Genomic DNA, 269,387 nt, shown 5'->3' on the forward strand with positions numbered 1-269,387 from the left:
AAGATTATCTAGTTAACTGTTCATTATTTCACTGCTCAGACTAACAAGCACCTAATAAGCTGCAAGATGGGAGCGGCATTATTGTTATTGTTGTTGTTGTTGTTGATGATGATGATGTTGATGTTTAGCCAGGGCACTTTGTTCATCCCTAATTTCTGCTTGCTTGGTTCTGGCTGCGTGTACTAAACCGTATTCATATAGTCTCCACTCCCTGAAGCTTTGTGTTCCCCATTTCTTTTTTTTCTTTTTTCTTTTTTTTTTTTTGTGTGTGTGTGTGTACACATTCACAAATATATACATACCCTCTCCTATTGTAAAGGAAGAGGAAATTATGTTAGGAAAAGATTTAAAGCTGCTTCTTTCTTTTTTAAAGAAAGCCCTGAAGTGCTAATTCTCTCCAAATGCAATTTCGCTCCTAAAATGAAACCACCACTCTGTTTTTTCATACTTTGACCACAGGGTTCTGTTTAGTAATTGATACTGAGAAAGACAGAAGCTACCAAGGTGGTTTGTTTTTCTATTTTGCCTTGGTGACTGGTTAAATATCAATGCTGCTTATTTTAGCTAAAGCCTTCCTAACATCTTAGATTAAGAACATTGGATATACCTAGTAAGCAAACAGGTAGTGCCTTGGCCAACTCCGAAATGCCTTTGCCTTTCCTTAGCTCAGTATTTACCTGTGTGTTGACCTCACAGATGGGAACCTTTGGCCTGCCAGATGTTTCTGGACCACAGCTCCCTTTATCCCTGAGCACCCATTGTGGCTGATGGGAGTCAGGGTGCTCCAATCACTATTTTTGAGCAAGATTCAGTCACATCCCAGGCTGTGGAATTAGATGGTTTGGAGCTCTTGCAAAAAACAAAAGCCCAGACTTCCCAATAAGGGATGTGATTAGTGCGGTAGGAAAGCTGGGGGCGGAGGATGGAAATTGCATCTGGCAACCAATGCACCGCTTTGGTTTCAGATAGTACATGGGTAGACGAGTCTAAAAAGCCCGGGACACAACTCTAGCAGCTATGGTGGCTCAGAATCATAGAACTGATAGAACTGAACAGGGTCCCTTCCAACCCCCTGCAAGGCAGGAATATGCAGCTGCCCCATATGGGGATCAAACCTGCAACCTTTGTGTTACACATTATCAGTTCCCTCATCCCAATTTTAGCGTCTGTCTGCCTCCCCATCCCCCTCTATTTCATTACACCCTTGGTAAGAGAGTGAGAACTGCAAAAACGGCAGGAATTGTGTTTCATCGTCGGATGCCCTCTTCTTCCATTAAACTTCATTTCCCTTTTTGCTAAGTGAAACTAGCAGAGCTGTGCAATTTTTCCCTTCGTCTCCGTAAATAATCTTCTTCCCCCTACTGTTTTAGCAATCAGTTATTTCATGCAAGCGTGCGCACGGAACACTCCTTTTTGCCTACAGATCGTGATGTGCGAAACACTCTTTCACATGAATATGGCCCAGCTCAACGGCACTGAGGAGTTTTTGCTAATGCTAATTCGTGTGAAGACCAATTCAGGTCAAGTTTGCCAATTTCCTAGCAACGACACTTGCCGTTTTACTGACCGGGATTAAGGCATCGTTGACTTCAAGGGCTGATTTGCAGCCCGTTTGAAGGGTCCAATTTGCCTCTCACTGCCAGATCTGCTAAATGAATAATGGCCGACATGACATATCTATATATTTACTGCCTCTTCTTTTTTCTTAACAGCAATGGTACAGTAATTCTATGAAAATCATCTGTGTGTGGCTGGCGGATAGATTAGAACTGCAACTTCATATCTATCAGCTGAAGACTCTCATCAAGATAGTGAAGGTAAATATATTAGAATTTGATTGCATTGAAAAGAGAAGCAAACAATGAATTCTTCTGGCCTTTTTATAAAAAAGCAGTTTTATTGGTTTTTAAACTAATACAATAACCATTGAATACTTACCTAGCAGTACATACATCCAAGTGCTTGTCTCTAGACATAAACTTACACTTTCAACATTCAAACATATTACTTAATGTAACCCCTCCACTGAGAATATTGAGTAATTGACATAAAGAGGTCTTGATTTTGGTCATTAACATTGTTAAAGAATGGGGTCCATGTTTCTTGGAAGGTGTCTCTCTTCATTAATTGCCCTCCTGTACCTTGTGAGACACTCAGACATTGCTGTATCCCAGATATTGTGTATCAATATGGAAATTTCACCAAAGCTTTGAAGCACTTTAGTTCATTCGTAAGTTCAACTGCTGTAAGGTGGATATTCCACTTTAAAAAATGGGAGGGCATCCCAAAGAGTTCGTTGCTGAGATGAGATTACATCACTCATTCCAAACCTGTTACCCTTCAGCTGTTTTGGGACTAGAGCTCCCATCAGCTAGCTTGGCTGGTGCTAATGGGAGTTCTAGTCCAAAACAGCTAGAGATTGGGAATGTTGAATTAGTTCTTATGGTCTTGGTCTCAGTGACTCATGAGCTGCACCAAACCGGCTACAGCGCTTGCTTGAAAGGGCTGAAGCAAAGCAAAGCAACCCATCTTATTTGCAGTGAAAAGGTGCCTTTTAGAATTATCTGGGACTGGCAGAAAGAATAATTGGTTTAGTAGCTGAATCTGTGCTTCGCAATGGAAGTCACTCCAGCAAATCTAGAGTGGTGTATATAAGCCAAATTGTACAAGCCGCTAGTGTCTAATAAACATGTCCCCGGAGGCCAAAACACTGCAGAACAGAAACCCAAAAGGCCACTTAATGAGTGATTGGTGAGGTGATTTAGTGGTTTGGAGGCCTATCTGAATCTGTTCAGCTACTTATCAGGTGCAAAAATGGAAGGCTTCGCAAATGGAGATTGACTGATGGGAACATTTCCCCTGCCAGCAAATTGGATCCTACAGCTCCCAAGGTGATTTCAGTGGCCAAGCACCACCGAGTGGAATTTGTGTGAGTGCATACACATAGCAGAGGGGAGTTAAATTGCATTTGCAGCTCCTACAAATGTTTTTATAACTCTTTTTATTAATACGGACCACTAGTTTTGCATGAGTAAAAAAATTCTACAGAAGTAGTTTAAAAGAGATGAATTGATCAAGCCTTCAGCATGATCAACTGAAGAGTTTGCACATCGAGCTGAAGTCTTATTTTCCAGTTCAGAAGCACTTTGAGGGTTGAACTTGATAGTGTTTCTGGCATTCCTGCCACAGGCACGGGCCACAATTCGGCACACTTGCTCAGTTGTTAGCACTGGATCTCAATCTGGAGCCGTATTTTGGTATTCAGATGGTTGTTTAATGCAGTTGATTGTGAAAAATATTGTCCTCAGTTCAGAATAATCAGCTAGTCATGCATCTAAAGGAGATGTAAACCATCCAAGATGTGTTTCACTTTGGAAATGTAAAGCGATAGTAAGTACAATCTTGTTTTTAAGTGCCTGTTTTAACATTCTTGTGATTTAAGATGGAACAGAGCACGGTCGTTTTGCATTCAGGGTCGTTCTCTCCCAACTCTGCAGATCAAAGCAAAAAGAGCCTTTAGAACAGTCCTGATTCCCAGTGGCTGCCAGCCCAACACCTTTGTAAGCCTGTATGTTTTGCTGCATGTAACAATGAAACACAGCCCACATTGCGGCATTCAGGATGAATTGGCTGGTGTCTTTCATTAGCCCAGATTCTGCAGGTGGAACCATTGCTCGGGCAATTGTGCTGTACCTGAGCTATACCGTTACGGCAGAGTCATGTATTAAATTAAATATTTGCACTTACTCAAGGCAAGCGACTCCCAGAGCTGTTGCTCTGCCTGATAACCTCCATGAGAAAGCATCCCCAAGCCACACAGGCTATTGGAGAGTTGCTCATTCAAGACACAGCAATTACTTGATGAGAGTTTGATAGTTTCTTTGGAAAGCATGTGAAAGAATGCTACTTTTTTTTTTGAAAGAGTGCTGTTTTCTTCCCCATTTCTGTGTAATCCAGCTCTCTCTCTTACACTTACACACACTATGAAAGGTACCAGAAAAGAACTCTCTGTTGGGAGATGTTACACTGAGAACTACTTTCAGCCTTTTTAGCACCATAAACAAAATGTTTAAATAGTGCTCTTTTACCCACAGCAGTACACTCTAGGGCTTGGGATCCCGTTCTCGTGTGTTGTGTTGAAGGAGGAAGTATAGCTTAGGGTTAAGAGCATGTGATTTCCATCCAGAACATTCCAGCTCCAATCCTTGACATCTCTATTTAGGACTACAGTTCCCACCATTCCTGCTAGCTAGGGGCGGTGGGAGTTGTAGTCAGAAAACAGCTGGAGACCCAAGTTTGGGAAACACTGAGTTAAAGGATCTCAAATACAGGGCTGGCACAGATGTCATCCCAAGCCCCAGAGTAGCTGTTGCCCTCCAGATGTTCTGGACTACAACTCCCAGAAAAATCATGTTGCCTGGCAGAGAGGCTGATGGGAGTTGTAGTCCAGAATATCTGGAGGGCACCAGTTCAGTGAACGCTGTTCTGAAGACTCACTGTCAGCCATGGTATACTGTTGTGATCAAAACAGTCCAATGGTCTGCTTTTTACCTACTATTCCCTTTTTTTGCCAATTGATTCCTTTTGATTTTCCAAATATTTGTTGATTTGTTAAAACACTGAGCAAATTTAATATGACTTTTTCAACAACGAAAAGACTTCCCACCCCCTTCTTTGATGTGTCCATAATTAACCCTTATTGCTGCTTATATTTTCATAGTTCTAATTCATGTTCCATTTTTTTCCTTTTATCCATCAGCGATCCATTTGTTAATTCCTGCTCATGCATTAGTTAACATTTCCAATATTGTCAAGTGAGGATTACGCATCCATTTATCAAGCCACGTTAATTCGCCAATTCTATTCCACATACCTTTCCCCAACCCTTTATCACGGTCAGGCCTTCATTCCGTCTGCCCCCTTCGAGGAGACTGACGTTTTTAGGGAACCACGGTACAAAGGGGAAGAGCTGACCCTTTGCTGAAAATATTCTCTTGTTGCTACAGAAGACCTATCGAGACTTCAGGCTGCAGGGCGTGCTGGAAGGAACCCTGAACAGCAAAACATACGACACCGTCCACAGCCGTCTGACAGTAGAGGAAGCCACGGTCTCTGTGTCTGATGGAAGCGGACTTCAAGGCATCACAATGAAGGACAGTGATGAAGAAGACGGCTGACCACCTGCTTCCCCTCATGAGTGTTTGTTCCGTAACTTGTCCTCACACTTCGCGTTTATGGTTATGCCTTAATGCCCCGATGCTATGGTGTACAATTCATCCCACTTGTCAGGGAGGAAAGGTGGGCTAGAAATGGGGAGAGGGGGTGGTATCAGGGCAGGGGTGTTTAGTGCCGAGGACGTTCCGAAGACACTGGCCAGGGTGGGGTGGGGGGTTGCATATTTTTCTATGTAGCTTTGCTTTGCACTTTTGAGAATGCCAGCATGGAGTGTGGGCTCCATCCCTTTCTGTTTGTCACGTTGCTGTCTCTCTTCCTGTAACCGGACGGGAGAGCAGACATTGTACATTACGCAATACTACAGGCAGTCATCATTGGAAACTGTTCAGAGCAGGCGTAACAACTGCAGCCCGAAAATGTATTTCCCATAGTTTGTTGCTGTTGTGTTTTGTTTCTGCTGTCAGTCTCTTGCTTTTTTCTTCATTATTAGGAGACATGCATTTAAAAGAAAAACTTGGCCCCTAGTCCTTTGATTTTGCTTTGTATAAAAGGCAAGAGGATTTCCAAGGACTGCCGGGGAGACACACACACACACACACACACACACACACACACACACTACAAGTGTTGCATCTTCTCTCTTGCAAATTAAAAACTTTCTCATCTCGTTGATTGTCCAGAAACTTGCCTTCAGTATTTCTATGTCTCTGTGAAAATTTGCAGGCAATAAGAACCCCCCTTTTCCCTCCTGTTATGACCACTTCTGTATCTAGCCCACGTTTGTACAAAATTCCAAAATTAAAATATGTTTGCAATATTTGAAATCCTTTGACCTCCAGCGTGTGATTTGTTTTGCTGGCAGGAGAGGGCAGTTACAAAAATAAGGTGCAATTGTTTCCTGGAGCCCTGCAACATTTGATAAGGTGTTTTTATAGGTTTTTTTTTTAATTTTAAAAATTACTTGCATCTCTATAAACACAAAATTGAAAGCATTAGATAACTGGAGAATACAATCCATATAGTCTGCATATGTCTTTTCAAAAAGGCATTCTGCTTTTGTATACCTTCCCATAAAATGCATACATCTCTGCCTATTGATGACAGCTTGAATGGCTCCAAAGTAATCTGGAAGAGCACTGAGCGAAGAAGTTGGGGGCGGGTGTTACTTATGTTCCTAGTGACCTTAAATGCCTGGCCTTAATTTAGCAGTGAAGTGCTTTACTTCAATGAATTCCTTAAACAATTCGCTGTGGCTTACGCGACGGTTCTTTGCAAAGACAGGTCGCACAACTTTGCAGTTGTTCTGTGAGCACAAAGGCTTGAAGGATTGAAAAGTAGTGAGTTCCAGAGAGGAGCTCATTGTTTTGTTTCATTTTGAAGCGCTCATGTAAACTGCGCTGAACAAGGGCAAACAAGTTGCACTTCAGCAGAGCTTGGCTCCTCCTCGAAGTGGCAATTACTCCTCGTTCTCCAAGAACTCTCGAGAACTTGAAATAGAGCTATTTAGTGGGAGAAAGGGCAAATAAAATATTCCGTGTTCTTGCACCGTCCTCACAAACAGGGTGGCGAGGACAATATGTCTGGGTCTAGCATTATCTTTGGTCTCCCTTTGGGAAGTAACCTTCCCAAATGATGCCAAGAAATTCCAAAAAAGAAAGTTCGGATAGAGTGAGTGATCATCATTATTCCGTCCGGCAGTGTTTGGGGGCTCAACACAGAAATCTCAATCAAAAAGCAATGGGAATATGGCATAGGTAACCAAATACACCGCATCCAATGGACTAAACTGTGGTCTAAACCTCCCTTCAAATCCATCTCAGACAACAGAAAGGAACACACCTTGAAACTTACCTGTAGATGGTACCTAACACCATGGAAGCTGGCGCTGATACACCCAGAAACCTCACCAAAATGCTGGAGAAGTTGCAGCTCTACAGGCACATACCACACATGTGGTAGGACTGCTCCAGAATCCAACCCTTCTGGACGTCAGACCTACAAGAAATATGCAAAATAACAAAACAGGTATTAGAAGCCTCCCCAGAACTACCAGATCTACAATTATACTTTGAGGCATTGCATTTGTGCTGGATTACTGAAGAACACCCTACTGCTAGATCTGGAAAAGCATGATGGTAAATATGGATGGCATGCCTGTATGTGGTATGGCAGAGCCAAAATTTACAAGAGCTTCTCCACCCATGTGATCAGAAAGAACTTGATTAGAGTAAGGGGAAAATACAAAAACCTACTGGAAAGAAAGACACTGCTATGTTTATCCCCAACAGGAGCAATACGTAGGGAAAAGATTAATATGGAGAACCAGTGGGGTACATAGAGAGATCTGTTGGATCTTGTAGGGGAGGAAACAAAATTGGAAAAAAATAGAATAAAAGAGTATGTAACGGACTGGCTAAACATTACCAACTTAATGCTCTATTTAAGGCAGGCAAAAACATGGTTTTGCAGATGAACAATCACAATTTGAAAAGGAGCTACTAGGGTCTAAAGTAAAAATGCTTTCAAAAATTCATAAATTATTAAAGTGGGAAATGAAGGAAGTTTGTTAAGTCATCCTTGATCAGCTGTGCTAGGGGTGTGGGACACAATATTGACCTAAGCTTATGGGAACAACTGTGGGAAAATAGTTTTCTTTTAAAGTGTAACAGGCAGTAAACTTAAAGCTATTTTAAAATGATTCCTAAAGGTAAAGGGACCCCTGACCATTAGGTCCAGTCGTGGACGACTCTGGGGTTGCAGCGCTCATCTCGCTTTACTGGCCTAGGGAGCCGGCGTATAGCTTCCGGGTCATGTGGCCAGCATGACTAAGCCGCTTCTGGCGAAACCAGAGCACCACCTGGAAACACTGTTTACCTTCCCACTGGAGCAGTACCTATTTATCTACTTGCACTTTGATGTGCTTTGGAACTGCTAGGTTGGCAGGAGCAGGGACCGAGCAACGGGAGCTCACCCCGTCGCAGGGATTTGAACCACTGACCTTCTGATTGGCAAGCCCTAGGTTCTGTGGTTTAGACCACAGCACCATCCGCGTCCCACAAATGACTCATAGGTGGTATTTAACTCCTAACAAATTGGCAAAGATGTTCAAATCAGAAAGTGATAAATGTTGGAAATGTAATGAGACAGTAGGGATATTCTACCATATGTGGTGGTCTTGTAGGGTTATTAAAGACTATTGGGAATTAATTCATAACAAACTGAAAAAAAATGTTTAAAAGATCCTTTCCCCAAAACCCAGAAGCTTACTTATTAAACAATAGAAGTCCTGGAAAAAGAAGTGAGACTATTGATGTAAGCAACCACAGCTGTGCAGATTTTACCTGCACAAAAGTGGAGAGGCATCATAAACTGCTGGAATGCATGGATTAAATGTTATATAAAGAATCTATGAAAAAATTAGTATAATGAGACAATCTAGCAGGATGACATAATTCAGCAGCGTAAGTTGTAACATGAGTTAAAGAAAAGGAGAGAGGAAAATTTAGAAGAACAAGAAAACGCAGGTAGGTTGGGAATAGAGAGGAAACCAGGAAAGGGAAGTATATGAAAATAAGTTTTCTTTTCCTCCCTTTTCTTATCCTTTCCCCCCCTTTTTTTTAATGCAACAGTTGTTGTACTAATGTTGATATACCAATGAAGAACTGTAATAGAAAAGCAAACAACAATAATGAAGAAGAAGCCATCCCAGAACTGGTCCTATTGAATATTTTCCAAGACAATCACACTCACACTACAAAGAACTCATAAGCTACCTACTCTTAGCAGCCAGGAGCATCATAACCAAACACTGGAGGAACCTATCAGGAGCGAACATGGAACACCGGTACCAAACCGTATGGGAAACAGCCCTACTAGCAAAGCTAAGCAATAGGCCAGGCATCCCCAAACTGCGGCCCTCCAGATGTTTTGGCCTACAACTCCCATGTTCCCTAGCTAATAGGACCAGTGGTCAGGGATGATGGGAATTGTAGTCCAAAACATCTGGAGGGCCGAAGTTTGGGGATGCCTGCAATAGGCTAAGACTGACACAGGGACAAATAGAAGAGGACGCCTTCACCCAGGTATGGCTCCCCTTTATCGCATACACAGCCCAACAAGACGACGACAACATGAACCCACCAATAGCACACAAATCAATATGGCTAATTTGACCCAACAATTAACACCTCCCCCCCCCACATGCAAACAAAACTTGCTGCAGCCAACTGAAGTTAACCAACCATGCCTTGGGTGCCCGAATCTCTCCCACCACCAATGAAAACTAAGAAATGAATGGAAAGAGAATGCGACCCTGACACAAAAACCTTGCACATAACACTACGTAGAAGAATGAAAGTTTACTACCCCTCGCTTCTCCCCCAACCTTATACTGACTACAACATTAATGTCTCGCACCGGATTCAGGTAGCCGTGTTGGTCTGACGCAGTCAAAATAAATAAAAATTAAAAATTGTCCAGTAGCACCTTTGGAGACCAACTAAGTTTTTTCTGGGTATAAGCTTTCGTGTACATGCACACTTCTTCAGATATAAGATATAACTGATCTGTAGAAAGGACTTTATGATCCGAAAACAGAGATGATGTATGTACTTTTGTAACCCAAGAAAATCTTGTAATAAAAGCAATTTTAAAAGGAGAAATAAAAAACTTTTCAAAAACATACACAAAGGAAGCTGTCGAGTCAGACAATTTGGCCTGTCCAGCTCAGTACAGTGGTACCTCGGTCTACGAACTTAATCCGTTCCGGAAGTCCGTTCTTAGACCGAGGCACGTTTTCCCTAATGAGGCCTCCCGCAGCCGGTGCCCTTCCACCGTTCGGCTTCTGTTCTTAGACCGAGGTAAAGTTCGCAAACTGGGATACTACTTCTGGTTTTGCGGAGTTCATAAACCAAATAGTTCGTAAACAGGGCTGTTCTTAAACCAAGGTACCACTGTATAGTCTTACTGTCAGGGCCTCTGGGATTTCAGACAGGGTTGTCTCCCAGATGCTGGGGACTGACCTTCTGCATATAAAGTTTTGCCACTAGACTATGTGCCATCCCAATACGGGTCTGTGGGTATTCACTGGCGATGGGACAGAGCTGCAGGTTAAAGATACACCTTGCCAAAAGCTTTGCTGGGAGGATAGCTGTTGCCTGCAGGTACTGTACGTGGTGGGGGTGATTTTTACCTTTGGTACATAAAAAAAAAAAGAGAAACCTCCAGGGAAAAGCTAACCGAATAACCTGCTTCCCATTCCTGCAATTCAGCCCCTTTTAAAGCTACAAAAGTGCAAGCTGCTTAAATCGGTCCTTAAATTAGTTCAGTCCCAGTGCAAGGTGTGTGCCGCTCACGGCCATTAGAGCACATTTGCATTCCCTGCATTTGTGATCTTCAAATTCTCCAGAACCCTTCTTTGTGTGTTACGCAAAAGGCAGCACCTATAAGAGCACAATGGCTCTCTCCACAGAAACCCGATAGAATCCCAGATCCTTTTAATTTAATTTAACATTGCTCATCTGTGTGTATCCTTGGGGCGCTCACCAAGTATTGGCATCACTGGCCAACTGTCAAGGACCACACTCAAGTCAAGGCCCTTTATGAATACCTGGGTTCCCCACTCCCAGTCTTACTGCTGGTGCTCCTCGTTATCATTGCCTGTGAGCATGCATTACCTGTGACTAAGCATCAGGAGAAAGGAGGAGCACCAACTTACCCTCAAGCTCCTCTTTCCTTCTAGATGGCTGTAGCCAAAAATACCATCATGACGATGGTCACAAGATGGTACATCTTGCCCAATGCCCCCCTCCCAGAACTTACACCAAGGGTCCCCAAACTAAGGCCTGGGAGCTGAATGCGGCCCAATCGCCTTCTAAATCCGGCCCGCGGACAATCTGGGAATCAGCATGTTTTTACATGAGTAGAATGTGTCCTTTTATTTAAAATGCATCTCTGGGTTATTTGTGGGGCATAGGAATTCATTCATTTTTTTTTTCAAAATATAGTCCGGCCCCCCACAAGGTCTGAGGGACAGTGGACCGGCCCCCTGCTGAAAAAGTTTGCTGACCCCTGACTTACACCATACACTGTATCCCTGTTCAGAATTCTACTCACTCCTTCAAGCAGCGGCCAAAGAACCTCCGGCCCCTGAGAATAATCATTTTAACATCACTTTCCCTTCTCACTAAAAAATCCGAGGGCAGGTTACATGGCCAATACGTGGACAAAACTCACAAATGGGGCGTCAGGTTCCCCCTTCCTTCTGTTGAACCATTGGAATTTGTACTGGTGCATGGGCGTACCCAGTGCGAGGCAGGGGGCACCTGCCCCCCCCTAGAAGCAGGGACGGCGGGGCTGGTGGGCAGAGGCGGAGCACAGCCCGGCGGAGCGCGAGTTTGGCGTTCCCGCCCACCGCACCGCGCACTCCCTCCAGCTCCCCATCACACACCCCGGCAAGGCCAAGCGCGGCGGGGAACCAGAGAGCGCTCAGGGCGCAGGAGCTGCACGCTCCGCTGGGGTCCTGGCCAAACACAGCCCCCAAACCCTGGGCCATGTTTTACCCCGAGCCCTGTGTGCAAAGCACAGCTCCTGTGCCCTGAGCGCGCAGCGGAGGAAGACGGGAGCGGAATTCCCAGGTCTGTTCCCCCACCCCCACCCCGGCCCCCAGTGCGCATGCCAGGGAGGATGCGCCCTTGCTCAACACCCTCCTCTTCCTAGCACTGAGTCCGGGGGGGGGGAGTGAGTGAGTGAGACAGGCGCTGGGGGTGGGTGGGGGTGGAGAGCACCTGTGATCGCCTGCAACCTGACCCACCCAGCCAGCCAGCACCCGCCGCAGGGGGGGGCGCCACCCTTAGCCCCCGGGAGGGGCGGGGGAACAAGTTGGAGCCTGCAGCAGGGTTTGATTCCCACGTTGGCTGAAAGATTCCCGTGGTCTCTTCCAACTCCACAAGTCTGTGATTCTGTGAAGTTTTGTGTCCCTTTGAAAAGTAAATTTTTATTTTACAGTTTAGTATTGTTTTTATTTTGAACTACATATGGGAGGTTACCATAGCCTTTCTGGTGCTTAAGGCCACCGAAGGTCTTGATCTGTCCCTGTGGACTGCCACGTCAAATGTTTTGGGGTGTTAGGTGCATTGAAGGGGGGTTCCTGGAGGTCCTTTACAGCTCCACTTAACTGGCAACCACCATCTTCCTCCCCAGAATGCCACTTGGAATGAAGCCTTTTCATGCTGGCCCACGACTCAGAGCTGTGGTGGAGCTCTGCTAAATTTCAGCCCCAATTCATTCCAGACGTTTGGTGCTTTAAAAGTTCATCCCAGTCATACGCTACATCCACTCTGTGCATGTAGGTCCAACTGGTGAAATAATTCCCTCTCCAAAAAGATATCAAATTATTTGGTATCAAATATCACTTTCCAGCACTTATAACCTGTTTCCTTGGCAGCGCTATTACTTGCTGAAAGCCCAACCAAACCCACAATGCACGATAAAGATTCGGCTTCCCTGCTCTTGGCTACAGCATGCCTGGAGATTGCTCAAAGCTGGAAACCCCAGAAGGTCAAATGCAAATTATCCTCCCCCAGCAATACATGCCTTCCAATGGAGTGGCAATGAATGTCTGCCTGAAAAGTCCACTTTTTACTGCATTATGTCTGGTACTGTTTCTCTTTACAGTCATTGCTTTACTTTCAATCATGGATCCTGTGTTGCCTGTTACATGCCATATTGTTTTTGTTAAGGGGGGGGCAGTGATGGGGGACCAAATGTACCTACATCATCTACATCAGTCACTGCAGGCTGGTGCCTTCCAGATGTCTTATACTGGGGCTAATGGGAGTCCAAAACATCTGGAGCGTAAAGAAATCACAACACCATTTCTGCAGCCCAATTTACATTCTGCTGCCACTGATAAGAAATGGGTCTTTGAGGCCTATTTTAAAATATCAAGGGATGGAGCTACACATAGGGGGAGCTTTTCATGGCATATTCCTCACTCCTCACACCTGCCCTATGGCCTGAAGTGGTACAGCCTAGAATTCTATAGACTCATTCTGCATAATGTATAGAACAGCTCCAGTCCCTCCAACAGCCCCCACCCAAAGAAGCTGGTTTTGATTTTTACTTGGCAAATGAGATGCACTATAACATTACTTACTGGCTGTTATGTTGAAAGGCTGCAGCAAAAAAATCTGAGGAAGGGAAACGAATTAAAATACACGGGGTTTTCAGAAGATATGAAAATAGGAAGCTTCTTCCCTCTCCATCTCACGCTGAAATAGAGTCAGGTGCGGAAGAAAGCAATTGGGAGGAAATACATATGAACAGGTATATTCTGCGTGCTTTGCAGACTCATCAGCAAGCTGTAAGATTCTGTTCTGCTCTGTTTTTATCTGATGCAGACTTTTCCAACCTCCTGACCTCCAGAAGTTTTGGACTGCAAGTCCCATTATGTGGGTAGTTGTGGTGTTTCATATTTTAATCAGGTACGGTTGTTGTTGCTGTTGTTGCTGCTGCTGCTGCTGTTTTGTAGCTCTTAGAGCCCCAGAACAGACATAAGCTTACTTTCTCTTCGCCATATGGAAATTTATACACCTCAGTAAAAAGTTACATACCTCTAGACACAAAACAAATCTTCCTGTGACAAGACAGGTGCCTGTCTCTTCTTAAATGTCATGATTTAGGGAAGGGTTGTAGCTCAGTGGTAAATGACATGTATTGTGTGCAGAAGACCCCAGGTTTGACCCCTGGCATCTCCAGGCAGGGCTGAGGAAGACCACTTCCTGGAATCCTGGACCAATAGCCTGACTCAATAAAATGCACCACCTTATGCTCCTGTTTAGGATGATCTTCCCTGACAGTACAAGGCAACTTCCTTTCTTTCATCTTTAGAACCCTCTTCTCCCTTCATTGCACACTCATACCTCTGAATGGCTAGTGCTTGAAATCTTCTTTGCATCTTATACTGAAGATTGGAGAATTCCACACCCTCCCCACCATAGAGAAAGGTTGGTTGAATAATCATCCCCATCTGCTGACTTGGAGGGCAGCTCTCCTTGCAGTGAAGGGGGAGAAGCTTGGAATGAAATCACTGGGGCGATTCCAACAGGCACCTTCCCACCCACCAGCAATCCGGATGCACGCACGAACTTCTAAGGTTGGAAGGGGGTTGGTTGCCCTCTGCCTCCTTTGAGGTGGAGGCGGTGTCCAGGCCTCACTCTGCCCGTAGCCCCGCCCATGTTCCCACTTTGTGGCCCCTCCCCTCCCATGCCTTGCCCCCCCCCCCAGTTTTGATCCTTGGTACGCCCCTGCACTGATGGACTCTGAAAAGGGATCCATAATCTCAGCATCAGATTTCATATTTCCTTCTACCACTCCAGGAGCCATTCATCTGACTCCATCTTTCTATTTCCTTTTCCAGTTCCTCTTAACAAAGAGAGACAATTAACCTTAAAGAGTCCCCTAATTGTGCAGTAATCCTTAGCTCCAGATATTTTACCCAACTGCCCTCAAAAGTCGATGTCCCCTTATTAGCTCTAGAGATAATCCCCCCTAACTTTCTATTAAATTGCAACAGGGCCTCGAGTGGTTTGTTGGGACTAGTTAAAGCATGAGTCTCATCCTTTGCGCAGAATGATATTTTAAAATCTTTCTCCATTCAACCATATGAGTTGAATGGGACCTTGGAGGTCATATATCACAGCCTTCCCCAACTTTGCCCCACCCCCAGTGTCGGTGGACTACAACTCCTAACAGCCCTAGCCAACATGGCCCAATGATGGATGATGGGAACTGTAGTCCAGTAACATCTGGAGATCCAAGGTTCAGATAGCGTGATCTAGTCCAACCCGCTACTCAAGACAGGATCCAACAGACTTCCCTCCAACTTGGTTCAGGTCTGCCCCAGCTGGCAAAGCCATTGGTCAGGGCTGATGGGATCTGCAATCCAATATCTCTAGAGGGCACCTGGTTGGAGAAGCCTGAACTACAGTCTCCATGATGAGCCAGCCTCTCATTATGTATCCCTAGGAAAGGACTGCCCACTGCTTCCCAAGGCAATCCACACCTCTGTTCAACAACTCTTGATTCACTAACTTGCAGGGAGGGGTACTTCCCCCTTTAATGTTAAAAAAAACAAAAACTATTTTTTTAAAAAAAAATCCTCATGAAATAAGATATGAACTAGAAAAAGCGTACACAAACTCTTTCCTTTGCTCCTACTTTGGGTGGGGGGTTTACATGTGGCTGCCCTATCACAGCCACCCTAAAATCCTGGATTTCTCCCTTGTTCACTTCCGGCCATAGTGAGACCAGGCGGGGAGGAAAATATGGATTCCCAAATTGCCCCGGAAGCTGTGCACCCGAGGTCGAGCCGGACCTTCCCCAAGGCAAATGAGGGGAGGTTGGAAGGGGGCGTGGGGGACTTGACTACTCGCTTCTTGGCAGAGAAACACCTGTTGGCAGGAGCAGCACCTGTGGCACTAGGGTTGTTCTGTACAGGATGGGACAGGGTGGTGGTGGTGATATTTTTTCATATGGTGCTGAAGTGACTTCAAAACAACCCATATCAGGGCTGCCATACGTCCAGATTTTCCCAGACATTGACGGGATTTCAAGGGCGGAACTGACGTCCGAGAAGAATTTCCAAAAGGCAGCGTTTTGTCTTAGATCTTTGGCAGGTCAATCCAAAAATTGTGTTTTTCAGGTGGTTTCATTTTAAAAAGCTGAAAAACTTTGGGAGTTGTCTAAAAAATAAAAAGTTCAGCAACTTTTGGGTTTGCCTAAAAAGAAAAGCTCAACAATTGGGGGGGGGTGTCTTCCTAAAATGGCGTGCATTTGATGGGGAGCCAGCGCTTTTTTCGGTGATTCCCTTAAAAAAAAGCTCAGTTGTGCACACATACCCATGAATTTGTAGATCTGTCTGCACTTGGCTACCCAGAGCTTAAATACATGACCTTTCACACACCCTTTCAAACACACGCATTTGGAGAGGATGCCTAACATGGCAGAGAGATAAAGATAGAGAAGACCTAGCTATCTTTAGGACAAAACTGTATCAATACAGGATGCAGCATTTTGCATTGAAATACGGGACAGTATTGTATCCTACAGGACAGGTGGCCACCGCTGAGAAACCAGCCGCGGATCAAGCATAGCTGCCTCGAAACCAACGCGCGCCCGGCCACGAAGGCGGGCGGCCTGCTCCCAGGCCTGAGCCCTTGGGCCCAGACGAAAAGAGAGCCGCCAGGCCAGGTTTGGCGCCCTGCACCGGCTCGGAAGGAAACTCCTGCTCCGCTTCTTGGCGCCTCGTGCCAATGCTGGCGCTTCATTCATACTTACCCGGATTCCGCGCTGGAGACCCAAATAACCGTGGGCGCGCAGGCGGACCCTTTCCCAGGACTCCAGCCAAGCGTTTACACCGCCATTCCCTCCCGTACGACGCCTCTTTCAAAGTCGCCAGGCCAGGCCAGGCCACGCCCGCCACGCAGCCATTGCGCTTTTTTCACACCTGAGGATTGTTGGCTAAAAGGGCTTCCCAGGCGCAGGTGTCCGAGCAGCAGGATCGTCACCGCCAGCTCCGCCGCTTAGAAATAAGCTCTCTCCTTCGATATTTCAGAGAGTCAGAGCATTTCGGATTCGGAAGGACCATCTAGGCCAACTCCCTGTAAGATCACACCTGGTTTTAAGAGCGAGAAACCCAGGGGATTCTTTCCTGGGATGGAGGCTTCCTCTGGCGCGTTCTGTGCGCTAAGGCGCAAAGCGCAGGACCCGGCGGAAGCTCGTTAAAGGAAACTTTCCGCTGGGCGATTTCAGGGACCAGCGGGTTTTCTATCAGGACCCTCTGCCAGCTTTCTGGGTGGGACCTCTTTCAGGACTAAAGACAGAAGCACTGTGCATTTGACTTCCTCGCAAGTTGTCGAGGCTGCAGTCCTGCGCGCTCTTGGACGGCACTGAAACCAACAGAACCCGGTAGGATCATTGAGGGTTTGTGCTGTGAATCTCTTGGCAAAATAAACGCATTATTTCTGAGCATCGCAGTGCTTTCCCACCCACCCCCTTGTGATTTCGTCTTTCCCCATACCACATCTGCACCCTCGCATATACGTGGTGTCGCTCCCCCCCCCCCCCCCAAGGCAAATGAACTTTTGTAAAAGCAGGCAAGCCCGGTGAGAAACTAAGTTGCCTGATCTCAAATGTCTGTGTGTGCCTGTTTGGGGGTGGGGCTAAAATGCTTCAATCACAGGAGCGAACTCTGCTCCCCCCCCCAAGTTGATGGGCATTGCCATTGAAATGGGGTGTGTGTGCCACATCTTGTGATCGATTTTGTGGTGGCAGGGCTTAGCTGAGCCCCCCAATATTTTTTTTAATTAAATTTTTATTGAGGATTTTCTTGGTTTACAGAGGTAATGCAGTGTCTCATAGTTATTCCGTTGTTACACATCAATCTTGCTTGTTGAGACATTAGGAAGAAGAGGGGGCGGGATGGGGGAGTGGGTGGGGTGGGGTGTCTATGTTTCTGTTTTCCTTGGTATATGTAGGGGTTCAGTGTCAGCGTTGTTTATGCGGGTTCTCTGTTGTTCGTTTGTGTTCCTTCTTTGGTGAGAGAGGTCGGGGTTGGCGTAGGGTGTGGTTATTCATTTGTGGATGGCTGTGGTGGTCTTTGGTTTCTTGTGTGAGTGGGGTGGGTGGGTGCTTTTGGTTAGTTTAACCATATTGATTTGTATGCTGACGGTGGGTTTTTGTCATTGTCTTGTTGGGCTGTGTAATTGATGAAGGGGAACCATATTGGGGTGAATGTGTCTTCTTCTGTTTGTCCCCGTGTCATTTTCAGCTTACTGGTTAGTTTTTCTAATAGGGCTGTTTCCCATACTGCCTGATACCATTGGTTCATGTTTACTCCTGACAGGTCTTTCCAGTGTCTAGTTATGATGTTTCTGGTTGCTGACAGTAGGTGGGTTATGAGTTCTTTGTATTCTGCGTGGGCGTGGTTGTCTTGGAAGATGTTTAGTAGGACCAGTTCTGGGGTGATTTCTAGCACTTGCTTTGTTATCTTACAAATTTCTCGTATGGTTATTGTCCAGAATGATTGGATTTTGGGGCATTCCCACCACATGTGGAGGTAGGTTCCTGTGGAGGTGCACCCTCTCCAGCATTTTGATGAGGTTCCTGGATGTATTAGTGCTAGTTTTCTTGGGGAGTCCCCCAATATTTTATTCAAGAAGGGACCCTTGCCTTTGATCATTTTCTTTCTGTAGTATTACCTTTTCTCCAGGAAGCTCGAGGTAGTGTGCATGGTTTTCCCCACCCCGACCTCCGAGAGACAACAACTGACCCAAAGTCGCCCAGCATAGCTGAGAGGGGCTTTGAACCCTGGTCTCCCAGGCATCTCCAAACTTCGACCCTCCAGATGTTTTTTACTACAATTCCCATCTTCCCCGACCACTGGTCTTGTTAGCTAGGGATCATGGGAGTTGTAGGCCAAAACATGTGGAGGGCCGCAGTTTGGGGATGCCTGCGCTAGTCCAACCAAACCTCTTAATGACGACACCGCACCGATCCCATTATGGCCCCATGCTCCAAGACTCGACTCTTAGAAACAGGTATGAGGGCTGGGGGAGCCAAGACTCAATTAAACCAAAGATTTGTTTTTTCTGCCCACAAGGAACCACAGCTTTCAAATGGTTGCTCATATGCATGTTTACTCTGAAACAAGCTCCGCTAAAATCAATGAGACCTGCTTTTGAATGAATGTGCTTTAGGTTTCAAGGTTATTTTACTTCATTGTCCTCAATATTATGCCCCTTTTCACAGGCTACTGTTCTAGAGTAACTGTCTTTTTTCCTCCCTTTTTGAGCTTTTCTGCCTTTACCTTTGGAGTGAAAGGCAGAAAAGCAGCAACAGGAAACATTTCCAGGCACGGATATGCAGAATTGAGCTGGTGAACCTGTTTAATTTCTGCCTGTTGCTAAAAGATACATGAACCATGCCAGACTAAAGCAGCAAGGGTATTTTTCTCACTCATGTTATCCAGGTACTAAGAGGTGCCCTGATCAGTTAGCCATCTTTGTATTTTATTGATAATTAGTAGTTGCATGCAAGTAAAAATTTTAACTGAAAGATAAATGGCTTTTAATTACTGAAACTGCTATGGGGGGATGGCTCTTTGATTGGGGTTATTCAGTGGTGAGGAAAAGGCAACTCTGCACATACTCAAGGATACTCTCTTCTTTACCGTTAATTCATCTGTGCCCATTAAGCGTTCTGGCACTAAAAGCAGGTGCCCAACCTAAATACAGATCCTGGCTTGGTAGGTGTTTGTTTTTCTAGTATTAAGAATAGTAGAAGTACCCAGAAAATAAATACAACCACCCTCCCCAAGAGAACAAGATACACAGATCAACCCCAAATACCCCTGCCATGTGTTGCCAGAGACTGCACACTGGATTCGGTTTCTGAGACATATGTTAAAAAATAAATGCCTACCATATTTCTACAAACCCATTTTCTGTTCGCCTTCCATTCAGTGCGTTTCCCTGTTTTGCCAGCTTTTCCATGAGAATCAGCATCCAAACAATTTGTTTTCAAGCAGGCAACTGCAAGTGATTCAAGCCCTTCCAGTTTTGAGCAGTCAGTAGATGAGCTGCAGCCGATAGGAATGTGATCAGTTCTTTATGTAGAACAGGCATCCCCAAACTGTGGCCCTCCAGATGTTTTGGCCTACAACTCCCATGATCCCTAGCTAACAGGACCAGTGGTCAGGGAAGATGGGGACTGTAGTCCAAAACATCTCGAGGGCCGAAGTTTGGGGATGCCTGATGTAGAAGATCCTTCTTGTTCATCCTTAAAAAGTATTAATAAGGCCAGACAATTTTGTGGTCCATTTTATTCCCTGAAAGACTGCTGTCCAAAATGTGTTGACGGTATTGCTGGCTTGGTTTATTCATGCTTGGTCGTTCCTAACAGTAAGGCATGAGCAGTAGGAATGATGAGATGTGGCAGCAGCAGGATGGGATAGAACAGTGGCTCTCAAAGGGTTTAGCATGCCACACTGGTGTGGCAGGAGAAGATGGCAAGTGTGGCAGGAAGCCGCATTATTGGATACTTTCTGGAAGTCCCGTGGTCATTTTATAAAGTAGTTGCGTTCTGTGTGAGCAATCAAGCACTTCTTTTGGTTTTCCAATGCATTTCTTGTCAATTTAAAAATCGGTGTGGTGCGAGCAAGTGTTTCCTCGGAAAGCGTGGCCCAGAAAAAGGATGCTGAGAACCACTAGGATAGAAGGATCCATTTCCTGTCTTCTGGCCCTGCAACTTAAGGGCATATTATTTTCCCTAGGACTGCTATTGCCACCTCTTCTTGACATCTTGCTGTAGTAATAATACCATACAAGGGTTTCTGTGCCAGTGGAGGAGGAAGGAAGGGCAACCTCTTATTTCGCGGCAGGGACAATGAAGTCATGTGGAGGGCCATTTGCCAATGCTCTGCGTGCAAACTAAATAAGCTTTGCTCAGAGCGAAATCCATCAAATGAGGCACACAGGTGAAGAGGCAGGTGGTGTTACTAGGTGTGCCTTGGGGGTTAAACTGTGGTCCAGTTCTGTCACTGGAAGCCCAGGTAGCAGGGCTGCCTTAAGTATATCCGGTGCCGTGGTGCAAAGATCCCACCAGCACCTCTCCCCCATTTCCCAGAGTTGCCGACCTTTTTACAGCGCTGCTGGAAGCTTTGCAGGGCTGGAGGAGGTGGGCAGCGACTGGAGGGCAGCTCCTGCAGCGGGGAAGAGGCGAAGGCTCTGGGCACGGTGCTGCTTCAGCAAGGTGGGCGAGGGTGGCAAGCTGCTGCCGGGAGGCGCCATGCCCAGTCTCTTCCCTGGAACCCGGGCCACAGTGGCCACGGCAGGCGGAGGCTCCAGGTGCGGTGGGAATGAGCTTTAGCACGGCATGGCGGAGGCAGGCAAGGGCAGCGACCTGATGCCGGGAGGCGCTGTGTCCTCTTCCCTGGCGCCCTCAGAACTTGGTGCCCTGGTGCCCCGCGCCACTTGCCTCTATGGGCAAGACGGCCCTGCCAGGTAGCTTCAGTGGCTAGAAGCACCTGTTACAAACTGTGGGAGGTGCAATAGCTACTGCCATTCATTGACCAGGAGAGCTTGACCACAGTCGTTTAGACCAGAGTTTTCTAAAATGTTCATGTTGGTGACACACTTTTTATACATGCATCCTTTGGCGACACAGTAATTCAGTTTTGCATCGTTTCGCAACACAGTAAGACTTTGCCAGCATGTAACACCGCTGTTCAGAGATGTGCACTGATTGTCCACTTGCTACTGGGCCAAGTTCAAGGGTTTACTAATACTATAAAGGTAAAGGGTAAAGGGACCCCTGACCATTAGGTCCAGTCGTGGCCGACTCTGGGGTTGCGCGCTCATCTCGCATTATTGGCCGAGGGAGCCGGCGTATAGCTTCCAGATCATGTGGCCAGCATGACAAAGCCGCTTCTGGCAAACCAGAGCAGCACATGGAAACGCTGTTTACCTTCCCACTATAGCGGTTCCTATTTATCTACTTACTAATAGTATATAAAGCCCTAAATGACTTGGGACCAGTTTTCTTGCAGGATCACCTTACCATATAAATGCTTACTTGACCGCTACAATCTGCCGAACCAGCACTGTTCTAGGGGCCACATAATACTTGATCAACATATGTCATAAATTTATCCTTTGGTGTGGCAGCACCTACACTTTGGAACTCCCTGTCTATTGACATCAGGGAGGGAAGTACCTTCACTACTCTCTTGGGTGCCTGCTTAAACATTTTTGTTCAGGCAAGCCTATGCAGACATGTAGAAGTTACGTTTGGTTTTTATTTTATTTTAGCTACTGTTGATCTTAATCATTTTTGAATATTTTCAGTATATATTTTTATCAGCATTTTTTATATTTTCAATATTTTTAAAGTTTTTATATTTTTAAATTTTTAACATATATTTCATAAAATAAACCACTTAGAGATTTTTCTCTCTGTTTTGTAAACTGCTTAGAGATTTTCTTGCACTCAGGTAGAACGTAAGTTTTGTTAAATAAAATAAAATGCCACTTTTTTTTGAACGTTTTTAAAAAAACACCCTTTGTTATGACCAACCAAAATGCCTTATAATAGGGAGCAAGCCTTTGTGTCTTCTAGAACTCTTCATCAAGCAAAGCAAGAAGGGTGTGTGAGAGAGAAAGTTTGCTTGGAATTGAAGTCATCATGTCCGCATTGGCCAAAAATTCATTTTTCTAGTATAGTCTCAGAAGAGCTGTGGGTTGGGGTTGTCAAGAGGAGCATCTGCCGTTCAGCATTTCCCATTCACTGATGTGTGGCCATTCAAGGGAGTGTTACATTGCAGCCAGGATTGCAACTGGGGTGTCTAGATGCAAAAGAAGAGGAAGCTAGACGCCTGATAAGGAAGACTGACTATCAGCCAGAACCTGTGTTTGGAAATAAGCCCCACTGAGTTCAAATATGGTTTTACCACCTAGTAAGTGTGCTAAGCATTTCACCCTGAGTTGTGAGAGCTGCTTGGTTTTAAACTCCACTCCTCCTCAATACCTCAGCCTTTCCAGCTTTGCCCCCCCCCCATATTCACTGGGAAGTCCTCACATATGCCTGCAGAGAACATCCAATCCTTGCCTGTTTATTAGGGAAGGATTGCAGGGAAGCTCCCACCCCTTTAATTGCTGTGTCCAAGTCTAGCATCGTATTTGCACCAGGCTGTCTTCTTTAATACACCTAAGCATTTAAATGGTCTGTCTATCTGTCTGTCTGTCTGTCTGTCTGTCTGTCTGTCTGTCTCTCTCTCTCTCTCTCTCTCTCTCTCTCTCTCTCTCTCTCAGTGAACGTTTTTTAACTGCTTGCTGTTTTATGGTGATTGCTTTGTGATGGCCTCATTATCACTTCGTAGGAAGCAATTCATGAATTAAATGAAATATCTCGAAGCCATTTCAAAACACATCAAATATATATATATATATAAAGCAACTGCGTGTTTAGGTACTAATGCATATATGACAACAATTTCATAGCCAATACAGATTCAACAAGCTAATTGGGTGGCTTGGTGAAGGATAAATGTCTTCAGCAGATGCAGAAGAGATAATAGGTCTGATATATAACAGGAGAGGGTACCAATTTTATGTGGGGAGGGAGGAGTGTGTTTTTTTTGGGGGTTGTTTCATATGATCATTTGGTTATCATTGTTTTACGTTTGAAATATTTGTTTACTGCGTAAGGTGCCTAAGACCTTTGGGTATAAGGCGACTTGTAAATCATAATCATATTTCAGCAAGTGTAGAAAATCCCCTCTCCTGCATACCTGGTAAAGGGACAAGAGCGTGGTCACTTATTCAGTGAATCCATCACCTAGAGTGGCTTTAGACTAGAGAGTGGCTGGCAGTGAGCAATATCCGTGAGAGAGTTGTTATTGATACAGGGGATATTGACAGAAGTATACTTGACCTGAATATTCCCTGGGAATATGACATTAGCAGGGTTGAGACTGGCATGGGAGTTACTGACAGTTTTAGCTGATCCCTTGATTCTGCAGCGCATTTACTTGGGAGGAGGTGCTATTGATCTCAATGGAATGCGCTGCCAAGTAATGGATGTTTAGGGGACATCAAGGGGACCAAGAAAGCCAACTTTAAATTACATAAGTGATGCATTCCTGCGTTGAAAACTGGCTGAGATCTTTTAGGGCCATTCTACAAGACTCAAGTCAGCAGCCAGCGCTGGTCCAGAAAATGTCCTGCCTCTGATGCCCTTTCAAATGCCCAAATTGCAGTGATTTGTTACAAGGCAAGATGGTAGCAACTCTCATTAGAGAGGAGGTTCCTGGCTGCAGAGGCCACTGATTGTAATATGGGTGATTTATTGCCCCAGGGTCCAAAATAATTTGGTCAGCCTTGAATCCTATGAGGAGTCACCGTTAGCTGTTCAAACTCAGGCAGAACAAAATTTATTGGGTGGGAGAAGGGGTGTTTTTTTAGCAGGAACTCGGGGTGTGTGTGTGTGCTGAGTTTCCTTACCTTTTTTCAATTAAATAATTATTTTATTTGGGGTGTTGGGGTGCTGGAACATACACCCATATCAATAAAGTAGTGACCATTTCTAATCCAAAATATTAATAATGTCTTACATTTAGCCACTGACAGGGGGCGGGTGGTGTGGAACTATCACTGGGCTGGTAATAAACAAACTTATTGGTGAGTTCCCCCACCTTTTTCTCCGGAAAAAAGCACTGGGGACCCCCTTAACATTTGTTTTTTTTTAAAAAAATGTTACAAATAGAGCAGATTTTTTGTGTCAGCTGACATTAACAATGGAAATGTTCCATCAATTCTGACTTAAAACATAAATTAGTAGCCCATATGTCAAAATAGGTATCCGAGTGAGAATGACGATTATAAACGATTCCTTCAAACGCTGAAAGGGCAGTGACATTTTCAGGGCCCCGAGGAGAGGAAAATGGGTGTTGGTTCTTCCAGCCTTGTAGGACCCACCTCTTGGATAAGGGCTGGCAGGGTCCACTTCTGTTGTCCACCCTTCAGCGTCTGTGACTTTGTGATTTAATGCCATCCACAGTTTCCTGAGCACGCCCACTTTATTTTATACAGTGGGTGAAAGTCCTGAAGTTTATTGTCCCGTGGACCGTCATTTGTGGGTGTGCGTGTTGCTCACGTTTACGCGGAAGCAAGTGCCCAAGATGTCTTTTGCAGACTCTGTGGTCCGGCTTGGTTAGCAGGTGGGTCGTGGGGAGCTGGGTTTCCTAAAGCGCTTGGGCTCCGTTTAGTTTGCCTTTTAATCCTCTCTGGGTTTCAGAGCCTTTTGCGAACGCGAGTCTGGCGACCTGGACCTGACAGCCGTTGATGCGCTCCGAAGGCGCGCCTGGATCAACCCCGGGCAGGTGAAACCGTGTCAAAAGCGCAGACCTCTCTCCCGCAGCTGGATCGGGGTAACAGGGCCGGCGGTTCACTGTGGACTCTCACACATTCTGCAGGGGGGGGGGAATACACACACTCACACACACTTATTTACAACTGCAGGATTGCTTTTACCTTTATTCTAGAACTCAGATGCAAGTGCGTAAATTCAGCTCGCCTTCCACAATCAGATACACATATTTTAGCGCACACAGCGCTGGGTTTTGGTGTTTTTCTTGGGTTTGTTTTTGGTTTTTTTGCTGGTGGTTTTGATGCGGCTTATTTCTCACCATGCACTTCCACAGTGGAGCAATTCTTTCCTTGAGACGGGCTGGACAGATGGAGTTCAGGTGCAGCGTTCAGGCTTCCCAGTTTCCTCTTTGACGTGGACGCGGCAGACTAGACGTGCGTTTCCGCTGCCTTTTGACTTTGAGATAAGGCGAAGGCGTTTATTTCTTGCTTTGGCGGAACTGGCTTTCCGGGGGGGGGCAATAAATATCCAGCCAGCCGTCTCACCACTCCTCTGAGACGCTGGGAACCTTGCAGAAAGTTTCCTCTTGCTGCCATAGCCCAAGGTTATTGTGTGGAAGATTAGAACAGGGCATGGGCATCCGGAATTTATTTTTATTTCTGGAAGGGGGCAAAGCAAATACTTCAAACAAACAGCTAAAAGTTTCTCCCTAAACAAATGAGAATGGGGCCTTGCCCATTTGCCTCACATCTACAAATCCTAGAAACATCCGCTATTTCAGGCATAGGCAAACTCGGCCCTCCAGATGTTTTGGGACTACAACTCCCATCATCCCTGACCACTGGTCCAGTTAGCTAGGGGTGATGGGAGTTGTAGTCCCAAAACATATGGAGGACCAAGATTGCCTATGCCTGCTCTATTTTAATAGTTTTTTATTGACTGCATTTCTATCCCACCTTTCCTCGAGGTGGCGTACAGGATTCTCCCGCTCTCCACAACAACCCTTTGTGGTAGGTTGGGCTGAGACACTGGCCCAAGGTCACCCAGTGAGATTCCTGGCGTGTAGGGATTTGAACCCTGCTCTACCAGGCACTCTAACCTCTATCCGCACTGTCTTTAGCAATGGGGGAGGGAGGGGAATGTCCCCACCAAGTGGGGAAAAGGGGTTATGCGATCCTTCACCAGATGCGCAGATGTCAAGTTCAGGTTACCCCCTCGGAAGGCGAGGTCTCGCCTACACTCTGGGCAGAAAGCGGCCCTTCCGACTCGACGGGGCTTGTTCCCTCGGATTCCCAGCTGCCCGCGATGGGAAGCGGCGCGAAGCTCGTGCCTTTGGTGATATTGGCGATCTAATCGCCTCTGGGTTCAGCTATTGCCCTGAGGTTGCGATGCGTTTGCATGGAGGCTGCTAATGAAAAGCCCAGAGGGAGAGGGCTTCGACCACAAGTAAATGTAAGTGAGCAAGAAAAGCAGGAGAGAGAGAGAGAGAGAGAGAGAGAGAGAGAGAGAGAGAGAGAGAGAGAGAGAGAGAGAGAGAGAGAGAGAGAGAGAGAGAGAGAGAGAGAGAGAGAGAGAGAGAGAGAGAGAGAGAGAGAGAGCAATTCGACGCTCACACCCGCTGCGTAAAGCGAGACACAACTTCGGAGTAACCATGCAACAAGAGAATGTTAATTCTGGGTGAGACCCGTTGTGCTCACGGGGGCTTATTTCGGAGTCAATCTGCCTGGACTCGGTCTGTACGTGGAGCGCAGATAAAGCTGCTTTCCTCTTCTCTCCCCCTCCAGGCTACATAATACACGTAATTTAGAAAGGCGCAGGGGGCGGGTAACAAAGGCTGCATTTTGGTGTATGGAAGGGCGGGGAGTTCAATTCAGTTCTAAAACTCAGAACTAATTCCGACGTTCAGGCTTATTTCGTTCGAAGTCAGGGGTTCACAGACCTTTCTGTCCCACAGACCACTTGAAAATTGGGCGGGGTGGTGGTGGTCTTGACGGACCTTTCTGCCTATTGTAGCAGCTGCGCTCTGTTACATGCTGTGCGATTTTGCATTGCCCGTGCTTCTTCAGTTTTTTATACATTGCAGTTAATTGTAGACTCCAAACTGTAATAATGCAATACTGTCTTCGACCCTAAATTCACAGGCATGTCCTGGGTGAAGCTTGTCTCGTGTTCCAATGGTAGGGTTGCCATATTTCAAAAAGTAAAATTATTGAGCTTTTTAAAGGAACCCACCGACATTGCCGAGCTTTTATTTTTGGAAACAAAATAATAATAGTGATATCAAGCCTTTGGAGCTGCTTACGCTGCTTTTTCCATCGGGATTTTCCTGACATTTTGCCAGTTCTGCAAAATTTCCCCCTGGTGCCACTTTTACACCGGAAAACCAGGACATCTCAGGAATTTTCCTGAGGTATGGCAAGCCTAGCCGATGGCCACAGTTTGGAAACCCCTGTTAATTCTTTTGCACCAAACTCCACATGGTGGATCTGGGCAGTTCTAGCTTTCTTTTTTAAAATTAAAAAAAGTAGATCCCTTTAATCTGAAATCATCCCATCCGTCTCCTACAAGATTCGCTTTAACATCTGCACTAGACATTTAAAGCATTATCATACAGCTTTAAACTGCTATGGCTTCCCCGCAAGAATCCTGGGAACTGTAGTTCGTTTAGGGTGCTGAAAGTTGTGCGGCAGTCCCCTCCCAGAACTACAATTGCCAGAATTTTCTGGGAAGAGGGGTGTTAAAGCACCCTGTGAACCGGGAATAGGAGCCTCCTGACAACTCTCAGCATGCTTAAGGAACTACAGTTCCCAGGATTTTTCGTGGGAAACTGATTGTTTAAGGGGGTATGATAGTGATTTAAATGTCTAGTGCAGATGGGGCCTGGGTTATTCTCTCCCTGAAACGGGGAGGGTTTTCCTGCGTCCCTAAGCACCCCCTGGCCTAGGCTTCAGGTCTTCCTCCCTCCTTTCTTCCTTCCCTTGGAAGAAGATTTGGGAGTTTGCCTGATTTGCCTGCCCAGGAGAAGCGACCCGCTCCTGGTTTGGGCTTGGGTAGAGGGCACATTGCCAAGCAATCCTTCTCTGGGCCGTTTCTGGTAGAATCTGGCGCTACTTTTCTCTCCGGATTCTCTTAGATTCTCTAGCAAAACTACCGGTATAAGGATCGATGTTGCTGGTGGTGACCGGGTCGCTCTTTAAAACGTCCGCACCTCACATCCTCACTGATGAATCAGACTCATTTGCTTCCTCAAGACTCTGGGCAATGGGCACGTACTTCGAGATACAGTAAAGAGCCGACTTGAGGATAAGAGAGCAAACGGGTTGACTGGTGAGCGAGCGCTCAAGTTTGCGCGCGATCTTGGGCGCAGCTAATCCACTGGCTCCGGCAGACGTTTCTTCCGAGGAAACAAGTTTAGGGTGGAAACATCTTATAGTTGTGGTGCCTTGAAAAAACCAAAGGCATATATAAGATGACAGATTTCGCTTCCTCCGATGCAGAGAGCTGCGATTCTTTAGGTTGAGAGCGAGCCGGGCTGGACATGATGGGCCTGAACTTCTACACAAACTTGCCTACGATCCAGCTGCAATCCTAAACTGCCAAGTTCTTACGGAACGCAAGAGGATTTCCTTTTCAATTAACCAGTTTAGGGTGACCATGCGTGACTGGAATTTTGCGCACTCGCGCAGAGCGATCCTACGCACTTATAGTCCCATCTGATTCCAAGAGGGACTTACTCCCAAGTTTATGCATTTAGGGCTATTGCCTAACGTTGGAGGGTGTCCCGCGGAACGTGAGCAAAGTGTGGTTTCAAGGGCAGAAGTGCTTCGGAGTAGCATTCCGAAGTCACCGCCGCATTGTAGCGTGAATTCGGCTTAGAAAGGGAGATCTTTTCCCTTCCGGCTGACACTTTCCATTTCAACCTAGTCTGTTCTCTTTGCTCACTGGCTCTTTCTCTCACACACTCTTTCTTTTCACAGTAAAAGCAAACACCGGATTCTGGCGCTATATTGCCCAAACTCCTCCTCAGTCCGGCGTTGTCTTAATTTGCAGAGCCAGTAATTGCCGCTTTGGGACCCGGTTTCCTAGCTCCAGCGACGACACGGCGTGTCGTTTCGCCTCCTCCCAAACACATGTCAGCGAAAAGTCGATCTCAGAAAGACCAGGAGCGAGCCAGCTGCTGAGGCACTAAGGAAGCGAAAGCTTCGCCTGAAATAGTTCCCATCCCAGCCGAGGGGTGGAGCGCAGGAGGCGAGGAACTGAATCCATCCGCTTTAAAATTCGACGGCGAGGGATTGGTGGAGGGCGCGGCGAGGTGCCCCAGAAGTGTATGGGGAGTCGGGCAAATAAGATATTTTTATTAAATAATAAACATATAAATATAATAGGAGGAAGATAAGTGACAAAAATGTTTCCTGGTCGCCCAGGTGAGCCAGTTCACCTGTACGCTGAAACCAGCCTGGTTTGCCCCCTCGCGCCACAACTGCGCCCGTCTGGCGTCTGCCTCGGGGGCCTAGGGGAAGGGAACCTGAGCTTCCCCTGGGGGAGAGAGCTTTTGCGCCAACCCATCTGCTGTGGGGAAGGGCTCCCAGAGAGGAAAACCCCACCTCCCCGCTGGAAGGGAGTAAATCCAGGACTCCTGGAGCGTCGGGGGGGAAGGGTTTGCAGCGTCTTGTTAGGTCTGCGCGGTCTTTCGACGGATCCTAACTCGGAGCTGCCCACAAGTCCCATTAAAAGCTAGGGAGGGGGATTGTGCTGTGATGCATTTAAGAGGCCAGCCTGACGATGGTGGTCGCGTGTATTCTAGTTGTGGGGATGGAATGAGGAGGGGGCGAACTATGTGCGCCGCCGCCCCCCGAGCTCCTTGACGACAAAGGGTGGGGTAGGCATGTAAAAAAAGGAATGAATGAATACAAAGAATTCTTATCCCAAATGCCCTTAAAATAGAAGCACCCGCAAAGGGCTTTCCGGCATTTCTCCTGTGGGGCTCGGGACCAGCCATCCGTGGTGGGCAAGGGACGGGTATGTGCAAAGGAAAGAAATATTCCACGGCTCTCTAGTCCCTCGATTTACAAAAGCTTAATGCGTCGCGATCATTTTTGGAGCGTTTGTAGTATATGTTACTGTTTGTTTGTTTTTTGTCCGGTACAATCGGTGGGTATTTTTACTTAATTCTTTCCTTTGTGCTGAGGATGCTGTGAAGCTATTAGGAAACACTGGATTTAATACACACGCCAAACCCGCATTCTGCTGCCTGTTTGCGTCCTCTCCGCGGAGGAAATCCAGGCCCGCGCCTTCCCCGGACTGTTTACATAGCCCTTGGCCCCGGGGACCGAGAGAGATTTGTCGTTAATTAGTGGATCATCTGAAAGCGGGGAGGCTACAAACCAATTTGCCCCGAAACGGACCTGTAATAGCCCTGCTCCTTGGGCTCGTTCCAGTCAGATTTGAAGGGTGGAGGGTGTCTTCCGACGGCAAAGCCTCGCTCGCTCCCGCCATTCAGCCGGAGCTGGCTACGTTTAGCAACTCACAAGCGAGAGAACCGGGATCTGTTTCTCTTTTAAGCCTAAGAGAATCCGCGTGGTTTCTGTTTGGTTAATGAAACTGGTTTAAAGCTAAACGCCGGTTAGATCCTGGATCTCTGAAAAGTACCAAAAGCTCCGAAAGGTTCCTCTGAAGGAACACATCGCTATTTAGAGCACAACGAGGCTGTGTTGCTAAGCAGCCTCTTGAACGCAGGTTGGATTGAAAGCCCAGTCTGAGGTGAGATGGGGAAAATGAGTCCAGAAATTCCCTCGCTGGGTGAGCAATCTGGAGCCATGAAAATCGACGGCGGTGGGGGAACCACCTCTTCCTCGTTGATTTCAATGTGATCTCGCACTGTAGCCTCCGAGTTCTCCCTGAGATAGCTGACCTCTGGTTTTCGTGCTGGGCATTTTGCCGCCTGTCTCTCCCCACCCCCCAATTTGCAGTGTTTGGGGTCGTCCTTGCTTGAATAGCTATTGAAAGTTTGGTCTTGGCCGAGGCCATCATCCTCAGCGCTCCGGAAACCTGGGTCTCCCCGACGCCTTCCTCCTTTGAATCCGGGTTGCCGTCTACACTGGGACGCCCCGTCTAACACCCGCTCGGAGCTGCAACCGCTGCCAACAGCCCCGCGCTTTTCCTCAAGAAAGCGAAGCGTTTTTGTTTCTTTGGAAGGGCGGCGCGTTTGTCAAAAGGCCAGGCGTCCAAAGGACTACCTCCGAAGTGGCACCGAGAAAGGAGGGAAGGGAGGGAGGAAAGAAGGAGCAGACCCGGGGCAGAAGCAGAGCAGCCAAGACGCGCATCCAGGTGCGCAGCGCGCGGATGTCCGCCTGGGCTGAAACTGACAAGCAGGCAGCGCAACTACCCCTCCTTTGTCCGAGAGAAGCCCGTCGCTGTGGCCCCCCAGTTTCCCTTATTTAGAGGTCACGCCGCGAATTGTCTTTCCTTTTATGATTATAAAGGAAAAGATGATGTCATTTAAAGGCAAACAAGACCATTGATCTGGAGGCCTCTGAAGTCTGTGTAAGGTAAGGAGACTGGGAATAATAGGAGGGGAGAGGAGAAGGAGGGGGAGACCCAGAGGCGGAGGGGGAGGGGAAAGCCATCTCCTTCCCTCTGGGCGGGGGGAGGAGGCGGAGGAGGATCGGGCGCCAATGGAAAGTAGCCTCCTGATCTTGGGAGCGGGGAGGGAAGGGGGTTCCACTTTCCTCCCCCCCCTCCTCCTAATGCCTGTTGGAAGCGAATTGAGCAATTATCTAGTTTACCTTCTCCTCTTGGAAGTTAACGATTGGCGGGATCGTGGCTGCTGCTATTGACCCAACACTTTCCATTGAGAGAGAAAACGACGGAGAGAGGCGAGGAGGAGGAGACAGGGGCGACCGTCCCCCGCCAAAGGCGCGCAGAGGCGGCGATGGTCCGGCACGAGTCCGTCGGGATGCGCAGGCTCGTGCCGCCGCCGGCCGTCGAGATGGAGAGGCAGCTTTCGGCGGTTCTGGAGGCGGTCCAGGCGGCGAGCGAGACGGCGAGGGCGGCAGCGGCGGTGGGCTTGGTGTGGGCATCGGAGGACGAGGCATCGCGGGTGGCAGCAGCCGCGCGGGGCTCCGCTGGCTCCGCTCAGTGAGCGGGCTGCGGAGGGGCAAAGGCAGCTGGAGAGGCGCCCAGGCAAGCGAGCGGCCAGCCATGAACAATAGCGGACAGCCGCCACAGCAGCAGCACCCCCCGACGGCTGCCAAGAGCTTGGCCGCTCCTCGAGCCAACATGTTGAGTGCCTCCAAGCCTTTGGCATTCTCCATCGAGCGCATCATGGCCCGGACGGCCCCGGAGCCAAAAGCCCTGCCGCTGCTGCCCCACTTCTTGCAAGGAGGGGGCCCCAAAAGCGCCGAACAGCATGTCAAGCCGCAGCAGCAACAGGCGGAGGCGGCGCTCAGCCTGGCATCTTCCATCCCTTGCATGATCCCTTTCGTGCCGCTGGCCTACGAGTCCTTAGCCAAGGCGGGCTCGGAGCCCAGGAAGCCCCCGATGGACCCGCCGCTGCCGCCCTCCCCATCTTCTTCCTCGTCGGCGGCGTCTTTGAGCTGCGCGCTGAGCCTCAAGCCGCCGTCCGGGGACCTGCAACCGCTGCAGCAGCACTACAAGCTCGTCCGGCCCCGCGTGGTCAACCATTCCTCCTTCCACGCCCTGGGCACCCTGGGCTATTTCAGCCGCACGACGGAGCCGCCGCAACCGCCGCCCCCGCCGTCGGGCCTCAGCCTCCACCCGGTGGCGTCCTACTTCCTAGGCTCGCCGCTGCACGCCTCCTCTCCCGCCGCCTTGCACGCTCCGACGGCGCCCAAGGCCTACCTGGCGGAGAGGAACAAGCTGCACGTGTTGCCGCCCGGCCCCGACAAATACCCGACGCCGGCCTTCAAGGATCTGGCGCATGCCCAGCTGCACAGCGCGGCAGCTGCAGCCGCAGCCGCCGCTGCCGCTGCCGCCGCGCACCTTCTGGCCACCGACAAGCTGCCCTTCAAGAACGTCGGAGCGGACTTCAGCCGTGGCTCGCCCAGTGCCAAGCCCAAAGTCTTCACCTGCGAGGTCTGCGGCAAGGCAAGTGCCGAATCCGGCCCCTCTCCCAGATCCGATCCGCCAAGGCGGCCGTCGAGGCTGCTGTTTGCTGCGGCTGCTGCTCTGGCTTTCTCGCGCACCCTTTCTAATCGCGCTTCTTGTCTCTTCTACTTTCACTTTCTGACCCCTCCCCTTCCCCCTTCAAGGTCTTCAACGCGCACTACAACCTCACGCGCCACATGCCGGTGCACACGGGAGCCCGGCCCTTTGTCTGCAAGGTCTGCGGCAAAGGCTTCCGCCAGGCCAGCACACTCTGTCGCCACAAGATCATCCACACCCAGGTACCGACCGCGCGCTTGCTCTCCCTCTGCTCAGCGCCCCGCAAACGCACGGATTTCCCGCCCGCTGCGTACAAAGCCAGCAGCTACGCGCGGCTCAAACCCGACGGCTCCGCGCCGTGGCTCTGCAAACCTCCTCCCTTCCCGCCGCTGGTCCGTCGAACTGGCCAGCATCTGCCTCTCCCCCTCTGTCTGAGTTAAACTGTTCTGCCTCCTCGACGTGCGAATGTTTGTCTTCTGGAGGCATTAACTGGGAAGCGAGCTGTTCGAGTGTGTGTGTGTGTGTGTGAGAGAGAGAGAGAGAGAGAGAGAGAGAGAGAGAGAGAGAGAGAGAGAGAGAGAGAGAGAGAGAGAGAGAGAGAGAGAGAGAGAGAGAAGTGAGGGGAATAAATACTAGTCCTTTTTTCTTTCTCCCCTCCCCAACAATAGTGCTTGGGAAATGTCCCCTAGACAGCCACCTCTCCACATTTCCCTTCTCTCCCTTTCCCCCACTGCTGCCTCTCACTCCGTCGGCTGTTTATATCACTAGGGCTACCATCCTGAAATACGCTTCCTCGGAAGTAAGCCCGACTAAATTCACTTTCCACCAAGCGCGATTAGGCTCCGGGTTCCAGCTTCCGTATTCTCCCTCCCCGCAACCCCGCGCGCGTCTCCAATTGATTTGAGGGGCGCTCGCCGCCAGAGTTTAAACTTAAGGGGACGAGGTCCTCTCGGGTAGCAAAGGAAGCTGATCTTCTTTCCAAGCGAAAACAGCACCTCCTTCCCCAGTTCTTGCTGTCCTGGGGGTGGGGTGGGGGGGAAGAGAGCCAGGATTGTGCCCCGCTTGGAGAGGAGCTGCAAAACGGACTGGTTTTTTATTGCGTTTTTCTCTCCTTAAAATAATAATAATAATAATAAATACAGGAGAAGCCTCATAAATGCAACCAGTGCGGGAAAGCGTTTAACCGGAGCTCCACGCTGAACACGCATACGCGGATCCACGCGGGCTACAAACCTTTCGTCTGCGAGTTTTGCGGGAAAGGGTTTCACCAAAAAGGTACGACTCTGCGATCGTTGGCATCGTCGTTGTTTCTTCTCGAGCGCGCGCACCCTTTTTTTTCCTCCCATATCCGATGTTCAAAACGAATATGTTAAAAAAATTAAAACAGATATCAAACGGATATTTTTTTAAGCGTGTCTAAAATGTTACGCCTGCATTATTGTTTGTGTGAGCTCGGATAGTTATGTTGCGGGAAGACAAACGGAGGATCCCCGCTGTTATAGAAAACCAGGAGCAAAAGATTTAGATATATATATATAGAGAGAGATCTATTTAGCTTCTCCAATTGTTGTTTTTCTCGGATGGCCACTTCTGTTTAATTGGGGTGAGGGGCGGAGCATTAGTGTGGATTTAAGAACGCGAGAACGATTGCAATTATTATTGTGAGGATAATTGGGATTAACAACTCAGTTTGTGCAGGTTTATGCGGAAATAAGTGCCACTGATTTCCGTGGGCTTGCATAGAAATAAGGCCGCAATTTCCTGAACCCAGTGGGACTTCCTTGTGAGGTGGCTTGTATATTGAAACCCAAGGCATCAGCGATGTCTTGCACTGTTACCTGGGAGTAAATCCCGTTGAGCTCAACAGCACTTATTTCCAAATAAACGAACTACAGGCTTGCAAGTGTTAACCGGAGTCTTATGAGAGTAAACTCCGAATATTCTGCACGGTTCTGTTTGTAGATGCAAATTGCAAAAAGAAAACCCGGATCCACAACGCACCGCTTCGGATTAAGATGGTTCCGCTTCGCGGAGGTGCATGGAATTAACATTCCCATCTTAAAGATTTATTTGGGAAGAAAATCATTAAAAAACAGAAATCGTAGATGTTGTTTAGTACCGCATTGTGGATTATTCCAGTCCTAATTTAATCCACCCCAAAGCGGTTTGATTTCGCTGGCTAACGATTTTTTTATTTTATTTTTTTGGATGAGGGAGAAGGAGAGGAAAGGGATTTAAACCGCTTTATTATTTGGAGTACCCCGGTTCCTGAAGGTCAGTCTGGAAGTCAGTTCACGGGATTTTGTCCAGATAAGCGGCGTTTTGGATCTGGGCACACAAATCGGCTAACCAGGAGCGTTCCGAGATTTCAGTTTCTTTGGATTTTGGTGTCTGTGTGCGTGCGTGTGTGGTTTTTCGTTCGATTGTTTGTTTGTTGTTTTTAAGTAGAAAAACTTTAAAGAATTTGATTTTTTTTTCGACGGAATTGACTCCGGAATGCCAACCGAAGATGTTAACCCGAGGTAGTTGTGTGTGTTTGTTTGTTTGAAGCGGGGGTTGTGGGGATTGCGCGCGGGCTTGGGCTGTGTGTTCTTTGAGGGCGGGAGAGGTTCTCCCCACGTGCCTCACTGAGCGCCTTGCCCTGTTGTTTGTTCCCCCCCCCATAGGAAACTACAAGAACCACAAACTGACGCACAGCGGCGAGAAGCAGTTTAAGTGCAATATCTGCAACAAAGCCTTCCACCAGGTGTACAACTTGACTTTCCACATGCACACCCACAACGACACCAAGCCCTTCACCTGCCCCACCTGCGGCAAAGGCTTCTGCAGGAACTTTGACCTCAAGAAGCATGTCCGCAAACTGCACGACACCAACGGCAGCGGCGGCTCGAGCGTGGCTGCTTCGCGAAGCGCCGTCGAGCCAGAACTGCAGCCGCCGCCGTCTATGCTGCTTCACCGCCCGTGAGGCGCGCCGCCGCCTTCCGCCCTTCTTCTGCATGCACTTCGACGGCGGTCCGCGCTTCTCCCGCGCTCCCTCCAGAGAAAGCCGTCGGGTTTTTCTTACCCTCTGGGACTGCTGGAAAAAGATGAGAGACAAGGAAATTGCTTTGGGTTGTTTTTTCTCTCTCTGACCCCGACAGTCGGGGGAAAGAAAGACTTGCGTCTCCCCGCGTGAGCTGGGGAGCTGGTTTTGAGAAAACCAGGACTAATGAAACGTTACTTCGGGTGTATATTTATTGAAAAAGCTGGGTCGAGACCCGGCCGGGAAGTCTGCCTAGAGTTGCCAGGTGCTCACCTCCAAGAGGGCTGCGGGGAAGGGACCCCTTTTGCTATGAAAATCCCTTGTCCTTTTTTGAAAAGGCCCCTTCCTTTTAAAGGACTTTCATTGGCTCCAGAATTTATTGCAGCGCCCAATTGGTGTCTCTCTCGTGTGTGAGAGATTTTAAAGCGTCCCCCCACATCTCAGAAACTCTGGGGTGTCCCTTGCTCAAAGGAGTCCTTCTAAGTCCCCTGCCCCACACAAAACAGCGGAGGGCGCGCTGCCTTTTTCAAATGCCACCTTCGACGTGTGCCATTTCAAACGTCGGCGCGCCCGGCGCTTTATTCAGCGGCTGTTAAGTCCCGGGTACCGTATTTAAATGCACGATTCCATGCCTAAGGTTATCCAAATATATGTTCTAAGCTCGGGTTCAGCAACTGGTGGCAAGGGTTGTCTAGCTGAAGGGACGCTTCCTTACGTCGAAGTCCCTCCTGTCCTTGTTGCTAGGGCCCAGTCCCACCCATCTGCGGTGGCCCGGGACGCCGGGGGAGCCCCGGGGAGCGCGACTGACCTTTCTTGGGAATATATCTGCGTCCTTCCCAAACTGGCAGCGGCCTTTCAGCGGGGATCTCCCCTTTGCAAAGAGTCGCCTTGCCGCCCCGCTGCAGAAAGCGGAACCAGCGTCTCTTTAAAGTTCAGCGGTGGCTCTGAACTGCAAGGACGGCCCCTCGACGGTCCGGGAAGTGTCACCCCACTTGAGCTCAGCTTCAGGGTCGTGTGTGTCACCTTACTTCAGAGTGTGACTCGTCTAACTGTGTGTATGTATGAGAGAGAGAGAGACGCCTTTTCAATATAGCAAGCCCCTCCAGTCCCTCCTTTGGCACGGAAGTCTCCTCCTTGAAGGGATGCGCCCCAAGGACGATCTCTTGTTCCCCGCCATCCAACAGTGTGTTATTTTGGGCTCTGACAACCCTCGATATTCACCCCTCGAATTCTGTCGCTGTATATAGAATAACAACCCCCTCCCCGAAAAAAAAGTGTGTCGATTGACTTTGCCGGCTGGCTGAATCTCGGATTCTCGATTTCCCCTTTCTCCGACGGTCTTCTCCCTCCTACTCCTCCTTCTCCCTCCCTTGTGCCTCGACCCCAACCATCGCCAACCCTCCTCTCCTCGACCTTCGTGATCTCTTGTGAACGGGGACGGGGTTGGCTTCAGTTTTGTACGGATCTGAAATTCCCGGTTGTATTTTTAAAAGAATTATTATTATTATAATTATTGCACGTGCCAAAAAAAAAGACTTGGTGGATCTGGTGGCAAATAAACGGGCGAAGCGCCCCTTTCAAGCAGAGTGCATTGGCTCTTGGCGACTCGAGGTGGCGGGGAGGGAGAGAACGGGTCGTGGATCGGCGCCAGGGGGGTCGTTTGGCCTCGCCGTCGGAGCTGCGAGGTCTCCCAGCCGCCGCCCTTTCCTCGCGAGGCTCTGCCAGAAGCGGGTGTCGTCGAACTGCCAAGCGCTCCCTCCTGTCGGCTTGCCAAAGCGCTGATCCAACTGCTAAAGAGTTTAATTAAGACTCGGGGGTAATTAGTTCGGATTGATCAAAGCTCAGCGACTCGAGAGGATTCGCGGCCAGCCAGAGAGCGCCACCCTCCTCCGCCCCTGTCGACGGAGAGGCGAGAAGGAAGCGTGCGCCATAGCGCGCAGTCGGGGGACGGCTTCCCTGATCTCCCCCACCTCCTGGCGACTGCAGGTCAGGCTGACCTGGGAGAACCCCTCCCTCTCCCTCGGCCTCAACCTGGGCCTGGCAAATGGCCCCACTCTCGTACCCTCTGGGTCCACTCCGGATGACTTGGGGTCGCCAAAGAAGGTGGCGAGGACTGTGGGTGGCCGGCACGCCGCGCGTTTAAAGCGCATGGCTTCCTCCGATGGGTGCTGGGAACTGTAGTTTATCAGGGGTCTTGGGACTTTGGGCGCAGGAAGGACTAGACTATAATTCCCAGGAACGCCCCCCCTTTAAATGCAGCCAGCAACGGGGAAGTTAGGAGGCCGGGTTTCCTTTTCCCACGAAGGTCGACGAGAGCTTAGAAGGTTTTTGGCAGCCAAGAAACAATCCAAAGAGCATTGCGAGGGTCAGAACCAGTCCGCTGGTGTGGATTTATTATAATTATTGTTGCTATATATTTTTAAGTAGCGTCTGGTGTATTCCGGAACAGGAGGAAGGAATAGACAAGGGCATATAGGACGGGAGGCTGATGGCTAAAATTCGTCTGGCGAAGCGGGTGGCAAGATAGCAAATGAAAGGCCAAAAGGAAGCGAGAGAAAAGGCGAGAGGGGAGGGGAGCGCCCTAGGGCAATTGGCGGCGGGCTCTTGGTGGGGCTAGGCGGCCTTGCACCCGTGACCAATGCAGGCTTTGGGTTGAGGGGGCGTCCATGACGTTTTGTGTTCCCCGGAGCCTCCCGCTTTCTTTCCGCGAGGGGTTATATATAGGCAAGTGCCTGCGTGTGTGTGTATCCAGACAAAGTTTTCATAGAAAATCACAGAATTGTAGAGTGGAAGGGACCCCGGGGTCATCTAGTCCAACCCCCTGCAATGCAGGAATCTTTTGCCCAACGTGGGGCTCAGATTTTGTTTTTAAAAGACCTTAAAAAGAAGAAGACGACGACGCTTCCTTTCCACCCCGGAAAAGAGCAATGTGCAAAGTAATAGTGATCATAATCGCTGTGATTCGCATGCCGTCGAAGGCGAAGCTCTTATTGATTCTAATCACCCTCGATGGCGCCCGACGTCATTAGAGTCATTAGCGCCGCTTCGTCTTGACACGGCGCTCTGCCAGGAGGCGACGGGGCGGCTGCCAAGTTTGTTGGCTTGTTTGTTTCAAGCGGTGGGGGGAGGCCCTCGCGATACCAGTTTTCCTCCTACGAGCTCCCCCCTCCCGCTTTTATGCATTTTCCGAAGAGATTTAGATATCTATATCTATATATCTAATCTATATCTATAGCGTTGGTGGGCATCCATCGCCCAAAAAACAAACAAACTGGGGTTGGGCAAAGAGAGAAATCTTATCTGGAGTTCCGTCTCCCTCCCGCCAAATAAAAATAAGAATGATATTAGTAAAATTTAACCAAGTTGAACAGAAAAAGAAAACAGTTAAGGCCATGATCGTCCCTAACCGCCTCCTTACATCATTCCCAGGTAAATTTCCTTTGAAGCCATGAAAAAAAATATGATTTTCCATGTAAACGTGTTTAGGATTTGGGCGGATGCCACTAGAACGATTCTTGTTCAGCAAAAGACGCGGCATCGTCATCGTTGGGATGGTTAGTAGAGAAGCATGATTACTATTTTAGATTTAACAACAAAGAAAGATCTTTCGTTATTTTTTGGGGGGGGGGGAGTTCCAATAAAGTTGTTTTATTTATTTATTTTTTTAAAAATTCAACCAACTAAATCTTCCTCTTTTTCGAAAAAATTGAAGAAATTGGAAAGATAAAATAGATGCATGATTAACTGTCGGATTCTTCTTCTTCTTCACCGTTAATCACGCATCTGTTATTATTAAAAAATTATCACCGTTACTCATGCATCATCATCATCATTATATATTACTACCCCATGTTCTTTGGCTACTTAATGCTGCCATCTAGAGAATCCGCTCCTTTTTTCTTTTTTTTTCTTTTGCCGAGGCAAAGACCCGAGCAATTTTCTTTCGGCCCCTCGAAGGCGCGAGGCTTGCTTTTCAAGTCGACCTCGAAAAGGAAGCCCGACTCCGGCTCCGCGGCTGGCTGAGCCGCCGCGGCTGGTTTCCTAGGGGACGAGGGATGCTCGGATCGCCATCCAGGCGCCCGGCATCTCCTCCCCCTGTCACTGGCAGAACAGGAAAGCCTGTTTTCTTCGCGGGCAGCTCTTGAGTGGGGAGGAGAGCGCGGCGTTTTTCCGCAGAGCTGTTATTTTGTTTTGTTTTTTTTATTATTAAAAATGTGCCCTTTGGTTTTGCTCTCAGGAAGCGTTTTGGCCACATAGAGTGAGGAAGTGGCGCTTACAATGCGACCCTCTCCTCCCGTTGTTCCCGTATGCCAAAGTGCACAGGATCGCAGATCCTGACAAGGATGATTTGAGAGCAACACGTCTAAACTAAATATAGTTTTGTTCTCTCAGCCAAGCAACCGAAAGCAGCAATCGCGCGCTTGGCTCTGGCTCCCCCCCCCCAAACGCCGACCGGATCGAGACCCGCTTGGCTTCAAAGAAGGGGGTGACCTCCTGTAACTGCAGACCATGCCGTTGCTTCGCGTTAATTCGAATTAGCTGGTGACACACACTCTCTCTCTGGCCAACCCGCTCCATGCCCATAGACCACAAGGAAGGTTTGGCGCACATCTCCAGTCCAGTCAAAGGATTAGGGCAAAGGATGAGACCTTGCGCAGAGGCTTCTAAGGGTGCAGAGGCTCAGATCCGAATTGTGGATGCTTCCTGGGAAGGAAGTTCTTACTGGTTCTCACCGGGCTTACTCCCGAGGAAGCTAGCGGTGCCTTGGATTCGATCTCCAACTTGTTTTCTGCGTTGCATTTACTTTGTAGTTGAGATTTATTCCTTGGGGTGGGGAAGAAGTGTGTGTGTGTGTGTGTGTGTGTGTGTGTGTGTGTGTGTGTGTGTGAATATGAAGTTTGGCATTATTTCACAGATCGGATTCTTCATTCCTCCCATCCTTTGACAGGGCACATGACTCAAAGGACTAGCATTGGATAATTTACATACTGTATCATCCTTTTTACTTCATTGTTGTTTTATTACTGTTTCCATTGAAGAATAGTTCAGTCAGCAGAACCTGAGACTCTGAATCTTGGCCAAAAGTTTTCTGTATTGCAGGGGGTTGGACTAGATGACCCCAGGGTCCCTTCCAACTCTACAATTCTGTGATAACTGGGAAGGCGTGTGCCATGGGATTCAGCTGAGCTCATGATTGCTGTCCGCTTACCTGGGAGTAAGTTGCACTGAACTTACTTCGAAGGAGAGGTGCTACAGAGGGAGGTTTTAAGGAAGCAATCCTGACTACACCGTGACATCCTGCGAATGACTCCTAAGTAAACATGCACAAGCTCCGGCTGTAAGAGGTTCGGTAGCTTTTAGGATTCGCTGAATCGGGGCCAAAAGGCTAGAGTTGTTCGCACATGCAAACGAGAACCAGGCTCTTCCACCTTGAAGGAAGTTTAGCAGGTGCACGTGACAACAAGATGTACCTGCTGAAATTTTGCCTTCTGCATATAACTATTATGGGGCCCTCGCCTCTTATTTCCCTGGCCCTTCTGACTGAGACTTTAACCAAAAGAAGCTGATGCAAGATGAATAAGTTTCCAGACCATAAGACTCTCCCAACTAGGTATGACTATTATTTTATACAAAACCCCTGTGCCTGCCACAAAACCCCACCATTCTCTCTGTCTCTGTCTCTGTCTCTCTCTCTCTCTCTCTCTTGTATATCATAGGATTGTAGAGCTGAAATGTACCCAAGGGTCTGAAGAGCTGAAGGTGAGAGGCCGTGACTTGACCACAGCGTCCCAAAGAGTCTCTTGTGAGGATAGCTGACACCTAGTTCCTCAGAGCCTAGATTTAGCTCTGGCTACACATGACTGGCTTGCTGGAAGTTTTCCTGCCTATTACCAGGTGCACATATATAACTTAGCCTTCTCTAAGTTACAGCGTGTCTAGAATTGCCCTCCCCATGCCACCTGCAACCCGGCAGCACTCCTGTGCATTGTTATATTATTCTTATTCTTATTCTTATACCCCACCCTTTTGGGTTTCCCCAACCATTCTGGGCGGCTCCCAACAGAATGTTAAAAACACAATAAAACATCAAGCATTAAAAACTTCCCTAAATAGGGATGCCTTCTAAAAGGCAGATAGTTGTTTATTTCCTTGACATCTGAACTGGCGGGCGCCCCTACCCAGAAGGCCCTCTGCCTGGTTCCCTGTAACCTCACTACTCGCAGTGAGGGAACCACCAGAAGGCCCTTGGAGCTGGACCTCAGTGTTATACGTGCTGGCAGGAATTCAACATGTATAGTTTTATTTATTAGTTTTATTTATTTATTTAGAGGGGAAGAAATGGAGGCAGTGAGAGGTTTTACTTTCTTGGGCTCCTTGATCACTGCAGATGGTGACAGCAGTCACGAAATTAAAATACGCTTGCTTCTTTGGAGAAAAGCAATGACAAACCTAGACAGCATCTTAAAAAGCAGAGACATCACTTTGCTGACAAAGATCTGTATAGTTAAAGCTATGGTTTCCCCAGTAGTGATGTAAGTATGGAAGTGAGAGCTGGACCATTAAGAAGGCTGATCGCCGAAGAATTGATGCTTTTGAATTATGGTGCTGGAGGAGACTCTTGAGAGTCCCATGGACTGCAAGAAGAACAACCCTATCCATTCTTCAGGAAATCAGCCCTGAGTGCTCACTGGAAGGACAGATCCTGAAGCTGAGGCTCCAATACTTTGGCCACCTCCTGAGAAGAGAAGACTCCCTGGAAAAGACCCTGATGTTGGGAAAGATTGAGGGCACTAGGAGAAGGGGACGACAGAGGACGAGATGGTTGGACAGTGTTCTCGAAGCTACCAACGTGAGTTTGACCAAACTGCGGGAGGCAGTGGAAGACAGAAGTGCCTGGCGTGCTCTGGTCCATGGGGTCACGAAGAGTCGGACACGACCAAACGACTAAACAACAAGAAGTTTTCCTTGGCACGACACCGGCTGATGGCAAGCAAGAAGCAAAGAACTCATTCTCAGCCTGTATGCGCCTCGCTCCTCCATGCAGCAGTTTAAGCCCCCAAGCCGTGCTGCAGAGATAGCTTTCTTCCCCTTTGCTAAGACTCGCCTAGAAGAGACCCACGCCCCATGATCTCTAGGAGGCCACAGTTAAGCATCGCCCCTAGGAGCTCTGCATTGTCTGTGTGTGTGTGTGTGTGTGCGCGTGCGCGCGCGCGCGCCCTCTGTCGGAATTACCTGTCCCTGCAGCGAAGCGGCATCACTTCGCTGCACCGCATCCCTCTATTTTTCGGCTGCCTGGTTTGCTGGAGACTTCCCTGTGTAAAAGCCCACCGTTGTCAACTCATTACATGCTACGGCAGATCTTGCCATCTGGGCTCCACGTGGCCCTTGGGAAAGTTTCTACCTCTTCATAATTTGGGTTTGTTTGTTTGTTTGTTTGTTTTTTTAAAAATAATGCTAATAGGAGCTGCATAGTAAATGAGAATAATCACAGTGGCCGGAGTTCATATCTTGTTTGAAGGCAAAATCACGGTTTTAACATGTGGCATGGGCATAGCGGGGGGGGGTGCAGCTGTCCCCGTAAATCAAGTCAATAAATTACACACACCTGACCAGTTTTGTTGCCAATAGCTTGGTTCTGCCCCCTCCCCCGGCAAAAAGCCTGCCCCCTCAAAATAAATCCTGGTTGGCCCCATCTGTGACCAACTGTGTCACAGATAACGCAGTTTTGCCCCCCCCCCCCAATAAAGCCTGCCTCCCTGTCCACACCCATGTGGGGTGGTGGAGAGAATGAGTTGTCTGACGTCATGGGCGCAGCCAGGGGCGGAGGCCATAAATCAAGTAAATAAATGAAAATTATACATGTTTACATGTTTGGGGAAGGGTTGTCAAACATCACAGTTCTTAAGCTATGAAGCAAACTTCCTCTCCTGTTCCTAAAAATCAACGCTTCCCCCCCCCCCATTGACTTGATCAACTAAGCAGCCGCATGTTAGGGTGGCCCTATGCAAGAGAGAGCAAAGTGTTTGCACCTTTAATAGGAAAAAAAATTCTGCATGTGTAGCTGACACAATGAGTGGAATTCCTTTTTCTACCCAGCCTTCAAAAGTGCAGGAGGTTTGCAATCTTTTACATTTGGGGGAAGGAGGGGGACAAGAGAGAGAGAGAGGGAGAGGGAGAGAGGGAGAATTCCAGGCACTTGAAGGAAGATCCATTTCAGGCTTGACAGGTTTTGGAAGAATCCTTCCTCTGGGATACATTTTCCCCACAAGCAGTTCTCATGAACCCCAACAGTAAGGGTGGCCTACTTTCTCGAGAGCTACATTAAGTGCTGGATTTACATAAACAAGCTATAGTTTATGCCCCCACTCTCTTGGGGCCCCCCAAAAAAATAAAGGAAAAAAAACACCTGGATGTACACTTCCAAAATATAAGATAAAAACCAAATAAAATAAAACCTACATACAGCAACAGTGTTTCGTGTTGTGTAGGCTCCGTCCTGTAATGTAAGCAACGGGCCCCGCCTGCTAGACTGCTCCTTAAAATTTAACTGGTTTGCTCATTTCTATATATAGGGTGCCTACATTCTGCATGGACTTTGCATTCTGCATGGACTTTTCAACAATTACTTTGATAAAATACATAGTTTGTTATGTGCAAATGGCTTTAGATACCTTTTAGGTCCATAAATTACAATATAGCATATTTGTTGTTTAGTCGTTTAGTCGTGTCCGACTCTTCGTGACCCCATGGACCAGAGCACGCCAGGCACTCCTGACTTCCACTGCCTCCCGGAGTTTCATCAAATTCATGTTGGTTGCTTCTATAACACTGTCCAACCATCTCGTCCTCTGTCATCCCCTTCTCCTTGTGCCCTCAATCTTTCCCAACATCAGGGTCTTTCCCAGGGAGTCTTCTCTGGAAATATAGCATATATTTAACACAAAAAACAGTGACAATTTGTTGTTCACAAAGGACAGCTGGTCCTAAAAAGGGCCCCATTACCTTCAGTAGCTTGGGGCCTCATCAAACCTAAATACAGTGGTGCCTCGCTTAATGAATGCTCTGCTTAACGAAATTTCCACTTAACGAAAGGTTTTTTCTAGTGGAGGTTGCCTCGCTAGACGAATTCATTTTACGAAAAATTTGTCTAGCGAATCGCGGTTTCCCATAGGAATTCATTGAAATTCAATTAATGCGTTCCTATGGGCAAAAAAAAAAAAAATCAATTTTTTTTCAATGCATTCCTATGGGATTCGCTAGACGAATTTTTCGTTATAAGAAAAGACCCATGGAACGAATTAAATTCGTCTAGCGAGGCACCACTGTACGGCCCTGGCTACGTTGACATCGGCCAACACTCTGAGCACCACATGCACACAACTCACCAACATACAGGACGCACATCGCACTTGCCGGCGCACAGCTCTCTTTCACTTGCTCACAAAACAAACCTACGCACATGAAAAGAGCCTGTGGGACCAAACAAAAGCCCATCGAATCCTGCATCCTGTTCTCACAGTGGGCCAACCAGATGCCTGGGCGATGCTGACAACAGAATCTGACTGCAGCATCGCTTCCCTGCCTCTTGGTTCCTGGCAACTGGTATTGAAAGAGAGGCCTAGGGCCTCTGACAGTGAAGGTAGGAAATAGCCACCATAGCCACGCAGGTGCCTGAGCGCACAGACATGTGCAGAATGGGCATTTCCAGCTTCCCCTGTTCTGATGCTGAGGTGGAGATTTCTGGAAACCCAGGCTTTTTATTACTTCTGCATGTATTCAACCTGGGCAGGGACTCTGGAAGCACAAAAGATGGGACAACCTGCTCACCTTATATGTCATGTTTTTCCTTCTTCTCCTCGCCATCTCTGAAAGTATTCCTTTGTTACGTGATTATGAACGATACACCAGAAAGCACACAGCTACTTAAAAAATCATCAGTTGCCATCTGTTTCTGACAACATATATTGTGACGTTTGAGAAATGAATTCTAGATGGATCAAAAATTAAATGAATACGGAATCTCTCACACTAAATACATATGTTTAATCATGGCCCCCTTCATTTATAAGCTGCTGTAGCTGAAATAAGCAAGCGCTCTTCCAGACTCCCTGTTTATTGAGCAGTTAAATGATGTCCACTCTTTGCTGAGCACTCCTCCTGATTTGCTTATGTGGAGGAAATATGACAGTGATTATTCATCCCGATGTGCTTGTGGTGCTGCTCATACTCCTTCCCGTTCATAATTTGTTTGTCCCACACTTTGGGGCACATTTCCTCTTCATGTTCCTCAGTGGCATTAGGTGATTGGCAGGTGGGCCTCCATTCAGACTTGCCCCACGATGGGTGGGGGAGATAATGATCTCGTGTGTCGGTCAAATCCAGTTCACCACCCCTGCATTAGGGTGGCTGAGCCCTTTAATCCCCTTGAATTGTGCAACAAACATACACTTCCAGCATGCTCTTGAATCACTCCAGCAAAATTCTGACGCCCTGGAGATGACCCCTGTTTGTCACCAATTCTTGCAGGTATCAAGGTTTCGAGATCTCATCCTCAGGTGAAAACACACCCTTTTTCTATACAGGCCTTTGAGGGTAGAAGATGAGATCAGAACATCCCTTGCCTTAAAAATTACATGCAATTAAGCCATGTAACCCATCCTGGATGAGCTATTAAAGGTAAAAAGTACAGGACTCCTGGACAGTTAAGTTCAGTCAAAGGCGACTATGGGGTTGCGGCGCTCATCTCGCTTTCAGGCCAAGGGAGGCAGCATTTGTCCACAGACAGCTTTCTGGGTCATGTGGCCAGCATGACTAAACTGGTTCTGGTGCAACGGAACACCGTGACTGAAACCAGAGCACATGGAAATGCCATTTACCTTCTCGCCATAGCAGTACCTATTTATCTACTTGCACTGACGTGCTTTCAAACTGCTAGGTTGGCAGAAGCTGGGACAGAGCAACGGGAGCTCACCCCATTGTGGGGATTCGAGCAACCAACCTTCTGATCAGCAAGCCCAAGAGGCTCAGTGGTTTAGACCACAGCGCCACCCGCGTCCCTATGATGATCTGTTAAATGCCTATGAGTAAATAAATTTGAAGTAATAACCTTAGAGTGCCGTCTATACATGTCTACTTTAATGTGGGCACATTTCCACCTTTAAAGGTAGTGATGGAAATTTGTACATAATTTCAAAAACCTCCTTGCAAAACTGTTAAATATTTCTACATGCTACCATGTAAGAATACTGTCTATCTTGGGTGCAGTAGCACCCCCAAGTAATTCATTTTACCTACTCTTATTTTAGACAAGTGCTTCCCAGAGTTATTTTACTTGCTCTTAAAGGAGTCGGGTACCAGTTATACCGGACTTTGAACCATCAAATGAGCTGCAACTGAGTGTTTAATGCATTTTGGTAACTCCATATTGAATTTTGAGGCCACCTTATTTTCATCCTTATGTGGTGATTGCTGGCTTGTTTTTTTTTGTTTTTGTCTTTTGCACAGTCAGGACAGATTTAAAAAATGGATGGTTTTTTAAAATAAAAATATCTTACTACAAATATTGTTTTTTTAATAAAAAATATATATGGAGAAAATGGAAGGTGAAACCTGAGTGGAGTAAATATGAATTAAGTATATGTCTCGGTTTCCATGGGAGATAGTTTTGTGTGAGATCAATTGTGTGTGCGTCTGGCTTGGTTATTATTAGAATGTAATCCCCATCATTTTACCACTGGATAATGTGGTCCTCAGGAGCCAAATAGTTTCTCTGTCTCTTCCTTGGGCAAGTCATTGACTCTCTGCTCAAATTCTCACCTCACTCCTACTTGACAGTGACACAAGCCTCACAAAGGAAGGACAAAACCGAGATTGCAAGGAAGGTGGTGGTGGGAATCCAAAGTTTCACCTCCTAAGACTTCATTGGGACTCTAAAAACAATCACTCTCAATTCAGCCCTCCAGATTGTGCAAGCATCTGCTACAAAGGTGGGGCAGTGATTGCTTTCAAGGAGGTTCTGCACAAGGAAGAAGCAATGTTTGCTCGAACAATGCAAACACCCCCGGAAGGCCGCCGCTTGACTAGAAATATAATGGGATTAGATATGCCATTCTTTATGTTCTATCATTCCATGGAGGGAGTGGTAGTCAGTTGTTAGGGCTAGCCAACGCAGGGAGACAAACAGCCCAAGTGTCTTGGGAAGGGAAATATGTCCTCATTCCTTGCAGAGGTGGGGGAGCCCGAAGGACACAATGAGACAAAGTGGAGATCTATGGGAAATGGTATTTAGTAGGGGAAAGAAACGACCGCCCAGAGGTCAACAAATATCAGGGACTGGAAGGGCTCTGGCGAGCGTGTGATGGAGACAGTGGGATCGGAGGCTGACTCAGGAGAGGGGGCCAGTGATTTATCGGGTTTGGTGCCACCCGCGAGGCAGGAGCCAGGGCAGGAGTGCCAAGGACAAGCAGTCAGAGATGGAGGTGGGGGGCTCGGGATGTGTTGGAAGCCAAGGAAGAGACTGTTCAAGCGATGGGTGGGCTGGTCAAATGCCCCCTGCCCCCTCTCATGCCATCTCCTAGAATCGAAAGGGGGTTGAAGAGGGAAGCGCAGTGACAACTTCAGTGCAGGAGTAGTTTTTGGGTTGTGTGTATGCACTCCAGCGGACAAGGGCATAGCCTACTGTTGCTTCACCTATTCCACTGGGCACAATCCTAGCAGGGCCGTCTTATCCATAGGGGTGTGGGGTGCCGGGCTCTCAGGGGCGCTAGGCCAAGGGTCCGGGGCCCGAGAGTTGAGTCCAGGGAAGAGCCTGCCTGTCGCTCGGAGCACTGCGGTGGGCTCTTCTGCTGCGGGCAGCTCTGAGCTGCGAGTTTGGGGGCCACCGAGCCAGCGAGACGCTGAGGCAGCCAGCCGGCTCCGCCCTCCTGTGTGCCTGGGGCTGGGCGGATCTTTGCACCCCTGCACCGCATATGCTTAAGAGAGCCCTGAATCCCAGAAAGGTTCGTGTCAGATATGTAAAGTAGACATTAGAAACATGTGTTTGTCTGTATCTGGTGCACCTTAGGAGCTGTCAATAAAGAATTAACTATTGGCCACATGGGCGTAGCCAGGATTTATGTTGGGGCGAACAGGACACCCACCTGTCATTGTCCTTTGTCTGGCAGATTCAGAATGAAATGTCTCAATCACAGTTCCTCTAAATTACTTTCTTTTTATCCTCAAGTGCCCAGAAAAACCTGTCATTTCCATTTCAAATATTCAGATTATTTCTAATTTTAGTTAAGTATTTTTTACTTATCTACTTGACTTAGGGGTGGCAGCTGCCCCCCCTGCCCCTCCAGCTATGCCCATGATTGGCTATTTGCCTTCCTTGGCTAGGTGTGCTATCACACCATCCCTTCAACTTCACTTTGTAAATTCAGGTGTATGTCAGTCTAGGGATGCGGGTGGCGCTGTGGTCTAAACCGCTGAGCCTCTTGGGCTTGCCAATCGGAAGGCCAGTGGTTTGAATTTGCGCAACGGGATGAGCTCCTGTTGCTCTGTCCCAGCTCCTGCCAACCTAGCAGTTTGAAAGCACGCCAGTGCAAGTAGATAAATAGGCACCGCTGTGGCAGGAAGGTAAGCGGCATTTCCATGTGCTCTGGTTTCCGTCACGGTGTTCTGTTGTGCCAGAAGCTGTTTAGTCATGCTGGCCACATGACCCGGAAAGCTGTCTGTGGACAAACTCTGGCCCCCTCAGGCTGAAAGCGAGCTGAGCACTGCACCCCCTAGTCACCTTTACTTAAACATTCAGGGGTCCTTTACCTTTTTACCTTTTGCTCTCCAGATGTTGGAATACAATTCCTATCACCCCCAACCATGACCCAGGGCGTCCAGCAACAATAATTTCAATGCAAGGGGGCTGGCGTCATGCTCTCATCTCAGCCATTCCCCCACCCTCAGGGCAGGCAGGCTTTGCAGAGGTGCCCCAACCGCTGGTGTATGTCTAGTTGGGGCAAGTGTTCCCAAAGCTGCCTGCTGTCCAGGGTCCTGGTCCTTACAGGGCTCTGCAGTCCCACCTATTATCCAGGTGTTTTGGGTGGCATATTTGGTCCTCTGCCACTTCCATCCTCGCAACAACCCAGTGATGGAGATGAGTTTGGAAGAGAGTGCTTAGCTCACCCAGTGAGCTTCGTGGCTGAGTGGAGATTCAGCTTTAAAGCCGAGGAGTATCTTCGTATAAAGGTAATTGGGTGACAAGAGTTTCCTCTTTGTTTGGTAGCTTGGTCAACGCAAGGCCCACTTTGTGTCATATCAAATCAATACGCTACTGAATCTCTGTACCAAGTTGGCACTTGATGGTGTTTAGACAAAACAGTCCTGTGCTTGGAATGAAATTTAGCACCAACAGCAAAGGCGTGAAAGGAAAATGACTCAACAGGCATATGCACCTACATTATGCATTAATGTAATTTGCATTTTTAATGTGGCATTTAATGGAGATTTTCTTGGCTGTTTTGGAAACTTGATTGAAAAGGAGATGTTCACCATTTTCTGTGCAACAATATTCAGCATATAGCATAGGTGTGTTTTAAAACTATTCAGAAATCACCCTCTGTTTTCTGGAGAAAGAGCAACTTCCAACTTGTCAGGATTCAGCTTCAGTTTCTAGACCAGGGGTCACCAAACTTTTTCAGCAGGGGGCTGGTCCACTGTCCCTCAGACCTTGTGGGGGGCCGGACTATATTTTTTTGGGGGGGATGACTGAATTCCTATGCCCCACAAATAACCCAGAGATGCATTTTAAATAAAAGGACACATTCTACTCATGTAAAAACATGCTGATTCCCGGACCGTCCGCGGGCCGGATTGAAAAGGCGATTGGGCCGCATCTGGCCCCCGGGCCTTAGTTTGGGGACCCCTGTTCTAGACCCTCATCCAATCTATTACAGCCTCCAGAGACTGATCAACCCCACTGGAACAACTTCCCTCGATACAGATGGCAAGAAGTGAAGCTGAATCCTCCCCCAAAATCTTTGGACGATCACTTCCAGTTACTTCGTAAGCGCTAAAGAGCATGTGAGAAAGAATCGACCCTCGTGGGACTCCACAGCACAGTTGCCATGGGGCCAAGGAAGCGTGTACACACACACACACACACACACACGACTCTCTGAAATTGGCCATGTAGATACATGTGGAAACACAGAGACCCAATTTATCCAACTCCCGGTCCAGGAGGATTCCAAGGTCGATGGTTTCAAAAGGTGATGAGAAATCAAGGAGGGACCTATAGGATTGCCCTCCTTCTCCTCTTCCTCCCTTCCCAATACAGACAATCAATCAGGGTAACCAAATCTGTTTTGGTGCTGAAACTAGGCCAGAAACTGGATTAAATTGGGTCACGTTAATGAGTCCCCACCAAGTACTGGTTATACATTGTTATACATTTAAAGCATTTTAAAAAGCACCCCTCGCAAATCCTGGGAACTGTAGTTTTTAAAGGTTGCTAAGAATTGTAGCTTTGTGAGGTGTAAACTACAGCTTCCAGGATTTTTGAGGGGGGGGGGATATATGGTGTGTACGCAGCCTTATTCTGTCATCAGGCCTCCTTTTAAAGGCTAATTGGGTATTTGTTCTGGGGATATATATGTTTTATCGATTTTAATGAACTAAAATTTGTTTAAATGGATGAGATTCCACATAAGCCCCATTCTGCACGTGTATTGAAATCATGTTTGCCACCTCTGCCTCCTCCCCATAATAAGGAGAAGAACAAATCCTTGATTGTAATTAGTGGATATTTGTTAGGACTAAGCCGACAGCATCTTAGAAGTGGCTGATCTGTCTATGCTAAATGCAACATGTCGGGAAATAGCATTTCTTTGGTGCGCAATTGGACAGGGACACCCAGTGTGATACTTCGATTAATTGCTGAGCTCGTGATGCAGAGAGCGAGGGAGCATCAGTTTGCCAGTGCGATTTAAACAAATTAAAGTGAAACTTTGAAACGAAGAAGAAGTTGAGTGTTGCTTTTATGGCTCATTAACTATTAGCACTAGCAGTAGTGCAAAATGGCTGTTAATTAACGTAAGTGTATCTGTTACACAGCCTATTAGCCACCACCAGCGAAGGGGATGCACATTGGAAATGAGATGCGGTGTGATCTGACAAATAATGACCTGGCTTAAGGTTCACATAAAAGCTCACATATTGTGGATCTTTGCAACAGGAAGTTTTCACTTCCTTTGTACTATGTCCATGTCGAGGTCTAAGTAAAAGTTTGGGAAGATCTGATTCTCCCCCACCCCCCTTCCATGATCAGGGGAAAAAAATTATATGTATGAAATATCCAATAATACAACGCTCTAGGGTTCAATTTATTCAATTCTCCGCCTAGCTTGCCGAAGGATGCTCTGTTGAGTTTCTGGCTATTTCACTCACGAAATCTTCGCACCAGTGTTGAGACCTGTTGTCAAGGAGAACAGATGGGAGTTCAGAACTGCATGACTCAACCCTCTCTTTATCTTTAAAATCCTACTACTAATTTCCTTTCCATGTCTTGCAGACGAAAGTGGGTCGCCATAACAAGGCAATCCCTAAAGCTATGCCCTCGTTCTTTTTCCTTTCTTTTGTATAATTTTTATTACATCTTCTGTTTTACATTTTAGAATACTCATTTAAACAACCTTAAAATAACAGTGACTTCCCTTCTTCTCTTTCCATGGTTTATTTTGCATAACAAAAATCCTTGCATATTTTACATAAACTAAACCATTCAGTATTCCATTATTACATCCATCAAAACTTGTTTACACTGTTGAATTTATCTTAATGCTGCCCACGTTTTCAAATGTGCACAATTTCCCCCCATATATTCAATAAACTTTTTCCAATCTTCTTTAAACGTATGTTCTTCTTGTTCTCTTATTCTATATGTTAGGTCCGCAAGCTGCGCATATCCCATCAGTTTAAGTTGCCATTCTTCTTTAGTTGGAACTTCGCTCGTTTTCCATTTTTGGCCTAACAAAACATGGGTCACAGTAGTGGCCTACATCAGTGTTTCTCAACCTTTTTTGGGCCACGGCACACTTGTTCCATGAAAAAAATCACGAGGCACACCACCTCCATAAGACATACCTCCATGCCCTGTAGAGCGAGACCACCAAGCGCCCCAGCCAGCCAGAGGGGCCTGGAACCGGCTGCTGTTGCTGCTGCTGTAGCAGCAGGGAGCGCGCGGAGCGCCCTGCAGTGCCTGGACTCTTCTTTTGGGGGGGGCTGCCCAAGGCCTGCCGCCTCGGTGCCTGGAACTGGCGGCTGCAGAGCGGAGCGCTCCGAAACGGCGAGCGCTCGGAGCGCCCTGCAGCGCCTGGCCTCTTTTCATTTCTTTTTTGCTGCCCAAGGCCGGCGGCTGCAGAGCGGAGCGCTCCGAAGCGGCGAGCACTCGGAGCGCCCTGCAGCGCCTGGCCTCTTCTTCTTCTTTTTTTTTGGGGGGGGGGGCTGCCCAAGGCCGGCGGCTGCAGAGCGGAGCGCTCCGAAACAGCGAGCGCTCGGAGCGCCCTGCAGCGCCTGGCCTCTTCTCTCTTTTTTTGGGGGGGGGCTGCCCAAGGCCGGCGGCACGTGACAAGGCAGCAAGTCGCCCTTCTCGCCGCGGCATGTCGCGGCACACCAGCCAGCCTCTCGCGGCACACTAGTGTACCGCGGAAGAGCGGTTGAGAAACGCTGGCCTACATAAATAACCTTTTTTGACCCCTGGGAATTTCCATCTGAATTATCCCCAACAAAAAGGACTCTGTTGTTGTTTTTTGAAAAGTACTTTTAAACATTTTTTTCAGTTCATTATGAATTATTTCCCAATACTCTTTTACCCTTTTACAGGTCCACCACATATGATAAAACATAACCTCAGTCTCATTGCATCTTCAGCACTTACCTATCTGATCCAGTCTTACACATCTTAGCAAGTCTACTCAGAGTTAGATACCATCTGCAAATCATTTTCAGATAGTTCTCCTTCAAGGAATAACATGTTGTAAACTTCAGATCACTCTTCCAAAGTTTTCCCCATAGATTAAAATCTATATTATGTCCTATATCTATTGCCCGTAACCGTGCCCTCTTTCGTTGCTAACCAGGTTTGTGCCAAGCTACCCTCCCTTTTAAGACTAGCAATTTATTTTGGGATAACCCTCCATGAATACAGAAACAAGCAAGACACTTTGGACCAGTCACATGCTCTCAGCCCAACCTAATTCAGAATCGTGTTGGGAAGATACAATTCAAATACAATTTTTAAAAATGCAAATTGCATTAGCTGGTTATTAATGACATCAGAGCAGGCACGGGGGGGGGGGAGGGACAAATTTAACCCTTTCCAGCCCGTTCTGAAATTCCCCTTCTGAAACTAACCACAAGTGGCAGCCAATGGGAGATTTCCTCCTCGTGCTGTTTTCCTAGGATTTGATTCAGCATTCGGTGTGGGAAAAACATTAAAACCCACCCCTCCGCTCCATGACATCAGCTTTGCTCTGGCTTGGGGCTTCAGGCCACTGCTATTTACTCAAACAAAGAAACATCATGCAATTGTTTATTCATTAAATTCATAGTCTACCCTTGCGTCCAAAGGAGCCCAGGGCAACAATCACTTCTGTGAATAAAAAAATGCAATGGCCAATATTTACCGCACTTTAGAACAGCTAGAAAACACCTTAAAATGATAAAAAAAAACCTCCAAAACAAATTTGAGAAGAGATGTAACAACATTATGTATCTGGCTGGGCCTCTTGATGTTGCCTGTCTAATGTCTGTTTTGACCTTGTATGAAGTGCCGAGAAAACGTTTAGCCAGAGTGGCCCTCTCAACCTCCCTACCTGGCCCTCGGAACGCTCTGCAGGCTACAGTCCCTACTTCACAGTCTTTGAGTGTTTTTGTCTGGGTGGAATATGCCATTGAACTTGCATAATGTCCTTTCCCTGTCTGGATAGAGGATAAAAAGGACTGTGCGTAGAACTCAGCCTAGCGTACAAAGGAAAACATTATATTGTTAGCTCCAACCAGTTTTTTTTGCCTTGGCTACCACTGGCATGTGCCCCTTGGAGAAAGGTTATCCAGAAGGAATAACCCTCGGATAATAATAATAATAATAATAATAATAATAATAATAATAATAATGGCATCTCCTTTATGAATAGCAATAGGGATATCATGTGTGCGAGACAGAGATCGAGGGAGACCCGAGTATTTATCAAATACAATGCAAGCAAGTTTGGTGCCAGAACAAATTGGCACCAGAGTAAAAGTTTCCCCCTTGAAATGCTTGTTGAATTGTGAATGATAGCTCGTTGAAAAGAGAGGAGTGATGGGAAAGAAGAGTGTGTTTTTATAAAATAATGTATTGGATAATGCTCTGCATATATATTGCCCACAGGTAGTTATGAAGAGCACTTACTGTGCGGGGCCCAAACGGGAGCTGATTTCCTAAGATTAGAAAGGGGGGGATGGCTTAATTTCTCCTCTGCCTATGAAGGAAAGGAGCTGCGTTGCATAACGTGCCAGCGGCACATTCTAAGAAATCTGGATTCAAATTGGATTAGCTCACACATAAAAATGAGTCTGACTGTCAGAGCCTGACTCCTGGTGGAATTCTGTCTGCAGAATAAACACTATTCAATTTGGCACGGTTGGCAGAGTAGCAAGCATGGTGTGCCGGCCTAAGCTAAAGTATATTGGTTGTGCCTTACTTTGCGGGGGGAAACGGGCACCTTGCCAAGCTCTAAGTGGCATTATCAGCCCCTCAGGCAGGTGCAAGAAGCAAGTGAAGTTTGGCAGGGCTGGCTGAAAATATGATGCTGGATTTTTTTTTCCATGTGGGAAACAGAAAGGAAATGTGGTTGCATGACTAATAATTTCTTTTTGAAGTATTATTATTATTATTATTATTATTATTATTATTATTGCCAGGGCTTTTTTTCCAGGTGGGTGCCTCTCAGGTGGGTGCCATTGCCATTCTAAGAGAATGTAGGAGGTATTCATGGTGAACCTTTTATTCCTAGAAAAATAGCACTGATGATGATGATGATTTAAAGGCACACTTTATGCAGTCAGTGAACACTACGTTGGTTGAAAACCTGCTTGGTTAGTTAAGACTGGGGTTGACAAGTAAGGAGCATCCCAGACCTTGAGATTTCAGGGGCCCCCCATCTCCATGAACACTGCAGGCTCTGAAACATGGGGAGAAGCTGGCAGGGTGCTTCAGGAGGCAAAGGCAGGCAAGGGCCCACAGCCCAGCTCCCTAGCTGTCCAGGTGGGGCTCGCTAGCTTTGGGAGGAGGGGTGTGATTCCTCACCTGGAGTAGGCTTGGAACAGGTGAGGGTCACCTGCCTTGTCAAGCCCAGATGGTGCAATCAGCATGGAAAGTGCAAAAGGGAAGCAGAGGTGGGGTGCTGTGTTGGCTCAACTGCCCATGTTGAGGGGCCTTCGCTTGGATGCTCGTGGGCCTCTATGGGGCTGTGCTTTGGGTTTGACTCTGGACTGTATCCTGACTGCAGGACTCGGCTACTTGGATTGATCCTGGACTAGCTTTCCTGACCTTTGGATTGTGTGGCTGGATCCTGGACTTTGTACCTGATGCACTGACTTGCTGCCAGGTAGGCCAGTGGGCAAAGGGACAGACTGGGGGAGCTTTCTGAGGTAGGAAATCCATTATTGCACTAGTAAGGTAAAGGACCATCAAGAAGGCTGATCGCCAAAGAATTGATGCTTTTGAATTATGGTGCTGGAGGAGACTCTTGAGAGTCCCATGGACTGCAAGAAGATCAAACCTATCCATTCTTAAGGAAATCAGCCCTGAGTGCTCACTGGAAGGACAGATCGTGAAGCTGAGGCTCCAATACTTTGGCCACCTCATGAGAAGAGAAGACTCCCTGGAAAAGACCCTGATGTTGGGAAAGATTGAGGGCACTAGGAGAAGGGAACGACAGAGGACGAGATGGTTGGACAGTGTTCTCGAAGCTACAAATATGAGTTTGACCAAACTGCGGGAAGCAGTGCAAGACAGGAGTGCCTGGTGTGCTATGGTCCATGGGGTCACGACACGACTAAACAACAAAGGTAAAGGTGGGATGCGGGTGGCGCTGTGGGTTAAACCACAGAGCCTAGGGCTTGCCGAACAGAAGGTCGGTGTTTCGAATCCCTGTGACGGGGTGAGCTCCTGTTGCTTGGTCCCAGCTCCTGCCAACCTAGCAGTTCAAAAGCACCTCAAAGTGCAAGTAGATAAATAGGTACCGCTCCAGCGGGAAGGGAAACGGCGCTTCCGTGCGCTGCTCTGGTTTGCCAGAAGCGGCTCTGTCATGCTGGTCACATGGCCTGGAAGCTGTACGCCGGCTCCCTCAGCCAATAACGTGAGATGGGCGCCGCAACCTCAGAGTTGTCCGCGACTGGCCTAATGGTCAGGGGTCCCTTTACCTTTAAGGTAAAGGTAAAGGACCCCTGGATGGTTAAGTCCAGTCAAAGGCGACTATGGGGTTGCAGTGCTCATCTAGCTTTCAGGCTGAGGGAGCCGGCGTTTGTCCACAGACAACTTTCTGGGTCATGTGGCCACCGTGACTAAAGCTCTTCTGGCACAAAGGAACACCATGACGGAAACCAGAGTGCATGGAAATGACGTTTACCTTTCCGCCGCAGCAGTCCCTATTTATCTACTTGCACTGGCGTGCTTTCGAACTGCTATGTTGGCAGGAGCTGGGACACAGCAACAGGAGCTCACCCCGTTGTGGGGATTCGAACTGCCAACCTTCCGATCGACAAGCCCAAGAGGCTTAGTGGTTTAGACCACAGCGCCACCTGCATCCCAGAATTGCACTTGTACCACCTCCAAGGAGACACTGTCCTTGTTAGCTGCTGTCTAGCTGTGGAGTGACTTAGTGGGGTCAGACAGTCTCTGAATCCAGCCCCAAGCAGATTCATGAGGATACAGTAGGTTCTGTAGGTAATTTGTTGCCAAGCTATTTAGGGGCTTGAAAGGAAGTTCCTTAGGGGCTGGAAATGAATGAGTAACCAGTTTTGTTGGTGTGAGATTGGTGTAATACAATCCAGCTGCTGCACACACCCAAGATTTGGGGGATTGCATCTTATACCCATTGAGTGTTTGCCAGCCTCTGTTCACACCAAAGTAGTTTATTTGGGATGTGAATTCGGCAGAGGCCAAATGCACTTGCTCAGTTTTCAGTGCCATTAACTTTTTTTGCAAAGTCTCGAGAGACAGTCCATTTCTATATAGAACAGCAGGTCCTGCTGCTCATTTTTCCTGGTACAATTGACTATGAAAAACCACACTGCACTTGTCTGCATGTATTTCATAGCAATAAATCAGACCTTCAAAATACTGTTTGCCTGCTCGGTAATATTTGGTGACTTACATGAAATCTCTTGGGCCTCTTCCAAGATTCTGGACTTGCTTCTGCAAATGATGATTATTATTTGTATTACTGCTTTAAAAAAACCCAAAAAGACAAAGATAAAAAAACAAAACCTAGCACCCTCTAGTGGAAATATCAAGTACTGCTGAGTTGCTGCAGATCTGGAGGGGTACCCATTTTTTAATTAGACTTGCTGTTGTGTCCATGGTGTGTGTGTGTGTGTGTGTGTGTGTGTGTGTGTGTGTGTGTTATCACACACAAGAAGTAGTTATGGTTCGGTTTTTCTGTGTGTGCATTGGTGCAAGGTTGTCCATGACAAGCAGCCTAAATCTTATGCCAATGTTCTGGAATTGTACAAGACCTGAAGGTGCCAATCCTGTATGTGGCAGCCGTGCTATTCATTGCATGCTATGGAATATCAGAAAAGGAACTGAAAATAAAACCACCACTAGCATAAAGTGGTTTTGCACAACTGCGGTGTGATGTAAAAATTGGGGTTTGGCTTTTGCTGCCCAACTCCCCATGGGACTCTGAGTCCCCTAAGTCCACGATCGGTTAGAGAAGAATGGATGGAGGTAGGATCCAGTGGAAAGCAAGGCAGAGATTTATTTTTCTGTTGCAACAGTGTTCTCTCCCCTCTTTCCAAGCAAAAGGTTTTTGCTTTCTTGAATTGTCCTAGGCATAGCAGCCAACTCCTAGAGGCCTAGGTGCCTTTGCCCCCCCCCCCCATTCAATATTTGAGGAAGCTTCTTTTGCAAAGGGGGAAAGCTCAATTTTTCTAAAGGATCAGCTCAAAGCCGTGCAGCTTTTTTTGCAAATGAGAAAAGCCCCGTTTTTTTTGGGGGGGGGTGTCAGCTCAGAGCTGTGCATCCTTTTTGCAAAGGGGGAAAGCTCCATTTTTTAGGATCAGCTCAAAGTTGCTGAGTTTCCTTGCGAAGGGAAAAAATCCTGTTTTTATGGGGTTCGATTCACAGTTCTGCAGCTTCTCTAGGAAAGGGACCCATTTTTACAGTTTCCAGACAGATAATCTAATCAGCCAGTCATATGTCTCCCTCTGCAGACAACAATTGAGGCCTAGGCAAGGGGCTGGGAGGGGCCAGGAAGGGAGCTAGCTCTCTTATCTCCCTCCCCAATCTCTTGCAATCAGCTGCTAAGCGAGTCCTTTCAACAAGCTCATTCCCTCTTGTTAGCCTTTAAGCTCTTTCTTTCTTTCTTTTTTTAAAAAAACCCCACGATCTGCCTTTAGCCCCTGGGCAATTCAGCTCCAGGGACCACACATTCGCTCCATAAGACGCACAGACACTTATTACGCACAGACACAGACCTCTTATTTTTTAGGAGGAAAAAAGTGTGTCTTATGGAACGAAAAATACGGCACCTTCCAATCTTTCTCCAATGAAAATAGGGACCTCCTATTTCATACCCTGCAACATTTCTCTGATGAAAATAGGGGTGTCCTAAGGGAAAGTGGGATATTCCAGGATCAAATCAGAAACTGGTGTGGCTTCTTTAAATCTGGAACTGTCCCTGGAAAAGGGGGGCACTGGGAGGGTCTGCTCTGCACAGGAAAGCAGTTGTTCTGAGCTATCCTTATAACCAACAGGCTTGCAGTGTTGCTAAACGCACACACACACAAGGACTTCAATCGTTCCCCTCAAACAATTTCCTGTTTTTGCTCAGGAGCACCACGGGGCAGAGATCAAATAATGTGCTTCTCTTTTTCAGAAACAGGGCTTGAGAAACTGTCACGGTATTCTTAGAACAGCCAAAGTCTCATTTGGCTGCACTATAATTAATTGTCAGTAAGATTTCTGCCCCCCTGTGCATATATATTTTAAGTTCTTGACAAGGGCAGGTGGACATTTTCTACAGACTATAGCGCTGCATCAGTGACCCAATGGAAATGTGCGCATTAAAAAGCTCCTATTATCTTTCTGAAATCAAATCACTACCTCGTTTGCCTGTGCCTTGGATGTTTTAAGATAATGAACACTTCCATAGCAACAAAAACCTGATGAGAAAAGATTACTTTGATTTGGACTGTTGCAATGGGGGGGGGGAAGTAATATAAGTTGTTGGAGGGGGCGGAAAGCTGCACTGAGACAACGACATTAAGGTGAGTAGGATTTCTGCCGCCCCCTCTTTCTGCTTGACAATAGTCTTATCTGAAAAGGGAATGCCTTCCGTAGGGAACAGCGGAGCAATGCAAGCAGCAGTTTTCCTTGGGCCAAAGTGGTACATGATGCCGCTTGGGATGTGGCTGGGCACAGAAAAGACTCGGTGCGAGGGGCACATGTCCTAAATGCGCCCCAAATTGATGTGCATTAATTTATATGTGCAGCAGGTTATAAGATGGAGGGAGTCTAGGAGCTCGCGGGCAACACTTTGCAACTTGCTTGGATCCAGTGGAAGCTGGTCCATTAGGGCAGGGCTGTCCAACAGGTAGATCGCTGCCCTGCTAATCTCAGTCTGTGCCTGCCTGCCTGCCTGCCTGCATTATTAAAGCCCAAACAGAGGGTGTCACCGCCTCTTGGGGCTCACTTGTCTTGTGCCGAGAAAGCATGGACTTGTAAAAGGGTAAGAGAGTATTGGGAAATGATCCATAATGAATGGGAAAAGACCTTTAAAAGTACTTTCGCCCCTAAAACCAGAGTCCTTTCTGTTGTGCAATTCAGACTGAAATTCCCAGGTGCCCAAAAAGGTTATTTACTGGTATGTATGCTACTATCGCAGCCCTTGTTTTGTTAGCCCCAAAATGGAAAACGAGTGAGGTCCCAACCAAAGGAGAATGGCAGCTCAAGTTGACAGAATATGCACAAGTTGCAGACTTGACAATATAGAATAAGAGAACAAGAACAACATACGTTTAGAGAAGATTGGAAAAGGTTTATTGAATATATGGGAAATAATTGTGTACATCTGAAAAAAAACTGGCAGCATTTAGATAAATTCAACAGTGTAAATCAGTTTTGATGGATGCAATAATGGAATACTGAATGGTATGGTAAAGGTAAAGGTAAAGGGACCCCTGACCATTAGGTCCAGTCGTGACCAACTCTGGGGTTGCGCGCTCATCTCGCATTATTGGCCGAGGGAGCCAGCGTATAGCTTCCAGGTCATGTGGCCAGCATGACAAAGCATGGCAAACCAGAGCAACACATGGAAATGCCGTTTGCCTTCCCGCTGTTTATCTACTTGCATTTTGATGTGCTTTCGAACTGCTAGGTTGGCAGGAGCTGGGACCAAGCAACGGGAGCTCATCCCGTCACAGGGATTCAAACCGCCAACCTTCTGATCACCAAGCCCTAGGCTCAGTGGTTTAACCACAGCGCCACCTGGGTCCCACTACTGAATGGTATAGTTTTTGTAAAATATGCAGGGATTTATGATATGTAAAATGAACCATGGAAAGAGAAGAAGGGAAAGCATTAATATCTTAGTATTGAGTATTTTTAATTGTAAAACAAATTTTAACAAAAATTATATATACATATATAATAATAATAATTTATTATTTGTACCCCACCCATCCCCCAGCCACTCTGGATAGCTTCCAACAAAATTTTAAAATACATTAAAATGTCACACATTAAAAACTTCCCTGAACAGGGCTGCCTTCAGATGTATATATATATATAATTTTATATAGAGAGAAAGCATGGGCCCAACAATCAGTTTCCCCTCCTTGCCCTGCTCTTTTCCCAGGCAAAACCCACTCTTTAGCTCTAAATCGGAACAAACAGCAATCCGTAGAAAATCATATTGCTTTTGGCTGAGTGCTAAAGAGTGGTTTTCCACAGGGGGGAAGCAGCAGGACAAAAGTGTGGATATATGCCCCTACTTTTCATAGGCGGCTGCATACGCAGTACACCTTCAAAGCACATTCCCCCCCCTCAAAGAATCCTGCGAACTGTAGTTTAAGGGTGCTGGGAATTGTTGCTCTGTGAGTGGTGAACTACAGCTCCCAGGGTTCTTTGGGGTGAGTTGTGTGTTTCGAATGCACTTTAATGGTATAGTAGGCAAATAACCGTGGCCTGCCCTAAGTTCAGATACCTTTCTGGTACAGCTATAGTCCTGTAGTGACCCTTCATTTTAAAAAAAACCCAACAAAGGAACAAATCATTTTTATTTATTTTTTACATTGAACAGAAATTAACCTCAAATATATCTCCGATTCTTTTTAAATGTGGTCTATATGCCCTCGATACCTAATTAAAAAGGTGCCTTTTCCAAGTGTTGGAAAGCCAGGGTCCATGAATGACTTTGATGAATCCTGATATCTTACAGAGACAGAGCTCATTTAAAAACGGATCCTAGTTTTTCATCAGCAGGGGGAAATTTATTACTGTCAGGACATTTTTGGAACTGATAAAACCAGGTCTTGCTCTCTCACCCTGTTGGAGTGTTTGGTTGGCAGAGTTATGCAGTCTTGAATAAGTCATATGCTGCAAGCTACAGGGGCAATCTGTTTGAAATTTAGACACCAGAAATATTTGTTTGCCCATCCAATTAGGCTAATTGTGTCTTCTGCGGTGGATGCTCGCAGTTCCCTTAGTACCATATTCATATTGTTTCGTCTCATTAAGTAGTTTAATTTAATTATTTTCTACTCCACTATTGGCTGCATTCTACGCATAGCCATTTATAAGTTTTCCCAATTAAACAAACACTCTCCACGCCATGGGCATTTTCCTCCTGAAGGTATTAGCCTAAGCCTTGGAACGGCAATGGTTTTGTTTAATTTTGTTTTGTTTATCTCTAATCTAGCAACCTACCAAATATTTAGGGATGCATTAGAACATCTCTTAAGTTATCATAACCAAATTTGCACGATTTGCAGCTTGTGTGGTGGCATGTGTCTGGTGGGGAGGGGAGACGCAGGGGGGGGGAGTTTGGCGCAATGTGGGTGCAAAACAGCAGGAGCACCACATTGCCTCAAGCTCCCCACACCTCCTGCTCTCCTTTGGGGTAAGTGGCAGTGACTTGCTGTATACCAGGAGATAAGTGGAAGCCAGGAGATAAGTGGAGCCATGGGCGTAGCCAATGGGGGAGGCAGTGCCCCTCCCCCATGTCGATCAATAAAACAATAGAAATACTTAACTGACCAATCATGTAGGTTCTGCCTACCCCCAACTTCGTTGGACTGGTCATGTTGTGTGGTTATGCCTGATTATCTTCTTCCAAAGCAACTACTCTACTCCAAACGTAAAAATGGAAAGCGTAGTGCTGGTGGCCAACAAAAGAGGTTTAAAGACTCTCTCAAGGTAAATCTTTAAAAAAATGTATAAACACCAACAACTGGGAAACACTGGCCTGCGAGCGCTCCAATGGGAGAACAGCCTTTACCAAAGGTGTCACCAGGGGCGAACAAAGGCTAACCGACACCCGGGGCGGGGGAAACCGCCGGCTGCGCACATGCGGCGCGATGCATATGTGGTGTCACTACATAGGGCGCATGTGCAGCGTTGCTACGTACAGCGCATGTCCCAGCTCCTGCCAACCTAGCAGTTCAAAAGCACCTCAAAGTGCAAGTAGATAAATAGGTTGTTGCCTTTGCCAGAAGCGGCTTTGTCATGCTGGCCACATGACCTGGAAGCTGTACGCTGGTTCCCTCGGCCAATAATGCGAGATGAGTGCGCAACCCCAGAGTCGGTCACGACTGGACCTAATGGTCAGGGGTCCCTTTACCTTTAGCCTCCTTAAATATTTGGGGGGGAGGGGCTAAAGGGACCTTGGCCCCTAGGAGTTGGCTTCTATGCTACATGCAAAGCATGTGCTCTGCTCCAGTGTGACTGTATATGCTGAACTCACACATCCCAAGCTTGCATTTCATGGCCTTTGGGTTTCACATTTCTCCCCTCCCCCTATTTTACATTTTTCTCCTTCCCTTCCCCCCCCTTTTTTTGCATACACCAGATCTGTCAGAAAGGGGGCTGTGGTCCTAAGAATGCCACACGTCCGGATTTTTTCGGACATTGGAGAAATTTCAAAGGCGGAATTGACACGTGTGTGTGTGTGTGTGTGTGTGTGTGTGTGTGTGTGTGTAGATTCCGAAAGGTGTTGCTTTGTTCTGGATCTTAGGCAAGTCAATCGAAAAATTGAGCGTTTTTGTTAAAATAATAAAATATTAGTAATAATAAATTCCTCAACAACTTTGGGGTTTGTCTAAAAAAAAGTTCAGCAAATTTCAAGTTTCCCTAAGAAAATGTCAACAATTTCGCTGGTTTCCTTTAAAAAAGTTTTGGGGTCTTCCTAAAAAAAAAAAAGGCTCAATCTTGGTCTTCCTGAAAAAGACCCCCTCAATCTTTGGGACTTCCTAAAAAAAAACCTCAGTCTTGGTCTTCCTAAAATCTTCCTTTAAAAAAGTTCAACAACTTTCGGGGCGTCCTGGCTTTTCGAGTGCTGCTCGTTGGTGCCTTAGGAGACCCTCCCCCCCCCGTGCGGAATCCTTGCGTGCTCTCGCCTAGTGACGCAGCTCCGGGTGGCCTCTGCGACTGGCGGAAGGGGAAGGTTGTTCCCACGAGGTCGCGCCGGATTGGCTGGCGGCGGGGGAGGCAGCCCGACTCCCCCTCGCAATGTTGCAAATCGCGCGCCTTTGAAGGGCAGCTGGCCGCTTGTTGCGCAAGGCCAGGCAGGCGGAGCTCGCCGGGGACAGACAGCGGGGCGTCCACCTTTCCCACGCGTGGACGCGAAAGGTAAGCGAGCAAACTGGCGTGCGCTCTTGGAGAGGGTAGCCTGCCTGCCTGCCTATCTGCGACGGAGGGAAAAGCCTGAGCTTTGCCGCTCCTAGGTGCTGTAGGAGGAGATCAGATATATATTTGCAACGGAGGCCTAGGAGCCTCCGGGAATCCCAGCGCCCACGTTGCTGCTGGAGATCCTGCAGCAGCAGCGGGATCTAGAGATCCAGGCTCCTAGAATCGCTTGCCGTAGGCCTCCCGGGGAAAGCCGAGGTGCAGACTTGCATCATTGCACAACCTCTAGTGTGAAGCTGCGTTGCTTTTTTAGTGGAGCTTTCCCCCCCATTTCTGGCAATGCGTAATTGGAGAGCGTCGCGCACTCTTGTCTTTCACATTTGAGCAAGCCTTTAAGTTTCTTTTTTTAAAATTTTTATTAGTTTTCAAAACTAAACTAAGCCTTTAAAGTTTCTAGCTCTCAGTGTGGGAGCCCAAAGATTGCTTCTTCCCAACGGATTAGGCAGAGAGACCCTTTAAAAAGAAAGAAAGAGAGCGCTGCTTCTCTGATTACTCGGCCATATGGGTGCTTTCCTGGGCCAAATAATCCGGGTTGTGTGCTTCGTGGGCGTCTCCCCTCCTCTCCTCCCACCTGAGGCTTCATGCACCTGATGAAGTAGACTTTCTTAGCATCGTGGAGTTGAAAGGGCCCATAGGGTCATCTAGTCCAACCCCCTGCAATGCAGGAATCTTGTGCCCAACGTGGGGCTCGAACCCACAACCCTGAGATTAACCCTCGTGCTCTAGCGACCGAGCTATCCCACAAAAGTTTATATCATTTAAAAAAGGTTTTTAAGTTGCCACAAGCTTGTGTTATTGCTGTTTTTTGCTGCGATAGACTTAAAAGGTTTCTGGACATTTTTAATGTCTTCCTTTTTCATTTTTTAGACCGATTTGCAATGAATGCCGTGAGCAACTGATTCTGCTCCACCCCCCTTTTGTCTCCCTCGCAGCATTCCTCAAGTCTGGAGACTTGAGGAATTTTTAGCCTGAGGGAAAGGTGGCTGTTTCTTTCAAGAGGAGTGGTTAGGTTAGCCTTTTGATGCCAAAAAGGGCAGTGAGTCTTTAAAGCTATGGTTCTTAAAGGGTGTGGCAGGAGAGGATAGCAGGTGTGGGTGGGAAGATTCAAGGGCAATCAAAGAAACATTTAAACACTTCAGTGTAGTATGGTATCAAACAAACTTTTAGCATAGTATCAAAATATTTTTCATAGTATAGTATATTTTTTTTTTATTTTTTGCAGAATATGGATAATTATCTTTTCAAAATGAGAGCAAGAGCATGAAGTGATACTGAGGACAATCCTAGTTGTGTTTGTTACCAATAATAATAAAAAATGGTGTGGCGTGAGCAACTTTTTATTCTGAAAGTGTGGCCCAGAGGAAAAAAAGTTTGAGAACCACTGCTTTAAAGGCTTATGATGCCACCAAAAATACGTTAGCATTTCAAAGCTCCCTGTCTTTAAAGGGCCTACAAGGTGCTAGTCTTCAAGGAACCACAATATTTCTTTATTGTTCACATTTCTACCTTGCTTCTCTGGTTGACTACGTTCATAGGCCCTGGCAAATGTACAGCCTTTGCAACTAGAGACAGATAAGTTTAACAACCTTTTTGCATTCCCCATAGAAAGGCATAAAATATCTTGCTGTTGATATCGGTGGTAATTGGCTTCTACTTATTGGAATATATAAGGACCTTTAAGCTCAGTAATGCGAATAGTTTTACTGAGGGCTTGGTTGTCCTGGTAGCAGTCTTACATGTGTTTGGAATATATTTAAAAGGCAGTGTACGTGTTTTTCTCCTGACTTCAACGGAATAGTGTTTGCAGTGGCATCAGTGAGGAGGGAGGAGGGTTAGGAGTGGTGAAGTTTTCCACTCGGTCTTAGTCATCAAAGAGCAACTACTGTTTGTCGTAGTGACTGGCGAATCGTACAACCGAGACCAAATAGTTGTGAATGTGTGTATGAAACCATTGTTGCTGGTAACTGTAATAGCAAAGATGTTTGCTATTGTACCAAAGCTACAAATATAACAAATTGTTCTCTATGTTTTCCAGTCTGATAGATTGTGGCACTAAGCTCAACAGTTCTCAGTCCACCTTGCGAATGTTGTCAGGCTATGATGAGATGGGCAGTAGATCATACAGTGGTACCTCGGTTTACAACCACAATTGGTTCTGGAAGTCTGTACTTAACCTGAGGTGAACTTTCCCATTGAAAGCAATGGAAAGTGGATTAATCTGTTCCAGATGGGTCCGCAGTGTTTGTAAACCGAGGCGGTTGTAAACCGAGGTATGACTGTATTATAATCAAACCTCTTTCTGCTCAAAACTGGAGCCAGAATCTATTGAAATTTTACAATGCCTGCTGGGTAATTTTACTGTGTTGATATGTATCAATAACAACATGCACTTTGAAAAATTGAAAATTCTCATTCGCCCTTCAGTCTTCGATGAATTTGGTGTGTAAAGCAGAGAGAGTGATGTCGGTTGCAGTTTCAGATTTGTAATGTTTGGGTTTTTGCTTCCTGTGGAATAGCGCTTGTTTCAAAGGAAACCACCAAGGTTACTAAAGGGGTAACTAAAACTTAAGTCCTAGGCACACTTAAATGTTAGTAAACCTTACTGAACTGAATGAGATTTACTTCCAAGTAGAAGCAAGCTCTGCAAAACAATTTTTGGACTGCAGTATGGATACCTTCAGGGCTGCATCTCAATTCTCATTTTTATAATGTAAAGAGAAGGCCAGAATTTCATATTGCATTTGACAACGTAAGAAAATGTACATGGTGTGGGTCATGTTGAAGGATGGAGGCATAAATACTTAAATAAAACCAATAAATGTGGAATTTGGCAAGTGTTGACTGTTGTAGGATTGTTGTTGTTTAGTCATTTAGTCGTGTCTGACTCTTCATGACCCCATGGACCAGAGCACGCCAGGCACTCCTTTCTTCCACTGCCTCCTGCAGTTTGGTCAGACTCATGTTGGTAGCTTCGAGAACACTGTCCAACCATCTCGTCCTCTGTCGTCCCCTTCTCCTTGTGCCCTCCATCTTTCCCAACATCAGGGTCTTTTCCAGGGAGTCTTCTCTTCTCATGAGGTGGCCAAAGTATTGGAGCCTCAGCTTCAGGATCTGTCCTTCCAGTGAGCACTCAGGGCTGATTTCCTTAAGAATGGATAGGTTTGATCTTCTTGCAGTCCATGGGACTCTCAAGAGTCTCCTCCAGCACCATAATTCAAAAGCATAAATTCTTCGGTGATCAGCCTTCTTTATGGTCCAGCTCTCACTTCCATACATCACTACTGGGAAAACCATAGCTTTAACTCTACAGTCATACCTCGACATCCGAACGCTTCAACTTCCGAAGGTTTTGACTTCCGAAGTTGACAACCCCCGGAAGTCCTTTCGCCGCTCACGCCCGGTGCGTGCGTTCTGCGCATGTGCCGTAGCGCAAAATCGCACTTTGCACATGCACGTAGCAGCGCTTCGACATCTGAAGACATCGGCTTACGAAGACGGCCGTGGAACGGATCGTCTTCGTAAGTCGAGGTACCACTATACGGACCTTTGTCGGCAAGGTGATGTCTCTGCTTTTTAAAATGCTGTCTAGGTTTGTCATTGCTTTTCTCCCAAGAAGCAGGCGTTTTTTAATTTTGTGACTGCTGTCACCATCTGCAGTGATCATGGAACCCAAGAAGGTTGGCAATTGCCAACCTTCACACCGCGTATCGTTCATCCTTCCTCTTAGTGTGAGAACCATAAATCTATTCTCGCATCCATAGTTTTGGAATTAAAAGTCAGAAGGGACTAGTTGATGATTTAGGCCAAGTTTTTCTCATTCATTCTGCACTGATTACACTGCTTAGAATTCTTGGATTCCTTGATTGAATTTCAGATACAGATGCTACTTTTGACTGTTACCAGATTGCTTCACTTGTAACAATTTTCAGTTCATGTTTTCATTAGTAAGGAATACAACATTCAAGGTTTTTCCCCCTCTTAAAAAGTTGGAAACGTTTGCAGTTAATTGGCAATGTGCAGTTATGACTTCTGCATTGCACCTTGTGTTAAAAACTAACTAGTTTTACAGCAGATTTCTAAGGAGACCAGGTTTTTTTGTTGTTGGGGGCAGGAGGATGGATGGACACATAATGGCTGTTTCTGAACACCTTTATGTTGCATCTCCTTATTACTTTGTCTTTGCTTGCTGTTAGGCTTTTAATCATGCTTCGAGCATTCAAACGCACAGGTGGTAGTTTTGAGCGACACCTGTCAAGGTGGCAGCATTATCATAAATCTGTCCTGGCAATCAGAAGAGAGGACGTCAATGCCTGGGAAAGAAGAGCCCCGTTAGCCCCACGGCACGTCAAACTTTTAACCAACCTGGGCTACAAAGTTCTGGTGCAACCGTCCAATCGAAGGTCCATCCACGAAAAAGTAAGTGCTGAGATTTTTGTTGTTGATCCTGAGGGTAGGAGCGGTGTACAGTTTGTTTCTTGTGCACATCTAATCAAAATTATTGGGCCCTTGGTGTTATAATGCCCATAGTGGTTTTATGGGTGTTGATGAAGCCTCTTGGCAGCGATTGGCTCAACTGCTCTGATGTCACAGAGGGACTGAGCAAGCTACAAAGTTTGCTGTTGCTGTTTGAGCTGCCTTGTTTTCTGGAGTGGGGCAGAGCGGGGCCCAGAAGGCCCTAGAGAAGGAGAGGTTGAAAAAGCAAACACAAGGGACTTGCTAAAGAGGTGGCAGGCACCAGACAAGTTTGTAGAACTGGGTAGCACCTAGGAAAAGAGGGCTGGAAGGAGGAGTGTTTATTTCTAATACCTCGTATTGAGCCAATTTGAGTTTAAATTTAAATGGATAAAATTAAATAATAGTGAATTATTATTATTTTTCATTTTTTTGAGATATAATTGAGGGGTAGCAGTATAAGAGAATAGTAATTAAAGAATCTGAGATAAGTGGAAGTCTAATGTGGGAGGAGAAGATATAGGGGAAGGATTAAAATAAACAAGGTAAATAAGGGAATTAGGAATATAGTGGAAGCGTATGCTGATCTCATGATTTCGGACATGATTGAATAATTGAATAAGTGTTTATTTTTCTTTGCTGATTGTATTGTCTTTATTTATTATGTTTATGATTATTATAATTATCATTTACATTATATTATTTGTAGTAGAAGCTATACGGTATTATTTTATGTTTTATTATGGTTATTATTTATATATGATTTTGTATATTATGTTTTTTATATTATTGTTTGGCTTTTTTGTATGTCATTTCTATATTTTTTTGGTGTTTTGTTTTTGTTTTTGTGTGTGAATGTATTTTAATTTAAATTCCAATAAAGTTAAATTAAAAAAAATTAAAAAAAGGAAGGAGGAGTGTGTGAATGAATGACAGGAAGAGATGGGGCAGCGAGGAAGGAGCTGCAGATGAATGAGCGGAAGATGGAAGAATTGGAACCAGCAGAGGGGGGACGGAGGCTGAGGTTGACACAGTGGTGACTTCAGTGGGGGGTCCGCAGAATGGGCAAACCCCAACAGGGCCAGCACCCCCCCCCCAAAATAAAGTAAATGAAGTAAAACGGCACCTGAACTCCTCCCATAATAAGTCCATCAAGCTGAGAGTCTAAAATTACTTTAACAGCCCCACTGAGTTCGCATAGAGATTTATGGAATCAATATTGTGGTGGCCTATGGCTTTGAACAGTTAAGATTCATTTGCATATGAACCCACAAGCTACATCTTCGGCTGAAAGCCTCCCCTCTTTCTGATATGAAAAGAGCAATCCTTGTGTACTGCCATTTTGCTCTGGCACCGAGTGTGTGGTTTCATTTAGAACTGGCCCCGAGTGGATAACCAGTATAGAAATAAGGCTCACCTTCCAGAATGGCATCTACTGGGCTGTCTCAATATTTTCTGCCTTTGTTCAGTTTGGCTCGAGACGTCAATTCCTCTCCAATGCTTTGTTTGCAGGACTATGTTAAAGCTGGCGGTATTATACAGGAAGACATTTCGGAGGCCTGCCTGATTGTGGGCGTGAAGAGACCACCGGAGGATAAACTAATTCCCAACAAGAACTATGCATTCTTCTCTCATACTATTAAAGCTCAGGAGGCAAATATGCCCTTGTTGGATGAGATCCTGAGCAAGGTAACATTTCAGTTACCGAAGATTGCTAATTATTATTATAATATGGTGAAATGGTCAGTTCGGCAGGGTGAGAGGTTTTGCAAAGTGCAATATTGGGTTTCCACGATGCGGCAATGAATTAATGGCAGTGTGTTTTAGTAGCATAAAAGGCAAAACAAACATCATTGAACTCAGAGTAGACCCATTGGAATAAATGGACTCAAGGCACATTTTCCCTGGTCTAACCCCCTACTGAGATGAATGGAAGTGGCTGGAAGGCTTATCTTTGCCCCTTTTTATTTAGAAATCCCATTTATCTCATAGGAGACATTCCCAAAGCATTGCTTTATAAAAGAATTGAAGCGACTTCCTTTACATGCATCTTTCTATAAATGGCAGGGGTTGCTGGGATTTGATTTTGATTTTTTAGTGTACTCGGATGAGTGGAGCCTGAGAACAAATGTATATATGGTGTGTTGTACTTGCAGAACATTCGACTGATAGATTACGAGAAGATGGTGGATCATAGAGGAGTGCGAGTTGTAGCCTTCGGAAAGTGGGCTGGCGTTGCAGGTATCTAAAGCAAATATTAATACAGTGGAACCTTGGTTTATGAACACCTCGGTTTATGAATTTTCGGTTTATGAACACCGTGGACCCATCTGGAACGGATTAATTCATTTTCCATTACTTTCAGTGGGAAAGTTCGCTTCAGTTTATGAACGCTTCAGTTTATGAACAGACTTCCGGAACCAATTACACCCATGCTTCAGTTTATGAACGCTTCAGTTTAAGTACTCCGTGGACCCGTCTGGAACGGATTAATCCACTTTCCATTACTTTCAATGGGAAAGTTCGCTTCAGTTTATGAACGCTTCAGTTTAAGTACTCTGCGGACCGTCTGGAACGGATTAATCCACTTTCCATTACTTTCAATGGAAAAGTTCGCTTCAGTTTATGAACGCTTCAGTTTATGAACAGACTTCCAGAACCAATTGTGTTCATAAACCGAGGTACCACTGTACTGTGTTTTGGCCATTTTCAACCAGAAGGGAACTCCATGCCTTTGCACTTGCTAGCTTTTATTTATTTATTTAATTTACTCATTCGCTATAAAAGCATTAACACACTGCTTAATGTTATAAAGAAAACCAATCTCTAAACAGTTATTAGTGAGCATGGGATTGGGGAGGAGGGATGCTTCACCTATGCCACCTTCGAGATTTTTGCATTTTATTTTATTTATTTTATTTTTATTTATTTTTATTTTTTTACTTTTCAGGTTTATACGTTTCACTAATTTTACAATCCTTTTTGCATTTCAAAACTTTACTTCCTTCTCTGTCTTTCTGTGGTTCCTTAAATTTATTTTTAATATCTTCTGCATATCCAAATTAATTTATTTGCTCATTTATTCATCTTCTTTAAATATATACTCTTATGAAACTGCAGGTTATTACAATAATCCTGCCCATGTTCCTATCTGTTTACAATTTATCTGTAATTATTCAATGAACCATTTCCACTCCTTTATAAAAAGTTATCTTGATTGCTTAGTCTTCTGGTAAGTTTTGCCATTTCTGCATATTCCATAAGTTTTTTTTAATCCATTATCTGTCTATGTATTTCAAAACCAAATCAGTAATTTTCGATATAACTGTAAAAACTACTCTGAAATTTTTATTATTCCAAGAATGAAACCTTTACCGGGGTTGTAAATATTAAGATTATACCAGCAAGAACGAGTCTTTCTGTAAAAAAATGATTTAAATCAAGTCTTACTGACTAATGATTTCAATCGCGATTTCAATCGATTTGATTCAAATCAAATCCACCCTGGCCCTGGGTGACTCTGTTGGGTTCATGGTGGGTTTTCCACCTGGCCCAGGAACTTGGAGCAAATGGTCTGTTAGTCGCTTTGAGGCATTGTGACTCTAGAACCCCCTTTAAATTTCCTTACTTCTCTCACCAGTTTGACTCTGTTGCAGCATTTAATAACTGTGTGTACTGAACTAACTGTGTATTTTGTAATTCTGACCCAGGTATGATCAACATTTTACATGGAATGGGATTGCGATTTCTTGCCCTGGGGCATCATACTCCTTTTATGGTAAGGAGATTAGATAGATAGATAGATGTAAAGGTAAAGTAAAGGTACCCTTGACCATTAGGTCCAGTCGCAGACCCGCCGGAGCGGTACCCATTTATCTACTTGCACTTGACGTGCTTTCAAACTGCTAGGTGGGCAGGAGCTGGGACCGAGCAACGGGAGCTCACCCCATCGCGGGGACTCGAACCACCGACCTTCTGATCGGCAAGCCCTAGGCTCTGTGGTTTAGACCACAGCGCCACCCACATCCCATATATGTGTGTGTGTATTACTGGGGGAACATGGGGCTGGGGGGAGGTGGGATGGGTAGATTTTCGTTAATTTGTCCCAAAGGCCTATTGACTCCCATCAACATCATCATCATTTTGTTATTTATACCGCGCCCATCTGGCTGGGTTTCCCCAGCCACTTTGGGTGGCTCCCAACAGAACACTAAAAGCAGAATAAAGCTTCAAACATTAAAAACTTCCCTAAACAGGGCTGCCTTCAGGTGTCTTCTAAAAGCCAGATAGTTGTTCATTTCCTTGACATCTGGTGGAAGGGCGTTCCACAGGGTAACCTCACACCTCACAGTGAGGGAACCGCCAGAAGGCCCTCGGAGCTGGACCTTGATGTCTGGGCTGAACGATTGGGGTGGAGACGCTCATTTGGGTATACTGGGCCGAGGCCATTTAGGGCTTTAAAGGTCAGCACCAACACTCTGAATTGTGCTCGGAAACGTACTGGCAGCCAATGTAGGTCTTTCAGGACCGGTGTAATATGGTCTCGGCGGCCTCTCCCAGTCACCAGTCACTGACATTAATCTCTTCCTGGTTTCAGCACATTGGTATGGCCCACAACTACAGAAACAGTAGCCAGGCTGTCCAAGCAGTCCGCGATGCTGGTTACGAAATTTCCCTAGGCTTGATGCCAAAGTCTATTGGACCCATAACATTTGTGTTTACAGGCACAGGCAACGTGTCTAAGGTAAGGCACCCTTCAAATGCATAGCACTAGTACATTTTCTCATTGCAACCAGAGTATTGGCTTGTTGTAGTACATACTGTATAAGGCCTGTTCATATCTTTCAATAAAGCTATAGGCCCCCTTTACTGCATTTCTGTTCCTTCCATACAGGAGTAATGAGATGCACACATAAAGTGTCCCATGTGATGGCTGGAACATAGGAAGCTGCCTTATATTGGGTCAGATCATTGGCCCAAGTCAGTGTTCAAAATTAGCCAGGCGCCAGGCGCGTTTTGCTACTGGCGTGGGTCCTGTTGCGACCACAGTGAGATTTCTGGGCGCCAGGTTGGCAACTGGGCTTTACTCCACAGTTGATGCAATTTTCATTTCCACTGCGTGTGCTTCTCCTTCTTGCGTATTGGGATGAGTGAATTGTTGTAAGAGCAAGCTGCAGTCAAGCAATATTGTTGAGATCAAAGAATCATAGTATTGTAGCATGGGAAGGGACCCCAAGGGTCATAGACAGATAGACATTTCGTTGTCGGGATGCAAGATGGCATTTGGTGCCTAGCTTATATGCCTGAGTTTCTAACACTGGTCCCAAGTCCGTGTCTAAGTCAGATCATTGATCATTGCATGGACTGACAGCAACTAGGAGTCTTGCTGGCCTATATGGAGATGCCAGGGATTGAAGCCTGTGACCTTTTGTCCAAGGCATTTGTTCTTCCACTGAACCTGAGCCCCTTAAAATAGTAGGATGAACATGATTTGTGGGTCTCTAGCTGTGTTTATGCTGCCACTGCTGTTTGATTTCAGCCCTTGAGGAGCACCCAACCATCTGGAGAAGGTGCAAAGGGTGGAAGAGTTGGATGGTTGAAGGTCTAGGCAACAAGTATACATTTTTGAATAATATGGTAGAAACTTGGACAAAAGCAGACAGGAGGAGATTCCTGAGGTCGTACACTGAATGCTGTGGCAGTGCAAGAATTTGAACTCCAGTCTTCCTGGTTTAAATCCAGAACCATACACAGGCACAGTAATGTGTGCAGGACAGTCCTTGGCAGAAGAGTTGTTCCTAGAACTTCCCAATTCCTTGCATTTTTTTTATTTTTTATTTTTGGAAAATCTAACCTATCAGCCTTACTTTTATCTACAGGGTGCCCAAGAAATGTTCAATGCCCTCCCTTGTGAGTTTGTGGAGCCCCACGAGCTGAAGGAGGTCTCTCGAACTGGAGGTAGGGCATTCTGGGGTGGGCTTCAGAAGCTCTGCGGGGGTACGTTGTTTCTCTTTTATTTACTGTGCTCCTCTCCACAGACCTCAGAAAAGTCTATGGGACGGTGTTGAGTCGACACCACCACCTCGTAAGGAAGAGCGATGGCGTGTATGACCCCGTGGACTACGACAAGCACCCAGAACACTACACCTCTCGTTTCAACACGGATGTGAGTACACCTCTCCCATTATTTTGCCCCGAAGTCTTCCAAATGAGTCAGACTCTGCCCTATAGTTACCATGACCTCTGTTACCTATGGCACCCACTTTCCTGTCAGTGTAACTCATGTGACCAATGTGCTTTTTCTCAAAAAAGAAAGAATTAAGCTGGTGATTGTCATATATATAATTTTTTCTGTTTTACAATTTAGAATATGCATTTAAACATCCTTTAAATATCAGTGACTTCCCTTCTCTTTCCGTGGTTCATTTTGCATATCATAAATCCCTCCAAATTTTACAAAAACTAAACCATTCATTATTCCATTATTACAGCCATCAAAACTTACTTACACTGTTGAATTTATCTTAATGCTGCCCAGGTTTTCAAATGTGCACAATTGCCCCCCCATATATTCAATAAACATTTCCCAGTCTTCTTTAAACGTATGTTCTTCTTGTTCTCTTATTGCATATGTTAAGTCTGCAAGCTGTGCATATTCTGTCAGCTTAAAGTTCCCATTCTTCAGTTGGGACCTCACTCGTTTTCCATTTTAAGCTGATGATTGTCTAGATGCCTGTTGCATCCAGAGAACCGCCTGGTTCCATGACCAGATGATAAAGTGAGGCATACTGTCAGCATCAAGGATTTGCATCACATAGTTACTGAATCACATAGTTAACTATTTGGATCAAGGTGTTGGGTCCTTACAGGGTAAGGAGAAATTGCAGCTTTGTTTTACAGATTGCACCTTACGCTACTTGCGTGATCAATGGGATCTACTGGGAGCAGCATACTCCGCGACTGCTAAGCAGGCAGGATGCCCAGCGACTTCTGGCTCCTCTGCGACCTGCTGCTGCTGCTACTGAGGGTTGTCCGCAATTGCCACACAAGTAAGAAGCTTGTATTTGGTGATAGCGGGAATGAATTAAATCGGTGCTGGGGACCCTCTGTTTCATTTTTCTTTTGAGGACTGCATTTGCTCAGAGGCAATCTTACAGGGACTGAAACTAGAAGTGGACGGGGCCAGAGCTAAAAATTAGACTTGGCTTAAAGTTTGCTCTGTCATGGAATTCAATACTACTACTACTACTACTACTACTAATAATAATAATAATAATAATAATAATTTATTTATACCCTGCCCATCTGGTTGGGTTTCCCCAGCCACTCTGGGCGGCTTCCAACTGAATATTAAAAACAGTACAGCATCAAACATTAAAAACTTCCCTAAACAGGGCTGCCTTCAGATCTCTTCTAAAAGTCAAATAATTGTTTATTTCCTTGACATCTGAAGGGAGGGCGTTCCACAGGGTGGGTGCCACCACCGAGAAGGCCCTCTGCCTGGTTCCCTGTAACTTCATTTCTCGCAGAGAAGTTCAGAAGATGTTCCTTGCTTGGGATGCCATTTGGCCCGGACCAGAGTTTCCCAAACCTGGTTCTCCAGCTGTTTTTTGGACTATAATTCCCATCATCCCTCGCAACTGGTCTTGCTAACTAGGGATTGATGGGAGTTGTAGTCCAAAAACAGCCAGAGAACCAAATTTAGGAAACCCTGGTCTAGAACCATCCCTTGTTTGAAATCTTTACTAAGGTTCCCTGGGGAGAGTATTTTGTTGAGTACTAATGGCAGACTAAATCTGTCTTGTTCAGCTGTTGATTTCTTCTGACACTGTTGATGGCAGTGCACTTGGGAGTTGTATCTTCAAGACTTTAAAAAACTGAAAATCATTTATTGCCTTTGTGGCTGTTGTTTCTTTTAATAGACTTGTTACAATATGCGACATCTCTGCAGACACTGGAGGGTCTATAGAATTTATGACGGAATGTACGACAATAGACAGCCCCTTCTGCATGTATGATGCCGATCAGCATATTATCCACGACAGGTGAGAGGGTCTTCCTAAATTGCCTTTTGTGTTGAAAAGCTCAGTTTTAAAGCAACACACAGTTATTTCGTAGTTTCTCGTTTAATTGTGATGGATACAGTTGAGGTGTCTCCAAGCATGCACGGGCTTGGATCTTGGAGGTTAAGGAGCTTAACAAAATGCACGAGAGGGAGATTCTTGCATTCCTACTTAGTTCAGGAAGGTCACTCACAAAAAAAGCTACTTCGGAAGGTTGGTGGCCTTCCTGAACGATATTTGACTCTTGGTGGGGAGAAGTGGAACTGCCTCTGAAGACAGTTCGGAAACTTCAGCTGGTGCAGAATTCGGCCGCCAGGTTGTGCACCGAGCCAAGATGGTTTGAGCATGTAAAACCAATCCTGGCCAGAACGTACTGGCTGCCAGTTAGTTTCTGGGCCCAATACAAAGTTCTGGTTTTGACCTATAAAGCCTTAAATGGGTGTGGGCCACAATAGCACAAAAACTGCCTCTCCCCATAGGAAACTTCTTAGACCCTGCAGTCATCATCTGAAACCCTTCTTCATGTGTCTCCTCCAGGAGGGGAGCAAGGAGCCTTTTCTGCAAGTGGCTCCCCACTTGTAGCATGCTCCCCCCCCCCACAGAGAGGCTTGCCTTTCTATCATATCTTTAGGCGCCAGGCAAAAAGATTTGTGTAAAAAAACCAAACAACTTTTAAAAATGTTTTTTTTTTAAAAAAAAGAGAGAAATAGTGCACAAAGCTTTTGTTGCCTGGAATCAAACTTCTGTCTCTTCTAGTGTGGAGGGATCAGGGATTTTGATGTGTTCCATTGACAACCTGCCAGCTCAGCTTCCTATAGAATCAACAGAATGCTTTGGAGACATGCTTTTCCCTTACATTGAAGAGATGGTGAGTGGGGAACTTGTTTTCATTTTGAGTGTTTAAGCGTTTGTGTGTTGGGGAGCTTCTGGCCTGCCCCACGGGTAGGAAATCTGCTGTAAAACTCAACTGGCAGAAATGAAGTGTTTCTTAGAAACTAATTCAGGCTACACAAGGTAGAAACTTCTCAAATAACTGTCTTTTGTGGAACCTTTCCCCCTCCTCCTCTGAAACCTATGGCTACTAAATGCAGGTGACACGGAAAGTTGCACAGACCTTTCTTAAAAGAGCCGTTCCAATAAATGTATTTATCCATTTTGATGAATAGGATTTTGATTCTTTACAGTACAGTGGTACCTCTACTTACGAATAACTCTACTTACGAATGGAGCTCCGTCCGCCATCTTGGATGCAGTTTAGATAGGATTTTTTCTACTTACGAATTTTTAGATAGGGTTGCTTCTACTTAGGAATTTTTTTTTCTCAATGCATTCCTATGGGATTCGACTTACAATTTTTTTCGACTTACGAATGTGCGTTCGGACCGCATTAAATTCGTAAGTAGAGGTACCACTGTACGCATTTTTCACAGTGGTGATCTGGACAGTTGTGTAAGTGTTCTTTTTCAGAGGGGAATTAACTTTGTGTGTGTGTAATTCATTTCCTGTTAATAGCCAAATCTTAGTGGCTGTGTTGTGACATGACATCATGTTCACTATATGGGATTCGGGTTGATAAGGAAAAAAAATCCTGGGGTGTGGATTTATTCCGCTGCCCAGCTCATCGGGGTCCCACTCCCTGTGGGTCTCTCGGGTCAGCAAAGGAGGAGTCTGCGGTCAAGTTAAAGAAGCAAAACAGCAGTCAGTAGACCTGATCCTTATTTGTTGCAACAAGCTTGAAACACACAAAGACCTCTCCCCATTTCCCACAATGCACTTTTCAACAGCATCATCGATACATCACAGATATGTCACAAAGTAGGAGGGTTTGGCGTGTAGAAACATGAGCCCATCACCCACTCCTGTCAACAGCCCCAGTTCTCAACACCTTTTAACTACCCTCTTTCCCAAAGAGCAATAAAGGTATTTACACATCCCCCTAGCTGCAAGGCGCTTCTTCTTTGAAAGTGTCAGAATTCAATCCACCATCCCGATGGATTTCTGTCTGGGGCATGAGCTGCTCTTGACCGCCTCTTGCCTCCTATTGCGAGGCTAAGTTCACACCTTATGGAGGGTGTCAGAGGTTGTTGCGACTACTCTAGAGTAACGACTCTCCGCCAGCTTGTCTTTTAACAGTCTTTATTGGTGCACTCTATTTACAGTGTAGAGAGGTGTTGGAAACATGTCTGCTCATTCCGATCCAGAATCCGGCACTGCCCCCCTGCGTGATTTTCCCCAACATAAGAGTCTTGGGACAGTGAATCTCCTCCCCCTTTTCCTCCTCCGTAATTCTGGAACCGGGGGAAAGGGTCTACGCTCCGTGCTTTCCCTCCCCCCCTTCTATCTCTCTTCCCTCCTGTGTAGCCAGGGCTCTCCCATGCTGTCAGAGCCCCCGCACTCTCCCTCCGCTTCCTGGCTAGCCCCTTCAGAGCCCGCGCTTCCATCGCTGCTTGGGGAGGAGCTACTCCTGATGCAAAGGGGAGGTTCTCTATACTGTCTTCCCCTTACAGAGGGGCAAGGAGTATGTAACCTTATGCTTAAGGGATTATGGGAGCAGGGGGAGCCTTGGATTCCCCTCTTCCAGAGGAATCATTAGCCATGGGAACCAAGGAAATGGGTCAAACTGTTGAATTTTGGTGATTCTTTGTGAAGTTTCTACAGTTTTCTATGCAGTGGAACCTTGGAAGCCAAACGCTTTTGAACTCGAATGTTTCGGCTCCTGAATGATTGAAAACCGAAAAGCGATTGTTCTGGCTTTCGAATGATTTTTCGGAAGCCGAACATCCATTGCAGCTTCCGATCGGCTGCGGGACACTCCTACAGCCCATTGGAAGCCGCGCCTTGGTTTTCAAACCGTTTTGGGAGTCGAACGGACTCCCGGAGCCGATTAAATTTGAAAACCAAGGTACGACTCTATTGGATAGTCAGAGGAAACAGTACAACACATGGTAACCGCTTATTGCTACACTTTTATAGACTACTTTTCTGAGCCTCGTTGCTGTTGTGTATGTATGGTGCTTGTGCCTTAGTCTGAGGCTGTGGTGGGGACTTGGGATATTGGGGGAGTCGGTGAATCCCCCCCCCCATCCCTGGCTTTAACAAGGTGTTCTAGCTCCCAATGTAATGGGGAGGGCAGAAGTGAGTGTACTAGCTCTGACCCCCTATTGCTATTGCCTTCCACAAGTTGGAGGAATAACTTCCAAAACCGGGAGCATTTTCTGCTTGTAGAACCATAAACTTATCGGGGATAGTACACAAATAGAGCAGCTTTACTTTATTAGGTTGGAAGCTGCCCAGGGTGGCTGGGGCAAACCAGCCTGATAGGTGAGGTGTAAGTAATAAATTATCATTATTATGGCTGCTGCAGATATTTGCTTACAACTCGTGGAGAGTGATTGGAATAGCAATGGGACTTATAGAGCTAGCAGGCTCATCTCTGTTTCTGCTCACGCGATTGCTAATTGCAAGGGCGATTTAAATGCCTGAATAGGACTGTTGAAGAGGCTCTTCAAACTGGAGGGAGAAATGTTTGAGTCTGTATCAGCAGGTTAGCGAAATGGTGGCTGTGAACAAATGTAAAAATGAGGGAGAGAGGAGACCTTAGGGGGTTGGGTAATTGCAAGCATCTTCATGTTTCTCCCAACACAGGAACTTTTCCAGCTAAAATTGAACTGCAAAGGAATTTCATGCAATTCTAGTTCTGCTAGAAAAGGTTCTGTGGTGGAATTTGGTAGAGTAAGAGCTCCACCTGTTGCCAGGTTAAAGAAACAACAATGCTGTGTACTTGAATGGACTTGAATGCTGTCTATGTAACTAAACTTTGCAGTAGGACTGCTAACGTTTCAATGGGTGCACGTAGCTGTTTATGAGCAGAATGATAGTCGGGTGTTAGTAGGTGCCGATGATTTTCTACATGTTTTGAAAAGCTTTACTGTACTGAGTTTTCTTCTCATTTACTGATAACCTGCCTTGGAACAAGGAAGTCGTGCTAGTGGAAGGATAACAAGAAGAGATCCAGTCTTAACTTGTCTAGGAAGAGAGTCCCAAAGTCTGGGAGGAGCTATTTATATACAGATGCTTTCCCTAATTTTGCAAAAAACAAAAAAAGCTCACAAGGACTGTAAACAAACCATCAACTTATTTCTACAACAGAAGCATTGATATATTTGCGACCAGTATGTCATAATGTAGTATTTATAACCACACTAACAAGCTGTTAGACATTCCAATTAAAAGCGTCCCCAAATACATGAGAATGTTACTCATATACAGTCATATCTCTGGTTACGTTCACTGCGGGTTGCGTACATCACGGGATACGAATGCGCCGAACCCGGAAGTATTGGAATGGGTTAGGTGATTCGCGTGTGCGCAGAAGCACCGAATGACGTCATGCGCATGCGCAGAAGTGCCGAATCGCACAGCGAGCATGCACAGATTCAGCACTTCAGGTTGCGCACTGCTCAGGTTACGAACGGGGCTCTGGAACAGATCCCGTTTGCATCCAGAGGTACCACTGTAAATAAGAATTGCCACAAACACACCGACCTTTATCTAACTAAGTTGACCCAAATCACGCAAATACCAGTAGAAGAAGGGGAAAGATCAGTATCAAAATGCTACTGCTTAATTCGCCTAATGTATTTAGTCAGCAGAAGTTCATACTAGGGCTTTTTCTTGCTCGGTGGGGCTTCCACCGCTCTCCTCCGCAAAATTGACTCTGGGTGGGAGGTCAGGAGAACGTATCTCTGCCTCTTGGCCTCCCTCCCCTGCTTCTGCTTCTGCTTCTGGACGTCTCTCTGCCACAGACTCTCCCTGCTCACTAAGCCCTGTTGTCTCTTCAGCTTCCAGCACCTCTTCTTCCTTCTCCCTCTTTTCTCCCTGACCACTCTTCGTCGTCCCACCACCAATCCCCGTGCTCTGAGCCCTCTTCCCTTTGGGCTTCCCCAGCTGGTGCCTGCCAACATTCCTCTTGTGTCCAGCCAGTCTGTAACACTACGGTTGGCCAAGAGGGAATGTGTTTATTATCTTTTTATCCCACCCTTCCTCCCAAAGAAGCCCAAGGTAGTAAAGACGAATGCAATTGCAAAGGCGATAAAAACAATTCAGAACAAAAAGGACATGTATATAAACAGCCGCATACCCTTAATATCGAAGTTGCCCGGGAATGTGGCTCTGGAGTGGAAAAAGGTTCTCCACCCCTTGTCTATATACTGACTGGCATCTCTCTAGGGTTTCATACCAGTCTTTTCCAGCCCGGACTGGATTGAACCTGTGATCTTTTGCATGCAGATCAGATGCTCTGCCATTGAGTTTAGGAAGCCCTTGCAGTCAAGGCCCGAAAGCAGGCGACATTTATTTATCCCCCTTCCTGGTCATTGTTTTTCAACGCTTCTCTGAAGCTGTGTGTTAATGGCTTTGGATGAGACATAAGTAGCTGCTTAGAGAGTGTTAATGGTTGTTGTGTAGACTGGAAGCAAGAAATTCCAAGAGTCCTGGGCTTGCTTAATGGCAGGAAGAGCTTTCCTGCAAATATCTGCTGCTGCAGAAAGTGAGAGAATGCCACAAACCATCTTCTCTCCGGTCAGAGCCGTCTTTCCCATAGGGCTTAGTGGTGCATTGTGGCAGGGCGCCGGCCTCTCAGGGGCGCCCCAGTGAGTGGGGGAGCTGTGCAACTTTGCCAGAGGCCTCCCCTTTCCCTGCATGCCCGCCAGCTGCACCCCGCCAACCATATGGCTGGCGGGCGCATAGCTTCCCTCCCTCCCAAGCCTCTGCGGGGATCGCTCTCCCACAGCTGCATGGGGGAGAGTTGCCCCCCCAATGGCTGGCAGTGCACAGCTTCGCTGCCCCCCCCACTATCCGTGGTAATTTGGGAGCAGTGGGTGGATATTTGCACCCTGATAAATAAGGCCCTGCATACAGTGTCCTGCACTAATGTGTGGAGCCCCTGTAACATTTTTTCTTTTGAAACATGGCCTTCATGACACACAAGCTGACCTCTTCCAAATCCCTGTTGAATTAAAAAGAGGAAAAATGATTATCTTATAAAATATAGCATTTTTTGCTGTTCATTAAAGGCCGTTGTATATTCTTGTAATAATTCAAGTGATTAATTGTACAGTGGTACCTCGACTTCCGAAGGTTTCAACTTCCAAAGTCTGCTAACCCGGAAGCATTTTCGCCGCACGTGCATTCTGCGCATGTGCAGAAGCGGCTCGCGCGGTATGCGCAAAGCGCAAAACCACGCTTTGCACATGCGCAAAATGGACGCTTCGACTTACAAAGTTTTTGACTTCCGAAGAGCGCCGCGGAACACATCGCATTTGTAAGTCGAGGTACCACTGTACAATCCTATGCATGGCAAGAGAAAGTGACCAATAAATTTAATTAATAAATAGTAATACAGTGGACCCTCTGGATATGAACGTAATTCATTCCAGGGGTCTGTATGTACCCCCAAAAATCTGCAAGTAAAGGCGCCGCTTCTGCGCATGCACGCGGCACAATAGAGTGCTTCTGCGCGTGGTGATACCTGAAAGAATACACTTCCGGGTTTGCTGTGTTCGCAACCCGAAAGTTAAGTTACCCAAAGGTAGCATAACCCAAGGGTCCACTGTAATATACTGGAAGTAAGACCGGCTGAACTAAAGTGTATGTGTTGTGTGTGGAGCTTTGCTTAGACATAGGCAGCAACCATAAAATCCCCCGGTTTTTGAGTTACCACAAAAAGCCAAACAAGAGTGAGGTAAATGCCTCAGGGGACATATTCGCAGAGGCAGTTGCAGCAGCAGTAGCCCCTGGGTGTTCTCCCTGAGACCCTGGTCACCCTCCTCTGTTGGCACACGGCCTCTCCTGAGCCTTGGCCCAGGTGCAGTAGAGGACATAATCCTGTAACCCGTTTTGAAATAAGATTCAGCTCCAGTCCCATGAGCTGCTCTGTGTGGAAGTGGCTGTGGGCGCCATCTTGTTTGTCACTTCGGGTACCAAAATGTCTCTCGGGCCAGCATTAAGCAGTGTTTGAAACTCCCACGGTATATAGGTGCATTTTGTGACAGGGAATTTACTGGTAATCAGTTTCTATGCTCTGGGCACAGCCCTGCACCTGAGATTTTTGATTAAAACTGCAGAGTGGAAGGAAAGGAGGACCTTTTTCTGCCTCCCCACTTCCAGCTACTCTCCGAAGACTGGAGAAGAGACCCTCTGAAGAATATTAGGGGGGTGGGCAGGGGAAGGACTAGACCGTGTGTAAATGAACGTAATATTTTAGCTGCAGTTCATTCATTTTCAGCTTTGTATTTTTGTTATTTTTTTTAAAAAAGTGCCCAGCCATTCTGTTCTTGCGCCCGTAACCCCAGTTTTGGGTGCCGTTTAGCTCCTAGCTTTCATATCTCGGTTTCTAACACTGAGAGTTAGCACTGTGCATCTTGGGGAGACAAGTTGCTGTATCACCTGAGACAGGAAAACATATTGGACCAGCCCTGGGCAGGTAACTTGCCAGTGTTAACTTATCTCTTCTCTGTTCAGTCAGCTAATACAATCTCATTGCTTATCTGCACTTAGGTGTGATTAGGAGAGCTTTTCCTAGCCATCCTGTCTCTTAATGGGTGAAAGAATGAGATTTCCAGAGTTACACATGTCTGTCTAGATTAGTGGTTCCTAAATCTCTACTAAGGAAACTGCAAATAGAATTCGTCCCTTGTCTTTTTGGCCTCCCCCCTAATCCTGACTCGGTTCTCCAGCCTGTCGGTTCTGCTTGAGGGCTTCGTGCGATATAGATATACATGGCAACAAGATTTGTTTCATGCGTATTATATCTTGTCTAAATGGTGGCACAGCGGCTCTGTGAAGCGGGGTGGAAGGGGAAAGTGAATCTAGGAAGAAGAATTTAATTGACAATTGAAGGTCAGGAGAATTTCAGGTCTTCGAAGTGGCCTGACTAGCAACACAGTCTGCATTTTAATCTGAGTTTAAATCTTGACGGTTGCCTTGTTTTTAATGAAATGTACTTTTCCAAGACTCTTATCTGTGCAAGATAATTATCTGCCTGAAAGCAAGTGCTCTGACGAGAAACCTTGATCTCCACAGCTGTTATCTGAAGCCTCGGAGCCCCTCGAAAGCCAGAATTACTCACCTGTAGTTAGAGACGTAAGTCTTGCAAGCCAATTGACTCCTTTTTCCCCCCTCTTAACTTGGGCATGGCGAGGTCAGCCGCAAGGAAAGTAATGATGTGTTTCGTATACTTTTGTAGGCAGTGATTGCATCCAATGGTTCATTGACTGATAAGTATAAATATATCCAGAAACTGAGGGAGCGCAGGTAATAAACGCATAGATTTCTCTCCCCACCCCCAGTATATCTGACTAAAGTTTTGAATTATTGTGTCATATTGTGTTTCAATGCTGATGGGTTATTCCTACCTTGTTTTCTGTGGCGAAGCATGAGTCTGGCACGGCTGTCACAAGTATTTATTCTAATCGTGCTGATGCAGAAGCCAACTCGGGGGCCTTCTCTGCAGGTCATTCAGAGACGTGCTAACAATTCCACATTTCGCTAATTTATTTCCTCTGTGAGTTTACTGAAAGAATGCCATGGGGTCCCCACAGGGCTCTTGGGAAAAAATTAAGCAGGGGGGGGGGGTTTCACTAGGGGGAAAAAAGACCTGGGGGGGGGGAATCCGCGCCCAGGGAGGCGTCACCATTCAAATGAAAGAACCGGCTGCAAAAGAATAGAAACGAAATAAAGCCAAAGAGAACAGTGGGCAGATCTCAGCTACACGGGAAAATTCCTTTCTGATCTTGTACATGGGAAACAGCTCTAGAACAGACATGTCCAATAGGTAGATTGTGATCTATCAGTAGATCACTGGATGTCTGTGGTAGATCAGTGGTAGATCACTGGCTGCCCCCCCAAAGAAGCCGAACAACTTTGGCTCCCCAATCTACAGGTAGATCCCCACCTGATCCTGGTAGATCACGGGATCCTTATTGTGTACAAAAAGTTATTGGGGGGGGGAGCAGCTAAAAAATCCTCTCCCCAAAACCTCAACACCTCTGGCCAATCCACCCATCGCACACATGCTCCTCCAATGACAATGGGTAGACCACTGCCAGTTTTTTAATACTGGGAGTAGATCGCAGTCTCTTGGGAGTTGGATATGCCTGCTCTAGAAGATGAGAACAAAAATCTATCCACTGAGCAACCACAAGAGAAAGTTCTTGATCTTTAAAAGGATATAGCTCAGGGATTGGGGAACCGGCTTCCCTCTTGATAGTCTTTGGTTCCCACCTGCCCCGTGGCCTGTGGTCCTGGAAGTTGCAGTCCAACAGACAGTGGAAGGCAAAGGATGAGGCTCCTTGATCTAGGTTCTCATATTAGTGTTTCAGTTCTAATGTTGGGGAGGGATATGCTACCCAAAGTTTCATCCTTAAAATATGTCAAAGCCCAAACCTTGAAGACACATAGCCTGTAGGGACTTGCTTCCTCCATCCAAGGACATGGGTGGCGCTGTGGTCTAAACCACCGAGCCTCTTGGGCTTGCCGATTGGAGGGTTGGTGGTTCAAATTGCCGCGACAGAGTGAGCTCCTGTTTCTCTGTCCCAGCTCCTGCCAAACTAGTAGTTCAAAAGCACGCCAGTGCTAGTAGATAAATAGGTACCGCTGCGGCGTTTCCGTGAACTCTGGTTTCTGTCACTGTGTTCTGTTGTGCCAGAAGTGGTGTAGTCATGCTGGCCACATGACCCGGAATGCTGTCTGTAGACAAACGCTGGCTCCCTCGGCCTGAAAGCGAGATGAGCGCCGCAACCCCATAGTCGCATTTGACTGGACTTAACCATCCAGGGGTCCTTTACCTTTACCTTTTTACCTATCCAAGGGCTGTAAGAGAAATGCTTTCTTTGTTCATGCCTCTTTTTTCCAAGATTCAATAACTTTTAAAAAGTTGTAGTTAAGTTTTAAGTTGCCCTTTTTTTTAATGTTGTCAGGCTAGCTTATTCTAGAGTAAGTTATTTAGGAAGTCATGCCGTCAGGTCACATGTAGGAACATGCAAAGGTGCCTTAGATCAAGCCGGGCCATTAGTCAATGTAGCAGAGTGGTGTCTACAGCAGTGCAGCCCAACTTTTCATGTCAAAGGGGTTGCAATAGTGCTTTGACATGGAACCTGCATCTTGTCATGTGTGGGGTGGCCTGAGACCCTGGCAGTGTCCCAGAGTCCACAAAAAAGGCCCAAAGACTGCTTGTTGGACCGCCCTGCTCTATCTGGGCTTGTAGTGTTTATCCAGGTTTATCCTGCAAGGAAGATGTTCTATCACCGAGCCACGTCTCTTCCCTGAAGCCTTTAAAAGCCAGAGTTTTGTAACTTTTCCCCCCATATTGATCATGATCACAACGATGCAATTTAGCAAAACAAAATTAGCAGAGAAAAACACATTCAAAGGGGGTTTTAAAGAGATGATATGCCAGGAGTAATTTTTTTTATAGTTTTCCTTGAAAACATTTTTTAATAAAATGCAGAGCAGACCCCAGAGTTGTTGTGGACTGGAGACTTGATATTTTGCAGTGGTTTCTTTTCCACTCCTAACTGAGGCTGAAAGTGTTTTGGCTAATGTTAGAAGGTTTTGGAAGACTGGATTGAAACCATCATGTTAAAGAGAGCTCCTTCTTGCTTTCAAAAAACTTATTTTAAAACATACCAGTTGTTGAAGCCTATTTTGCAGACTTACTCTCTTTACTGACTTTTGTCTCTTCTAGGGAGTACACCCAGTCACTGACCATGGATAAAAAGAGGAAGATCTTGATACTTGGATCTGGCTACGTCTCGGGGCCTGTGATAGAATACCTCACGAGAGACCCCAACATTGAAATAACAGCAGGTTTGTAAGAAGCACAAAGGAATGGAGTGTTGCCTTTGTATAAGGGAATATTTCCTCTTTGAAGTCCTAACATACCTGATACTGAGATCAGTGCTCCTTATTTTTCATTACAAAGTACAGCCGTTGGGTGAGATCCAGCATTGTAGCTCCATACACGGAATGAATATCATTTATTATATTTCTGTGCCACTTTTCGCTCGCATGAGTCTAATAATAATAATAATAATAATAATAATAATAATAATACATTTATTTACACCCTGCCATCTGGCTGGGTTTCCCCAGCCACTGTGCGCGGCTCCAAACAGAATATTAAAAACACAATAAAACATCAAACAATTAAAAACTTCCCTAAACATGGCTGCTTTCAGATGTCTTCTAAAACTCAGATAGTTGTTTATTTCCTTGACATCTGATGGGAGGGCATTCCACAGGGTGGGGGCCACTAGCTAGAAGGCTTATATAGAACAAATATATCCACATAGTGGAACATCACAACATGAATCGTATAAAACAACAAATCAGCTGTAAAACAGCCACCTTCTGTAAAACAAAACAAAAAATAGGGTAAAAAGGACAACCCCAGGAAAAGTCACATTATAAAATCCGCAAAGCATTACAGCTCTCCTAATCCACGAAACAAGATTAACAGCATTAACAAACAAACAGCCAAAATCAAACTAAGCACTGTTGAATTCGCACACAAACTCTCCCCGTGCCTATGACTCGTAGTCTTCCACTCAGTTCATCGAAAGACAAATACAGTGATGCCTCGCAAGATGAATTTAATTCGTTCCGCGAGTCAATTTGTTTTGTGAAAAATTCGTCTTGCGAATCGCGGTTTCCCATAGGAATGCATTGAAATTTCTTTTTTTGCCCATAGGAACGCATTAATTAAATTTCAATGCAATCCTATGAGAAACCGTGATTCGCAAGACGAACTTTTCGCAAAACGAATTCGTCTTGCGAGTCACCATCAGATCGCAAGACGCATTCGTCTTGCGAAAAGTTATTCTTGCAGGGCATTCGTCTTGCGAGGTACCACTGTACACACCATGTCCATGGAAGCAAGTCTGTTCTGAAGGCTTCTAGGGCTCCAAGGGCTGGGATTTCTGCTCAGGAAGGGAGAGTTACACTGACGGAAAGGGCCTTTCTTTTTTTTAAAAGATATATCTTTATTGTTTAAAAACTTAAAAAACAAAATACATACATATATAATTCACACCTACAAACATAAACTTCGCATCACTATACCACATAACAAATGACAAACATAAAAACGAATTGTTCTGTAGTTCTCACACTTGTACTCTATTTATCGGATCTTAAAAATGACTTCCAATTAAACTTTTAAAATTTAAATTAATTAAATATTAGAAAGGGCCTTTCTAAGTTCACAAGTTTCCTTCTGAGTACAAAGGATCCTTCTGTTCACAGAGTGACTGCATTGGCCCAGTTTGTATGTCACGGTAAACCATAGTAAATTTGCATGTCACAGTAAACCGTTGTAAATTTGCAGCCGTAGTAAATGGCTTGCTGTGAATGCGCTTCTCTAGGCTCCTTTGCTCGCCTCCGTTAGCACATGGAAGAAGCAAACCCACAAGCTGTTTTCTGCATATTGTGGTTTGTTGAGGGTGAAAGAAACCCTGACTCAGATATAATGCTCAGCCAGGTATTGTGGTCTGTTTCTCCACAATAGGAAGAGAGGCTCAAAGGAGTTAGACTGGCCCATATATAGTTTACTGTAACGTGTACCTACTGTATCCTATCTGTTAGGAGCTATGTCTTAAGGAAGCTGGTCAAAGCAGAAAGGCAAGCAGGTGTCTCCAAGGAGATGGCTGTGGACTTTGTTTCCTCTTCTGTGTGTCTTGAAGCCAGAATATATACATACTTGCCCAAGATGGAAACAGAGCGCAATATCTTTTGCAAATCCAGATTTTCAACATCTTACATGGAATGGTTATCTGCTTCTGAGCCTTATTATTGGAAGACACTGTTTTCTTTTCTGTTTCTGTAGGTTATTTTTATGAACTTTCCCAGATCCTATATTAGCATTATTTTTCAGAAACACAGAGATTTGAAAGCTAACAGATTTGAAACTCCGAGCATTAAATCTGAGCATTTGAGGCATGATTCCCTCATGTTCTCGACAGTCACGAGTGCTATGAATTTACAGTGGTACCTCGGTTTAAGTACACAATTGGTTCTGGAAGTCTGTACTTAACCTGAAGCGTACTTAAGCTGAAGCAAACCTTCCTATTGAAAGTAATGGAAAGTGGATTAATCCGTTTCAGACGGGTCCGCGGAGTACTTAAACTAAAAGTACTCAAACCGAAGCAAACTTTCCCATTGAAAGGAATGGAAAGAGGATTAATCCGTTCCAGACGGGTCCGTGGAGTACTTAAACTGAAAGTACTCAAACCGAAGCGTACTTAAACCGAGGTATGACTGTAGTTTGTTCAAACAAGACCTCTAGTTAGCAAGCTGTTGTCTGCCACACATGGCCTGCTGGCTATTACAATGCCCACCTCTGTTGGTGGAGACTTATGTAGGAGTGATTGGCTTAGAGCTTCTAAGACCTAGCCATCTTTTGGTCTTTCATTCGTTGATCTTCTTGATTTCTTTCCCCCACTAACAGTTTCTTCGTTGATCCTTTATCCTAGAACAGGTACTGCTTTGCCTGCATGGATTAGCTTAGTTTTAGTTGGGTCTTGCAAAGTTCTGGAATGGATTTACCAAAACCGAGCGGGTGTCTTTGGGTTGGTCGCAGCCTCTTAACCTACCTCACAGGGTCATTGTAGGGATTAATGGGGGAGGGAAAAAAAAGGAGAATCATGTACTCCTTGAAGACAAAGGTGGGATGTAAATGCAAAGAAATAGGCTTTGCCAGATGGAGATGTCAGCCACCAGCCTGGCACCCAGAAATCTCCATGTGGTCACAGTTGGACCTGTGGCAATTGCGAAACGCATCTGGTGCCTTGGGAATTTCTAACACTGGTCGAAAGGGAGGGGTCCTGGGAATGTGGGGTCCTGGCAGCTGGATAGATGAGGGGGTGGACAAGGGGGTTCATTCTTCCTGGTGGCAATCTGTCACAATTTTATACAGAAAAGGGGAATCTACCAGTAAAGAGAATCCACCCCCCCCAAAAAAAACACCACGACACACCTTTTAAAACAAGGATGAGCAGCAACCCATGCCATCCGGGGTCCAGTTAATTTATCTGAAAGCTTCTGAATTTAAACCAGGCATCCCCCCCCCCATTTTATACAGAATTGGTCCTGCCGAGGGTGCATGACACTACATGACCAAGTTGCCTAAAACTTGCTGAGAGGTTATGATTGAATGCTTATTTAATGGAAGCTCAAGAGGAGGGTCTCTGTCTACCGCTTTCAGCGAATGTTCTTGTTTTACGACAGCCTCTGTCATGAAGAAGCAACTTGAGCAGCTGGCTAAGAAGTACAGCAATGTTGTTCCTGTCGTCGTGGATGTCACTGAAGACGAGAAGAGGTTAGAGGCCATGGTGAAGAAGCACAACCTTGTTATCAGGTCAGTGTGGTTCTGGTGATCGTGTAGATCAGGGGTCAGCAAACCTTTTCAGCAGGGGGCTGTCCCTCAGACCTTGTAGGGGGGGGCGGACTATATTTTGGAAAAAACAATGAATGAATTCCTATGCCCCACATATAACCCAGAGATGCATTTTAAATAAAAGCACACATTCTACTACACACTGATTCCTGGACTGTCCGCAGGCCGGATTTAGAGGGCAATTGGGCTGGATCTGCCCCCCCGGGCCTTAGGTTGCCTACCCATGGGGTAGGTGCTTCAGCGATTCTCCATGGTGTGGGTGCCATGGGCCAGGTTAGCTCTTGACGATTTTGCCTGGTAGTGATGGTACTGAACTTCAGGCTAGAGGATGCTTTTGTGGAAAAGCCCAAAATGCAAGTACCGGGTGCTCCTTCATGTGTTGATGCTTTTAAGAGATGCACTGAAGTGTGTATTTGTGAGAGAAGTCTGTTCTTCCAACTGCATGCTTGACAAGGATACCGCAGAATCGGTTGTGGCTCCCTCATTCATGGGTGACCCTTTCATTTTAGCATCATTATAAAAACCAGGACTTAATATTTTGCGTGGAATTGCCTTTCCCCATACTGTGCTGCACATACATTGTCCCTTGAGATGAATAGCCACACAGGAATGGTTCCCTTGTTGGTAACATGCCTCTTAGGTCACCCTAAGTTCACATTTTCTAGTGTCCGGTTTTCTCATTTGTCTTTTTAGCTTGCTGCCTTACGCATTCCATCCTGTGGTTGCTAAGAAGTGCATTGACAACAAGGTGAATATGGTTACTGCCAGTTACCTGACACCTGCTATGAAAGAGCTGCAGGAAAGGTAAGTCTTTCTTATGTTCTCCCTGCCAAAGGGGGAAAGCAACCCTGTATCAGGAATTTTTAAGTACTGTATCTAACATTTTAGAATTTTTTAATGTCCTGTGTAAGCCACCCAGAATGGCTGGGAAAACCCAGCCAGATCTTTCACGCACATCTCTTGACTCGATGCTGGAACATGCATTGTGAAAATAGTGTTACTGTGGCAAGTACCACTGCTTGCACATGGAACCACTTTCAGTAACTATTGATCATAGCTTTAGGGCTTCCTCAAAGGTCCCTTTTTACAGTCCATTGGAGGCTCAGAACTCATGATATAGTTAACAGATGGCACCTGCACACATATAAAAATGCTTTAAAGAAACGTTTTGAAAAATACATTGAATTTGACATAGCTCACTGTCGCCATCTAGTATCACATTTGTATATTACACTTTACAACATATTTAAAATGTTTTATTGGCAGCTGTGTAGATGACTCCCCAGAGTCTTTAGAGACGGCAGCTAGTTTAAACTTTACTGATGCAAAGGGGGCAAATGAAAGGCGCAGTCATGTTTTCTAAGTTCTGTTCAAGTGTGCAGAGCAATGGGAGAAGGGCGACCCGTTCTTTCTTGCTCTCCTCTTAAAAAAGGGGTGCACAGATTCAGTTGTCTGGATGTGGGTTCCCTATCTATACTGTACTCGTATTGTTTGGGAACCAGTGAGCTTGATTTCTGTTTCAGTGTCTTCCAAGTGTCCCAGTTGAAGCGGGACATCCCAGATTGACAGAGCGATGTGGTGCCTCAATTTCCCCATTGGAAATCTTGGTGGTGGGGGGGGGATGTTGTTATGGTCTGTCAAGATGCCTTGTTACGGGATTCTTGTTTTGAAACGATACACCCTCTTATTTCAGTGTCGAGGCGGCTGGCATTACCGTTATCAGCGAAATGGGTCTGGATCCTGGGCTTGATCATATGCTGGCGATGGAGTGTATTGATAAAGCGAAAGAAGTGGGGGCTACGGTAAGCTCAATAAATAATTTATTCAGAGGTCTTCTCTTCGGCACCAGTCCTATTTTATAATACCTCCTTTGTTGTGGGATTATCGGCTGTTGCCCACTAGGCTTAGAACGTCCCACTTCTTCCTGCCCTTCCCAGCTCCAAATCTAAAATTTTGTATTTCCTTCCTTTTTCACTTAAGCATCAGCTACTGCCTCACACAGAGACAGGGTGGTAGAATAGAAGTGAAGTCCAGGCTATTTCCCTTGAATTCCTTTAAATATGGAACTCCATTTAAAAAATAAATTTAATTAAATGGTTTTTCAGATTAGAACTTTACAGTCACATATCCAACATACAACACAGAAACAAGATTCCAAAGAATCTCCTGGACTTTCCTTCCTCCTCTTTGTGGGTCCCATTGTTAATCATTTCCTCCTGCATCTTTTATAATAACCTCTCCATTGTGTCCAAAATTCACCATTAAACTACAAGTGTTATTCCAACCCTACTCACGATTTTAACTGGTTACAATGGTTTTTAAGGTAAACTATAAATTTTCTCCATTCCTTATTAAAATTTTGCTCTTCCTGATTTCGGATTCTTCCGGGCATTTTAGCCATGTTGGCATAATGCAGGCATTCCCAAACTTCGGCCCTCCAGATGTTTTGGACTACAGTTCCCATCTTCCCCGACCACTGGTCCTGTTAGCTAGGGATCATGGGAGTTGTAGGCCAAAACATCTGGAGGGCCGCAGTTTGGGGGTGCCTGGCATAATGCATCAGCTTGATCTGCCATTCTTCTCTGGTAGGGTCTTTATCTTCTTTCCACCTCTGGGCCAATAAATATGGAATTCCATACAGGAACACGATTGCACACAGGGGATCCAGCTAATATAAGTCAAGATTAAGGGTGCAATCCTATAGGCCAGAGGTGGGGATCCTGAGGGCCGTGTTCCCTTGTCTGCAGCCTTTTGAGGTCCGCTTGCCAGGTGGGTGGAGCCAGAGGCAAGTGTTCTGTACAGTTGGCTATTTTCCACAAACACACTGTCTTGCAAACCCCTCGGTGTCATCTATCCAGACCAGCAAGAGGCAAGATCAGAGTTCAAGGACTCAATCCAGTCAGGGACAACACTCGGGGTGTGAAGCAGGACCAACTGAGGGGCACGACCTGGGGAAAGTTCCAGAGATAGGGGCCTAGAGGCCTGGACCTGAGGGTCCACACACTAATGGCAAAATAAATGGAACGTACTTTATTGATAAAAATATTTATATGCCTCTCACTCATAACAAGATGGCGAACAACAATATACAGTGGTACCTCCGTTTTCTAACGTCTCCGTTGACGAACGTTTCGGTTTTCGAACGCCGTAAACCCGGAAGTAAATGCTCCCATTTTCAAACACGCCTCAGAAGTCGAACGGCTCCCACTGGTGTATATGTTATTTTTCTCAATTTTCTCTATTAAACTTGCAGACCACCGTTTGCGCCTCGGTTTTTGAAAGTTTTGGAACTTGAACGGTCTTCCGGAACAGATTGCATTCGAAAACCGAGATACCACTGTATAATGATACTCTGAAACATTGTAAATAAAGATGACTGACTCATCTTGAAAATATGAGTTTTTATCTCTTAGAGTGGTGAATGGTACTATATAGTGGGAAGAAACTCCAGTGGCAATCCTCGTTATAACATATTTTTACATGGTGGTTTATTTGCATAGATTTTTAAATGTTATATATGGATGTTTTAGGATGGCCTGTACTTGTAGTGCCTAATAAAGGTTTGGCAAAGTAAAGGAGAAAAGATTAAAATGAGTTAGGGCTGCCATATGTCCAGATTTTCCTGGGATTTCAAAGGCGGAATTGACTGCCCGGGGGGGGGGGGGAGGATTTTTCCGAAAGGTGGTGCTTTGTCCTGGATCTTAGACAAGTCAATCGAAAAATCACGAGTTTTTTTGGTGGTTTTGTAAAAAAAAAGTTCCAATAATTTTGGAAGCTCAACAACTTTTGGGGTGTCCTGGTTTTTACTTTTTGAAATATGGCAACCCATGATAACTGAATCGAGCTGTCAGCAGCGCTATTTTTCTAGAAAGAGTTACCAGAACTCACCATGAGCAGCTCCCAGGTTCTCCTAAAATGGCGCTTGCCTGAGAGGTGCCAGAACTTAGTTCCGGCGAGTTCCGGACGCAGAAAAGCCCTGCTTGTCAGTATGATGTTTTCAATATGTGCCTGAAAATTCACAGTGAAGATGGCAGCCGAAGACATACAGTGAAGTCCACTCATATGGAAGCCCCCATGAGTTCTGCAAGGCTTACTTCTTGGTACATGAGCCCCATGTTCTAGGTACATTAGTTCAGGGGAAAGATGACTGTGTCCCGTCCCCGTCCCTCCAGTTGTGTTGGGTCTGTGGGGGATGAGCATCTGTCTGCTTCCAGACTAGGGGGCAACTGGGATGTTGGAGAATGTTATGACCACGGGGTGGACTTGTATCCATCTTTGGCCTGCTCCAGTAACTAGCATGTTGTCATCTGTTTTGTTGCCTCAAGTAGGTCATTTCGTAAACAAAGTGTGGATACTGCTAAATGAAGATGTGGGTATGGAATTGCAGCCTCAGCAATGCAGAATAAAGCCGTGGAGCTTTTGGACAGATAGTGTTTAACTGGAGGCAACTGCTTTTCTTCATCTGCAGGTGGTGTCTTACACGTCCTTCTGTGGTGGCCTGCCCGCTCCGGAACATTCTGGCAACCCCTTGAGATATAAATTCAGCTGGAGTCCACAGGGAGTCCTGCTCAACACAGTTCAACCTGCCACGTATTTAAAAAATGGAGAGGTGAAGTTGTCTGCAAATACCTGCTAAAAATGCAAAGATGGGAAATCACGATGTCTAAGAATAATAATTAATGAGTTATTTTCCTGTCTTTTCTCCTTGACTGAGTGTACCGTGCTTAGAATTAAGGCATAGGGTGCCTCCGAGTGCAGTCGTAGCCCTGGGATTTGTTTTTTGAGTAGTAATCATTCTTACAGTCCTGCCACACACAAAAACACAATCCCCCCCAAGCTTTCATTTTAGCAACCTAATCTATTTGTAAAATAATTTTTTATTAAACAATTGGGAGTCGAAGTCTTTGCCAATCTACTGTTAGGCCCCCAGAGATCTGCCAGTAGATCCTAGCCTACCTTCTGCCCACCCTGTTTTAGGCTACATACCCTCCAACATTTCTCCAATGAAAATAGGGACGTCCCATTCCTTAATGATAATTTTACTATTTATACCCCACACATCTGACTGGGTTGCCCCAGCCACTCTGGGCAGCTTCCAACATACATAAAAATGTTAAAAACATTAAAAAAAAGAACACTTCCCCATACAGGATTGCCTTCAGATGGCTTGGGGGTCGGATAACTCCATACCCTCCAACATTTCTCCAATGGAAATTGGGACATCCTTAGGAAAAGTGGGACATTCCAGGATCAAATCAGAAACCGGGGCGGCTTCTGTAAATCAGGGATGTCCCTGGAGAATAGGGACACTTGGAAGATCTGAGGCTATAATTCTGAGTGCCAGGTTAGCTCAGGCCAAGTAAACTAGGCCAAAGCTCCAGGGATTGTTGTGGCTTGTATCATTGCCCATACAGCTATTCTGCTCCTGGTGTAGTGATCTGTTTCAACCAGTTCTACTGGAGTTCAAAATGTGCAGAAGCACCTCTGGATTCATGTTCTTCTATTTTATTTTTCTGAGTAAGATTAGTAGAAGAGTGCCTGTCTCTTATTTTAAAAAAAAAAACACTGTCAAGCTTCTTGTTTTCTATGACAACTCCATGTAGATCCTCTCATTTAAAATGCATATCTGCATTTATTTAGGGGTCATTGTTTGTGAGATTCTGTAGCTGTGAGCTGTTACCGCGGACTCTGATTATTTCCCGGGTTTACTCACCATACAATCCCAAGCATAAACTTTGCTGTCAGATGGGATTGTTTTAGTTTACAGCCTGAAGTAGCCCAATCAGATGATTTTAAAATCACTCCTGAAATTTTACGAGATACCATTGGTGTCTAAATAGCTCTGCGCATAAATATCTCTGTGTCTCCAAAGCCTTAACATGAGTTTGCAGAGTTGTAATATGAGAGATGTCTATTAGCTGCTTGAACCAGGCAAGAGCTGGAGCCTACGCATACCCTAGATTCACTTAAATCTCATAATCTTAACACAATTTATTCCTGTGACTTTCAGTGATGTTGCAATTCCATGTGACATTTGCATTTTTGAATGTTTAGGATCAAAGTTTATAACCATTCCGATTTAGGATGGACCAGAACTGAGAATTTTTTATTGCAAGGAACTGGTTTGCTAAACTGAATAATGATAATGATAATGATTTATTTATACCCCGCCCATCTGGCTGGGTTTCCCCAGCCACTCTGGGTGGCTTCCAACAGAAAAATGAAATAAAACAATCTATTAAACATTAAAAGCCTCCCTAAACAGGGCTGCCTTCAGATGTCTTCTAAAAATCTGGTAGTTGTTTTTCTCTTTGACATCTGGTGGGAGGGCGTTCCACAGGGCGGGTGCCACCACCAAGAAGGCCCTCTGCCTAGTTCCCTGCAACTTGGCTTCTCGCAATGAGGGATCTGCCAGAAGGCCCTCGGTGCTGGACCTCAGTGTCCGGGCAGAATGATGGGGGTGGAGACGCTCCTTCAGGTATACTGGACCGAGGCCATTTAGGGCTTTAAAGGTCAGCACCAACACTTTGAACTGTGCTCGGAAACGTACTGGACGTTATGCTGTTAATCTTAAAAGCTAAATAGTCTTGGATGGATTCTTGTTGAGAGCCTGAAGGCTATGTTTGCGTAGGCAGTATACTGAGAGGTGTGGTGGGAGAACAGGAAGTTGAGGACTGGTTTGGGATCTTCCTGCCTAGAAATGAAAGGAATCCACAGCCTTCCATCTCACGGGAGACGGGACATTTCTAAATAGGGACTTGGTGCGTGTGAGGACTCCTGTTATAAAACATAGTACTGACTATTGTTTTTCACAATCCTTAGATTATTAATATTCCAGCCGGAGGAGCTTTGCTTGATTCTGTTACTGTCATGGATTTTTTCCCAGGATTAAATTTGGAAGGTTTTCCAAACAGGGACAGTACAAAATATGCCGAACCCTATGGCATTCAGTCAGCTCACACTCTCTTAAGAGGAACATTAAGATACAGGGTAAGTATGTTTGGTACCGTGAAGAGCATGGGGGGTTCCAGGTGAACGTATGCTATGGTTTTTATCCGTTGAGAGAAAATTCAGCTGGGGTGGGAAGGGACGCTTCTGTAAATGGCTGATAAAGGTAAAGGTAAAGGGACCCCTGACCATTAGGTCCAGTCGTGACCGACTCTGGGGTTGCGCGCTCATCTCGCATTATTGGCCGAGGGAGCCGGCGTACAGCTTCCAGGTCATGTGGCCAGCATGACAAAGCCGCTTCTGGCAAACCAGAGCAGCACATGGAAACGCCGTTTACCTTCCCGCTGTAGCGGTTCCTATTTATCTACTTGCATTTTGACGTGCTTTCGAACTGCTAGGTTGGCGGGAGCTGGGACCGAGCAACGGGAGCTCACCCCGTCACAGGGATTCGAACCGCCGACCTTCTGATCAGCAAGCCCTAGGCTCAGTGGTTTAACCACAGCGCCACCTGGGTCCCTGGCTGATAGGCAAAGCTTAACTTGTGGCCGTGCTTACGTAATAAAATATTGTAGAAATGCGAGGGTGTGGAGACCATCCGTTTTACTTTGTGCGAGTTTCGGATGAAGATTATCCTGCATGCCCTTAACTGTGATCTCGCCTGTAGTTTCATAAATCATTTAACGCGGTGCTTTTTTTTTCTATAAAAATGTTTAGGGGTACTCTCATTTTACTCAAGAAAATCATCATTTTATCGTTCAATTAGGGAAATATAAATACAGTAAATGGACAAAGATTCACAAAATGTTTAGGGGAATGTGTACCCCTGTGTCCCCCCCCCCGAAGAAAAAAGCACTGATTTAATGTGTCAAGACAAAGGGAAGTTGTTAATATTGCAGTTGTTTAAGGGATTGTTATCTTGACTGGAATGTAATTGAAATTAATAAGATTTTGGAACGGAGAAATAAAGGAAATAATCAAACCATCAATTCTAGCATGCAGGGGGCCACCTAAATTATATCATTTGGTATTTGAATGATTGGTATTAATAATTGTATTATAATTTGGCATTGTTATAATGAGGCTAGTATTGGATTCTTGTAATTGAAAACTAATAAAAATTATTAATATATACTGTACACACACACACACACACACACACACACACACACATATATATATATATATATATATACTGATCAGCCATAGCTCACCCTTTGTATGCACAAGGTACTGGGTTCAATGGAAAGAATCTTTGTGCTGTAAAAATGTTCTGTGAGATATTTACGTGAGATCTTGGGAGAATAATTGCTAGTCGGGGAGGAAATACTGAGTTAGATCAAGTTTAGCTAATCTGTAACCCTCTAGATCAGGCATCCCCAAACCTCGGCCCTCCAGATGTTTTGGACTACAATTCCCATCTTCCCCAACCACTAGGGATCATAGGAGTTATAGCTATAGGAGTTATAGCTAGGGATCATAGGAGTTATAGGCCGATACATCTGGAGGGCTGCAGTTTGGGGGTGCCTGCTCTAGACAACTCCCATCATCCCTGCAGGTGGTGGACTTTGTTCTATCAAAATTCAATGGTGCCCTGTGGCGAGGCTAAAATTTGCCTTCCATCCTGCTCAATGCACTGTGTCAGCTGGGAACCCAGTGTAGCGGAACTGGTCTCGTTGCCCTAATTTTAATTTTAATTTCACCTTTAATTTGTATTCTGCCTTTTTTTTACTACATGCAGTTTGCAGCAACAAAATATACAACCAAGATCTTGCACCTTGTAATATAACCTAACTTTAAAATGGAACGACTTGTATCAAATAAAGTAATATTCAATAATGATTAAACTATAATAGCGCACAATAAAATTAACTCTCGAAACATCGGCAAACAATAACGAAACACGAATTCACTCTTAACCGTTATAATAAATAATTCCGAAACTGGTCAATAAAAATAACTGCAAGTCACAATGCATAAAATACCAAAATGCATGCAGCACTATCCACCTCAGATCCCTAACCATTGGTCACGCTTTAGTTGGCGTCCCAACAACATAAAGAGGGGCACAAGGTCTCCACCTTTGGGTTAGATCAGCCATAGGCAACCTTGGCTGTCCAGATGTTTTGGAACGACAACTCCCATGATCCCTTACCACTGGCCCTGTTAGCTGGGGATCATGGGAGTTGTCGTTCCAAAACATCCGGAGAGCCAAGGTTGCCTATGCCTGGGTTAGATTGATCCATGGCCGTACAGCACAATTGTATGTATGTATGCTTGTTTATTTTATTTAAATTATTTTAGCATAGCACCCTATCCAATTTCAGGGTGGCTTACAACAGCAGGAAAAGCACAGCAAGGCATTTGTTGCACAAGAACTGTGTGTGCAAAAGCCGTATTCAGATTTGTTGCATGGTCGTTTGCTGCCTTCTGTCGAAATACCGATGCAGGAATATTGAAGGAAAGCTCAAGGGCTGGAATGGGAAGGGATGTTGGTAGATTTCTGGTGTGGCATATAAGTTCGGCATGTTGATCCCTGTGCTCTGTGGCAGTTTCTGACCCCTCCCTCCTGTTCTTCCAGGGTTTTTCTAAAGCCATTGGAGGCTTTGTGAAATTAGGACTGATAAATTCAGAGCCGTGTCCTATGCTCAGCGCAACAGCAGCTTCTATCACCTGGGTGAGTGTTCCTTTCATGGTTCAAGAGAAGGCTGCCGCTGAGGCATGTGTGAAATGGATTCGCTTTGTATTTTGCCATCTACACCTATAGTTATCTTGAAATCCAGTGTTCACACAACAGTGGGCTATCCCATTCCTGACAACAAAGCTTTATTTGCACAGCCAGTGGGTGTACCTTCTGCCCTTCTCATAAAAAGGTAAAGGGACCCCTGACCGTTGGGTCCAGTTGTGGATGACTCTGGGGTTGCGGCGCTCATCTCGCTTTACTGGCCGAGGGAGCAGGCATACAGCTTCCAGGTCATGTGGCCAGCATGACGATAAGCTGCTTCTGGCGAACCAGAGCAGCGCACGGAAATGCCATTTACCTTCCCACCGGAGCGGTACCTATTTATCTACTTGCACTTTGACGTGCTTTCGAACTGCTAGGTTGGCAGGAGCTGGGACTGAGCAACGGGAGCTCACCCCGTCGTGGGGATTCGAACCACCGACCTTCTGATCAGCAAGCCCTAGGCTCTGTGGTTTAGACCACAGCGCCACCCGCGTCCCCTAAGCCCTTCTCATAGCCCACCCCTTTTCACATTTCTACTTTGAATGCAGACCATTTCTACTGCCGCACAAAAAAAGATGGTGCTCGTCACCTGCGGTTTTCTTAAGGTCCAAATGCTTGTACTTTCAACGTTCTGACTACCGGATGGTGATCTGTTACTGATTTTTTTTATATACCCAGAAAGAACTTATGTGCAGGCTACTTGGACTTAAGCCGTCTGCCAAATACGATATTCTCCGAAATGCCATCTACAATAAACTGAATGAGGATGCAAGGCAGCTGGATGCGGTCGAATGGTAGGAGATTTCGGGATTGACCTTTCCCCACATTCCCCCCCCCCTTTAAAGGGCCTCTCTAGCAAGGCCAGCCCACTCATGAGATAAGGTGAGGCAGCATAGATCCACAGGGGCAGCAGATCCCGTTGTAGATCTTCATTCCCCCACTTGTTTCTGATGTAGATCTTTACTCACCTCCTCCTTCCCTTGTAGGGAGGTGAGTGCCATTTTGTGGTTGGCCTTAGGTGCCAAAATGACTTGGGCCAGGCCTGCTCTCTATCATCCAGGCACACGAGACTAGTTAAAATGACTAAGGGTAGCCTGCCAATTCCCATTTCTTAAAAGCATGCTTCAAATTGAAACATTCGGCTTCAAACTGCAATGTTCAGCAGCTCAATTTGCATGCAGGCCGCTGGCTTGATGATGTTGTTATGTGATATTGTTCTTCATTTGCATGCTTCATTTTGGCTGTAAGGCCACAAATGCATAACAGTAGAATAAGATTATAAAACAAGCAAATCCAATAAAGGAGTATTGGCAATCAAAATAATGACTGTGACATAATCGGGTGTACTTTAACCTTCTCTGCTCTCTGCATATATCTTGATAGAACGTAAGTAAAAACTGAAGAGGAAAATGCAAGATGGTTGCAGAAGTTTGGTTTTGCATGGCAACACTGGAGGTGTAGCCCCAGGGCACGGCATTGTAATAAGGATGCCAATTAGGATGCGAAGAGGATCTTTGCATCTGCTTTGCTTTCTCCTGACGCACCGGTTGCTTGACCCAAATTGCGTAGTCGTGGCATCCCATTTTTCTTGCTTTGCAATCATGGGCTCGAGCCACGACTCTCAGTTTTTTGGGGGGAAGGTCCTGGGCTTTTTCTGACAAATAGTGCCTTGTCCTCGCTCTTTCAGGCTGGGGTTACTTGGAGATGAGCCCGTTCCAATAGCAGAAACAATAGTTGGTGCACTAGCGAAACACATGGAGGCCAAGCTATCCTATGGTATGTGAAACACTCTCTGCTCATGCTGGTTTTGACCTATAAAGCCTTAAATAGCGCAGGACTGCAATACTTGGAGGACTGCCTCTCTCCATATGAACTTACCCGAATCCTGAGATCATCTTCTGAGGCCCTTCTTTGTGTGCCTCCTCGAGGGGTCCGGAGGGTGGCAACATGAGTACGGGGCCTTCTCTGCAGTGGCTCCCCATCTGTGGAATGCTCTCCCCAGGGAAGTTCGCCTGGCCCCTTCATTAAACCCCTTTTTTTACTGGGTCTTTGACTGATTGACATCCAGTGCCCTTTTAAATGTGTTTGTGGAAGGGGGAAGGTGGTTGGGTTTGTTTCTATATCTATTTTTATTATGTCTTTTGTGTTGTTTATATTGCACAATTGTATGTGAATTCCCCTGAGATCTACAGGTATACAAATCTAATTAATAATGATAATAAATAATATATATACTAATATTATTATATAATATCAATCCGGCTATATTTTTGGATTGATCTCTCTACCTTGTGCAGGAAGCTAAACAAATTATGTTGCTCTCCCCCCCCCCAATTGCTAAGGGCTGGTCTCAACCACTTTTAGCATGTCAAGGCTAGAATACTAAAACGAGCAACTTCATTTTCTTCCTTCAGTCAAGACTATTTAGCTCCCCAACCCCATCCCATTTATTTTTATATTTTATTTCTGGTTGGCCACAACCAGATACTATTGGAGATGTCTTCATCAGTGATGTTACATACTGCAACGTTCTACATTTGGGAGGCAGAAAGATGAATTTCCTTTGCAATCAAAAGCAGAGCTGGGAGAACAGGGGTGTGGGATCTTTCACACACCGAGTTTTACTTGGGTGTCGTGCAGTTCACTGTTAAAGCTACAGCTTGTTAATCTTTTCTGACATGGAAAAAGCATTATCTGATGAAGTGTGCATGCACACGAAAGCTCATACCAAAATAAAAACTTAGTTGGTCTTTAAGGTGCTACTGATGCTACTGAAGGATTTTTTATTATTTTGTTTATACTTAACAAAGTTAATAATAATTAAATTATGACTTAATTTTCACAACAGCAATTGTTTCGGGCACAAAATATCATTGTTGAATGCATAGTCAAGCAACACAGCATTTGTTCATGGCTGAAGTTGCTTAGAAGGGCCAGATTAAGAAGGGCCAGATTAAGAGAGATATAGCATTTCTATTCTATTCTATTCTATTCTATTCTATTCTATTCTATTCTATTCTATTCTATTCTATTCTATTCTTCTGAGCCATATTTTTCCTAGTCTAGCAAAAAAGCAGCATGGAAAAAGCAGCATATTTCTGTCCTTCCCTTAGGTCCCGGAGAGCGCGATATGATAGTCATGAGGAATGAAATAGGACTCAAACACCCGTCCGGTCATTTGGAAGACAAATATGTCAATCTTGTGGTGTATGGAGACGATAAAGGATATTCTGCAATGGCTAAAACCGTAGGGTACCCGACTGCTATCGCAGCAAAGATGGTTCTAGATGGTACGTCTTTCTAAGTTGTGTGGTGCACCTGGGATGTGTAGTTCTTTTAAGCAATATTCAAATGTGCAAGCGTTGTTTTAGGCAATGGGTATTGAAATAATTCTTAAAAGGCTGCATTGTTATTATTAATATCCATATTAATAATCACTTGTGGGGCTTTTTTTGGTGTGTACATGACAACACTCACCAGTATGGACTACAGGCACCTCTGTTATTTTGCTCCCCATGGCAGCCAGTTTGTGCTAGCAAAATTGAGATAGATAAGACTTCCAGCCCTTTTTTTTTAATCCCCCCCCACACAAAAAACAAACAAACACCCCACTGCTCATTTGTAAGTGTGAATTTTAAGTCTTAAGCTCATCACAGTGATTCCGTGGCCATGCAGTTCATTGTTGTCCTCACATTCGCCACAGTTTTGTGTGCTAAGTATCTTATCACCTATGTGAGCCATCATGTCACATACGTGGACCAATTTCAGGGTCCCAGCACCCAGCAGGACCCAATGTTGTTTTATGTCCCGGACCCCCACACCCCTTGGCACTCTGTAGAGAAGTGTGTTTGTTATAATTAATTTTAGCGTTCATACTGTTTTTGTAAGGCAGGCACCCCCAAACTTCGGCCCTCCAGATGTTTTGAGGCTACAATTCCCATCTTCCCCGAACACTGGTCCTGTTTCCTAGGGATCATGGGAGTTGTAGGCCAAAACATCTGGAGGGCCGAAGTTTGGGGATGCCTGTTGTAAGGTGTTTGGGGCCATCTATATGAGGAAAGCAGTTAATTGCAATAATTAATAATATAAAGCGTAGGTAGACTCTGCCATCTGGAACGCCTTGTAGCTTTGCTCAGAGTTTTGCTGCCTGCCAAAGAGGAGGGACCTCACCAGATTTTGCGCAGGGTCCCCTCGGCCTGCAGCTGTAAACCGTAAGTGAAAGAGGAACTGGTTTGTTTTAAGAATTGGTAGATCTCTTGTGCCCAGTTTTCCCCAACTGAACCCTTTCAGATGCTGTTGGACTACATCTCCAGTTATCCCTGTCTCTTGGATGTGCTGACATGAGTTGGAGTCCAACAACCTTTGAAGCACCCCATGTTGGGGAAGGCTGCTATAAGCGCACGTAATTTCGCTGTTCCACTCTGAGCAGAGTTTCAGGGCTTTGTTTTAGTGAGGCTGCAATCCATGTCACCCCACTTACCCGGCCCCCGTAATAATAATAATAATAATAATAATAATAATAATAATAATGATATACCCTGCCCATCTGGCTGGGTTTCCCCAGCCACTCTGGGTGGCTTCCAACAGAAAAAAATAAAATAATCTATTAAACATTAAAAGCCTCCCAAAACAGGGCTACCTTCAGATGAATTAAATAGGACATACTTCTAAGAAAACGTGGTTAGGATTGCACTGTAATGTTTTCAAATAATTGCCGTACAGGTTGCTTTTTTCCTCTATATCTCCTTTAAAGAAGAGTTAATCAAATAAGCTGGAACGTGTCCAGAGGAGGGCAACCAAAATGGTCAAAGGCCTGGAAACAATACCTTATGAGGAACGGCTTAGGGAGCTGGGTATGTTTAGCCTGGAGAAGAGAAGGTTAAGTGGTGATATGATAGCCATGTTCAAATATATAAAAGGATGTCATATGGAGGAGGGAGAAAGATTGTTTTCTGCTGCTCCAGAGAAGCGGACACGGAGCAATGGATTCAAACTACAAGAAAGAAGATTCCACCTAAACATTAGGAAGAACTTCCTGACAGTAAGAGCTGTTCGGCAGTGGAATTTGCTGCCAAGAAGTGTGGTGGAGTCTCCTTCTTTGGAGGTCTTTAAGCAGAGGCTTGACAGCCATATGTCAAGAATGCTTTGATGGTGTTTCCCGCTTGGCAGGGGGTTGGACTGGATGGCCCTTGTGGTCTCTTCCAACTCCATGATTCTATGATTCTATGAAATACAAGAGGTCTGGAGGGTGGCAACACAAGAACGGCCTTTTCTGGGTTGGCTCCCCCATTTGTGGAATGCTCTCCTCAAGGAGGCTTGCCTGGTGCCTTTATTACATAGCTTTAGGCGCCTGGTGAAAATGTTTCTCTTCAACCAGGCTGATTAACATACCCTGGCATTTTAAATGTATCTGTGGAAGGAGGTTATTGGTTTGTTTTGCTTCTGCTTTTGTTTCATTGCGTATTTTGTAGTTTTAGGTTGCGAATTGCCCTGCGATCTTCAGATGACGGGTGGTATACAAATTTAATTAATAATAACAGTGACATTTTTCTCTTTATATTCCAGGAGAAATTGACACCAAAGGCATGGTCATCCCATTAACCAAGAATATTTATGGACCAATACTTGAACGTGTTCGAGCTGAAGGAATTACCTACAGTACCCAGAGCGTTATCAAACAATAAAGGAGACTCTTTTTCTATCCTCCTTTTTTCCCAGCCTATAGTTTTGCACGCACATTTTGAAGCCTAAAAATAGTTGTCCATAGGCACAATTCCCCCAGGAGTCTTCCCTATCTAGAGCCCATTGAACTGAATAGCAGTACAATTCTCTTGTGTGCAGTGCCAGTCTGTTTTAGTGAAACTTCGACAAGAGAAATTACGGGTGAGTTGTGCTGTGTACCTTTTTTTACCGACTGGGATTCAATGCACTCTGGACCTGGAAGCAAATCCCATGTAATTCAGTTTGGCTTACTTCTGAGCAGGCTGCCCTGCAAGGGTGATTTGTAAAGCTTTTCAGGTGGAGAACAGGTGTCCAGTCATAGCAGAGGAGCGCAGGGCTCCTCAAACGATGCCAAAACGTTTTACTCGTATCCTAAATGCTGCAACATTGCTGAATGTAGTGAGTTCAAGGCTTCATTTTTAAACGGAACATTGACCCCGGAATATGTGACAAGAAGAAAATTGTAATATTTGTTGCTTTCCCCATTCTATTCATCATATGTGTGGTCGGCCTAAGGTCCTGAGACATACTATGAAGAGCTTCTGTTTAAAGTCCAGGAGGTGTTGTTTCCCACAGAATAGCATAGCAGTCATTTTATTGTGTCCTTGGCCTTCTCAGAATGTATATGGGGCAGCCCTCCCTCAAATATGCACCTCAAGAGTTCCTACTTGCCTGATGGCCATGGAACCAGATGTGTGTTGGAAGCACATGCACCTGTGCCCTATATCATGAAGTTTGCAGAGGCCATGGCATCTCCACGTAAAAGGGTCTTTGGCAGAAAGAACAAGAATGGCCTGTGCCTAGGACTGAATACCTTTTTCCAGGCAGAAGATAAAGGGTCACATAGACCAAAGGTCTGAAAATCCTTTCATGGCAGACATAGCCATGGGAGTTGCGCTCTCTCTCTCTCTCTCTCTCTCTCTCATATCCTCATCAGGCATTCCAGTTAGGTTAAAGTAAAGGGGGCAGGAGGAGAATCACTTCTGCGGCCTCTTAACTTTGCAGGTTTCTAAAATTTGAGGCGCCTTCACAAATTTGCTTCAGACCTTCACCTTCCACAAACTAGAAGGTGACAAGTAAAAGGACAGCGAGGGTGGAGCTAGCCTATGTGGCCTATGTGTTTACTTTAACCTGATTGTGACACCTGAAGAGGGCTTATATCATAATCAAAACAGGAAACACGTTTTATTTTGCACTACAGTGCTTAGAAAATCATGTCAACAGTATTTTTGTATGTATTGGGGAAAAAACATGATTGTTTAAAACATTTCAGTAACGTATTTGACGTGAGAGCTTGGAAAATAGCACTCTCTGTACCTTACGTCAAACAGTTTCACATGTGCCAAATTTTATATTGTTTGAAACCATGCTTCAGTCTCCTGGTTAATACCCAAAGGTGTTCAAAGATATGGAAAGAGTGTATGCTTGCTACAGGCTTTTAGTTTCTCTATATTATATATTCTGTTAAGCTGTTACGTTGTGCCTCCAACAACTTTACTTGCCTCATGCTTGTGAGGAACAACAATATTTTAGATGCAGTTTTTGTACTGTATGCACTTTCCTTTTGAGAGAAATGTCCAAGTGTTCTTGTTCTGCAGTTGCCTTCCCAATCAACCTCACCCAAAACAATAATAGGACAATTCGGCATACTGGGCTTGTTAAATATGACCATTTCCTCTGCCTTATATCACACATATCTGGTAGTTTTAAATGGAGACATTCCAAATACAGTGAGGCATCCCATGTCTTTGCCTCAAGAAATAAATAAAAGGTCATTTTCTTCCTGGAAAAAAATAAGGTCAACTGCTTTGGTATGTTTTCATGGTAAGCATCGGGGATGCATGGAGTGCAACGCATGACCTGGTTATCATATGGAATTTGGCTTCTGAAACTCCGTGGTTGTCTTTGCATGTAATGCTAAGCTTATGGGTTATGGGTTAGCACTACAAGTATGAGCCACAGCAAGTCTTGGGTTTGCATGCTCCATTCTCTTTCCTGCAATGCAGTCCTGAAGGAGAGTTTGGAAACTTTACTTTCTGATGCAGACTTAGACTATATCTGCAGCTTTCCATGTTGCCCAGACCTAGATTTAGACTATATCTGCAGCTTTCCATGTTGCCCAGACCTAGATTGACCGCTTAGTCTGAGCCATGCTTAGTCAAGCTATAGTTCTTGAAGCGGCCTTATTTTCACCAACTATGATTAAGATAAAACACAGTTCAGGGTTCAGATGTAAAAACTAAAGTGTAGGTTGGGGGAGCATGGGAGCCCAAGACTCCTTATGGCTTGTCTTCAAATTATTGCAGTTTGCCATTGCATGTGAGCCATGCTATTGCTTCATTTTCAAGTTGAAACTAACTTGCTAAAAAGATTTTCCTTCTGTTTGCCTCCGGTACTCTGGATTTGTCAGACATTTCTCTTGAGGGTGAATTGCCGAAAAATAATTGTCACCTCTGGCACGATCTCTTGAGTAACGAGTTGAAAATGTAGATGGAGCTCTAGTTTTTTTGTAAAACTCCTGTTTCTTTTGGACAAAATGAACCGAGGAAATGAACCGAGGAACTGAAATAAACGTCGTTGAAGGAATGTAGTTGTCACGGAGAAGAAGCCGTAGGAAAGTGGTAGAGTGAAAATGATTTACTAGGAGAACAATGAAACTGTTTCATTTCAATTCTGACTTATACATGTTCTGTGTTCAAATCAGGGGGCTGCCAGCCTAGAAACCTCTTTCTACATGTTTGAATGAAGGGCAAGTTATGCCTCACAATCCTCTAACTTCCTTACGGTAAAGAAAGGTTTGTTCGAGAGCAACCAAGAAGGTATTAACTTAAACCATCTACCTGTCTTCTTGCGGAATATGTCTGCGTACAGTAATGTGCTGCAAGAAACGTGAGGAAGAAGTAAGTTCAACTCGTTTTAGTGCTCACCCAGTCCAACTGCTGTGGTGGAGTTTGTATACCAGACCAGCTCAGCTACTGGCTGGATTCAACCCTCATAAATAGCTTGGAGGGTTGACTAAGGGGAAGATGGCTTCTTTTCAGTTTGCTCTGTGAAATACCACATTTCCAGTGCCAAGGGAACATACAAACCCCGTGCAGGTTGGGTGTCCTTTTCAGCCTTCTTGCCATAGTCTGGCTTACTACCTTTGGGGTTCTCGCTTTCTCCCTCAGTGTGGGGCACAAAAAGCCCCACCTCCCTTGGCATGGAAGCATACCTTCCGTTTGGGGGGGGGTAGTAATTGGGCAGCTTTTCAGTTCTAATAGGCTGTTTATTACTTTTATTTTAGAATTTAAAACCCAATGCATGTCCTCTTCTCACCGCTCGTCCAACTCCATGAAATTTCTTTTCATGGATACTCCTTTTATATGACTTTTAATACTCTGTTTGCAGCTCTGGAAAGGGACAAATGAAATCGCATCACTTAGAGCCTGGATCATGGAAAAAGTTTTGTGTGTGCTTTTCTTTTCAATATACTTTTTGGGGTCCTTTTCTTACCGAGGGCAAAGTGTATTTTTATGTGCTGTGTTGGGTTTGGGTAAATCCCATGCTGCTTCTACGATGCCATTCTCAATTAAAGACTTTTGACTTTCATTTATACTTGCCTCCTTTCACGTGGATCAAAGCTGTGTGAGTGTAAGATACGTTTCATTTTCAGGGTGCATTTGCAGTTCTGTATGTGTAAGCCAGCTGCAGGACCTTCTAGAGGTTTCGCAGGGGCCAGGAACTTATTTGAAATGCACACATTTCAAATTCTGAGAGAGTACCGGGGGGCCCAGTGACAAAATAGATGCTATAGTGGGTGGTGGTGGAATAACACAAAGTTAGAGAGTCACCCCGACAATCTGTTTACCATGGGAAGTTAGCCAAGTTCTGCTCTTCCTATTGCAGCGATCACACAATATCAATTTCACTCACACTGATGTTGCTGCTGTCTATTAGAGCACTTCTCAGGACCAAGAAAACTTTACAAGGTGGTAACACCAAACTCATTTCACAGAAATTGCTTTGAAGGTTGTACCATAGCTTTCTTAGAAGGGCTAGAGCAGGCATAGGCAAACTCCGGCCCTCCAGATGTTTGGGACTACAATTCCCATCATCCCTGACCAGTGGTCCTGTTAGCTAGGGATGATGGGAGTTGTAGTCCCAAACATCTGGAGGGCCGGAGTTTGCCTATGCCTGGGCTAGAGACTTACTATTTTTAAAAAATGAAAGCTCAGAATCTTTGGCACCTGCTCAGGGCACTGGTAAGCCTTTGTGGGTGCCATGGGTTGGCAACTCTGGCCTTACATGCTGTTGGTGTGTGAATATTGTCTGTTCTACCTTTGTTGATTGTTTTGAGCTGTGCACATTAAGGTTAGTGAGGTAGCGAATAACTTTGGGATTTTGTTTTTAAGCTTCTTGGGTAAATGAAATTTGTTTAGCTAGCATGTGTGGAAAAAATGTAGTTTAGGGATGAAGGTTGTTTTATTGTAGAAAAGCACACGTGTGTGTGTGTGTGTGTGTGTGTGTGAAAATGTGAGTCTCCTTTCAATGGCTAGATTTGTTATTCTGCTAGTAGTCAAGGTGCTGTGTAACCTCCAGGAATCGTAGCCGTGAATACTGGTGGTTCGTAGTATTCTGGAGTAATCTAGAACCATTTGGTTGGCCTGGTGGGAAGCAGATTTAGGTGGATCTGGGCAGATTCTTCTTATATTTTTTACCTCAAACCTGTGCCAAGAAAAACACCTATTAAGTTGCCCATCATATTTTGACAGGGGTGGAATCGACACGTATTTGAAAAACGCTGTGAAAATGCTTTTTAAAAAAAACATTTTGAAAAATACATTGAATTTTGCATAGCTCAGTCTCTCCATCTAGTGTCACATTTGTATATTGCACTTTACAACACATTTAAAACCTTTTATTTGCAGTTCTGTAGCTGAGCCCAGGATGCCTGTCGCGTGATGAGCTGTAGTGCAAAGCGAATCAATGTAAGAAAGCAGAAAACATTTTGTCAAACGGTTAAATGGCGACAATATCAAAACAAACTCTCATTGAAGTTAAAAGTGGCATCATTACAAAATGTTGGTAGTGACCCTATGTTGATTTTCCTAGATGCCTGTGCTTTTGAAATGTGTTAGGCAAATGCAATCCCATCCAGGTTTACTCAGAAGTGAGTACCACTAAGTTCTGCAGAGTTTACTCCCAAATAAGTGTGGGATTGCAACATGGGTAAATCTTTTCCTGGCACCCGTATCAAGTTTACTTCCTGGTTTTCAGTTTTTGTTGTTACTTCGATGCTGTCCTGTCCTGTGTTCGTACTAACTAGGTAGCTAATGTTAAGTTTGCATTTTTGTAGTCTGGGAAAGGCAAACAAAAGTTAAATAGGCGTTGCTAGTTAAAGATGTATTGGGAGACTTGCGATAAGTGAAACAGCATCTTTTCCACACTTGACCCAGTTTATCGAAGTAGGCTCTGTATCTTTTGAGTCTGCAGCATGGATTACAATAAAAATTAATTAGAATATGTCATTTTTGTCTGAGACTGTTTGCTAGCTCAATTTAGGAACCGATGCACATTTATTAAAATGAATAATCCAGGACATGTTGAAGATTATGAAAGATTTCTTATTCCTTTTTGCCCCAGATCAAAACCCAATGTGTTGCTAAAGAGATTATTCCAAGGACTTATGTTTAAATAACTAGTCAGCATGCTAAAATGATGGATGTGATTACAGATCTTGATGGAAGGAAACCTTGCAAGCAGCAGACAATTCCTTGATTTGTTTTATTTATTTACTTACTTAAAATAACACTCCTTCAACGAAGTTTTGCATAAAGGTGGCTATCTTAGTGTAACATTCTAACGGAGGACATTTGCTCCATAGTAAGTGATTTTAGGATTGCAATTTTAGTTCACAACCAGGTTGATTTTCCTGGGTCAAATAAGTGGTGCACAAGATCATTATATCCTTATTGATTATCTGAATTGCTCTGTGCCCTAGGATTATGGGGTGGGGGAGAAAATAGAAGGAAAGAGGATTAGGAAATGGGGTTATAGAAGCAGCCATAAGATCAAAATTAACCCTGTTGCACTTACATCCCCAGGGATATTATGAAGAAGAATTATTGGGGCTGATTATGTTCAGTGCTTGTTTTGGAACAAATAAGGGGGCAGGATGAACTGTCCCAGTGAAAATTGTCTTGCCTTTCTAGGCCATGCATCTGGAACATAAAAGCCTCCCTCCCCTCCGGTATGTACTTTAAATGCAAATTTGGATTTACTTTCTTTTTGAAGGCAGCTCAGTGTCTTACGTGGTAGCTGCTCAGACTGGAGCAGGGGTAGGCAACCTAAGGCTGGAGGTCCGGGAATCGGCGTGTTTTTACATGAGTAGAATGTGTCCTTTTATTCAAAATGCATCACTGGGTTATTTGTGGGGCCTGCCTGGTGTTTCTACATGAGTAGAATGTGTTCTTTTATTTAAAATGCATCTCTGGGTTATTTGTGGGGCATTGGAATTTGTTCGTATTTCCCCCCCCCCAATATAGTCCAGCCCACCACATGGTCTGAGGAACGGTGGACCGGCCCACGGCTGAAAAAGGTTGCTGGCCTCTGGAGTAGAGGGATCCCTGAGGTAGCAGCAGGCATGTAACACTAAAGAGCGACAGCATTGGTTGCCTTTTTTTGTGGGTTCAACCCCTGCTGTTTTACTGTACCTCCTGAAAGGCGACTGGAACTGCTAAAGCTGTCCGTGTGCGACATCCGTTTAGCAAGCAGTCTGAGCAGTGGATAGTGTGCCATTTAGGAAAAGGGCATACATGGAAAGATCTCTAGTCTTCCTCTCCTGTTTCTGATCACATGTGCAGCTGATCTATCTGGAGCATCTCTTTCTCTAGTTATTAAGAGGTATACAGATGTATCCACACAATGTTCAGAAAATACACTCCTGGTGTGTTTTTGCTTTTTCTTCTTTTCTTTTGGAGTTGGTGACTAGGCAACCTTTCAAAATTTGCCATGCTTTTTAAATAAAAAAATCGTTTAAATTGGATTTTGTGTGTGTGTTACAAATCAAACAGATAAGTGAGGAACGGTACATCTATTGTCTCCACTTTCAATTTATAGTCTTGTTTTACAGTATGGTGAGAGACCTTTTTGTCATAGGCATCTTGCAGTTGGGGAGGGGGGATACTGTTCTATTGCCTGTTCATAGTGTCAGCATCACAGGGGTTAGGTCCTTTGTTTGTGTATTTATTTTTATTGATGAGGTTAGCGGTTCCCAAGCTTGGTTGGTTGTGTTTAGTTGATTGTGGTTTGGCTTATTTGTGTGAAGGCGGGCTAGGTTGTTGGGTCAGGTGAGCCATATTGATTTGTATGCTGTTGGAGGGGACAGGCCATTGTCCTGTTGTGCTGTGGATGTAATACAGGGGAGCCATACTAGGGTGAAGGCATCCTCCATAGCTTGTCCCTGTGCTGCTTTGAGTTTGTTGGTGAACTTTTCTAGTAGGGTGGTTTCCCATACATTTTGGTACCAGTGGCGTATGTACGCTCCTGATAGGCCCTTCCAGTGTCTAGTTATGATACTTCCTAGCAGTTGAGAGTGACTTATGCACTCATGTGCATTGTTGTCCAGGAAGATACTTAATAGGGCGAGTTCTGGAGTTGCTTCTATTAGCTGTTTTGTTATTTTGGAAATTTCCTGCAGCACTGATATCCAGAAGGGTCGGACTTTCGGGTATTCCCACCACATGTAGAGAGGTACGTGCCAATTGTGGTGCCACCTCTCCAGCATTTAGATGAAGTTCCTGGGTGTATCTGTGCCAGTTTCCGTGGTGTTAGTGAGTTCTCTTCTTTTGAATGGCGGTTTAGACCATTGGGTATGGTTTAATTCATGTCCTGCTCCCATTGGTTCTAATTGTGGTAAGGGGGTCTGTAGTATCTTGTGGTAAGGGGGTCTGTAGTATCTTGTAGTATTTAAAAACTGTTGTTGTTTTTTTACCCTGCCTCCCCCTCCCCACTGAAATCAATTCTGCCCTTGAAAAAAATGAACAGACACCCCCCCTGGGAGTGAAACTTGATGCTGCAATATTGGATGTTCAGCACTGATGAGGCAGATCTTGTTTAAAGCATATATATATATTTACAGTAGTTGGAATATTGATATTTATTTTTGCAATGCCTTGGATAAAAACACTTTAAACAATGTTGAGTACAGATGTTATTCTCATAGAAACTTCTTATTTCAAAACAAGTATATTTCAATTTCCCACAAAAGTTAAAACTGCATGCAGAGATATGGTTACTCACTTAGGATGCATGGGATAATATATCAGAAGTTGTTGTTTTTTTTGTTAAAATTAAAAACAGGTACTGTACTACATCATTTTAACAATGCAATTACACAGAACTAGAAAACTGACTTTGTAGTAAAATATAAAAATCTACAATTATAAATATAAATTTGGTCCATGGAATCCACTCTAGAAATATTTACAGTAAGTATCAGCTATTCTAAATGCCTACCAAAAGTTTTAAAATGTTGAATATTACAGAGAAGAGAATTATATTTACATTCTACCATATTAAAAGTTAGATTTCTAGCAAATGTAAGGAATCCTATAAATAACAGCAAGTAAATGGGATACTGAAACATGACATTTGTTGCTAGGAACCTTAGCATCTATAGTTATGATTTAAAAAATAATAATTTAAAATAAAAACAAAGACATTAGAAACTATTACTGTAAAAGAGACCACAGTTTCATTCTTAGAAACACAGTATATAGTTCAGTCAAATTAGTCCAAACATAACAAAATGCATTACAATGAGTCTTTCAAAAAGGCACACATAGTTAATGATATAAGTTCAGTAATAGAGCCATTTGTAACAACAGTTTCTTTTGAACAAGGGAAATAAAAAGATTATCGAATAGCTGGAAGTTTCTTCCAACCCCACCTCACCCTCCCTGCCCCCACACAATTTTTAAAAATTAAAAGCAACAGTAGTGAAATTTCCAGCTCTTGGTAACCATTGCCATGTTATGTTCATAGTCAAACTAAAGATTCCAAGCTTTCCGCTGCGTTGCCATCTGGTAAAGCGGAACCATTACTGTCTATAGATAATGAAGGGTTCTCTTCTTGCCTCGAGCTAACAAGACTGAGAATAGTTTTGTAGAGAAACTGATACTGGTCCTAAAAGGGGGTGGGGTAAAGTAGAAGGTTAGTGTGGTTGGTCCGAGCGGTAAGAATCACACCCCCACACCCTATTTGCAAGCTCAGCTGATGAGTGGTGGTCTTATTGTAGCCAAAATAGGGTGAACATAACAAAAGCCTGCTGGATCAGGCCAGTATTCTGCTCTCACATTGGCCAGCTTGTGTGGGAAACCCCTAAGCAGGTCCTGAGTACAGTTGTACCTTGGCTCCGCAAACCCGGGAGTGTTCTGGTTTGCGAAGTTCTTTGGAACCTGAACGTCCGATGTGGCTTCCATGGCTTCCGGTTGGCTGCAGGAGCTTCCTGCAGCCAATCGGAAGCTGCACCTTGGTTTCCAAAGTCGAACGGACTTCCGGATCAGATTCCATTTGCCTTCCGAGGAACCACTGTACAGTACATGACAACTCTCCCCCCTGAGGTTTCCAGCAACTGGCATTCATAAACCTATTGTCTGTGAGAGATATTTGGGTGCTCGGGGAATCCCAAATATTGCATAAATGTTTGCACACACAAAACCTTTATGGAAAGCCTTTTTAGATGATGCCTCAGTTATGCAATTCCTTCTCATCTGAGATATGACTGGCAGAAACTCCTTACGAATTTTGAACAGGCCCTTGCTAGATATTAGTCTCTGATGCCAGATATTTTATTCCTGCTGCTTTACTAGACATGTTGTATTTTAACCTCTGTGTAACTCACTCTGGATTGCTATGGCAAGGAAGAGTGGTTTAAGAATTTTCCCCTGAATTAGAAGGGCATGGGGACTTTAAAATACCTTTCCGAGTCATTAAATGCTATACTGGAAGGATGGCTAGCAAAGCAAAATAAGATGGTAGCTGCTGAAGTATATACCCAACCTTTATGTAATTCTTCATATTACCCGAGGAATTATGTAACACTCAATTACCACAGCTTTAACCCTATTTTTTTTTAATAGAGCCATTATGTGGTGGTTGGAGTGTTGAACTAGGGCTTAGGAGACCAGGGTTTGAATCCTAGCTTAGCTATGAAGCTTGCTGAGTTGGGTCAATCAAAATCTCTCAGCCTAAACTACCTCAGAGTTTTCGTGGGGATAAAATATGGAAAAAAGAACTGCGTACCCCACACCCATGGGCTCTTTGGAGGAGAGGTGGGATATAAATGTAATACAGTGGTAAGTAAAAAATAAAAAGCATATATAGTGGTACCTCTACTTACAAATGTTTCTACTTACGAATAGATCTCCGTCCGCCATCGTGGATGCGGTTTAGATAGGATTTTTTCTACTTACGAATTTTTAGATAGGGTTGCTTCGACTTACAATTTTTTTCTCCCAATGCATTCCTATGGGATTCGACTTACAATTTTTTTCTACTTACAAATGTGTGCTCGGAACGCATTAAATTTGTAAGTAGAGGTACCACTGTAATGTGATTCTTTCCTTGATGGGAATTTCATAACACGTAAGAAAATGGTGCCAGATATTTATATATTTACTTACAATGTCTGTGAAGACTCCAGGCCTCATCAGATTTATCATCTTAGCTACGTGATAAACATCCACACAGTTTTCATTTTCTAGCTGATGCATTAGCGTCGTTAATGCACAGAAGGTACCCGCTGTCACTCCTCCATGCCTTTGAGGGTAAAAAAAAAATACAAAATACACATGCAGAAAGAGTCATTTTCTACTCTTAAAGTAAGCGACTTGATTTATTTCCTAAACAATGGTGCAAATCTGACCACTAAAACATGTTAATTTATAAATAAGAGTATTTATATTGTTTCATTCTTACCACCGCTGTTTGCATCTATTTGTCGTAATGTATACATTTTGCACACCTTCCTTTTTTTTTACCTAGAGAGGGAATGTCTTTCAATATTCCCCATACAAGGTCTTATGACCAGCAGTGATGAAATGTGTCTATTGGAGCCCAGAAGACTTCTGGATCTGAGCCAGGAAGGCATGGTTAACATCATGCTGAGTATACCTGTATAGTTTTATAAAGAATATAACATTTGGGTGTTTCTGTCACCCAAAAATACAGGTTTGGTAAATCTGCAGTTGCTGTGTGAAACACACACACAGATACAGTGCTACCTTGGGTTACGGACTCCGCTAACCGAGAAGTAGTACCTCGGGTTAAGAACTTTCCCTCAGGATGAGAACAGAAATTGCGCAGCGGCGGAAGGCCCCATTAGCTAAAGTGGTACCTCAGGTTAAGAATGGTTTCAGGCTAAGAACAGACCTCTGGAACGAATTAAGTTCGTAACCAGAGGTACCGCTGTAATAGGATTTCAGCAACTGCAGCAGGTCAATACTTACTCATCATGCACAATCATGGGTCCATCTCTGTTAGAAGTTTCTTCTTTGATGACATTTATGAGTTCAAATGTTTTACTAATAGGACTGTCTGGATTTGGCCATTTTGGACACTGAAAATGCCTCACTTCAAGCACATAATCATCCTAAATAGGAAAAAAAGAAGACACAGAATTCATACCTTCAACTGATTTGTGTATTTATTGATAAAAAGGCATGTATTGAGCCAGCTGCCACATATTCATCTTTCAGCTCTCATGGTCTTATGCTTTCAAAGATGTCAATCTGTGTGTCTGCTCATGGGTTCCCCTCTCCCTCACCTGTAAAAAAAGAGGTTGTGGGGGAGGGGAATTGCCATGAGGAGAATGGATTCTTTTTATTTCTCAGTTTGTTTGGACTGATAATCCAAATTAAGGAATATGTATCTTCATCATGGCATAATCCTGAATAGCAAAGTTGCTGGCAATATAATCCTTGGAAGGGCTCAAGACTAACAGATGGGTGGTGTCCATAGTCTTATTGTGCCTTTTGCAGTTACAATAATACAGAGATAAAAGCCAATCTGACAGGTTAGGAATATTAACTTTTTCATCATAGGATTATTATTTTATTAGCAGAAACCTCTATAGCATGTTTTATATACATGCACCTTACTGAAAAATTGTTTGGGTGTGTGTGTTTTTTGGTTTGCTTACTTTTTTGTGGGGGAAAATTAACTCTGCAATTTATTATGGGGTATGTTTTTTAGTTAGCAATTCAGATCACAGTAGTCTCCAGCTATAAGGCATGGTATCAAGAGTACCTGTGTAGCTTCTAAAATGAAATCCTGGATTATAAGCTTCTCTTCATTTGATAAGCATTTGTGTTCTTCAGAAATCAGGCTGACTTTAAAGCTCTCACAATTTATAGGGTCTTCTTTGCTTGGCCAGTATACAAATTCATCTTCAGCCTGCTAAAAGAAAAAGAAACACTTCTAAACAGTGCTATTTTTCTAGAAAAGAGATGCTCGAACTCACCATGAACACCTCCTTGTTGGTGGGAAAAACCATGCTTCTAAACAAACTCCAAATTAGTTATAAACTAAAGCTATATCCAGTTTTGTGAAGCAAATAAAAAATAAAAAATACATAGTGCTAATGATGTGTAGGCCTTACTTAAACTTAACTGAAATTATTAAACATGCAAGTAATGTTATGCTAAAACCATGGTCTTCCTGTTTCTTCGCAAAACTACCCACTTCATTTTTTTTTAATCAAGTCATACTTACATGCGAAGGAATGACTTTCCAGTCCATAGCTATTCCTATGGATACCCAGAACACACACAGTTTAGGTCTAAAGTCTTCAGAATTCCTACATTTTAATGCTGGTTCCTTCTTAGAATTATCACTGCTTTGAAAATATTCTCACAGCACACAAATTAAATCACTAATCACCAACTACCTCTTTATTTTATTTTCATATTCTTAATGTTGAAATAATTACTTGGTGAATGGTAACTATAAGAAAAGATGAAATCTCACGTTCTATGTTTCTTGCTGAAGTATTTAATTCTTTAATATAGTCTTACCATATTCTGACTATCTGGAAGCATGACAATTATCTGAGCATTGTGGTCCCATATCATTCTCCAGAAATCTTTGATAGTATGTAGTAGAGGATGCTGAGTAATAATGTATTCATTACTTTGATAATAACCCTGCAAAACAAACACATTCAGCGAGGTTACCCTGTTCCTATTAAGAAATAATAAATAAATAATAGTAATAATAGTAATAATAAACCAGTCTACTTCTCACAAATACAAGATGAGGTTTAAACCCGTGCAGGGTTTTTCCACATCAGTTCTACACATAGAAAGTTCTGAGTTCTTCTCATGGCATCATCCTAGGACATAGCTAGAATTTTAGCCTAGTTACCAACTTGTTTTTATATATTTGTTTGTTTAGCTTCCTAGGAGCCCTTTCATCTTACAGGTGACATATAAATAAATATTACTCCTCTGCAAATAGAAGGCACTCATTTTATTATGCAAGCTGGCCATAGCCTTCATTTCACTAGCTTAGTTTAGAAGCTGTTTTTCTTACGCTAACAAATATTCACAGGTTTTAATTCTTTAGCAGATGGAAAGCTAATCTTACTTAGCTGCACTACAGGCAAGTGGAACTGGCTAGCACAACAGAAGCATTGGTTCTAGATTGAATGTTCCTCCTTACTTTCATAAATTTCTACACTTAGAAAACCATATGCAAAATTGAGGAGTTATAGATTAACGATGCCCCTGATATGCTCAATCTCTTTCTTTTTGGAGCTTTGGTGGCATTGATAATGGTTGGCTAGCATAGCAACGCTAAAGAATTATGTCAGAACTAGAAATTAGTGCAATTAGCAGGACACAGGGGTAGCCATAGTTAACATAAAAATGCTCCCAACTGTTTTTGGTATCTTCTACTTGTGCGTGCACATGTCCACACTCGAGCCATGTGCAGAGTGCAATCACCTAAGCGTTCTCCAGGAAGCTGGCAAATATACGCAGATGATTTCAAATTACAGTATAATTTAGGAAGAAACTCTCTCACCATAATATAGGAAGCGTTGATGTAGTCTGTGCCTTCACCAGACAAGGATGAAATGCCAACTCTAGATCTTTCCACTGTAAAACAAATGCGAGAGTCATTTTACTTTCTCTAGCATACATGCAAATTCCTGCTATTTGTACAGATTCTGTATTTCTTCAAATCAAGAGATCTGGGAGAACCACTGATTTAATGCTAAGGGAGTGCCATTACCCATTACCCAGCTGCTCTGCCATTATGTAGGAAGGGGAAATGCCAGAGGTCTTTTCTCCCTTCTGCCTGGGCAATGATGAAAGGCAAAGGACCCATGCAAATTATCCTGCTCTTGTTTGTAGGCTTTCAATCTTACAGCAGTGGCACAGTATGAAGCGATGGGAAAACAGCTCCTGCGCCACTCCAGAAATTTATGGACCTTAGTTTTAGCGGGACTGTTCTTTCTGGTCCATCAGGATTATGCAAAGTCCCATGCAACGCCATTCATGTGGAACTGTTCCCCAATGATTGTGACTATTGGAATCACACTGTCACAAGCTATGAACAAAGAGGCTTTATGGTGACTTACATTACATTGTCTGAGCTGTATAGGAAGCAAATTCTCAAAAACAACTTGCCATATGGTGCTACACCCACACAATGTTTTCCCTCAGCCACCAACGCATCAGGCTGCACGCTGAATCAGGTCTAGGCAAACTTATAAAATGTGGAACTACACCATAATTAATCTGGGTCACCAAGCAGCATGTCACTCATTCAGCTACAGAGATCAAAAGGTAGAAGCTGCAACAAAGCAATATTTATTCCCTCTGAAGTTCTCAATGCCATTTATGGATGGTCACTGTGCCATATAGGATATTAGGCTTAAGTGGCTTATTGGTTTAATTTTGTAGTCAAACTCAAGGTATCCTCAACAAACCTACCAGGAATTATGGATGAGGTCCTGTTCTTTTCTCTGTTACACTGCTTCAGTGCAGTAGAATAATCACACTGCTGTATATTAGATTGGCTCAGAAGCTGAAGACGAAATGAAGAAAAAGAACACAGTTTTGGGTTGTGTGAATCACAAGAAATATACATGCAAGTGTGGTTCAGGCCAGGACTACATATGTTTATTAGGCTACAGTGACCAATGACCCCAGCTCTCCTACCAGCTTATAGGATTACTTATAATTAGTTATGTGGTGGCTGAATTTGCAGTATATTTATGGAACTTTTAGAATCACGTATTTGTTTTCAACATGCTGCAATGATTATACAATAATTAAAATTAGTTATAAAACCCTCCAAAAACAGATCAACACATCCTAAAACCAACACATCCTAATAGATTTCAGTCATCAAATGCCTTGGAATCCCATTAAAATGGGACATGGCATGGCTCCAGGGGAATAGAATTCCATAGGGATGGATCCATCACTGAAAAGGTCCACTCCCACATCACTAACCAGCATACAACAGCCACTAGTGAGAGAGAAGGGTCTTCCCCCTCAGACAGATCATATAAGAAGTGTTTTGATAAATACTTGCATCCCTGGCCATGCAGAACATAGGTGTTCTATGGCATGATGCAGATGCTGAATTCTACACTAGCAGCAGTTTCTGGCCAGTCTTTCAGAGGAAAAACAGCACAAAACACATTTAAAAAGTAAAGGTAAATGTACCCCTGGCCATTACTGTAGGTCCAGTTGCGGACGACTTTGAGCACCCCGTCGCGGGGATTCGAACTGCCGATCGGCAAGCCCTAGGCTCTGTTGTTTAGACCACAGCGCCACCCGCGTCCCCTACAAAGAGCATTACAGTATTCCAAATAGGAGGCTACCAGAGTGTGCAGTACTGTGGCCAGGCTCTTCCAGTCCAGGAATGGCCATAGATGGGGCACAAGTCATAGCTGGACTCCTTGCCAAAGAAACTGCCTGGGGGGGTCAAGTGGCAGCGCTGAATCTAGAACAAGACTATGAACCTGCTCCTTCAAAGGTGAGTTTTAGCTTCAGGCTGTTGGCCATCATCGAACTCATTAAAACAGCCCTATGATTCAAATGCTATATAGACATTTTTGTGCAGCATCGGTTGCCCTGAATCCTTGAAATCAAAGGGATCTCACCTTGAATTGTTTCTCTAATCTTGTATTTCCCATTGGTCCAGGTATCAAGAGTGAATTAACATAAGCATGGATGTGGCTTTCAGGTACTTCTGTTTCTTTGCTAAGTATGGCCTCCACAAGTGCATCATGAATAAAGACATACTGTTCCTATTTTTTTTAAAAAAAGAGTAAAGACATTAACGAATCATTTCAGTTGTATTATTAGTTTATTATTGCAGACCAAAAGCCAATTACCTTTGCCTGTGTATGGTACAGGTTAACCACCAAAACCAGAATAGATCTTGCTAAGGATGTACAAATATCCAAAAGGCAGAAACCTGTCATCCCCATGATACAAATATCATCATGTTATTTGTATGCTGCCTTTCCACAGTTAAAAACAATGCTCAAGGTGGCTTACAACATGACAAGATTTACATAATTACAACCATAGCAAAGTAATCATAAAAAATAAATAAAACATAAAAAACTACATAACCAAACTGAACAATTTCCACATAAAAATAAAAGTACAAAGAATTAATATTAACAACAGCAGCAAAAACTTCCCCCCCCAAATACCCCCGTCCTTGCTGGGCCACAGCAGCAGCAGCGGTCTTTAAGAAGCCTGTCAGGCCCCACCCTAAGCCAGGTGGAGAGCAGGCAAGGAGCAGGACCCTGAGGCTCTCAGCAGTTATACAAATTTCTAAACTATTTGTACACAAGTATTAATAATTATGCTAATCCTTTCCATTCTATGATTCTGTGCTGAGATTCCTGCATTGCAGGTGGTTGGACTAGATGCATCTCGGGAGTCTGTTCCAACCCTACAATTCTTTGATTCTATTTGAAAAGCATCTTCTCTGAAGATTCTGCAGTTTGATCCACTCCCAGGGTGGATCCGCATGCCAACGTCTCCTATTTCTACTCTCCTAAATTACTATAAAATTCATAAGATGTTTACCGGAAAAGAAATAATGTATGGAAACAATACATTGGCAATTAGAGCTAGAGAACAGTAAACAATTTTTTTAATTGGTCTTTTGGAAGCTGCAGTTTAAATTAGTACCAGAGAGTTCTAGTATGTTTGTTTCTCAATCTGTTTTAAAATTTTGTAAGAGGTTTTGTGACACTAAGAACACACTTTTTCTTACCTCCGTCTGCACCAAATAGTTCCTTTGCGTCCGTATGTGCTTCAGGAATCCAAATATGTTGACAGTCCCTTCATGCTGAATCTGCTGAAGCATACTATCTAATACTATGTATGTGCCCGTCCTTCCAACACCAGCACTGTTAAACATTGGAAACAAAATTAATATATCTGAATTTAAGAAACAGCAAAAGTGCAGCAGCCCAGAGCCATCTTTTCATGGAAACACAGCCAGACATGGATTAAATAAGTTTGGTATTATGTAAAGGTAAAAAAGGTAAAGGACCCCTGGATGTTTAAGTCCAGTCAAAGGTGACTATGGGGTTGTGGCACACTTTCAGGCCAAGGGAGTCGGCGTTTGTCCAGAGACAGCTTTCTAGGTCATGTGGTAAGCATGACTAAACCACTACTGGCACAACGGAATACCATGATGGAAACCAGAGTGCACAGAAACGCCATTTACCTTCTCGTCACAGCAGTACCTATTTATCTACTTGCACTGGTGTGCTTTCAAGCTGCTAGGTTGGCAGGAGCTGGGACAGAGCAACGGGAACTTACTCCATCGCAGGGATTGGAACCGCCAACCTTACGATCTGTAAACCCAAGAGGCTCAGTGGTATGCTTACAAAACTCATACTAGGAAACCATTTTGAACATTATGGTTCAAAGATTGCTTTGTTAAATGTTCTTAATTGAATGAGGAAGCTACCGTCTTGGAAGAGCTACATGCATACATGTGCTTGTAGGAAGCTCTTGATTTGAGACATTATGATAGGTCCAGAAAACATTCATTCAGTTTTGATTCTTGCAAATAATGTGAGCAGTAATTGCTTTGGTAAAAACAACAGACCTGCAATGAACCACAACTGGTCCTACAGCGTGACGTTTAGCATACGATGCCTTTCGGACAAAGGTGAGCACAGGCAAAGTGTATTCAGGAACACCCATATCAGGCCACTGAGTATAGTGATACTGAGAAACTACACGACCACAGGGCCTTCCTTTTTGGGAACCCTAAAACGACAATAATTAGAGAGCAATGCATATTTAAAAAGAAAGAAATACAAACATTACTTTTTAATTGCCCAAACTATGAATTTTCAGATTTATGTTGGGGAAGAGACAGAAAGCCACTGCATCTGATAATGAATATATAAAATGATCTATATAGAGAGGATCAAGACCCGGATGATAGAGAGGAAATTTTATTTCTATACCACCCTTCTGCCACTGTAAAAAATACAGCGAATAGTCAAAACATCTAAAAATTAAGAAACTAGATCATGATATAACAAAGCAGCATAATGAGAGAACTGTAGTAATAATGACAACAATGAATTTATTCATATGCTGCCCATCTGACCAGGTTGCCCCAGTCAATTTGGGTGGCTTCCAACAAATTAAAACACAGTAAGTCATCAGATTGAGGGCACAAGGAGAAGGGGACGACAGAGGACGAGATGGTTGGACAGTGTTCTCGAAGCTACGAACATGAGTTTGACCAAACTGCGGGAGGCAGTGCAAGACAGGAGTGCCTGGCGTGCTATGGTCCATGGGGTCACAAAGAGTCGGACACGACTAAACAACAACAAAGTCATCAGACATTAAAAACTTCCCTATAGAGGTCTGCCTTCAGATGTTTTCTAAAAGTCAGATATTGGTTTATTTCATTGACATTTGATGGGCGTTCCACAGGGTGGGCACGACTACCAAGAAGGCCCTCTGCCTGGTTCCCTGTAACCTCACTTCTTGCAGTGAGGGAACCACCAGAAGCCAAATGTGCAGGCAAATAAATTGGCTGAATATTAACATTGTGAGGGCCCTAAGTTCAGCAACTGAGGTGCTGCCACTAAAAAAGCCCTGTCTTGGTCAATGCACAAGACAGCTCCATAGTAAGTTGCTAATCAGGTGCGGCCCTAGAAAACAATTTCCTGTGAACATCATTATAATATAATGAACTTCTCTGCTTACTTTAAACCCAGAGGCCAATGAGAGTTTTACTGGTAAGTTGACTCCCTTGCAACAAGAAAAAGAATTGTATCTCACAATGGCATACAAAACTTTTTTTATTTCTTCCTGTACCAAAGTTACTATTTAGTACTGCCACTTACCTTTTTCACCTTGGTATTCCTAATAGTAAAATTCCTCACAGTGTAATAGGCAAGTACGTGAATGCTCTTCTGAGTGACTAGAAAGTTTCCATATTCTTCACTACCATCAGCAGGCCAGTATTGGTCACATTTTCTCTGACAGCCAAAGGAATATATAGTGTTAAAACAATGTTTTATCATTCCATACATTAAGTGGGGTGTAATAAAGATGACTGCAATCCTAACTCCATGTAGCTCCAAGTAAGCCCCACTGAATTCAGCTGGACTTGCTCCTGAGTAGAAATGGTTAGGAATACATTGGAAGTATTTTTTAATCAATAATATGGCAAGGAGAGGGGGGGGAACACATTTTTTTTGTCCCCACCAGCTAATCCCAGGTGCCCAGGCTGCTCAGACTTGTTATTTATGTACAAAGAATATGTATATTATTTGCATCCCTGAGTACCATTATTCATGGTATTGAATTGAATCTTGCAGTACAATACTGTGGTTATTTTCTCAGAAATAAGTCCCAATTTGTTCAATGAGAATAATTCTCATGAAAGTGTATAGGTTTACAACCTCAGTGCATTAACTAGATTCACAGAGAGAAATGTGCTATATAAAAGGAAAACAATGTTTATAAAGAATGTTTATACCCTTCCTTTCTCCACCAGGTTAGTTATCATTACAATGACTTCCACATTATGTTCCCAGATCATTCTCCAGAAATCTTCTGCTGTTGATTTCAAAGGCCCTTGAGCTGCAATATATGCTTTTGGTCTGTTGTAGCCCTGTGTAAAAGAAAAGAAAAGTGTCCATTAATATATAGCAGAATAAAAGGGAAAGAACTATCAGTTGATTGCAAGGAAGACATGAAACTAGTCCATAGAGACCCAGTGATATGTCTCCTTGCAGCAGCTTACATAAAGGTAGCTTGTCACTGGAAGAGATTAAGAGCTGTTCAACAGTGAATAAACTCCACAAGAGGTTGGCTCCTTCCTTGGAGGTTTTAAAGCAGAGGTTGGGGGCTATCCTGTATGATCTAGTTTGAGATTCCTGCATTGCAGGGAGTTGAACTAGAAGACCCTCAGGGTCCTTCAAACTCTATATTTTTTTGATTCTATGGTCCTAACATTCATTTCAGGGCTGATGCTAGTGAAACAATGTTCAGGATGTTGTTACAAGTAGGTAGCCGTGTTGGTCTGACGTAGTTGAAACAAAAAATAAATAAATCCTTCCAGTAGCATCTTAGAGACGAACTAAGTTTGTCATAGGTATGAGCTTTCGTGTGCATCTGAAGAAGTGTGCATGTACACGAAAGCTCATACCTATGACAAACTTAGTTGGTCTCTAAGGTGCTACTGGAAGGAATGTTCAGGATGTTACAGGCTGAATTGCAAGGGACTCTTAATGAAATCCAGTGTTCCAGATGCACTGCATAAAGGTGAACAGGTTCAACCATATGACCTTTCACCAGAATCCAGAAACAAACACACCCCTACGGAAGAGGGGGGGCCTGTGGACAACCAGATGTTGGTGATTGGATAGCTCCATTGGTAGAGCATGAGGTTCTTAATCCCAGGGTCATAGGTTCGAGCCCCATGTTGGGTGAATGATTCCTGCATTCTAGGGGGTTGGATTATATGACCCTTGTGGCCCTTCCAACTTTACAATTCTATGATTCTATGGTTGGATTCCAACATCCATCAGCCCTAGGTTGCATGGCCAGTTTCTAGACCCAGTCTTGATCTATTCTACCTAGCCTATAACTTAACAGAACTCCATCATTCGCCACAATCTGGCTTTGCTCTCTTTCGGTTCCAATGGTGGAAAACAAAATGCCCCTCTCATGTGCTGCTGCTACAGCCAAAGTCCTGTTCTACTGGCTTGAAAGAACAACCCTAACACAAGCTCATAGTAAAGGAGGACAGTGAAATAGGAAGATGAACTTACATCGACATAGTTGGCATTAATGTAGTCAGTAACTTTTCCATCCTTGTCTGCAAGTTGTGCAAGTTTAACTCTGCTATGATCATCTGAATTGAGGAAGAACATTGGAATAAACAGCTTTCAGAATAGTGGTTTTCATTCTTTGAAAGTAAACATCCAAAGTTAAAAGTCAACATTGATAGCCGAAGCTACTTCAGTCCCCACATGCTGCCTTCCAACTTACACCCCTCCAGTACAGGAGTGGCACTGCATGTCAGCTTCCTCCTCATTCTCAGTGTTGTACAACTCAACAGATATTTGGGGGGGGGTAGAATGAGTTGGTTCTGCCTGTCATTGGCTCTGGTGCGACCCTGCCTTCCACCCTACCAGTTCCAATGGGCACCAGCCACCACTGGGAGGCACATCTGCAATACAGTTGTACCTTGGAAGTCGAAATGAATCCGTTCTAGAAGTCCATTTGACTTCCAAAACATTCGGCTTCCAAAGTGTGGCTTTTGATTGGCTGCAGGAGTTTCCTGCAGTCAATCACAAGCCGTGGAAGCCACGTCAGACATTCAGCTTCCAGAAGAACATTTGAAAACCATTCAATCATCGATCATTCGGGAGCTGAAACTTATGAGTTCTGGGGCGTTTGAGAACCAAGGTACGACTGTATTTGGACAGAAATGAAATTCTGAAAGCCCATCTGGTTGTGACATGTAACTAATTGCCCACGTCTTGGCTGCATTGGGAAAACTGTTTTTCAATATGGTTTTATTCCATTTATTTTGGTTCCATTTTTTCCACCCTTACACAGGCCATATCTGTTATGCGAGGCACATGTGTATGTCCAACTAGCCCACTCATCCCAGAGCAATGCATGCAGAAGATCTTGTTTGGAGCACAAATACTCTGAATGTTTGGCCTTTTGGAAGAGTGGAGCAACTGAATGCATGGGTGAAATTTGCACACAGGCCTCCCATAACAAGCAGGGGTGGACTTGGGTAAACTTTTGTAATATGGCGCCCAATGTGAGCCCAAAATTTGGTGCACCCAAAAAACAGTTCTTCTCAATTATGGATCTTCTCAATTTTTTGTCCCCTCAGCTCAGCACCCTATGTGGGGGAACTGCCCACCCCAGCATTGGCCTAAATCCAGCATTGCAATAGGCACTGGCTGGTTTACCAATGTCCAATCCTGGGATATAGTTCGAAACAGCAAATTTGTATCTTCATGTAAACCCTTGATATTTAATTCCAGACTTCTGGCTCTTAAAGAAGATAAGTCATCATTATGTCAAACTGAAGAGGGATTAACTTGGAAAATCAAGGCACTGTCTCTTCTCCTATCCTTTCCTTTTTTAAAAAAAGCATTAAAAGGCAGATGTTTCTTTGATATTTCACATTGGACTTGTTAGGTGAAACTTAGCGATATTTTTTTTAAGCACCAAAATATTTTAGCTCGCTTGTTTCATTCTAGTGATTTATTACAGATATTGAGGCTGTATGGAGAAGTGCCCATGGATCTCCTTCATCAGAAAAGGATTCCCTATACGCTTATATAGGGGGTCTGTTGTGAACATTCAAAGGGATACATGCTTATTGTTGAAATGGATGGGAAAGCTCTGTAAATGTAGGAGATCCTTGAATACATTTTCATGGGCCCTCAATAATATCTGAAAGAACTCAGTATACCTGGAGTGCTCAAGGGGCTCTGGAACAGACCAAATATTTAAGCTCTTGACATAAGTGTACAAATGGAGAAGGAGAAAGAGAAGGAGAAGGAGGAGAAGTATTTATACCCCACACACCTGGCTGGGTTGCCCCAGATGTATGCAGTTACTTACAGGCAACAATATTTATGTATCTATTCTTATTCTTGTTGTCCGGATGATTAGAGCTGTCTGAAGTAATACCCAGATCAACGGTGCAGCTCTGGATTTCCTGAAAATAGAAAGCGAGAACATTCTGTTGAATACACAAATCTATATGCGTGCATGGCCCCACCCCGCAAAATATACAATGCATGAATGCATGTTGCAACTATGTCTTTTCTAAAATAAGGTATGTTGAAAGAATTCCTTACCTGGTAAAACTCTTTCAGTGTCTAATGAAGAAATGAATGCAAAAAAGGTAAAAATAAATTCCACAGCACACAACAAATGAGTAAAATGTTTATATAGTACAAATACAATGGAAAGCAATCATGGCTATGAGATAAATATACACATATGTACACATTCATAATAGGACACAGCTGAGTATATCTAATTTACAGCATGCAAGTAAAATAAATTAAAATAGAAATATAATTTCAGTGACTAGAGAGATAATTTACCTGCCACTGAGGTAAATGGCAAGCCACCCACTGATTGTCATGAATCAGAATGGCTGATTCAATACACAGGCTGCCAATAATTAACCATGGATTGTTGTAGTATTCTAATCCACAAAAAGTAGTTTGTGGACACAAACAACTTATTTGTTTTACAAATAAAACTATTAATAATGATACGAAGGGAGATCCTGGATCCCATACTGGTGAGCTTATCAAGCTTCCCGGAAAACCAATTATACAACCTGCTCTTGCTAGGCAAAGACCTGAAAATAACCAGGGTGGTTGCCAGATTCTGTGCCCAAATATGCAGACACAGACTTTCTTCCCAGCCCATCTGATTTTTTCCTCAATGGCACCCCGAGCGAGCTAGGCTCAGCTTTCTGCAGCCACTATTTTAAGGGTTAAACTTTAGCATTGTTATATAATTAATAATTTTCTTTTAAATCTTGTTCAAAGCGACTTTTATACGTTATGCTCCCAGAAACTGTTTTTTCAAAGGGATTCGTTTTATTTTTATTTTTATTTCATTTTTACTTCTAAGAGCTGGTCCTCGACCGTAATAATAAATAAATTCAAATTCAAATATTAATAATGATAACTTCCCCCATTAGAAACATGCAAATATTCAATCATGCACAAAAAGCTAAAATATATGAATTGCAAATGAAGTTAAGTTCTGTTTTAGTGATGCAAGGCACAGAAATTAGGTGTTTAATGAAATTACTTTTAACACTTTCTTATAGCACTATATCCATCATGTATTAATCACAGAGTTATCACATTTAATTATCTTTGGCCCAGTGACACTGTCAAACAAACAAACTGAAAACATGATTAAAGTCTCACAATCAGTGTTGAACAGTTTCCCCAATATCTTTCTAAATTTGTCAAATTAGTGAAAAACATAAGCATTCCATTTTGATCAAGGGCTTAAAACACTGTTCAGAAGATGTATTTCATCTATATTCAGAACATGTTCAAATTCTATACACAAGTGTAAAGAGAAAATGGCTTGCATTTTCTGCTTTTGTGATTATTGTATAACATGTGAAGTGGGAACTCAGTATCTCCTGACGTGAAATGCATAAGTTGAGTTGCCGATTATAGAGCCTTAGCATTTCACCAGAAGAGAGCTTTATGAGTTCACACACTGAACAGAAAATGTAAGCCACACATAATTCCTTGCAGTTCTTTGGCTTGTTCTTCTGTTTATTGCTTGATATATGTCCCTTAATTACTGCACTTCTGAAGCTCTCAAGGTGTAGGGATTCCCCACCGTCAGCTACACAAATCATAGCTGCCAAGTTGTCCCTTTTCTCGCGAGGAAGCCTATTCAGCATAATGGAATTTCCCTTAAAAAAGGGAGAACTTGGCAGCTATGACACAAATGGTGCTCACGTACACTGAAAGTTTGGCTCTCCCCTTTTCATAGCCACACATGAGAAAGCCATGTTCTGAAGAACTTATACTCAACAATCCTATCTGTGCATATGATACACTTTGTGGTAAGAAAGAGGTATCTTCCAAAAATATTAGTGCATATTCCCTCTTACCAATCACATGGCACTTTTACTATCATAGTCACATGAAAACCTATGATTATAACGGAACGTTCATTTTAATAGGGAAATATTTCATACCTCAAATTCTTCAGCAAACCCATTACTGGTATGCAAGTCTGCAACATGTTTTGGAAAATGCTTTGTTGGGATTGCTCCAACATCATCTTAAAGATGAATTTTGAGAGAGCAGAGGGGGAGAGAGAAAAATATTAATTCAAAACCATGCAGTAGACAACATTTCCGCATTTCTCCCAACTGTATTATGGCAGAGTAAAACATGCAAATTTTTCAAGTATTCTTATTAATTCAGCACGTGGTAGTGTCCCACAATCCTGCTTCACACAACAAAGAACAGAGCTGGAAGTGTGAGATACCAGAAATAGAAATATAGTTGTGGGGTGGAATGTTGTATTTCAGTCTACTCACAACCCTGCTGTGAATTGCTATTCTGTTTTTGGATTGCTACCCCTCCTGGCTCAGTGATGCATCATTTTTCATTTGGAGTCATACAGTCACTGGGGAGGGTGAAGGTATTGGCTGAGATGATGCAGCAGGTCAAATACCCAAAGAATCCTCCATCCGGGAGTGCTCTTAAGAAGGATTGCTTATATTAGTTGAAAACCTTGTTATGAATGAGGGCTGCTGGGTGCCCTTCATCTCCCCCTTCCAGCTGTGTTAAGTTTCTTCCCCCTTCACGCATATGCATAGCCAAGATGCTGCACAAGCATAAGGAGGTCATCAATCCCCAAACAAAACGACAACAACCATGCCTTTATATGCACTACAGTGTAGGGATAAATCCTGATTGTTCTCAAGTTATCCCGCAGTCTCACATTGGCTTTGCAAAGCTCCATTTCATTTTGTCTATTCAGCTGCTGGAGAACCGACAGGACATTGAGGAAAATTCTAAATGTCCATTACAGGAAGCTCCATAACAACTGATATTGAAAGAGAATTTTTAGGAATGCCAATGGATTGAATTGGACTTTATTAAAAGTATAAGGCTTGAATGGAGGAGAAGGAAAAATCTCACTATGACTGGCTTCACTTGCAAGCTGGTTTTCTGATGAAAACTCTACCCAGTGTCATAAGATAACACATTCAAATTATTTTTCATTGTAAGCATGTATATACATATGTGTATTTTACTGTAATGAACAGTGTCCCCTCCCCCCCAAGTCAACGTGCATAATACCCAAAGAGGGGGCAGTTGGTTTGGCACCTGAGACATTAATTCCCACATGCACCTCTCTCTCCCTGGCACCAAAAGTACAATAACACCAAATTAAAATAAGTAACAATTTTCCCCCCTTCCATGACACCTGTAACCAGCTGCTTAAGGCAGCCACCTCACTCTGCCTAATGGTAGGGCTGGTAAGGAACAGCATGTGATTGACCCTGAGCATTGTGAAATATCAGCAGATTTTCAGGAATAAATCATATAATTCTTAATCAAGGCCTTGTTCCAGAGATAATGATCACTTACTGGCCCAATCAAGAGAAAGCCAGGCATTCATAAATGCCATTGAAATCAATGGGGACTTCAGAGCTCTTAACTGTGCACTGAAGTTCCCCTGATTGTAATGAACTTGCAGCCTGATTGTAGCATGTTTACTTGGCGACCTCGCTGGAGTCATATTTTCACACACTGCAGCCAGAGCTTTCAGGACATCATTTTATATTTTAGAACACAATTCGTTTTAGGTACAGAAAACATGCATTAAGCATAATCTCAAATAGGCACAGCCTTGTACAGAATCTGAAAATGTTCTACTCAAAACAGATTAAAGTAGTAAACATATGCATCGATCAACTGCCTCTGGACGACAATACATTTCCTCAGAAGTATTTTCAAAAGAATTCTACTGATTATTCATGCAGAATTGGGCTCTCTGGGGGCTCCTGGAGGGCCATGGTTAGGCACACATGAGCAAGATGGAGCTTCAATATCATCCAACAGGTATCTTATTATTTCACACTATGGAATTTCCAAAGTGCTTCATTTGATGAGGAAATGTCATGCAAGCTGCATAAGCTTCCATCAGCAGGTGTTTAATCATCTACAACACCTATTATTTCTTAGGCTTCAGTTACCAATAATTTGTTAATTTGTATTGGGATCCATCTGTTCTTTTTACTTGAATGGATCTGAATGCACAAATTGAATTAGCTATTCAAGCTTACATAAAATTTTGCAAATGTGCAACACTAAGTTCAAACTTTGGAGAAGGACACGGTTGTTACAAATGTGCTTTCAAATCAAATTAGGCTGAAATCCTATGCATGTTGTTACAGAGAAGCTTGGTTCATCTGGAACTCTGCACATGACTCAGAACTATGCGTTGATTGACTCAGAACTATGCATTTATTCTAGCTTTGTTCTGTGTAAGGATTGCGGTGCCGTTGCAAAATAACGAGGACAGAAGCATTGGTTTAAGATGAATCACATCTCATAGAGGTCACATCCACACTGTGCACTTAAAACATTCTTATATGATAAAACATTCTCATATGATAGGGAAACATGGGAGTAGCAGCTTGTTAAGAATTCTGTGAGGTCTGTGAGGTCAGCACCCTCAACTATGGTTCTCACGATTCTTTAGGGGATGCCATGAGTTTAAACTTATAGTGCTTTAAACCTATAGTGCGGACACAGCATGAGTGAACAGCCATAATGGACAACACAATAGGTGAAAGCCTATTTATTTACTTCTGTATCTGCTGCATTTACATCCAAAGAGCTCAGTGTTAAATATACCATTCACCACCACCATTTTAACTAGTCTCTGAAATATTTGCCATATCCAATGCAGCTGGCACCTTCATTATACAGCTTTCGGCAAATGCTGAAGGTGTGCCTCTTTATCTTGGCTTTTGACACTTGTGATGTAGCTTGATAAAAGCACCATGGATGCCACCACACACACACACACACACACACACACACACACACACACACGTACGTCATGGTACTCCTTACTGGTGAGTACTATCATAGCAATGGTTAAAAGTTTATTGTTCCATCTTCTGTACCGGTCATTTAAAAGTCTCAGCTCATCAGATAACTGCCCATGAAGTCATTATGGCTTCTTTAAAGATAAAGGGACCCCTGACCGTTAAGTCCAGTCACAGATGACTCTGGGGTTGCGGCGCTCATCTCGCTTTATTGGCCGAGGGAGCCGGAGTACAGCTTCCGGGTCATGTGGCCAGCATGACTAAGCAGCTTCTGGCGAACCAGAGCAGTGCATGGAAATGCCGTTTATTTTTCCACCGGAGCGATACCTATTTATCTACTTGCACTTTGACATGCTTTCAAACTGCTAGGTTGGCAGGAGCAGGGACCGAGCAATGGGAGCTCACCCCATTGCGGGGATTCGAACCGCCAACCTTCTGATCAGGAAGCCCTAGGCTCTGTGGTTTAGACCACAGCATCATCCGCATCCCTATGGCTTCTTTAGATGTCTCCTAAAAAACGAGAACAGTAACTGTACACATCTTAGGCTCTACAAATGCCAGAGGTTTACACTTTTCAAAAAATAAATATAAATGAAAGCTGGGGATCTGGGGCTGACTCCCCCACCCCCAGATGCCCAAACATAGAACACAACCAAAGACCAATGCCAATAGCTCAGAGGACTGGTTGCCCATCTACATGGACCATAGCTTCTGACATATCCTCCTCCTGGTAAGAGAAACAATCATTACCATTACTAAAAGATTCATACACAATCAATTCATTTGAGGGGGGGGGATTAACTACACACTTAACCAAATTACCTGCCACAGGGAAGATTGGTGCTGGAGGAGTAGATATCACACGAGGGGATGTGTTGTCTTCTAAATAAAAGTGTGCCGTTTGGAAACATTTCCTAAAAGAAAGAAAGAAACATTTCAAATGAAAACATATTAGCTACTTAAAGCATTCTGAGATGCCTTCTTAGAACTGTTTCCAAAGCTATCTTTTTTTTTTAATGTTACAGAAACACTTGAAAAGTATTACCTGCTTACATCTACTAAATAGCTAAATAATCATTGTGGACTTTCTTGCATCTCAGGGTAATAGCACTTGGGGAATGTTGCAACCAACGCAAGCATATGTAGGTCTCCTTGATTGAGAGGTTATTTTTATTTATGTGGAATGCTGTATTTATAAACCTCCAATCGTTACAAATTACCCAAGTGGTATATGGCATATAAGAATAAAAACACAAGTTAAAGCAGATAAAACAGTTTTGAAATTAACCATTTAACTAGATGCTTTAGTCTCCCACAGAAAATGATGAGCCCCAAAAGTACGCAGCTTTGGCTGGATCATGCCCTTCAGTTCATTATATGAATAGATGGTATACAATCATTCATATTTTGAATGGTTTTTACCTGAAGAAGAAGCAGAAGATATAGCAGGCATCTGTCATAGTGAAGTATTCAAAGGTGCAAATCTGAAGCAGGTATAACTGTTTGTGTCATACCAGGTTTCAGTGGTATCAGTTCAAGTGCTAGGCAATTGTTCTCTTTAATATTGTAGCTGCTAGCATACACCTTTTTATACCACTGTGAGAAACAAGGTTCCCCAGAGACATCAAATTTGAATGAAAAAGCAGAAATTATGAAGAGGATAATATAGACGCTTGTAGTGGGAAAGGATAGGATGATTATGCCCCAGTCCACTGTACTACTGTTGCTACATTGCAGAGTGCGTAGTATGTAAATGTTAACCAATGAGGGGAGCAAGGTTTTGGAATCAAAATATTTACAGGGCACCACAATATTAGTTGAATCCTCTTTCATTCTCCAGATGTGAAGATAATAGGAACGGCATCTGGTAAGAGACTACTATAAGGAATTCAAAAGGCTGCAATAATCAACTCCAGTTTTACACAATGCAGCATTTTCTTAATTAAAAAACACAACTATCTTCAGATAATTAAGCTCGCTAATAACACTTTATATGGGTCATTTGCTTTGTTTGAAGTATTATTCACAATTGATTAACTTTAAAATGAGGTAGCTGCATGAAAGGGGGGGACAGAAGTATAATGTTACGTTTATCACATTCTACTTTATGCCAACTGTACCTAAATTTCCTTTTTTGCATTCATTGCCATTCTGTGGAACTTTTAGGCTGACCAACGAATCAATTAAACAAAACACTTAGCTTTATAAGCTGCTGTAGTTGGATTTGAATATGTAACTCCTGCTTACTTTAACAACTTAGATCAGCCTGAAAGTCATTGTTCCTTTGGCTTTGCTTCAATAGTCTTCATGCCATGGCATAAAGGAAATGACCTGATAAATTACTGCCCAGCTATGCTAATACAAAAGAAAGCAATAAAAGTACATATATAGCCACTTAAGTGCATTGTAAATATTATTTAAATGATCAAGGAGGTGGTTTCAGAAGTCCCACATTTTTCTTTTGCTGTTATCAGCTCAAATAGATGCACACAACTGCAACTTTCTCAATCCAATCTCTGCACCTGCCTGTAAATGTTTTTGCCACATTAAACCTTTTTAGTGGACATGGCAATTGTTATGGTACTTGTCAAGGTTGAGAGGACTTCTCAGAATTTTTCCTTCAAACCTAATTTACAAATTCTGTTCACTAGAACATAAAGCCACTTACTTAATGCATTTGGAATGAACCTCTCAACCAGATCTGAGCAGGAGTGGGGAACCTGATTTGGTAAGTGAACTATATCCTAACCTTCCCTACCTGCTGAAGTCTCAAGTCTGATGCTCACCTATCAATCAACTGATGTCAATGATGCCAGATGATGATCACTAAAGCAGCACATAGCACTTGTAAAGAGTCCTGCATACTGCTTTTGAAGTGCTGCTGACCAGCAGGCTTAATGTCACCACTTATCAGCTGTTGGGCAATACAAGCCTGTCTTCAGCTTTGTGATTGAGTTCCCTTGTATGGAACTCAGCTGTGTAGCCAATCTATCTTCATCTCTATCTGCACCACATCATCCAATGTTACCTGTGGGGCAGGTGGGAAATTGGCCAAATTTGGCCCATGGGTCAGTGGTTCCCTACCCCTGGATTTCAGTATTCCCCCTGAAGTGTGGGCCATATAATTTCTTGGCTGCCATCAATAAGATATTGAATTACATTACAGTATTACTGTAAAGGTTAAAATTTGATAAAACACATGAAGTGCTTTAACCAACTGAAAGTGATCTACAAATATTCAGTATCATTACATCAGGATATGATAAACAGTCAACTTACCATAAGAGAGCCCGTTAAAAAAGGTCACTCCACCAAGTAAGACTATATGAATGTTTAACCCCATGATGTTTTTAAACTGAAAAAATGGCGGCATCATTTCAATCCTGACTTTGTATTAAGGCAGCAAAGAATAAAAACAAAGTGCAAAACATTTTCTGATAAAGCTAATTTTTTGTTGCTGACATAGGTTTAGTTATCATTATAGCACACATGTGTGTTTTGCATGGATCTACGTGTCAATACAAATTTCATTTTCACACATGACATGTGCCAAGGTTAGGTCAACAGGCTCCTTCTTGTTTTATGCCAGGTTCTTGAAACCTGACAATTTCTTGAAACCTGACAGGTTCTTGAAACCTGACAATTTTTTACCTATAAATTAGTCCCACTGATTTCAATGGAACTTACTCTCAAGTAAGGCTGCAATCTTCTGTACACTGAGCCTTTGCAGTGACATCCATCACTTAAAATTAGTGCATGGAGCAACTGCGAGAGACAGGTAGCAAAACATATTATTGTTGTTGGGGAGGTGAGGGAGAATCCAGCACTTATTCTGTAAATGTAATTGTATATGAAACCTGTAGTATGCATTCTTGTGATACTGTGGAAGGCATGTAATGTATGAACCAGCTCAGAGGAAGGCAAAAATAAACTTATACGAATACAAATATAAACTGCCAAAAAAGAAAGAGAGTCATCTGAAGATACAGATTCATGACCAATAATTCAAAAAGAAATATTTCATCTCCCAGACTTTGAAACTGTGGTAAGACTGAGTAATCTCCTTAAATTATATTTAGTTGTTATATCACAGAAATTGCAAAAAAAATGTTAGTGACCTCTTGTGGCCAATGCAATTCCTCTTTCAGATTAACAAAAAAGAGAGAACTACAAATTCTATTTTGTAGTACACTGAAAAGACATGAGGGATTAAATTTAACAACTAAGAGATATTACCATTAATGGGATATCTGTTTTATTTTGAAACATGAAGGTTGCAAAACTGTGTATCTTTTTGGGGGAAACAAAACAAAATGAACACAATGTCATCTGAAAAGAACAAGGATCAGAACACATGTAGGATTACTAAAACTACAGCATGCAATCCTGGCTTTAAAGTGTATGGCAGTATTTTCTTCTTAAACAGGAAAGATTTCAAATACCATTTAGCCTCAAAAGATAAAACCTCCTGGAAGATGAATATGAACAGTCATGTAAAATGCCACAAAGCTTCAGAGAAGCTTGTCAACAAAATGAAGATGGTTAGCTATGAATCTCCATTTATAACCCAGAACAAATGTACAGGAAATGTAAACTAAAAAAAATAAAGGGCTGCATTCGATTAAGCCATACTCATTGTAGACCCATTTAAATAAATGGAAATGACAACCTTAAGTATGGCATGACTTGGTTGGACACATTGAAAATGCTCAGCTATTTGGATATTTCTCTTCAGTGGGCTGGTTTGCACATGTATGTGCACAATCAACAGCTGAATGTATGAACTGACTCTATTATTAATTTATTAATTATTAAATTACTATATATTAATATCATAGAACTGTAGAGTTGGAAGTGACCACAAGGGTCATATAGTCCAACCACCTGCAATGACAGATGGCCATCCAACCTCTGCTTAATAACCTCCGTAAAAGGAGAGTCCACAACCTCCAGAGGGAGACTGTGATATTCGGTTATATGTAAGGTCAATCTGTGGCGTTAAATCTGTGACAGCTCTTTCACACCTGTAAGTTATTACTTGATGTTTCAAGAATAAAGAGATGAAGCTTTATGCCATAAACTAGTACTCATTCCATTATTCAGAGGTAAAATATTTTTTAAATAAAACTGCAAAGGAAAAAAAAAGAGGGGAGATACAGCACTAACATACTTCTCTTGTATGGAATAACTCTGCTTGATTCCAAGGCTGAAAACCATTTCATAAAGCCTAATCCTATAGATCAGGGGGACAGTTCAGGGACTGTAGGGCGAAACATTATTTCTTTTGGTACTGCATACCAACCATGAACAGCTTGTGAGTGCCCCCTGTGGCCATAGTCTTACCTGATAGCAGAAATTTGGTCTGAGAAGCCAACCACTATGTTAACATAGCAACTTTGGGTGCTCTGGAATATGATAGGAAATGTAACATGACACAGCTTCTATAGTCAGAAGCTGCCACCAAGTAAGCCTACAACTGGAGGAAATGATGGATAAACTTGGTAAACACCAATGGGTGTTGGGCCCTGAGCATCTGCGCAGGGTGCCAGGTTTTGATGCCAACAAAAGACCTTGCACCAATATTAAAAGAGTGCATTAGTTATAATGCACTTATCTACTGGTAATGATTACCATAGCTACACATGGCCTTATGTTACTGTGCAAATGTATTCTGCTCCAAGACGTTTTTGTGGCCACAGGTCCTATTCATATTTTCTGTGCACACATTGGGCTCTAAAGGTAATCAATGGTGGGGAGAGACAGTATTGGGAGTGACTTACCTCCTAAAGGGATTTTTTTGCTGCTGTTGTGTTATCTATGCTTGTGTCAACATAAAGACTCTTGGAGCATGGTGCAAAGAGATGGAAGCATGCACAGGAAAGTGTCAAATACTTGCCCACTTATCATACACAATCTGCTGGAGATTGTGGCATTTCAATATTCAGCAATGTTTTATATTAATCTTTGTTTGAAGCAACTTCTCTGACAGCACCAGCTAGTTTTTTAGGCTATTAACCTATGATGCTAAAGCGTGCAAGTACAGTACATGAAAATGAATTGTATCATGAAATCGTCATCCAGGACAGCACAGGAAAAGTGTAAAACACAACAGGTTATGAACACAAATAACAACAATATAAATGCATTTATAATCTTACCTCCAATATATGAGAATACCAACAAGAATCACCAGACAGATGAAAGTCAGGGCAGATACGACCACAAGAGGAATGACTGTCTTCTGTTCTGGGAGACCAATACGCGACTGAAGGCTACTATTACTTGCCTCTGCAGTCAGAGAAAATTGAAACAACCTATATTTAAACTTTGGCAAAAGGCACAGCAAAATTGGCCACGATTTCAGAGACCCAGGTACTGTCACTTACCATTCTAAAATTTTAGCACACACTGCAGAGAACAAATACATTTGCAAACCAGTTTAGGGAAAGTAAGCAGGTAGATGGCAAAGCAGATCACCACAGCTGAGGCAACTGAAGACCCTAGCAGAGCAGAATTTCATTTTGCAGCTACTGCAAAATAATATTTTTGAGGGAAGAGAATAAAAACGAAGAAGTTGGATTCAATTATATATTAGTAAATAATAGAAAGCTCCAGGATGCTGAAAACAGATTTACCAAAGTATGTAAAAATTGATCTAAAATAATAGTTTGCTTAGACATTCTGTTATTAGCTATAAATGGAAAGGACTTCTCATGAGTAAATATTTGTTGCTGATAGTTCCTATCGTAAGATGTGAAAACTTAAGTTCCCCATCTGCCTCATTTTTATAAGAAAGCTGATCTAAACGAGAAAGATTTTATTTGTACTACATTATTGAATGTCCTGAGCATGCTCTTCATTGATGATAAACATGTGTATTATGTTGTTCTAATAAAAGGGAGGGATTTGGAGTATCTTATGAAGATCAGAGCCTAAGCTGTAATCAGTAGCACTTGGTGGAAATTGTAGAATGTTCTGTACAAAAACATCTGCTTTTCTTCATTAACCTATTTGGAATACATTTTTATTCAATGGTTTAAAAAAGAAAAAATGTCAGCTTCATACCTACAGTACTTCAAGTCCCATCAGGCCTCTACAAAGCTGGGGAACTGGAATCGAAGCCTGAGGTCTTAACAGACATGTCCCATGATCAGTAACGATGTTGTGTAGTGTCACAAATTGACAACTTACCCTCTAAGCACCCTCAGTTTTCTTGGTCTTTCAGGCCAAATCCAGATGGGGAGAATGGAGTGCCTGGGGCCAGTAAAGATTCCCCACTTTATCCTGGTCCTGTATTGCCTTATGATACATGTAAACCTTAGTGTATTGCTAGATAAATCCTCCTCAGAGTTGACCCGTGCCTGTTTGTTGCTAGCATCTCTAGCTGGCAGGGTGCATAAGGAGTATTGCATATTGAGTAGACAACAGGCACCATGGAAGGATTTCTGGTCATTTCAGTGAGATGTGTGTCTGCTTGCAAGCATACACACAATTTCAATTGAACACTGTGGTTTTATACTGGATAGATGCCAAAGACATGTATAAAACACTTCAGCCTTTAAGCGGTGTCTGAGAAGTGGGGCTCCCAACTTCATTTAAGAGTACCAGTATTCTCACACATAGAAATTAAGCAGAAGAAGCTTGTTCCAACGTTGAGAGAAACTACAGAAAAATCTTCACCACCTTCTCTTATAGCGGCAATGGCACCCACCTGAGAGGTGCTAGAACTGAGTTCTGATGAGTTCCTGCTGAAAAAAGTCCTGAGTGGAACGATGGTTGGCCCAGTTCTGTCCCCAACCCATAATGCCCAGTTTGGGGGCCTTCTGCTGGCTGCAGCTGGTGAGGTCTTGCTACTACCCATGCTTTTGGTGAGTGAAGCGAGGGCCTCTGTATTGGCAGATTGCCCTCTGTAGAGTGAAAGCTACAAAAAAAAATCCTAACCCCCCTCTAGCAGTGCTGCTCAGGGGGTTAGTATTGCACTCTAGGAAGCAATTCTAGCCTGTAAAGCAGTACATAAAATAAAATAACAACAACAATGATAATTCTTATTACATATAATCAGTGAATGACAAGAAAAATAATAGCGAATATGAAAATCACATAATACCAACACAATAAAATATTTGCTACCCTTAGCAAGGAAGGGTTTCAAGTTTTATAGATCAACGTTCCGCTCTCATGGCTATCATTTTAAAAATAGATTTAATAGGCAGCTCTGCTTGATTAGCAAAAGACCTCCTGATAGAAAGCATCTGTGTTTAATTGCTGTTATGATAAAAGCAAAATAAGGCACATGTCGGAAGGGAAATAGTTCTCATGAAAGAGCTCTAATGAGAGGCTCAGTCGTTAACAAGTAATGTTGCCCAAGCAATATGATATACAGTGCTTTTGAAGTATCATTTTAGAGACCTTTAGTGTTAATTGCAAATGAAGCATTTTACCTTTAATTACAGCAAATTAGGACTTCTATCGTTTATATAATTAACTAGTTAAACATTTTCTTTCAAAACATGGCTCCTTATTTTCCTATGTCTATAATCAGGACACAAAGCACATCATTTTAAATGATGAATGATTTTATGTCGAAGCAGTTCTGTATGACACACCTACCGTATATGGCTTTCCCTAGTTTGCTCATATATCAAATTTTTAATTTGATTATCTTTCAAGCTGTGTGGCACATGGGGAGGGAGAGAAAATGGTTTAGTTCACATTTTGATAGGAAACTACTGAATTTGTACACCGCGAACTAATATACAAACTGAAAAACACAATAGTACTTGTGTACAAAAAACAATGACTATATTGTGAAAACAATGTACAAAAATGCATGGCAGGGGAAATGGCCTAATAAAAAGCATTTATTAGGAGAAATGCAGACAAAAATGCATTTGAATTGTCACACACCTTTTTTTTAAAGGTAACAGCTGATAAAAAAATGGAGCAAACTGAACTTAAGATTAGAAAAATGATAAACTGAGAGCAACTGAAATTGACAGATTTATCCATTCCCGATACCAGATACTTCAGTGAAGCAAACTATTAGGCATAGCTACAGGATATTCCTTAAATCTTCTGGCCCTGTATCTATGACTAAGATTCCTGAAATGCATCCAATTAAAGTTAAGGCCTCTGGAGACAGCATAGGTACTTCCCAACCACCTGTTATTTCCTGAATTTGAAATACTGTATTTGTTTAGTTGGATAACACTGCCCTCTACAGACAATGGAAATGTGTAAACAAAACAAACAAACAAACAAACAAAAACCCTCAGTGTCTTTAGATTCCTGACTTAAGTGGGAATTGTCCATTTAATTTGCAGTTTGATCAGCTCACATCTATTTTTAATTAGAGCATATCTGTGCCGCAGACTGCTGGGACAATCATCATATCATAATTATTACCAGAGAACCCTGGGAACTGTAACTCTGTGAAAGAGTCTTCTGAGGATGCCTTGGCAGTTAAATTGATATACAACTGATATTTGCAATCCAGTATAGAATGTATCTCAATAAGGCTCAGTTTTAATTGCTTTTTCACTCTTAGCACCTGACAGCACAAATGAAACTTGATTTGGGCAGGAAAGATCAGAAAGTTAAGATGAGTGTTCCTGGTGGAAGTTGTCAAATTTGTGACGTTTTGCAAGTTTTTTGCAACTACAGAAGGAAATGTATTACTAATAATTAGGGTAGATTTATTAAGCATATTAAAATTAAAATGAATATTTATGTAGTCAGCTACCTTTCACATCACCCTACATGGATGAATATAAAAACAAATGTAATTAAAAATCACAATAAGACATAATTAAATCATGCCTTCAGACCACATAGAGCTTCTCAGTCTTTCAGTAAGTGGAAACATCCTTAGGTCTTAAGCTAGAGAACTATCGTTTAGTGCATATCTATGCTGCTGGTCAAGCCACAGAGCATGTAACTGCAGTTAAGAGGGCTAGGATAGGAACATCTAAGACTGGTTAGTACCTTTAGAAGAGAAGAGTTGCAAAGATTATGAGAGTTAAATATGTCTAATTCACAGTATAGACATATCCCTTAGCCATCTCTTAACTGAGAACTTGGGACTTTTTTTAAAATTAAAAAAACTGGCTTGCAGATTTGAATATGATGTTGCATATGCAAGAGACCTACTTCAGTTTCCCCCAATCTTACTATTGCACCATGCCTGTAATATTGAAATAGTCATAGTAATTCCTACTGGTCACGTATTTGTGTTATATCATGTGGTTCCCTTTATACCCAGTGGATGAAGAATGCTACAGATCTGCAAGTTACACAATAGATGGCCATAACTAACCTGCCTCAGAAACGTTGAATACTGATGAGTGACCACTAGGTATGGATGCTACTGGCGATTGCTGCGATCCAGAAGTTAATTCTGTTTCTGAGTTACCTGTTCCAACTAACCCTTCAGGGTCACGGTCATTAGCATCAGAAAAACTGAAATCTGTGGAAGTCTCATTATCGTTAAAGCTATCTGAAGGACCTTGACCAGAACCACTCTCTTCATCATTTGCAAAAACTGTCCATGATTTAGGTTCCAGTGCCTTTTGTAAGGGATTGCTAACAGTCTGAATGTAATTATCCAATACAGCTGGATCACTGTGTTTCTTAGTTTTTGTCTTCCAAGCCAGAGCTGGTGCTGCTGTGTATTTCAGCTGGTCCACCTCATCGGTTATCATATGGTCTGAGAGCAAATTCGTGGTTTTTCCTTCTTCTTCTTCTTCAGCCGCTCCAACATCTGGATTTATAATTAAATTATGTTGCTCGTTCACATTGTTTACCTGTGTATCTGGCTCATCTACCTCCTCCTGAGTGTCTCTAGGGGAAATGCATGTGTGACAACTGTTTACAGGCAGGCCACTATCGTATTCATAATCATCATCAACAACAGAAGACCACAAATCTGTACTAGAACTGGCCGTGGTAGATAACTCAATGGTTACTTTACTGGGAACTAATAAAGTGTTTAAAGTTTTACCAACTTTGGCACTGGGAGAACCAGGTGTAACAGAAATATACATATCCAGTATATCTTTAAAAGTATGCTGAACAGAATCAGAAATTATTTCAGGCACAGGAACGGCAATATCAATAATATGGGTAGTTGAGGGAGGAGTGAGAAACTTATCCTTTTCGGAAGCACTTGAAAGGCTATGGCTGTTAGCCGATGTATCTGTCTTTGGTAAAATATCAGCCGGCAAAACAGGGATATTCACTGTGTTCACTGTTTTGAGGGGAAAGGCGCTTGTATTTTCAAAACTGGTTGACTGATATGACATACCATTATTGTACAAGGAAGGAGCAACCTGATGTGTGTCTTCATCGCTAAGCAACCTGGGTGAAATATATTCACTGCCTATATGGGCAACAGTTAAATCTTCTGGTGAATCTGTGAAGTGGTTGCTGGTATGTGATGTGTTTGCAGCAGATGGTGCTGAAGGGTAATGCAACACTGTTTTATTCACAGCAGAATCTAGTGCCATTTTGTGCAATATTTGGTCAAATATAGAACTACCATTATCAGCCCTTGCTATTTTTTCAGTCAGTACTGGATCACTAGGCACAGTTACAGATGCTCTATGCAGTATATCACCATCAGAAGACTGGAAGGAAGTTTGCAGCAATGCATTATTATTTAGTGCAGCTGAAGCCTCATAAAAATACTGCTGGGTAGGAGGAGACAGTATTTCACTAGAAGCAGGGGTAGAAAAAGCTTGCTGTGAGAATGCACTAAGCACAGGCTTAAGCAAAGCACCGTCAAAGGCTAGAGCTGTAACATGCAAAGGCTGAATAGGAACATGAGTTTCTGAGAGTTTACTAACATCATAATCAAACACCTTAGTAACAGGAAAAGCAAAAGATACTGGAAGGATTCCCTTTGCACTAGAAACAGCAATGATTTTTTCTTCTAAGGTTGTATCCTGCTTAGAAATCTCATCATCAGAAACTGCTGGTGGAAGTTCAGTCTTTGCACTTTCAGTAGAAGCCATTTCACTGAAAGAAGAAATTTGCAGTTCTCTGTCATTTTCATTTATTGCACCACTTTTGTGAGGCATGTCAACATCACCATTAAACCCAGGTGTGCTGCATATCAATTCGGGTGAAGAAGCTTTACGTATAGACAAAATATCTGTGTCAGGCAAAAGGGACTCACTACCAGAATTTGCTTCAGACCAATCCATTCCACTAGCAGGAGAACACGTAGGCTGCAGCAAAGTATCAGCTTGCGAGATTGCAGGAGGAGTCTTATGCACCAGCACACTGCTATAGCTGCTAAATAACGGACCCGGATGAAATGCGCCAACAGACTCATGCACAAATTCTGACGTATAAGCAGCAACATTTTGGAGAGTGCCCACATTACTAGATAAAGCATAGGCAAGTTCAGACATTGTAGACAGGGCATGCATATTTAAATCACTGCTGGATGGTTCAACTTGAGACAACAAGCGAGTTCTATCATGACCAAATATGAATGTCTCTGAAGCAGCATGGGCCATCTTATGTGATACCACATCAGACAATTGAGCGAGGCTTGACTGTATTAATTCGCCACCATCCGCCATTGCCAGAGAAGCATGCAAGGGCACCTTACCACTCTCAACAACTGGAGTAGTTTGCGGAAATGTTTGAGAAACCATATACAGATGGTGAAACATTTTACTACTGGAGGAAGCAGAGGAAAATGGAAGCAAAGGTACACCATCATAGGAAGACAGGGTGGAGTCAAATGACACATCAACACTGGGAAATATGGGTGTGGCATGCAAGGTCACATCACTACTTGATGCAGTTGGGAAAGTGTTGAGCATCTGAGTGCCAGACAACAAAGGGGTTACTAGAGAAAACACTTCACTACTGTAGGAAGGCTGAAGTGGTATCTCACCATTATACACTGGTTGAGTTGTCTGAGAGAGTACCTCACTGGCAGCAGAAGCTGAGCCATTTTCTTCAGAATTTGAAGAGACAGAGTAAGAGGACAACTCAGTTGGGGAGAGAGCAAAAGTAGAAGGATGTGGCAATTCTACATCCGCAACTGAAGCATCTTGTGACACCAATGGACCACTGGGATGAGGTGCTGTTGTAGGATTTGGGGAACTAATGTGAAAGAGCTGCTTCCTATCCAATGGAAGAGCAGTAATATCTGTACCATTATGATACCACAAATTCCCATCGACTGCAGGCATTTTCTCTGCAGAATCTTCAGCTCTTGGAGGCACTATATCTTCTGAAGGGATTTTAATATAGTCTTGAGAGAGATCATCGTGCATGCTTACTTCTGGGCTTCCTGAACTAAAGATGTTCTCCTGAGAGGTCTCCACAGTGACTAACCATGTAGCAGAAGTGGTGGGAATGGAAACCCAAGAGTCCTCGGTGTCTAGGTCAGGTTTAAAAGCAGACACCTCTATATCATCTTCATTACTATCAGAAGCAGATGCTCTTGTTGTCTCATGGTCAGAAAAATCACGCTCATATTCTTCCCCATTACCTTTGGTGGAGCTGTCTGCTGGAGGGACAACAGCAGTAGCTGATTGAGATTCCACGAAATCATCCTCTTCTTCCTTTGGTACTTCAGTGGCAGATTGAGAAGTTGTATCAAAAATTGATTTGGAATGGTCGTTTCCCCCATATGGGTCTTCCTCTCTTTCCAAGTATCTGTTTGTTCCTGCTTCATTGAATTTTGTCCCCATTCTCTCCTGACTGTAGCTAGGCGTTGTAAACTGGAACTCTTTTTTCCTTATCTGGTTTGCCACACTATCTGTGCCAGCAATCACGGCAGCTTCTTCACCCACCCCTGCCCTTGCCTCTTCGATTTCATCTTCCTCCTTCAAGAACAACACACAGACACACACAAAGCACAAGTCAACATCTTATCAGAAGATATAGAGGGAGATATGTTCCAATGAAATCTCATGACTTTGTGTTTGCATTTTCATACATTATGGAAGAAAAATGGCAATAAAAATTTAAAATATTTTAAAATTAGCTGCTAGTTCAAAATTATAATTCATTTGATTTTTTTTTGCCCCCCAGAAATGGAGATCAGGTTTGTTTGCTTAAATATCATACATAGAATCTAACTCAACTGAAGGGGAGAGAACATCAATCATATGTATTTTTTATTTTAAAAATTGTGAAGTAACTTCCAGTTCAGGCATTTGGCATTATTTAAAATGAAGATAGTCATCTCAAACTATACTTAACAAAGTTAAGAATAATTAAATTAGGACTTAATTTTCACAACAGCAATTGTTTCGGGCACAAAATATCATTGTTGAATGCATAGTCAAGCAACACAGCATGTGTTCATGGCTGAAGTTGCTTAGAAGGGCCAGATTAAGAGAGATATAGCTATTCTATTCTATTCTATTCTATTCTATTCTATTCTATTCTATTCTTCTGAGCCATATTTTTCCCAGTCTAGCAAAAAAGACTCATAACACATGGTTATTCAGGAAGAACCATAAAGCCAACAGTGAAAATGTGTATAAAAATTTGGCCTAGATGTAGGTGAATCAACACACACAACACACAACATCCCCAATACCCAAACTCAGTAAATTTGTTCCTAGTTTCTCAAGGGCTATACTAACACTCAGTTGTGTGTACAGGCAGTAGCTGTGCTGATTGCTGCTCAACTCAGCATGCCCATTTGACCATCCTCTGTGGTAGGAAGGATGCTATATCTGCTTAAGAGTCTTTAAAAAAACCCACAACCTTTTTTTATTAATTTGATTTTAAAAAAACAACAACTATGCAAAGGTGGCCTTGTCAACTTGGACCCGTAAATGCACAATTTAATTTCACACTTCAATCCAAGGTTCAAACTTTTAAAATTTGGGTGGGCAGATTCAAAAGAGGACAAGTCTCTTACACCTTTCAATAGGTAGAAGAGGGCTTTCAGAAGGTGAAGGTTGCATGAAACACCTGCTGAAAATCTCTCCTCTACCTTGTGTCCTGTCTTCTTTTGAATCTGGCCACCCTAGACCACAATGGATATTCCACTAAACTCTACAAGCGTACGTATGGCAGTAATTGGGCAAGTAAAGTATGTGACATACAATACCTCATAATCTTCAGTTTCAGTCAATTCAGGAAATTCAATTTCTATAAAACAAAAATATGCACTATATAACCTAATATTTGAACCTCAAAGAAACATCACTTATATATTCAGGGATGAAATAACAACTGATGGACCGGAAAGATATATTTTCTTTACAAGAAACCTCTATGCTCAGCATTCTCAGCCCCACATCACACTCCTGCAAACCTTGTTGTGTCAAGGGATGGATGTAGGGAGGAAGTTTAACAACGATTTGTAAGGTAAAAAGGTAAAGGACCCCTGGATGGTTAAGTCCAGTCAAAGGTGACTAAGTCATCTCGCTTTCAGGCCGAGGGAGCCAAGGTTTGTCAACAGACAGCTTTCCAGGTCATGTGGCCAGCATGACTAAACCGCTTCTGGTGCAACAGGACACTGTGATGGAAACCAGAGCGCACGGAAACGCCATTTACCTTCCCGCCGGAGCCGTACCTAGTTATCTACTTGCACTTTGACGTGCTTTCAAACTGCTAGGTTGGCAGGAGCTGGGACAGAGCAAAGGGAGCTCACCCCATCGCGGGGATTTGAACCGCCAACCTTCTGATTGGCATGTCCAAGAGACTCAGTGGTTTAGACCACAGCGCCACCCACATCCCTTCTAAAAAACAATTTGTGTTTCAATGTTGGAGCACAAATACTGTAAATTCTTCAGTTGTCTATGCTACTACACTATAAGAGTCAAACTAGATAATGTTGGATGTTGTTTTTCTTTGTTTAAAAGCAGCTACGTGTGTGCGTGTGTTTTATTAGCTGTGTGTGCATGGCTTCAGCACTAACAGAAGGTGGGTTTAATCCTATTTCCCATGTTGGTTCCTTGATTAAATCTCCTGCCACTTCCAGCCATGGAAGGGGGGGGGGGAGACAGCTACAATATGGAAACCCTCATCCCTTGTGGTTAATTGCAGATCTCTGTGTGTGCATGCATCTCCTAAACCCAAGAAATGGACATGTTTTGCACCTCTGGTGTCTTTTCATCATATTACAAATACCTTTTATGGCAGGCAACCCACCTGCCAAATTCAGCTTACGTACTTTTATCCATAGTGAATTTGCAAAAAAAAAAAAAAAATACTAAAAAAAATCTGTGCTGCTATCACCTCTAAATTTCTTTCATTCTTTGTTTGTTGCTTCCCACATTTTATTTAAAGATTATTGCCAACTTTAAAAAAAAAACCAAGACAGAAGATACTTTTATTCCACTCTCAACACAAGAATCTCTGCGGAGAGGCTACTTGAATTGATAATACATAAACAAACATATTGTTTGTGTACTACTTAAGCGGCCTATGAAATTTAATAAGAATGTACCACTGGACAATTTAGTTACAGGTATATGCTGTTCTTGTATTTAAATGAACAACCATTTAAGAAAATGCTGGTGGAGGGGGAAATGGAAAGGTTGGATTTTTTCTTAATAAATAAAGTTAAAGGGACCGCTGACCGTTAGGTCCAGTCGCTTATGACTCTGGGGTTGCAGCACTCATCTTGCTTTATAGGCCGAGGGAGCCGGCGTACAGCTTCCAGGTCATGTGGCCAGCATGACAAAGCCGCTTCTGGTGAACCAGAGCAGCACACGGAAACGCTGTTTACCTTCCCGCTGTAGCAGTACCTATTTATCTACTGTACTTGCACTTTGTGCTTTCGAACTGCTAGGTTGGCAGGAGCTAGGACCAAGCAACAGGAGCTCACCCCGTCGCAGGGATTCGAACCACCAACCTTCCGAACGACAAGCCCTAGGCTCTGTGGTTTAACCCACAGCGCCACCCGCGTCCCTTTCTTAATTAAAAGTTAACAACAAATGATGGTGATGATGGGGAAAATGTTGCAGCCCAACCCACACTTTATCACTACCACGGCCCTAATCAAAATTGACCCAAAAGATTGATATGTAAAGAAGTAACATAGAAGCAGAAGCAGCTATAGATTGAGACACATCAGGTATTAAAAAAAGGTCTTACCTGTTAGCTTTCTGGAGATTAGGAGGCTAGGGATAAAATAATGATGACATTCCCTGGCTTCTCAATTGTTTGTAATGAATTTTTTTGGGGGGGATATCCATTTAGAATATTTTATACTGCAGGTCCAAAATATATCATATAGCATTTCAGTACACTTTTTGAACAATGTTCATTTCCATTGCAGAAAAGCATGATTGTTATAACAGTTAAAGTGAATTTGGACTTGGATTTCCACCTTCTCCCATTTCAACCCCCCCCCCCTTTTTAACTTTTTGTGCAGTGCTTGAACTTATGTCTTATACTTTAGGGAGTTAGAACTGTATGAATGGATGATTAAAAACCAAACTGGTAAATGAAATCCTATGACAACAACAATAACAAATCAACAAAAGTTCAATTTACATTTTAGAGGCAGATTTCAACAAAATGTGTTCACTTCAGGAAAAATGGCATGTATTGCAGAGTAGCAAGCACAGTAACTAAGCAGCATGTGGCTTTTATGTAGCTTTTAAAGTATCTATCAAATCGGCACTGATGGAATCTCCTTTCCTTCATCTGTTTCATGCCCTGAAACAGACAGGGAGCTTCCTAATCTCTTTGTGCTGCATCATCTCTAAAACCTCCCATGAACAACCTGGTGCCACAATCATCAATTCTTAGAAGCCACTGGTATTCCTAGCCCTCTGTACCCCAAGCTGGGAATCATGGCTCTACTTCTTATGTAGATAGCATCTTTTAAGTCGGGATGACAAACCTTTCTCACATCCTTTAAGCACCCTTTCCCCAATTCTCTTATTGTGTTTTGATAGAGTCCGGAAGCTTTACAAAAATAGAGCTCCTCTCCAGGTTGATCAAAGCAGCTGGGATTCACCTAAAAACAAATGCATGAAGCAACAAGCAAGAGTACAAAACGAAGTAAGACCACTGATTCTTCTGAGGCTCCTGCTGGTGCATTTGCACTGTGCTGACCTTGCCACAACCTCAACCTCTCTGTTATTGTATTCAATAGCAACTTGGTTGAAGAGAGAGACCAATTAAACAGCACAGTCCTACCATGCCATCCTCTATACCAGGCAGGGCCAGTCCTAAGGCAAGGCTGGGTGACGCAATGCGCCAGGGTGTCGGGCCACCAGGGGGCGCCACACTGTGCGCACCACCCGCCGCACCCGCTGCGCTGGGAAACGGGGAGGGGCTCGCCGGAGGGATCTTCGCACCACAGAGCCAGGGCACCAGATATGCTTAAGACGGCCCTGATACCAGGCATGTTCAACTGGTCGATCACGATCGACCGATCGACCGCAGGGTATCCCTGGTCAATCCCGGTTGATCGCATGATCCTGACCGATCACCCACATAATAATGATAATAATGATAATAATAATAATAATAATAATAAAGCTCAACAACTTAGGTTCTTCCTCTGCAAAAAAGCTCAGCAACTTTGGGGCTTCCTCCCCCCAAAAAGCTCAACAACTATGGTGAAGGCTCCCCCAAAAAAGGTCAACAACTTTGGTCAATCCAATGGGTAGATCACAGCCAGTTTGTTTGTTTTTTAGTGGGAGTAGATCTCAGTCTCTTTGGAGTTGGACATGCCTGCGCTATACAACTGAAGAACTCAAGAAGTCATAAATTTTCCACTGCAATTAGAGAAAAATAAGTCTGGAGATGGAAGTCCAGCACAGTGTTGCTATGTGGATTTGTGTCTTGCATGTTCTGAAGATTTGGGAGATGAATAGGGACAATTCAGTATGAGGGGTTGAGAAGGAAGGGAACCATCTGCTTCACTGTCTGCCCAGGGTTCAAAAAGAGACTTGCATTGTCTTGAGGGTGTGATCTCTGCTAATTCCAGAGGGAAACACCCATGAATCTATTTAAGGAACATTCAACAAGGCATGTAGAAAAGGAGGAACTGGAGACAACAAATGAAATCATGCAGGAAATTAAGAATGGGAGTAATCAAGAGGAGACAGCTAATTTAACAAATAATCCAACTTTTTTGGATTAGATCAAAACCTGGAGCAATTTCAATCATCTTAACATATTCCAAGAAAACATCTGCAAGTTGTGATCATGCTATAAAATGGCATTCTAACAAGTTGGTGGGAAACAAAAGACCAAAGGCCTTTTCCTGGCTTTCCATAATCATGTTCGGTAGATAAAGAAAACACGTGTGCGCATGAGAAACAGAGCCTTCTTATGCCTTTCTACAAGGGGAGAAATATAACCTTAAGAACAAAAGAAGAGTCTGCTAGATCAGGCCACTCGACCATCTAGATCAGCAACAGGTTCTCACAGTGACCAAGCAGATGCCTGCGGGAAACTGGCAAGCAGGGCCTGAGCACAAGAGCTGTTTCTCTCTTACGGACCTTCAGCAACTGGTATTCAGAAGCATTTCTACCTCAGGCTGTGGAGACAGAGCATAGACATCATGGCTCTTTGCTACAGATAGCCTTAAGCTCCATGAATTTGCCTAGTCTTCTTTGTTGGTGGCCAACAACAACAAGATCTCTCTCTGGATTTTCCAGGCATCTGATAAGATTCAATTCAGTGGGTAAGATCAGAGTTTTGCAAGGCGTGGCTGCAGAACAGTAAGGAAAAAAATTGTACTTGGGGAAACCAATTGGTACGCAATATGATAAAAATAGGGTTTAAGTGAAAGTGAGGATGAGCCCTTAACTTAACTTCCACTCTGTAATTTGGGGATGTATGCAGGGCCGGTGCTAGGGTTTTTTGCGCCCTAGGCGAGATCACCTTCTGGCGCCCCCCCCCCATCATATTTCAAACACAGATGTTCCAAAGCAGTAGCTGTCCTGCTACCACAGAACTTACCTTCCAAGTTCCGGACTGCAGAATCCGGGACCGGCAGCCATTTGACACCGGAAGTTGCGTCGATGTAACTTCCGGTGTCGCTTTGCCCTTCTATGGGCACCCAAAATTGCTGCCGTCGGCTTCGAAAATAGCTTGTGGGCATGTCAGGAAGTGCTCCGATGAAACTTCCGGTGACTTTCCGCCCATCTATGGGCACCAAAATGGCCGCCGCCAACACCGGAAGTGACGTCTATGCACTTCCGGACATGCGTACATGCGGCTTTTGAAGCTGGCGGCGGTCATTTTTGGTGCCCATAGAAGGGCAAATCGGAAAGGAAAAAAATGGCCGCCGGCAGGAAAAAATAATGGAGAAAAACGGGAGACGAAGTGATACGGGGGACCACCGGGAAAAGGTAAGTAAAAAAGGGGTTTTCCTGGGGAAAACGGGAGACTTGGCAGCTATGCCACAGAATAATAGTGCAGGGTGGGGAGCGAGGGGGGAGAGAGAGAGAAGGGAGAGAAGGAAGGAAGGGATGAAAGAGAGGGGGAGGGAGAGGGAAGGCGGGAGGGAGGGAGGGAAGAGACAGAGAAGGGAGGGAGGAGGGGGTGAGAGGGAAAGAGAGAGGGAGGGAGGGAGGGAGGGAGGGAGGAGGGGTGAGAGGGAAATAGCGAGAGAGAGAGGGGGGGAGGGAGGGAGGGAGGGAGGGAGGGAGGGAAGAGAGATGGATGGATGGATGGATGGATGGAAGGAAGGAAGGAAGGAAGGGGTGGGTAAGAGAGAACTTGGATGGACTTGCAAAAGCATCCCAGAACTGGTGCACCAAGAGAGTCTTGCCTCCAAGCAAGGCAAAGAGCAAGGCTCTTCCTTGCTTGCATTTAACTTGCACAAGCTTTCCCACTATTATCGGACCTTCCCTTACAACGCACAACCACATAGAAGTGTGTTCTAATGCATGCTCTTAGTTTACACTTAAGTTTATACAAAGTAACATCAAGGCTCAGTAGGACTGGCTAGTGTCCCACATTGCAGTGTGCACCCTAATATGTGCCCTAAAATATTCTGCATGGCAAACATGCTCAGTAGTCAAAAATACATGGAAACAGGTTCCTCCACAGCAGAAAATATAAGAACCACTCCTCTATAACAGGAACAATTGTTTATTAGCTAGTGTTTCAAAGAACACTCAGGGAGATCTATACACAACAATTTAAGACATCACTCACCCAACCGCAACTCTGTTCCACTGTTTGGCCAGCTGGGTGATAAGCACACCCCAGGCAGCTGCCATGCTGCTCTCTGGGGACGTAAGATCCCCCTGCAGCTGATATAGGAAGGAGCTTGAGAGATACTTCAGCACTGAATCTGGCAGGTCAGAGTCCAGTAGGAAGACATAGCCTGAGTTAGTTGTGGGGGAAATTGCACCTGCATCTCACTCAAGTTATTAAAAGGTATGACCCAGACCAACTTGGCGAAGGCTGCAAGGCCATGGGGGGGGGGCAAGATCCAGGTTGAAGAAGGAGGAGAAGCGATCCCGCAGCACATGGAATCCAGAGAAGGTGCCCTCGCTTGGGATCGTCTCTCCCTCCAGACCTTCGCTCGGCACTTTCTCCCGACTGGGAAGGGGAGAGGTGGAGGATGAAACAACCAAGCAACTCAAAAGCACCCAACAACAATTCCCTCTCCCGGGCCTTGCCACACACAACACCCCCCTCCCGAAGCTGCAGGGCACCTGCCTGAGCATGGGGTGAGCAGCTCGGCCTCCTCCCGCCCCTCTTTTGTCCCGGAATAAATCGATCCAAAAGAAGTGGCGTCCCGCCCCTCTTTTGTCCCGGAATAAATCGATCCAAAAGAAGTGGCGTTGCGAGCGGGGAGGGGTGTGGGGTGGAAGGCAAGCCAAGCATATAGGCAAAAGTGGCGGGGCAACAATGGTCTTTTTCTTTGGGGGGCTGCTGTCTGAGAGTCTAGCCTCGCCGTCAATAGCGGCCGATAGTATCTAAATTGTCCTGGTCTTGAGGCTTTCGCTACTGGTGCTGAACAAAACAGAGATCTATTTCCACAGCAGCCTCTTGCTGGCCCTGCCGCCGATGGAGCGCCCCCCCTTCCTCCCCGCTCCCCCTTCTCGCTATCCCGTTTAGCACGGAGATGTTGCTCCTGCTGTGGCAGAGAGGTGAGGGTGGTGGCTTCTGCATCTGGGGCGGTCGGCGCATCCCGAGGCAGACACAAAACACAAACACGCCGGGGGGCGGGCGGTGCTAGATGGAAGGAAAGGAAGTTGGGTAGGCACCTCAGAAAATCCCTCTGGAGAATAAGAGGGGAATCAGCTGAATAGCTCAGTTGGCTAGAGCGATAACACTGTGGTTGCAGGTTCAATCCCTGCAAGGGATAGTTGCATATTCCTGGACTGCAGCTCCTCCCCCAGCCCCCGACCCAGGGGTTATGACGGCGGGAACCACTGGTGAGGGAGGCTAGATGAAGGTGGCGAGCGGGACGAGGGAAGGCGAAGGAGGGACTTGCAAAACGAGGCTTCCTCCCTCCCCTTCCCTGAGGGAAAGGCACCTTTCTCCACAGGGCCTCCCTTCCCCGGCAGGAGCTGCGCGCCCCAGTGCCCACTCCCTCCTACGCCCCCGCTGCCACCGGTGGGTGTCCGTGCGCAGTTGGGACCTCTCAGCCAGGGGCGGCACTTCGCCGTGGCGCTGCAGCAGCCGGTGGGAGCCGCTTCCCGGCACTCACTCGCTGCTTCCTCGCGCCATGCCGCCCGTGCGCGGCTCCCAAGAAAAGGAGTGCTGAGCGAGCGGCAGAAACAGCCCTTTCATTGGCTGAGAGCCGCTGGGTGGGCGTGACCGGCTTTTGGCTTCGCGCTGCGAGCCGGAGCCTGGGGCGCCTCCACTGAACAGCTTATGGGGGCGGCGGACGGCGGCAGCGGCGGTGGGCTAGTGCCCCCTCCATTTCGGCGCCCTAGGCAACGGCCTAGTTCGCCTAAATGGACGCACCGGCCCTGGATGTATGTGCTCAACAGTTCTTGATTTCACAGTGGAATCATTGAAGTGAATCCTCAACGATGTAAGAATACAAATGTAGCTGTTTTTGAGGACCAAATGAAGACTGTTCTTTGAAAGGTTGATTGTCTTTCTCCATTTTCTTCATACTTAGTTTCTATTGTACTCCCAAGATAAACAAAACTGTAATCCTTATACCCTTGGTGTGGGACACCTTCGGCCTTTTAGATGTTGCTGAACTACAACTCCCATCATCCCTGGCCATTGGCCATGCTTGCTAGGGCTGATCTGAGTTGTAGTGCAGAACCATCTGGAGGGCCAAAGGTTCTCCACTCCTGCTATACCCACATAACTGGGAGCAAGCCTCAATGCACTTAATGAAGTTTACATTCTGATCAGAAATGTTCATGATTGCAGTATAATAGTATATTCCACAAGTTCTCACACTTTGTCATAACAACTCTACCTAGTCCAATAAAACACTTGGGCTGCTAAATGGTGATAAAAGAAAGGCAAATTACTGGGAAAGACTTGCTTTCCACCTCAGATCAAACACAGAATTTAAATTCACTTGTGGCATTTGATGCTTCGAAACTGCTGAGAAGTATCCAAGGAGAAGCAAAAAGCATATGGAAAATTAAAGCATTTCCCATATGCCTGTACAAGCATCCTCAAACAACCCAAGATCTCAGACTCATGAGAAGTGATAGGATGCTAGTGTACCCTCTAGCCTGGAGACTCTTGTAGATGATGGGTGAGGAATTAGCTTATACCTCTCCTGATAACTGTCTGTACCATTCTGGGTAGGTTGCCTTGAATTTTTTTTATCGTGTATTGTTCAACTTACACTGTTCATGTAAGGACAAGGGTGAAAACCTATATGTTTATATAGTTTTAAAATGCTATTTTCTTACGCTGCAGTACCAAATAATGGTCCTACCTATTCAACTATTCTGAATTCAGAGAATAAAGTTAGGATGAGTAGTTCAACAGAAATAAACCAAACAATTAATATAGTGTATTCCACATTAAGGAGTGAAAATAGAGCTTTGAAGTAAACAAAATGTAATAGTTAGTTCTTTTGAATTTTGCTGTCCAACATTAAGAAGCAAGGGAATTCCATCACCACATTTGCACTGAAGTAGAATTTCAAAGCGGCAACATGCAATAAGATTTCAAAATCAATGGAATCATATTCAGCAATTTCTTTTTACTAGTGTATGGGCTATTATTTAATATATAAGCAATTTAGCAACTGACACTTTATTTGACCATGTGAAATAGATGGTCCAGCTATGTCATGGTTAAGCAGGCATTTGAACAAATGGGAATTTGAACCTAGGTTTTATAAATTTTATAAAACTTCGTTGAAATAACTTAGGCAGCAGCAGCAGGCAGAAACCATAATCGAAGTGGCTGTGGAACATTGCCATTATTATGGTTCATAATCTGAAATAACAGAACACCTAATGTTCACACTTAAGGAAATGTCAGGAAACAGAGCAGCTCAGAAATATCAAATGAAAACCATTGATATTGAAATTCCATAGCACTGCATTTTCAGCTGGTTTGCAAATAAAAGACTCTTGTGGGTTTTCATGGGGGGGGGGGAGTGCACTTACCCGGATCATCCAAAGGCATGTCAACAATCACTTGATCGCTGTGTTTTCCATAGAGACCATTAGCACAAATGGCAACTATTTGAAGAACATAACTTGTATTAGGCAGCAGATTATTCAGAATGGCTCCCTGGAAGGAAAGAAGCCAATGAACTACATTATGCACATTCAACACACCTGCTTCTTTTCTTGCCTCAGGCTTCTGCATGTTAACTACATTCCCAAGTCTTAATAACCCCTATAATAAGGAATACTCTTCAGGTGCAGCATTCTCTTCCAAGTATTACACATGCATGTTAAGGTCAGAACTGATATCCATCTGATAAAACTGACAATGGGCAAAGTTTACACCGAATAAAACAAATTCACACGGCTTAGCCTCAAAATCAGACTCAAGGCTAATGGATGCTTGTTTCTTTTGATGTGCCTGCCCCATTCATGTAGAAAGTAGGGAGCGGATTGGTCTTCCTTTAACAGTAAAAGGAATGTGTAAGGGAGATGAGTCAAATCCTAAATCATGCACACCTTACCCCCCCCCCTCCAACACATTTGTTGTTCTGGCTTATTTTCTCAATTCATTAGTTTGCTTCTAGTCTCAGAGCTGAGATAAAGTTGCCTGGAACAAAGCAAACATGGAGAGGTTAGAGGGACAAGGGGAGTTCAGTGCCCCACTACCAGCTGTTCCTTTCATAGTTAAAGCATCACTTAATTTTATATGTGAATGGGGCAGACATGTGAATGATGGCACTGTCATTGGCCCAAAGCTTACCCTCTGTGAGAAGTGCATTGTACCAGTTATATAAATATCACCATGGGTAATTAAAGTTATCATTGAGAGAGGGCAACCAGCATGCTGAGTTCTCATTTAGTGCTAGCAAAACAGCCCCTCACAATAAGGATTTGTAAGTGAATCACTATCTTTGTTTTTGTACCAAATAAATAAATTAATTAAAGTGGTCAGTTACCAAGTCCTGATACCCATCTGTTAGAAATTCATGCTTTGTCTGGTCTTCTCCTTCCAACTCCTGATAAAAAACAGCAAATCTCTCGATCATTGTGTCATATACAACTCGTGGCCTCTCCCAGGTAACCAGAAGGCTGGTGTAGTTCTTTGGATCAGCTTGAACATTTTCTGGCTCTAAGCTGCAAACTTAGAAGAAAATGACACAAACAAAACCATGTTATTACATGTTAAGGAAAGTCATGATACATATACAACATAATTAAAAGAAGAAGAAGGAGAGTTTGGATTTGATATCCCGCTTTATCACTACCCAAAAGAGTCTCAAAGCGGCTAACAATCTCCTTTCCCCTCCTCCCCCACAACAGACACCCTGTGAGGTGGGTGGGGCTGAGAGACTTCAGAGAAGTATGACTAGCCCAAGGTCACCCAGCAGCTGCATGAGGAGGAGCAGAGACGTGAACCCGGTTCCCCAGATTACGAATCTACCACTCTTAACCACTACACCACACTGGCTCTCCATGTTCCTCAACAACATGTCCCTCAACTATAAGGTGAGCCCAGCATCCTCCTGGCTTCACAACTGAAAGAACAGGCTATAGGCCCCTAAATCAGATGCTGTCTCAGGAGTGGTTGTAGCAGTAAATTCTGAAGAGCAGGTATACTTCATTACAACCCCATAGCCACACTCATAGCCTTGGCCCTGCAAAGACAATGCAACAAAAATGCATTTTGACCAATGCTGACTACGGCTTCAATACCATGCCAGGTTTTTTTCTCATTTGCTTCTCCTGTTTTGCTAACATTGAATTTGATCAACCGGTGTATGTTGGGGTTTTTTCTTGGGGGGCAGGGGGAGAGAGATTGCTTCTGTTTCAATGGCTAGCTAGAACCTTATCTTCCCCAGAGGAAATCTAAGGAGGAAAGTGGCCCCATATCTCTAAAAAAAAAGAATAGATGTTAAGATTATGAATCCATCTGTATAGAGGTTGGCATGCATGTTGAAACTGTTGGTATCTAATTGATTACAGTACTTTGCAGAGCATATTGCTTCCATCACTTCAAAGCAGAAACAAAGGTTTGTGGAGGTATGGATTTTCCATAGGGGTAAGAGCAGAGCAGGCATAGGCAAACCCAGGCCCTCCAGATGTTGTGAGACTACAATTCCCATCATCCATTACCACTGGTCCTGTTAACTAGGGATGATGGGAATTGTAGTTCCAAAACATCTGGAGGGGTGGAGTTTGCCTATGCCTGGGTAAGAGGCTACAAATTAGTGCACTGCCATTTGGAACAGCTTCTGTGTGGCTGGATTTAAAGTGGCTAAAATGCAGCCACACAGATATAGGCATCGGCCTTAAGGCTGACAGTAATTTTAACCCATCACCTAATAAGCCACTAGAGTGGTCAGTTTTCATTAAAATGATTTCACTTAATGGAAGACGTTGTGTGTGTGTGTGTGTGTGTGTGTGTGTGTGTGTGTGTGTGTGTGTGTAATATATATATATATATAATCATCTAAGAATTTGGCTCTTGAACACAAGAGGGCACTCAACGCTCAATATTCATTTCCAGTATTAAACCTGTATGATACAAAAAGGTAAAGGATCCCTGGACGGATAAGCCCAGTCAAATGTGACTCATCTCGCTTTCAGGCCGAGGGAGCCGCCCTTTGTCCACAGACAGCTTTCCAGGACAGGTCATGTGGCCAGCATGACTAAATCGCTACTGGTGCAACAGAACATCATGATGGAAACCAGAGCACACGGAAATGCCATTTACCTTCCTGACCCAGCAGTACCTATTTATCTATTTGTACTGGTGTGCTTTTGAACTACTAGGTTGGCAGAAACTGGGAGAGAGCAACGGGAGCTCACCACCGTTGTGTAGATTCGAACTGCCGACCTTCCGACTGGCAAGCCCAAGAGGCTCAGTGGTTTAGACCACAGCGCCACCCACATCCCTAGTCCTGTACAATACAATAGACAATTCAAAGACCTTCCCCATGCACTCCCTTGTTATTCTATGGTAACAGCATATAAAAGTTTAATGAAACAATTTTATTTAACTTGTGAGCCATTTAAAGTCTCTTTCAAAATAAAACACTAAACTTATCATGGTGTCAACTTCCATTTAGTACATGTGGTTTATTTAATTGATCCATTATTCTGATGCTCTGAAATATCTAGTGGTGGAAACAAAACTTCCTCAATTGTAGTATACTGAGCCAATCAAATCTAACTTCTGAAAATGCAGCAGATGGAACAAGCACACCATACTCAACATGCTCATTGTATTGAGTTACTTGCACTCCACTTGGAGGCTATTGCAATTAAATGATATATAAATTGAACTGGAATAAATAAAATGTAATAAAATATATAGTGCTTTATTTCATCTTTCCAGTCATAATAATTCAGAGGAAAGAGACTTTGAATTTCTATTTTCGAAACTGTTTGTACAATCTGTTGAATGTAATGATCATGCAACGCGGAGGTTGATGAAATCTTAGCTACTGGAATAAGGGCTGCAAGAAAATAGTGCTTAGTAGATTACAAGACGTATGGAGGGTAAAGTGTGAGACTACTTAACTGACCAATTGCATCACAGATATCTCAGTTCTGCCCCCCCCCCAATAAATCCTGGCTATGCCCATGGCATCAAACTCTAATATTTAATTATCATCTCTCTCTCTCTCCCATAGAACCATAGCTGTTCTCCCTTTTTTAAGGGAAATTCCCTTATGCTGAATAGGCTTCCTCACGAGAAAAGGGAAAACTTGACAGCTATGCATAGAACTGGATTATGGGAAGATTTTAAATTATGGATCAACACATAGTTGGCAAATGTCAAAATTCAGGATTGGCCGTTTTAGGCATGTGTCTCAGATGTAAATCCCACAGGAGGACAACAGACATTATTCCCTAGTGTGGGATATGTCAGTCAAATCCAGGCATCTTCCCCAACCACTGGTCCTGTTAGCTAGGGATCATGGGAGTTGTAGGCCAAAACATCTGGGGGGCCGCAGTTTGGGGATGCCTGGTCAAATCCAACATTCTAAGAGAGGACTAACTGCCTCTATGTGATAGTCAGTTTTGTTGGTCGGTTGGTCTGCTGCTGATAGGAGTGTTAAGTAGTAAACACTCTGATGGAGTCTTTTTAGGACTCACTAATATCTAGTATGTAGTTTATATGCTATGTAACCTAAGTATGTACTCAATGAATTTGACAATAAAGTAGTTTATATTATTATCATTCAGATTCATGTGTATTTTTCTTTAAGAGGGACAAAAGGGATTATCAACCAGGAAGGCAAGAAGGCAGGAAGGTAGAAGGCATAATTATTAAAAGGACTCAAACGAGTTAGCAATCCACTTGCTGCTGTGTAAACTCAAACAAGGAATCGTTTAACTCTGCTATATTATATAAACATTCCTACACCTAGCAAGTGTGTTTAGGATTGCATATTGGATTATGAACTCCATGCAAGCTTCTTGGGGATACAGAGAGAAGTCTGCACATATGCATGATCAATGAAGAGCGTTGTATGTTGCTATATTTCTATTCATAAGATTTATAAGCCAACTAAAGAGCTACTTAAGCAGTGTAAAATAAAAACTGTAGATAAAATGAAGCTAAAAACAAACAAAACAAGCAAGGAACAAACAAACAGAGGGTGAATCATGCTTCCTATACCTATGGTTCTTTGAAATGCCTGAAGCAATTCAGAGATGCTCTGTTGAAGACAGATGCACAAGCAATGGCACCGAAACTGCATGAATCTTGCCACACAAGGAGGCACAAGGATTTCTCTTTATAAAGAAAGCTGGGAATGAAAAGTACGATGCAGATAAAGCCTGAAGTTGCTGTTTGACATGTAACAAATGGCTTGTATGGAGCTCTGTTTCCACTCCATGTAAACACTGGAACTCCTGCATGCAGAAGAGCTGCCAATAAACCAAAATTCATTTTTGTTTGGACCCATAAACCTGATGTATGTGAGTGCTTGGTCACATAAGAGTCTTTGCAAGGAGGTTACTGTGAAAAGGCAAGTTGTGATGAGATGGAACTTTGTATGTACAGTACTTGGACTCAAACCAGATGGATATGCCTCCTCAGTTCCTCAAGATTCTTATGCATCTCAGTCATCTTCCTATTTTCTAGCTTAATGCATGCCACCTGGCCAAGGAGAATAATCCAAACAGCTGCTGGAGATAAAAGGCAAGGAACAAAATAGGGGATAACAGCAACCCCCAATGGATGTTCAGCCATGGGACAAAACTAAGGAGGGAAGTGAAACAGCTGCAGCCCCTGTTCTTGATGTGCTTTCGAACTGCTAGGTGGGCAGGAGCTGAGACCGAGCAACGGGAGCTCACCCCGTTGCAGGGATTCGAACCGCCGACCTTCTGATCAGCAAACCCTAGGCTCAGTGGTTTAACACACAGCGCCATTGTTGTACTGAATTTTAAAAGTAAGGCTATATATATATAACCCCCATTGTTGCTTGAGCTGTTCCTTATTACAAGTAAAAACTTGCTACCAAATCCAATTGGGGGAATATGTGCGTACTGAAAAAATGCATAAAAATTGTCACTGTGCATGCAGGTCCTGCCCCCCACAGCCAATATAGCTGCCAAGACCGCATGTATACAGTCCCACTCTGAAAACAAACAATCACAAAGATCAGCTGTTCAGATGGGTTTGGATTTAATCTAAAGCACACACAACTCTTGTCCCCCTGCCAAACAGCTAATTGGCATGATGACCGATTTCCCGACTGTTTTCTGCATGTGTGGACTTGAATCAGAGCCCATATATTTCTTATAGAAGCAATTTGTTGTGGTTAAGATTATGGTCATATCTGTCAAGTAAGCAAGTTAGCAAGTTAGTAAGACATACCTGCTTCATGAATTACTTCCTCTCCAGTATATGAGGAAAACACCTGGCCGGAAAATTTATGCTGTTGCTCTCTAAAATTGTTTTGCAGGTAGTCCATCAGCATCACGTAACCAGATTGTTGCATGGTAAGGACATCGCAAAATACCGACAGCTGCAAAAAATGCAACAAATGCAGTCACACAGGGAGTTTTCTTTAGAAACAGCTCTGCATAAACTATACTAACGAAATGCACTTTTAGGGTGATGGAAAAATCAGTATTTGCATTGTACACATTGTTGTGATTGGGTCGTAACTCTCATGCAACATATATTGAAAAGGCAGCATTTACATGCTCATAGTTCTCCCCCTCCTTTGTGTTTTTGTTTAGCACATAACAAGGTTTGTGTACTAATTCTTTGTGTCCGGATAGGTGAAATTTTGCTTTGTGTATACATACCTCAGCACTCAGTGCCACCACAATGGTGAAAATGTTGTGTATAGATTTTTGTGTGCGATTAAAATACTCATTTCTTTGACATGTATTATGTAAGTTACCTGGTTTTCTGAAATGTTAACAGTGTCTTTGAATACAATCCATTCAACTGTCTCTGAGCAGGGCGGAGTCGACAAAGATCCATTATACGTGTAATATTTGTCTGTTGCATTTGGCAATAGGTTCAACAAGATGAAAGGCTCCAATTCAGTTTTCTTCCCTGCAAAAAATAATTTACAAGTAAACAGTGATGATATTCATAAATCCAGGATGCATAAAATAAAAGCATCCTTTTTTAAACAGTAACAAAGGAAACATCCCACTGTGAGGTTAGTTACTGTGAGGGTCGCAGGAAAATAATAACTAAACGCATTTTATATATAAACACAATTCAGTAAATTATTTGGGGGAGGGTTGCACTGCATATTTTGACCGGGTAAAAACGTGCCTCACACACCTGCTGCCCTGATCCTTGCCTGTTTTGAAAAACTGAAAGGTTGATTAGAGTCCTTTCACTTTGAGTTCTCTTTGTTTAACCTTTCTTGCATTGCTGGCTGCCTACTTTGTATTCATAGCCATGCATGACAGTAATTATACATGTGTGAAAAATGTCCTTTAGATACTGTTTCCAGTCCCTGGGTTCTACTGTCAGTTCTTATAGTTTACACAGTGGCCAGCAGCGCATCTAGGGGAAGGAAGACGCTGATCCTAAAGCTCTGCTGCCCCGCAGGGAGAAGAAATGGGTAAGGAGTATACTCTACACAAATCTAAAGTGGAGTCCCTAAGATGTTTGGATGACGCCTTGTGTGCCTCCTTCCGGCAACTCTTGCAGCCAAGCTGGTGCCAGATGTATTGCTCTGCTTTCTTTGGGCCACATTACCAAGGCCAAGAGGGGAGGGTGTCTTGTTGAATGAGCAGCCCAGGACCTCCATACAAATTGTCCAGGCTTGTGCCCTAGGGATGTCACTTTGGTGCTGTTAATGTAGCAGTTTGACTTCACCCACGGAGGCTCATGGCATTGTCTCTCGAGATATTGACGGATGTCAACAACAATGACCAGCAACCCAAGTAATTTACAGTAGTACCTCTACTTACGAATTTATTGCGTTCTGAACGCACTTTCGTAAGTAGAAAAAATTTGTAAGTTGAATCCCATAGGAATGCATTGGGAGAAAAAATTCGTAAGTCGAAGCAACCCTATCTAAAAAATTTGTAAGTAGAAAAAATCCTACCTAAACAGCATCCAAGATGGTGGACGGAGCTCAATTCGTAAGTAGAAACATTCGTAAGTCAAGTTATTCGTATGTACAGTGGTACCTCGGTTTATGAACATAATTGGTTCCGGAAGTCTGTTCATAAACTGAAGCGTTCATAAACTGAAGCAAACTTTCCCATTGAAAGTAATGGAAAGAGGAATAATCTGTTCCAGACGGTCCACGGAGTACTTAAACTGAAGCGAACTTTCCCATTGAAAGAAATGGAAAGTTTATTAATCCGTTCCAGACGGGTCCGCGGAGTACCCAACCTAAAGCGTACTTAACCCGAAGCATGGGTGCAATTGGTTCCGGAAGTCTTTTCATAAACTGAAGTGTTCATAAACTGAAGCAAACTTTCCCATTGAAAGTAATGGAAAGTGAATTAATCCATTCCAGATAGGTCCGCGGCGTTCGTAAACCGAAAATTCGTAAACCGAGGTGTTCATAAACCGAGGTTCCACTATAGCGGTACCACTGTACTAACATCAGTTCTAAGACCTGTAGTGGAAATGTCACAACTTTGTTCAACTTGTTTTGTCGCTGGGATGTTCTTCTGAATATTAAACCCAAATCTTTACTGCCTGCAATACGTAGTTTTAAATTCAGAGGCTGCGAATAATAGCTACCTTCCTTCTTCCATCATAGCTGTCTCTCTGATATCTTAAGATTGCCTTCATAAGTTCCATACTTTAAATATTATCATAAGAACTTACAGTTGTGACAGCTTCATCAAATTAAGTCAATGTCAAGTGAGTATAAAGTTATGCACAATAACTTTCACCCCTTTGGCATTTTTTTTTAAAAAAGCAGCTGATGGCAGAGACCAAGGAAAAAGATGAGACAGCAGTCTCATCTCTTCACAGGAAATGCTAGGAAGCACTGCTGCAAAACAAGTATGCAGCAACTGCAGAGAGCCTTTCTTAGGATATTAGCTAGGGCAGGACTAGGGCTTAAAAGCAGGCTTCCTCAACCTCGGCCCTCCAGATGTTTTGAAACTACAATTCCCATCATCACTGACCACTGATACTGCTAGCTCAGAACCATGGAAGTTGTAGGCCAAAAACATCTGGAGGGCCGAGTTTGAGGAAGCCTGGCTTAATGGGTATTCCTCAGCTAGGCTGCCTTTATTGGTAGTTCGAACTGGAGGCTACTGGATGCACAGAGAGAATTCATTTGTTGGCCCCTGCACAGTGGAGCCATGGGGAAGGGGTGTCCAATATTGGAATCAAATAAGGCCACAACTTTCATTGATTGTAGATATGAGGAGGTTTTGGCATAGACATTGGGTGTGTATCCGAAAATCAACCAGCCTGCTTGCTGGTTCATGGACAGTAGGGGTTGACCATTGCCAGGCATGCACCACATATGGCATTACACCACATCCGAGCAACATTCTCTGATCACTGGCAGGAGGTGCCAAGGTTCCTTTAAAGGGGATACTCCATCATAGTGGGGCAGCAGCGGGAGCACCCCCTGCCTGCCTGGACTAAGGATTCAACCCAGTGCCTTATTTGCCCAAAGGTGGGAAGATTGCTGTGAGGTAGGCCCAATTAGTCTTCAAGGAAAACTTGCCCCTGGCCCTGAACATGGTGACCGATTATCTCTGTAGCTTGTTTATCACCAGGCCACTTATTCTGCCATTAGAACAAAGGGGTGGATGGGTGGGAATCCAGTGGAGATCGAGGTGCTCCTTTCTCAGTATGCCTGGTTCATAAAGGTCCGCTCTAAGGTTGCATCCCTCTGCTTGCATCCATTTGGCTCCTGGAGCCTCCTGAGCATTTACCTGGCAGGAAACAGCCTCTCCCATCACACTGAAGTCAGATATTTTTTGGGGGGGGGCAGGCAGCTGCTCCCTTTATCACAGCTTTACTTGGTGGCAACTGCTGCCCTGCTGCGATTCCGCAGGGAATAGGAATTAAAGAGAATTCCTTCTTTAAGGACAAGAAATCTGACTACACCCCTTCCCAACAAATCATGTTGCCGAAGACATCATTTTAATATTCTTATTATTGTAATCGTGTTGAATGCATCTTATTGTGAAATGTATTAATATTTTGTTATTGGCTGCTTGGATCTTTCCCAAACACGGGAATCACAGGAACTTTCCTGAAGTAAGATTTTAATAGTACCTTCTTTGTTCTTATATAATGGCGCTGAACACCATCAGCAGAGCTGAGCAAAAATGCTTCCACTAAGTCGCAGTGTTTTGTCATCGTGTTAAACACTTCCATACATGTATCACATTTACAAACTAAAATTTGTGTTCAGATAGATAATGTTCACTTCACAAAAGATTGATAGAAATCCTCTCCAGAGTTTGTCCAGCTTGCCACTAACACAAGACTGACGAAATGACTTGTATTTATTAAAAGAAGTTTGCAGTTCAGCAGAAACAGTATCCGGTTTCATTTTCTGGACTCTGAAACTGAATGTATCAATGGTACAAAGACATCAGTCTTACACAGCTCTGAGCCACTTTTGTTTCCAGCCCATAAAAGGAGGGCAAAGTGCTTGAATCTTTGTTTTCTGAACTGAACAAGAGAACACAATAGTTATATTTTGATTGATTTAGTTAATTCGCAGACTGCTTAATATATAAAAGACTAAGTGTTTCACAAAATAAGAAAACATAATGCCACAAAGCCAAAATACAAAAAAACCCCACCAAAATGCATACTGATAGAATCATAAAATTATCACAGTAAAAATCCTGAATTAAAACACAGAGCGGTGCAGTCTTAACACCTAATGGTCAGGAAATGCCAAAACAAAAACAAAAAAGGAACAAAAACATGTTACTGTTGATGCCTCTTGGGTATCCCAAAGCACTGGGGCCAATGCAGGAAAGGCTCATGTTGTAACTAGAAGGCAATCCATCAGCCATGGCATTCCTCCTCTTTAGAGGCTGACTATAGGGATACACTGTAGTAGAACTGTCCAAAATTTATAAACTTCCCTAAAAAGGGGCTTAGTTCAGAAATCCTAAAACAAGTAAAATTCATGGCTGCCTTATCATTAATTTAAACAGAGTATACATAGCACCACCCAACTATAATAGTAGTAGTGGTAGTAGTAGTAGTAGTAGTAATAATAATTTATTATTATTTGTACCCCGCCCATCTGGCTGGGTTTCCCCAGCCACTCTGGGCGGCTTCCAACAAAGATTAAAAATACATTAATTTTAATGTTTAATTAATTAAATGAATTAATATAAAAAGATTTGGATCTCATAAGTATGTGGGCATCTCCATTTACTTCAAGTTCAGAAGCACATCTGGAAATGCAATGGAATGCATGTGCAGACAAATTCACTTCCTCAGCTGAAGTGAATGAGACTGTTCATTTCAGATGGTGGCAGCAGAGAGGCTCCCAATGTCCCTTCCCGGCCCTTACAGGTATATTTATGAAAGGCTATAAGAATCAATATGCCTATTGATTCAGTTTCAAATGTGGTATATAGCTAGACTTCGCATCACTTCTAGGGCAATCCTATACCCACTTAACATTAATTCAATGGACCTTACTCCTGAGTAGACATGTATAGGGTTGCACTGTCAGTGTATTCAAATGGGTAATTGTGCACATGGTTTCTCTGGTTACAGCACTAACTCACCAAAGCGACTAACACTGGCCACTCCATCGATAATTGAATTGTAATCCGTATTATCTTCCAGACCAACCTGTTGAAGAAATATTGCGTGATTTATTCTTAAGTCGAGTATACAACTTTATTAATTTGTTATATCTTGAATTATAAAGTAGTATATTTATATTAGTATTGATGCATATGTGCACACACACACACACACACAAAACCGAATGCTAAAATATTTCAGTGGAGAAGGCTTGCTTTTCCTCATGGAAAATTAATTAGCAATAAGACACACAGAAAGTACTGTACAATGCTTACCTTTAAGATGGAAATGATTACATTTCTGAGTTAAGATAAACAATATGCAAAATGATGATTACCTCAAATAAAATGGAGAAAGCTCTTAATTTCCCATTTCCTTCAATTGCCTTATCTAAATCCACAAACTGATTTGAATCATAACAGTATATTTGCATCTGTAAAAAGAATAATAGTAACAATTTAGGTGTTTTCTCCCTGTCAAACATCAATAATATCAGATATGTGTACCAACTTCAGATAAAACCTTTTGAAACTCAGCCCTGTCCAAAGATATATAAACACTGCTTGGACCCTATCTTACACCTAATAAAATATTATCAAACTTTGCAAAACAGCATGGGAAGTCAATGGGGTCTGTCTGAGCCAACAGAGGAGGCAATCAGAAATAGACATGATGTGGCAAGTAAACATGAGCTGACCCAAGGCCTCAGCTAAACTAGATTGTACCGGTATACAGGGGCGGAGGAAGGGGGCTGCGATAGGTGCGGGCCACCCCGGGTGTCACCACTGAGGGGGTGTGTGACAAAATGCCAGGCAGCACTCACTGTGGGGCCTGCAACATGCCCAAGCCATGTGTCTCTCCTGGGAGAGACGCGGTGGCTTGGGTGTACACAGGCTTCACGCTGCCCAAACGGTCCGCCTGCTGCCTCTCCCCCCCCCAGCTGTAAGGTGGCTGAGTGGGAGGAGGCAGGCAGACTCCAATGGCCTTGTCCCAATGGGCGGCTCGCCCTGCCCCAGGGTGCGCTACCCCAGCTGCCCGAGCAGCTTCCTCCACCGCTGCCAGTACACACATTAAACTGAAGTACAAAATGCATGCAAGTTAAAAAAGAAATACAGTGGTACCTCTACTTACGAATAACTCTACTTACGAATGTTTCTACTTACGAATGGAGCTCCATCCGCCATCTTGGATGCAGTTTAGATAGGATTTTTTCTACTTACAAATTTTTAGATAGGGTTGCTTCGACTTACGAATTTTTTCTCCCAATGCATTCCTATGGGATTCGACTTACAATTTTTTTTCTACTTACAAATGTGCATTCGGAACGCATTAAATTCATAAGTAGAGGTACCACTGTACTCATAAAGGTAAAGGACTCCTACTTGCACTTTGAGGTGCTTTCGAACTGCTAGGTTGGCAGGAGCTGGGGACCGAGCAACGGGAGCTCACCCTGTCTCAGGGATTCGAACCACCAAACTTCTGATCGGCAAGCCCTAGGCTCTGTGGTTTAACCCACAGCGCCAGTCTCAGGGATTCGAACCACCAAACTTCTGATCGGCAAGCCCTAGGCTCTGTGGTTTAACCCACAGCGCCACCTGCACTCTTAATTATGAAAACTGCAAATGCATGTCGGTGTGGCTGAGTTTGCCTACAGTGGTCCACAAATCAACTTGCCCGTTGCATTGCTTTCCAAAGGTCTCTCATGTCCTTTCCCAGGTAAGGAGAAGACAGCTGGGGTCATTGCTACAATTGTGTTGGGATCTGGAGCTGCTTCAAGTGGAGCATAATTTCAAATGCACTATTAGGAGATGGGCAATGCTGATGGCAAAAACAGATTTGTGGACCTCGTGTCCCTTCATTAAACACTGAAACAGTGAAAACAGTGCATGGGAAAGGATCACATGCCTGCTTCCATATTTATTGCACAGAAACTTGGCAATTTATATGTGGGTATTTTACATTCCAGTCGGGGGGAAACCGAAGTACATGTCAAGTTTTAATTGACCCCTAAATAATTTAAAGGCCATCTGAAATATTTCTGGTAGAAACTGTCTGGTTTCTGCCTTTGTCATATCAACTATGCAGCCAGCAAACCTGTCACTGTTCAGGAAAGGATTTAGGCTTACACTCTATGGCATAACATTAAAAGAGCTGCCAATTACAAATACTCTGGGGGAGAAATGGAATACTATAGGAAAGAAAAAACAGGGCGAGGAAAGATAAGTACTCATGAAAACTAGCTTCAGAAATACACTACTGCTAGGGGATCAAAGTTATGGGTGATTAACTTTTCTTGTTCCTCATTAAGTGAAGAGACAAAGGTTTTTCCTGTCCTCAAGAGAGGACTGTCCATTCAAGGGAGGAGGCAAATTATGTAAACCTCTGTGGAAGCAAAATGCTTCCTCCTTGACTGAAACGAAAGCTAGTCCTTACACCAACGTATTGGCTGCATTAAGTATATGACTTATTTTAGAAGACCAAGACAGACTTTGAGGAGATTCTCGAATATGCCCTCCCCACCCCTGCTCCACTTCCAAAACACCTACAACAGGGATAAATTCCACAGTCTTGCAGGACGTCCAGCAACTGAAGAGTCACCTTGCTGGTGCATCTCTGCTGGCAGAACACTGGCACACCACTTCCTAAGGTCCCCCAGCCAGTTTTATGGTGGGGTTAGAGTAGGCCCTTACAACAGATATTGTGAATTCTGAAAGCATGAACCACCATGGTATGGCAAAGGAGAAAGCAAGTAACAGATGACAATTTTATGGAACTCACATCCTGTTCAGGTCAGACAGGCTCCCTCTGTACTGAACTTCAAGTGCCTACTGAACACTTTTTATAAATTCCAGCAGGCATTTAAATACAACTCTGATTTTTTGGTAGTATTAGCTGATTTTTACCTTTTCTATATTGTATTTCCTGTACACAACTTGTAGACAATTGTAGTTAAGCAGTATATACTGGTAAACTGTTTAGATAAATACATTAAGGTAAAGGGACCCATGACTGTTAGGTCCAGTCGTGGACGACTCTGGGGTTGTGGCGCTCATCTCACTTTACTGCCCGAGGGAGCCAGAGTACAGCTTCTGAGTCATGTGGCGAGCATGACTAAGCCGCTTCTGGCAAACCAGAGCAGCGCACGGAAACGCTGTTTGCCTTCCCGCCGGAGCGGTACCTATTTATCTACTTGCACTTTGACATGCTTTCGAACTGCTAGGTTGGCAGGAGCTGGGACCGAGCAATGGGAGCTCGCGGGGATTCGAACTGCCGACCTTCTGATCGGCAAGCCCTAGGCTCTGTGGTTTAACCCACAGTGCCACCCGCTGTGCATGCGCACAAAGAACTTCAATGATCACGGCTACATGTTTAATAGCCAGCACTATATGTGGCTATTGCACATTTTAATGCCTTCTGTACACATGAAAGTGCCACAAATATCCTGGTATTTCTAATGGCTTACTGTACAAAAGTTCAATAGGTTCATTACCTCAAGAGGGTACTTTTGTCCATCTATGCTATGTTCAGATCCATCATGAGATATATTGCATTTTCCCCAGTGAAACATTATTTTGCTTGCTTTAAATACAGCTTCTAAGCCTCCTCCAATTACATAGTATTCATTTGCCAGATTAATTTCCACTAAAAAGAGAAAAGGAGTTGTTATTATGCATACTGAAGAGGAAAACACAACACCTTTTTAATTCAAACATATCATGTTGTTATAATAATAATAATAATAATAATAATAATAATAATAATAATGCCCCAACATTTTGAAGTTCTCATTATAACTAGCCTGCATCAACTTGGTGCACTTCAGATGTTTGGGACTACAACTTTCATCAGCATGTGCTGTCTGGGGCTGTTGGGACTTGTAGTTCAAAACACCTGGAGGACACCAAGTTGGTGAAGGCTGGTATAAACAGGGCCAGCCCAACTATGAAGCAAGGTGAGGTGACTCCTTCAGGCAGCAGGACCCACAGGACGGCAGATCCTGATGTAGATCTTTATTCCATCCTTGTTCCTAATGTAGATGCTTACTCACACTTTTTCCCCTGGCAGGGAGTGGGTGGTGCCAATTTGTGCTTTGCCTTAGGTGCTAAAGTGTCTTGGGCCAGCCCTGGGTATAAATGAAAGCTCAATGCCGTGAGTTGGTTCCTAAATTAATCCAACTTAAGTCCCAGTTGACTTCAGCAGGAACTAATGAAACAACCCAACCTCCCATTGCACCAGGCTGGACTGAACATTATTGTCCTTCCCCTGAACTAGCCTCTGCCTGAGTATTCCTGATGATGTCATTCCATCATCATGGAACGTTCCCTTGCAATCCACAGGGTGCCTGGTGGTGGCAGCTAGCAGAGAGTCCTGAAAGAGAACATTCCAGGGCAGGGAGGGTTTGAGCTGGCTTGTGATCTGTTGGATCCTGAGCCAGCCTCACTACCATCATGTGACAGCATCAGGCCAGTTCCAAGTCTGCAGCTCCAAGCCGGTGAAGCTATTTCCGGCTTCCCAACTTTCTGCCCCAGTAGACATGTGTGGTGGGGACTCTGTGGTAGTCTTGCTGCTCTCTTGGTTCCTGCCAGACAGTAGCCAAGGTTTGGATTGCGCTTAAAGTCATTTTTGAGATATTCCATGGATGCAATGAGAGCGAAGTTCAACTAACTGCAAACCCCACTTTACCTGGGAGTAAGCTCCACTGAATTCAATATGATTTAATTATGAGTCAACATTGTTAGGACCACCTTGCTTGCCTTGATCCAACCCAATAAATATTGAGCCTATTGTGGACTGTGGATATTCTAGCATCTCCAGGAGGCAGAATGAGAAAATTCCTTGCTGTAAATACAGAATTCTAGTGCTAACAGCTTGATGATGGACCAAGAGTCTTAAGATGAAACTCAAGGTTGAGCAATAATTTTACTTTCATCCTTTCCATAACCAAAGAAATGCTTGTGTGAGCATGCACCACATACACACTTTCTCTGTGCACTGAAACAACAACGCTGGTATCTGCATGAATGCAATCCTTTGCTTTACTGGTTCCAGTTCTTTTACTGGTTCTTTCTAACTATTTTGAGCTCTCAAATGGAAAACTAAAGGAGATCTCAAGAATATTTCCCCAACTAGCAAATATAAACCAGCTTCATATTAGCAACAGCACAAATTTATTGTTTCTTTCGAAAGTTGTTTGGAAATCCCTCTAAGAGGAAAAACAATCCAAATTCCACTGTTTCATAGTTATATAGTTTCATATAGTATTCTTGTAGGATGGAAGAGAAAACAATTTAGCATTGCAAAATGAGGACAGATCAAAATGAGGACAGGTACAGTCGTACCTCGGAAGTCAAACGAAATCCGTTCCGGAAGTCTGTTTGACTTCCAAAACGTTCGGAAACCAAAATGCAGCTTCTGATTGGCTGCAGGAAGCTCCTGCAGCCATTCAGAACCCGCGGAATCTGCGCCGGAAGTTCCGGTTCCAAAAGAATGTTTGAAAACCATTTGAAAACACTCACTTCTGGGTTTCGATCGTTTGGGAGCCGATTTGTTCGGGAGCCAAGGCATTTGAGATCCAAGGTATGACTGTACATTCAAAGCACATCCAAAGCACATGACTTCCCCCAAAGAATATGAGGAACTCTAGTTTCCACCTCACAGAGCTAGACTTTCTAGTCACCCTTAACAAACTGCAGGAAGCTTTGGGGGGAAGTCATGTGCTTTAAATGTGTGGTGGATGTGCTTTAAATGCATTGAGTCAATCCACCCAAAGTTTAACTATTAAAAGCAGTATTAATATAAATGTAAGGAATTCTGTGTCTGGGATCAAGAGATATTTTTTGGTGCACCCAATAGCTTAATCATGCCCAGCAGGACTTTGATTTTTGTCCTTTGATCAACAGAACCCCAATGGCATTCTACAAATTGTTTTGGAAATACCTTTCAGTTTCCAATGCGATGTGTTATCAGGTAATTCAGCATGGAAATTGCTGCCTGAGAAACAGTTCAAAGCCCCGTAGCATGCAGGGCAATTTATTTATATCCAAGACTGTACAAGATATCACAACTCTCCTGGAAAATCTAGAGGAATGATACACTGCACATTCAGACAGACAGCAAATTGCAGTAGACAGCCTCCTCCAGATCTCAATTCAGGTGGTTCACTAGCGCCTTTCCATAGTAAACCTGTGTGAAAACCTTTGTAGCTGGCAGCAGCTGTTCAATTAGTAATGGCTTTTCTTTGAAATTCCAGTCCTACACATAAGTGAGGGGTTCGTATAAAATGATTGCTCAAACATAATAGCCTTTATAAATTGCTCTTTGAAAACACTAGCTGTGTAGTTGTGAAAACATTAGCATAGCAGCATGTCAAGTGTAGGTATTAACAGTCAATAATTATTATGTGGAAAATACTTAAATCTTTATTTTCAGTAAGTATGCATTAATGGATTACAGCAATTATGCTATTTCTAGGGCTATTTTTATCAATGCATATGATTTCCCTTTGAGTCCTCTTGACTTGATGCTTGACTCTTACTGCCAGCTGTCTTCCTCATAATTGCAAAAACCCAAACTTGAAGATGATTAAAAGAAAGAAAACGAAACAAGAGGTTTTTAAAATACTAAAGTGCAAAACGGTTAAATCAAAACATTAAATAAATCAAAAAAAGGAGATGTGAAATTTGTACCTGTTTTGCCTGTATTGTAGATTAAAGTGTCTTCTGCTGATTCTTTTTCCCAGCCTTGGAATTTCAGCTCCTTAAGATTCACATTTACTTGAGTTAGATCCTCATCAATATTAATAGGCGATTGCTTGGCACCATTGCATGCTGGATGTTTCTTCCCCCAGTTTGTTTGATTTAATGCTCCTAAACATCAAAACAATACAGGTAAGCAACCTAAATCAACTTGTATGAAAGCACTTGGTTTTATATGAAAGCAACAACAAATCACTGTTTACAATACAATGTGCATCAACCCCCATTCAGGAAAACCTACTTACATTATAGACCAGTTTTGTCCCCTATTAAAGGCTGCATCATCTCAAAGCATCTGTGGTAGAATAGCACATATGAATGCTCTATCACATCATAAACTTGCTTCTTGTGTGAAGCTAACACGAAGAGCTTCTAGCCTAGCATTCTTGACCTCCTTGTTTCTGCCTTTGATTCTGCAGGTTGACTTGTGGTTCAATACAAGCATGCAAATGAATATCTGGAATAGTAACAGCTAATTAGCAGTTCTGTGGGATTCCTTTCAGATTTACTTGCTGAGAGTACAGGGCTTGGGTCCCTGGTTTCCAAGAGGAATATTTTAATTTTGAAACATCTCCAAACATCATCATCATCATTATTCTGCCCTTCATACGAGGAGTGCAGGGAATTTTACAATATAAAAACACAAAAATGACAAGAGTTTTGTGAATGTTGCATATGGTGTTGCACTGTATGTCTTTTTCAAATGTCTTAAATGGCAAAAAATGAAAAGGGGGTGGGAGGAATGTTTGCTGTGGGGTAACATTGCTTAACATGGCTTTCTGCAGTCATTGCATCCATGGAATAGCATTGATGCAGGGATAAGAGCTGTTATTTGGATAAATATATTACGGTAGTCCGAATGATGCAGTGATAAGAGCTGTTATTTGGATAATATATCATTCTGAATGTTTATAATAGCTCCAAGAAAACATCCACAACTCCTGCAAATAACTGCTCGCAAATCTTCTCCATGTGAAAATGGTAATCTGTTAAGTAAACACATTCCTTTTCTTATGTGAAATGAAAAATTGCACTTTATGGAAGGGAATGGTCAATCTCACATGGGTTGATTGCCTAAAATTTACACTGCTCATTAGAACCAATTATCTCTATATTGCTGAAAAAGACTCTGATGTTCTATAGCTGTTGCAGATATTAGCCTCTTAATGAGGCAGGAGCCTTTCTGTACTGTTACCAATATCTGGTTTGAATGATCCATACAAGTTCCCCCAGCTGTCCTTCTAGTCCAGGCATGACCAAACTTGGCTCTCCAGTTGTTTTGGGACTGTGGTCATCACCCCTGACCACTGGTCCTGATAGCTAGGGATGATGGGAGTTGTCCCAAAACATCTGGAGGGCCAAGTTTGGTCATGCCTTTTCTAGCCAGTACCTTTCCTATTGTAGCTGGCTATCATTCACCCTCCAACAAGCTACAGCTTTTCCTTGCCAGACACAATATTTCTCCTTTCCAACTAAATCCCAGAAAGCTATCTCAATTTAAACAAGTGCCTGTCATCTGGATGAGGGTGAACAAACTGAAACTCAATCCAGACAAAAATCAAAGTGCTACAGGTCAGTTGAAAGGCAGAACAGGGATTCAGCCTGTGCAGGGTGGAGTTACATTCCCTGTGAAAAGCCAGAGGTTTGCAGTTTCGGTGTGCTCCAGGATTCTGCCCTGAACCTAGATACCTGGGTTTCTGCAGTAGCCAAGAGTGCATTTGTATAGTGAAAGCTAGTTCACCAGCTGTGCTTATTCCGCAGTGACATGTGCCTTAGTTACCTCACTTTGAAAATCTATTGGCTGGTTGCATGGAGCACACAACTCCCTTGTTACAACAACTTCTCTGGCTACCAGTCTGTTTCTGGGCACAATACAAAATGCTGGTTGTGAATCTATTTGGCCATAAGAAGGAACATATACTCCCATGAAAACCTCCCAAAACTCAGAGATCTTTGGGGGAAGCCCTTTTCTCAGTCCTACAACCCTCACAAGCATATTGGGTGGGGATGCAGGAGAGGGCCTTCTTGGTGGCTGCTTTCAGGCATTGGAACTCCTTTCCTAGAGAGGCTTCTCTGGCTTCCTCCTTGCTGTCCTGCTCAGGGTTTTGGGAACTACTTTTGTTATGGAAACAGCTCTTGATAGTGTGCCATACTTTTTTTTTTCCTATATGCTTTTCAGTAGATGTTGTTGTTTAGTTGTTTAGTCGTGTCTGACTCTTCGTAACCCCATGGACCAGAACATGCCAGGCACTGCCTCCCGCAGTTTGGTCAGACTCATGTTCATAGCTTTGAGAACACTGTCCAACCATCTCGTCCTCTGTCATCCCCTTCTCCTTGTGCCCTCAATCTTTCCCAACATCAGGGTCTTTTCCAGGGAGTCTTCTCTTCTCATGAGGTGGCCAAAGTATTGGAGCCTCAGCTTCACGATCTGTCCTTCCAGTGAGCAATAGATACTTTGCAGCAATTACCCTGCAGCTTTCAATAAATATTTAGAAGCACCTTGAAGGTAAAGGACCCTCAATGGTCTGAGAGTGTAGGACAAGGCACAGGGTGGAGGGGGAGGGAATGCTGCTATCCCAGACTGTGGGTAACTGACCCCAAACCCCAACAAAGTTGTTACTATTAAAACAAAAAAGGTAAAAAACAAAACAAAGTCAAATTACTATGGAACAAATAACACAAGAAACAGTTACTATTTAGGAAAAAAAATATTCTAACTTGCCAAATCACGTTCATTTTTATGGGCTTAAACTATGATTTATTACATTCCATGTTGTGTCCTTAGGTTATAAGTGCACTGAAGTTCCACTGCAGTTCAAAACTATTATATCAGTAGCCATATGCCACCTTAAAAATTAAAAACAGAAAATTTTAAATTAGATATGACATTTCAGCATCTCTTATCTTTAACCTCAACTGAGAAATAAGGCCAGCTGTTACTAATTAAAGATTCCAGATCATTATGAACAGTCAATTGGTCAGAAAAAAATCATGCTGCTCTTTTGAAGAGTGACATAAATATAACATAAGTTCTGAATAATGAGTTATTAGATTGTAGAGGTGATAATTATTGCTTGCTGTTTTAATGTTTTTTTTGAAGTGAGTTGACTATACTGTAGAACTGGATTTTTAAAGTATCACTTTTTACTGTGCAATAAATATATATTGATTAAATAAGCAATTAAGTTTATTTCAACCATGGTAAAAGAGGTCTGTGGCCATACTACCCTGAACACGCTCAACCTCGTCTGATTTCGGAAGCTAAGTAGGATCAGGCCTGGTTAGTACTTGGATGGGAAACCATGTTAAAAGATGTGTTAGTAAGTTATAGAAAGACTGAAAACAGCTACTTGTTGCCAACATGCTAAACTTCTATGTCAAACATCAACCCCACTTTATGCTCTACATCACCGGCAACTAAGATTGTGCCAGGGACTTCTTCTTTCTCTTCTCTTCCTTTTTTCCATTCCCCTTATCAGTTAACCTTTCTTCTTCTTCTTCTTCTTCTTCTTCTTCTTCTTCTTCTTCTTCTTCTTCTTCTTCTTCTTCTTCTTCTTCTTCTTCTTCTTTTTCTTTCTTTCTTTCTTTCTTTCTTTCTTTCTTTCTTTCTTTCTTTTCTCTTTTTATGAAAATTGATGTATTGTAACTCTACAAATAATTTTCTATTGCATATCTTGTTGGTATGTATTTTTAGTTGAATATGTATTTAGTTGAATATGTATGTATTTTTAGTTGAACTACTAATAAAGGACACACACACACACACACACACACACACACATAGTGCCCGGGACAATTCTCAACTTAAGTTTGCTGCACCAACCCAAGTCATTTCACTGCCTGAACTGGAGTATGATCACCCTCCAAGGATCAACACTTTAAAAAGTCTTGTTGCACCATTCATTTAGGCACCAATCTTTGTCTTCATCATTTTGTCTTCAGATTGCTGTTGGCCTCAAGACAGGGCCCCAGACCTTCCCAACAAAATGTAACATTCACTCCTCTTTTCTGTGGCAATTGTTCCAAGCCGCATAGTTCCAGGAAAAGAGGCACAGGGAAGAATTAGTGTTACCTGGAATGAATGAAGACAGCAGAGGTTTGGGTGTGTGTGCTTGTGATAGGGGACTAGTGGCTGCCTGCCTTGCCTGCCCCAGAGGTGTAGTGGTCTAGGGTTACAGAAGGTAAAATGCCTGTTACTATTTCTCCAGCAAGGTACCTGTCTCTTGCATCCTAGAGGTGCCCAATCAGCACAAAAGGGCATCTTTTTAGCTCAGTGATGGCAAACCTATGACACACGTGTCAGATGTGACACGCAGAGCCCTCATTGCTGGCACGTGCCCCATCAGTCCATTCACGCTGTTGTTGTTGTTGTTTTCCCCCCATTTGTTCTCCCGCTCCTCCTACAGCTTGTCTCCGCTGTTAAAACCCGGATTCTTTTTAGTTGTTGTTGTTGTTGCTGGTAGCCAGAGATTGGTTTTTAACCCTTTCTGTGCTGTTTTCTCTGGCGCTTTGGCAGACTATGATTGGGTGTAACAGTGTTCATTTTTAACCCATTCTGTGCTGGTTTTTTGGCGCTTTGGCAGACTATGTCTATGTTGCGTGTTAGTTCTAGCGAAAGTATTATTCATCCTTTATTTCTGTTCTCTTCCCCCCCCAAAAAGCGCAGTAGCTTTGGGGCACCCCCCCAAAAAGCAAAGCAACTTTTGCACCCCCAAAAAAACCTCCAAAACTTTGGTCAGCAGCTCCCCCCAAAAAGCTCAACAACTCTGGGCACTTTGTAATAAATAAGGGGTTTTTGGTTTGGTTTGGTTAAATAATTAGTTTTTGGTTTATTAAATACAGTTATATATTACAATTATACATTTTTGTTATTTAACCTATAAATATCGTGAAATTATGGTTTTTTTCTCAAAGTGACACACCACCCAAGTTATGCTCGTTTTTTTGGCGAATTTTGACACACCAAGCTCAAAAGGTTGCCCATCACTGTTTTAGCTATTGAGAAAGGAGTCTTCTCACCCTTTGTGCTGATTTGAGCTATTCAGAGTGAAAGGAGGTGAGTCAGCCACTGAAGATTGGCTCCTAGGGTCAGTCTGGAGAAGGTGCTCAGGAAGAACACCAAGGAGAAGTTGTTTTGGAGGCTCCAAATAAACGCATTTAGGAACACGGAAAACATAAGATGTTTCAGTTTAATGGTGTGCAAGTTCTGTTGCATACAATGGAACTTCAAGGAAAGCGCAGTTTAAACCAATCCAAAAGAAGATATCGGAGCACTCCAAATCATTTGCTCATGTACATGCACAGAAAAAGGTAGACCTAACTGAAAGGCAACACATGGAAAGCTGCATTGATTCAGCTGGAAAAAGATGAGAAGCAATTCATTTGCAAAAAAAACCCTCTATGAACAGAAAGCATGAAAAGGTGACCAGACGCATCAATATGCAATTTTGTATCTAACAGAAAAGCTAGCATAGTTTCCGAAGATTCAGATTTCAAAGAGGGTAAGACCTCTCTTGGTGACTAATGGAAAAGCACAAAGTCTTTCTGTTGCCCTGTAGCATACGACAGAACTGCTGATCTTTGCATACTGTCACTAAATTCCAGGAAGGATGAAAGAAAAGTGTTTCAAAAGGTGCTACTCATGAAAGAGCTAAGACTTCCGGCTATGATGAATTAATCAAGTAGTGCATATGCCAGGAAGCATGAACAGCAGTTGAAAAACTTTTTTTAAAAAACATAATAAATCCCTACTTCTGATTGTCACAGCAGTTGGCAAAACTGAGCATCTAGACAAACGAAGTACGGTATTTTCCTCCATCATTTGCACAACCATAACAAATAGCTAAAACCATCACAATCATATGCATTAAAGCAGAAATAGACGGATCTAAGTATTTTTTATTGCTATTAGTGCAGCATACCAATCATAGCAACATGTTATGTCTGAAATGCAAATTTGAATGATAAATTGAATAATTTAAATGTTGGTAAGTTTAAACAAATAAGGAGTATCCAACTCTTCTTCACAACCTTTGTTTTGGCTCCAGTGCCCTGTATCTAAGTTGTGAATTTACAAAGCTCACTTGGCTATACTCATGGGTTAGGATAATGAAAAGTACTTCACTTGCTCATTGCACACTACCCTGAAACCTTATTTATCTAATTTGGTTCCAAGAAAACCTCTAAACAGCTCCAAAAATATAAAATAACCAATTAAAAACAGACACTTTGACACATTCAAGAAGAGTAAAAGCAACAGTAGTTATATCTTTCTAACTCTGAATTTCTTTTTAAACTTCTGAAGTTACTACTGTAACTTCTACATGCCTGGATAGGCTTGAATAAACAAAAATGTTTTAAGCAGGCATCAAATAGAATACAGTGAAGCTTCCTGCCTGATGTCAGTAGGCAGCCACACTAAAAAGATTGATTTCCTAGAAGCGTGGAACAAGTTTTATGTTGCACCTGTAATTGTGTCAGTTCCACAGGTTGAAGTGGTTGAGGGGGTGCATATGGGCTAAGAAAATCCTGCAGGTAAACTGGTCCCAATACATTAAGGGTGTTTATATATATATATATATATATATATATATATATATATATATATATACTAACTGTAACATCTTGAACCTGGCCAGGTAGCAAATGGGCAAGTGCAGAAATCTATGCAGATGTATTATATGCTGACAGGGTGTGACTCCTGTCAGAAACCAGGCTGCAGCATTTTGCACTAACTGCTGCTTCCAAATCAAGCATAAGGGGATGCATTGCAGCAATCTAATCTTGAAGGCGCCAATGCCTGAACCACTGTGGCCATGCTGTCCCCATCCAGGAATGACCATTGCATTGCTTTTGGACCAGATGCAGCTGGGAAAAGGCACTGCCAGTCACTGAGGCTACCTGTGTCTCTGGAACCACTTGTCCATTTCATTTCAATTGCTCTGTAATTGAAAACTGGCCAGTTCAGATTTGGAGAATGTGCTAGTTTGCGACATAATCATAAAGATAATTTATTTAGGAACAGGCAGGTGGTAGGTTTTTTTAAAAGAGAGAGAGAGAGAGAGAAATGGATGCTCCCCAATATGTGCAGCGCTTTAGTTTCCTGCCAGGGGTTCTGGGACACAAAGAGGTGTTAAGATGTAAGGCCCTTGGGGCCTAGGGAGGTAGGACAAGGAAGGTTCAAACACCATCAAACTGAGGGAGCCCGAGCCTGTCTCCAGTTCCATTCAGCAGAACACAAACCAGAATTCATGCCCATTGCTGCAACAACCTTAAAGCACAGGCATCCTTTCAAACCAAAGATAAACTTTCAAGCCCTTAGCCCTAAAAGAATATCCTTGGCGTGAAAGGTATTTAATCACCCTCAAAATAGGTCCCCTCCAAGGGATCATTTTGTTCTCCCTCTTTCATAGCTCTAGAACTCATGGACAATGATTGAAGCTGAATGTAGGAAGATTCAGGACAGAGAAAAGAAAGCACATGTTCACACAGCACGTAGTTCATTCACACCCACAAGAAATAGTGATGGATACCAATTTGGGATGCTTTAAAAGAAGATCTAGACAAATTCGTGGAGGATAGGGTTGCCAATGGCTACTTAGTCATGATGGCTACATTCTACCTCCACTCTAGTTGTTGGGAATCACAAGTGGGGAGAGTGCTGTTGTACTCAGCTCCTTCTTGGACTATTAAACGAGCCATTCTCATGCTCTTGCCTATTATGTTCTTCCAACACAAGACCCTCATTTTCTATCACAGCAGAAGAGTTATCCATATGGTAGTAGAGCAGCTCCTCCACATCCCTGAAAGTCTTATCTATGCGCCTCCCTGCCTGTTCTCCAAGTCAGCCATGTAAGACTCATGGGAATTAACCCTAAGAGCCAGGAGAACATTGCATTTCTTCCCAGCCGGCAGAGAGTCATTCATGTGGTGCCGAGTGGAAAAAACAACAGCATTGGACAGCCACCACACACCTATTAGCTCTCTTTCTTCATTACCTGTTTTATATGAAAGGCTTTTTAATTAAAAAAAAGATAAGCACTTTCCAATTAAAAAATACAATGCAATTATGACACACTGCACACAAATGTGCATGTAACCTCTGTTTTAACCTTCTGCGACTGCTTAAGAGTCTGTGCATCTGGCCGACCAATTATTTCCGTGATAGAAAGCTGATCAGATAAAATCAGACCAGTGCCAGATTTAGGGTGGTGCTGGCATCCCCCCTCCCGCAGGGTGCCAAGGCAAAGGGGTGCAAAATTGAAAAGATCCATACTTGACAACATCCATTTGGGAGCACCAAATTTTGGCCTAACGCCGAGTGCCATATTACCAAAGTCCACCCCCGATCAGATATAAGGGATGTTCAAGATAATTGCCTCCACCAACACAACAGTAATGCCCATGGCATACAACAACAACATCTGTTCTACAAATATTCTAATGGGACAAAGCACAATGGCAGGTTCATAAAGCAAAATGGATTCAGTCTTAATGAACCCTCCAAAGCTTACAACTCCTTTTGCCTGTTGATTGTGATAGCAGGACTGAAAATGTTCATTGAGTTGGTGCATGGAGGGAAGCAGTTCCAGGGAACACCAGTGCATATCTGTAAATGCCCGATGCTATTGTATTGTAGGAGATTTAATAGGTTACGGCTATAATCCTGTGTATTCCTGGAAATAAGTCTCATAGAATATAGTGAACCTTAAATTCAAGTAAATACGTATGGATTTCCTGAGGCATTGTTTTATAAAGTTTGCTAAAGCAATATTACACCTAAGGTGCTGATTAACCTACCATCAAATTAATTTTTTGATACATTTTTTTAAAAAATAAGAGGTGACATCAACACACAGCTTGCAAAGTGATATTGTCTTAGCGATCAGTACAAATGCTGAAATGAGAAATGAATCTACAGCATGGGACAGCAACTGCATATGGCCCAGGATTTTCTTATTTTATTTATTTATAAAAGCAGTTTTGAAAGAAAAATCCTTCTACATAGTAGAAAACAGACATATTCCATGCTTTAGCGGAATAATATTTCTCTTTTGAATTTTGTACATAATACCCTAGCTATGACTAAGTGCATTGGCTCTATAATTGTGAAGTTCTTATTGCTACCGGTAAATGGAGCTGACCAGTTACTAGGGTGTCTAGTTTGTGAGACAAAAACACTTCCAGCATTGTTATCTGGAAAATATGCAGACTCCTGAGAATAGATAGTGGCAGTTTCTAGTTCAGAATAAAACATTTGCCCTAATTGGTTGCTTGTTTCTTTAAGAATTAAAGTCATATTTCTATTTGTAAATTTTAGCAATACTTAGTGTGAAAACTCTGTTGTGTTATTTCATATTACTATTATGTACTTCTGGGATTTCAGACCTGGCCCCCTGCTAGAGACTGGAATAAGATAGTCGCTTGTACATTTTTAGGAACAATTGCAAGTGAGCTGGGATTTTATTAGCCCAAGTAGAACAGGTCTCTAGCGGTGACTTGCACTCCTTCTCTTTCTCCAATAAATCAGAACACGAGGCAAGGGAGGTTATAATGATGCTCAAATGCCGGGTTAGACATATGTCTAGTAAATGATAGCTGCTGATCTCCCTGGGAGTTTTCATAATGACATACATCTTCTGCAAACACGAAATTCACTATAAAACAGATTGACATAAATAGTCAGAAGTGCAGTCGCAAGAGAAGTCTGCAGACATTTTAGTTCCCCCCCACCCTCTACATTGCTATACTTCTGTTTAAATCAGCCTGACAACTATCATCCAAAATTTATACACATAAACCTTTGGCTATTGAGCCAAAGAGGGACATGAACATTTCCACAAGATTTTTTTTTTTACACACACACACACACACACACACACACACACACACACACACACTCCTTTTGAAAGAATGTAAAAATAAAAATTGCTTGCAGGTCTTAGGAGGAAGAGGGGTGCACCACCACTGTCAAGGCAACTAGTCCATCTTCCCTTTGCCTTTCCTTTCTGTTTTCTACAATTCAGTTTCATTTGTTGTGAGACATTAGTATTACATACAATGTTAGGCTAGGAAGAAAAGAGGGGGAGGGGGAAAGGTGAGTGGAGTGGGGTCGGGTGGCTATGTTTCTATTATTCTACTTATTGTATGTGTGGGTTTTTGCTTGTTGTGTTTCCTTGGTGGAGAGAGGGGTTGGGGTGGCCTAGGTTGTGGTTGGTTGTCTTTGGTTGGCTGTAGGTGGGTGGGTGAGTGTGTATATCTGAACCAGGTTAGCCAGATTGATTTGTATGCTTTTGGCGGATCCTTGATGTTGTCTTGTTGGGCTGTGTGTGTGATAAAGGGGAGCCATACAGGAGTGAAGGTCCATGTGTCAGTTTGTCCCCTTGTCAGTTTCAGTTTATTGGTTAGTTTTTCTAATAAGGCATTTTCCCCATACTGTTTGGTACCATTGGTCCATGCTTACTCCCGACAGGTCTCTCCAGTGCCTGGCTATGACGTTTCTGGCTGCTGAGAGTAGGTGGGTTATGTGCTAGAATATTAATTGCCCAGAAATGGAAAACACAGGAGATCCCTTCAATAACAGAGTGGCAAATGAAGGTACTAGACTATATAGAAATGGCCAAACTAACCCATAGAGTCTGGGATCAGGACGATGAGAAATTTCGGATAGAATGGAGTAAATTCATTGATTATGCTAAGGGAATGAAACTACAAGGGAATGAAAACGCTAGCGGTAATGACATAACTCCTATATCGTTGAGATTGTATCTAGTTTAGACAATACGAGAGAGGATTGAAATAATTTACCATTTGGTGGGAGGAGGGAAGTCACAATGTATTGGATTTATGTTGTATAGTTGTATTATTGTAATGTTGTATAATTGAATAAAAAATTATTGGTACAAAAAGAAGAAGAAGAGAGAGTAGGTGGGTTATGAGCTCCTTATGATGTGAGTGGGCAATTATGATATTGGAAGATGTTTAGTAGGGCCAGTTCTGGGATGACTTCTAAGTCAAATGTCGCTGGGGATGTGAATCAGGATGCCTTCGATCTGCACTGTTATCTGCATACATTCAGCAGGATGCAAATCAGAATGCAATCTGAATGTACATCTCCACTCACTCTGCTAGTCAAGTTAGTATCACAGAGAAAACCTTGCTGTGGCCTGCAACAAAAAGCACCGGCATGGTGTGACACAACTGGGGTGGTTGGCTCACTTGCTTTAGCGATGGGATGCTTGCTTTCTCTCCATTGCAAAATGAGGATAATTGGAAGGCTTGGTTTACTCGCAGTGGCACAATCATGATAAATCAGACAATGTTGTAATCACGTTACATGGCAATGTAATACTATGATGCCCTTAGTGTGGTGTAGTGGTTAAGAGTGGTAGACTCGTAATCTGGGGATCCGGGTTCGCGTCTCCGCTCCTCCACATGCAGCTGCTGGGTGACCTTGGGCTAGTCACACTTCTCTGAAGTCTCTCAGCCCCACCCACCTCACAGTGTTTGTTGTAGGGGAGGAAGGGAAAGGAGAATGTTAGACGCTTTGAGACTCCTTCGGGTAGTGATAAAGCGGGATATCAAATCCAAACTATTATTCTTCTTCTTACACATTAAAAAATAAAATAAAAATGGTGCCGAAGGTGGAACACAGGCTGGTGACAGGTAGCAAGGTGGGTGAGGTGGGAAAGAGTATAAGTTTGTGTTCCCCCTTTGCAATCCTTGTTGTGCCCCCTGAAATGGCAACTTCTGTAGTGAAAACTAAACCTCTTGAAAAATTAGCATATCACCACCGACAGAGAGATGTACCTACTATTCATTCAGATAATGCAATAGCATTTGCTAATCTGATTGTTTTGTTGCTCTTCTCTTGTAACACATTTTTAAAAACTATCCAAAAAAACATTGGAGAACTTTTTTGCCCTATCTTCTTTCTAAAAAAAGAAATATGCTCCACTCTGCCTTGTTTAATCTTTTAAAATTGCTCAAATTTATGACGAATGTACTAGATGAAAACTCCCTCTTAAAACACACGTTTGTAAGCAGTGGCGTCGCAACGGAGGGCGGGGGGGGCAGTGCGCTCCCGGTGCCACGTCTCCGGGGGTGACAAGGCGGTGCTCCACCACGGCTGCGTGAGCAGCGGTTTGGCGGTGGCGGCGCTCCAGCGCCATATGGATGGTGCTAGGATCCTCTGCTTGTGGCTGCAGACGTGAGCAGAGGATCCCAGCACCATCCACACGGCGCTGGAGTGCCAGCATCAGAAAACACGTAGCGCACGTTTGGCATCGCTACGTACGATGAATGTGCGCTATGTAGCAAAGCCCCGCCCAAGGGTGCACGTCATGTTTGCTGCTCTGGGTACCTGAGCGGCTTCCTCCGCCATTGTTTGTAAGTAAGCCCTCATGGTTTCAGTGGAACTAACTTGCAAGTAGGGGTGCTTACGATGAACTCTCTAACTTGAATTGTTATTTTTACATGGCCTATACATCTGCAAATCTGCAAATCTGTTAAGTCTAATATTAGTCCTTTCCTTTCCTTTCCTTTCCTGTCCTGTCCTGTCCCGTCCTTTCCAAATTGATGCCAATGGCTATTGTTGAATTCTTTGGTCATAAGTACACTTACATAATGATTTAATATCATATTACAATAAACAATGCATCCCAATACTTGCAAATGTAGCAAAAAAAAAATAAAAATATTTTTAATTGAGTTATTTCCTCTGCAAAGGCTTGTAAAAAAGGTCAACTTCAAAACACAACAAAAGTTTTAAAAAATAGGGAAAAGGTTGTTTTACTGCAGGAAGGATGGGGATTTTGCAATACTCTAATGGAAATTTGTTAATTAAATAGCTTGAGGCAACTGAGCAATCAACAGTTGTAAAGAACCAAGCCAGTTAATCAAATCGATTCCCTGCTTGTCAGAATTGTGAAAGCAGATAAGCACTAGAATGTATTTTTTCATGTTGTGCAATTTCCACATTAACCTACAAATTTCCATTTTCTCCATCATAGCATTTGTTATGATGGTTCCACAGAATAAGAGATAAAGCAGACAGAGATGTTATTTTTATTGAACATCTTTCTCAGACAGCGCACGTAATCAGCATTATCTTAGTATCTACAGAGCATGAAATTAATGTAATTTCTGTGCTTCCTTTTGCTACATAATGAAATTTCACATTTTAAGACAAATACATGGTTCCAGAATATAGTGTCACTACTAGCAGCATAACTTTCATCAATATTCTATACATGCATGTACAAATTGTCTTTAAATTAAGTAGAAATTCTAATATTCCACAGCTGCTAGTACAGAAAAATGGGCAAAGACAGAGTTCTAAGTTATTAACTTACATATAAGAACACCTTATAAATGCAGGAACATATTTTTCTATCCAGAAAATGTGTAGTCTTTCCCTATTCTAGGAAGAGGGGAGGTTTGGAACACACAATGGATATTTTAAAAGTCTAACAGCCTATATTTCCATGCTTTACTTTGCTGCATATCTTGTGTTTTTAAATCTCTGCTGAGGTTCTCTCGCCAAAGAGTACTTGCCCTAACCTTGGCACTTGGCATCCAGGAATTCTCCTTTTATACCTACTTACTTCGCCTCCTCAACTCTTGTGCTAACACTAAGTGTACATTTTCTTTCCGCCTCAAGCTATTTTGGTTTCTATTATATCTCCTCTTACACATTTTTGTTAAAATAGCTCCTTCAGAATTATGACTAAATTTTCAAGAGCAGAAACATAAAATTCATTTTACCAAAACTGTGTCCTTTCATACTTTTGTAGCGCTATTACATGATCATTTTTCCTGCAAGTGCTATCATGGTTTCAAAATCTACTATGCGTGAATCATCTTCTCAGTTAGATTATACTATGCCCTGAGACTTGATAATGTTGCATAAAATGATTTTGCAGCTGCCTTACAAATTCATCATTCCTCAAAATTAAATGCTTTGTGAGGATTAAATAAATAAATAAATAAATAATGCATCATTTAACTACAAAGGTCTCTTGTCCAATATGTCAGATAAATAGCTTTGAAGCCAAAGCAACTAACGCTTCTATTTCCTAATATATTACAATTAACACTTTTGCATCGGAAAAGTGAAAAAATGTATTCTCACTTATATATATATATATATATATATATATATATATATATATATATATATGTATATAGCTGTGGGTTAAACCACAGAGTCTAGGGCTTGCTGATCAGAAGGTCGGCGGTTTGAATCCCTGCAACGGGGTGAGCTCCTGTTGCTCGGTCCCAGCTCCTGCCCACCTAGCAGTTTGAAAGCACATCAAAGTGCAAGTAGATAAATAGGGACCGCTCCGGCGGGAAGGTAAACAGCGTTTCCATGCACTGCTCTGGTTCACCAGAAGCAGCTTTGTCATGCTGGCCACATGACCCAGAAGCTGTCTGCGGACAAACGCTGGCTCCCTCTGCCTATAGAGCGAGATGAGCACCACAACCCCAGAGTCGGACACGACTGGACCTGATGGTCAGGGGCCCCTTTACCTTTAGAGAAGGTAAAGTACAGAATATCACCGGCAAAAAGGTTTGTGCTTTCTAGAATATGGAAGCAAGCTGCTGAACTCTCTACTGAGAACATAAATGTTTTAAAACAAAGGGAAACGCTGAAAACAAATTATTGTCTAAGATAATCTAATAAACACTTCTGGTACACTTTGTGAGACAGAAGGAAAGATTAAAGTTGCACTCAAAAATGTAATTAGTACTGTATTGCTGTGCAGAATTAAATTGAAAGACAATGAAAAGTTATCAGGGTTCTCCTACCACCATTGTTCTGCTAGCTAGGGGTGTTTTAAAGATGATCATTGCTTTGCAAGTATAGAATCCACTTACATTACTTAGAATTCTTACATAGTTTTCATTAGCTTAATGGACAGTGACATCTACTTCCTAATTTGCTTCATGATTTAACAACTGTGGACAACTGAAAACATATTCTAACTACTATTTCAGGGATGTTTGGCAGACGGGGGAATTAAATGCTTCACTGGTCTGAAATGCATGGTGGTGGTGGTTGTTTTTAGCAGAAGCAAGTCCCAAAGGAGCTTACTCCCAAGTAGAGTGCATAGAATTGCTCTTTTGTCCTGCATGATGACTGTAATAAAATTATAGATTTGCATGAATGTCTATAACTGGCCTATTTGTAAATCAAGTCCCCCTACTATTCCCAATAAAAAATATAAAAAATCCCAAAAAAAGACATTACATTCTTTCTGTATGCCACAGCTGCAGCCGCAGCCTCTTGCCAAGAATTGGAAGAGTCAAGATATACCAACTATAGATGAATGGCAAATGAAGATGATGGACTTCATGGAACTTGCCGAACTGACTGGGAGACTCTGCGACCAGAAAGAAGAGACAGTGGAAGAAGATTGGAAGAAATTCAAATTTTATTTGAAAAAATATTGTAATACTAGCTGGCCATGCCACGTGTTGCTGTGGCTTTTTGTGTTAAATGGACCTTTTCATGTTAAATGGACCTTCAGAGTCTCCCTTCAGAGTCCCCTCACCTTCATAGTCCCCCTTCATTTAGCATACAATCATTCCCCCCATACGCGTGTTCTGTAAAATTTTGCCCTGTCCCAACCCTGACTCCCCTACCCATGCGTGTTCTGTGAAATCCCTCCACCCCGCCCCAACATATTCATCCTCCCCAAAGTCACTCAGCGCCCCCATTCCTCACCCCTGTTGCATGATGTCACAACACCCCTCTCTATCTCTCCCCCTCGGAAACCCCTGTGGCCTAGTCAGTTTTCCTGGCTGGGCAATGCTGGGCCTTGTTGCTGCGAAAGGCCCCTGTGGCCTAGTCAGTTTTCCTTGCTGGGCAATGCTGGGCCTTGTTGCTGCGAAAGGTCCATTTTCAGTTGGTTGCCACAGAATTTTGTGACGTCACCGATAGTCTGCAGCCAATGGAGACCACTCTATTTCCCAGCTTCCCACCCCTCTCTATCTCTCCCCCTCGGAAACCCCTGCGGCCTAGTCAGTTTTCCTGGCTGGGCAATGCTGAGCCTTGTTGCTGCGAAAGGCCCATTTTCAGTTGGCTGCCAAGGAATTTTGTGATGTCACCGATAGTCTGTAGCCAATGGATATGCAGTTTGTGGCTTCTATTTCCCAGCATGCACTTTCGTCTGAGTGGGGTGGTTTTGAACACGGGGTTTGGGTTTTTTTTACGTGGTCTAGGTTTGACATTTGTCTTTGAAAATGGTCTGAGCTTGCTATTCCAGTAGCATTTATATCCAGTCGCATATATAATGTAGCTGAGGGAAGGAATTATAGGTTTTTGGCATTGAATTAGGATATAGGTTAAATTTCTTTTATAATGTTTCAAAAAAGAATTTTGTTTAGAGGATATTTTTTTTGAAACTGCCAAAGATAAGTAGAAATGAAATTGAGAAGGGGGGAGGATTGGGGGAAGTCATTTACAGATGTAAAGAAGAAGTTATGATATTGTAAGAAATATTTTTGTTTTGTATGTTTTGATTGTTTGGGGTTTTTTCTTCTTTTTTGTTTTTCTTATAAAATGAATAAAAAATATTATAAATTTTTTTGTAAATCAAGTCCTTTACTGAGAGCATTTTTAAAGAGTATTCGGGGCAGACTAGATCATATCATTAGCCTTGTGTGATTATTGTTGTTTTTATGCAACAGCTTTGGGGGTACAATGAATGACCTAGATCAGGTTCATGGTGTGCATGTGAGAGTGTGAGAGGTGGCATACCATCCAACTTTTGGAAACCCAAAACCAGGATGCACATGTTCCGGAATGTGCTCCTGGGTGAGTCCCCTCACTTTGCCTCATGGGTAGGCCGGTTCTGATTTGGTATGTCCCTAGGCTCTTGACTTCCACTTGCAAGAAATGAAACTTTCCAGTTTCACCAAGTGGATCTTGGTGGCTGACTTTCAGCTTTTGGAGTTGGAAGGTTGGCTTTTCTTCTAACACACTTATGGTTGAGAACACCATTCACAGTTGTAAGAGGTTGTAAGAAGTTCACCACAATCCAATAAACATGTGGTTTGGCTAGCAGCCATATAGTAACATGGAATTAAAAGGGTTGGCCTCCTTTTGTGGTATTTCCTGCACTTCCCTAAAAAGATCAGTTGTTGACACTTGGTAGAATTTCAAAGAGTTTATCAGACCACTGGTTATGATTGCATCTACAAGTTGTAAAGTACCAATTCTATGAACATCAGCTGTGTATTCAGTTGAATTAAAACAAGGCAAGAAAGGCAATGTTTTTGCTTCAATAGCAAAAAACTAAGCATGACCTCCTGTTGTATCTGAGCAAGAAAGACAAATTTAATTCCATTTGCATAAGAAAGCAGGAAGCTTCTGGTGTAAGCTACACTGTTTCAGTAATCATGGGAAAACACATCTTTTTATTACAGTTGCAGAAGCCTTGAAGAGTTTCTCTTATGTCCCTTGGTTTTTGGCTGAGACTGAGGTTAACTTCAGCTCTGCCACAACTTTTCTATAATAGGATAATAATTTTATTATTCTTATTATTTATTAGATTTACAATATAAAAACACAACCATACATAACATAGTTACAAACAAAATCAATATACCCTCCTCCAGTTTAAAAGACCACAGTTTGTTCAATTAGCCAATGGCCTGGGAGAAGAGGAATGTTTTTGCGTGGTGCCTAAAGATATGTAATGAAGGTGCCAGGCAAGCCTCCTTGGGGAGAACATTACACAAACAGGGAGGCACTGCAGAAAAGGCTCATTTTCATGTTGCCACCCTCTGGAACTCTCATGGAGAAGGAACATGAAGAGCCTCAGGTTAGGACTGCAGTGGCTAGGTCAGTTCATATGGGGAAAGGCAGCCCTTGTTGGTAGGCTTTTAGCATGCTTATGGAGTGAGCCTTCAAGATACACAGAACCCTGCTTCAAATAGCAAAACACCACACCAAAGGATTATGATGCCCATGTTCTGTGAAATAGCTTTCCTGATGATATATGGCAGGCATCCATAACCTGTACTTTTCAGGTGGAAGGATGCATAAGGTAACACAAAAGAGTTTGATGAGGTCACTCGCATACTGAAGGACTATATAGCTCTATCAGCTATCAGTGATTTGCATTTCTAGCAAAGGTAATATATTATTAGGCCAGTGTTGTGTATTTCACTGGAGTAATATGTGTGGACACATGGCTTAAAATGCCACTCATCCGTGAAGTGATGACCATGTCTGGTGCAAAGTATAAGTGTTGCTGAACCAACTGGAAATAGTGATGCTAGTGCTATCAACTTCAATTCTTATGTAAACGGACAATTACCAGAGTCAGGAAGCTATTTAGAAAATGTCAGTGGTTTATTTGAGGGGATAGCAAGAAGGGACAACAAAAATTGGCAAAAGAAATACAAGCAGAAAATAAGAGATGCAGAAAGGAAGTAGCAGGTCTTCGAGATTGTATGTATAGGCAATATAATAATCTCTCATCCTTATTTCTTGATTATGTAAAGATCATATGTTTTACACAATTTCAAAGTCTCTTCAATCACATTGTAAGATACTATATCCACATTTACATGATATAAATATAAAAACAAAAGGACTTCTTGTACAAATAAATCTCCAAAGGCATACCCAGTCCAAAATAATAGTTTAATTGGGCTAGGCGTAGAAATCTTTGTCTCCTAAGAGGAAATGGCAATGCCCAAGAGATGGCTTTTTATCTGAACACCTCAGCTGAGGTGTCTAGAAATTTTAATCATTTAAGAACTGTAGACAATGAGTTAATCTCCTTGCATATTATCCAGTTGCAGGTCTGAACACCAAGGAAACGAAAAGATCTGCAGATGCAGGAGAAGCCCTTAGGCTATAGGAACAGCTGTAAAACAGATCTGCCAATGCTTTGCGACCCGAGGGGAAATTTTCTCCTCTCTTGAATGCATGTTGATATACTGTGCAAAGCCTACCTATAATGATTCTTTAGCAGGGTTTTTATCTTCCATGTTTGTATGCAGAACAAAGATTAGGAAGGAAGACATAGGTCACAGACAGTTTGAGCATGACTGCACCCCAACAATATATTGGGCCTCCAAACTCTGTGACTTTAATCTAATTTAGTCACTTCTTTGGCGCTGTGGTCTAAACCACTGAGCCTCTGGGCTTGCCAATCAAAAGGTTGGCGGTTTGAATCCCAGCGACAGAGTGAGCTCCCGTTGCTCGGTCCCAGCTCCTGCCAACCTAGCAGTTTGAAAGCACGTCAAAGTGCAAGTAGACAAATAGGTACCACTACAGCGGGAAAGTAAACGGCATTTCTGTGTGCTGCTCTGGTTCGTCAGAAGTCGCTTTGTCATGCTGGCCACATGACCTGGAAGCTGTACGCCGGCTCCCTAGGCCAATAACACGAGATGAACGCTGCAACCCCAAGAGTCGGTCACGACTGGACCTAATGGTCAGGGGTCCCTTTACCTTTAGTCACTTCCTTTGCAGCTTTTTTGTGAATGTCTCCAGAAAAAGATGAAATAGAGCATCAGCCTAACTGCTTTCTGATTTATAGGATGGTGACTTGGACCACTACTGAAGCACTTAAAGGCCCAGCCCACCCATCACAGCAAGCCAAACTATGGCAGTAAATGGACAATCATGCAGGTAAAAAGGTAAAGGACCCCTGACAATTAAGTCCAGTTGCGGACGACTCTGGGGTTGCGGTGCTCATATTGCTTTACTGGCCAAGGGAGCCGACGTTTGTCTGCAGTTTTTCCGGATCATGTGGCCAGAATAACTAAGCCGCTTCTGCCGAAACCAGAGCAGTGCATGGAAATGCCGTTTACCTTCCCGCCAGAGCGGTACCTATTTATCTACTCACACTTTGATGTGCTTTCAAACTGCTAGGTTGGCAGGAGCTGGGACCGAGCAACGGGAACTCACCCCATCGCGGGGATTCAAACTGCAGACCTTCTGATCAGCAAGCCCAGAGGTTCAGTGGTTTAGACCACAGTGCCACCTGCATCGCTATCATGCAGGTACTCACAATAAAAAACACACCTGTTTCACACTCTTCCCCTGGTCCTCCTCCTGCTGACTCAACTTTAGAAAGTTATTCATTCATTTTCAATAAGGAATCCAGCAGAAGAGATGAGAAAGTTCCTCTCTTGTTTCACATTCAGGGACTGAACTTCAGGTTTTGTTTTTAGGAAGGTGAAATCTAAGTACAAGACCAAATACAAAACACTCCCTGATCTCTTCATGCTTTTAGTAGCTAAGATTTAATCTATGTGGGAGCACATTTTTACCCAGTTGATTCAGTTTGCATTGTAAAGAAGACAGTTTGCTTATTTATAATAACAGACCGTCATAAAATATCAAATAGTACACTTACCTGAATAGGACCAGTCAACTTCTTCAATAATTTTGCGTTGCTGTCTAATGTATCCAGAAACAAATTCTAAAATAAACAAGCAATAATAAAACATGTCAGCATCAAGTAGCACAGAGAAACAAAATAGAAAAGAAACGGCATCAGTGTAAGTGTGCTACCTTTGTTCTATAGTCACACAGTATCGAAATGTAATTAACGTAAATTGTGCATTGGTAAATTCTGAAGCACAGGCAGTCTTCATGACAAGCCAAGCTTCTTCTATGGCTATGCAACAAAAATGATTTTTTTGGCCTATCTGTTTATTTTATTTAAAAGCTTTTTATGCACCATTTAATAATTCAAAAATCCCTAAGCAGTGTGCAGTCTAAAAAACAATATATTTTAAAAATACACAACACTGTATATTTTTAAAACACACAACCTAGAAGCAGTAAGACAGCAATATAAAAGAGCATAAAACATATAAAAGTGAATAAAGCAGAAATTCAGACGATTCAAACACATAAAACGGGGGCGAATTTCATGGGTCAGGGAAAGCCTGGGCTAAAAGAGAAGCTTTCACAAGAAACCTGATGCAACTGATTGGTTCAGCAAAGGGCATCCCACAATACAGAGGCAACAGCCCAAAGTGATGTTACAGGTCTATGCAGGGGCAAGCAGTATTTGCTCACTTCTCCCTCTTTGCTTATCATAGGGCAGTGTTTCCCAACCTTGTGCCTCCAGATGTTTTGAGACTACAATTCCCATCATCCCTAGCTAGCAAGACCAGTGGTCAGGAATGATGGGAATTGTAGTCCGAAAACAGCTGGAGGCACAAGGTTGGGAAACACTGATCTAGGGCTAGGCTGATGAATAATTCCGGTATACTCAAAAGCTTTCTCATTGTTTTGTGTCTGTTTAATTGGTCATCACAAAGGGGTGTTTGATTTATTTTGAATTGCTGATCATAAGCCAGCAATTTCAGGTTGCACAATTAAAAATTATTATCACCACCACCACCATCATCATTATCATACCACTTTATGTTTTTAAGGGAGAGAAAATCTCAAAGTGGTTTACAACACATTAAAACATCAAATAAAAGTAACCCAGAACAAAACATTACTGAAGAAATTCAAATATAAAACATATATTCAAAGCAACGTAAGTAAGTAATCAGGAAACAAAAATATCATCTTAAAGATTTAAAAACAAAACATTACAAAGGAGGTCAAAGTTGATTTGGTGCTCGTAAACAACAAACCTGCTTCCCCTCAACCCATTCCCCCAATGTCATATAATGTCTCCACAAATAAATTAATTCTCCACAAACTGCTGAAGCTGTATAACATCCCTGCAAACTTTGTGCAAACAGATAAGGATAAACAGGTAAAAGAGTAGAGGAAACAGGAAGTCCGGATGTGTGAAGCAGACAGCTTAAAGAGCAGCAAAGAAGCTGTTTTGCTAGAGAATTTACAAAATGTTCTGAAGGAAAATATTTTATTCAATACCTCACCTATGGAGACAGTAAAATAAAAAAAGGACTGTTGAACCTTAAAGGTGTCCAGGTCACCTTCTGTTGGGTAGTATCATTAGGAGAAAACATAACGGGATTCTGCTTGGCAGAGCATCTCAATATGCAGGCATACAGAGAGAGAGTAGAGCTACGAAGAGGCAAAGTCTGCTTAGTTTAGCACAAACCTTTCCAAACATTCCTTGTAGGCTTTCCCTTGTGTATAATGAACATGTTTCAACAATTAATATATTTAGCTATAATTGACATAATAGATGTGGTTTGTGTTGGCATAGCTACAATGGTACTCTCTTGCTTGGCAAGTAAGGCAAACTCATATTGCTAAATGCCTGTCAGTTATATAATTTCCTTTGGACCCATAAATTGGGTCGTTAATTTAATTAATAACTAGATTAATCTAAATATTTAATTTAGGCTAAATATTAATCTAATTAAAACTAGGCAGTTTTTTCCACAATGAAGCTGAGAAACTGAAAGAAGCTGCTCTTAGAGGAAGTTGATTTTCTAGAACCATTTCAGTTTCGTCACAGAAACTGCTTTGGTCGCCCTGGATGGTGACCTCTGCCGGGAGAGAGACAGGAGAAATGTGTCCCTGTTAATTCTCCTCGACTTCTCAGCAGCTTTCGAGACCATCAACCATGGTATCCTTCTGGAGCAGCTGTCCAAGTTAGGGGTGAGTGCCACCGGTTTGAGTATATAGTACCACTACTGACCCAAGTATCACAGGCTGCCAGGCCCAACTCGAAGTGCTGGTTCTGAACTATAAAGCCTTAAATGGCTCAAGACCACAATACCTAAAGGATTGGCACAACCCTGCCACGACCCTGGCACGACCCTGCTGTGGTCGTCATTATCTGAAGCCCTTCTTTTGGACTGTTTTGGACTGTTTTGGACTGTTTTGGACTGTTTTGGAGCAAGTATGATGCACACATATATTCCAGATCTTTGCTTCGTGAAAGCTCAAGTATGCACCCAATGAGGCAGTTGCAACAAGACAGAGGCTCCACCTCAGCTTATGTATCTTCCCCACCTGAGCTGTCCACTAGCAGGTGAAGACTCCACCTGTGAGTAATCTGTTTCTGTACCTTTGACTTCAATCCTCTCCTGTTCCCGGAAGACAGTGGAGCAGGAGAGTTGTGGGCAGGAAGAAGAGGTGTGGAAGCCCCTGACTCTACACCAGGCTTACTTATTTCTCCCTCTTTCTGCATGGGTTCTTCACTCTTCTGTCCTGCAGGCTCCCCCAGATCACTGATATCTTCATCCAAGTCAGTCTCCAACCCTCTCCCAGTGCCCACTTATCAGTATCCAGCCACAACCCCTCAGCTTCCAGCCAGTCCCTAACACATGCCTTTGGTGGCTTCAGTCCCACCAAATATGGAGAGACAAAGCAACAACCATACACTGTTACTTTTTTCAACACTGCTCACCCACAGGCAACTGCTAGGCTTATAAATATGCATTGAGTTTGAGCAAGGACCACAGCAAGTTAATAATGTATTACAGAATCAAAACAGAGGTAAATGAAGCAATCCAAATCTCTCCGTAAACTGTCAGAAAGTGAGATAAATATGCTACCTTGAGGGTCCTTGGTCTACCCAGGGCCCTACTAAATCCAGACAAAATACAACCAAAATCTAAAAGATTGTAGGGACACCCCAATGCTATCAAAACTCAGATAATCTTTCTCTACAAAGGTACAGTATTTGAAACAACCAACATAGACATAATCTTTGCTTTTCAGTACTATGTAACCCTTTTACTAACACAACAGCAAAACATTTACAACATCTCATGGTGCTGACATAATATAAGAAAAGTCTCATTTTGGTTTGTTGAACCAAATAATAGAAGCCATGACCTTTCTTCAATTGTCATCTTGTACTCTACTTATCCCTCTATTTAAACAGGAAGCTCTTCTGTGTATAGACACTCTCTTACAGGCTTCAAATTAGCTAACTGCACACAGAAAGGTTCATAAGAGTGTTGCACTAAGCTATCCATGTTCCACAGCCAGATAGAAATAGTCTTGGAAAGACCCAAGAACTTTCTGCAACTAGAAAATGGAACTTTAATTGAGAAAGTGTGGGGACATACCATTATGGTTTTTTAAATAGCAACTATGAGGATCAGCTAGATCTAGGACAGCCCATATTATACGCCCCCCCCCCCGAGACACCATCTGTCCCATCAAACCAGTTCTCAGGATGGAATGTAGACCTGCAGTTTAATCCACAGTCAGCTGGCTGGTTCAATTATATTTCGGGGTTGTACCTCCATCTAGTCTCGAAACCACCAACATGAGTCTGACCAAACTGCGGGAGGCAGTGGAAGACAGGAGTGCCTGGCATGCTCTGGTCCATGGGGTCACGAAGAGTCGGACACGACTAAACAACAACAACCTCTATCTGGAAACGTGCTATGTTATCTGCATGACAAAGGCCTACAAAAGTCTTAGGTGTGTTCATATGACTGCTTTAGCATGCAGCTGTGCTTTACCTGGTGCATTTCATAGCTCCCCACCCCCCAAGCTGTTCACATCAGTACACCTTTATTAGCAATGGCTTAAGGACTGCAATCGCTGTGAAGATGGTTTGAGAAACCACACCATCAAAGGATAATGTGTTATAACAAAGCAAAGGACGCATATGTATTTTGGATAACATCCTGTGAACACAGATTAAAAACCCAGTGCAGGAAACAGGGGTGTGGGGACCCAGCCTCAGTCTTTGCAAGCTAGCTCAAGTCCACTTTCTTCTCCTTGAGGCAGCATGCTGGGGACATAATGCCAGGAACATTTATGAACAGCCAAAATATCAGTCAAGTAGGTATGAAACTGGTCTTATGAGACATACTTGTGTTTTTACTTTATGGCAATAGGATACAAATGGAAAATTAGATGTTTATCTGACCCTCTTGTTCTCCGCCAACTATTCAGTAAATTTCTCAAATCAATGATCTCATTCAGCCTGACAACAAAAAGAAAGGGGGTGGAGGGCTGAAAAACCCCTATTTAACTATTTGTGCTGGTGAAACATTATGCAGATCATAATCTAGAGAGAGGAGATCCAGAAGTTAAAATGCACGAGAATTTATTCAAGCAATGCAATACACATTTTATAATATGGCCAGAGAACATTGCCACTTCTGAAATAGAAATCCTTTACTCTTGACTGCTCTGATTAACTTGGCTATATGAATGCAAAGCAGGTCTTGACAGCTTTCCATGGAAAAAACCAACCCTTTTCATGGGTTAACATCATTGTAACTTCCCTTTATACTTTGAACAGATTGCCATGGACACAGATTCAGAACCCAACCATTCACACCAGGTCTCTGAAAGTTTACACAAGTCTACAGAGTGAACAAAGCCAATAGTTTACTAGCACAATCTTTCTGATATATCTTCTGCAACATTTCCCGCTGTCTCTGAAGACAAAGTTACAGTTAAATTATTAATATGAAGTTCATATTATGACGTTCATAACACCTAGTTGTATGGAAGTGATAGTATACTTCTCAAATTATACCATATTTCAATAAATAAAAATTGTGATACTTGATGTGTTCTTCTTAATAAATAATGCTTTTTGTCATATATATATATATATATATATATATATATATATATATATATATATATATATATGGAGACAAAGCTCTATAGTTGCTGTTTTAGTGGGATACTCGCTGCTGGGAAACAGAAAAACCTGCAAATTTCTGAGGAGGAGAAGAATGACCACTTGAAATTGGGCTGAAAGGTGAGACATAGGTGAGACAATATTGCTTCTGGACACTACAGTATATGTGTGTTAATACAGGAGTAATGTGTGAAGAAAGCTCGTTCTGCAGCAGAAAACCACTTGTTGAGAAGCACCTATACGAAGCCCAAGTTTGGGTCTTTGCATTCAAGTTTCATATTCATAGCTGCCAAGTCTCCCGTTTTTCGCAGGAAACCCTCGGATTTTAATCTGTTTCCTGCTGTTATTCCGAATAGAAAAAAATCCCGGAAATCCCCCAGATATCCTACATGCCAGGGAGGCTCCATTTCGGGTGCCGCTCTGCCCCTGCCTGGGCACCGGAAATCGGGCAGTGTCAGCACCGGAAGTTGCTTCTACGCATGTCCAAACATGCGTAGAAGTGACTTCCGGTGCCGAACCGCTGCTGAGCCCGCATTTTTCAGCGGGAGACTTGGCAGCTATGTTCATATTGCCCCTTTTACTTTTCATATTCAGAATTCACCTCTATGCACTTCATCAACAAATAAGCAATTTGTGGCTTTTTTAATTCCCCCACCATTTGGAACGCACACAGAAATATTCTGCTTATAGCAAAGCCTCAAAATGTGGAAACGGTGCCAATATTTGCATTATCATAAAAGAGGCATCTTGTTTATTCCTTAACCAAAGCAATCTGGGGCTCTTATTCTACTGAAGTCATTTTCCCTTTTACAAAGCTCGTGGGTTTTAATAAAGGCTGCTTTTTTCATCTGGAATCTAATTTTGTAGCATACAAAGCTAATTATGGAGCTAGTGTATTTGCCTTTGATCTCAAAGGCTGGAAATTTACTAGGCTCGGGGTTAATTACTACTTTCTATCACAAGCCTTAAAAAAAACAAAAACCTTCATAAGTCAAAGGTAGATGTAACTATTCTAATCATATACCCTCATAGGAACAGAATCCTCAGTATAAAAAAAAGTCACTAATTAACATGAAGAGCTAAAGAAACACTGAACATAAACAAGCAGCATTTCCACCTTCAGAATAGTTCCCCTCTTGGTATTAATTGCTAGATCGTGACTTTAAGCAGAGAAAATGCTTGAACTGATGCATTTAACAAATTTGCATTTATTAACTTCTTTCTTTTCCTATCCAGAGTAGTATCTAGCCTTCTTCCACCTTTGCATAGGCGTATTATGTCTTCATTTAAATATGTTTGAGCAGTTATAGTCTGAAGATGGCTCTTAAAATGGCATAATTACAAAACACCCTGCCTTGGATAGCTGCAGTAAAATTGTACATACAGTTCTGAAGAGCTATTAACTTTGTGTCATAGGCTCCTCCCAGCCACAGTCTGGCCAGGGCCGGCGTTCTAATAAAGGCAAACTAGGCCACTGTGTAGAGCGCCGAAATTGAGGGGCGCTGCGCTGGCCAGCCCGCCTGCCGCCCACCACTGCGGAAGCGGCCAGAAGCGGCCGAGAGCAGGAAGGAAGCGGCGCTGGCAGCGGCACGGAGACAGCGTCCGCTGCCCAGGCCAGCAACATGGGCTCTGTGCCCCTTTTCATTCCTCCTGCCATTCACACTGGGGGGGGGCGGCGCCAGAAGGTGACCTCGCCTAGGGTGCCAAAAACCCTAGCACCGGCCCTGAGTCTGGCTGGCTTTCCCCCACTTTCCCATTTCACATCCATTCTCAGCACTGAAAGCTTCCTTTCCCTGGTCCTCTTTCCCTTCCTTCTTTCCTCTCATGAATACCCCCCAGGGAATAAATCCTGCCTATGAAATTACCTTTCTCACTTGATTCTTTCTAGCTGTGAGTTAACCTTTCCCTAACGCTCATACAGAGAAAAGGTGGATGGCAAAGCCATGCTACAGCTTCAGCAAATATTAATCAAAAGTGGTACAGAGGCTAAATGTTTAGGAGTAAAGAGGGATGAAGAGCTAATCTCTCAGTTTGCACATCTTGTGTAAGACTTAATTGAACTGCTTCTTGCAAGTATCCTGACCCTCACCTCTCTTTTACACCATACTCAGAAAATATGTAGTTACGGGTGGGTTTTTTCTTTTTACATTTTAAAAACAAAAATGCATATACTGTACAGTATTTTCCCCCTGAAACTAATAATGCACACAAGTTTATTTTTTAAAATCAGATATGACCTGCAACAGCGTGTATATTTAGGGAGATCTAGGGACAGCCAGTGCTATCTGGACCCAAAGTATTTGCATAAGGCCCCAAGAGAGACTGGAAGGAAATCTCAAACCCTTGTAAAAAGATTTTTATTTTTAGTTTTATAAGTGTTGGAAGCTGCCCAGAGTGCCTGGGGCAACCCAATCAGATGGGCGGGGTACGAATAATAACATTATTAGAAGCTAGCACATCCAATCTCAAGTGTTTCGTCAGCAGGAAAGGAAGAGACAGGTGAAGAAAAAGAAAGGGTGTGCTGTCCGAGAAACTTTGCACCTGGAACAAGGGTCCACTGGGTGCCATCCGACAGCAAGGAAGAACTGCAGAGAGAATCCTCCACCCTTTCTTTGAAAGAGGGGAAGTGCAGCCTCAAACTTGTGGTAGCTACCTGCCCACCGATACCACAAGGGGTTATAAAAATTAAGAAAAAGAAAGAAGGAAGGAACAGAATTATGACTATTTTCAGACCAGCTTGCTGTGATTGACAGATTGTCGCTTCGTTCCTCAGCTGAGATGACCCAATAACCTAGAAGAGGAACCAGTCGTATGTTTCATGTGGGAGAACCATGCCCATGTTAGGGCATGTTGAATTTTTCAACTTCCAAAAATGAGGGGTGCTAAAAAATTGTAACATGACTTGGGAATTCAAAAGATATTTTGGTTAAATTAATATAATTTAGTTTTGCTTGGTAAGCAACTACATAAAAATATTGACTTTTAAACGTTTGTGTAGAATTCCCAATAATTTTAAACTTGTCTTATTATTTTAAAAATGTGAATTTCCCCCCTAAAATTGCATTAAAAATCAGTATTTTTATTTGACTTTCTTGTTATCCAACACATCACCCTCTTATGTCCCATGCTGTCTTCATGATTCCCCAGAGTTCTGAGTACATTCATCCAGTCAGAAAGCCCACCTATTGTAAGTGATGTTTTGCATTTAGAAAAGAGTTTGCAAACAAAATAGTATTTACAGCCTTTGCACTTTGAGCAAAGTAACCATAGCAGAAATTGGGGGTATACAGGTGGTTTTCACAGGGAAAGGGCGGGGGGACGAAGTCCCATCATGTAAATGGAAATTCACTTGCACAAAATAGCATGGAGCCCTCACAGTCTTAACTGTCTAACCAGCTGCAATGAACAGGGCATTCCTGGAACTCAAACTAGGAATGTTTAGTGGAGGGCTATGAAAGAAAAAAGAAGCCCCCTGTTCTTCAAAGCTACTGGAACTCGGGGGTTGACATTCATTGCGCCTTGAGATCTGAACTGATATTGCAGCACCCCATCACACCTTAATCTGTCGATTTGCACATAAACATGCTCTTAAATCTAATCTCCTCCAGTCTTGTCTTCACAGGAGAAATGCCCTACTAAGAATGCCTTGAACTCACCACTTAAGTCTGAAGTCATATAGACAAATGCTAGTTTTATTTTTACAGTGGTACCTCTGGTTATGAACTTAATTCATTCTGGAGGTCCGTTCTTAACCTGAAACCATTCTTAACCTGAGGTACCACTTTAGCTAATGGGGCCTCCTGCTGCCGCCGCGTGGCCACCGCACGATTTCTGTTCTCATCCTGAGGTAAAGGTCTTAACCCGAGGTACTACTTCCGGGTTAGCAGGGGTCTGTAACCTGAAGTGTTTGTAACCGAGATACCACTGTATTTTTTAAAATATGTTTTGGCATTGTCACCCACAGCTGCAAAGTCATCTAGCTGACGTATAGATGTTCACAAAAGTGTTTCCACCCTCTGTGATATTTATTCCATAAATAAGTGCTAGCAATCGACAACAAGCACTCAGTTCACTCGGATTGTTAGGACCAGCTAAGCAACCGCATAAAATTCCCTGAATGAGGCATATTGGCAAAATACACAGTGACGTAATAGCACAAAACACTGAGTTACATAGTGACTGAAACAATATTGTAGGTGAAAAATATATGGGCAAACGTTTAGATTCAAGCACTGGACAGGCCTGTTTTTCAATCTCGGCAATGCAAAGCCTATTCTTACCACATCTGCAGAAAACAAAGGTGCTACTAAATTCATAATAAAAGATGGATCAAGATAGAATTAGATTTGCATGCCTGATATTATGCAGCTGACTTCATTAAGTCATTGGTTTAGTTTTATGAAGCAATGCAATGTTTTGAACAATGTACCTTTCATTCAAAGTAATTTGCAACAAGAAAAAAATGGGGGTGGCAGTTCCTATGGTAGAGCAGGAAATGGTTACTGTATAAGGTTATTGACATCTAACGGGGAGCTTATAATACTGTAATGGAAAAAATTCAGGCATGCAAGCTGAATTTTTAAGATTATTGCTTCATTATTAAATGTCATTATACAGTGCAACCTAATGGCTTCTTTTGAAGAAGAAAAATATTTCACATGACAATTAATAAATGTAAATTAAAAGATGTCTTGTACTCCTTTTAGGCTTAAAAAAGTGAGTGAAACAGGACCCTGAAGCCAAAGAAAATATAAAATAAACCAGCTTATATCCACTGGGCTTCCACTTATAAGATTCTTTCAAGAAGTGACTCTTAGACTGCTCTATAATCCTTGACTGGCTTTTTAAAGTTATTTTAAAATATTTCCCCCACTTTTAAGTCCCAAATACTCAAAAAGCAGCTAACAAAGGTCATTGTTATATATCCACACTGTTCTTTAAAAGTTTTATTTGCATCTTCTTCATGTTAGAAAAGCTTGTTTCATCCCTGAAGTATATACATATATATATATAAATTATAAGAAAAAGTATCTGTGTGGTGGACTTCCCATGTCATTTTCTGTATTTAAAGCTTTCTGTTGCAATTGTCACAAGCTTGCATTTCACCACATTCTAGTCACCATTCTAGCCACATTCTAGGCTTTAAAGATCCTAGTATAATATTCTCTTATAAAAAAATAAATAGCATGTAAAATTTGGCATGTAAAAACCGCTCATTGTAACTCAGACACTGGTGGAGCTCGCGACCTAGTGTGGTTGCCGGGGAAATGAGGGAGAAGTAATCAACTTGCGTCAATAATATCTGTTGGCAGGGTGCAATGAACCCTCAATGGGGGCAGAGGAGGCTAAATGTGGCACTGGGGGCTCCTCCTGAGTGTGAGAGAGGAGCCGCCGGCCATTGAAGCCGCTCCACGCATGGTCTCCTCCCGATGATGTGACAGTGCATATGTGTCGTGCATCACACATATGACATCACACGTGTGACATGCTCCAGGCACATGACAACACACACACACAATGCATGCTGGGTCTCCTCAATCTTGGGCATGAGACGGCACCGCACACCTGTGTGGTTTAGTCATCAGCATTGGCCTTGGCTGGCTGCAGGGGCTGACAAGATTGCCTGACAAAATGTAAAACTTTATTGAGCCTATTGGGGTCTGGTGGGTGGGTGATGATCTGGTGGTAGACCTGGTAGGGCTGGGCTTCTGTGGGATCCACCAGCCGGGCATATAGCCAGTTGTGCTTCCAGCACACAGCTCAGTTGTCCCGCCTGCCCCTTCTGTGTTGTGGCTGCCCAGAGGTAGGCAGGCAGCTCATATGGCCTTGCTGTGGAATTATTCAGTCGCCATATTCATAGCCAGGAAGGAATTTGCCTGCGGATGTATTGGGCCTGTCTGGGGGGGGGGTTGCCTTCCTTGTTGCAATTGCCACAAGGAAAAGGGCAGAAAAGGGCATTGGATTGGATCCTTAGTCTAAAGCAGGGGGGTTGGGTAGCTAGGTACCGTGTTTCCCTGAAAATAAGACACTGTCTTATATTTATTTTTCCTCAAGAAGACACAGTATGGCTTATTTTCAGGGGATGTCTTATTTTTATTACGCGTCCAGCCTCGCCTCTTCCTTGGCACCCTCCAGAACTGCACCTATCACTATGTCTTATTTTCGGGGTATAGCTTATATTGTGCAAATGCTTAGAAATCCTGCTACGGCTTATTTCATGGGTATGTCTTATTTTCGAGGAAACAGGGTAGATGCCCCACTCCCAAAATCCAGGATAAAGCTCAGGGTACTCTAGTAAAGGGGTCCAAGGCAGGGTTCTGTCCAAAAGCCTAGAGGGGGCTGGTGGGCCATAGAACACTGTGCAAAGTCTTGCAATTTCCCCACAATGTGTTCTGAAAAGTTGACCTTAGGTGGAACAATCATTGCATATAACAGTGTGCAGTACTAAGACCATAAATACTGAAGTTTATGATGTGGCTGTTGACTTTTAAATAGAATCGTAGAATCATGGAGCTCAAAGGGACCATGATAGTCAATCGCTTTGTATGACAGGAACTACAGGCAAGTGCTTCCTGCCATGTCACAGCGCTGTGGGCATGAGAAAAGTTACACCTCCCAAAATCCTCCTTTCTACTCAGCAGTGGCAGACGAAGCCGCTGTGTCACCCGGAGCGGCAAATTGCCGTGCACCTGGGGGCAGGGCATCGCTCATAGAGTGCATGCACAGCACGATGCTGACCATGCATGTAGAGGGGTACCCCCCACAACTCCCAAGCCAAGCCTCTATCCTCCCCATAAAATGCCTCCCTAGGCGCAGAGGGCGGCTGCGGTAGCGGCTGCGGGGGGTGCTACCCCTCTAGGTAGTGCACATGCGCAGCATCGCTAGCCCCCTACGTAGAACCAGTGTGGTGTAGTGGTTAAGAGCGGTAGACTCCTAATCTGGGGAACCGGGTTCGTGTCTCCACTCCTCCACATGCAGCTGCTGGGTGACCTTGGGCTAGCCACACTTCTATGAAGTCTCTCAGCCCCACCCACCTCACAGGGTGTTTGTTGTGGGGGAGGAGGGGAAAGGAGATTGTTAGCCGCTTTGAGACTCCTTCGGGTAGTGATAAAGCGGGATATCAAATCCAAACTCCTCCTCCTCTTCTTCTTCTTCTTCCTCCTCCTCTTCCTCTTCCTCTTCTTGAGGGGTAGCGCGCGACTCCCAAGCCGAGCCTCCAGCCTCCTGGTTAAAAGCCTCGCTCGGCCAGCAGGGCTCCGCTAGGGAGTCGCGGGGGGGCACCGAGTGTCACCCCTCTCCAGGGTAGCACCAGGGGCGGCCTGCCCCCAACGCCCCCTTGCTACGCCCCTGCTACTCAGCTATTAAATATACAGCATCTACTGCATCTGCAGATCCTCCAAGTGTCCTTATCTTTAAGGGACAGTTCCGGGTTTAAAGAAGTCGTCCCGGTTCTTGATTTGATCCCAGAATGACCTGCTTTTCCTTAGGATGTCCTTGTTTCCTTTGAGAGGGTTGGAGGGTGCAGAGTTACACAAACCTCCCACCCACCCCCCCAAGCCAAGGAGATAAGCAACTATATAACCTTTAGAAGGCATCTGAAGACAGCCCTGTATAGGGAAGTTTAATGTGTTAATATTTTTATATATGTTAGAAGCTGCCTAGAGTGGCTGGGGCAACCCAGTTAGATGGGTAAAGTATAAATATTTATTATTATTATTATTATTATTATTATTATTATTATTATTATCATTATTGAATAGGAAGTCCCTATTATTATTATTATTATTATTATTATTATTATTATTATTATCACCATCACCATCACCATCACCATCACCATCATTATTATTGAATAGGAAGTCCCTATTTTAATCAAAGAAATGTTGGAGGATGTGCATCTGCACACCCAAATACTGTATGTGATAATATCCCATCTCTCACAGCAAAGTGGAGGTGGTTTGACATACAAAGTTCTGAACTTTTTTACTTGCTCTTGTTCACGTGGTGCAGCTGTTGCATCACGTGAACATTAGGATTCATTGTTCTGGCCTGCAGCACAGTCAATGCCTCATGGAAGTCCAGCTGGGACACAATAACTATAATCATCAGCCAATAAAAAAAAAGCAGTGAATTAGTATAGTTACATAAGTAAGACTTTTAAGAGGGCAACATATGCTTATTCCTTTGGATGATTAGCCCTGTTTCTGACACATAACAACACACTCCGTTCCTTGTGCTATCTCCTGAGGCTTTCCCTGAGAGCTGAACAGTTTTCCAGGAAGCCGTGTATCGTGAATGAACAGAAAATCAGCTTATTTAGAAGTCATATATGCATGATACAGAGGAGTGTAAAATTATAACAAGTCATGCCAAAAACTAATGAAAGCAGAGCATTTCAGGAAGAAGGAAGCTTGCAGAACTTTGAAGAACATCTCAGGTTCTTAGGATTAATCCTAACAGCTGGCTCTCAAATCAAGCCCTATACATAATTCTAGGACTAGATTAAGGTAGGATTTTAAAATAGCGGTTAAACCCCCTTACACCAAGTTGAAGATAGCTTTTATAGATTATTTTGCAGGAACAGAAACTGGATTTGACCAAAGTATAAAATCAAGCATACTTCATTTCCTCAGGGCTTGCATCTGTCATATTGAACAAATATGAACGTGACAGTTACACATAGAACACACTTGCCCGTGTGTGACATAATACCCATAGCTAATGATTTACTGAAACCATCAATGCAGTAGGCAATAAATCACATATATTCCCCAGCCAATGTGCAAAGAATTTGGTACATTGCTTATACTAGCCTAGCTGAATTTGTTATTTGAAGATTGTGTTGAAAACTCATCCTTAAAGAGAATGTCAGCTGAGCTTTATTAGCAATACTTGGCACTTAAAAGTATATTTTCCCCTTCTTTTCTGTGAGTTCTTCTTCTTCCAATTCAACAAACCTCATTCCAAGCATCTACTTCCAGACCAAACAGAAAGACCGTAAGTACATCAAGGCACTGAGGACATTGTTCCTTTCCTTTCTCAACATTACAATAAGCATGACCTCCTGCCAATGTTTATAATAAAAGTCCAGGTCAAACGTTAGAAACTCCAACCGTTTTTTCCCATCCACCTAGATTCTCTGTGCCACATCCTGTCCAGTTCTTAATCACTAGTAAGAGGTAATTTGACTCACAGCAATAAAGGGCTTACTCCTTTTCATTGTTACCATATTGCAGGCAGCGGTGCGGTGCCAACTTGAATAAAATATTGGGGGAGGGGCAGGTAAGCCCCACCCCACATGATGCATACCATTTGAATGACAATGCCCATCAACTTTTGTGGGGCAGCCCCCTCAAATAGTTTATTGGGGGGCAAAGACTCTAGAAGTTGGCTCCCATGACCCCAGGAGATAAACTAGGTGGCATTGAGGCCCCAAAAGCAAAATAAGGCCCAGATTTTGGTAATAATCAAATAGGTCACCTCAGCCTAAATTAATAAATAACAGAAGGAACCCAGTTCCACATCTAAGTTATGAATGCACAATATGAATGCACAAGAATCTTTTTTTTCCATTACTGAATCATGCCAGACAGCCCTACCTTACTAAACCAGTGCTTGAAGGGTAGGTGGGGTGGGTGTGGATGATTTCGTTTCAAATTAGCACAGACTTCATTTGGTCTGCTATCAATTCACCACCTTTATAGCTGTGTAAACTATTTGCTAACAAGCTTGAATTACTGCATCCACAATGAAAAGAACCATGCTACTACGGGGCTTACTTCTATTCTCTAGCCTTGCCCAAGCCAGAGTTACTTGAAGAACTGGCAGTGACAGCAGCTTGTGGTTTATAAAGCCATATACAACTTGGGAGCAGGATACTTGGAAGATCATCCACCCCTTACAAACCCAGTTGATGGCTATGTTCTGCAGGTGAGGAAGGCCTCCTACAGATATCATCTTATCAGGAGGTCTGTTCCACACAATATAGGAATCAGGCCTTTAGTGTCATGGCATCCGCCTTTTGGATTTCCCTCCCCTTAAATATTAAACCCTTCTGAAGGTATTCCTCTTCCAACCAGCCTTTTAAGTTGAGATGCAGTCTGCACCTGTATTGGAATTTTTAAAAGAAGCTTTTGCTGTTTTATTGCTTGTTATTTGCTGCCCTGGGCTCCTTTGGAAGGAATGGCTGGGTGTATATGCAATCAAACAATCCCAGGAGGGTTTTACAATAACTGAAAAGAAGTGGGATAGTATTCTACACCACACCATCCCACTTTGAGAACTACAATAGGTACAAAATTGACCTACAGTGGTGCCTCGCAAGACGAATTTAATTCATTCTGTGAGTCAATTCGTTTTGCGAAAAATTCGTCTTGCGAATCCCATAGGAATGCATTAATTGAATTTCTCTATTCGCTAGACGAATTTTTCACAAAACGAATTTGTCTTGCGAGGCAACCTCCGATCGCAAAACCCAATCATCTAGCGAAAAATTCGTCTAGCAGGGCATTCGTCTAGCGAGGTACCACTGTACTGCATTTGTATAGCTATTGTAAACGTTTGAATATTTGGGGGACATTTACACATTTGCACACACATTCACAGGGGGGCATAGGGATGTATAAATTTATCTTTCCCATCCCCACGTTTCCTCTGAGGCTTGCACTCTAGGAGATGACACCATGAGTCAGAAAAACCTCCAGCAGATTGTTTCACTGCAGTCACGTTGCCATGAAGGGGAAAGCTGGAGCTCCCTCTGTGCAGATAATAAAGACTACTGGCTCATGGAAGGAACATTTCTCTGCAAGATTCCTACAAAACAAACCCCACAGCAGACAGCATGATTCAGAAAAGGCACAGAAGCACTGAGAATTAAATAGCAACAGCAGCAGCAGCACCCTGAATCTTTTTGTATAGACCTACTGGCCGTGAATGAAGAAAGAGAATAATTCCTAAGCTAAACTTATTTGTATGAACGCTTGAATGACAACTGTTGAGTCCATTTTGTATTCAGTTGCTGACTAGTGAAGTTTGCTCTCTTGGCTTAACCAACTGATGCCAAACGCTGAAAACTCTCACGGAAAATGGTGACGCAGTGGTGCAGTAAATAACCATTTTACAGAACAATCGACAACTTAATGTGAAAATTACTGTTTCCCTCAGTTGTTGTTGTTGTTGTTGTTGCAGTATCAGTACAATAGGACAATATGTGCTTGCAGCTCTTAAAAGTTTCAGGAGCCACATGCTTCTTTGAAACAGGTTACAGATGTTCACGGTTCATGAATCATATATTACCTTTTTATTCCAGATTACTCCAATAGACTTCAGCGAGGCTGCCTGAAGTGCCCAGATTAATCTTTTTCACCTGAAAACACTCGAAAAACATTCCTTCTTACATAACCCCCACAGGGTAATAAAACAGACATTTAACAGGGGATGCTAAAAAAACCCTACAGAAATAAATGAAGTTGTTCATGACAAACTGGAAAGGAAATGTGAACAGCCACTTCAGTCCCAATATGGTGGCATAACAAACCCTAGGAAAGGCTATGAATATTTATATATGTGTTATATTTTACCCCACTCTTTCTCCTGGGAACTCTGGGTGGCTAAATGCCTCTCATTCTCTCGCCCTTTATTCTCACAGCAACCTTGTGAGATGTGGTAGGCTAAGATATAGTGTCTGGCTCAAGGTCAGATGGTGAACTTAATCTGAACCTAGTCTCCCTGGTCCTTCTGGCAGGAAAGAAGACGGCCTGTTTGGGGCAGGGCTTTACTACTCTGGAAGGAGCAAGTTTACTACTTGGAGGCACTGCTGGATCCAAGGAGCTTGAAGCTCAGGTGTGGCCTCGGTGGCTAGGAGAGCCTAGTTCCTGCTAAAGCACCTGAAGTATGTGTTTTCAGGACCTACCCTATTAATGTAACTGGGTTTTTTTTCTTTTTAAAAATTTATTTTTATTAAAGATTTTCTTGGTTTCCCAAAGTACATGCCTTCTCTCCCCCCCCCCAGGTTGTACAGTCCTTCTTACAAATCAGTTGCATTTATTGTGAGGCATTAGTGTTGGGTACAGTATAAGGTTGGGGAAGAAGAGGGGGGAGGCTTATATTATTTTGCATAGTGTACATGTGGGGTCTTGTGTCAATGTCAACTGGGTAGGTTCTCTATTTGTTTATTAAATTTCCTTGATTGTGAGAGGTATTGGGGGGCAGGGTGTGGTTGGTTGTCTGTGGTTGTCTCCAGTAGGGTTTGTTTGCATTTGTGGTGGGGGGGGGAGGGCTTGTTGGGTCAGGTAAGCCAGATTGATTCATATGCTGTCGGTGGATTCTTGACGTTGTCTTGTTGGGCTGTGATGTGATAAAGGGAAGCCATACCGGGGTGAAGGCGTCCTTTTCTATTTCCCCCCGTTATTGGTTAGCTTTTCTAGTAAGGCCTTTCCCCATACAATTTGATATCCATGTTTACTCCTGACAGGTCCCTCCAATGTCTGGCTATGAGGCTTCTGGCTGCTGAGAGTGGCTGCTGAGAGTAGCTGGGTTATAAGCTCTGTATAATGTGAGTGGTCATTATGATCTGGGCAGAAAGAACTCAATCATAATCTTCAGAATTTTTGTTTTAATGCATGGCCTCCCTTGCAGCAACTCACAGAGCAGTACTCCTAGGTACCTTTAGCCACAGTTAAAAAGGAATGAGAGTTTAAGAAGATATGGTGAGGATTGTTATCCTAGTCCATCCTCAGTTTTGGAGGCTTCTCCCTAGGCAGCATGAGAAGTGTAGCAGAATATAACTTATTCCTTCCACCATTTTTAGTAGTCCCTTCAGTTCTATAATGTGTGCAGAATATAATAATGATAGTTCTTCACCTTTCACACCTATGGCTACCTTCACAAAGCCACAAAAAGGCATGTCCTAACTTAGTCATGCTCATTAATTTTAGGGGTCTTCTCTGAGTAAAACTTAGATGGATACCACCCATGGTATGGAAGCCATTATTACTTGCCTTGGGTAAATAGCTACCTGTATGACTGAGTTAAGCCAAAACATGGATCAGGCAATAGCCTGTGTTGCACTGTGCTTCCAGGTCTAGTCAATATCCACTGGAAGAGAAGTAGCCTGAGCCTGGCAAAGATGACCAGAGGCCTTCCTTGCATTGGTATTTAACATGAGCTTTCAAGCTTTTAAATTTTCAGTGTTCCAGAGGTTCAGTGGATAGTCTATGCTAAATAAAGTCCCTCTTAAGACTTAAATTGCTTGAAGGAAGCCATTCCTATTAAATTCAAATTAAGGCTTTTCCACTGACTGCTGGAATACTGAAATTAGCTGATATACAACATTCAAGGCAACAGAAAGCTAGTCAAATTAAAGGAAACGCCTAAAGACTTGCCAAGAAAATTTACATACACTAATGACTGTGTGTGAAATTCTATCACTGTGTGCACAGAAACAGGTCTTTATTCATCAAGATACATCTGGGTGCATTTATTTGTATACAATGTTCAGTACACAAAGCAATTGAAAGAAGAAAACTAGAGCTGCATGTTGATACTTGGGGGACCCAAATTGTTTAATTTCTCAAAAGCTTTCTAGTGATTTTATCTCTCTCCATTCTGCATTATCAGAGATAAAATATTTAAAGTTGTTACTTAGCTGCAACAACTTTTCAGAGCTATCTAGACATCACTTAACGGAAGTGTTTGGCTCTAAGTCATTTTAGTTTCACTGATATCCTTAGGACAGAGCTGACTTAATTGGATGGACGATTGAAGTTTTACCGGTATTAATTCTCCAACCAAGCCAGAATTCTTCACATGCACAAAATATGTGACTTTTAATTTTGCTAATAACATCTGAGATCAGTAACCCATAATTTTCAAAGTGGGTCACATGAATGGGTGCTGGGATTAAAAACCTGTGAGAACAAAGACCAACAAATGCTCAGCGCAAAACTGCTCTGCTCTGGTTGTTTCAGGATATAAAGGAGCTACTGTCACAACAACACCTGTAGCCATAAATATCTACAGCAGCAGCACTCCACTCTGATTACTCTGCCACCCACTTTTACATTTTTACCAAATAAAAAGAGTTTCATTGCTATATCAACCATGGCAACACATTTTTGTCATTGAGAGCCAGATTCAACCACCCATTTCTGTTAGAAGAAGCCAGTGCAAGAACTCTTGCTAGTGCAGTGGGGCTTCCCCCCTCACCCTGCAAGCAGTGGGAGGAAAGGGGAGATCATTCCATTGGGCAAGCAATTCCACTCTCAGTGTTTTCTTTTTAGTCTACTCTCCTTTAGCTTCCTTTAAAAACCTGTGTGCTATCTCTGTATTCTCTCTTCTCTGAGTTCATCTGTTTTTCTCCCTATCCCTTATTGTTCTGTCTCTGTACCTCCATCTGTTATCCCCCCCATTGCTTTTCAGGCTCTATTTTTGCCCATGCCTTTCTATCAATGCTCCTCGTTGCTAAATAGCAACAGCACTAAAGGTGTCTACCTCCCAGTAATTCACATACTAATAGCTTTTGTAGCTATTACATAACTGGGTTTGCAACTACGCTGGGAATTGTATCTTCTCTCTAACTGTCCTGTTTCAGCGTTTTCAAGTACCTCTCCTCTTCTTTTAGGAAACAAGTACAGTCCACCATCTGTAACATACATGCTTATGGCAAAGCTCTAAAGGTGAGACACAGGATAGGCATTGCAAACAACCCGTGTACTGAAGTTGTATATATAAAGCTGGCATTTGGACACCCTTTAGTTACGCTGATGCAAAACCCTGTAATTTTTTAAATCACACTACACAATGCTATTTTTTCTAGAAAAAGAGGTTCTGGAATTCACCATGAAAGCTTCCCTTGTTGTCTTGTAATGGCAATGGTACCCACCTGAGAGGCGCCAGAATTGTGTTCTGGCTGGGGGAAAAAAAGCCCTGACAATAGAGATGCTCTTACACCATCCCTCATAGGAGAGTGGGGTCATCCCTGGTGGCTATGCCCCTCTGCCACCTAGCATTCTGGCAATTCCCCATGCCAGTCGTGCATTTTAGCCAGTGTGCAAAGTGGTCCGACATGCATAGAATGCCTGCACTGCCATGAGGAAAGACTGGGCCTATCAGGACCTTATCTAACATGGAAACACTCTGCATGAGTAGACCGCATGCACATTGGGGTATTTCACACGTTGGCCAAACACGCAGCTTGAAGTGGGAGGTGTAGCATGGCTGCTTTTAGGATCCCTGAGAGAAGGAGAAGCCAGGGTTGAGGATACACTAGGCAAAGCCCAGGTGAGAGATGGGGTGCATGGCCACTGTTGATATGTGTGAATTCTTATGCCATGGACTATGTGGGTGGTTGGAGGTAATGAAGATATAAGCATTTTTTAAAATTATTTTTTTGCTGCTCTTAACTGGATTGAGATTAATACACCTACATTTTATGTTGCCTTACTGTAGTACAGGGGAACATATAGCCCTCTTAATGCTATTGGACTACAGCAGGCATAGGCAAACTTGGCCCTCCAGATGGTTTGAGACTACAACTCCCATCATCCCTGACCATTGGTCCTGTTAGCTAGGGATGATGGGAGTTGTAGTCCCAAAACATCTAGAGGACTGAGTTTGCCTATGCCTGCACTACAGTTTCCATCATTCCTAATCATTTGCCACTTCTCTTGCCATATCCTCCTGATCACTCCCTGAAGTTAGAACATGAAGAAGTGCTAGGGGGATCAATTATAATGACTGTGTGAAAGTACATTGATGAAAAGAAAATGGACTCCAGAAGAATACACTGTAGACACATGGAATCGCCTGTGAAATTGAACAGCAATTCTTCCTTCCTGAGGAAGCAGGAATAAACTCAAATGAACTTAGTGAATACTGTTTGGAAATGTCTACTTTATTCCTCTACACATATGGGTAATTACACTGGAATAGCCACTTACATGCAGCATAGAATCGTAGAATCGTAGAGTTGGAAGAGACTACAAGGGCCATCCAGTCCAACCCCCTGCCAACCAGCAATAAGTGTTGAGCTCTAAAAAAAGATATGTGATGGTGTGATAATGCAAAGAGTTTGGGTTTTTGGAAGACACCTGTGCGTGATTTTGTTTTATGTGTGTAGATCAGTGCATGCTGACCAACGCACAGTCTTCGCAGTAGGGCTCTGTTCTGATGGCATGAAGTAGTCACGACAAACCAGTAGATTCCTATCTGCTGCAGCCTTCATCCACCTTCACAGCCATTGTAACATATCACTTGTTATCATCCCCCTGTTCTGCTGTTGAGGACTTCTTGGATCATTCTTTGTCTAGCTCCTTCCCTTTGACCTTACCACCTTGGGTGACCCTGCTGGGAGTACGAGATTCCCGACGGCTTCGCTCACAAGGGTCATAGGAACATGCAAGCCCACTCACCACAACAAGGTGATGATCCAGCGAGTAGGTGCATGCAAAGGGTGGTGCATGCCAATATAACATATTTTTCAACTTCCAAGAATGACTCCAGCACAAAACCACTGAATTACAACAACAACAACAACAACAAGAGGAGGAGGAGGAGGAGGAGTTCGGATTTGATATCCCGCTTTATCACTACCCGAAGGAGTCTCAAAGCAGCTAACATTCTCCTTTCCCTTCCTCCCCCACAACAAACACTCTGTGAGGTGAGTGGGGCTGAGAGACTTCAGAGAAATGTGACTAGCCCAAGGTCACCCAGCAGCTGCATGTGGAGGAGCGGAGACGCGAACCTGGTTCCCCAGATTACAAGTCTACCACTCTTAACCACTACACCACACTACATCATTACAGATGTTAATTAATATAAAAATCATGTCACTGATAAGTCATTTTCAACACTGGTGTGTGAATGTTCACTGTCCTTACTTCAAATGCATTTAAGCTTTAACATAATGTCAGTCTAGTTTGTTTGCATTGTACTGCATTGCATTCCCTGCTCACCTCACCTGTTTACATTTTTCCTGTCTACAGCTGCCAACATAGGGTAACACTTCATGCATCGGATGGACTCAAGTCTATGAAAACTTATGCTATAATAAATGCATTAGTCATTAAAGCACCACAATACTTTTTGTTGATTTTGCTAAGATAGTTGTAATTTTGGAAAATATTCCAGACTCTATATTACTTAATCTCTGCCCCCCCCCGGTATTATTAACGTGGTGTGATCTTGCCATGCCCACTTTAACAGTAATGCCAGATAATCTTGCTGCACAACCTAATTTCTTACTTTGGGTTCTGTGGGAAACACAGAGCAGTCAAGTACAACATCCCTAGAGTGGACATAAAAAGGGGATGTCTGGACCAGCCAGTCGGAACTTCCTGTTTCCTCCTAGGCTGGGGCAGACTTCCTCTACATGTGACCAGAGGTGGGCGTGGCCTCACCTGTGCAGGTAACAAAAGCATAGGACTGGCCACCATCTCTCTCTCTCTCTCTCTGACTAAAGTCATCGAAGAAGCAACATCTGCTTAGCCTAAGATGCTCTCTTGGCCAGCCAAGAGAGGACAAAGGAGCTGTCTCCTTATGGGATAGTTTCCAGGTATATAACTTTTGTAACTTAAGTCTGCCTCCTGGGATCCACCTGTGAACAGAATGTGAGTGAATAAACTGTTTTTATACTTTTATAGAAGACTGTGTTGTGTCTATTTCTTTTATGAGGGACTAAAGGAGAAATTACCAGGTAATTTATTTTAGAGGCTTTAGCGAGCCTGGGCAAACACATCCGCTGTGCAAGTTTAAAAAGGGAAATGTTATTCTGCTAAATTGTAGAACTTGTTAACACAGGTTGGAAAGGATATAATCAAAATATATATCCTCTCCTGCATCCCTGAACATTCCCACAGGTTCAAGATAGCCACCATTCCACAGGTTCTAGAAAGCCTAGAAAGCATTCTGAATTTGTGGGTTAAACCACTGAGCCTAGGGTTTGCGGATCAGAAGGTCGGCGGTTGGAATCCCCGCGACGGGGTGAGCTCCCATTGCTCGGTCCCAGCTCCTGCCCACCTAGCAGTTCAAAAGCATGCCAGTGCAAGTAGATAAATAGGTACCACTACAGCGGGAAGGTAAATGGCATTTCCATGTGCTGCTCTGGTTCACCAGAAGCGGCTTTGTCATGCTGACCACATGACCCAGAAGCTGTACGCCGGCTCCCTCAGCCAATAACACGAGATGAGCGCCGCAACCCCAGAGTCAGTCATAACTGGACCTAATGGTCAGGTCAGAGGTCCCTTTACCTTCACCTATAAAAAAATGAACCAGTGGTGACCATTGCCACCAGTTTGTTTGTTTTGTAATAAAAGTTTCAAAGCCCTGAATTCACATTTCATCTATGAGGGTCAAGGAAACTGCTAGAAAGTAAGTAGTGTGGGACTGGGATTGTTTTATAGTAGGGTGTTTCTTAAAAAGCACACATGGGTTAAGAGAAACTGCTATGGAAATGAGAATTACATCTCTGTTAGGCTGTATACATTATTGGCCGGAACACAGAAGCAATAGGAATAGCCTCCATGGCAGCTCCACAAGGAGGCTATTACATCTGCAGTGGTTTATCTGATGGATCATTGATGTTATGTGGATTGTTTCCATGATCTTGGAGTGGAACCTACATCACCCTGCCAAGGGAAAGGTATCTCAGACATCAGGTCAGTTTATTCAAAAACTATAGAAGCATAGTGATTAAGAGAACAAGGTAAGAACCAGGAAGACCCCAGAGTAATAGCTGACCGTAGGTAAGCTGCGACATCTCAACCTAAAAGCCTTCATTTGTAATATGGGGATAACAATACTAGAAAAGACCAATTCATTTCAATGGACTTATTCTAAGCATGGCAAAGTCTGGATCACGCATAATGTATACAAGGTGCTTTGAGCACTTAGAAAACAAGATGCATAAATAATTTTATAACATCATTACCACTGCCAGAAGACCATGAATAACGCTCCCCATGCTGCAGAGACCCTCCACACGAGAAGCTTAAAGTGCTGATTACAACCGCCACGTTAAGTAGATGCAGTTGGGAGGACAACTGTTCCTAATCAGGGTGAGGACGGGATGTAAGTCGGTCTAAAACCCAACCATGGCATCCTACTTTATTCCCCCAGATTTAGTCTGATTGCTTCATAGTTTGAGGATGTGTTGATGTGATAGGCAGAACAACCTGGATGTGCATAAATGTTACTTCCATACACTTCCTTGTGCATAGATGTTGCTCTATATAGATTTCACCATGGAATATGGGTTTTTTAAAAATAAATATAAAACTTATTTAAGTTGCCTTTAGGATTATTTTTTTTAAAAAAATGTGGATGAAGGTATTCTGACTCCCATATGACATCAGAAACAAAGAGGTGCAATATCAGAAACTAAACAAGTGATTAGGGTGCAATATTCTAATGTCTGGAGCAATCTCATTAGCCTCACTGCATTATTTTCTGAAGGTGACTTGTAAACTCACCCTCTCATACTCCTTGCCCACATTTTCTGCAGAGAAAGTTCATTTCTATCTGAAATCTTTGTTATAACAGGGGCATGGGCCTTCACAAAAATACTTCAGATGTTTTGGGGGCTAAAAAGACCGGTATATATTAGTAGTTAAGTTTCTTTGAAAGAGAATGTACGGTGATGAGTACATTTTTTTTTTACTTTGCTTACTTTTAGCTTATAGCTTTAAAGACTTTTCGCTTTAAAGATTTTCTTCCTGTTGATTTATGTTTCCTTCTGGAGAACCCTCTGGTGTGTTCAAACAGAACCTGTCTTAATGAGATGAGTTTATAAGCATAGTGACAAGAGAGGTGCAATACTGGGAAGGCTCACAAATGGTGCATGGAGTTTCAAGAATAAGGCTTTCAGCTGTGATACTCGATTTCTGGAACCAACTCAGTCATCCAGCCCCCGAAGGAAAACTTGAAGAACACTGTTTCAAGATAAATTGAAATTGTCAGCAAAAGAGGTGAACCTTCTCGCCCTTAAATTCCTAATTAGAGCAGCCACAGTGGGAACTGACCATTTAAATGACAAGTAGAAGAAAGAAGGAAAACAAGACTTGCTAAGATGACAGTTCTCAAACTAATTACTTCACAGTAATCCCACAGTATTCAATGGAAACTATGTCAGATGCAAAGACAATGCAGGGGGACCAAAGTGAGACTTAAGCCCTTTTCAGGCCTATTGGGGGGGGGGAACCAGTTCCTAAATAGGCTGAAATTCAATACTTTGGCACAACTAGGTTGCCGATTGCACTGTAAGTGACTCAAGCACTTTGAAGAATGCTGTGAGGGGAAACAGGGAGCAATGTATCAGTTCATTACTGCAACTTTGTCCCTTCCAGATGTTGCTGGAATCTCATCAGCTCCAGCCAGCATGGCCAGGGTGATGGGGATTGTAGTACAGTACAGCAACATAAGGATAGCTCAGTTGGTTAGAGCATGGTACTGCTAACACAAAGGTTACATGTTCAATCCCCATATGGGACAGCTGCATATTCAGGTTGATCATGGGTAGGCAAACTAAACTAAGGCCTGGGGGCTGGATCTGGCCCAATCGCCTACTAAATCTGGCCCGTGGACAGTCTGGGAATCGGCGTGTTTTTACATGAGTAGAATGTGTGCTTTTATTTAAAATGCATCTCTGGATTATTTGTGGGGCACAGGAATTCGTTCATTTTTTCCCTTCAAAATATAGTCCGGCCCCCCACAAGGTCTGAGGGACAGTGGACCGGCTCCCTGCTGAAAAAGTTTGCTGACGCCTGTAGTAGATGATCCTCAGGGTCCCTTCCACCTCTGATTCTGATTTCCCAACATTTGGAGGAGAGCTCCAGTTTCGGAGAGGCTGCATTATAGTATCCACTCACCACTGCTTTTAAAATAAACTATTTATTATGATGTGACAAATGTGTCCAAATAAGAGTAAATAGCATTGCTCCATGAAAATTATTGCAACATACTAACAGTTGCAAATGTTACACTGTTTCATTCCTTCATACATAGTGTCCACGCATTGATTTCATTTGTTCAGCTTTTCAAATGTCTTGCAACAATCTAATGTAAAATGTTAGTAATTTTCTTCGTACAGTGTGGATTTGGAGAGACTTGTCAATTTTAAGGGGGGATGGGTAGATATAAACCCTATGAATCTGAACTCAGCAGTATTTGTGGGTGGAACCTATCGCATCATTTGTATCATTATTGAACTTTTGCTCACCCTCTGGTTTAATCTGTGCACTGCCATTTATTTTCATATGGTCAAGATTCACTAAATAGGCTCAAACAGTTTCAATGGAGCGAAATAAACAAAGACGGTACAAAAGATCATTCAGTTGAGGAGTTACCGCTGGCCATTAATGTGCAACCGGGCAATACTTTCCAGAGATTTAAGACTGGGGAGAGGCAAAAGACTAGTAAGGATGCCAAACACCCACACATCCATTTATACAGCATAGCTGAAGATATGAATAATGGTGCTCCCAAGAGGAGGATATTTCATACAAGTATATTATAAGCAACGCGCAACGCAAAAAGAAGAAGAAAAAGTTGCACTGAAACGAAGCAAATGAAATTGCACCACAATGCACCACAAACTAAGTCTACATATCATGATCAATCAAATCACCACAGCCTTCAGCATCATCATGGCAAACACTTTGCATGCTAGGATTACAGAGTAGTTACAATATATTTATTTATACCACACCTTATACTATGTTTTAGTATCTCATATTCACATATCAGAAATTAGCGTTCTATTTTCCAATGTAAGCTTTGAGGAAATATTTCATCGAGTCTGCAAATCTCAAGGTTCTGTTTTATGCCTTTTAACTACGTAAGATGATTTATAATATAAAGCTACAGGAAAAAGCAGGCTTTTTTTTTAAAGGCTCAATAAATATTCCTGTAATATTTAGGTTGGAAGCAACAGATGCAGACAAAAAAACAATCAATTACCTGCAAACATTTCAGCAGCCATGAACATTTCCTCATTATGAGGCAATAAATAAAGTTCATCTACTGTTGAGTTTGCCACTGACTTCAGTTGGTGGGCATAGCTGCCAAGTTTTCCCTTTTCTCACGAGGAAGCCTATTCAGCATAAGGGAATTTCCCTTAAAAAAAGGGAGAACTTGGCAGCTATGTTGGTGGGTTTCTGCTACTACTGTGTTTCTCCAAAAATAAGACACTGTCTTATATTTCTTTTTTCTCAAAAAAAAAAACACTATGGCTTATTTTCAGGGGATGTATTATTATTATTATTATTATTATTATTATTATTATTCAGTTTAACCTACAAGGTTAAACTGCCTATCAGTATGGCTTATTTTCAGGGTATGGCTTATATTCCTTGAATGCTTAAAAATCCTGCTACGGCTTATTTTATGGCTATGGCTTATTTTTAGAGAAACAGGGTATACCCAATTTGAGCTACAGTTGTGGACATACTAATTTCATTAAAATGGCCTCTTTGTAAAGAATCAACCCCAAACACTTAATAGTGACAATAAGAATGGCATTAAATTACTCAAAGTCATTTTAATGTAACCTCTGTTGAACCAGTCACAGTTAGCTACAGATTAAGCCCTTCCAGCAGTCTTCAAAATGGGAACTCAAATTACTTTTATATGTGCCATAAATCATACATTTAATATAATGGCATCTCTTGCAGAGCTGGTATACGACACTGATCCCTTACAGTTTACAAATGAACCGAATGCAGCAGCACCTATTGGACAAAAATGTAGGTTAATATCTACTTTATCTGTTGTAAAACTGGGCATGGGTATAAATGACAGCAGGAAATATTTACTTTCACTCACAGCACAGGAAGCAACATGCTCGTGTCCTCTGTTTGGCAAATGCTAATAATGTAACTACAGACATCATTATATGTTCCATGCAAATAACAACGCGGCCGCGTATTTCATTTCATTTAACATTTATTGGACAGTTAGTTGTTTTGCTCACACGCCTAGCTTATCTATTTGACACGATTCCTTCAAGAAATTCCCACCCTCGCCCGCTCTCACCGCATCCCACTTACGACACCCCCACCCCCAACCTCATTGGACACAAGTGTCATTCATGTCAATGGCAACAGCTCTCACATTTGTGGCTTGCGGTTGCTACTCAGTGACAACTGCCCGAACACGCAGTGCAATCCAACACGGAGCACATTGCACAGGCAGGTCGATGCCTGTTTCCAACGCGTTGTTTGGACTGTAGGCAATTTCTCATTCAGTGACTCTTTTCCTTCCCTCCTTCTCTCTCTCTCTTCCTTATGTCATGTGCAGATGCCAACAGGAGCTGCCTGAGCTAGGCAAAGAACAAATGGCTGAAGCAGCAGCATCTCTTCCCGCCCCGCTCCCCCATGTCCCTGCTTCCTTGTGCACAGCTTATGCCTTGGGGACATCCTTCCTTCCTGCTCTGCAATGCAACCAAGCGAGGCTTTCCCTTGTGGTTTCACAGTTAAGGCAAAAGGAAGGGGGAAAGGAGCCCCCCCCAGCTTCCTCCCAATCGATGTGTCTGCTGGCAATTCCAGAGAGAAACAGGGACACCTCTCCTACACTGTGATAAACAAGGAGCAGGAGGTCAGGAGGGGGCATGGGTGCCAACTCAAATAAAAAATTATTTATTTTTATTTATTGGGGGGCAGCTGCCCATCCCTGCCTCCATTGGTTACGCCCATGGGTAAGCCCTGCCCCACATAATCAAATTGGCATTTGGATGGCAATGCCCATAAATTTTAGGGGCCCTTTGCTCCCTCAAATATTTTATTGGGGGGGGCAAAGATCCCTTAGCCCTTAGAAGTTGGCTTCTACGGGAGAGTGCCAATTTGAGTAAAATATTGGGGGGGGGGTTAAGCCCATGGATATAGCCAGGATTTTTGTTATGCGGGGCAGAACCTCAGCTTGCTATGCATTTTTATTATGGGGGGGGGGCAGCTGCCCCTCCCTGCCCCTATTGGTTACGCCCATGGGTAAGCCCCGTCCCACACAATCGATCCGGCGCACGCACGCCATTCAATGACAATGCCCATCAACTGGAAGGGGGGAGATCCCCCAGTCCCCAGAACTTGGCATCTAGGGGAGGGTGCCAACCTGAATAAAATAAGAGGGCTTAAGCCCCGCCCCACATAATCGATCGCAAGAATCGGAGCATGCACGCCATTCGAATGGCGATGCTAATCAATTTGGGGGAGAGGGGAGCTCAAATATTTTATTGGGGGGGAAGGGTTCTGAAGGGACCTCGGCCCCTCGGAGTTGGCTCAGGCTGGCCCGAGCTTCCCTCATGACAGAGTCAGACCCTGGGGAAACAGCAGGTGCTTCTGATTCTTTCTTCACTCGGGGGGCTCTCCCTCCCTTCCACATACACGCGACGGAATGGCTGCCCTGCACGTCAGGCTGCGCGCACATCCCGAGAAGTCTTCCTCAAGTTTGGGAGCGAGGGGAATGGCAGACCCCCGTTTCGGGAGAGGACCCCCACCCCACCCCCGGGTCCAGGCCCGTGAGGCTCGAGGCGAGGCGACGCCGGGCGAAGTTGCCTCCCTCACGCGCAGCCGCCACAAACACTCACCGAGTCGGCAGAGGCAGAAGAAGAGCGGCAGGGACGCGAGCAGCCAGCGCCGGAGGATTCGCATTTCCACACCGTCTCGGCTGCTTCTTTCCTCCCCTCGAAATGTAAAACAAAATACCGCCCTCTATTCGCTCGGTCTCTCCGGGCTAGTGAGGGCGACCCCGGGTGGGGAAGGAAGCGAGCGAGCGAGAGAATGAAATAATCCCCGCCAAACTAAGACTCTCTCTCCGGAGACGCGCCTCTCTCTCCGCGAGGGACTTCGCAGCCTCCTCGGACCGAATGCGCTCCGAGAGAGCGCTCTTGCGGCCGGTGTCTGCGCGTGCGCGTCTGCGCGTAGCTGTGAGAAGGGAGAGGGAGGAGGGGGGGGGTGCTCATCTTTTTCGCTTGCTCGCGCCCGCGCGCTACGCTGGAAGAAAAGAGAGCTGCGCGCGAGAGACGCGGCAGGCGGAGTTGGCGCGCGAGCGCGGCTTCGAAGGAGCGGGGGGCGGGGAGGAGGGGGGAGGTTTGGCGGGAAGGCGCGGGGCGGGTGGCGAGACGAAAAGCGCCCCGTGTGAAGGGAAAGAGGGCGCCTGAAATCCAGGCAGGCAGCTTGCCCGAGCATCCTTCTTTGGGGCTCTCGCTCCCTGTCGCTGCGGCTGCTTCAAGTCTCTCATTCTCGTCTCCCCTCAAGAAAGCAAGAGACGGAGAGTAGCGCAACCTCAGAGCTTGCGGAAAAGCTCTTGCCACCCGTCCGGAATTTCCCGGGCTCCTCAGCCCTTCTGCTTCTCCTGCTCCATTCAGAATCATACAGTAGTTGTCGCGCGCCCCGAGGCTCCGCGCCCAGTGCGACCGAACTGGTCGTGCTGCCCTAAATCCACCACTGGGAACGGATCCCCGGGATCAGCTACCTAAAGGCTTCCTCACTCTTTCTAATGGTAGAGCCAGCCCCACATTCTGTCCCATGGGGTCACTTCCCCACAGACCTGTGAGAGGTATTCAGTAGGGTTGCCATATTTCAAAAACCAGTATGCCCCAAAAGTTTTTGAGCATTTTTTAGGAAGCCAAAATGATGAGCTTTTTAAAGGAAAACCCCAAAGTTCTTGAAGTTTTTTAAAAGACAAATCCCAAAGTTGTTGAGCTGTTTTTAAAAAAACAAAAGATTTTCGATGGACTTGCCTAAGATCCAGGACAAAGCATCACCTTTGAAATCCCTGTAATGTCCGGACGTATGGCAGCCCTATATTTCAGCCTCTACTATTAGCGATGAGCAAAGGCTGTGGTAGCCCATAGTGCTGGCTTCACTCTGTGAGTGTGGGTCTTCTTACTATCCTTTTTACAGCAATTTGGCACATGGGATTCTGCCCTTAGGGTGCTTCCTGAATATAACAACTGTTAGCAGCCCTCGGACATCAAGATTAGGAGGAGTTTGACATAAACTCTGGCACCACTCGTTTTAAAAATGAACCTACCAAATTAGGTAGGTTTGCACCATTCTCTTGAATCCCAACAAGTGGGGGAAAGCTTCACATTCTGGTTTAGCCATTCTCCATCCAAGAAACGTCTGCCCTCCCCCGTCCCCCCAGAAACAGTACTTCTGTCTTGTCCGGATTCAGCCTCAACTCGTTAGCCGTCATCCATCCTCCAACAGCCTCCAGACACTCACACAGGACATTCACCGCCTTCACTGGTTCGTATTTCAATGGGAGGTAGAGCTGGGTATCATCTTCTAATCAAGAGCGTAAAACAGGCAATGAGAGGGGCTATAATCAACTCTCAGCTCCCAACACAAAGGCGATTCCGTGTGGGGTTCTCCAGCCCCTGCATGGTCTGCCTTGTCTACATTAATCATGGCCAAGACAAAATGGAGCACCAGAAAGCAAGCAGTAAAGTTATTTGGGCAGCAAAGCTTTATTGAAAGTGCACATATGTACTGTATTCAGTTGCTCAGAGACCGGGGGGGGGGTATTGCAACACCTTGGTTTATTTTGGCTTCATGACTCAGATGCTCATCCCGCAGTAACTTATCATGATTTTCTAACTTATTTCTTCTAGGGTTGCCATATTTCAAAAAGTAACAATCCAGACACAGTGGCCAGAAGGGGGAGCGATGCAAGATGTTGCCATGACTGCAGTAGCCCAAGATCTCTGATCAGCGTGATCTCCTTTTGTCATACCCTGAAACATATTAAAGCCTCTCCTATTTGATGAGAAGGGCTGAGAGTCCAGAGAGAGAGGACAAGCTCATTGGGAAACACTGCACTTCAGATGACAATCTGTTCTTATCTATGACTTAATTTTCTATGCAAGTCCATACAAGAGATAAAAGATTGCTTGGTTCAGCTACTGGAACTGTAGGGGAAGCAGTTTAATTCAACTTTGCTATGATTCCCTTGACTATGTCTGTCTTACGGTATCTCCAAATGGTCTAACTCTAACCACTGAATCTCTCCATGGCAAGCGTTCAGTAACCATCTGAATCCCTACTCTTGGTAAGTAAAAATCATCATCGATCCTACCACATCCTGCATCATGCCTTATTTAACTGTACATGGAAAATCTACTTTATGGTCTCTTTTATCTCCATCACACAAATTAACCTGCCCAGCTGTCCAGTGTGGGCCCTCGACAGAAGCCTCTAGGGAAAGGTCAGTTCTATACTGACTTGGCTTTGGCTTGCCTTGCAGTGGGCCCAGAGTTTCTGAACCTCACCTAGTCTGATTCTCATTAACGATGCCCAAGCAAAAAGGATGTCAAAGCTTTGGTATTTCAAATGTCAGCGGTGCCCTGTGCAAGGCCAAAATCCGGCACCCCCTGCCTCTCACCTTCTGTTCTGCTCAATTCACTACATCATAGTTGTGATGCCCTGCAGCAACCCCTAGGCTTGGCACCCAGTGTGGCGGAACCCATCGCACTGTCCTAAATCCACCTCTGGCCAGTCCTGCAGTTATATAAAAATATGTCATCTGCTGTGCAAAATTTCACTGTTCAGAATTCGTGCCACACATAAATCCTGCTCTGTAGCTAATTTGTGCATGCTTCCAGAGTCTACAAATGCAGGGACCTCCCCACCCCCTCAACTCTCCATTTCCCATCCACCATGGAGCTGAGGAGGAGAGGAAGATTACATGAGCACTGACAGAACGTGTGTTGACAGGGTGAGTACAATTTGTGCAGGCTCCTGCTGTTACCCATCTCCCCCCAAGGCTGGCTACAGAACTAAGCGCTGGGAGTGAAAAGGAGAAGGCACCGCATAGGCTGCGTGGCCGATATTCCACATGGCCTCTTCGCATTTTGTCCACATATGCCAAATTATCAGCCAGCTCAGATTGCTTCTGGAATTGCCATTATTACCTCCAAATTCCCCCACCAAAATAGTGATAGGGCATGCAGATTTGTGTGTGTACTATGTGTGTATGAATATTCTGGTGTTCTGTTTGTGTGACCAATTTAATGTCAGTAGGAAAAAAAAAGAAATAATCTAATATTCATTTTGACTCCATAGATAGGATAAAAATGTACAAAATAATGGTGAGGATATAAATTTATGGTCTGAGATTACTTGTCTAATTTTGGGAACAATCCCGTTATCTATTTACACTGAATACTGTAACCTAACTTTCCAGCTGAGAGGGATTTTTTGTTTCATCAACAGTTTGCAAAACATTTCATGTTTTCATTCTTATTTAGCTAAACTGTACATGGGCACATCCTTCCTAAAAACATAACTATTATTGTCCACCGAAGAGATTTTAATAAACATTGGGTAACACAACAACTTAATTGCTTGCCTCCAAAGCTCAGAAGCCCCAGTCATGGTTTTGGGTCAATCCCTAGTCTGAGTCAACTTCAGCGCATGCACAATGAATGCATGAAGGCATGAACACATCTGGGAGGGGGTGTATTTGTGTGCATACACATACCCGTCTAAGCCAATGACAGCTGTGGATACATACGAGGTAGCTGAAAACTGTGACACTCATTCTCTTATTCTCAGGCGGCTGTTTATGAGAAACTTTAAATACAATATTCCTGTCCATCTCTAGACACAGAAGGAAAAATCGGTCAGATTTTCATTTTTCATTTCAGAGAACTCCAAAATTGTCCCCTTTCAGTTCTGTGAGTCTGTTCAGGAAATCTGTTCCAGTCTATGGAAAACCTTTGTTCCCTTGCTGTCTGAGATATGGCAAGCAGACCTAAGAAAGAGAGGACTGTAGTGCTAAGATTCTGAAACAGCTTGCATGAGAAGACGCTCTTGACCTTCTTTCTTACTGCTCGCTTTTCAGGAGAGAGCAAAGAGGATTTCATTCCAATGAGAGTTCCCCTAATCTGGTCTCTTTACTGTTGGTTTTTAACTATTTTATTGTTGGTTCATATTAAAACCTTGAGCAACTCAACTAACCTTCCCCTTTTAAGGAGCATCTGTTTCTCATGGTTTGTTTGTTTTATTAATGAATCTCCTTCTACAGTTGTGTCAAGGTGATTTACAAATGTATATAAAAACAGGTTTAAATAGTTTTAAAAACAGTACAGTACAGAAGATAACTGAATATAGGTTTTAAAAACAATACAAAATGAACATCTAAAGAAGAGGTCTTTTATCCAGCTATAAAATAATAATAATAATAATAATAATAATAATAATAATAATAATAATAATAATAATACTCCACCCATCTGGCTGGGTTGACAGGCCTAAAGAGCCTGTCAAAACAAAAATGTCTTCAACTGTTTCTGGACGGTACTGTTTCACACCACCCCAATCGCCCACCCAATGTTTGTGTTTTCTCTAGAATGAGGTTCAGCAGAGACTGTGGTGTCTCTATGATATATGGTTTAGTCTTTCTAACTACCAACAAGCTGAGGGACGGGGGGGGGGGTGCTACCCATTTGCTGTCTGGCATAGAGCCGCTTCCTTTCTTACCTTAATGACCCATACTTAGAGGGTCATTACCTCGCCAGGAAGCTAGCATGGCTATTCCAGGAACTGAATCCATGCTGGATTTAGGTAGGGGGCCCTGGCAAACAGCCTATCCCACCAAACTCATAACAGTACAGAGAGTGAGTGCCTATCTTATCTCAACAGCAGCCACACTGAAACACCCGCTCCAAGTTACTGAGCAGTGGGCTTTTGATATTTTGGAGAATTGAAGGTAAACACTCCTGCAGAATGCAGTGACCTAGGTGTATAAGGAATAAGGTGGTCTCTCAAATAACCTGGTCCAGTGTTGTAAAGGGTCTTATATGTTAGTACCAAAACCTTGAACTTGGTCTCGTAGCAGAAGGGAAGCCAGTACAAATTCCACAGACAGGATGTTATATGCTGGCGGTAATTTGTCCCCACAAAGCAATCCAGCACCATGTTTTAAAGTATCTGCAGCCTCTGGGCCAACCTCATAGAGCACACTGCAGTATTATTATTATTATTATTATTATTATTATTATTATTATTATTATTATTTTATTATCGAAGCCACCAACATGAGTCTGACCAACTGCGGGAGGCAGTGGAAGACAGGAGTGCCTGGCGTGCTCTGCTCCATGGGGTCACGAAGAGTCGGACACGACTAAACAACAACAACAATTATTATTATTACCCTGCCCCACCCATCTGACTGGGTTGCCCTAGTCACTCTAGGCAGCTTCCAACATATATAGATTCCCTATACAGGGCTGACTTCAGATGTCTTCTAAAGGTTATATATATAATGACTCATCTCCTTGACATCTGATGGGAGGGCGTTCCACAAACAAGATTTGGAAGTTGTGGATGTAAGGTCGAAATGACGAAGTTGTGATCATTGCTTGTGTTTTATAGTTTGCTGTTGTTTTTACTGTGAGCCATCTTGAGCACATTTTGATGTAGAAAGACGGGATAATTTTTCTTATAATCCCCCCCCAAACACACACAATAAACATAATAAATAATAATACAGCTAACTTGTTTCAGCAAAGTCATTAACTAACCCTTCAGAAAACATATTGGTGTTTCTTGAGTGATTATGCAATGACCTGTCACTTTTACTTAGTAATTTGATCACACTTAAGCAATGGAGTGCTGGCCTCTCTAACACTGCAAAGTCAGCATTCATCATAGAATTTTGTCATTTGGTGTCCACGCCAGGCTGCTTCCTTAGCAAAAATAAAATAAAAAATGATGGGGGCTAAATGGTAACTGTATGGGTTTAAAAACCAAAAACTCAAAGCCATCTACTGTTATTACATGAAGTGTAAAGAAGATGTGTACAGCAGCCTGAGGCCTTCAGTCGACTAGTGCTATTCTGGATGCAATGGGGGGGGGGGAGGGAAAATGTGCATACTTTATTGCCAAACTGTTCCCAAATAGCAGAATCACACATTGACATTACTGAAAAGGTTATTGTGTGACGAGGCTGACAGAAATCCCCCCTAATAACTCACAACAGACACAATGTTTTAGGTTTGGGTTTTTGGCATTATTTTGGCCACAACTTTATTTAAATACAATTATAATTTGAGTGTTGGCTTAGGCTTTTGGTTAACCATTCATCCTTCTCTTGGAAGGACCATATTCATCTGCCCCACTTGGGACAGGACTCACAGCATCTGTCCACTTAGGACAGGACTCAGATCATCTGTCCATTTTGGGACAGGACTCACAACCTGTCCACTTGGGACAGTACCAGCTCCGACTTCCCCGAGGGTATAGGGAAGTCAAGTAAACACCCATGGGGAGAGGAGGTAGCTGTGCCCAGACATTCACCCCTCTCAACCAAGAATGTTCCCCAAGGCTCGTACTCTGTAATTGGCCCCCCATCCCCGCCTATGGTGGGGATGTAAGGACTAGAGCGAAAGCCCCAGGATTCCTTTAACGGAATACTTCTATGTGGAGCAACATTAAGAAGGGGGGTAGGCATCTGGATGCCACACCCCTCCTCCAACCAAATCCAATAACCAAAAGCCTAACCGCCAACCTAACAAGTTGTGACGATTTGCTAAGCAGTAGGCAAAAACCAAGTGGCAAAGCCAATCAGCCAAATGGCAAAATTCCTACTGGGCCCCTTCAACAGGCGACCCCATGAAAGGCAAAGGAAGGTCAGGCTAAAACCTGTAAGAGAAAGTGGCGGGTGGGAGGGAGATTCAAACACCAATGCAAGAGTGGCTCAAAAGTGAAAGAAGCTGGGATTAAGTAGGGGCCCTCCTGCCAATCAAATTATGCCCATCTAAATAACCATGCCCCACATTACTCAGCGTCTAGGCCCCAGCCCAAACCTTAAGGGACTTCTTCCCAGCCCTTCCACAACCCGCTCTATATTTGATAACATAAAGCGCTCTACAAAAACCCATTGGGTGTTATCTAACATTTAATGAGTATACTCTAGCCCTGTCTTGCTGACAAGGTATTCAGGTAGAGAATGAGGGGGGTGGGATGGGATGGGGAAGACTGCTTGCACAAGATCAGGGGCGGAGAACCCTTGACCCTGCAGATGTTACTGGGCTCAATGTAAGATGGTTTGATTTCAAATTTTTAGGAACAAGCTATCTGTTGTGGGTAGAAAGACTTAAGGCAACATCTAATCCCCACCCCCAACTCGATAGCACCCTTTGATTTCAATTATATTTTTATCATACCGTATACCCATGCAATCTGTCAGGATATATATAGTCATACCTCGGTTTAAGTACGCGTCGGTTTGAGTATTTTCAGTTTAAGTACTCTGTGGACCTGTCTGGAACGGATTAATCCACTTTCCATTACTTTCAATGGGGAAGTTCGCTTCAGGTTAAGTACGCTTCAGGTTAAGTACAGACTTCTGGAATCAATTGTGTTTGTAAACCAAGGTACCACTGTGTGTGTGTGTGTGTGTGTGTGTGTGTGTGTGTGCGCACACACACGCTGGTGTGCATACACACACACACACACACACACACACACACACACACACACATATATATATATATATATATATATATATATATATATATATATATATATCAGGGCTGCCTGTGTGGGTGTTGTATGTTAGCGGTTACGTAGTGCTAAAATGAAACTGGCAACATTGCCCAGATACCATTTGTTATGTGGGAGGAGGAACTGAGACATGCTTTACGAGAAGCAATTCACAGGATCCAGAGAGGCATAGAAAAGTCAAAAGTGAAGCTAGTTTAGCTACCAGCAACTAAGCTACATTTGTTCGTTGCATCTTCATTTTTCCAATCTCATTTCTTGAGAACTCCTTGCATCTCTTTTGCTACTTGTGCCATTCTAAATGCAAGTTTGGCCACTTCTATTACTGTACTTGAAAACTATTGCACAGCTTGCACAGTAAGGTGGATGGTGTGTTGTTGCAACAGCCAGATTGTATTCTCTTTTATCTCTACCATGTAGCAAATATGTCAACACACCCTAGGTATGCTTTGCTGATTGCTGTACTTAGGTATCATATCTGTTTTCTATTTTTTCTAGCTTCATTATGTTTTGTTAACATTAGAAGGATAACTGCATACATCGTCTTATGCAACTGCATCTTAGGGTTTTTTCCCTGCCCTGCCCTGAGGCAGCTACCTTTCCCTAAATTAGCAACCCTATTCTGTGCAGGGAATTAAATCTCAATGAGTTCAAAGGAACATATTCCCAAATAGGAATGAGGCCAACATTTAATTCAGTTCACATTTGAAGGGAAACATACCTAATGGCTTCTCAGTCCTTTCTCAGGTGGGCGGCAGTTGTAGCCCCTCACCCTTGGCCACCATCCCCAGAAGCCAGAACACATGCATTTGCTGGCCATTATGGGAATTCCCCCTGCCAGTACAATCACAGGGTAGGACTTCCCTCCAGAAAGATAGCTTCAAATGGGCAAATCAGAGGCACCGTTGGCAGTGCCTTGCTGGCTGGTTGAGCATTGGCTGCTGCCATGTCCAGTCTGGCAGCAACACATACCTAATTTGCAGTTCCTGTAACAACATACAGACCCAAACACAGCCATCCTTGTGGTGGCCCAGCCAGATGGGTGGGGTCTTAATAATAATAATAATAATTCTTCAAAACTTGCACTTCTCCGAATTTGGCAGTGCAGTTCTTCAGCCATGTCATGTGTTGTTGTTTGTTGTTGTTTAGTCATTTAGTCATGTCCAACTCTTCGTGACCCCATGGACCAGAGCATGCCAGGCACTCCTGTCTTCCACTGCCTCCCGCAGTTTGGTCAGACTCATGTTGGTGGCTTCAAAAACACTGTCCAACCATCTCATCCTCTGTTGTCCCTTTCTCCTTGTGCCCTCCATCTTTCCCAACATCAGGGTCTTTTCCAGGGAGTCTTCTCTTCTCATGAGGTGCCCAAAGTATTGGAGCCTCAGCTTCAGGATCTGTTCTTCGAGGGAGCACTCAGAATGGATAGGTTTGATCTTCTTGCAGTTCATGGGACTCTCAATTCAAAAACACCATAATTCAAAAACATCAATTCTTTGGCGATCAGCCTTCTTTATGGTCCATCTCTCACTTCCATACATCACTACTGGGAAAACCATAGCTTTAACTATACGGACCTCTGTCGGCAAGGTGGTGTCTCTGCTTTTTAAGATGCTGTCTAGGTTTGTCATCACTTTCCTCCCAAGAAGCAAGCGTCTTTTAATTTCATGACTGCTGTCACCATCTGCAGTGATCGTGGTGAAGGGGCTTGAATAACCCGGAGAAGATATGAGCTATGTTGTGCAGGGCCACCCAAGACGGACAGGTCATAGTGGAGAGTTTTGACTAAAAGTGATCCACCTGGAGAAGGAACTGCCAAGCTACTCCAGTATCGCTGCCAAGAAAACTCCATGGACAAAAACAACAGGCGTGCCATGTGTACAGAAATGCAAATATTACTCCCCCCCCCCCAAAAAAAAATCACATACAAAAAAAATAACATATATTAGGGGGAATTGTTTTGTAAAATGATGTATCTCAGACAAAGTTGCATACAAAAAAAATGCGCATGTTATAAGAAATTTGCTGATGAACTTCCATGAGAACTTCTTTAATTGCAAACTGATGTGGAAATGTGGAGATCTGAACTTACTGGAAAAGTGAGAAACTGAGAAAAACCGAAACTGACAGATACATTCACCCCTGCTCTCAAACATGCATAAGCTTGAACTGCAATATTTCAACACACACTTACCTGGCAGTGAGACCTCTGAATAAGCATGCATGGTTGCATTGCTGCAATTCCGAACACACAATTGGGCAGAAGCCCCACTGACACCACTGTGGCTCCTCCAGACAACCTGCCTACTGAGTATTCATCCTGATGTGCTTGCACAAAGCCTACACGCAGGTTATTCAACTTCACATCAATTTATTGTTATCCCATACTTCCTAGTGCATTTCCCCACCACTTTCTTTACTGCAAAAAGTTTTTTTAAGTGGGTTTGTTGCACAAACAGGCCAGAACACTTTACTCCACTGAAATTCCACAAATGTAAATTTGCCAGTATGTGATGATTTCCAAAAAAATAATGGCACTCTAGGGGAACATTTCTGAGTAAACATATTAAGGATTATGCTATAACCATTATTAGGAGGATTTCTCGACACCCTAGGGACAAGTTTTAATCTGTTAAGCCTTCTTGTTTGAAAACAGGTTCCACAAAAATACTGGAGCTTTATTTTTATGAACACAGTCTAACCAAATGTATTACTCGATAGGAATTCAATGGGAAATTAATGATTCCTTTAATTGGGAAATCGATGCTGAAATTGCTCTGATTTGAATGGCTCAAATAAAATATTTTTGTTTGAGCTCTGAGAATTGGGCAGGTTCCAATGATCTTTATGAAAATTAATATGCCCTTGCATTTTCTGTATTTCCAAAGCTGGGTGTCCTTTTACTTAGGAAAGGGAAGGAGTCAGGGAAGGATAGTGTATTGCCACTAATAGGATAGTAGATCCCCACTACTGTGTGGGCTTGGAATCCAGGGAAGCCCAGAAACATGGCTGACGGCTCACCCATTATTTAGTATTCTGGACATTGTGCACTACATGGCAGGGGGTGTTGCTGTTGTTGTTGTTGTTGCCCACCTGGGAGGGACAGTGAGCTGTCAAGTTACTGCAGCTTGTGCATGGTTTTTGTATTGGTGGCAGATTGAGCAGTCCTTCCTTACCTTCTAACAGATTGTAGAGGGAATATGGGGAAGGGGTTCATATAGTTAGCAGGAAGAATAAGCCAACGCCAGCAGCTACACTGCTCATTCTCTGGCTTGCTAACTTCCTTGTCAGAAGAAGTGTGCATGCACATGGAAGCTCATACCAATGACAAACTTAGTTGGTCTCTAAGGTGCTGCCGGAAGGAATTTTATTATTATTATTATTATTTTGTTCCTTGTCAGAGTTAGAGAATCCAAGCCCAACAGCAGAAAGAAGAGGGAACAAAGGTTTTGGCGAGCTTGAACCTCAGCATCTCTCATATTAGAGATTAAATGCGTTTTTAGGTGCATGGTAATGTGGATATTCATTTACCATGTGGCCGAAATTCAGTTTTTCACTACACAGCAAAGGTACTGCACAAATGCTTTTTTTAATCTGGGTGGAGGCTTGGCATTATCGAGCCTTGTGTTTTCAGATAAAAAATTGATCGTCTTAACAGGGCATGACTGTAGTGTTATCTAGAACACTGGTTAGCAAAAGGAGCCATTAACTGGCTAGACCTCACTCTAGTCTATTTTGCAAAGATATCCATTCCAGCCAAAAGCTGTGACTCAGTGTCTCTTGGAAAGAACAGTTGGGCTATGTGCAATGAATACTAAAGACACTTTCTAGTTATAAGCAACTGCTGCTTAGAAAAAATGGGAACTTTCTAAGGAATGGGAAGGACAAAGTAAGGGGAATGAAAAAAAACTAACTGTTCATCATGAACCTTATCCTTCCTCTTTGTTTGCAGATGTGATTAACTTTCCATTTGTGTGTTTATCTGCCATACTGCTTAGCTTATCATACATCTATTATCAAGGTTTAAAATTTGCCTTATTATTTGTAATAACTCCTGCTTACAATTACTGGTCCTACTTCGCAGTACAAATTAATCTTTCATGAGTTCATGAAAGAGGCAAAAGGACAAAACAAAGACTATGTATCCAAACATTCAACATTACATAAGCAATAAACATGTACTGAAAATATTACAGGAGAAAGGGAACAAGGTTTCTCCTTCAATACCTTTCCCTAGGGAACCCAACTCTATTGCACGGCTTGAGATGTTTAATAAATATTTCAAGGAAACATTAGGAGGAGTGCAAAGCATCTATTGCATCAAACAAAAGTATATTTTATTTTGACTTTGCCAAAGCTGACATTCATTCCTGCCTCAGTGGGTGACTTTGCTTCTGTTCCTTGTCCTAATAGTAAACTGCGGATTTGTAAATCACAGTCCAGCCCTTGCTGTCAGAAACTGGGAGTCGATAGATGCTTGTAACATATGATTCTCCTAGCACTTAACACATAATCTTAGTATTTTTAAATGTCACGGTGCTTCTATGTACCTCTTTCCATGATCCTGGGATAACAACCAGGGTTATCTAACGACAATCTCTTGTTTCTGCACTACCACCAATCTGGGCATGAAAAATGGGTACAAAAGGAGTGATTTGTTTCCATGATCAAGCTGACAGAGACTAAAAAAGATATGGAAGTGCCTAGCAAAATCAAAGGCCCTTGGTTAATTTCCTTTCAATGTGATTATAAAAGCTATAAGTGATCAACTGCACACACTCATAGACAGGCATGTTCCCAGTTGTCAGCTATCTTTGATCTACAGCCTTTACTCAATATTCTCCCAAACAGATGCAGAAATTCTTATTTGACTTCATCCTTTTAAAACAAGTCTGGATAGTTAGCTTTGTCTGAAGTTGATATTACCCTAATTGCCAAATCACTCTGCAAGCTTTGCTTAATTTGCCACATTCTAGTTATTTTCTGCTGCTTTCCCCTTCTTCTTCACCTTTGCTGCTCCCCCCCTCCTTCCTTTCTTTTCAGGTTCTCTGACCATTCTTTCCCTGCTTCCATTCAGACCATCCTTCCTGCATTCATTTCTGCTTTTCCTCGCCATGCCTGCTTCTTCTTCGGGTCCAGTACTTCTTATTAGAGGCCTCTCTTTTTTGTTGTTCTTGAGATTTGTATAATCACTCTTCCCTTTGTATCATGGGGCATCTCCATTGATCTCACCAACCTTCTCCATATTTAAAAGGTAATGTTTTTCCCAAGGCCATATTGCTGTAGTAGGGGAGAAGCTCAGTGACCCCTTCATAATCAAGGCATCATGGTTGTGCCATGAGGCTACAAGCAGGACATTAAAGCAGGACATAAAAACAATTAGAGCATTTTAATTGGTGAACAAGTTACAATTTGGTGCTGTCGTTATTAGTAATTTCAGAGTTAAATACCGTACTGCCTCTAATTTTTATGTTTTGGAGATAAGACTCCACCCTTTAGGTTGTTGTGCATACTTTTAATTTCCTCTGCAGTTGTGGATTAGCTTGTTCATCAATAAGCAGCTGTTTGTTTCAGGCTAGGCTTGCCATACGTCAGGAAAATTCCTGACATGTCCTGGTTTTCAGCTGTAAAAATGGCGCCAGTGAGGAATTTTGCCGAATTGGCAAAATGTCAGGGAAAACGCGCATGTACAGCAAGTTGAGCTACAATTATTTCAGCATGATTCAAGCACATGTAGCAAAGCACTGCACCACAGTCTTGACATATAAATAAATGATTTGTGGTGCAATACAGATAATGTTAAGTGTGTCTGCAAAGAGCCAACGAAAACAGTGGTGGAAAAAAAATCAGGCTCCATTGATTTTATTGGGATTTGGGCACATCCTTCTGTATATTGTACTGACATAGCTCAAGATTTGGACAATGTTTCAAAGGAAGCAAATGATTTCTCATTGACTACTGTTTCAGCACAAAGTGAAGCGCTTGCATACCTAATTCAGGGTTAAGCCTTGAGAAGGATTGCTCTGTGTAGACATTCATCTGGGTCCGTCCTAATGTGCAATCCCTTGCCATGTCTGTTTATTTATTATTGCATATCTTTATACTCTACCTTTCAGGATATAAATCCTACCAAGGTAGCTTACAAGTAATGCTCAATTATGTGCTTTAAAAGTGTAGTCTAAAAATGGCCATATCAGGATCCTTCCCACATGGTGGTTGGTGCTAGATCACTTGGTGGTGCTGGGTGGGGAGGAAGTAGTTCAACAGGCCCTGAGGTGGTCTTCATCTGCCTGCCTGCTTCTCCTGGAATCCTTGATGGTAGAGCACTCTGCTTTTTGCAAGAGGCATGGAAGGTGCTGGCAGTCCTAAATCTCAGTCCCAGTGAAGAAACATCAAACTTGGATAAAGACAAAGGTGGAGGCAGATCAACTCAATGGAGAATCCTTGCACTGTACCTGTGCCTAGATGTGCAATGAGGAGATATAGTAGAAGTGTGGGCATATTCTGAGCTCCCTCATCAGCCAACGGAACCTCAAGCCACGTGCTGTTACTGCCTCCTCACCTCGTTCTGTTGTATTTCAGGTTGGGCTCTGCAACCTTTGGAGTTCCAAAAATGTTATATAGTTTTTCCTCAGTCCAGTGGGTGATTCTTTGGAAGTATACAAGCTTCAGTGCATGTATTCTGAACTGCATGTAGGCAGGGGCGGGGCTGGGGCATGTCCTGGGGGCAGGGCGCCCAGCGCAGACGGGGGAGCAGCCACGATGCCACCCTGCCAGGATCACGCTGCCAAGGTCGGTGTGCTCCCCCCACACTCCTCTTCCTCCGCTAGTGCACGTAGGCCCTTCCCTATTAATTTGATCTTTGTAGACCTGCCCCTTCCACTGAATCAGTGTACAACCTTGCCAGACGAGGACCTCAGTATGTATATTAGAGCATGCATGGCGCTCTGAATCAGGATCTTGGCTTTCATGAAAAACTGCGGTCAGCAGGTTTCATTTCCTACCAAGAAAACACATGGACATTGACTTTCTGCAAGAGCCATAGGATTTCTGAATGGGAAACAGTGGCACAAAGAGGACAAAGGGCGCCAATTCGGGAGGCGGGTGTGAAAGCCAGAATTCCTTCCATGCCTGCTAAAGTGTATATTACAAAACTGGCACCTCCTTGGCAAATCACCCATTCAGGAACTGACATTGGCAGAGCTGCAGGGATAATCCATGTGTGAGGGGGCTCTGTTAATTAACAATGTCTCTAGTATATGTGGCCCTAATATAGTTTTGTATAACAGCAGATCTCACCCCCCCCCCCCCGGTGCTATCCAGAATTTCTTTTTTCTTTTTTGTTCAGTGAGACACTCTTTGGAGCTACTTTGTATTATGAACGAGATCATTCTGCATTGCCCCTTAATTTAGTTCAAGTATTTATGCCATTGTTATCCTCTTAGTAGCCCTTGTCACAGAAAAACAGCATTAGTACAATTCATTAAAATAATATATTCTCCCCCCTTTAAAAAATACTGTTTTTATTTATTTTCATGGTACAGAAGATAAATTTTCAGAAAACAATTGTTGCAACTCTAAACAACAAGTAACTTGTCTTGATAAAATTACAGGCTTTTATCATGCCATGTGTTAAAGTTTCATTTGATTACTCTAAGAGATCATACCACATTTTCCCATGAGTGCTAGGTGGATTCCTGCCACATACAATTTATGTATTCAATAAACACTTGCCATATGCTATAAAAGGAATATGGATTGTGTTTGCCCTTTGCCGCTCTCACCTGTTAGTTTCTCAGCCAATGCTATGGACCATACCAAGAATCAATGTTCAGCCCATCACCAGTTTTCCAACGTCTCTTGATAGTGACAAGAGCTTGTACTCAACAAAACTGGTACCCATTTGCCAACTTTGTATACAATAAGGGTATGTCTGTATCTAAGCCCTTGCTGCAAGAATAATTTCATTTCCCTTCATTTCTGCCCCTCCCCCTCTCTTTCCTTCTTTCCCCTGATGTCCCAAGGGTGACTATCATTCTTTTTTTTATATGTATGTACTTCTTCATTTTGGAATGAGAAGGCAATTGCATGAGATAGGATTAGGTCATTTTTGAAAAAGGTAAATGTCAGCACATTAAGTGCAGATAGCAATAACACCAACACTGCACTTGCTAGGGGAGGGGTGGTTTGGAATACAAGCTCTAATCAGCACCTCCGCTTGCTCTGTCACTGAGGAGCAGGGGACGAGCAGCTCTTGCACCCTTAGTGAGCAGCAGTAGTTGTGATGACACCCCTGGAGCTGCCATGTCTGGATCTGGAGCACAGCAGGTCTCAGCCAGGTCATTGCCACTATCCTCAACAAGAGAGAGGCAAGCCTTCTATGTGTTGTGGTAAAGTTGCACAGCAGGCTGGGCTGGGCTAAACCCTGGCGTGCCTCACAGATTGATAATGTCATTGCCTCACATCATCTGGCTAGGTTTCAGCACAAGCCCAGAGGCATCTGGTGCAAAAGGAATGGGCACTCACCACTTTCCTGTCAGGTATCTGTTACAGACCCACTCCCTCTGCCTTCTTCCCTGCAAGCCAGACCCACATGGTCTCTGGCCAATTAGGAGTTTCCCTCGGCCGCCGCGAACATGAGGGCATTACCAGCAAGTGAGGTTAAAAATGAGCCAATCACGGCCCAGATCTTGGGGATTCCTTTACTGGCCAGCCAGGCATTGGCCAAAGCCAGCGGTGCCAGGGATGGGGTGGAGCGGGCTTCAGCCTCCCCCCCCATCTTTTTCATCAGGGGGCAGCAGGCTGCCAAGTGCACTCTGTGCGAAGATCACATGCAGTGGGTGGCATCATGTGACGCATCATGTGATACATCACATGACAGCGACCCCTCAGTGTGTGGGGCAAGTTGGTGCTCCTGGCCACAGCCATGACTGGCCAGAAAGCAATGCATAAAAGGGTCTGAGTCTGTTCTGTCACAGGTTGTCTAGTTGCTGGCAAAGGGGAGAATGGCTCTGTGACTGGGCCCGCAAAGACTTTTCTGATAGGTTCCACGACATAGGAGCCAACTCCTAGGGGCCGTGGGGGCTTCAGCTTCCACAATAAAATATTTGAGGGGGCTGGACCCCTGCAAAGGTGATGGGCATTGCCATTCAAATGGTGTATGCGCACCAATGCCATGTGATCAATTAAGTGGGGCAGGGTTTACCTGGGTGCCCACAATATTTTATTCAGGTCGGCACCCCTGTTCCAGGAGGCACCTTCCCTAAGACAAGTCTGCCTTCTTAGACATCAGAATATGCCATCAGTTTCTACTTTGTGTACTGTATTCATATTTTCATCAAAATCCTTACCTTCTCTCAGAAACAAAGAATTGTATATATTTTTACAATAGGCCATTTTGTGCATGTCCTTGACCAATGATTCTGTTCAAGTTAGGTCAGCAGTAGCTTCTGTTATGTTATGTATCAGTTAATCAAGAAAAGAAAATATATAAATTGTAATCCAACCTCTGTTGGAAATGTGGCAAAGAAGCAGGAACAACAATACACATGTGGTGGGGTTGTGAGGAAATTTTGGGGAATAATACACGAGGAATTAAAGAAAATGTTGAAAATCCCAATTGTTAAAAAACCAGAGGCATATCTCCTAGGCTTGATAGGGCAAGATATACCACAAGTAGAAAAAATGATTTTTCTATATGCAACTACAGCAGCCAGGGTAGTGATTGCTTCTAAATGGAAATCTCAAGTCTTGCCCTCAAAAGAGGAGTGGATTTGCAAATTAAATGAATATTCGGAACTGGCAAAGCTAACCTCAATCATATCAATCAAATCAAAAATTAAAAAAAGGAATGGAAATGTTTCAAAGACTATAAGTTAAAATATTGTTCTAAGAAAGATATGCTAATATGCCTAGAATAAAAATGTAAAGTATATCTATGATTTGGAAAAGAGAAGAGATAAAAGAAATAGAAAGACTGACACATTTGGAGAATGCAAAGATAACGGTGGAAATAGAGACTCGAAGAAGTCAAATGGTGGCAGAGGGAAGCTGTGGGTGGGGGAGGAGAGTATTATATGGTAAGTATGTAATATTTGCTTTCAATATTTTTGGATTGTCTTCAATCTAATTTTCTTTCTTTTTTGCTGTTGTTGGTTTTTTTTTCCTGTACTAATTATTTAAACAAAATAAATAAAATTTGGAAAAAAGAAGAAAAAAGTCATGAGCTTTCACTGGGGCTCAGTTGCTAGCACTTGTGCTCTCAACTGCAGCTCTTTTCCATCAAGGATCATTTGGAAAACTGATGTGAAACCTGGTGCTAGCATAGATAGCCCCGCTCCTCTGTATACAAAGCATGTGTACCAAACAGTATAGAAATAAAAGGGAAGCTTTGCTTCTGAAGAAATGAATTATATTAATAGAGCCATTATGTGTGATACAATGGAAGAAAATACATTTAAATGTGCCCTTTCCTGCATTCCTAATACACCATTCCTTTTTTTTTTAAAAAAAAAAATGTTTACTACTTCACACGTGGCGGGGTGAGCTCCCATTGCTCGGTCCCAGCTCCTGCCAACCTAGCAGTTTGAAAGCACGTCAAACTTCCCAGCGGGAAGTTAAATGGCATTTCCGTGTGCTCCTCCGGTTCGCCAGAAGTGGCTTAGTCATGCTGGCCACGTGACCTGGAAGCTGTACGCCGGCTCCCTATAAAGCGAGATGAGTCCCGCAACCCCAGAGTCGGTCACGACTGGACCTAATGGTCCGGGGTCCCTTTACCTTTACCTTACATAGGACTTGGTGGCCTGAATGTTCAACAAGTAGTTGGCTCTCTGCTCACCAGGCATTCAGCAAGACTCTTCTTAAAAGTATGCCCCAGAGATTTATTTCCCAGTAAGCATGGGACGCGGGTGGGGTTGTGGGTTAAACCACAGAGCCTAGGGCTTGGCGATCAGAAGGTTGGCTGTTCGAATCCCCGCGACGGGGTGATCTCCCGTTGCTCGGTCCCAGCCTCTGCCGACCTAGCAGTTCGAAAGCACGTCAAAGTGCAAGTAGATAAACAGCGGGAAGGTAAACAGCGTTTTCGTGTGCTGCTCTGGTTCGGTTTGCCAGAAGCGGCTTAGTTATGCTGGTCAAATGACCTAGAAGCTGTATGCTGGCTCCCTCGGCCAATAAAGCGAGATGAGTGCTGCAACCCCAGAGTCGGTCACGACTGGACCTAATGGTCAGGGGTCCCTTTACCTTTACTACTTCACAGGTAAGAACATTCAAAGAGTATACCGTTTGCGACCTACAAACTTTTGCTCATCTATGCATGCGGTGCAAAATGACCCCTCCCCAATTCTTCCTACTGAAGCGTCTTCCATGCAAGTATTCTTTCTTTATTTTACAGAGGTACGAAGGGTCAGCGGCAACCCATGAACTAATCCAGCTGTGTTGGGGGAATCGTGAGGCTTTCTAGGAAAGAACCATGCAGTTTGCAAGCAGCATAGAACTCGTGACATTTTAGCCTCTTTCTTGTAGGGAGGTGGCAGATCGGATGGGGAGGAGAAGGAAGGAGTGCTGTGCAAAGCAATGCTCTAGAAGCTTTCCCCATGGCAACTGATATGCCTATTATATCTTTTCATTTATACCATCGCCAAAAATGTGGGTTGTTAGCAGAAGCATCAGGGTTGTTGCATTAATGATAAATGTCATGGAGCTTTTGGAGTGTCTCATAGTGCCCTTTTGTGTTAACCGCTTTAAATATATATATATATATTTACAAGGTACCGTATTAAGGAAGAGCTAGTCCATAAAAGTACAGTTTAGCAAAATGCCACCTCTGGAAGATAAGGGTTATTTGGTTGCCAAGCAACGGATATTCTAAAACTGAAAGCTTAACTGAGGCTGAATGTTGTGAGCCTCTGTAGGCTGGGAGCAGGAAAAGTTCCACTCTCTCATTCCATTTCTTAAGTTTGTTAAGAGATTATTGGTGACATTTGTAATTCCTTAGCAGAGAGTGAACGGTACATGGCATCAGACTTGATGCAACCAGATTTTATTATATTTTCTTCATAAATGGAACACTACATTTCAAACTGTTGCAAATCAAAGTATCGCAGCACCCGAGTAAATTCTAATTGCGAGTGCGAGTTCAGAGACTTAAAACCATGCAGCTGATTACATAATAGAGCACATAAAATGATTGTCTTGTTATTCTGTTTAGCATAGGATTTTCTAAACAGGTGCAGGCGACAAATCTGTGCATGAACCACTGTATTAACTTCCTCCGACAAAGTATAGTTAGATCATGGTGCAACAGGAACACATGATGTTCCAAAGCGAAACAAGGTGATATGTTTTAACTTGGCACTAACACCACATGCAACTGGGCCAACTCTGCCTTCATCTCCTCAGGCTGTGCCCAATGATTCATATATTATTAGTTGTGGGGTGGAGAGAACAGGTGTGGATCACAGGGCAAACCCTGCAGATTAGATGCAGCAAGGAATAGCAAGAGAATGTTAAGACAGTTAACCCTAGAAGAAATTTGGTCTGAGTGGCTTGTGAAATGCTTATTCCTTCTAGTGGAATATGCAGTCCCATGACAGTGAACACTCACAAATCTTCAATTGACTTTGGTATGTGTGATATAACACCTTATATTTTAAAACCGTTTTGCATTAGCTTCCACATGTCTGTGGCCAGCACGGAAAATTTGGCTTCCAGGGCCACTCAACCCATATTTCCCAACATCGTATCATAGCCGCCACCCCCCTGAGTCCTTTGCAACATTTTGGCTATTTGGATGTGTCAGAATGTCAGCAGCTTTTGAGCCAGTCACCATGAAGTTAAAATGCATGGCCCCGTCGTATGCGTCTCTGTGACTTCCCTGAATAACATTAACTTTAATAAATGACAGCAGTAAGAATAATATTACTATGGTGCTACACATACTGTAGCACAAATTATCTTATAATAAGGTTCCAAATATAAAAAGGAAGAATTCCCCTTTCATAAGCGGGATGGGCAAATGTAATAAAAAACAGGGACCTTTTGCTCTGAGGAACAGCAGGAGATGTGATTTACAGATGCCATAACTTATGTCGGTAAATAAACCAGAGGTCTGGTTTCCAGAGGACATAGAAGAATTGGCACTAGTTTGGAGGGATGAGGGACAGTGTCTTGAAGGCAGGCACACAACTAATTGTGAAATTACTTGCATAATTTTGACTTCTTTCTTCCCTCTCTGTCTTGAAATGCATCTCACGACAGTTGATGGTTGGGTGGTTCTGTGCAGAGGGGAAGAGAAAGACCATTATTCTTGCCATGCCACCTGAAGTGCAATCCTATATATGTCTGCTTAAAGTGGCTTACTCCTGTTATAAGAATTTTAAGGTCTTAGATGTATAATAAATGTACAAGGCAAACACGTACATAAATGTATAAACCAATGACTGAAAACAGTACAGGAAGACAGTCCTGAAACCATTTCGACTCCCAAACTGACCAAATGTTTCTCTGCAAGGAGGGAGGAGGTGAGGGGACCTTCCCATTGTCTCAGGAATTAAGTAATTACCATCTCAAAGAAATGGCCAGACAACCGGGAAAGGCAATTAGATAAGGCATTACAGTATCAGATAACCTGGCAAAAACAACATTCAAATTTCAGTTGTAGACCGCCTTTTCTGTGATGTATGTATGATGTATGGAGGGGTGGTCTTGAGCTCCAGGGCAGGGAATTTCAAAATGTCTATATAAGGGCAGGCAAACCTTTGTTCTGGGTCCTCCTCCTTTCTTCTGCCTGGGAGGGGGCACCCTGTTGCAACAGTTCAATAAAGATCAGGCTTACTAGCTGCTTTGCTTCTCAATATTCTCTGGTTGGCCTCTGTTATTTTCTCCTACCGATGGAGAACCTACAAAGGACTCTATAAGGGCAGATTTTGTTTACAACACTCCCAGGAAGGGAGGAAAAGTTAAACACACCACCTCAACCTAGAACAGTGGTGGTGCTGGGGAACCATATTCCCCAGTGCTTTCCTTATGCTGTTATTTTGACATGGCTGTGTCCCTTTGTTTCCTGCTGAACTAATCTCTTTTAAAAATTGTCTCACTTCCCCTCCCTCTTGCTTGTTCAATGACTTTTCCCAAGCTCTCTTAGCTGTGCCCTTGACTGATAGTTCCTATACTGGCAAAGCTGTGAATGAGCAAAAGCTCTCTTCCGGTTTCTCTCTCTGCTGACCTGAAGCACAAAGCCTCTGGTTTTTCATGCAAGATCTCATGCGGCCAGAAAGCTGCAATGCTCAGATAGCCCTCAATTCCCACCAGGCAATCATCAATAAGAGCAAAAATTGTAAAGGGAAAACACCATGTTAGAACTTAAAGCGAAAACCTGTTGCCCAAATGCTTCCATATCTGTAGCTCTTCATTTATAATTTATAGTCTGCCTCATTTGGATGCAAGGAAAATGTTAATTACAGCAGCTACCAAATTTAGATGTGTCTAAAATATGTAGAGAGTGGGGAGACACTGAAGCATACGTGGAAGACTGTTGTTTCTATAGAGACATTGTAGGATAAACCGTGCCCATGTATTGCTCTTCCATTTTTAAACTCTGTTGCTCCATTTGAGATATTAGTGAGTGAGAGAGCTTGGGAAACCTTCATGCAAAGTGAATCTCAAACAGGGAGTATCTTCTCAGTCTGCTATACCATGCAATTTTCATCCCAGTAATATTTACTGTCTGGTTTTAGCCAGAGCGTTCTTTCTCAGACCTGCTACCTGAGATCGTTTAGCTTTTAGGATGCCATGGATAAACTGGGTCTGTATGGATGCAGAGCATGTGATCTACCAGTAAACTATGGGCTTGAAATCTAAATAGATGTGCATGGCCATAAATGTCTCAGTAGAGTCTCATTAAATATGTTACTTCTTCATGATGTGGAAGACATTCTATTGATTTGATCCCCCCAAATGGGGCTGAATGGGACTCTTTCTATATACTTGATATCCCAGCAACAAAGGTACAAACAAGACAAATAGCAGGGCATAATTCCTTCTCGTCAATGAGAACATTTTCACATCTGTTGAAAAGTGTTAATCTGGTAAGCATTTAAAATACAGGAGTAAAAATTGGACAGAGCCATTGACAAAATGAATGCAAAATATGCTAAACCAATGCAGGCGTGTGAGTCCTTTCATCTGTGTTCTACAAAACGAGAGTCTCTAATCGAGATTATTGTAGGTTTCCTTTTTTAATATCCATTTCATAGACTTTGAAGGAATTTAGACTAAGCACTTCACTTTCCCTCGGTCTTAATGAAACCTTGAATTTAAATGAATATTAGCTCTCTCCTCACATATTCTGTCTAGGCTTATGAGAACTGCCTATTGTAACCAAATACAACAGTTTCTTTAGCAGTGCTGAATTTACTAAAAGACAGCCCTTCCTCAATGGGGGGTTACCAAAAAGGGAGAGAGAAAATTGCAGAGTGTCAGCAAAGGGACAATCTAATCCTCTTTGCTACTACATCTGTTCTAGCAGTCTTGCTCTACAAATCAAAAGGCACCCCATTAATTAAAGCCCTTTTGCCTTTCATTTTTATTCAACTCGTGAAATGTGACCAGTATTCACAAAGATGGGGGGGGGGGTTTACCGTACTTCCAACACCAATATCTACCAGAAGAGTATACACTTTGATTTGTTGTCTAGTTTCCGCTTACTATTCTTCTCTTGTTTTCTCCCTCCCTCCTCCCTCGCTTTCTCCCTTCTTTTTAAGTCGAGGACCTTCTCCTGCGGTAAAGCGCACTACATTCAGAGAGTCTTATGAAACAAAGCTCCTGCTTCTTGGTCAGCAACAAACTCATCTTTGTTTGTGCAGCTCAGTTAAGGAAAGAAGGCCAATTTGATGCAGGTTTCTATGGTCTGTGGTACAAAGGCATCCATTTGTATGCAAGCTCTCTGGCAGGCGCACCGCAGACTATGAGATCATCTGTTGCTGGAATTGCCAGCTGTAATGAGGAACTGTAAAAAATTATAAACTCTTTAATACAGTTCATTTATTTTTCTCAGCTGTCTGTGCCACAGATTTATGCGCAGTTCTGTGGGCAGCTAACAAGGGCATCTCTAGGAGCACCTCTTCAGACCAAGAGTTCATTGGGCATTTTCTCTACTTTTGATGGGATACTAATGATATTTGTCTTAAGCAGGAAGTGATGCTTAACTGCCTCAGTTAGGTTGATTGGTGCTTAGAGTATTCTAATCCTATATCTGTTGGACTTTCACAGTGGTTTTGTGATCCCACAGCAGGTGAATATCTACATCACTCTTGCCCATTCAAGCCTTTATTCAGTGTGTGTGTGTGTGTGTGTGTGTGTAAAAGCAGGGATACATTTTATATATTCAAATTCCCTCCCCCATTTTTTTCAGACATTCATTTACATAGAAATATGTGGATTTCTTTTGTATTGTACAGTGGAACCTCGGTTTATGAACACCTCGGTTTACGAACGCCGCAGACCCATCTGGAACGGATTAATTCACTTTCCATTACTTTCAATGGGAAAGTTCGCTTCAGTTTATGAACGCTTCAGTTTATGAACAGAGTTCCGGAACCAATTGTGTTCATAAACCGAGGTACCACTGTATTGATTTCCTAAGAGAAGAAACAATTGTTAGATTGAGTTTCCTTTAAAATAATAATTAAATAAATGCTTACAGTATATACGAATGCAAGAAGAAATTGTTATTCCTATAAGTCCGCTCCCCTTTCCTGGTAGGCGGCGTTGCGGCCAGGCAGCCAGGAATCAACAGTGATCCGACGTGAGGGGTGGAGAGTTGACGCCCCCATCTGTGTCTTCCCGGCTGTATCACTGGCGCTGGGCGGGACCCTGCCCAGGGGGGCCCCACTGAGCAATCAGCACCAGTAAAGGGTGTGGCCATGGGAGATTTAACCGTGGCGCAGCCGGGCGGGACCTCCTCTCTCGCCCTTTCACACTTGCTACTACCAGACACAGGTCCAGCTCTGAAGGCCTTCTAGCAGTTCCCTCACTGTGAGAAGTGAAGTTACAGGGAACCAGGCAGAGGGCCTTCTTAGTAGTGGTGCCCTCTCTGTGAAACACCCTCCCATCAGTTATCAAGGAGATAAGAAACTATTCAACCTTTAGAAGACATCTGAAGGCAGCCCTGTATAGGGAAGGTTTTTTTTAAAAAAAAATGCTTAATGTTTTATTATATTTTTATATATGTTGGAAGGCTGGGGCAACCCAGTCAGATGGGCAGAGTACTACTACTACTACTACTAATAATAATAATAATAATGGTGTGTGTGTTTTTCTCTTTTAAGCACATACTACTGATGCAGAATTATTAAAGATATTTGGCTAATTAATCATCTGCCCTTTATCCAATCACTCTTGGCAATGGCAGTTTCTTAGTCCTTGGAAGGAGAGTGTGCAAAGTCTAAGTTGCTTGTGGGCCAACCTTAGCCATGACATTGTTGTCCATGTGGGGACAAAGCATTTTTCTCTCAGCTTCCTATTAGTGCCCAGGGATTCTAGGCTATTTTTGTGGGGGAAGAATATGCCAAGTAGTTCTCTCTGGGTGGCTTACCTTCAGGAAGAGTTGCTAGTTTTATACGCTATGAAATACATGCGATCATACCACATTCAGCCTGTGATGGTGCAACTTAAACAGCCTACAGAAAGATCATCTTGGTTCTCTTCGTCAGCTAGATATATTTGCATGTTACCAAAACCTCAGCGTAGATTATTGTGTGTGTGTGTGTGTGTGTGTGTGTGTGGTTTATCTTCACTGCGAAGTATGTAGCTTTGTTTATGGTGTTGCACAGTTATTAGAAGGCCCTATGTAACATTGTAATTGTCATAAATTCATCAAATGGCCCTATGACATAAGCCTCAGTTGGTAAAGTATGAAACTCTTAATCTCAAGGCCGTGGGTTCGAGCCCCATGTTGGGTAAAAAGATTCCTGCATTGCAGGGGGTTGGAGTAGATGGTTTTTGTGGTCCCTTCTGTGACGATCACCCCAACCTCAGGAACAGTATAGAAGGGGTTAAAGGGATTAGACAGTTGGAATCCTAGGGGGCGGGGTTAGGTGGAGTATATAAACCCACCCTGGGACGGGGTAGAGGAGAAGCTGGGTTGTTGGGGCTGGTTGTGGGAGGTTGGGGAGGTGTGGCTGAGAGTCTGAGGTTGAGACAGAGGTAGCGAGAACACCTGAAGGGAGAGTTTGGAACTGTTATAAAAGGAATTTATGAAGTTATCTTTTGGAAACCACACGCTTATGTACAACTTCTAAATAAACATCTTTTGTTTCAAAGCTATCCCTGACTGGAGTGAATGGATAGTTACCCACATTTATATTGGTTGGTGGCAGCGGAATAAAACGTGGTTGGTGCAGGTATCAAGGGACCGTTAAACATCTGGGGGTCCTGTGCAGGTTGAGGCAACCGCCACACCTTCCAACTACTAGTTTATGATTCTATGATTCTATGACATGCACTCTAATAGGACTCATATGTGTAAAGCTGCAATCCTAAAATACATTTGCATGGCAGTCAGCTGCGTTCTTTCATGAAAGTGAAGCAAAGTAACTTCGGATCTGAAGTTTGGGGCAATTGTAGGAAATGCAGTTTCAATTGCACCATTTGGGGGTGGCTTAACTGGTGAGTAACAATTTGTAATGTTGCCATTCAAGCATACCTTGATCTTCATTTGAGAGCTTTAAAACAACCATATATAAAGAATTCATAAGCTTTTGGTTATCAGATCCTATGGTCTTGAGATAATTAATCTCTGTAATTAGAGATTATTGTATTCTCCATGAATGCAGAATATCCAATTCCAGGCTGCACAAAAGGTAAGTTCAGTTTGTTTGTGAAATTCTCTGTTTGCACCTGGTATATATTTATATAACTGGCATATATTACTTATCAATCAACCATAAGTAAGATGTGAGTTCTGGACTCAATGAATGTATATATAATACTAAATTGATGGAATCTAAACTAGATGTCAGCCAACAACTAATTAATTGTTAACTTTTTCAGATTGATTCAACATAGCCCAGTTATATGCTGCCAACATACAAGTAGCTCCCTTTGACAACATTAATTATGGATTCTGGCAGACAATAGCTGATGGAATTATTCACTCTGGGTTTGATCCACATAACACAGAGTTTCTTGACAAAGCTTTTATTACTTTGAATGGAGCTGAATCTATTGTTTTAAAAATTCTACAGAATAACAAAAAATATTGTTTTGTTCTACACTCCTCCTGTTAGTGCATGGGAAGTAATCTATATTAAAAATGAACTGTTTGCAGCACACACTTCCAGCTAATTTTAGGATGCTGATGGTGATTTATGGAGCATATTCTTGTTGAACAAGGAAAGCTATATGCTGGTGCAGCGTATGGATCCCAGTTTATAAACGGAGGCTCTCTTAATGATCTTCAGTCCATGCAAGCAAAAGTGCCCCTTGTCCGACCCCAGAAATTCCAATCTTCCAAATTGTACACCTTGCATCCAAAGCAGTCGTCCTGCATCAGCCTCTTCCTGAACTATCTTCAAAATGGATTCCTTCTGGGTAGCAAATTCGCACCCCATTTGTGCGCAGTGGTCAAAACTCCCATTGTTCTAGGTGCATTTTGCGACAGGGAATTTAATTAGCGTGAGCAGTTTCTGAGCTCTGGGAACTGTACTGCACCTAATATTTCCAAATAAAATTGCAGAGAGGACCTTTTTCTGCCTCTCCACTTCCAGTGACTCTCTGAAGACTATATAAGAGACCCTCTGAAGAATATTAGGGGGGTGGGTAGGGGGAGGACTAGACCATGTGAAAAATGAACATAATATTTGAGCTGCAGTTCATTCATTTTCAGCTTTGTATTCTTGCTATATATATATAAAAAAGCTCACCTAGACATTCCGTTGTTGCTCCCGTAAACTTGGTTTAAGGTGTCATTTAGCAGCTAGCTTTCATATCTCAGTTTTCTAACACTGTTTGTGAGCTTCCGGTCATATTGGAGGCAGAATGCCAGACTAGATCAATCTTAGTCTGATTTAGCAGAACAATTGTTATCTTGATGAATCTATGCACAAGTCTAATAATCTGACCAAACTTGGATTTCAATAAAATGAAGAGCTGCATAAGCCTATTTTTGGCTTCTCCCTTTTATTATGCTTAAGAAAAGGTAATAAAAGTGCACTTAGGTGACTAGCCGTAACCCTATGCACACTTGCTAGACAGAAAGCACCATGAGGGTAGACAGATCAGCTGCAACTTGTCCAGTTTCATTTTTGCTGTTACTCAAAAATAAGTCTGTCTCATCCTCTTTAGTGCAGATTTATTGAAAGATTTAATGAAAACTTCGCATTATAATTGTATGTTTTACTATATGCATCCCCCCAAATACGTATTTTCCAGTGAGCTTTCATGTAAAATACACGTTTTATATGGATTTTAGCTATAAAATGCTTGCTTTTGTGTAACAAAAATTCATGACAATATCCGGAGAAGTGTGTAATCTGATTGGAGTTGCGTCCCAATCCTCAAATAAATTTGAGACCATCAAATTGGGTCAGTCGGCTGTGAAAAACAGACGGAGCAAATGTTTTAGCTCTGGTGGGACACGCTTTGGAATAAGCATGCATCGTGTTGCACTGCAAGTTTTGGAACAAGAGGCAGAAGAAAAAATTACACTGGAATAATGTGATATCACAAGCCTTCAGTTTCTCATTCATTTCTTGACAATATCAGTATTGACTTATAATGCAATGCAGCAATCTCCAGCTCCGTTCTTTTGAGGCCAACAGGCTTGGAAAGACATTCTGAAGCCTGTGAAAAAAAATCCATACAGAGCAACAGTAAAGTCTGTAGGCTTTCAGACTCCATGGTAACTCAAACTGCCTGACAAATCCAGGGCACTTTTCCATTTAGGGCTTTCTTGTCCTCTGCTAAAGAATAAAACAGTCTCTTTTTCAACCTTCTTAGTCACTGCAAATTGGTGGATCTTCTCAGAGGAAGCCAATTGGAGCTGGCCTCCCCTGCCGGCTGTATAGAACAAATCCAATGGTTGGCAAACGCAGAGCAAAAATTTATAAAGCAGGGAAACCAGCATAATGGTGAGTGCCCTCAAAGTTGGCAGCCCTAGAGGCCTCAGCCACGAAGGGAGTGTCAGTGGGCACACAGTAAATTACAGAAGACTTCAATGGACCAGGAAGACCTGCTCCAAAGCCTATTCAGTTCAATGGGAAGACTTCTATTGATTTCAATGAGCTCACAATCTGGCCATGGAAGAAGGATACACTTCAGACAGTCGTTTGCTTTCCAAGCTGAGCTGAAACACACCCAAAGCCTTTGCGTGATCCAGTTTTCAGAGATTTAGCTGTGAGATCTGCATGGCATACCATAGGAACATTTGCTTGACGCTAGGCTTAGGGAGAGGAGAACTGGGGACCATTCCCTTTCACTTCTTAGCTCTGTTGCCTTGTGACAAGAAGGAATTGAAGGGCTTCTTGGAGAAAACTTAAGAAACCCTATATTGTAGTAGAGAGGTTTCTGTGATTGTAGGAGCAGAAGACTGGGTGAATGAAAATGAGCAGGCTTTGGGATTAGAACAGAATCATAGAATTGTAGAGTTGGTATATTTCTGGGTTATATATATCTCCAAGAAATGTGGAGATTATATACATCTCCCCAAAATGTAGAGAGCTGAATTTAAAATTGATAATATGAGAAACTTGGAGAAAATCAAAATGGACAGCTCCATTTTTCGTTAGTTGAAACACTTTTTAATGTCACAATCCAATCTGGAAACATGAGAACTTTCCCTGAATAATCTGAATTTGCCTCCTGATTTGGGGTAATCACAGAACTAATAGGCACCCTAGTAGATGCTATAAAACAAGGTGGCTTTCCTAGAGAAGGAAACAGATTTGTTTGTAACAAAATTAAAAAATTCCTTCCAGTAGCACCTTAGAGGCCAACTAAGTTTGTTATTGGTATGAGCTTTCTGGTGCATGCGCACTACTTCAGATACACTGAAACAGAAGTCACCAGACCCTTATATATAGTGAGAGGGTGGGAAGGGGTATTACTCAGAAGTTTGGTGGGAATGGGAGATTGGCTGATAGGTGTGGTAATTTATTTGTGGAAGAGCTGACATTTTGCTGAAGTTCACACTAATTCTGTTCTTTTGATCTGTGTCTTCAAAGACTATCAGAGCTATGAATTCATCTATCTAAAGGTCATCCTTATTGGATATGATATTGAAAACATGCAAGTGCTTCCACATATCACTGACTACAACAATGATTGTCAAAAATATCTCCCTTGTAATTGATTTGTGTTTTTGAGTAAAATTCTTCCTTTTAGTGGACATGGTTGTAATTTTAAGGCAGGATTGATTAGTGGCATCTGTTGTGCATGAAGGTTTAAAGCAAAAAAGAAAACAATTCCAGATCCAAAGCAAAACAGAAGGGGGGTGGAGATTAGGATCAATGATATTAAGTATTTAAAGTCAAATACATAAAATGACTTTGATGTTTTGAGTATATTAGATTGGATAAGGCAAGGTTAATTGAATGCTCTGTCCAGCCTTATGTTGCTTGCTACTATTAAATACCCTTAGTTCAGCACGTGGACTTGAAAACAAGCCTTCTCTTTAATATAATGTTTAATTATGGAATATCTCCAAACTGGGTGGATGGGTAGTAAAATGGCAAACAAAACTCAAAACGTAAGCAGGTGGAAATTGGTGCACATTTAAGGCAAGAAAATTCCTAATTTCACTTATATGATAATAGGGACTGAACTAGTGATTAGGGTTGCTATATTTCAAAAAGTAAAAACCAGGACACCCCAAAAGTTTACAAAACGACCAAAAAAGGTGATTTTTCAATTGACTTGCCTAAGCTCCAGGACAAAGCGCCACATTTCAGAAATTCCACCTGGACATCAATTCTGCAGCCCTACTAGTGATGATTGACCAAGAATGAAACCTTGGATTTGTAATAGATAGCTCAGTGAAGATGCTGACCCAGTGCTCAGAAGCTATGAAAAAGGGGAAATCCGTGTTAGGGATCATTAGGATAATAATAATAATAATAATAATAATAATAATAATAATAATAATAATAATTTATTTATACCCCCGCCACTCTGGGCGGCTTCCAACAAAACATTAAAATACAGAAATGGAAATGGAGAATAAATAAAACTGTCAATATCATAATTCCATTATGTCAACTTATGGTGAGACCACACTTGGAATACTGTGCACAATTCCAGTTAGGTCGCCTCAAAAAGGATATTGTAGAGTTGGGAGTAGTTCAGGAGAGGGCCCCCCAAATTATCAGGGGCAACTACCCTATGAAGAAATGTTAGAACATTTAGGGCTTTCTAATTTAGAAAAAAGAACAGCCATTTCATTTCTACTCTCTGCTTCTTGTTTCTTAACCATTTTCCCAAAACAATTGTGACTGGGTTGAATTTTCTTGGCAACTATCCATTTACTAGAATGAGGGTCCCTGTTTCTGAATGGTTCAGCAGCTTTGCATTAGGGTCCCCACCACCACCCAAAAGACCCCAGCAGCCATTGTAAAAACAGCACAGCTGTAAGAAGAAACCAGAAGAACAAAAAAAAACTATGGTAGATGGTAATTCTAAGCACATTTAAAAACTTTCATGGATGCAAGTTTTTCCAAGTAGTTTTTTCTAAAGACGATAGACAAAAAGTTTTGATTGGTAAAGAAATTATCGTTTCCTTTTCTCCCCAAACAGGGTGGGAGCTAGCAATGTGTGGCTGTCTTTTTGTTTGCTACCCCTTACCCTCAGTTCATGCATCAAATAAAATTGTAGAGTTGGAAGGGACCCCAAGGGTCATCTCGTCCAAGCTCCTGCAGTGCAGGAATCAAACAATTCCGTATTCATATTCTTGCAAGCCTAGTTTGCTATGGGGTGGAAGAAAAGTGAATTTCCTACATGCTGCAGTAAAGAGAGGGAACTTTGCAAAAAACTTTGCTTTGTGCCACTGAAGCTAAAGTTGCGCATCAGGAACAAATCAAATCACAACCGGTGTCCTTTGTGAAGTCACTAGCAACCAACCTCACTTCTCTGTTTCCCACCGCTGATATGCAGCTAATACCGTAATACTGGATGATGTTAGAGGGTTGTTGCTAATGCCCAGGTAGCACTTTGAATGTTCTCATCGATATCCTCTTCTCAGACTAAGTTCAATCACATAAACTAAACACATTTAAATTAATAAACTGGCTTTGTGTAGCCTGTTCTTTATCAAGTATCCAAAGGTTTGAAAGTTTTGTGAGCCTAGCTAGGAGAGGGAATGATGATGATGATGATGATGATGATGATGATAGGAGACCACCAAATAAAAAGGCAGAGATGGTCAGTGGGCCAGGATAAAGGAGAAAAGCCATACGAGTTGTCATGAAACCGAAACAAGCCACAGTTTCTCCATCAGCATTCTGAGCGATGATGCTAACAAGCATTGTCAAGTGACACATTTGACCTCAGTTGAAGTACTGGTTTCAACCCAATAAATTTATGGTTGACCTGGCTTTCCAACAGCACTAGCATGGGTCAGCTTCATCCAGAATTAAAGGTGGGTAACTTGATGCATTGGAAAAGCAAGGTGAGTTGCCATCCCAGCAGATATCTTTATTTAAGGAGCTTAAAGGTAAAGGTAAAGGGACCCCTGACCATTAGGTCCAGTCGTGACCGACTCTGGGGTTGCGTGCTCATCTCGCATTATTGGCCGAGGGAGCCGGCGTATAGCTTCCAGGTCATGTGGCCAGCATGACAAAGCCACTTCTGGCAAACCAGAGCAGCACATGGAAACGCCGTTTACCTTCCCGCTGTAGCGGTTCCTATTTATCTACTTGCATTTTGATGTGCTTTCGAACTGCTAGGTTGGCAGGAGCTGGGACCAAGCAACGGGAGCTCACCCCGTCACAGGGATTCGAACCGCCAATCTTCTGATCAGCAAGCCCAAAACCCAAGGGAGATGCAAATGACGCCAGGTGTAGATTCAAGATCAGATATATTCCCTTTATTAAGGAAAGAACTTTCCTGCAACACACCTATAATTTTATTAAGAGGCTCTGGCAAGTAATTGCACTGCTCAAGTGGTGGTTTGTGGCTTCTGACACAACTGAGTGGGATTAAATACCTGTAATTCACAATTCCCCATTATTTATTATGGAAGTGGCTAACAGCAGCATGTATAAATGCACAACAGTTTCTGTTTGGTAGCAACAGAAGCCACTCATTATTAGAGTTACAGTGGTACCTCGGGTTAAGAACTTAATTCATTCTGGAGGTCCGTTCTTAATCTGAGGTACCACTTTAGCTAATGGGGCCTCTCCCGCTGCCACCGCCGCACAATTTCTGTTCTCATCCTGAAGCAAAGTTCTTAACCCGAGGTACTATTTCTGGGTTAGCGGAGTCTGTAACCTGAAGCGTCTGTAACCCCAAGTACCACTGTACTGTGTTATTGTTGGGCACAGAATTATTAGGGTTACTGTGTTATTGTTAGGTACAGAATTGGCACTGCTTGATCCCGGTTGGCAATTATTTAGTTGGGGATAATTCTTAATAGCATGCAACAGCTCAGCATGCAATTTTTGAAACTGCCTTTGAAAATATATTTGGAGCCAAGGAGACAGATAATGACTGACCTACATTTTTTGCAAATCAATGCCTGTGATTAGAGCAGTAACGTAAAAGAGAATACATTCATGAACATATAGGAACAAGAAAAAGAGTATAGTTGAAAACAAAACAATACTATTACTAACAGCTATGGATGAAGGGATGCATACTTTCTGGTAAAGTAAAGTATTTCAAAATGCCATCTTGTTTTCATTTTGTTAGGAACTATGTATGGCCAGAGAGAAGGGCTATTCTGAATATTCATCATGAACAGCAATAATTTGAGCCATCCCAAATTAAGGACTTTCACATTCCATTGATTTCAGTGGGAGAGTCAACCAAACGCTTAAATTTCTCACATTGAAATCTATAGAAATTAAAGATGCTTACCTTTGATTGGACCATATAATTTCTTTCTTCCTCCCTACCCCAATCAAGTTTAGTTGAGATTTCTTTTTAAGTTCCTTTTTTTAAAAAAGTACTTCTAAATCATGGTTTTACTGGTGAAATGGCTGGCTGCTAAGAAGAATGGGGATTTCCCCCAATTCTTTAGAAGTGGCTTATTGCAAAAAGAAAAAGAAAGGCTTGTTGGTAGTGTTGTGAATAAGTATGAAGATCCAGCAATTTCCATATACTGTCATAATAAAGGCTCTGGCTCATTTGCAAAGTAGCTAGGTGTCTCATAAGCAGTGCTCCCCCCCCCTTAAAATGTTTAGAGGTACTCTCATTTTGACTCAAGAAAATCACCATTTTATAGTTCAAATTGGGAAAAATAATTACAGTAAATGAAGAAAAGTACAAAGATTCTCAAAACGTTTAGGGGTATGCATACCCCTGTGTCCCCCCAGAAAAAAAGCCCTGCTCAAAGGTAAGTATTTGGCTGGCAGCTCAGCTAAAACATTCCTCTTTAACCTGACCTTTGGTCAATTTGATTGACATCGTATGCCCTTTTAAAATGTGTTGGAGGGTTATTGCGTTGTTCTTTTTATTTTGATTACGGTAGGTACTCTGTGTTTTTTTATTCTGATTTTATCGCTGACACCTGCGGGTATAGGACGGTATATAAATTCTAACAACAACAACAACCAAAAACATTGACCTGACAAAGTCCTAGAAGATGTCAATTGGTATTAGCTCCCTTTGAACAAGAAGTGTGATAGAATAGTATTTTGAGTCCCTTAAAGAAGGTTTTAATCCATGAACATTCACAAAATTACCAGTGCCAGCAAATTAGCAGTGACGCACAAAAAAAAAGGAAAAATAGATTTTGTCGATTGTACTGAGACTTTGGTCAGTGAAGTTATGTCACAGGGCATTTGTGAGGAATCGATCTGGATACTTTTACAGAAGTTCAACAATCCAGATGTGATTAGAATTGTGAGTGTGATGGATCCACTTGCAGCAACTTTTATGCAGAGGACAGCGAGATAAAGGAAACAAATGAACAAACATGGGTGGTTGATGGGAGCCTGGCGCACAAGCCTGTGCATGAAATTTGCTAGAAGGCTTTGTGAAATGCCTATTCAGTTCAGGTGTGCCCACATTGAACCCTGTTTCAGGGAGGGAGAAAAGAGAACACAGTGAAATACCTCCCAGCTACACCTAGCAAGTTAACAGAAGATTGCTAATTTCTCTCTTAGGGAGAGCTATAATTACCAAATAGAATTTACATGGGCAGGGTTTGTTCTGTGTATATATACATAGCTTTAGAGATGAATACTGCATCAGCAAGAGAATTTATGCCGTTCAACCCAGCTTTAGCTCTGTGAGTGCAGCTTTCTCCCAGTTGAAGTGCAGAGTGTTTGAGGACCATGACATTCGCAGGGAAACCAAAATGCTTGCTTACAAAGCTATTGTACTACCAACCTAACTGTATGCTTCTGAAACATGGACCACTTATAAATGGCATCTCCAGCTCCTTGTGTAATGGCCTGGCACTCAGGCTCGGACTCGAAACCAGGGGTATCTCAGTCGGCCCCAGATCCTCTGCCTCAGACATTGTCTAATCCTAGTTTGGGGCCCGATCCTGAAAGGCCCCAGTCTGCACAGGTTCCCCTGCAGCAAACACCAGCTGGGCTGAGTCAGGGGCCTGAGCCTGTCCTGGCTCCAGATGCGGGGATTACCTCGTTGCTGTCAGCTGGGCCATCACCTACAGCTGCTCCACTACCGGCTTGGTCAGGGGAAGCTAGTAACCCACACCGGTGTCTCCTGAGCTGCAGAGACTCAGGTCCAAGAGAAAGAAAGACCTGAGTACTCGCAGGAGGAGTGCTCGTCTTCGGGCTAAACAGGGAGGTGAATTGCCGGGGGGGTGGGACCGGCCGTTGCCCCAACAAAGATAAGAGGCTGTTGGGTCCCGCTCCAGGTTGCGGGAGCAACATTGCTGCAAGCCAGATCCTGCCTGAGTCTTCGTACCTGCCTTGCCTGGACTCCTGCCCGGTGTTCCCGCCCTGGCCCTGTCGGACAGGCTCCTCACCGAACCCTTGGACCCTGGACCGAACCCGGACTTGGTTCCCCGGATTATCCGTCTGTAAGTTTCGGACTTGGACTCCCCAGCTTTACCTATGGACTGTTTCCCAACCCTGTTAACGCCTAGGCCCAGAGACTGTTGCTACGCTCTAAACCCCGCTGCTGACTCAGACGGATTCACCGCTGCGGCCTGGCTCCAGGAGATACTTCAGCTTCCCACCTGGCCCTCACCGAGCAGGGAACCCCTGGGCCCAACCTTGACGGATTCCATCAACAGTGTCTCTGAAAAATCTTACACATCAGTTAGGAAGACAGGTGAACTAATGCCAGTGTCGAAACAATGATTCTTCAACATCAACTTTATTCGACTGGTCATGTTGTTTGGATGCCTAATGTCTTCCAAAGCAACTACTCTACTCTTAAAAATGGAAAGTGTAATGCTTATGGTCAACAAAATAGGTTTAAAGGCTCTATCAAGGCAAATCAAAAAAAAAATGTAGTATAAACATTGACAATTGGGAAACACTGGCCTGCAAGCGCTCCAGTTTTGGAGAACAGCCTTTACCAAAAGTGTCATGGACTTTGAAGACACTCGAACTCAGGATGAAAGGGAGAGGCGTGCTAAGAGGAAAGCACATTTGCCAAACCCTCACTGTGATCAACTCCCTCTTGGAAACCTATGTCCCCACTGTAGAAGAATTGGCCTTCACAGTCACTTACAGACTCACTGCTAAGAACGTGTTCATGGAAGACAATCTTACTCAGCCACGAGTGATCGCCAAAGAAGAAGAATGAATAGTTCCCTTGGAAATTAAATAACATTCACTGACAATGTTATTGAAACTAATTCCAGCTTGCTAGATTCTGGACTTCTAATTTACCTGGGAGAAATCTCACCGTACTCATACATTTTAGACTCCCATGTGCCCTTCTTTTTCCATTCCACCGCTGTGAGAAAATAACAAGTTAAACTTGTTAAACTTGTTAAACTTGTTAAACTTGGTATTGAACTGGACACCAATCTATATTTAAATGAACAGGGGTAGGGGTGGAGTTGTCAGGGAGACCTCACATTTAAATGAATGGGGAGCACTTAGAACTGAATACATGCTAGAATACATGCTAAGCATGCATTGGGGGCCACTTTCAAAGCCTAGAATCTTTGGTTAAAAAGACAAGGTCAGGTAGCTGGCAGAACTAGCTCGGGACATTTTGCTGCCTGAGTGAAAGGACAAGATTATGCACCCACTTCCTGCTCCCCACCCCCTTGATACCACATATCCAAGCCTGAGCACAATCTAGCCATTTTTCTACCATTGTCCCAAAGAATGCAAGAATACCTGTATCGCTCCCCCTCCAACACACACACACACACACACACAGATTTCAGCAACTCAGTTAGACAGAGCTTTCTTTCAAGGTCTGTACACAGAACATGTGGGTCAGCATGGTGTAGTAGTTAAGAGTGGTGGACTCGTAATCTGGTGAACCGGGTTTGCTTCCCTGCTCCTCAACATGCAGCTGCTAGGTGACCTTGGGCTAGTCACACTTCTCTGAAAATATCTCAGCCACACTCACCTCTCAGAGTGTTTGTTGTGGGAGAGGAAGGGAAAGGAGATTGTTAGCTGCTTAGGTTACAGGTAGGTAGCCGTGTTGGTCTGGATCGAAGTAAAATAAAAAATTTCCTTCAGTAGCACCTTAAAGACCAACTAAGTTTTTATTTTGGTATGAGCTTTCGTGTGCATGCACACTTCTTCAGATACTGTTTCACAGTATCTGAAGAAGTGTGCATGCACACGAAAGCTCATACCAAAATAAAAACTTAGTTGGTCTTTAAGGTGCTACTGAAGGAAATTTTTTATTTTAGCTGCTTAGGGTAGTGATAAAGCAGGATATCAAATCCAAACTCTTCCTCCTCCTCCTCCTCCTCCTCGTAGAATGTCATCACAGTGCATACACCTGGATTTCATTTTCATATTTTTTAAAGTACAGAAGTCCAAAAGGCCCTTGCCTGGAAGCACCACCCAAGTCCAAGATGATCAAAGCAGGGAGAAGATGCAGATGCTCCACTATCAACCTCTGAAAACCACCCGCGATAAAGGTGGTGACCAACTCCTGCTGCCTCTCAAGATGGTCTACAGCTGCAAGACATGTGACCTGTGAATAATCAAACCCTTGTACGCCTAGTCGGGTCACCTTTGAACTTCCCATCTCTGATTCTTACAAGCGTATCAGAGACACTTTCAGTCCCAGGGTTATTAATATTCAGAAAGGACTTCAGGACTTTGATTCCTCTTGTAAAATGGCTTTAATTTCTTTTTTTTTAAGCTATTGGTTAATTGAGAGCATTGTGATGTTGCTCAATTAGTGCATCTCTCTTTTAAAGTACATCCCTTTTTATAATCATTGCCCACGACTCACTCGCTTAAGTTATAAAGAGGGGAACCAAAGAAGACTCAAAACCAAAACTTTCCCTTTTGATTTCTAAAAGGCGTCTGCAGCTGCCAGCCTGTCATTCTTTACATCAAGGGCAGATGCATGCTCTGCCGGGAGAGAGGGAGTCAGAGCGAGATTGATAGAGAAGACAAATAACCTGTCGGGGAAAAATGCAGAAGAGATGCAAAGGACGTTCACTGAGAATGGCTTTCAAAGGAACAATGCCTTTTAAATTTGAATCTCTTTTCATCTCCTTTTTAATTGTTTCATGCTGGGCTATTTGTGCACCAGTACTTTTTATTCATTTATTGTGGGATCTCTTGAGAAAAATATATAGAGCTCTTCCGGGAGTAATATTCCAGGTGCTCTTTCAGGTTTTTTAATTACCGCACTACAGATCCTACTTAGTTAATTGCTCTTTTGTGCTTTTCTCCACTCACCTGCAGATAGATGCAAGATGTGAAAGTTGTAAATCTTTTGAAACCTTGCTTTCTGTCTATGCTGTACCTAGAGCTTCATTTGTCTGTTTATATCTTGCATTTTGCTCCATCTATTCTTCAATGGGTCAAGTGGGCAACAATATTCCAATGAAGCAACAAAAATAATGTATAGAATGCAGACTATCATAATTAGGGGCTGTGGGATTCTACAGTTGGAATATGCATTTGCACAGAGTACATACGGCATAGGTCTTCCATATTTGATATGATGGCAGCCAATTCATGATCAACTCTCCCAAATTGTTGTTGTTGTTTCAAATTGATAGCTGACGTAACTGAAACAACAACATTGAGTGATAGCGGGCATAACCCTTCCTGCCAACCATTTGCCCAAATGAAAATAGCTCTTACTCCCCAGAAGCTACTATTTGCTCCACGAGGGCCAAGCTACATATTACACTTTATTGTATAGCATGTTACTGTGCTTCTTGTTTTACTTCTGTCACAGGCACAGTTGTGATTGCAACCAGGATCAGATACCAGGGTCTCTACGGACCTTTCCAGGTGTTCACGTCAGCAGAGGGGGCCCTCTTGGTAGTGCCACCTCTCTCTGAATTTTGTAGGGTTGTGGCCCAGGAGAGGGCATCCTCTGTGGCAGCCCCTAAGTTGTGGAATTACATCCCCACAGAGATGCATCTGGCACCTTCACTATACAACTTTAGGTGAATGCTGAAGACACACCTCTTTGACAGCTGAGATGTGTGTTATTCCTGCTTTGTCATGTCCTCAGAATGGAAGATGATGTGCTCTTCGGGGAAATGGCTTCAAGCACCAGGCCCATCGGCAGACCAACTCTGTGTTACAAAGATGTCTGCAAACGTGGCATGAAGACTGGCAACATCAAGCCCACCATGTGGGAATCCCTTGCAGACGACTGCACAATCAGTCAGGTCATGCACCCACAACAGGGACCAGAGGAGGAATGACCCCTGCGAGGAGCACAGAGAGAAGAAACGCCGTGTTGCATCTGCAGCAGCACAACTGGATGCCTTCATATGCCCCAGCTGCAACAAAACATGTCTCTTCCATATCAGTTTCTACAACCACAGCAGACCCTGTAACTCTTCAACAGTTTGACCCAAAAGGCTCACTCCTCCTTCGTCTCCCAAGACAGATGGATGCCAATAACAAAATGTATAGAAATTGTTTTTAATACTGATTTTTTATTTAAAAAAAATGGTAGTAACCTGCCCTGGGACTTGCTGGTGAGGGGTGACAATAACAATATCATGGGATCATGGGATTTTTCCAGCCATGACTCTCTTGCAAATTTGTTTCCCACACATGATGCCAATGGGAACTCCCCCCTAAGCCCCATAACTGCACAGGTGAGGAATGATTTTTAAGGCAGTCATGGCTGCTCTCCTTCTGTGCACTGCGTTCCTGCACTGACGGAGGAAGAGGAGTGCAGGGGGAGTGCACCACCCCCGGCAGAGCGATCCCAGTAGGGTGCTATCATGGCTGTCCCCCCCCCCATCTGTGCTGGGCGCCACGCCCCTGTGGGTGGCGTGCCCTGCCCCCAGGATGTTCACCAGCCCCGTCCCCGCCTGCTCTGTGCTCCCCAGGGTCGGAGCATGAAGCTCCGCCACTGTGCTCCTGATAACAGTTGCCCCCCACCCATGCCTGCAATTAGAGGAAAACAAAAGACATACCGTATATTCCGGTGTATAAGCCGACTGGGTGTATAAGATGACCCCCAACTTTTCCAGTTAAAATGTAGAGTTTGGGATATACTCACCGTATAAGAAATACGACCCGGCGTATAAGACGACCCCCGACTTTTGAGAAGATTTTCCTGGATTAAAAAGTAGTCTTATACAGTGGTACCTTGACGTATGAATTTAATCCGTT

The 269,387-nt window shown here is 43.4% G+C and overlaps 4 protein-coding genes across 15 annotated transcripts in view; 3 read left to right on the forward strand and 1 right to left on the reverse strand.

Annotated features, from left to right (window-relative positions):
- The window catches only part of CADPS2 (calcium dependent secretion activator 2), a 327,080-nt gene extending 321,076 nt beyond the window's left edge, over positions 1 to 6,004 (forward strand). For 7 of the 8 annotated variants that reach the window (XM_035128678.2, XM_035128680.2, XM_060279572.1 and 4 more), the window contains 2 exons: positions 1,713 to 1,817; positions 5,007 to 6,003. In XM_035128678.2, coding sequence (XP_034984569.1) covers positions 1,713 to 1,817; positions 5,007 to 5,177 — 276 coding nt within the window. In that variant the 3' untranslated portion in view covers positions 5,178 to 6,003. Of the gene's footprint in view, positions 1 to 1,712; positions 1,818 to 5,006 lie in introns of all 8 variants that reach the window. The other variant, XM_060279570.1, reaches the window with a different exon arrangement.
- Positions 6,005 to 18,711: 12,707 nt separating this feature from the next.
- FEZF1 (FEZ family zinc finger 1) lies at positions 18,712 to 36,226 on the forward strand. Its single transcript, XM_060279424.1, has 7 exons — positions 18,712 to 18,773; positions 20,880 to 21,080; positions 25,027 to 25,159; positions 31,900 to 33,204; positions 33,369 to 33,503; positions 34,404 to 34,536; positions 35,928 to 36,226. Exons 1-7 carry the CDS (start codon positions 18,712 to 18,714, stop codon positions 36,224 to 36,226), a joined length of 2,268 nt encoding a protein of 755 aa, XP_060135407.1.
- Positions 36,227 to 65,244: 29,018 nt separating this feature from the next.
- AASS (aminoadipate-semialdehyde synthase) lies at positions 65,245 to 109,870 on the forward strand. Its single transcript, XM_035127117.2, has 24 exons — positions 65,245 to 65,372; positions 69,623 to 69,845; positions 71,394 to 71,570; positions 72,038 to 72,122; positions 73,592 to 73,659; positions 74,479 to 74,625; positions 75,761 to 75,839; positions 75,920 to 76,047; positions 76,782 to 76,930; positions 77,804 to 77,926; positions 78,701 to 78,812; positions 86,027 to 86,086; positions 86,190 to 86,257; positions 88,689 to 88,810; positions 92,228 to 92,357; positions 93,090 to 93,200; positions 94,090 to 94,198; positions 96,865 to 97,005; positions 99,219 to 99,386; positions 101,923 to 102,018; positions 102,745 to 102,860; positions 103,754 to 103,842; positions 105,180 to 105,356; positions 107,632 to 109,870. Exons 2-24 carry the CDS (start codon positions 69,633 to 69,635, stop codon positions 107,748 to 107,750), a joined length of 2,787 nt encoding a protein of 928 aa, XP_034983008.1. The 5' UTR covers positions 65,245 to 65,372; positions 69,623 to 69,632; the 3' UTR covers positions 107,751 to 109,870.
- Positions 109,871 to 115,908: 6,038 nt separating this feature from the next.
- On the reverse strand, positions 115,909 to 228,832 carry PTPRZ1 (protein tyrosine phosphatase receptor type Z1). Of its 5 annotated transcripts, none has more exons than XM_035126984.2 (30): positions 228,540 to 228,832; positions 198,818 to 198,883; positions 178,371 to 178,550; positions 175,175 to 175,326; positions 172,022 to 172,117; positions 171,663 to 171,729; positions 166,856 to 167,013; positions 166,321 to 166,471; positions 161,426 to 161,610; positions 160,464 to 160,590; positions 151,043 to 151,083; positions 149,465 to 149,801; positions 142,113 to 142,242; positions 136,777 to 136,868; positions 133,078 to 133,163; positions 131,186 to 131,206; positions 130,947 to 131,043; positions 129,125 to 129,207; positions 127,828 to 127,962; positions 127,190 to 127,324; positions 125,929 to 126,092; positions 125,083 to 125,218; positions 123,950 to 124,096; positions 122,769 to 122,862; positions 121,855 to 121,928; positions 120,846 to 120,974; positions 120,079 to 120,228; positions 119,280 to 119,422; positions 118,455 to 118,590; positions 115,909 to 116,955 (listed from the first exon to the last, which is right to left on the reverse strand). In XM_035126984.2, exons 1-30 carry the CDS (start codon positions 228,601 to 228,603, stop codon positions 116,815 to 116,817), a joined length of 3,717 nt encoding a protein of 1,238 aa, XP_034982875.2. In that variant the 5' UTR covers positions 228,604 to 228,832; the 3' UTR covers positions 115,909 to 116,814. The 5 variants fall into 5 exon arrangements, with proteins under 5 accessions (XP_034982875.2, XP_034982874.2, XP_034982873.2 ...); XM_035126983.2 differs by having other exon boundaries at positions 120,079 to 120,225; positions 148,862 to 149,801; XM_035126982.2 differs by having other exon boundaries at positions 148,862 to 149,801.
- Positions 228,833 to 269,387: the final 40,555 nt, after the last annotated feature.

The sequence above is a fragment of the Zootoca vivipara genome, chromosome 10 (genome assembly GCF_963506605.1).
Source record: "Zootoca vivipara chromosome 10, rZooViv1.1, whole genome shotgun sequence".
In the NCBI taxonomy this organism is placed as follows: domain Eukaryota; kingdom Metazoa; phylum Chordata; class Lepidosauria; order Squamata; family Lacertidae; genus Zootoca; species Zootoca vivipara.

What these genes read in the sequence shown, in the direction of transcription:
- FEZF1 (XM_060279424.1), top strand. Translation starts at nt 18,712, where the DNA reads ATGACGACACCGCACCGATCCCATTATGGCCCCATGCTCCAAGACTCG. An exon ending in ACGGCAGGCGGAGGCTCCAG is followed by an intron (nt 21,081 to 25,026) that starts GTGCGGTGGGAA and finishes TCTGGGTTTCAG; the next exon opens with AGCCTTTTGCGAACGCGAGT. An exon ending in CCTGCGAGGTCTGCGGCAAG is followed by an intron (nt 33,205 to 33,368) that starts GCAAGTGCCGAA and finishes TCCCCCTTCAAG; the next exon opens with GTCTTCAACGCGCACTACAA.
- AASS (XM_035127117.2), top strand. Translation starts at nt 69,633, where the DNA reads ATGCTTCGAGCATTCAAACGCACAGGTGGTAGTTTTGAGCGACACCTG. An exon ending in TGGATGAGATCCTGAGCAAG is followed by an intron (nt 71,571 to 72,037) that starts GTAACATTTCAG and finishes TTGTACTTGCAG; the next exon opens with AACATTCGACTGATAGATTA. An exon ending in CGAAAGAAGTGGGGGCTACG is followed by an intron (nt 94,199 to 96,864) that starts GTAAGCTCAATA and finishes CTTCATCTGCAG; the next exon opens with GTGGTGTCTTACACGTCCTT.
- PTPRZ1 (XM_035126980.2), bottom strand. Translation starts at nt 228,603, where the DNA reads ATGCGAATCCTCCGGCGCTGGCTGCTCGCGTCCCTGCCGCTCTTCTTC. An exon ending in CCAGTTGTGGTTCATTGCAG is followed by an intron (nt 125,219 to 125,928) that starts GTCTGTTGTTTT and finishes AATGTTTAACAG; the next exon opens with TGCTGGTGTTGGAAGGACGG. An exon ending in TTCCAGATAGTCAGAATATG is followed by an intron (nt 120,229 to 120,845) that starts GTAAGACTATAT and finishes TTTTTCTTTTAG; the next exon opens with CAGGCTGAAGATGAATTTGT.